The sequence below is a fragment of the Henckelia pumila genome, chromosome 2 (assembly GCF_033568475.1).
Source record: "Henckelia pumila isolate YLH828 chromosome 2, ASM3356847v2, whole genome shotgun sequence".
Classification (NCBI taxonomy): Eukaryota; Viridiplantae; Streptophyta; class Magnoliopsida; order Lamiales; family Gesneriaceae; genus Henckelia; species Henckelia pumila.
This window is the reverse complement of record NC_133121.1, coordinates 2,220,654-2,479,756: the sequence shown is the minus strand read 5'-3', so window position 1 is coordinate 2,479,756 and position 259,103 is coordinate 2,220,654. Positions and strand designations below refer to the sequence as shown.

Here is a 259,103-nt window from a genome sequence, read left to right as displayed (position 1 = left end):
TTCGCAAGTTGCTCTTGATGCATTTAGAAAAGAAAGTGATGGAGGAGTACTTGTAATTTGATTCCTTCTTATTTCAAGAATTAAATTTAAATGATCCCGAGAAGATTATTTCGTTTTACGATAACAATGAAGAAAGAGTTTGTTTTATCTAGTACTCTTCGGTGTTAGTTTGAAATTAGTATATGCAGCATTGAAATATTTTAAGTTAATGTGTAACATTAACTTTATTTGCACACTATGAGCCAACTAAAAGATTATGAATGTCCCTGTCAAAAAAAAAAAAGATTATGAATGTCAAATAAATAATTGTTGAACTCCTAATGAGAAAAAAACTAAAATTTTCAAAATAAAAAATTACAACACTGAATATATCTGAAATTTGATAACATATAAGATGAAAATCCCAAATTTAAAAGACTAATAAAAGACCAAAAATGAAAATTTTCTTATGTTTAGGATGATATCATTAAGGGAAAATTGCAAATTTAGTCCGGTATGTTTGTCACTTTGCGATTTTGGTCCTCTATGTTTTCACATTTCAGTTTTAGTCCTGCATATTTTGATTTTCGGCAATTTCGATCCTTTTTATTCGAAAATGCTTACGTGGAACTGTACACGTCATCTCCACATCAGCACTGAATTGGTGTCACTCAGCGCCACGTCGGAAAAAAGGACTAAAATTGCCAAAAAAATAAAGATAGCGGACTAAAACTGAAATCTGAAAATATAAAGGACTAAAATTGCAAAGTGACAAACATACAGGACCAAAAAAATAATTTTCCTTATGATTAATTTAATTTAAAAGAAAAAAAATATAGATAAAGATAAAAATATAATTTAGTAGGATATGATTTTTTTAAATATATATATTAAAAATAGAATTTTATTAATAAATAAATAGTGTTTTCGTAATTTGAGAATAGTGTATTTTTGGTTGGTTGATTAAAAAGATGACGACGACCATGACGGAAAAATAATAATAATAATCTTACTATCTTACTGTCTTATAATGGCTTTATCCCTCATAATAATTATTTTTGGTCATAAATGTGTGTGGACATAAATACCCTTAATATTAATTAACATATCTGATATTTAAATATTAATATTTTACTTTACACTTCATAAAAACCAACATGACTTTTTTTTAACATTCAAACACATGTTTAATGTCACGAATCCACGAACTCACATATTTTTAAACATAGTTAAAAATTTTAAATTGTATAACTAAAAAATATAATAATAATAATTTGGTAATAATAAAGCGGCAGTTGACCACCGTAAATGCCGCAAAGCATCTAATTAAATCTTTGTTGATGGCGGTCAAGGATCAACACTGTATCAGACTTTTGCATTTGCGAAACGAAATTCACAGTTAATTACACTAATACCGTCTTCATAAAAAAAATTGGAAAAAATATTTTATGTAAAATTAATAAAATTCTAGACTTTAGCTTTTAAAAATTAAATATCAAACTTTCAAGGTGAAAAAGTTATTAGGTAAACGTGTAGATCGAGTTTTTACAACACGGAGTGTGTTTCATTTTTTAAATAATGAAAGATGTGTTAGTCAATTAATGTTTATTAAGAGAATATATGTTTTTTAAATAAAAATTTAATGAGGGGCTGGTACTACAATTAGTTCTAAGATTTATACACATAGTTAAATCATACAAATAATATACTGATGAAATAATTGACTATAAGGAAGTGTTTACAAAAAAAAATGTATTTCATAGAATGATTAATTTTATAAATTATCAAAAAGTGAATAAAAATCAGAAGTGGTATTGTTTGGAAATAAAAGTGAAAAGATAAAAATCAAATGTATGTTGTGTTTCATAAATCTAGTGATTTTATCATTAATTTTTTTTTTATTAGAATCATTTTAATTTGAAGAAACAAAAGCACTATATAACTAGCTTTTAGACTCCAATTATAAGCCCGTTTGATTAGAGAAACCATGAGGATAAAAGCATTTAAGAAAAAATCGTTATGTTTGGTAAAAAAAACTGTTTTAAAAAACACTTAAGTGTTTTTTTTAAAAGCTATAATGTTTTTTGTTTTTACTTTTACTTCTAACTACATTTAAAAATAAAAATATTTTTTTTTAACATTATCCAAACATCAAAATAAATTTTGTTTTTTTTTATTAAAAAAATAAAAGCACTTAAAAAAGATGAATTTATTTAAGCAATTTTTTAAGTTACAGCTCCTACTTTCAAACTGGATAAGTTAAGAAGAAGCTAACGTGTAACCTGAGTTTAAGAAACACACTAGTGATTTCTTTATGTCAAAATCAAATAATCAAATTTTTTAATGATTGTAAATTATTTGCCTTTTCAAATACCACAATCTCAAGTTTGTAACGAGATATCGAATTTGCGACTCTATCCTATTCAATTATATCTTTTTTAACTTTAAAAAAAAAATCCATGGTACCCTATAATCATGATGTTGGATTCAACATTTGGAGCGCGAGTCGAGTTGAGAAAGTGGAACAGGGCCGAAATTAAATTCAAAACTTTTTTCAAATATGTAAATAAAATTTTGATTTATATTGGAAAGGAAGAGGTAAACGCGCTAGCTCTTACATGTTATTTCGTCTGGTCAAATGATTTGATCAAACGTACATCTCGTGTAAATGTTGTAGTTTTTGTCATAAATGTAAAGTGGATATATTACTTGTCTGTTCTACAAGGTGTAACATATTTGTATGTTACACATCAATCACCTTGTCTATGGTACGTAGGTATTATATAGGATCGAGATCGATTCGGTTCAGATGTAATAATTATATAAATTTATTTGGAGTCATTGATTTTATATGGATTGTTTAAAATTAAATTTGTTGTCCTCAAATTATGGTAAATAAATATTAAAAATATCAATGCAAAAAAATTTCTATTTATTAGAATATTACATTTTGAAAAAAATAAATAGTTAATTAATTAATATTTTAATATATTTTGTAAACAAATTAAGATTGCATATTGCACTAAACGGAATAAAATACTTATACTTTAGTAGTTTTAAAATCAAACCTTGTATTGTGTGAAACATAATACTAATATTTTTAGTATTTGATCAACTTTTACGGAAAATAAGTACCAAATAAATAATGGAGAGTCAATCAAATTACGACACATCATCAATGAAATGATAAGAATTAGCATCCTTCAAACTATACACATATAGGTTGCATTTACTTATGTTGATATGATTGTGAAGATATAATTTATAAAGTGATTAGTAAACTAATTAGATATGATATAGAGTGTTATGGATAAATAATTACTTGTTTACTGTGATTGATTACAATTATGATTAAACATAAAATCGCAATTTTGCCCTTTAAATATGATAGAAAAGATTATAAAGAAGGGTATATTTGGAGTTTTATAATTTTCTTTCCATTTATACAAGTAATAGATTATTTATCCTTAATGAAATTGAGGATTACAAATCATGCTCAAATCTAATTGTTAAGTAAAAATGTGATAAATTATTATTAATAGTCTTATCATATGATAATCACCCCAAATAATCGCAACCATAAGATAGATAACCAAGAAATCACATAAGTCATAAAAAGAAGGAGAAAAGTAGAATTCAAGTAATAATTAAATTCTCTCAACTAAAGCTCATCAAATTCAAGAAGATTGACAAAGTTCAAGGCCCGATTCGAGACGTTCGTTGTGTTGTTACACAAATTATTAAAATTAGAAAAAAAAATCGAATTGCTAATCAAGTTCAAGAAAATAGTGTTATTCGTATCGATTTATGTATTATAATACGTCAAACAAGTTCAATTTCGTTTCAATATATAATTACCATTATTGAAAAAATTCGCAAGCGGCATTTTCTGTAACGTTAATAACGATGAAATGTCAGACATATTAAATTGCATTAATTATCACGTGATTAAAAACTCTACTACATGAAATGCTATTATTAATGTCCCAACAAAATCTTGCCGGTCCATAATTGAATGAATTTGTCAATTACTTTTCAAAAAGGCAAAAATGAGCCACTCAACGTGGACGCAAACGAAGAGATGCCAAAGTATATGTCCGCCACTTTGTTATATATAGGACCAATATATTACACATCAACCATTAAGATTTCTTTTAAAATCATATATTAATATAATATAATTTATTAATTATTGTAATATTGATGAAGATACCACCAACAATAAGTACAACACTCACTACAGACAAGAACTTAAGAATTTGTCGTTTATTACTCCCGCAATCCCCTTATCCTCACGATCTCGTCCACAAAATCTTGCATGTTCCGATAAGAAGTCCCGCCTTCCGCCACCGCCTCCGCCGCCGCTTTCTTCCACTTCAGGGCGTTCTCCTTCATCTCCGCCGCCTCGGGGCCTCCGCCCGTCGCCGCTCTCAAGCACCTTTCCACCTCCTCCCGGGGAACAATTCTCCCCTCAGCCTCCCCCCGACACAACCTCATGCCCACCTTGAAAACATCGACCAAAAACTTAGCATCCGTCACCTGATCACCCCATCGAGGGAACGCCACCACCGGTACGCCGCTGGCCAACGCCTCCGTCGAGGAGTTCCAGCCGCAGTGAGTCACGAAGCAGGCGGTGGAACGGTGCGCCAGCACCTCTTCTTGTGGGCTCCACTGCACTATTTTCCCCCGATCGCCCGATTTCTCCAAGAACCCTTCTGGCAGAACATGCGGCAGCCGCCCGCTTTCCGGCGACGGAGGCTTCAAAACCCATAGAAAAGAAACCCCGGAACTCAGAAGCCCGTGAGCTATCTCCTCCACTTGCTCTTGACTCAAATAAACAACGCTGCCGAATGAAATGTACACCACCGTACCTTGGGCCTTCGAGTCCAAAAACTCCCCGCATGAATTATCTGCTGTCAAAAAGTCCACACGAATCGTCTCGTTTGAAGAATTTTCTAGCTCTTTGAATAAAGGGCCAACCGTCTTTATCGGACGGCAAATCTTGGACATGTATTCGACATTTTCATGCTCCAACTCTTCGAAAGTGTCCATCAATATGCAGAAAAGTTTGGACAAATACTTATACTGATCCAAAATGGCTCTTTTCAGAAAAGGGTACGTAGTACTAGGATGCAAAAAGCTCGGGATCTCATCATGCTTCAACAGAGGCATAAACGGCAACTGCACGTCGATTTCGGGACCATTTTCGCTGGGAAAAGGCACCAAATTTTTATAAAAATGGTAATACGCAGAAAACGAAGCACAAGATTGGACCCAAAGCATAGCACTCGGAACCCCTAAGCTCCCCGCAACATCAGAAGCCCACGGAATGAAAGGATTGCTAATCAAACAAGAAACCGGCCTGCCTTTCTCTTCATGCTCTCTAATCATCCGTACGAGATTCTCTCGGCCCGCAACCTCGAGTTGACCCAGGTACGAGTCGAGATCGCCTCGTTTCGGTTCGTCCAAGCTCCACCCGTCGTCGAAGAACTCGAAACGGATGGATCCTCGACCCAGTGGACGCGGCGAATCATCATCGGAGATGTTGTTGTTTGCTGTCCGGATACTTTGGCCCACGTACTCGGGTGCGGAAAGCGTGACGAGCAGACCCGAGTAAGCGAGTCTTTTGGCTAACCTTAGAAATGGGTTTACATGGCCTTGGCCTGGAAAAGTTACCATGAAAATATGCAGAGATTCTTCGGACCCCATTTTCTTTATCTGCTTTCTTGATTTTTCTGTGTTCATATATATTTTCTTTTCTTCCCAGGGCGGTGAAAATAATAATAATAATAATAATATCGATCGGTCTGACAAGGAGAGGGATCGGAATTAATTTATTAATCCCAAGTAACTTTAGTATGTAATTATAACTTCGATCTGCATCATAATAAAAAAAAATCTTTATTATTATTATTATTATTATTATTATTATTCTTATTCTTATTATTTTTCCTATAATGTTCTTAATTGACATGTATAATATATATTAGAATAGTATTCATTGTATTGATATTTTTTTTTAAAGAATCAATTATATAAATAAAACATATTATAATAAAACTTTAGAAAATGCCGCACGCAATCTATAAATATTATAATCAAGATATATATGGTCACAGAAATTCTATCTACAGCTTCGATTTAATAATTTATAATAGTTTAAGTGCGGATACATGTAACATGTTATACATCTATGATTTATGTCATATACATAAAATATTTTTATATTTTAAAATATTTCGATATAAATGGTTTTTAATGTTAATTAATAGCAAAGACCATTGTACTTTTGTCACAAATTTTGTGACGTTGCATAATGAAAACATTAATTTCTCAGATGAAAAAACAATGCCCATTTAAAAAATCAACCAAAAATATTATATAATATAGACAAGTTTAAAATTATTCTATAACCCCAAACTAAAAATTTTGAGCTTTTAGTTTATCATCATCACCTAATGAAATAAAATTAGGGTATTTATCGTCATTAAATATTTTAAAGCTAAAATTCAATGAAATAACGTTGTTATAATAAATAAACTACTTCAAATAATGTTTTAAATATATGTGATGGAGAAAGCCTTATTTTTTGGTTAAAAATATGATTTTCAATATATAAATAATTATATATATATATATACATTATTATATTAAACTTGGGCCTCATGTGGAGCCCACTGATTTTAACCAATCACGGATTGTCACACCATCCCAAGGGGTAGCATAGACTTCCCCATGCGTTCTGGTTCATTGTTTTATTAATGTCAAATTTACTCCGATTTGATTTAATATTCATTATTTAAGAAAAAAATATCTATAATCATAAACTTATCCGCACATTGTCGTCAATCGTCATAGAAAATTTAAATTATATAAAAAATAATATATATAATTTTTATTTTAACTGAAGTTGAATATTTTTAAAAATATTTTTTTGTGTATACGCATATACCAGTATATATAATATGTGTGAGCTGTGAATGATCTAGATCAACATAGCGTTTAATAGGTCTGCTCAAGATCAAATCATGCATCAATAAATTTTTATATTGAGCGTCACTAAGTACGTCAGCGTGGAAAAGACCTCCAAATATATCACTTTGATAGTTGATCCCTCCCGAATATATTAATTAACTTAGTCGTTGTTGTTATTATTATTATTACAAGAAGAATTGACTTGCTTTATTATCGGCTGCCATTTAATAATATATGCATTCAAGGTCTGACCCAGACATTATTATTCTGTACTACAGAATACAGATTATTAATTAAGTTAACAGTATGGAATCAATGGATCGTTCCTTTTAAAAAATAAAATCATAAATCGGTTTAATATATCTTTTTTTAAAAAAAGAGAACAGTAATTATCATTAAACAAGTAGTGATAAATTACAAAGTTACCAACCAAAAAGGAAAAGATCCAACTTTTCAAACAAACAGAGAAGGATAAGATAAAACAAAACGAGCTAAAGAATGAGCAATGATATTCGTCAAACATCGCACATGATAAATATTAATAGCTTTAAATGCCCTCATTAACTTTAGAATTAAATCAACCAAAAGACCAAAATAATTAAAATCCTCGATCTCAACTATAACTGTTTGCACAAATGAGAGAGAGTCAGAAGCAATAAAAAATCTCCGGAGATTAATAAGGCGAATTGCAATCTTTAGACCCTCAGAAATCGCATGCAACTCTCCTTCCATTAGAGAAGCTGGCTCGATAATCTTCATCCCAAAGCAATGTCATTTATTTTTCCAATGGTCTCTAAGGTAGTGTTTGCAACCTCTAAAAATAAGTGATTATAAAGATTTTTTTCATTAATTTGTGAAGAGAATCTCCATAATCACTTATTTTTATAGGTTGCAAACACTACCTAAAAACTCCTCCAACAGCAAAGCGATTAAGTTCTTGATCAAAACAAACATCCACTTCAAGCTGTAATGTACCCGGTGGAGGAGGCACCCAAATTGCTGAAGATTGAGGTTCATCAAGATGTAATCGGTTTTATATATCATGCACACACATATATAGGTATATTCATTTTGCATACACATTACGTGAATCCAGTTGATCCAAAAAACACAGAAAATGCAAAGTTAGTGTACCAAAATCCACATCGAAAAAGTTAATGTACCAAAACCCAAATGAGGTAAAGTTACTGGACCAAAAAACTTATTTTCTCTAAATAAAATCAGAAAGTATTTTTCACAGAAGTTTTTTGCAATGTCCTTTTTAATTTCTAATCATGTAAATCCAACAAGCAAATATGTGAACGAATAAAAATCTAATTATATCTTTTCAAAAAAAATCTAATTATACAACTATGAAAACTATATTAATTAGTGATTATCATATGTTTTTTTTTTAAATTTTCCAAAAAACATCTGACCCATGTTTCAATTTTAATCAATTTTATTTTGGATAAATAATTAAACCTGCCCGTCTAGATCATAATATCGATCATGCATGTTATAATTTGCTAACTTTACATCTCATTTCCCCGTGAAATTTAAAATACAATTTGATTCATGCATGCGATGCAAATAATTAATAATATGAAAATAATAAATGGAAAGATAAATGCTAGTAACAAAAGAACTTGTACGGTATCATACCGTATCGAAATTTTCGGTATCGATAACGGTATATAAAATGTTTTGTTTCGGTATACCGAATATATCGAATTTATTTTTATTTTTAATTTTTTACGGTATACAGAAAAAAAACTTGGTATAACAAAAATTTTTTTTTTTCGGTATACCGAGTTTTTTTTCGGTATACCAAATTTTTTTTTTATTTCCGATATGGTATTCGATCGGTATAAAAATTTTTTATACCGAAAATTCGATATACCGGTATGAAATTTTTCATACCGATATGATACGGTACGGTATAAGATATGAGAGTTATCGTACCCAGCCCTAACCATTATATAACTCGAGCAAAATGTTGATAAAATAAGTATATACAAATTAACACCGATATCTTGTATATCTTTCCGACCATGACAATTAGTTAAATTATGATTTTATGAAATCAGTGTGTAGAAACTAAAACCAGCAATATCTTATCCTTGCGACCTGCATGAGTATGACAAGTTAAATTATATATAAATGATTTTTATGAATAATCATCTCATAACTCTAAAGAGCTATTAATTGGTCGTTTGTTGTTATAATTAAAAACCAATTATCACTTCCGTGAACAATTTGGGCACCATTTCCATCAATTTTTTTTTAAAGATCCATATTCAATTAATTTTACTTTGCCCAGACTCGTAAAATCAATTGTCCTATATGGACAGGGGTGCGATCGTTAAGGACCAGACTGTCTTGTAACTATCCTGTACATGCGATCTTCAATAAGAATTGCAAAAAAAATTTCTCCCAAATTCGTATCTGACATGTTGGAAAGAGAAAAGATATCCCGATAAATAAATATATATATTTTAATATATGAAAGCTCTAAATTATGTCAAACGGAAGAAGTTCAGATTTTTGTTCTTGGATAAACAAGAAAGAACTAAGAAATTTTGTAAATAAGTAGTTAATTTGAAGTAAGATGGTACTGAAATTCCTTCTTAATAACATATTTTATTTTCCATTGAAACGGGTGGAAAATTCATAAACACCTACTTTTTTTTTATTTTTGTATTTGAGAAAATGATACTTTTTTCCTTCCAAATAACTTCTTACGCTAGTCATTTTCCAACTGTCCCTAACATGGACAACCAAAACCAGCAAATTATGGATAACAACAATGGCACTATGGCAGTCCAATGCCCATCTATTAAAGTACTTTCAATTAAACAATACCTCAATAGATTCAAAATTCAATAAAACTCGCAATATATGAGTTCAAAGTAGAAAGATTCAAGAAAAATTAATTATTCATGATTAGCATAATCAAATCACATTGGTCCAAAGATATTGCTCAGCAGACAAATGTTTGGTTTAGGTTTCACGAAATGATAATTACGTGGAGGTAGAAAAGCGTCCAAAATATTTAAAACAAATAATGCTATATATATATGCACGTCTAATATTGTATATATCGATATTTACATTTATTATATCGTGAGATTTTGTATTCAATATATATATATATATATATATATATATATATATATATATATATATATATATATATAATTGATTTTTTGCATGTATCAAGCACAATTGATTTACAAATATTGATATACACATATAACATCATCCATAAAAAAAACATTATTATTAATATAACATATATAAGTAATTCGATCGGAACATAAATCCCATTGGGTGGATATTATCTGTCTGATCCCTCTCTCGACATTTATTAGGACGAGAAATATCCCGAAAAATCGGGTCGAAAATGATGGGCCGTTGTCACTTCGGAACAAGAATGAGATGAGTCGGGATTTTGAAAGTTCTTTTTTTTCTCGATTTATCCGAAGTAATCGATTGAACCAAATTAATTTGGAAATTCGGTTTGATTTAATCTATAGGTCGGTTTTGTTTCTAAAAATATCGGTCAATTCGATTTAATAATCGATGTGATATAAGTTTTGGATTGAAAAAATCGGTTAAACCGTTATACATTTTTATATATTATAAAAAAGAAAAAAAAATCAGTAATTGGGCCTACTTTCAAATTCAAATTTCAATTATTATTACTCTTTCCGTATTGGGCTTTAAGGACAACCCAAATAGAAAATACATACTCTCTCTTACAGCCCTATTTATTGCCTAAACGAGAACCAACTTATCTTCATCATCGTACTGTCGTCTCACAACTGTTGACACATAACTTCCGAACCTACGAAGATTCTTGTGAGAGGTAAATCTTTTTTATTTTGTTTCTCGTTTTTTGTTTCTCATGTTTATTTGCGATAATGAATTCGTAAACTTTTCGTTTTACTTCTAAATTTTATTCAGTTTTGAGTTTTAACTAATTTATTTGCCAATTGACCCAACTCGATTTAATTCTTGTGGCTTTGATTGATTACAGATTACAAGTATTTGGTAATTTTGTGTGACAGATCTCATGAAGTGAATACTGCAAGTTCCATTGGTTTTAATTATGTACATGCACTAGATTATTATTGTTGATCATGGTTTGGTATATTGGGGGGAAAAAATCGTCTTTCTTCCTCCATTATCGGAACATTTTGAGGATTGGGAAATTTAAACATTATTATTATTGTACTTTGATTAATGAATGGCATATAGTGATAGAAGAAATGGGGTAGGAGGGGGATGATCACCAGTTGAGCTCATGAATTCTGGTATTTTAAGATTTAGAATCAATTTTTGAAAATTCATTTCTTCTAAAAAAATATATTTCATAAAATAGGAATCCTCCCACAATTTGAATCCACCAATTCAGAAGCACATTATATAATAATACAAACAAATTCAAAATGAGATTTAGCATCTTAACATGGGATTTATGCCTGATTCTGATAGCTCGTTGTGGATGGGTAACGATAAAATGAGATTTATATCTTAGAATAATTTACCTTTTGATTCGGTAGATTCATTATGCCTACAACATGTTTGATAGAATGCCTGCGATTTGAGGTTATGTGGAGAGCGGTTTATCCGGCAATCCTATCAATTTTTTTTTGTTTTTTGTTTTTTCAATTCAATTAATTTGCTTCATGTCAAATACGATCTGTATTTAGTATTTACACACTTTGAATTGAGGTTTAGGTTTTGTGAATTAAATAAAAATTGGTGATTGTTAAATGGGATTCAGGCGTTCTGAAGAGATGAAGCTCTATGATTGCTTTTCTATTAACTATAGGTAATAGGTGTTATCTATTTGGTAATTTATTCTTTTTAGCATTCGTAAATAGAGTACGTAATCCTGAAGATGCACAAGCAGATCTTTTGACGAAATTGTTTTCATTCTGCTGTATAGGCTGAAGTCTTTTTAGCTTTAGTGATGAAGGAAGAAGAAATAAACAGATGCCAAATCCAAGAATGGTACCCCAAATTCAAATCTGTATCCATAAAATCCATCATCCATGATCTGCCGGAGTCGTTTGTCGATTATCTTCTTGATGACTCTGGTCCATTCCTGCTTCCTGTTTCCATCTCAAATGATGATGCACTTCCGAATAGAGTACGTAATCCTGAAGATGAAGACGACTTTGTAGTGTCTGAAGGATCTGATGATGAGGCAGAACAACCTATTTCTGCCCCTTGTTTCCCTGAATTGGAAATGGAGATCAAAGCATCCATTGAATCACTAGGGGGTGCTGTTTTTCCTAAGCTTAATTGGAGCGCACCTAAAGACTCTTCTTGGATCAGTGCAACGGGGAGCCTAAGGTGTACTTCTTTCAGTGAAATAGCACTTCTATTGAGGTCGTCTGATTCTCTTGTGAACGACCTCTGTCATGCATATGATTCGTGTAGTGATAAGAGTGCATCAAGGCCAGCATGTTTCTTCCTCGCTCTCCGTAAATGGTATCCATCGATGCTGCCTGAGATGGAATTTCGGTGCTTTGTTTGCAATAAAGTCCTCATTGGAATTTGCCAACGAGAAGTTACTAGCTTTTACCCTGCTCTTCTTGGGAGGAAACCTTATCTTAAAATGATGATCCGGGAATTCTTTATGGAGAAGGTGCGGGAAAATTTTGAATCTGAAAGTTACACATTTGACATCTATGTCACAAGGGACGAACGCGTGAAGCTCTTGGATTTCAACCCTTGGGGTGCATTCACCCTCCCACTCCTCTTTACTTGGGAGGAACTGGAAGAGAATATGAAAGAAGATCATGATTTGGAGTTCAGAATTGTGGAGAGTCATCTCAGTATTCGCCCAGGTTTAAAAACTTCAGTTCCATACGATTATTTGGATACGAGTCCTGGAAGTGGGTGGGATCAGTTTTTGAGGAATGCTGATGAAGAATTGAGGCGGCAGAGTAACCCTACTGAAGCTGGTGCTTGACATACGATTTAGTTTGGTTTTAAGCATCACGAACTCGGAACTTTAGTCCCATGTTTAAGCTTTGCCTACACTAGATTTGAATAGACTCCAAGATTGGGATGCATTTATCCCTTTTATACGTTCTAAGTGGTTCAAAATTATTGGTCTTTTAACTTACAGTTCTAAAGCACCGTTGCATCTGAAACAGCTTTTCATCTGGAAAAGAAATACAAGATAAAAATCAACAAAATCGTATGGGTGATGTTGGAAGCATTCAAACAGCTTGCTAGCTTATTACGAAATGAGAAGCTTCCTCCATTTTCACCCGTTTCTGTTTCACTACACCAAACTTATGCAGCCATTGGTATTGGGATTTTCCCTGCAGGCGATACTGTCACTGTTCTCAGTAGCTCTAGGGAGCACACTAGCCCCAGAAAATGCGAAAGGATCGTGTTTGCCGATGCCTGCAGGGAAAAAAAAAAAAAAACAGTGAATACCACCACTCACACACATGGCAGAAAACAAAATTCATCATTTCAAAAAGGTGAAATGATGGGTAAAAAACTGCAATTCGTGTCACAGGATCGAGCATGTGTCTGATAACATAGTTGAGCTGATTCTTGGACGATACCTGAACCAGGAAGACGTCCAGAGCAAGAACTGGACTACTCCCAGGAGGGATTCCCTGGTAATAAGGATTGACTGAACCTGTTAGAGCTTTTGCGACCAAAACACCGACAGTTGCTAGCATACCAAGTATAGCAGCACCCATGCCCAATAGATTCACGACTATTCCATTGTTTAGGCTTCTTACAACATCTGCTCGAGGAGGGGCCTACACGTACATTGTGATGAATTAACGAGACAACATAACATACATAATATGATCTTTAACCAACTTGAATAAAATAACAAGTATCAAGTGTTTGCGGGATAAGTAGGTCACATGTACATAGACCCGTGGAGGCAGCAAAGTATGTCATCACCAACATTCATGTTAAACTTGGTTCATTTCATTCATAAATCATAGTCCAACTAATAGATAAAAGATGAGAATGAAGTTCAGTAAATCCAATAATTCAAACCACATATTTTATCCAAAAAGAAAACTTGAGAAATTTGTCCAATTTTATGACAAATTCAAATTTAGTACACGAAAATCATATAATCATCATGATAATAATAATTAAAAATAATGAAAGTAACGGCAGAGACAAGCCTCTTCATTTCTCTTCTCCTGACAGATCCTCACAGCTTCCGTTCAGGAGAAGAGATTTGTAATCCATGAGTGAAATAGAGCTTCTAAGATTTGGACATTTGACCATCGACTCAAATGGTAACTTAGCTACTAATTTGGTTCTTAACCCTGCATAAACGCTTATTCCTACCTAACCAACAAAGGGATGCTAAAATAAAAGTGCCCACATACGTTCCTCATTTTCCTTCAATTCGAGATGTTCTTAGAATGACCCTGAGCATATTTTGTTTGAAAATAATTTAGAGACACGAAATTATGCCAACTAAAAGTTTGCTTCAGTTTGTTGATGATGCATGCGACAAAGCAAAATTGTTGTTTGGCTATTTGTGCTTTTTCATATGTCCATCCTTTCTACCTAAATCTCAAACTTTGCATAAATGATTCCGTATGAATTATGATACCAGAAATTTGGTTTTCAATCAGGTAATCTTGCATGTCCCCACATGCTCTGATGCATAATGCACTTTACATAATTTGAAGATCTTTTAGTACAGAATGTTAGCCAAAAGAGAAATCAAGTATTAGGGAATAATAAGAATACAATACATTTCTATCTATCTATGCCAACATGATAAAAGTACCTTTGAGGGATTATCAGCTGTTCTTCGGAGTTTGTCAGCAAGTCGAATATGACCAAACGACCAAAACACTGAAAGGAATGCAGCTGCAATGCCGCCAGCAGTTGCATAAAAGGTTGCAGGTGATGTAACTTTCCCAGTGATAACAGTGGAAAACGAAAGGATCACACTAGCAACAACACTGCAAATCAGCTGCCCCCAGAATCCAAAACTTCCTAATCTCTTGAAATGTCTGGAAGTATATTTTAATCTCTTTGAAACCTAGGATAGAACAAACTTAGTTGTGGGAAGGGGTTGGGTTTTCATTTGAGGAGTGAGACAGGATATATATGAGGAGGATTACTATATTTAATAAAGAAAACGTTTTATCCTTTTCATAAGCCTGATAATTTTGAAGTTTTAAAATTTATAGAGCCCTCGTCCATGATTTGATTGATGGAAAAATCGAAGGATCTGAAATACATCTGGAATCGATTTTGTCTCTACATAGTTCTAAATTAAAAATACATGGAAAGCAAGTTACTAATTTTAGAGCAATAACGGTCCATCCGATGCAAATTCAGTTGATAAAAGGGAGCTGAAGCATATTCGCTATACTTGAACTATACAGATGAATAACAAATCAACAGCACACAATTATAACGAAGCTCCGAAGAAAAGAACAAACCCTAAACCACATTTTCAAATTAAAATACAAAGAAATGTCCACGGCACAGAGGAATACCTGAGCAAGTTTGGCCGTGTCAGCCTCGTCATACGAAGCAGCAGCAATGGGAGAGAAAGCCAGAGGTTTTACGGCTTGATAATTGATCGTAAAATGTGGTGAAGATAAACCTTTGAATATATTTGCCGGCGACACTGAAATTGAAGAAAGAGGTGTTTGAGGATGATGCAGCTGACTAAAACGCGGTAACGAGGGATAACCATACGGGAATGGTTTAGAAACAGGCAACAACCACGGCGGTCCTGGTGGTGCGCCGCCGCGGCGAGGTGCCGGCAATATGGAAGATTGCATAGCTCTGAATTATACAACCAGCAGCGCGGAGCTCAGTTCCAGAAACTCTTCGAAAGACGACCAAAAATGCCCTTTTTCGATTTGTTTTCCAAATTTATATTTGATAAGGTGAGGAATATTTTAGTTTAATATTGAGAGTTTTAGATTAGAAAACTTTTTTTTTTAAAACAGAACAATCCATTAATGTGATAAATCAAAAGACGTTACATCATCAATCACTATGGGTAAAAAATTTGAACTTAAAGTAAGAGTGTTTTAAGATTAAAAACCTTTATTTTTTTGGAAAGAGAACAATCAATTAATGTGACAAATCAAAAGAAGTTATGCCCATCAATCAAAATGAGTAAAAATCTTTAACTCAAGACATGATGAAGTATGAAACAAAACAAATTTTGCTAAACTATGGGCTACCATTAATAATAATAATAATTTCAATAATGTTTATGATTTACAAGTGAAAATCTAATACACAAACCCTCACTCCAACCTCCCCCAATTCTCAATTCTTTTTGTCCTTTCACTCTTCGTCTCTCACCGCCATCCCCAAATCCCGATTCTTTATGTTCGAGATCTTGAGCAGAGTGACCGATTATTGGATGACACATTGCAAAGTCACTGCTGACGAAAATTTATCTCGGTTCGACCTGATTTCGTGGGTGTTGAACTTGCAACACTATTTAATCTTTTCAATGTAATTCAATATTTAATCTGCAGCGAAAAAGAGTTTTAAACAATATTAAATTACCGTCATTACTATATTTGACATCAATGACATGAAATAATCTCTGAAAGTTGTTGGATGAATGATATTGAAGAATTAAATTTATATAAAAAAATGATTTTAAAATTGGGCTCTGAATGATGACAAAAAAGTAGAAACGTGAGTGTGCAGGAAGATACTAGTATATAATCCAAAAAAATATATATTTTTGAGCCTAATAGATAGAAGATTTAAACCACCTCATGTGAAAAGTCTACAAGACTACATTATTTTAATTACACGAATCAAAATTGTTAAATAAACATGGACAAAGGTAATTTTTGGAGAGAAATGATTCAAGATTTTTTTTAGGAGCATCGACACAATTATACCTAAAAGTCAAAAAAATAAAATATTCGAAATTATAAAATTTTAGGCACAGTACTTTTTAAATCCTCACTCCGTTGTTGCCTCCATGAATTACACCCAATTTCCTCCTTCCTAAAAGCTCGGGTTCGTGCAGCCAAAATCGATTCCAGACATTTTGTTCTTCGAGGTGGAGTGCTACGATGGGGTTAGGTCCTTGGTTCCGAGGTCTATTATTGAGAATTGCCAACTATTAAGCGTATCATGGTAACTCCCGGTCAGAATTTACGCTTTCCATTTACGTCCAAGATCTTGAGCAAATGACTGATTATTAGATGACACACCGAAAAGCCACTGTTGACGGTGATTTGTCTCTGTTCGATACTGCGTTCATGTATGTTGAACTGATCACTCTCTTTGATCTTGTCAATGTAATTTCTATCATTCTTAGATCCAATTTTGGCTAATTTTCCACTGTTTGTATAATATTTTATCATATGATATTTTTTGGTTTATAAAATTTGTAATCTGGCATAGGGATGACAATTTTCTCCGTGGGTTCGAGTATCCTTAAAACGTCTACTACTAATAAATGCGGATTTTTTTTAAATAACTAAGAATAATATTATACATATATGCTCATACATATATGTATAAACATTAAAAATACCGCTAATAAATAAAATTCTTAAAATAAAAGCTTAAATAAATAGTAATATTAAACCACTGAAAATCTCACGTCGTGCTAAATAAAAATAATAAAATAATAACTAAGTTAAAATCCAAAAATCTCAAATGCGGAAACATAATAAAATTATTTCTCTCAAACACTGGAAAACTGAAAAAAAATACGAAACATGTTTTATAAATTCTCTAAGTACTCTAACATGCTAAGACATAATGCGACGGTCACGGGGCCACTGTCATGCTCACTCTTACGTCCTCGCCACCGGTAGGAGTTACGTAGAAATCATCATACTCACCTGCACCATATTAGCGTAGTGAGCCTAGAGGCTCAACATGTCTAATTCTTTATAACGAGGTTTAAAATAATGCATCACATAATCATACTAATAAATATACATGATCCATGAACATGCATGCATGCTATTAAAATAACACATCATAAATTCTTCCATGTCATAGCTTTCATCATAACATAATATCCATGCGGTATACCATATAATACATAACATAATTTGAGCATGTCATAATCATAAAAACTGTGTAGGTCATATCCATGAGTGTGGCTCGTAATCATGAGCGACTGATCAGTCTAAGAACCATCGTATGTGGCGGTAGATAAATTCACCTCTATGCTGGTAGTAAACTACCCTGTGCTTGGTGGTAAAACCACCTCTATGACGATAGTCAACTACCTCTGTGCTCGGTGGTAAACCACCTCTATGCTGCAAGTGGCTTCAATTTTCATAAAATATTTTCATGCTCAACATTTAACATGACATTCATTATAAAATTATTTCATGTATGAAGGCACTGAAAATATGTCCGTAATATATATTTAATTAATTTTCATAATAAATATATTTATACTTAAAATAAACTTCATGCATAAAAATAATTAAATATATATTTCGGACTTAGTTAATTTTTATGGGTTGGTCCAGACTGCTGATCACTCAATCTAATCCCATTAAACTTAAATAAAACCCAATAATCATATTTTCTCGCAAATAACTTAATTAAACTTAACTGGGCCTAATTAAAATATTTAAGCCCATTAACTTAATTAAACTCAATAAAACTCTAGACTGGCCCAAAAATTCCCATGGGCTTCCAAACCCATAAAAATCATTGGGCTAACTTAAATAAATTATTTAAGTCCAAATAAAATTATTTGGAGGCCCAAATAATTTTCGAATTAATTATTAAATCCCAAAAACCACTTAAATTCGTAAAAACTTAAAAAATTAAAATACCCGAGCCCGACCAACCTAACCCGGACTCGAACCCTACTGACCCGACCCACGACAACCCAAACCCGACCTAGACCCCAACCCGACCCGGAACCCACCCAAAACCCCAACCCGTAGCCCATGCGTGACTTGCACATCTTTGTGCAGGTCTCGGCCGTGTAGCAGCCGGCCTTGTGGCCTGCTGCCGGCCGGCTCCAGCCACCCCCTGGCCGGAGCTCTACCGCCCAGACGTAGCCCACATCTGGGCGGTTCCAACGAGTCATTCCTCGATTAGAACCAATCCCTACATAGTCCTAGCGAACCATATTTCCGAACATCCCGAATTTGCCGACTTGTTGATCACTTTCTGAAGTTAGCCTCGATCCCAGCCTAGACCAGCCTTAACCACCGAGCCAACCTAAGCCTAGGGACCCTAAAACACCCACCCCTCTGAACCGTGAACCAGCAGCTACCCCGACCCCATGCCATGAAACGTGACCATGTCCAAGCAATTCAAGCCAAAAACGTGAGCAAGGAGAGTATAACATGCATAATCCAAAATTTTCGAATTTTAACAAATAAATCATGGTGTTTCTGATGCACATGAATTAATAGCTTATATGGTGTAGAAAGAAAAGGTTTAGACATGCCTTGATAATTGTTTGATGAAGAAATATGCGTTTACGGCTCCGGGATGACGAAAACTAAACTTGAAGCTTCGAACGGTGACTATGGAGGCTTGGCTGTTGTGCGTCGATGAAGGAGAATGATGGAGACTGACTTCGGCGCTAAGGGTGAGAAAAAGATGGAATGCAACGTGATTTAGGGGATTTTGGGCGTGGGTTTTGGGTAGGCTTAGAATTTTATTAACTAATTAGGAGATAATCGCTAACTTAAAAGATTTCTAAACTCTTAAAATTTTTATAAAACATAGTAAAATATCTAAATCCCGAAATAAATAAATAGGCTAATTTTAAAAATTAATAAAAGTCAATAAATGGACTATTTTGGCTAAAAAATCAACCCTTAAATAAATATATAATTAAATACTAACATTTTCTTGACAAAATACCATAAAATATTATTTTTAAGGCTAATAAAATCTCATAAAATATTTTTGGCTCAAAATTTGATATCCCGTCCGTCCACGGTCCCGTCTACGCGATCAAATAACTTATTTACTCCAAAAATCTAAAAATACAATAATTGCGGGTTAAATGCTAAAATAAATTTAAATCATGCATATAATTCACATAATAACACATAAATGTCATTTAACCCAAATATAAATTTTAAATAATTATTTTTCCTAATTATGCATGCGAATTTACGTATAAAAATTTCCGGGTGTTACAATTCTCCCCCCCTTAAATTTAATTTCGTCCTCGAAATTCGACTGATCAAAATGTAATAACGGAATCTCTCAAAAATCCAATTTACTAAATCCACGATTACCTATCTAGTTCCCAAGTTTCAGTATCCTAAACGTCATGCTTCTGCTGCGCACTCTGATAAACAAAATATTTTATCCTTCCTAGATGTCCTCTTTATCTCCATCAAACCTATATTTATAAACTTTTGCTGCTGAAACACCTCGTAAAGAAAATCATTACAATTTACTTATATTCCACTGTAAACAAAATCTGACATTTTATACAAATCTTAGTACTATAATGAAAGTACACCCACATACTTACCTCAACTTATACGTAAAACTCAAATATTACTCTACTATTCATCTTCATAAACACAACAATCGCACTATGCCAAAACTTGAATGATTTCATATGCTTATACACTCTACTCATCAATCCCCCAACATTCGTGAGCCGCACTTTTGTTCCCAAATTTATTTATTAAAACATAGGATTACAATATCAACTCCAATAAATTCAACTTGTAAAGCTTATCCACACACTAGCCTTCTATGACAAGTTAAACATCTTTGAGTCGAACATCTACCATTCATCGCAATTTTCTTCGAATTATCCATTTACCACTACACCTCCATCTATTGAACACTTTAAAGTCTTAAATCTCGAGTGCTATAAATCCATGAAACCCAAAAAGTGAATTTAGTGTCAAACGTCATGTACAACACAAGTAATACATGTTGATCCCATGTACAGTCAAAACACAACTAGTACCTTTTTGCTCATGCATCACAAAAATATTGGTGGAGACACTCCTATAACATGACCCCGTAATTCAAATTTATACCACCCAAGGGTATTGAAAGAACATCAATAAAAATACTTATATACAATTAACCCCAACGTAAAACAAAAGTATCGAGATAACAGTTATAATATCAAGTCATTACGCTGACTCGTGATTATTTCAAGTTCTTCAAATACTCATACGTGCGTAAAACCAACAACCCAAATTCTCAAACGACTCAACTCTTAACAAAAGAACTCACTCCAAAAATTTATATATATATATATATATATATCATCAACTCTTAGGCCATATCTAAAGCTTATATTATACTTGAAATCGAAACCAAAATTTATAACAATTGTATTATATCACACCTGACCAATTACACAAGCCTATAAAAATTTACACCTTCATCATCCAGTCATCACAACATCTATAAGTCAAGCTGATAAGTTCCCAAATCTATTTATTTAAACGTAGTGACTTGAACGTCAAACTCAATACAGCTTACTTGGTAACACCAACCATGCGAACCCTTAAGTATTATAAAAGATTATCCAATTCTTTATCAGACTAACTCCATGATTATTCTTATTCTAAAAAATTCAAGAACCTAATACAAAACATATTTATAATCAATTTATATTTCATACAATTAAGAGTACAAACTTAAAACCCAAACCATCAAACTATAACCTTATGGTATAAGTGTCATCTCCAAAAAAATCATAACTTATTCGTCAAAGGAAAAACCTTAATAGTTAAATGAATGACAATATGATATCTGTGAACCCAACTAGCATAATTTGACACATGCGGACTTAATTCCCAAAAATATATATACTAACCTCTATAAAGTAACATTTTAAATTCACCAAAGATTTCTTAAAATAATAAGTTAGGATATACCGGTGATCAAAGAAGTATCTGGGTCTGCCTCCTCTGCTTGCATAACAAACACCCTCCCTGTGGCGTTCTTCTTCTTAGGGAAATTCATGGACATGTGCCCCGGCTCCTTGCAGTGGAAACACACATTCGACCCACTCAAGCACTGACCCGAATGTGGTTTCTGACACTTCGGGCAAAGTGGAACTCCTCCTGGCTTAGGGCCCCCGCCCCTCTGTTGCTGCTGACCCTGTGGCTTCTGTTGATTTGGGCCATTAGATGGCCTTGCGTACTGCTTCTTCGCAGGAGGCTGCGAAGTCGCCCTCTGAAACCCTGGCTGAAATTGCCTCTTGCCCTGCTGTTCTCTCTGAATCTCCTTTCTGCCCTCCTCAGAATGCAAAGCTTTGCTAACTGCAACCTCATATGTAGTGACGTCCATCATCCGAACTTCATGCTTGACTTCAGCCCGCAATCCCTCAACGAACTGCCTAAGCTTCTCTGGTGCACTGTCTGCAATCAAGAGCACAAAGTGACAGCCTCTCTCAAACTGACTCACGTACTCCACCACTTACTTGTCCCCCTTACGGAGACTCATAAACTCTCGGACCATGCGACTGCGCACATCCTCCGTGAAATACTTGGCATAGAAGATACGCCTGAACTCTGCCCAAGTCAAGGTAGGAAGGTGTACTCCCTTGACAGCGCCCTCCCACCATAGAGCTGCATCTCCCTTCATCATATAGGTTGCGCACTTGACCCGGTCAGCATCAGTAATCCCCATGTAATCGAAGATGGTCTCCAGGGATCGAATCCATCCCTCAGCAACTAGCGGATCGGTAGTGCCAAAAAACTCCTTCGGTCCCTTCTTCTAGAACCGCTCAGCCACGTCCTCCTCATGGGAAAGCCTCGGATGCGCCGCCTGCTGCTCCAACAGAGCAGTAATCCCTGCCATCATGTTTGCATTGGCCTGCTCCAATGCTAAAAGAGGGTTATGCGGAGGTGGAGGTCCCCCGCGTCTGTTCACCTGTCTCGGAGGTATTCTGCACCACCATATGTTTCTTTACATAAATCGCAATGCATAACTTAAGAGTTCTAAAACTTTACTAACATGAAAATCTTAAATCATTACATATGCTCTTTATAAATCATAAGAAAACAATTAAAACTTACAGACCGGTAGTAGGATTTTTGAGCTTCACGTGGCAGATGGACACCCTCCAAGGACCATGCTTTGATACCAATTGAAACGTCTACTACTAATAAATGCGGATTTTTTTTTTAAATAACTAAGAATAATATTATACATATATGCCAATACATATATGTATAAACATTAAAAATATCGCTAATAAATAAAATTATTAAAATAAAAGCTTAAATAAATAGTAATATTAAACCACTGAAAATCTCACGTCGTGCTAAATAAAAATAATAAAATAATAACTAAGTTAAAATCCAAAAATCTCAAATGCGGAAACATAATAAAATTATTTCTTTCAAACACTGGAAAACTGAAAAAAATACGAAACATGTTTTATAAATTCTCTAAGTACTCTAACATGTTAAGACTCAATGCGACGGTCACGGGGCCACTGTCATGCTCACTCATACGTCCTCGCCACCGGTAGGAGTTACGTAAAAATAATCATACTCACCTACACCATATAAGTGTAGTGAGCCTAGAGGCTCAACATGTCTAATCTTTATAACGAGATTTAAAATAATGCATCACATAATCATACTAATACATATACATGATCCATGAACATACATGCATGCTATTAAAATAACACATCATAAATTCTTCCATGCCATAGCTTTCATCATAACATAATATCCATGCGGTATACCATATAATACATAACATAATTTGAGCATGTCATAATCATAAAAACTGTGTAGGTCATATCCATGAGTGTGGCTCGTAATCATGAGCGACTGATCAGTCTAAGAACCATCGTACGTGGCGGTGGATAAATCCACCTCTATGCTGGTAGTAAACTACCCTGTGCTCGGTGGTAAAACCATCTCTATGACGGTAGTAAACTACCTCTGTGCTCGGTGGTAAACCACCTTTATGCTGCAAGTGGCTTCAATTTTCATAAAATATTTTCATGCTCAACATTTAACATAACATTCATTATAAAATTATTTCATGTATGCATGCATTGAAAAAATATGTCCGTAATATATATTTAATTAATTTTTATAATAAATATATTTATACTTAAAATAAACTTCATGCATAAAAATAATTAAATATATATTTCGGACTTAGTTAATTTTCATGGGTTGGTCCAGACTGCTGATCACTCACTCTAATTCCATTAAACTTAAATAAAACCCAATAATCATATTTTAGCCCAAATAACTTAATTAAACTTAACTGGGCCTAAATAAAATATTTAAGCCCATTAACTTAATTAAACCCAATAAAACTCTAGACTGGCCCAAAAATCCACTAATTGGCCCAAAAATTCCCATGGGCTCCCAAACCCATAAAATCATTGAGTTAACTTAAATAAATTATTTAAGTCCAAATAAAATTATTTGGAGGCCCAAATAATTTTCGAATTAATTATTAAAGCCCAAAAACCACTTAAATTCATAAACACTTAAAAAATTAAAATACCCGAGCACGACCCACCTAACCCGGACTCGGACCCTATTGACCCGACCGACGACAACCCAGACCTGACCCAGACCCAAACCCGACCTGGAACCCACCCAAAACCCCAACCCGTAGCCCATGTGTGACTTGCACATCTTTGTGCAGGTCTCGACCGTGTAGCAGCCGGACTTGTGGCCTGCCCGATCGGCTCCGGCCACCCCCTGGCCAGAGCTCTACCTCCCAGACGTATCCCATGTCTGGGTGGTTCCAACGAGTCATTCCTTGATTAGAACCGATCCATACATAGTCCAAGCGAACCACGTTTCCGGACATCCCGAATTTGCCGACTTGTTGATCTCTTTCTGAAGTTAGCCTCGATCCCAGCCTAGACCAGCCTTAACCACCGAGCCAACCTAAGCCTAGGGACCCTAAAACACCCATCTGAACCGTGAACCAGCAGCTAGCCCGACCCCATGCCATGAAACGTGACCATGTCCAAGCAATTCAAGCCAAAAACGTGAGCAAGGAGAGTATAACATGCATAATCCAAATTTTTTGAATTTTAACAAATAAATCATGGTGTTTCTGATGCACATGAATTAATAGCTCATATGGTGTAGAAAGAAAAGGTTTAGACATGCCTTGATAATTGTTTGATGAAGAAATACGCGTTTACGGCTTCGGGACGACGAAAACTAAACTTCAAGCTTCGAACGGTGACTATGGAGGCTTGGCTGTTGTGCGTCGATGAAGGGGAATGATGGAGACTGACTTCGACGCTAAGGGTGAGAAAAAGATGGAATGCAACGTGATTTAGGGTATTTTGGGCGTGGGTTTTGTGTAGGCTTAGGATTTTATTAACTAATTAGGAGATAATCGCTAACTTAAAAGATTTCTAAACTCTTAAAAATATTAGATAACATAATAAAATATCTTAATCCAGAAATAAATAAATAGGCTAATTTTAAAATTTAATAAAATTCAATAAAGGGACTATTTTGGCTAAAAAATCAACCCTTAAATAAATATATAATTAAATACTAACATTTTCTTGACAAAATACCATAAAATATTATTTTTAAGGCTCATAAAATATTTTTGGCTCAAAATTTGATATCTCGTCCGTCCACGGTCCCGTCTACGCGATCAAATAACTTATTTACTCCAAAAATCTAAAAATAAATAATTGCGGGTTAAATGATAAAATAAATTTAAATCATGCATATAATTCACATAATAACATATAAATGTCATTTAATCCAAATATAATTTTTAAATAATTATTTTCCCTAATTATGCATGCGAATTTACGTATAAAAATTTTCGGGTGTTACAACCCTTGTGTGAAACCCGAAACGGGATGAGTTCGAGGAGGCATTGACGGGTTTGGGTTTGGAGACTTTAAAAAATTCCTAAAATATTCTGGGGCGAGTATGTTGGTGTTTATCCCCATCTTCGAACTCGTACCGATATCCCCGATAATAATAATAAATTATTAATTATAATTTCAATAATATTTATGATTTATACGTAAAAATCAAATACCCTAACTAACCCTCACTCCCAACCTCCCCCAATTCTCAATTTTTTTGTCCTTTCACTCCTCGTCTCTCACCCCGCCACCCCAAATCCCGATTTTTTATGTCCGAGATCTTGAGAAAAGTGGCCGATTATTGGACGACACATTGCAAAACCACTACTGACGATGATTTGTCTTGGTTTGATACTGCGTTCATGGATGTTAAGCTTGCCACTCTAATAATCTTATCAATTTAATTCAATATTTAATCTGAAGCAAAAAAAAGTTTCAAACAATATTAAATTATCGTCATTAATATATTTGAAGAGATAATTTTGAAATTGGGCTCTAAAGGATGAAAAAAAAAGTAGAAACGTGAGTGTGCAGGAAGAAACTAATAAATAATCCAACAAAAAATAAATTTTTGAGTCCAATAGATTGAAGATTTAAACCACCTCATGTGAAATGTCTACAAGACTACATTATTTTAATTACACGAATCAAAATTGTGAAATAAACATGGACAAGGGTAATTTTTCAAAAGAAATGATTCAAGATTTTTTTAGGATCATCGACACAATTAGACCCAAAAGTCAAAAAAACAAAATATTTGAAAATATAAAATTTTAGGCCGAGTACTTTTTAAATTCTGACTCCGCAATTGCCTCCCTCAATTACACCCAATTTTTCCCTTCCTGTTAGCTAGGGTTTGTGCAACCAAAATCTATGCCAGACATTTTGTTCTTTGAGGTGGAGTACTCCGTTGTGGTTAGATCTTTTGTTCCGAGACCGATGCTTGAGGAATAGTCAACTATGAAGCGTATCATTGGTAACTCCCGTTTAGGATTTACGATTGTCATTTACGTCCGAGATCTTGAACAAATGATTGATTATTGAATGACACACCGGAAAGCCACTGTTGACGATGATTTGTCTCGGTTCGATACTGCATTCATGGATGTTGAACTGGTCACTCTCTTTGATCTTTTCAATGTAATTCTATCACTATCAAATCGAATTTTGGCTAATTACTCGCTGATTGTATAATATTTTATCTTGTGATATTTTTTGGTTTTCAAAATTTGTAATCTGAATCCGGGATAACAATTTTCTCCATGGGTTCGAGTACCCTTGTGTGACTCGAAACGGGATGAGTTCAGGGAGGCATTGAAGGGATATGGTTTGGAGATTTTAAAAAATCCCCAAAATAGTCTCGGGCGAGTATGTTGATTTTTATCATCATCTCCGAACTCGCACCGATATCCTCGATAATAATAAATTATTAATAATAATTTTCATAAAATTTAAGTTTTACACGTGAAAATCTAGTAGACAAACCCTCACTCGCAGCCTCCCCCAATTCTCAATTCTTTTTGTCCTTTAACTTCTCGTCACTCACCCGCGACCCCCAAATCCCGATTTTTTATGTCCGAGATCTTGAGCAAAGTGGCCGATTATAGGATGACACATTGCAAAGCCACATCTGAAGATCATTATTTGTCTCGGTTGGATCCTGCGTTCGTGGATGTTGAACTTACCACTCTAATTAATCTTGTCAATTTAATTCAATATTTAATCTGGAACAAAAAAGAGTTTCAAACAATATTAAATTACCATCATTAATATATTTGACTTCAATAAAATGACATAATCTATGAAATTGTTGGATGGATTATATTAAATAATTACACTTATATAAAGATATAATTTTGACATTGGGCTCTAAAGGATGATAAATAAGTAGAAACGTGAGTGTGCAGGAAGAAACTAATAAATAATCCAACAAAAAATAAATTTTTGAGTTTAATAGATAGAAGATTTAAACCACATCATGTGAAAAGTCTACAAGACTACATTATTTTAATTACACGAATCAAAATTGTGAAATAAACATGGACAAAGGTAATTTTTCAAAAGAAATGATTCAATATTTTTTTAGGATAATCGACACAATTAGACCCAAAATTCAAAAAAATAAATATTTCAAAATATAAAATTTAGGCCTAGTACTTTTAAAATTATGAATCTGCTGTTGCCTCCCTCAATTACACCCATTTCCCCCTTCCGGTTAGCTAGGGTTCGTGCAGCCAAAATCAATTCCAGACATTTAGTTCTTTAATGTGGAGTGCAATGATGGGGTTAGGTCATTTGTTCCAAGGCCGATGCTTGAGGAATCGCCAACTATCAAGCATATCATGGTAACTCCCAGTCAGGATTTACGCTTGCCATTTACATCCAAGATCTTGAGCAAATGATTGATTATTGGATGACACACTGGAAAGCCACTGCTGACGATGATTTCTCTCGGTTCGATACTCCGTTAATGGATGTTGAACTGATAACTTTTTTGATTTGTTTAATGTAATTCCTATCACTCTCAAATCGAATTTTGCCTAATTACTCTCTATTGGTATAATATTTTATCATGTGATATTTTTTGGTTTCTAAAATTTGTAATCTGGCTCAGGGATGACAATTTTCTCCTTGGGTTCGAGTACCCTTGTATGAAACCCAAAACGGGATGAGTTCGAAGAGGCATTGATGGGTATGGGTTTGAAGATTTTAAAAAAATCCTCGAAATAGTCTAGGGAGAGTATGTTCATGTTTATCCCTATCTCTGAACTCACTCCGATATCCCCGATAATAATAATAAATCATTAATAATAATTTCAATAAAATTTAAGATTTACACGTGAAAATATAATACCCATACCCTCACTCCCAGTCTCACCCCCAATTTTCAATTCTTTTTGTTTTTTCACTCCTCGTCTCTTACCCGCAAACCCCAAATCCCTATTCTTTATGTCCGAGATCCTGAGCAAAGTGGCCGATTATTGGATGATATTGAAGAATTAACATATATAAAGAGATGATTTTGAAATTGGGCTCTAAAGGATGACAAAAAAGTAGAAAATGAGTGTACACAAAGAAACTAGTATATAATCCAAAAATAAATAAATGTTTGAGTCTAATAGATAAGAAGATTTAGACCACCGATTTAAAAGTCTATAAAACTATATTATTTTAATTGCACGAATCAAAATTGTGAAATAAACATGGACAAGGGTGATTTTTTTAGATAAATAATTCAATATTTTTTTAGGAGCATCGATACAATTAGACCCCAAAGTAAAAAAATAAAGTATTCGAAATTATAAAATTTTAGGCCTTGTACTTTTTAAATCCTAACTCCCTTGTTAGCTAGGGTTCGTGTAGCCAAAATCGATGCCAGACATTTTGTTCTTCGAGGTGGAGTGCTCCGATGGGGTTAGGTCATTCGTTCCGAGGTTGATGCTTGAGGAATCGCCAACTATCAAGCATATCATGGTAACTCCTGGTCAGGATTTACGCGTGCCATTTAAGTCCGAGATCTTGTGCAAATGACTGATTATTGGATGACACACTGGAAAGCCACTATTGACGATGATTTGTCTCGGTTCGATACAGCATTTTTGTATGTTGAACTGGTCACTCTCTTTGATCTTGTCAATGTAATTCTCATCACTCTCAGATCTAATTTTGGCTTATTTACTACCGTTTGTATAATATTTTATCATGCGATATTTTTTGGTTTCTAAAATTTGTAATCTGGCTCATAGATGACAATTTTCTCCGTGGGTTTGAATACTCTTGTGTGAAACTCAAAACGAGATAGTTCAGGGAGGCATTAACATGTTTGGGTTCGGAAATTTTAAAAAATCCACAAAATAGTCTGGGGCGAGTATGTTGATGTTTATCCTCATCTCCGAACTCGCACCGATATCCCCGATAATAATAATAAATTGTTAATAATAATTTCAATAAAATTTAAGATTTACACGTGAAATTTAATACCCTAACCCTCACTCCCACAGTCCCCCAATTCTCAATTCTTTTTGTTATTTTACTCCACGTCTCTCACCCGCCACCGCCAAATCCCGATTCTTTATGTCCGAGATTTTGAGCAAAGTGGCCGATTATTAGATGACACATTTCAAAGCCACTGCTGACGATGAATTGTCTCGGTTCGATCCTGTGTTCGTGGATGTTGAACATGCCACACTATTTAACCTTTTCAATGTAATTCAATATAAAAATATAAACATCGTCGCCCTGAGAAAAATTGGTGTCAAAATATACTACAACGAATGGATCATTAATATAAATTATATTTAATGTAAAACTTACGTCGAGAAGAAAATTCTCTGTCTTAACGTCTTGATACACAAATTTTTGTGGTAAAAATGTTGTGTGAATCATGTTAAAAATATCAGCAATCCTTATCAAGATTTTGAGTGCCTCCGACCATGTTAAGTTTGTATCTGCAATTAAGCCAATATGCAAATTAGTATTTATTTATATTTAAGTTTGCACCAACTAAGGACAAAACTAATTAACCGTGCATCCAATCCGAGGCAAGTAGTAAAATTTAATTGAATTGAAAGTGCCAAAAAATAAAAATGGAATTACCTTTCATTTTTGACAATAAATTACCATCAGGGTAATACTTCATCACCAAACAATTGATATCTTAGTTTTTTGCATATGCCTTCAAACATGGGACAAGTTTGCATCCTCGGAACAATTCCAACTCCAAATAAAATAGTTCGGTCTGTTATAAAAAACATAAAAATCACTAATAATGACTATATTTACGAGTTAAAATTGAAAATTAATATTTCGATCAAATGCAAATGTACCTCAAACAATGCACTAATATTTGAACCTGAGGGCCGTGGGGTTACCCGGCGTAATACGCTTCCTGCAGAAAGGGTGGGTTTGGTAGGGGGTGATTTGGGTCTACGGAGGGAAAAAGTTTTAACAATCCACCTTCCCTCCGGCAATCCGTAATCATTGTCCGGTGAAAAATGACAGATGTATACCAATCTTTTCACATTCAGTTTTTAAAAATTTTTGGAATCTCGTGGCAACTTCACCTATCAGTGTTGTAGATAAATCCAATATTTCTAAAGAGAAAATGAAAACCAACAGATTAAAAAGACAACAGCGAGTATCGTCATGCACAAAACTTAATCGAAATGTGAAACCACCAAAATAAATCATAAAATGCAAAAGAAAACTTGCCTCCATATTCATCCATGGAAAAATCTACAAAACACAAGAACTAGTTAGATTTAAACTCACAGCCAATGGGAACTAACATCACCGAATAAATGGGTAATCACCTTTGTTCTTCTTCTAGCTATTGTTCTGCAGTTAGGTCTCTCGATATCTTAGAATCGCCCCATTAGGGTATTTGTTTTCTTGATTCTGCAAAAATGAGGGGAATAAAATCTTCCCTCCGTACATAAAAACAGCCGATGGAGGGAAAGAGACGAGCAATACTCCTGAGCATGAAAAAAGTAAAATTTTTTCTATAGTTACTAATAATACTAATATTAACAGTAACTAACTATAAGAATAATAATAAATAAATAAGAGTCATGCTACATGTACATAGAGTTGTACATAAAGTTGTACACACAATTATTAAATATTATTTTTATCTGAAAATTCTTTAAGAAATTATTAATTTCCATAAACAATTATATGTCTTGCTTTAACTAAATATTTTTAATGAAAATATTATTTGTTATTCCTTGTTATCCATTTTCACAAATTTTACTAAGACACTAAATTACACAAGAGAAAGTAATTTATACTTCCCAAATAAAATTAATTATTTTGATTTAATATGATTCATTATTTTTACTCTTTTTTTTGGCATTTGGCGTATCAAGTTCATTAAGTTAACACACTAAATTTTAATTTTTTTTAAAAAAATATGATGAAAAATAATATATTTCCTATTAAACTCAATCAACAAACTGAACAAAGTGCATGAACTAAATATAAAAACCACAACATATCAAATTGGGTGGAATAAATATGAAATTTTCAACATAATAAAATATCTTAATCCAGAAATAAATAAATAGGCTAATTTTAAAATTTAATAAAATTCAATAAAGGGACTATTTTGGCTAAAAAATCAACCCTTAAATAAATATATAATTAAATACTAACATTTTCTTGACAAAATACCATAAAATATTATTTTTAAGGCTCATAAAATATTTTTGGCTCAAAATTTGATATCTCGTCCGTCCACGGTCCCGTCTACGCGATCAAATAACTTATTTACTCCAAAAATCTAAAAATAAATAATTGCGGGTTAAATGATAAAATAAATTTAAATCATGCATATAATTCACAAAATAACATATAAATGTCATTTAACCCAAATATAATTTTTAAATAATTATTTTCCCTAATTATGCATGCGAATTTACGTATAAAAATTTCCGGGTGTTACAACCCTTGTGTGAAACCCGAAACGGGATGAGTTCGAGGAGGCATTGACGGGTTTGGGTTTGGAGACTTTAAAAAATTCCTAAAATATTCTGGGGCGAGTATGTTGGTGTTTATCCCCATCTTCGAACTCGTACCGATATCCCCGATAATAATAATAAATTATTAATTATAATTTCAATAATATTTATGATTTATACGTAAAAATCAAATACCCTAACTAACCCTCACTCCCAACCTCCCCCAATTCTCAATTTTTTTGTCCTTTCACTCCTCGTCTCTCACCCCGCCACCCCAAATCCCGATTTTTTATGTCCTTGATCTTGAGCAAAGTGGCCGATTATTGGACGACACATTGCAAAACCACTACTGACGATGATTTGTCTTGGTTTGATACTACGCTCATGGATGTTAAGCTTGCCACTCTAATAATCTTATCAATTTAATTCAATATTTAATCTGAAGCAAAAAAAAGTTTCAAACAATATTAAATTATCGTCATTAATATATTTGAAGAGATAATTTTGAAATTGGGCTCTAAAGGATGAAAAAAAAAGTAGAAACGTGAGTGTGCAGGAAGAAACTAATAAATAATCCAACAAAAAATAAATTTTTGAGTCCAATAGATTGAAGATTTAAACCACCTCATGTGAAATGTCTACAAGACTACATTATTTTAATTACACGAATCAAAATTGTGAAATAAACATGGACAAGGGTAATTTTTCAAAAGAAATGATTCAAGATTTTTTTAGGATCATCGACACAATTAGACCCAAAAGTCAAAAAAACAAAATATTCGAAAATATAAAATTTTAGGCCGAGTACTTTTTAAATTCTGACTCCGCAATTGCCTCCCTCAATTACACCCAATTTTTCCCTTCCTGTTAGCTAGGGTTTGTGCAACCAAAATCTATGCCAGACATTTTGTTCTTTGAGGTGGAGTACTCCGTTGTGGTTAGATCTTTTGTTCCGAGACCGATGCTTGAGGAATAGTCAACTATGAAGCGTATCATTGGTAACTCCCGTTTAGGATTTACGATTGTCATTTACGTCCGAGATCTTGAACAAATGATTGATTATTGAATAACACACCGGAAAGCCACTGTTGACGATGATTTGTCTCGGTTCGATACTGCATTCATGGATGTTGAACTGGTCACTCTCTTTGATCTTTTCAATGTAATTCTATCACTATCAAATCGAATTTTGGCTAATTACTCGCTGATTGTATAATATTTTATCTTGTGATATTTTTTGGTTTTCAAAATTTGTAATCTGAATCCGGGATAACAATTTTCTCCATGGGTTCGAGTACCCTTGTGTGACTCGAAACGGGATGAGTTCAGGGAGGCATTGAAGGGATATGGTTTGGAGATTTTAAAAAATCCCCAAAATAGTCTCGGGCGAGTATGTTGATTTTTATCATCATCTCCGAACTCGCACCGATATCCTCGATAATAATAAATTATTAATAATAATTTTCATAAAATTTAAGTTTTACACGTGAAAATCTAGTAGACAAACCCTCACTCGCAGCCTCCCCCAATTCTCAATTCTTTTTGTCCTTTAACTTCTCGTCACTCACCCGCGACCCCCAAATCCCGATTTTTTATGTCCGAGATCTTGAGCAAAGTGGCCGATTATAGGATGACACATTGCAAAGCCACATCTGAAGATCATTATTTGTCTCGGTTGGATCCTGCGTTCGTGGATGTTGAACTTACCACTCTAATTAATCTTGTCAATTTAATTCAATATTTAATCTGGAACAAAAAAGAGTTTCAAACAATATTAAATTACCATCATTAATATATTTGACTTCAATAAAATGACATAATCTATGAAATTGTTGGATGGATTATATTAAATAATTACACTTATATAAAGATATAATTTTGACATTGGGCTCTAAAGGATGATAAATAAGTAGAAACGTGAGTGTGCAGGAAGAAACTAATAAATAATCCAACAAAAAATAAATTTTTGAGTTTAATAGATAGAAGATTTAAACCACATCATGTGAAAAGTCTACAAGACTACATTATTTTAATTACACGAATCAAAATTGTGAAATAAACATGGACAAAGGTAATTTTTCAAAAGAAATGATTCAATATTTTTTTAGGATAATCGACACAATTAGACCCAAAATTCAAAAAAATAAATATTTCAAAATATAAAATTTAGGCCTAGTACTTTTAAAATTATGAATCTGCTGTTGCCTCCCTCAATTACACCCATTTCCCCCTTCCGGTTAGCTAGGGTTCGTGCAGCCAAAATCAATTCCAGACATTTAGTTCTTTAATGTGGAGTGCAATGATGGGGTTAGGTCATTTGTTCCAAGGCCGATGCTTGAGGAATCGCCAACTATCAAGCATATCATGGTAACTCCCAGTCAGGATTTACGCTTGCCATTTACATCCAAGATCTTGAGCAAATGATTGATTATTGGATGACACACTGGAAAGCCACTGCTGACGATGATTTCTCTCGGTTCGATACTCCGTTAATGGATGTTGAACTGATAACTTTTTTGATTTGTTTAATGTAATTCCTATCACTCTCAAATCGAATTTTGCCTAATTACTCTCTATTGGTATAATATTTTATCATGTGATATTTTTTGGTTTCTAAAATTTGTAATCTGGCTCAGGGATGACAATTTTCTCCTTGGGTTCGAGTACCCTTGTATGAAACCCAAAACGGGATGAGTTCGAAGAGGCATTGATGGGTCTGGGTTTGAAGATTTTAAAAAAATCCTCGAAATAGTCTAGGGAGAGTATGTTCATGTTTATCCCTATCTCTGAACTCACTCCGATATCCCCGATAATAATAATAAATCATTAATAATAATTTCAATAAAATTTAAGATTTACACGTGAAAATATAATACTCATACCCTCACTCCCAGTCTCACCCCCAATTTTCAATTCTTTTTGTTTTTTCACTCCTCGTCTCTTACCCGCAAACCCCAAATCCCTATTCTTTATGTCCGAGATCCTGAGCAAAGTGGCCGATTATTGGATGATATTGAAGAATTAACATATATAAAGAGATGATTTTGAAATTGGGCTCTAAAGGATGACAAAAAAGTAGAAAATGAGTGTACACAAAGAAACTAGTATATAATCCAAAAATAAATAAATGTTTGAGTCTAATAGATAAGAAGATTTAGACCACCGATTTAAAAGTCTATAAAACTATATTATTTTAATTGCACGAATCAAAATTGTGAAATAAACATGGACAAGGGTGATTTTTTTAGATAAATGATTCAATATTTTTTTAGGAGCATCGATACAATTAGACCCCAAAGTAAAAAAATAAAGTATTCGAAATTATAAAATTTTAGGCCTTGTACTTTTTAAATCCTAACTCCCTTGTTAGCTAGGGTTCGTGCAGCCAAAATCGATGCCAGACATTTTGTTCTTCGAGGTGGAGTGCTCCGATGGGGTTAGGTCCTTCGTTCCGAGGTTGATGCTTGAGGAATCGCCAACTATCAAGCATATCATGGTAACTCCTGGTCAGGATTTACGCGTGCCATTTAAGTCCGAGATCTTGTGCAAATGACTGATTATTGGATGACACACTGGAAAGCCACTATTGACGATGATTTGTCTCGGTTCGATACAACATTTTTGTATGTTGAACTGGTCACTCTCTTTGATCTTGTCAATGTAATTCTATCACTACCAAATCGAATTTTGGCTAATTACTCACTGTTTGTGTAATATTTTATCATGTAATATTTTTTTGGTTTCTTAACTTTTTAATCTGGCTCAAGGATGACAACTTTCTCCGTGGGTTTGAGTACCCTTGTGTGAAACCCGAAATGGGATGAGTTCGGGGAGGCATTGATGGGTTCGAGTTCGAAGATTTTAAAAAATCCTCGAAATAGTCTAGTGCGAGTATGTTGATGTTCATTTGTTTTAAATTTAAATCAATATATATATATATATATATATATATATATATATGTGTGTATATTAATGTAACAAAATTAACACATTTTGTGGTTGTAACAAAATTTAAAAATATAGACCCTGAACAGAGCGTCTCAGCTGACCTTGTTTTCCAACAGCTTACTATCGATGCGGTTAATCATTCCAAACTCTATCTCCGGTATGCCAAAGATATTATCAATATCATTCCTGATTTGGAGACTATCAATATAGAAAACTCTTCTGATAGACTGGTGATTCGATAGAATTACCATTACTCAAAAGAAATTCTTGATTTCTGGAGATTCTATAGAGGAACCCCGATCTCTCCGAGAACTCTTGCTTCAGTCTTGTATGGACTCCGGAGCTGGCGACCATCCCGAGATGCATACTTGGGCAGGTTTGCCTTCTTTTTTCTCCGCCTATTGGCGATGTTAGTGAACAATTTGCCTCCAACAGTTTCTCTATTCCTTTTTCTCAACTATTTGAGGAAGAAGGCTGGAACAAATTGACTGAGTTAATAATGAAGGAAGGATCAGGGAGAGAGAAGTGAATAGGCGCGGATTCCACTCCACGAAGTTTCCTCAGAAATTTTAGGATTCCGGGTGGCCAAACATGAACCGAAGTACTGAAAGAAGATGGAATTCGCACAGAAACGAATCGGGTTTGATGAACAAGTGCGCCAAATTGCTTGCAGGCGGAGTAGCACATGAATAGGCTTCTTGCATTCAATATCTTCTCGAATACATATATGATTAGCTCATTCGGAAGACGATCGAACTCCGACGCCATCTTTCTTGAATCGTGTTTTGGTATTTTGGTTTGATTTGTGGCAAAAGTTAGCGGCTGATAATTCTCACGTCACAAAAAAAAATAAATCAATCGTAAAAGACATTTTTCCTTTGTAAATTATTAGTTAGATATTTTTCTATAACAAACCAAGTGCAATACTTTAAAGTGTTGGATGGATATTTTAAAATCTTTGCGTACGTACCTATACAATTAGGATCATGTAATCTTTTATCACATATGATTCTTTCTTGATTTTATAATAATTTCATAAAGTTTGAAGATTTTAAATCTTAAGAAAGATAACTGCATGCATTTTATTAACTTACTATTTAATTTAATTAAAATCTCAATTTTCCCTTAATTTGGTGGAGCCCAAAATAAATTTACATTCATCCCCATTTTTTTCGCCTAAATTAAAAAAATTTGACACTCGTCGATAATTTCTTCTTCTTATAGATAATTTTATACTTATTTTTTTTATTTTCCTAATATATTATTTCTTTTGAATTTTCAGTATTATTTTTATATATATTTTTAAATTCATCTAATTTCCTTTTTATCTATAATGTTTTTAGATCAGATAGTTTATCACTCGTAAAATCATCATTTTTAAAATTTCAATACTATCTTTATCTATAATTTTAAATCCAATCATATCTTTATTTATAATTTTAAAGTTTTAATTAAACTTTTGAATAGGAAAAATTAACAATATAGAAGTTGTTTGACTAAACTTATTAAAAATAACTAGACCTTGAAAGTTGATTTAGGAGCTTAAAAACTGTCATGACTTGATTTAAAAATAAACGGTTAAAGTGTTTGGATGAATTTTTTTTAAGAGTAGGATGAAATTATTTTAAACGAAGATGTTCATGCATTTGACATTGAAAGATCTTTTTAGTGTCAAAATTATCAAAATGAGTATAATATTATGAATGTTATTTAAAAATAATTTTAAAATTTTATCATAAATATTAAAACTATATTTAAAAAATAAAATATTTCATATTGTAATTTATAAAAATTGATATTATTCGGAAATTTAATTTTCAAACATTAATATTACTAATTATATAAAAAAAACTCACGTGCATCGCATGAGCGGAAAATACTAATTATTTTTTTAAAAAAATCAAAATCTGTTCTACATTATCTTTATTTAATTAATAAAATTAAAATTCTCAAATATTTGATGAAATAGGCAATTTACATGACTAGAATAATTGAGTACTAGCAACCGTGGCACACGCGTTGCGTGTGAAATGAAAAAATATGGTAAACATGTTTGTGTGAAAAAAAATATGTTAATTGTATAAGATTTGTTTGTAAAATTCACACCATTGTTCCATTTAAATGATAAGAAATGTATTTTATATTTTACCTATAATATTTTATAATGTATATTAGACATAAGGTTAAATTTTATCATATATTTTTTGTAGTTATGTATTTAGTTATTGAATGATTGTTGGTCGAGAGAATGAATTTTTTAAGAGAACTTGATCGACATGGTATTGAGATGCATATCAATATATATAACAGAGAATAAAATAATGAACAATAGTATTTATGTTTATGAATTAGAGATGAAATATCTTCAAGAGAAATAAAAAAAATATTTATTATTTGCAGATACAAAAAACAATTGAACGCCATTATATAATTTGTTTTTAAAAAATGACATGTTTATACATAGGCAAAATAAGTTGACAAATCACAATGAAATGCAAAGTATCTTAGAAGATGCAAAAAGTAAAAAACTTAAAATAGAAAAAAATTTTGCCAATGAGAAGCAAAAGTATACCTTCTATAAGCTAGTTTTTTGGTATCTGAAGAAACTCCCACTTGGAAATATAAATTTATAGACATCCGGCGATCTCTGCACGGGGCCAAGCACGCCGCCTAGCATTCCCGCCTGCCGCACCATCGACACGGCAGAGCTCCTCACACACGTGGGAAACAACTCCAATGCATAGATAACATCACGTTAGCTCCCATGCAAGCACTGAAAAAGGACAATAATTCCAGCACCATTTGGACAGTGCAACAAAACGGGCAAGCAACACAGCTGATTCCACTCGCTAATGTTAACCCCAGAATCGATCTTTTTCTGTTCAATTGTTTTTGGACAGTGCAACAAAACGGGCAAGCAACACAGCTGATTCCACTCGCTAATGTTAACCCCAGAATCGATCTTTTTCTGTTCAATTGTTCGATGAGGAAGAACGTAAGGAACGAGGCTGGGAATTCAGATAGAGCGTTAAGTGTCACGCTCAAGTACAGGTCGAAAGACATATTCCCGAGACCTAAAGGCAAGCCGTAATATATCATGCCAATGCCGAAGCCCGCCGCCGTCACCACCGCAAGCCGCCACAGAGCCCACCCTTTGCTCGACAAGATTTTATGCTTCCGTTGAAGAAACTCTCTGTCTGCAGGTTCTTGGATCCGGCGATGGTTCTTAGAGTTTTCAGAAATTCCTCCTTTCTTCCATTCATGAAGAGCCATCTGGGAGATTCTTGAACTGTGAAATACATTAGAATCGAGTATAAAATTGAAATTGATGGAACACATGTCAAGAGATAGATTAATCTCCACGAACATCCTCTCACCAACAGTGCTACAGGAAGAGACAAGAACCCAAGAGTATAGCACGCGAATCCTACAATCCCAGCTTTTCCTCTCCATTTCTTCTCAACTAATTCCGTCGAAAGAACAAGTGCACATGGAGAATTCCGTCGAAAGAACAAGTGCACATGATCAAATCGGCGCTCGGCCAAACCCGCTGACAAATCTTAAAGCCGTGTAAATCCAAACATTTGGTGAAAGAGCAGCCAATGCCTCGCGCTCAAAGACATGACCAGAGATGAAATAACAAGCATATTCTTCCGACCCAAAGACGAGTCAACAAGCGTAGCAAGAACAAACCCACCTATTAAGCATCCAGCAAAGTAAGAAGAAGCAGGGAGACCACTGATGATGGGGTTTGAGCATTGGAGGGACCATTCAGAAATGGTGGATGTGTATGCAGGAAGGTTCCACGACCAAGATTCCTTTGGAAGCTCGCAAATATTAACGTTGTTGCAAGAATCTTTGCAGATTCATTTGGGTTGTGCGTCTGTTAAGATAGTGATGAATGTTTGCTGTGCGTCAAAAAACCATGCAAAAGATAAAAGAATGGCCTGCAGGAATTGTCCCCATCCAAACTCTCCGATGTAGTGCTCTATTGCGTCGTTTAAGGCCGGACGACACTGCTGGTTTTTTGGCACCGCCTCGGCCAGCAACGCCACGTTGGTGTCGGAAAGTAAGGGATTTTCATCTGTCATCTTCGGCTGAATGGAATCTTGGAGTTCGAAGGTTTTAATCGCTTGAACGACGGATAATCTATCTACTAATGTAATGCTTCTGTGATTTATGCATCATGAACTTTGGACCTAACTCCACTCTAAAAATTTGCTCAATACTAATGTAATGCTTCGGTGATTTATGCATCATGAACTTTGGACATAACTCCACTCTAAAAATTTGCTCAAATCGATGAGACCGTCATACAAAAATTTTTGAATACAAACTGATTGAGTAGGGAATTGATTGACATTTGACTACCTTATGTAGAAGAGTTTTTAACGCAGAATCTAAATTTTGATGTAATTTTGTGTTCTAGGGAATTGATTGAGTAGGTGATGCAGAAGAATTAAATTTCAGCAAAATCTAAATTTCAACAAAATTTCAACGGGGTTGCTATAAAGTCGATGAACTGTAACTAAGAATCCATATAACCAGCAGAGAGATGGCTGATGAAAATCCACCACCGACAGAGGCGGCAGCCTCGCCGGATATCCCCAGAGATGGCGGATGAATTAGATGGAATTCGCACAGAAACGAATCGGGTTTGACGAACAAGTGCAGCAAATTGCTTGCAGGCGGAATAGCACATGAATAGGCTTCTTGCATCCAATATCTTCTCGAATACATAGATGATTAACTCCTTCGGAAGACGATCGAAATCGGCCGCCATCTTTTTTGAAGATAACATATTTCAACCTCGCTTTACGCGATTATATTGTATTCAAGATATTTATAGCTAGGTAAATTGATAAGAGTACCTCAACTTTTCAATGTACAAATAATAATGTCTGTATACGTAGGATCTAACCTATTTTTTTTTTATTCGATTTAATTTGAGGCGACGTGAGAAACAAAGGACTTCTCACAATTTATGATTGTTTGGTTATATTAAATAATTATTAGGTAGATATGTTTATGTAACAAACCAAGTGTAATACTTAAAAGTGTTGGATATTAATCTTATAAAACGGAACTGGCCTACTACAAATTTTGAATATGGAAAATTAGCAATTGAGTCCTACGTTGGCTTGATTTGGTTTTGGTTTTGTAAGTTTTCATGTTTAGGAATATGTACAATAATCTAGATTTTTTTTTAATTTCATCTTGTATCACGCACGGAATCAGATAACTGTGTGTTTACTTAGTTATAATAATATGTTGCCTACCTAGCACATTTTTAGTTGTTATATGTCATATGTTGGGTTCGACGTAAGCAAATGTAACTATAAAAAAACATAATATAAAAGTGAATTATGTGAATCATTTATCTCAAATAAATTTTCACACAAACAAAAACCTAAATATTGAATCAATCACTCTAATTGATTTGTACAAAAGAATTTAAGTGGCAATATTTTCTGTCACATGACTTGACAGACGTAATAGACTTAAACTCCAAAAAAGAAAGGATGGATAAACTTCTACCATTTACATCGACAACAATAGTATTTAAACTAAAATCTAACAAATTTTTTTTGGATTATTATTTAAATGAGTGGAAATTGGACTCGATCACTTCAATTAGATTTTTATTTCTGTGAAGATTTGTTTGAAGCAAACGATTCACATATTTTTTGTTTCTCTATTTAAGTTCATTTTTTTTTTCATTTTTTGGTTTGCATAATTAATTTTCCTTGCATAGAACCCAACTTATAAGCTTTTGTACATTTTCGAAAGTATGGCAACATAGGACCAAAACGAAATACAACCAACATACAAAACCAAATTGATAATTTTCTTCTTTTGAATATTTTAATTTATAATGTTAGTTCTAAAAATAACATGAAAATTAATTAACATAAAAATTTGTGCATTAAAAATCGCAAAAACCTCTTGTGTGATGGTTTCAAATCTCATTTTTATGAAAAAGATCTCCTATTTGGGTCACCCGTGAAAAAAATATATATGAAAATTTTTTAGCTAAAGTTTTCAATATTTTAATTCATCATGTCAGTTCTAAAAATTAAATGAAAATCATGTAGAAAAAAAAATTATTCATTAAAAATATAAAAAAATCTTGTGAGATGATCTTACATTTCATTTTATAAAACAAATCTATCCTATTTGGGTCACCCACCAATAATATTATTTTTTATTGCTAAAATTATTATTACGTTTATTATAAATATGGATAGATTTGACATATCTAACTGATAAAAAAAATAGATTTATGTGCATTGTTTGCAAGAGACGCTAATATCTTCTTCTATATATAAAGAATCTTCTCCTAATACACCATCTTTTATTTTACCAAAATTACCCTTTCTCTATTTTTTTAAATAATAATAATGACAATGCAAATATATATATATGTACGAAAATATAGGAAAAGAAGTGGTTGACTAATAATTTCCCAGAAATAACTAAAAATATTTGAATGAATATAGCAAATATATACAACCAAGTAAGATAGTTGCAAAAAAATATTAATTCCAAACTTGGGACACCCGTCCCATAGAGTTTATTATCCTAATCATAAATCAAATACTTGATTCTCAATCCCATGTTTTATTGGAAGGGAATAGGCACTCAATCCAAAAGATGCTGCAGCTTTTTGAGTATATATTTCGTACATTACGGCATCAGCAAGCGTGCGAACTGAAACCATTGCATCAGAGGGAATATGACAATATTTCTTCATGATGTTTGCGGCGGCTTCCTGATATTCCGTCTATTCAAACCAAATATTTTCTCTTTTGTGAAATCTCGGGTTTCTCCGACTCTGATCAGAGTCACCTCCTTCATTACACATCCAGATAATGGCAAAATGACTTGGGGTGCACTCCAACTTCTTATCCAAAACTCACGAAAACAATTATTCCCTTTCTGGTCCATGGGATCATCTACATCTGGTGGAAAAACAGTACCAAAGTGATTATCTTTCACCATAGAGATACCTTGTTCATCCAAAACAAATCTCCCCCGTCCCATGGAGTCCACCGCCTCCACACTTTTTAGCTTTGGAAAAAGTGGAATAAGCTCTTCTACGTAAAGAATTCTCAACCTCGAGTCATGCAATTGATCTTCCATCCAAGCAAAGAGAGCTGAATTTTCCTCAAATAATAACGGGAATTCGTCTTCTTCTTCGTCCTTGTCGCCGCATGTACTACCATCAAATTCGACGCAATTCTCGCAGAAAAGGAAGATGAAACCAGATGACATTTTTATATAAAATTTAATCAATCAAATCATAAATTATAATCTATCAATTACTATATTAACAATAATTTTTTATTTATTTTATATTATATTTTTTTAATTATTAATGTATTACTTATCTCATAACCGGAACCAAACGGTACCTGGGGTCCAAGTTAAATATAAGTGTCTTGTAGCAGAATCACACTTAACAAATAAAGATTCCCCTACTCTTTTTCCTCAAAAATCAATGCATCACCTAAAGTTTCCACAATGGTTTAACATAGTATAGAAACCACCAAGTACAAACAATTAAGTAGATTTTTGGTATATCGTATCAAAAACATAATTGATATGAAAAAAATTCATACCGATACCGAAATTATGAAATTTTGATATGAAAAAATTCATATGATATCGTATAAATATAGGAAAAAAATTTGATATACCAAAAACATGTATGTATATAAAAATAATTTCGATACGATATACCACCCATCCACTCTACTTCCCCATGCCCATTACAAACTAGGGGTTGACACAAGAGGAGTATTCATCCCTTCTTTTTTTTCCTCTAAAAAAATAATGATCTATAAATGTTGAGTTTGGGAAATATATAAATAACTAAAGCGTGTTTGAGTTTTAGCGTTTCTTTGTACATATAAATAGGACAGGAGCTTTGCATTGTACAGAACAATTTAATTTTTCCTTCCAACAGAAAATGATGAATATTTTCATCGCCAATTACTTGTTCCTCTTTCTTCAGTTTTAACATGGTATCAGAGAAAGGAGGTTTTGATGCTGCGGATCCGCTCTACATAAATCCATCTGATACACCAGGACTCAATTTGATCAATGAACACTTGATCGGGACTGAGAATTACGGAATCTGGAGTCGTGCAATGTTAATTGCGCTTCGCGCTAAAAATAAGATCGCATTCATCAATGAAAGTTGTAAGAAGCCAGATCCTGAATCGGACACCTTATTGCAGTGGGAAAGGTGTAATGCGATCGTTCTATCATGGATTATGAACTCTGTTTCTAAGGAGATATTTGCTGGAATTGTGTATTCAACAGAGGCGCTGATAGTATGGGAAGTTCTACGGGAAAGATTTGACAAAGTAAACGGATCGAGGATCTTCACACTTCATCGAGATATTGGACGTCTGGTTCAAGGTAATAGTACGATTTCAGTCTATTACTCGAAACTTAGACAACTGTGGGATGAGTATTCTTCTATGGTGACATTGCCGTCGTGTAAGTGTGAATCTGCAATGAAATTTGTTGAGATGAGCAGCAACACAAGTTACTTCAATTCCTTATGGGACTGAATGAGAGTTATGCTTTGATTCGTAGTCATGTTTTGATGATGAATCCACTTCCAACTGTCAGTCATGCATTTGCAATTATCTCACAAGAAGAGTCGCATCGCAATCTATCTAGTGTATCTCCTGACCTCCCGACATCTGTCTTTTACTATGCTCAAGATAAAAGAAAGAGCAATGTTCGCTGTGAACATTGCAATTGGCTTGGACATAATAAGGAGAATTGCTACAGATTGATAGGATATCCTCCTGGACACAGATTGCATAAAGGATCAGGTAAAGGACATAATTCAAGACCTGGTAAGGATGGAATGGAACGTGGTAGGCAGTTTGGGAAAGCTAATGTTTCTGTGGCTAAATCTGAGGAAGAAGAACCACCTAGCTCCTCCCAATTGGCAGGCACATTTTTTACTGCTGATCAATATGCTGCTATATTGAAGCTTCTGGAAAAGGATCATATGGAGAATCATGAGAACATTGTCTCTGCAAATATGGCATGTAATCATTCCTCTTGTGCCAACAGTTTAGATTCTCAATGGATTATTGACACAGGTGCAAATGATCATATGGTTGGCCAACAAAGTTTGCTATGCAACTCTAGATCCTATGCTGATACAACAGGGTCAATTCAATTGCCAAATGGTAGTTCCACCAAGGTCACTCGTATAGGCACTGTTGTTTTAAATGAATCCATATCCCTATCCAATGTCCTGTTTGTCCCTGAGTTTCAATATAATCTACTTTCTGTTTCTAAGTTCACTAAAGCTCATCACTGCTTTGTCACATTCTATCCCCATTTGTGTGTATTTCAGGCCCTATCAAGTGGGAGGATCCTGGGGATTGGTAGAGAGAAAAATGGTCTATACTTCCTCAATTGTTCGAGTTTCCAACCTTCTGCTGGCAATCTTAGTTCTTCATCAAAATACTTAGTTCTTCCACCTTGTACTTCTTTACTATATGCAGTAAATAATACAATTTGTAATGATGTCAATAAAGACACTCTTTGGCATCAAAGACTTGGCCATATATCTGTAACTCGAATGCGTTTATTGCCATTTATGTCATCTCATTTTGATTTGCAACATTGTTCTGTTTGTCCTATTTCCAAACAAACTCGTGTTTCATTTCCTTCCAAACGATCCAATGATTCTAGTCATATTTTCCAGCTAGTTCACATGGATGTATGGGGTCCTTTTCATAATCCAACATATAATGGGGAGAGATATTTTCTTACTATAGTGGATGATTACACGAGAAGCACTTGGGTATACCTCATGCATTCCAAGTTAGATGTGCTTTCTAAAATAAAAGGCTTTCTGGCTCTCATTCGTAATCAATTTTCTACCACTATCAACACTATTCGAACTGATAATGCCAACGAATTTTTTCAAAGAGAATGTAAAGAGCTATTCTTGTCCTTGGGGATAATTCACCAAAGTTCTTGCCCATATACACCTCAACAAAATGGGCTTGTTGAACGCAAACATCGTCATATTCTCAATATTGCTCGTTCTTTGAAGTTTCAAGCTTCTCTTCCACATAAATGTTGGGGAGATTGTGTTCTTACTTCTGTCTATCTTATCAATCGTACTCCAACACCTCTTTTATCGAATAAGACTCCATTTGAAGTCTTAACTGGTCATTCACCTTCTTATTCTCAACTTAGGGTCTTCGGTTGTTTGTGTTATGCTTCTACTCTTCCTCGAGGTGACAAATTTTCTCCTCGAGCTGCTGCTTGCGTCTTTCTTGGGTATTCTCCCACTCAAAAGGGATATAAGCTACAGAATCTTAGCACACACAAATTCTTTGTTTCCAGAGATGTTCATTTTTTTGAGACTATTTTTCCTTTTGCACAGTCTGCTCCTTCTTCTCCCATATTTCCTGAGGATGCTCCTGTTTTGCTTGACCATGTCCAGCCCTCTGCATCCCTACCTATTCCTTCTGTTCCTCCCTCCAATTTGCCTCCACTTTCCCCTCGCCGTTCCACCCGAGTTCCTAAGCCGCCTCTTTGGACTCAGGATTTCATTTGTTCTACTTTGCCCCATTCTATTTCCAATTATCTTTCTTACTCTCATATTTCTCCTTCTTATAAAGCTTTTCTCACGTCCATTTCTGCTAACAAAGAACCTTCCACCTACCAAGAAGCATTTCTTGATCCTCGTTGGATACAAGCTATGGATCATGAGTTGCTCGCTTTGGCTAATAATCATACTTGGGAGATAGTTGATTTGCCACCTGGTAAGATTCCTATTGGAAATAAATGGGTTTACAAAATTAAGTATCATGCTGATGGTCGTGTGGATAGATTTAAAGCCCGGCTTGTGGCTAAGGGTTATATGCAGCTTTTTGGTGTTGATTTTCATGATACTTTTCCCCGGTTGCTAAGCTTACCACTGTCCGTTTCTTGCTTAGTGTGGCTACAATCTTTTGTTGGCCTTTATATCAAATGGATGTCACCAATGCCTTTCTTCAAGGTGATCTTGATGAGGAGATATATATGGTCTTACCTCCTGGTCTTCGAATTCAGGGGGAGTCTCATAAGGGAATTCGAAGTGAGGGGGAGTTTGGGAAGCCCAAAGTGTGTAAGTTGGTGAAATCCTTATATGGTCTTAGGCAAGCATCACGACAGTGGAATATCAAATTTGCTTCTATTGTGACAGAAGCTGGTTTTCAGCAGTCTTCTCATGATCATTCCTTGTTTGTTAAGAAAAATGGCACATTCATCACACTGTTGTTGGTCTATGTTGATGACATAGTCATAACAGGAAATCATGAGGATTCAATCATTACTCTAAAGAAGCATTTACATTCCAATATCAAGATTAAGGATTTGGGAACTTTGAAATATTTTCTAGGTATCGAAGTGGCTAGATCAAAGCATGGAATCTGTTTGAACCAACGAAAATATGCCTTAGAACTTATAACAGATGCAGGGCTATTGGGTTCAAAGGTTAGTGATACTCCCATGGAGCAAAATGTCAGATTTACATCTAAGGAGTTTGATGATAGCTCTGGTCAAGAAGATACGGTTGATCCTTTGTTGGATGATCCAAGTTCTTATAGAAGATTGGTTGGTCGTCTTATATATCTCACGGTTACTAGACCAGATATTTGTTTTGCGGTGCAAACCTTGAGTCAATTCCTGAAGAGCCCAAAGGCTTCTCATATGGATGCAGCAACAAAGGTGTTGAGATACTTAAAATCAACACCAGGCCAAGGGATTTTATTATCAGCAGCCAGTAAACTTGAATTATCGGCATTTTGTGATTCTGATTGGGGAACATGTCCTATGACTAGAAGATCAATTACAGGTTATTGCATTAAACTTGGAGAGTCTTTGGTATCCTGGAAAACAAAGAAGCAAACGACAGTCTCAAGATCGTCTGCGGAGGCAGAATACAGGGCGATGGCCAATGTAACATGTGAAGTAGTGTGGATAGTTGGAGTTCTGCGTGACATGGGAATTCAGTTAGCACAACCTGTGGATTTGTATTGTGATAGTACAGCTGCGATGCACATTGCTGCAAATCCGATGTTTCACGAAAGAACGAAACATATAGAAATTGATTGTCACTTGGTTCGAGAGAAGATTCGTGAAAAGTTAATCAAAACTTCGCACATTACTACGAAAGAGCAACCAGCTGATCTGTTTACTAAAGCCTTGGGCAAGCAGCAGCATTTATATTTATTGTCCAAGCTTGGGATATGTCACTTATTCCAAGCTTGAGGGGAGTGTTGAGTTTGGAAAATATATAAATAACTAAAGCGTGTTTGAGTTTTAGCGTTTCTTTGTACATATAAATAAGACAGGAGCTTTGCATTGTACAGAACAATTTAATTTTTCCTTCCAACAGAAAATGATGAATATTTTCATCGCCAATTACTTGTTTCTCTTTCTTCAGTTTTAACAATAAATTGTGCCAATTTTGCAAATTATTACCCATAGAGCAGGAAATATTATATTATTATATAAATGTAGAAAAATTTCAACCTATGTATATTAGTTTCCGTTGTCCTCGCCATTTCATTCTGTAACGTCTGTCTCTACGAAGGGAGTAGCCTGCCGATCCTAAAAGTATTGTGTAGTTAGATTGTTCATGTCCCATTTCGAACATTGCGGCATCAGCGAACGTGCGATCTATCATTTTAGCTTCAAAAGGAAAGCAACGATATTTCTTCATCATGGTTGCGACGACTTCACGATATTCTGTCTCCTCAAACCAATTCTCCTCCGTGAATTTATTGTAATCTTCATTTTCTCCGACCGTAATTAAAGTCACCTCCTTCATTACACGTCCAGAAAATGACAACTTAACCTCGGATGCACTCCATCTTCTTATCCAAAACATACGACGATGACTGGTATTCTCCTTCACCTTAGAGACACCTTGTTCATCCAAAACAAATCTCCCCCGTCCCATGGAGTCCAAAATAAATTTACATTCACACTTTTTTTTTCATACTTGACCTATCAATATATAGATATATACTAAAAATATTTTAGTACAAAATACTCGGCACATATATCTATGTTTTTTAAATTAAAATATATATTACTAAATTTGAACATTTTAAACAAAATTTCCTATTATCAAAATGATGTATAAGTTTTAGGTAGAGTAGCTTCTAAAAAGCACTTCTAAATTTTTTCTTAACAAAATTTCACAAAATTTTAAAATTTGGTTAAGTTGAAAGCAAAAAAAATGTTTTTTACATGCTCTCTCAAACACTACCTTAATTTTATTTTTCACAAATAATTTTCTACGCACCAGAGTTTATTTGATCTTTCGAACACGCCTACTTGAATTTTGAAAGTACTAGAAATTAATGAACTTAACTTGTTTACACATATGACATATCAATCTTTCATAATGGTTTACTAATTGATATAAGTTTTAATGTTTAATAACTGCTAATTTTTTTTAATAATAATAATTACAATGCAAATATATATATATGCACGAAAAGATAGGAAAACTAGAAGTGGTTGACTAATAATTTCCCAGAAATAACTAAAAGTATTTGAATGAATATAGCAAATATATACAACCAAAAGTAAGATGGTTGCAAAAAAAAAAATTAATTCCAAACTTGGGACACCCGTCCCATAGAGTTCAGTATCATATATCCTAATCATAAATCAAATACCTGATTCTCAATCCCATGTTTTATTGGAAGGGAATAGGCACTCAATTAAAAAGATGATGTGCAGTTTTTTGAGTAAACATTCCGTACATTACGGCATCAGCGAGCGTGACAAATGAAACCATTGCATCAGAGGGAATATGGCAATATTTCTTCATGATGTTAGCGGCGGCTCCCTGATATTCTGTATCTTCAAACAAACTATTCTTCTCCTCCGTGAAATCTCGGGTTTCTCCGATTCTAATCAGAGTCACCTCCTTCATTACACATCGAGATAATGGCAACACGACTTGGGGTGCATTCCACCTTCTTATCCAAAACTCACGACAACAATTATTTTTCCCTTTCACCATAGAGATACCTTGTTCATCCAAAACAAATCTCCCCCGTCCCATGGAGTCCACCGCCTCCACACTTTTTAACTTTGGAAAAAGTGGAATAAGCTCTTCTACGTAAAAAATTCTCAACGTCGAGTCACGCAGTTGATCTTCCATCCAAGCCAACCGAGCTGAAATTTCATCAAATAATGACGGGAATTCGTCTTCTTTGTCGTTGTCGCCGCATGTACTAACATGATCAAATTCGACGCAATTCTCGCAGAAAAGGAAGATGAAGCCAGATGAGTCGGACCTCCACTTTAATAAAAACTTGGAGGATCTGTTGGGATATTTAGGAGGATCCGGGAGAGAGAAGTGAATGGTGGCGGATTCCAGGCGACGAAGTTTCCTCAGAAACTTCAGAATTCCGGGTGGCCAAACAGGAACCCAACTGAATGAAGAATATGGAATTCGCAAAGAAACGAATCGGGTTTGACGAACAAGTGCGGCAAATTGCTTGCAGGCGGAGTAGCACATGAATAGGCTTCTTGCATCCAATATCTTCTCGAATACATAGATGATTAACTCCTTCGGAAGACGATCGAAATCGGCCGCCATCTTTTTTGAAGATAACATATTTCAACCACTAATCCGATATATTATGTATTCAGCTTTATCAATATTTATTTATGAAAAAACTCATATATATAAATAGTTGTTAACCTTGAATGTGAAAAATAAGGATAATGAATGCTATATGTACAAGGATTCTTATACATTGTTATACATGATATTTAAAATTACATGATTATCACTATACTTGATTTGAATAAAATCTTTCAAAATCATGTAATTTTAAATGTAATGTGTAACACAACGTGTAAAATTTCGTGTACATGTAGCATTATCGGCAAAATAATGTCTCTACACGTTAGATGTAACCTATATCCTTTTTTTTATTCGTGATTTGGTTCGATTTTGAGGCGACGAGAGAAACAAAGGACTTCTCACAATTTATATTGTTTGGTTAGATTATAATAAATTTTTTTCCTTTTTTTAGAATATTAAATATTTTCCTAATAATGAAGTCATAAATTGCGTTTTCCCTTTGTAAATAATTATTAGTTAGATATGTTTTATAACAAACAAAGTGTAATACTTGAAAGTTGAAAGTGTTGGATATTTTAAAATTTTTGCGTACCTAGACAAGGATTATGTAATATTTTTACCACATAAAATTATTTCTTGATTTTTTTATAATTTGATAAATTTTGAAGAATTTAAATCATTCAGAAGATAACTGAATTTTATTAACTTATTATTTAATTAAAATCTATATATCTTACATCAATTTTCCATTAATTTGTTGGAGTCCAAATTAAATTTACATTCACTCCTTTTTTTTCCACCTAAAAAGAATTTTTCACTCGTCGGTGATTTCTTCTTCTTATCATAATTTGATTTTTTTTTTAATTTTCCTCCTATATTATTTATTTTGAATTTTCACAATTATTTTTATCTATAATTTTAAATTCAATCGTAAATTTTTATCTATAATGTTTTTAGATATGTAGTCTATCACTCCAAAAATCATCATTTTTCAAACTTCAAACTTTATTTATAATTTTAAATCCACTCGTATCTTTATTTATAAATTTAAAGTTTTAGTTAAACTTTTGAATAGGGAAAATTAACAATATAGTAGAATATATATGTTTGACTAAGCTTATTAAAAACAACTAAACTTTTATAAGTTGATTTAGGAGCTTGTAAGCTGTCATGACTTGATTTAAAAATAAGCGATTTAAAAAGTTCAGATGAATTTTTTTAAGGGTAGGATGAAGTTATTTTAAACGAAGATGTTGATGCGTTTGACACACTAAAATCTTTTTAGTATAAAACTTATCAAATTGAGTATAATAGTATAAATGTTATTTAAAAAATAGTTTTAAAATTTTATCATAAATATTAAAACTATATTAAAAAATTAAAATCCTTGCACGGTTCCCTCGACACTTTCGACCCACCCTACCAGATGTTAACTCAAGCACAAAATACGAGTGGCATAACTAAAATCAAAATGCATTGTGATATTACTAAAAATGAAAAACATTCATTTTACAAGAATGAAAATACGAATTCACCTTTAACATGACAGAAAGTGAAAAAAATGATCATTATATTATTTGAGTTTATTTCATAATTAATATTTCAATTTTATATGATTTTTATTATGAGCCTCGAAAATTCCACTAAATATAATTATAAATATATATTATAAAAAAAAAGTGTCCCCACATGCATCACACGTGTTGTTTAATAGTAACATAATATAATCCATAACTCCACCAAATACAAACAATAAAGCCCATTAGGCCAACTCCAATCAAACACCAAATTGGCGTTAGATTCTTTGCTCCAACCCAACCCTATTTTCAACGTTGGGTTGGTGCAAAGCTGCACTCCATAGCACCTATGCTATATTGATGTGTTTTTATTTATTTATTTTTTTTTGCTTTTCTATTTGTTATTTATAATATATATTAAGATTATTTATAATATAATATATTATAATATTATAATATATTATAATATTATTATTATGATTATAAATCATATTATCAATTGATTAAATTACATAATTTTAATTTCGTAATTATTATGAATTTTATATGTAATTGTGTTTATCTTAATATTATTTTTATGTGTAATGTATTTTAACAGTAATTTAATTATTTAAATTATTGAACTCTAATTTAATTAATTAACAAATAATACAAAAATTCAATTTTTGAGAAAAAATTAAGATTAAAAAAGTCGTTAAATAAATAATATGTTTAAATATTAAAATAAATTAAACTAAATATTTTAAAATAATTATTAAAATATATTTAGTTTTTAATTTATTAATATTTCTAATGAATATTTATATAGAAATTATTATTTTATATATTAATGATATTTAATTATTGTGTATAAAATTATTTGATGGAATAAATTAGTTGTTGTGAATAAAATAATAGAGAATAATTTTTTAGTGTAAAGTTTAGAGTAAAATGGGTTGGAGATTAGTTTTTAATTTGTTGTAAAAATTATACTATTTTGAAGTTTGTAGTGACCCTGCATGGTATCACCTACTAACTGGCAACTAATAGCATGCATTAAACTTAATACAGCAAAATAACTTAACAGAGTAAAACGTGTGGAAACAAAACCATAGTTTACATATCAGCTTAGTAACATAATTCAGGCTTAATCTGTAGTGATACAACCAAATCGAAAACTTAAACAGTAAACATTATACAGCTATATCGAATCCTGATGTATAATAAAATCCTCAAGACTCCTGCTCCCTAGTCCTGCCTCGAACTACCAGCTCCGTCCATCCTGCGACCTGCCCCATGGAATAGGGTGTCCAAGATAAAAACTAGGACGTGAGCACTAACGCCCAGTACATAGACATGAGTAAACATATGTATATAATGCATGCAACATGATGACTGGTACAGGGTCATCTGAAAAAAATCATGCTCAGAATCGGCGCCACATGAGTGCTTCCACCGCACGGATCAACCTCTGGGTGCAACCACACTCGTCTAATACACCAGAGTAGACAGACATAAATGCCCACGCCGTCGCGGTACTCTCAGTGACAGACTATCGAGTATAGAGCTGAACGGCTCTATAGTCAGGTATAACAAGGTATAGGCTCAACGTGTATATGCACATGACATATGAATATAAAAAGCGATAAATCATATATCATGCCATATAATAATGCCAAAAAAATGCAACATATAAACATGTATACTCGCTGGCAATCTCAGTCAATGTGTACGTATCTCTAGACTAGTTCAAGTAAAATAGGATCCTAGGTTCAAAGCCTATATTCAAAAGTTCACTGTATCACTACATAAATTCTATAAGCCTTAACTAAGCTAATAAGTACTTCCAAAACTTAAATAGATTCCCGGACCATACCTTCGTCCGTAGTTAGCCCTTTGGAGTCGCTAGTCCCGGATGACTATAACCACACCTTGGTTATTCCAGAACCTCTATTATAACCGATAGGGCCCTCAAGTGTATATCTCAAACTATATAACTGAAGAAAGAAACTCGGGAATTCGTATTTTGAAATGAATCTGGGAAGCCCTATTTATAGGCAAAATTCCCGGCCAGGATCGGAACTTCCGATTTCAGGATCGGAGCTTCCGATCCAGCTCATTGCATGCATGTGTGACACGTCGGGATCGTAACTTCCGATCGGGCGATCGGAGCTTTCGATCTACTCTACGTTCAACACTTGTCAAAACTCGTGGCTGAGTCATCGAGCATTGCTGGCTGCTGGAGATCGGAACGTCCGTTTCAGGATCGGAGCTTCCGATCTCTATGCTTCCGATGAGGTTCCAAAGTGGCTGGGATCGGAGCTTCCGATCTGGGTTCGGAGCTTCCGATCCGGCCCAAAGTCAAAAGCCCAAATTCTCTTCCGAAATCCAATAACACTTCGAAATTGATTAATTACCAAAAACGTGCTCGATCCTCTAGAACAAATTCTAGAACTTCCAATTTCTGATCCTCTGTACAATCGAAAGCACAAAAAGTACTCTCGAGTTTAGACATCCAACATCTAGCTTGTTCAGGATTCTCGCCTCCCACCAAGGGTTTTGATCCTACTTGCATGAATTTATTGATAGAGTAGCGACGTCTACCCTCATGATGACGATGTTGATCATCATGATGGCGGTGATGACGATGATGACCACCTCCTTGGCCAATACTACCGTGACTCTCGTCAGTCATATCCTGAAAAGAATTGCACATTAAAATCCCAATGCGCAAGAATTACTAGACTAAATCCCAAGTACTAATCCCAAAATCTAAGCATGCTCTGATACCAAAAATGTAGTGACCCTGCATGGTATCACCTACTAACTGGCAACTAATAGCATGCATTAAATTTAATACAGCAAAATAACTTAACAGACTAAAACGTGCGGAAACAAAACCATAGTTTACATATCAGCTTAGTAACATAATCCAGGCTTAAATCTGTAGTGATACAACCAAATCGAAAACTTAAACAGTAAACATTATACAGCTATATCGAATCCTGCTGTATAATAAAATCCTCAAGACTCCTGCTCCCTAGTCCTGCCTCGAACTACCAGCTCCGTCCATCCTGCGACCTGCCCCATGGAATAGGGTGTCCAAGATAAAAACTAGGACGTGAGCACTAACGCCCAGTACATAGACATGAGTAAACATATGTATATAATGCATGCAACATGATGACTGGTACAGGGTCATCTGAAAAAAATCATGCTCAGAACCGGCGCCACATGAGTGCTGCCACCGCACAGATCAACCTCTGGGTGCAACCACACTCTTCTAGTACACCAGAGTAGACAGACATAAATGCCCCCGCCGTCGCGGTACTCTCAGTGACAGACTATCGAGTATAGAGCTGAACGGCTCTATAGTCAGGTATAACAAGGTATAGGCTCAACGTGTATATGCACACGACATATGAATATAAAAAGCGGTAAATCATATATCATGCCATATAATAATGCCAAAAAAATGCAACATATAAACATGTATACTCGCTGGCAATCTCAGTCAATGTGTACGTACCTCTAGACTAGTTCAAGTAAAATAGGATCCTAGGTTCCAAGCCTATATTCAAAAGTTCACTGTATCACTACATAAATTCTATAAGTCTTAACTAAGCTAATAAGTACTTCCAAAACTTAAATAGATTTCCGGACCATACCTTCATCCGTAGTTAGCCCTTTGGAGTCGCTAGTCCCGGATGACTATAACCACACCTTGGTTATTCCTGAACCTCTATTATAATCGATAGGGCCCTCAAGTGTATATTTCACACTATATAACTGAAGAAAGAAACTCGGGAATTCGTATTTTGAAATGAATCTGGGAAGCCCTATTTATAGGCAAAATTCTCGGCCAGGATCGGAACTTCCGATTTCAGGATCGGAGCTTCCGATCCAGCTCATTGCATGCATGTGTGACACGTCGGGATCGAAACTTCCGATCGAGCGATCGGAGCTTTCGATCTGCTCTACGTTCAACACTTGTCAAAACTCGTGGCTGAGTCATCGAGCATTGCTGGCAGCTGGAGATCGGAACGTCCGTTCCAGGATCGGAGCTTCCGATCTCTGTGCTTCCGATGAGGTTCCGAAGTGGCTGGGATCGGAGCTTCCGATCCGACCCAAAGTCAAAAGCCCAAATTCTCTTCCGAAGTCCAATAACACTCCGAAATTGATTAATTACCAACCTTTAATCATGTTTATCATATTATTATCTTAAAATAAAATCTGGATTACTACAAAGTTAATGTTACATCAAGATAGCGTAATGGGTTAGAGATAGTTTTACTCCACTTACTCATGCCCGTTATTGACACAAGTGGTTTCATCGTGGCCTTCTTCTAACAGAAGAAAAAAATAATAATCTATAAATCGTGCCAATTTTGCAAATTATTATTATTACCCAATTAAAAAGCCGGAAATATAAAAAATATGTAGAAAAATTTCAACCTAGCTAACCTACGTATAGGATTATTCTATGCTACACCTGGAGTACTTCTCCCCCATGATGTGGTCAAATATCAACCATTGAATCATCAAGACATATGTCAATTTTCGGTATTAAAATAGGGAAAAAAATACTCACGGTGTAGCATAGACTAACCCTCTACGTATATTAGTTTCCGTAGTCCTCTCCTTTTCACCACCCTAGCTTCAAAAGGATTCTTCATCAAGGTTGCGACCACTTGACGATATTCTGTCTCTTCAAACCAAATCTCCTCCGTGAATTTATTGTAATCTTCATAATCACCTCCTTCATTACACGTCCAGAAAATGACAACTTAACCTCCATATTCTTATCCAAATTAACCTACGAAGATGGAACCGCATGACTGAATGAAGATGGAAGTCGCAAAGAAACGAATCGGATTTGACGAACGAGTGTGGCAAATTGATAGCACATGAATAGGCTTCTTGCATCCAATATCTTCTCCAAAATACAGATTATTAGCTCCTGAGGAAGACGATCCAATTCCGACGCCATCGTGCTAATTTGGTTTCAATTGAGAGAAACAATATTATATGGACTTCTCACAATTTATAGGACTATTTATAGTAGAGTCCATTATTAATATAAGTAGAGTCCACTCAGGACATGTATTGATAATAATAGTAGGATCTTTGTATTGGTTAGATTAATATTCTATTATTATTCAATAAAATTATTAATTTTCCCGTCAATAAAATTTTTTAGTTATATATATATTTTTCTATAACAAACCAAGTGCAAGTGCAATACACTTGTAAGCGTTGGATATTTCAAAATCTTTGCGTACCAAGACAAGAATTATGTCATCTTTTTAATTACCACATAAAATTCTTTTTGATAAAGTTCAAAGATTTGATTATGTAATCTTTTTACGATTCTTTCTTTATTTTAGATTTTAAAATATATATATCTTATATCGATTTTCCATAAATTTTTGGAGTCCAAAATAAATTTACATTCACGCGCCTATTTTTTTCCAACAAAAAAAATTGCATACAGATCGAGTAGCACATGAATAGGATTCTGGCATCTAAAATCTTTTCTTTTTTCCCGAGGAAGACGATCCAACTCGGACGCCTTCTCTTTTTTAATCGTGCTAATTTGGTTATATATATATATATACTAGCAACTGTAGCACACGCTACACACAAAAAAATTAATTTTTTAAATAAATAAATATGATTATATAATATTGAATTATTTATAATTGTGACAAACAAATTCAAACATTATTTCACTAAAGAAAAAAAATAAAGTTTGAATAAATAAATTAAAATAGTAAATCAAAGTTGAATAAAAAAATAACAAAAGCCACAACAAATAAAGGGTATATTTGAAATATTAAAAAAGTCTCACCAAAGGTAGTTATTATTAGGCTCATTTCCTTTATTAATAGTACTAGCATTACACCCGTGCGATGCACGGAATATCATTTTATACAATTAATTATTCAAATAGTAATTATGAGCAGTTGAATAAAAAATTAAAATACAAAAATCTTAATGCATTATAGACAATTAGAAAACCAAAAAAATATTCTATAAATTTTGAAAAACTTTATTAAACACAACATTTGTCGTTAAATTTTTCTGGTAAATGTGACAGTCATTATCACGGTCATTTCTTCTACAAAGGATATACCATTCGAGACAACATTCAAAGAAGGATGATGATCTTTTGCATTGAAGTTGATTTCTGTATCATTGCAGTTGATTTCTTGGTTGACTGACACTGCGACTAATATAAAAAATAATAAAAATATATTAAAGATCATAACATGATTTTATAGACAGTCTATATTGTAAATTACATTGACGAACAGACGTCGGTCTATCAACATTCTTGACAAAAGATAGAGGAAAATCTTCATCACTTGTTACATCAACTATCTTTGATAGATTTTTAGTTGAGCTGCTAGGCATTTGATAAGAAATATTTATGTCGACTAGACTCGTAATGCCTGAGTGGCAGCATCAAGGTCTAAGCCAAATTGAGCAAATGGATTAGCTGCAAAAACCAATATTTAAAAGAAATAAATATAATAATTTAGATTAGACAAATGTGAAAAAATTGTACTTTGTCGAATTAAAAAAAAATAAAATTCATACCATTTGTGATCTCGTTTAAAGGAGATATTGATATTGGCATCACCGTGTTAACTGAATCACGTAAATTAAATTGTTGTGGTATTCTCGCTCTCGGATCCAGATTTTTGTTTAAATATATACAACATAAAACATTTAAATAAATAATCAATTATAATGATAATTCATAAGAAAAATGTTTCGACGAATACTTGTTCTTGTTTACATTTTTTTGGATTTTACGGGTTTAATAAACATTTGTGTTGTTATTATGTACAGATCTACTAAAAAAATATTTCATCGTTGGTTTCGAATTCTTTTCGGCGTTCAATAACATATATCAGTGTACTTTTCCACGAATCATCTTTCTTGACAACAGATCTGTGATTACTTTAATATAATACGTTGAAAAATATGTCTTATAGAACTAATTTGTGTTATTTATAAATGTGTGTTATAGAACTAATTTGTGTTATTTATAATTGAAGTAATCAATATGTTTGAAGTCATGATAACATAAAGTTGGAATTAGATTGATTATTTGAATCTTAAAAGTCATAAGTTTTATATCTGGATCTCATAGATTATGGGATTATATAGATAAAAGAATCCCAAATTTTCTCAAATTGTAAACATCTAATGACATATTATTGCATGTATCGAAATGTAAACAATTTAATCTATTGTTGACCATATGATAAACTGATTGAATGGCCATGATTTGTTTCAATTTAAGTTTGATTTTCCAAATAAAATATCTATTTGTCTATTTGGCATCAATCTTATTTCAAATTTATGCACAATTTTCTATTTACCTGCTATTTTTTTAATAAAAAAAACCAAATAAATCAGTGTCTATTAAAGTATATCTTTGTTTTCTCAGCAAACATAAATGATGTCAATAAAATTCGTTACGAATTGAATATGGTCTCTTATTAGTAGTTAAAATTTCATCATATCGAAAAAAAAACAATATGTGAGACTCTATTTTAAAATTCAAAACATTGTTCTCATTAAATGGTTGTTTTAGAAAAAATATATTGTTTTTAAATTATTGTGTGTTCGTATTTTATTAGCATTTCATTTCATATATGCGTAAAATACTACACTTTGAATACTTAAGCAAATTTATACGTGTAATTATGTTAGTATTAAATATAATATTTGATTATTTTTAAAATATTAAGCCGATGGTACTGTCAAAATAAAATAAAATGATTTAAATATTTTAAGTTGTGTCGTAAGATTTTTATTTGAAATTTTATATAAAAACCTTGTATAAATTTTGAGACATTATAAAATAAGAAAATTATAAATCAATAAACCATAAATTCCGAAAATTTAAAATTCAACAATTAAACTTAAATTTTCTAATTAAAACAATAGTAGTAGAAATAAAATTAAAAATCCAAAAACCGTCTAAACTGGAAATCAAAATAGAACTCTCAGAAACCTTAATATATCTAATAACAACTGGAAATAAATTTTCTCAATGCGAAGAAATATATTTCAGTCCTTCTCCTGCTTGATTTTAGTCTTCATTTTTTTGTTGTGTTGTAGATGATAACTCATCAATGAGTGTTCGTTTCAGCGTAAAATCATTTAGAACATCCTTTAAAATCACGGTCTTGCTAGTGGATTTTAAAGGAGTGGAGACTTCATCTTCCGACGAAAGAACCTAAAAATAATAGAAACAATTGATATTTTGTTTTATTATTATAAATTCATATAGAAGATATATTTGATTTTGTAATATTTACCATCTCCTGTTTCAGTATTTTTCAATTTTGAAAATAAATCAGATTCTGGAAATAAACCAAGAATGTTAATAAATATTATATTAAAATTTAAATATTGACATTCAAGTAAAAAACAATATCATACATGACTTTCAAAAACTTCTCCACAATACTTTTTCACAACAGTACAGTCTTCTGTTAATTTAATGACAGTGTATGTTCCATTAAATCCGTGAATCTGGTTGGTTCTAAGTTAAACTTTGAACAAAACCTTCCGATCAACTAAATGGTCAACTTCTTTTGGTGTTTTTGAAGCATCCATACCTTGAAATATTGTGTGGATGATTAAAAGCTTATGCGTGTGTGTGTGTGTATATATATATATATATATATATTATAATTTACTATATATAAAATTAATAAATAAATTATAATATATTATTAAAACCATAGAATAAAAACCCCATTCTTCATCTCGACATCAATTTCATGCGCTGTTTTTCCAATAAGTTGAATGCACTCTCTGTCCCAAAGTAAGGAAATTGCATTTTAAGTGCTGTCAACTAATCTTAAATGAATCTTGAACCTAGAAAACCAATGTTTTAAAAATATATAAATTAAAATAAACTTATGAAATAAATGAGCATATATTAATAAATCAAACCCCATAACTGTATTTGTGATCGTCCCATGAATGCGTAAAACCCGTAGAATACGACACGTGTAAAGTTTATATTTATATTTTTAATGTTTCAGGAAGAAAACAAACAATTGGTAAATTTTACTTCACGATCGTGGAAGACACATTCTATGCTGAAAATTTCTTTTTTCTTTGACTTGGGTTCATATCGATGAACCAAACGCAGCTTCATAACACATAAACTCGTGGTTGGAGAAACCTTATGGATTGCACTGAAGATGGGTGACATTTATCAAAATCTAGGACGAGGCTGAAATATAACGTGAAATAAAAAATTAAATTTTTTTGCTGATTATTTTCAAAGCAAATATTTAGCTTTATATTAATCTATGGATTGATTACCATGTTTAAAAAATTTAAATTAAACATGATCTTGTATGGATTTTTGTTTGTTAAAAATTTAAAATTTTAAATATCTTGTTAAAAGGAGTTTTCAATTTTTTTTTAAAAATGTATGATCTTGGAAGTAGCACAGAAAATCATGATGATTGTATTTTTTTCCCAAACAAATATTTAGTTTTATATTAATCTATGGATTGATTACTGAATTTAACAAATTTAAATTAAACATGATCTTGAAATGAATTTTTGTTTGTTAAAAATTTTAAATTTTAAATATTATCACGTTAAAACGAATTTTCAGATTTTTTTTAAAATTTATTATCTTGGAATTTATTGAATTACCACGTGAAATAGATCTGAAAATCATGTTGATTGTTTTTTTAAAGTAAATATTTAGTTTTACATTAATCCATGAATTGATTACTGAATTTAAGAAATTTAAATTCAACATGATCTTCAAATGGATTGTTGATAGAAAAAAAATTTAATATTTTTATTATCTTGTCAATAGTTGTGACTTGTGAGGTGACAAAAATTTAATTTATTCTTTTTTCAAAATATAATCCTTAAATAAATTCAAAGTAATAGATCAAATTTATTCTTATCCAACAACAATTTTCTACTTCAAAAGGAAAAAAATATCGGTTAAGAGGTGACAAAAATTTAATTTATTATTTTTTCAAAATATAATCTTTAAATAAATTTAAAGTAATAGATCAAATTTATTCGTATCCAACAATAATTTTTCTATTTTAAAAGTAAAAAATTATCGGTTATTTATTATCTCATAATAATTTATGTTAATATTTTTTCAATGTAAAATTTATGCAATATTTTTGTATTTAGTAATCTGCTTTGGGCGGAAAAAATTTTGTTTTTTTATTTTAGCATACTTTCTTGTATTTAGTAATATATATAGGACTTTTCAGCTGTCCAACAATATTTTTCCGATTCGTCCCCGACCCGGGTTAGTTGTTTTTTTTTATTTTTCGCATAACTAAAGCACAATACCGGGTTTTAGTTGTCGCGAACAAGTTGGAGATCATTGGTTGGGCAGCTGAAAATTTATATATATATATATATATATATATATATATATATATATATATATAGTTTTACTATGCTGCCCACCTCCATGCCCACCTATGAGGTGGCACTCATCCAATGAATGAGATGAATCATATACAAATGGTTCATCCAATGGATGAGTGTCACCTCATAGGTGAGTATGAAGGTGGGCAACATAGCAAAACTATATATATATATATATATATATATATATATATATATAAGGAGTTCTTTTATGGTGCCCAACAACTATGCCCAACTCCGTGCCCACCATCTATAAGTCAACTCACCAATTGTGCTGGTCAACTCAACTATTGTACATGGTGGGCACATTGTTGGGCATAGTTGTTGGACACCATAAAACAACTATATATATATATATATATATATATATATATATATATTATTTAGAATATTAGAGAAACAACATAATGGACTTCTCACAATTTATGAATTGCGAATTTATTTAGATTATAATTAATAATTCTTTCCTATAGATTTTGTATCATCTTTTTCTATAATTAAGTAAATCATAAATCGAGTTTTCCTTTTGTAAATAATTAGTTAGATATTTTTTCGAGTTAGATTTTGTTTTGCATCATTGTTTTGATTTTTGGCAATTTCAGTCATTTATATTCGAAAATGCTTACGTGACACTATACACGGCAGCTCCACATCAACACTGCATTGGTGTCGCATCAGCGCCATATCAGAAAAAAAACTAAAATTGCCAAAAATAATAAAGATAGTGAACTAAAACTAAAATCTGAAAATATAAAAGACCAAAATCGTAAAGTGACAAACATACAGAACTAAAAAAAATCAATTTTCCCTAATTTTTAGCCCATATTCAGCTTCAATCAAATTAAGGTTGTGCTTGTAATCTCTAAAAATAAGTGATTATGGAGATTCACTTCACAAATTTGAGGTAGTGTTTGTAATCTCTAAAAATAAGTGATTATGGAGATTTTCTTCACAAATTTATGAAAAAAATCTTCATAATCACTTATTTTTAGAGATTGCAAATACTACCTAAGATTTTTTAGAGCATATCAATCTAGCATAACTTACTAAATGGATAATTAAATCGATAATTTTTCTTTCTATTTTTCTGGGAAAACAATTAAACAAAAACAAACAAATCTTTTTTAGCTTATATTAACTGGTTTTATTTCATATATATTTTAAATCCACTGAGTGATTTTATGTTCTTTGTTCCTCATAAAATTTCAAATAAAATGCCTTGGGGAATAATTAATTATAAATAATACACAAAAACTCTTGTGAAATGGTTTCACGAATTAATATTATGAAGCAATATCTTTTATTTGGTTTTGACTTGCCTAATAGATAGATAAAGATCCGTAAACCTATCTCATAAGAAACCTACTCTAAATAATAAATTCACTACTTTACGGACCTCTAGATTTAAAGTTTTGATAACAATTAAGTAAAATATTTACACTATTCCAGTAAATAAGTGATAAACAAACACCTACATTTGAGGACTCTATTAGGTTAAATGTGCATGACGGAAGGAAGTATATATTTAATAAAGTTCTAAAATATCTAACGGATGAAGGCGTATGTTCACATTATTCCATCAGTACTGTACAAATCTATAAATTAAGGCATCTTAATCTAAAGTCAGAGGCAAGCAACAAAGCAACAAAATGTAGTTCGAAGAAAAAGACACAGCTATAGACTTAAATTTCCTAGCTTCTAAGGTCAAGAAAGCTAGCAAAAATGAAATGAGTTGGATCCTCCAGTACAACTGTTGAGCAAAAAACGAGTTGCAAGAAAGTCATGAGTTGGATGATCTCTAAAAAACTAACTCTAATGTATATATTCGTCCAAGTTCATGTATGCAAAAGATTTAATTCAATCGATGAGAGACATATAACTACCTTATCTTTTTATTGTGAAATTCGAACCATGCTAGAGTAAAGTATTGAGTTAAAAAATGATTGGATGTGAATATATAATTTTTTTTAAAAAACTGAATAAATATTTCTACAAAAGATAATTTTGAAAAAAAAAAAAAAAAAAAGAGGTGTGGGGAAGAGAAGGATTAAAGTCAAAATAAAGTGGACTTATATCAACTCCACAAAAACAGTTGGGGGTCCAAATTAAATATAAGTGTCTTGTAGCAGAATCACACTTGAAACAAATAAAGATTCCCCTACTCTTTTTCCTCACAAATCAATGCATCACCTAAAGTTTCCACAATGGTTTAACAGAGTATAGACACCACCAAATACAAACAATACCGCCCATTCACTCCACTTCCCCATGCCCATTACAAACTAGGGGTTGACACAAGAGGATTGATTCATCCCTTTTTCTTTTTTTTTTTTCTTTTTTTTTCTCTAAAAAAAAATTTATAATCTATAAATTGTGCCATAATCATTAAACGACAATTTTGCAAATTATTACCCCATAAAGCAGAGAAGTTAGAATTCTGTCTTTCCCTCTAAAGCTGTAATCTCACCAACTTTACTTAAGTTCCCCAATCCATTTTTGGTCAACTAAACAAACATCTCCATAGTTGGTTACCCTTTCTCTCTATGCTCTTTTTTCTTGATATAGGAACTTGTTTATGTGCAGAACTGGTCATCTCTTTTCAGTTCTTGATAACAAAAATATGGGCAGCAAAATTCTGCATTTCATCGAGTCATTTTCTTTGGCTTTTCTACTTCTTCTGGTTCCTGCATTCGGTCTAAACTTAGATGGAACCATGTTGCTTTCCTTCAAATACTCAATCGTCAGCGACCCTTTATCTGTTCTTGGTAATTGGGACTACAGTGATGCTACACCGTGTATGTGGGCTGGCGTAACATGCGCTGATGTTGAGAATTCTGGAGCAATGCTTCGAGTTGTGAGCTTAATTCTCCCAAGTTCAGAGCTTTCTGGCACTGTCCCGGAAGATTTAGGCCTCATTCAGCACTTGAGAACACTTGATCTGTCGAGTAATTTCTTGAATGGAACCTTGCCATCTTCACTTTTCAACGCTTCAGAGCTTCAAGCTCTTTCGCTGGCCAACAACGCATTCTCCGGTGGGCTTCAGGAGTTTGTTTCAGGGTCGGAGAATCTCAAGCTTCTGAATTTGTCTGACAATGGCTTGTCGGGCAACATTCCTCGGAGTTTGATACAAAACTCAAACGTTGTTTCTTTGAAAAACAACTACTTTTCGGGCCCTGTCCCGAGTCGGATGCAATCCGTTGAGTTCTTGGACCTGTCTTCCAACTTCTTGAAAGGATCATTGCCTCTTGATTTTGGCGGGGTGAGTTTGCGGTACTTGAATCTCTCATCCAACAACATTTCAGGCCAAGTATCTCTTGAATTCGCTTCGAAGATCCCGCAGAATGCTACGATCGATCTTTCTTACAACAACCTGTCCGGACAAATCCCGGAATCGACGCTGTTACAGAATCAAGGAACTACCTCTTATGCAGGAAATGCAGACCTCTGTGGCAGACTGATACAGAAACCTTGCACGGTTCCCTCGACACTTTCGACCCCACCAGATGTTGTTAACTCAAGCACATCGGCTCCCGCGATAGCAGCCATTCCATTGATAATAAACCCACCGCAAGATTCTCCAGGAACAGCAGCAAATGAAGCTGGAAATCCACCACAACACCATATAAAACCGGTCGCAATAGCCGGAATCGCAGTTGGAAACTTAGCGGGGATTGGAGTTCTCGCGCTGGTGTTTCTTTTCATATACCAAAAGGGAAAGAAAGCAAATCCAGAAGCCAAAGAAAAATCGACCTCAACAACCACCAATGCTTATATATTCAAGAAAGATACAGAGCCAATAGTAATAACAACAGAGCCCCGAAACCGCCCCGTTTGGCCTTGTTTATCCATCACAAACGGTGAGGAAACATCAGACGCCGCAAGTTCAGACACCGATGACAACAATGTCAACTACATAGTCGACTATCAACCCGGAAATCGGCAACACCACAATGAACTATTGGGGAACGAAAGATCCCTAGTGATGATTGATGGTGAGACGGAACTAGACCTCGACACATTGCTAAAGGCTTCAGCATACGTGATCAGTTCGACGACTAGTTCTTCCATAGTGTACAAAGCCGTGATTCGGGACGGGACTGCATTTGCTGTCAGGCGAATAGGAGAGAGCGGAGTCAAGAAATCCAAGGATTTCGAGAGCCACATTAAGGCGATCGCCAAGTTAAGACATCAAAATTTAGTTCAAGTTAAAGGGTTCTATTGCGGAGACGACGAAAAGCTCGTCATCTATGAGTATGTCTCCAATGGAAGCTTGGCCAGTGTGCATTACAGTAAGTTCTTTTTCCTAAGAATTGACAGCAGTTTTTTTTTTTTTTTACCAAAATTTATCGCTGAATATTCTCATTGCATTCATGGTCATGTCTCTTTCATGCTAAACTATTGAGGTTTCCTGAAATTTCCATGACTATTTTTGGGACCAGATCTAAGCATTAGTTTTTGTTGTATTATAAACGGAATACTTCAGAAAAAATTTGAAACTAATTTCGAGGTAACGTATGTTCTTCATCTTATGGTCCTCCTTGTGAAGCAAATAAGGTTGAAAAAACTTTTTCACATAGAATTCATATAATAAGCCAAAGGCATGTGCTGCATCACCTTATACTTGCATGCTGCATCTCCAGACACTCACAAATAATTGAAAGACAGTAACTTATCATGTTTGATGTTTCACGGGAAAAAAAGGTTACAAGAAGCTTAATTTTGTAAATCGTTGTGCTAAACACGATAAGAGTAGTAATCAGCTGGCATTATGTATCCTTTTTCTGGTTATTTTCAGGAAAAACGGGTTCGTCTCCATATAATCTGTCTTTGGAAGCCCGGCTAAAGATCGCGAAAGGTGTGGCCAGAGGACTAACATACGTCCATGAGAAGAAGCATGTTCATGGGAACATAAAGCCTAGCAACATCCTGCTGACAGAGGATATGGAGCCCGTGATAAGTGATTTTGGACTCCATTGGCTCATACATGGAACGCAAAGCCACAAAACGAAACGGCATGTCTTAGCTAGGCATTTTGGCAGCATGAGATCGACATCATCGCACCATGATCTACACAATCAGGTGGTTAACACGAGCCTCTACATCGCACCCGTGGGGTTCGTGGGGTGTACGTCTCCTTATCACGCTCCCGAGTCGCTCCAAAACCTTAAACCCAGCCCAAAGTGGGATGTCTACTCTTTTGGGATTTTGTTGCTTGAGCTTCTGACAGGGAAGGTGTTCTTGAACCGGGAGTTGAACCAATGGACGGCTGGCTCGGTGGACGAAGACCCGACCGGAGTTCTGAGGATGGCTGACATGTCGTTGAGGGGCGACATGGAGGGGCGAGAGGAGGCCATTTTGGAATGGTTTAAGCTTGGATTCAGCTGTGCTTCATTAATCCCACATAAGAGACCTAGCATGAAAGATGCACTCCATGTGTTGAAGAAAATCCCATGCTCTTTTATTGGATGAAGGCATTAATTAATGGATGTTTCCTTTAGTCTTTTTGGGCTTGGAATCATTTGCAGATTCTTAATTGTCCTTGATGAATGTTTTGTTAGTTTAATTTGACCAAGTAATGCTCATGGTATCATGAATGCGATCTTGTTTCGATCCCAAATTTCGAAATGGTGCCAAGTGAGCCGAATTCGCCCCATCAGTTCAAACGCTATCGTAGTAAATATTCTATGTGCATTGGTTGCGCGATCTCGGGTACATATAATTTTACAATTTATCAACTTTGCGTGAAAAATAATCTTGATTTTTATGTGTAATTTCCTGCTGAACTCGTTATTTTTCCCTCTTGATTTATAAGTATCTGAGCTGAAATGGGAAAAAGTGGGGTGCGCTGATCATAAGTACTTCAGAAAGAAGTTGGTAAGCAAATGATTTCATAACGTAGATGCATGGTTTTGAATTACATTGATTGTTGTTTGCGGTTAAATCTTTCTTTGCCTTTCTAAAAAGTAGTTGGAAAAGTCTTGGAGAATGTATGTAGTTTGGATCCTCGAGGTCAAAAAAGCCATTATCGAAATTCTCAGGCAAAATAACGTGCGAAGGGACCTATAGTGTCTAGTTTTGTATCTTGTGACTTGTGAGCTAGAATATTTTCTAAAATAACTTATACTCTCAAAAATATATATATATATATATAATCTAATTTCTTTTGTCATCCTTTAAACCAGTACTTATTACCAAATGTTTTTAAAGTATTATAACTAAGATTCCCAAGTAACAGATTAATAAAAATGATTGGAAAAACAAATCATAGACAAGTTTTTTATATTTTCTATTTAATTCATTAAAAAAATGTGTTGCACATTTTTTAAGAAGTAATTAATTGAGGTATAATAATAATAATAATAATAATAAAATAGTATAAAATATATTGTTAAATATAATACAAATTTATATATTGGGAGACGGGTTAGTGATGCTTAAGAATTGCCTCACCAACCTCTTAAAGCTTAAGGATTCAATTTGTGTCACATGAAACAAACTCTATTATTCTGGTCTCTGGACCTTCAAGAAGTTAGCAGTAGCAGGAAGTACATGCACTTAAAGAATATTAAATTTAATAATAAAAGTAGAGAAATAAATAAACTGTGGGATCCACTAGTTTTACCAAATTCAAACCAGTAAAAAAAAAAAGAAATATATTGAAGGGCTTTGACTGACAGTCAAGATCTTGGTCTCCCACCATAAGCTTGTCGGCAAATCGAAGCTGGTTTCTGCAACTTCAAGCAAAGTTCCGAAGAATGCGGGCAGCTCTGCAGGCAGTTGTCCCCAAGGCTTCCGGAAATCGGAGAATCTACGGAGAAAAATTCCGCTGGCGGCGACCCATTCAAGAAATTCCCGTCAAGATAAATCCTTTGCAGCGATGACCCCTTCTTGCTCAACTGCCATGGAATTGGGCCGCGGAAGCGGTTGTTACTCAAAACCAGTGACCGTAGCATCGGGAAAGCAGCGATATTGGTGGGTAAGAGCCCCTCAATTTTATTGAAACTCAAATCAATTGCAACGAGCTCGCTATCCGAAGGGTTTGAAATAACGATTCCGGTGAAGCTGTTGTTGGATAAATTGATTTGCTGCAGGGAAGGAAGAGAGAAAATCCAGGAATCGATGGTTCCAGTGAACGAATTTTCGCTGAGTTCCAGAGTCATTAACCGAGTTATCCCATTGAATGGAGACTTGATAAGCGAACCCGATAGGTGATTGGCTTTGATAGCTAATTCGTTGAGGTTTGGCGGAAGCTGGGGGAGTGAGCCGGTGATATTGTTGTAGCTTAAGTCGAGTCTTGTCAACCCGGCTAAAGAATTCAAGCTCGGCAGTGAGCCGGAGAGGGAGTTCCGCGAAAGATCGAGGTATTGCAGGGATTTGAGGGCGGCGATAGACGGCGGGATTTCTCCGGAAAACGAATTGAGTCGGAGAATCAAGCTTTTCAGATTGGAAAGAGAGGAGATTGATGCGGGTATGGGGCCATAGAAACTGTTGTCCGTGAGATCAAGGGTGATGAGGTGTGTGATATGGGAAATGAGTGGGCTGAGCTTCCCGGCGTAACCCTGCGAATCGAGGGTTAGCTGAATGATTCTTCCGCCGGAGCAGGTGACGCCGCAGGTGAAGTGGTTGGTGCGCGGGGCGGTGCAGGGGTCGGTGGAGAAGTTCCAGGTGGCGATGCAGGAGTTTGCGGGGATGGAAGTGGGCTCAATGGCTGATTTGAAAGCGCGCAATGCCGCCACATCGGCGGAGGAGTGGGCGGCGGCGAGGATAATGATACAGAAGAAGAAGAAGATGATAATGGTGGGTCTGTGCTTAGAGGAGGCATGGTGACAGAAGTTGGCCATTTGGTTCTTTCTTAAATTTCAATAATGTACTGTGATATAGCTGGAAGTGTGGCCTTCTTTAATACAATACAATTGTCGGGCAAATCGAAGTAGTTGCCTTTTTTTTCTTTACTGGAAAAGTTGGTATTCATTGAGATGTTATTATATAATTTTTTAGAATAAAACTTTATCAAGCATAAAAATTGCAAAATTTTAAACTTTATAGTTATAATTAGAACCAGTGCCTTAGGAAGTTATAGTACCGCATCTTGGTTCTAACTGCAACTAATTCTATATACATCAACTAATCTTGCTGCATAGCCAATCTTTGATCCATACATAATGTCAAATTTGTACACTTTTTTGATCATTTTCTGTTGGTTTCAAATGCCATTGCTGTCCGCTCGATGTGCTTCATCGAGATCGCGTAAATCTTGTCCCTCAGTCTCCCAAAAATTTCGATATCAGAATCTTCCAAATCAATAGAACTCAATCTTCCACCATCTTTTCGAAGACTTCCCTCTTTATTTACTATCAAATCCAGCCAGTCGCTCACCTTTTTCACTCTGTACATCATCCCAGCAATCGAGTTTTCACACTCCCTTGATGAGAATTTTCGCTCAACTTGGTCCAGATATTCCTCCACATCGTTGAGAAACAGCTTTCTACTTTCAGCGTGTAACGATGCAGCCAAGTCATTGGCAGCAATTAGAGTACTTCCCTTAGTCCATTCATTCTGATCATCTCTTTCTGATGCAAGCAAAAGTGGAACGCTGGTGTTGCTTGCGGTCTTCTTCAAGATGCACGTGACTTTTGGTTTCGCGTTTTGGATTGACTTGCTCGATTTTTTGACAGTGGAGGCCATTGGAATTGCCAAGGGATCCACGACAGAGGAGGCAGAGGAGAGATCCACGGCTACAGCTGATTTGATCCATGTTGCTGCACACTTCTTTCTTTCAAGAGCGACACTCAACGCTTCTTTGATTGAATTGGTGTTGAAGGATCCAGATTCTCGCGTCCTAAGTGGACTTATGCTTGTAAGAGACTGCATTATTAACCTCGTACGAGCTAAATCATCTTGAAGTTGGAAAAACTTATCCACGCATGGTTGAAGATCTTCTTCTGCCGAAGGGAACTCCGAAAACATGCTGCAGGAAGTAACATTCTGCCACACTAAGTCTTTAAGAAATTAAAAAGCCATTCACTTTCTCTATATTTGAACTCACATATGTCATACACATCAAATTGGGATGCCATTTTACAAGAAATCAAGGAAAAAATTAACCGTGAACGCTTCTTTTCCTTACCTTAATGAGCGAAGCAACTTCTCAGCAGCACAAGCCTCTTGCAGAGCATCTGCAGCAGCTACCATAGCAATATCTCTTTGCTTTATCACCTCCTGCAGTTGGAAAAATGAAATTCGTCATGTTTTTCACTTCTCATGATGCCACTTAACACCAAAATGATATCTTATGAAGACGAACAAATGATGTTTTTCCGTCATCATGACAGTGTTGGACAAAATCTATAAAAGGCTAAAAAAGAAGACAAAACTAAACTTGAATCTCCAGCTAATATACATAGACGACTGCTGTAATTTATACCTTTCCAAGTTTCACTAAGCTTGATGGCAGATAGTTCCACAATATCCCGGTTTCTGCCCCTTTTCTATCATAAACTAAACTACACGATGAATTAGAAATCTGTACATCATTGACCTTTGGTACAGAAATCTGGTTTTTGTTTGTTTTCTTGATTAATCTCTTTGCTGAACCAACGTCTGATCTTCTCCTTGACGCGGAACTAAAACTTTCATCAGAGCTGTCGTATCTGATGGACCGAACGGGTGAAACCTATTGAGATTAATTCAAGAAGAACAAGTTACCCCAAGTTCGAAATTATGCAGTAAATTATATATAAAAAAAATGCACAGAAAGGAGGTATCTCTATCATTTATACAAGTCATTTTTTTGATGTGGTACTGCCAGTGTGACAAATTCCTATCGTCCCAGATCGATATTTCCATTCTAAACAACAACGTTTTCAAAATACCAGCAGATCAAAATGCACATATCTCTTTCTAAAGAAAATGATAAACAGATAAAGTAGTTTAACATTCCAAGAAACAGAGCAATTGAATGGATGAAACAGAAACTGAGAGAAACCAACATTTGCACTACGGCTTCTAGCAGGTGATCTGATTTCATGCTTGGCAACTGATGAATCAAAGATATCCTTCACTCCCAAAATCTCAGATTCATTCCAGCTTCTTCTCTTTGAAGTACTAGTGGATGAGGCATATGATAGGACGCTATCCGTATCGCTCTCATCATCAGCAGAACTTGGCCTACTCTTTGTCCCTTCCTCTCCAATATTATAACCATGATCAAGAATCCTCCTGCTACATTTATCCATACTTACATCGCCTCGACATTTTCTAGAAGGACTCAATGAATGAAACCTACTCCGGTATCCATCCTTCAACCCTGTATTTCCTTTCCTTAAAGAAACAGTATCAGACAATCCATACATCATTGAATTTGATGAAAATGTCGAAAACTTTTTCTCCGAAATGACACCCTTCTCGACAATATTATCCATACCAGATGCTTCAAGAATCTTCACCAAATTTTCTTGGGAGACAATATCTTCAGGGGTTCCTTCGCATTTCCGCCTCCCGGGAACCGGAGTTACGCCCCTGAGCAATGGAACGGGATGCGCATTTTCCAGTTTTCGGACGTAAATGAACTGCCCAAGTTTCAATTTATTCCCTAAAATCATCTCATTCTGTTCTTGAGGCAAAGAAACATGCAATGCATGGGATAAATCAGAAACTTTCAGGAAAAATCCTCTGTTTGGCCATAGATCGCCTTCTTCTAATACTGGGATGATGCTTCTGATTTGTAATAAGACAGGCTTTCGATCATCTTCAGATTCATTGTCCGCCATGTTCATGTCTTCAAGAAGCTTCAAGAGAACGTCACTCTTCAGCGAACCCATTTTTCTTTTTAATCTCGCATTCAAATTTCTTGAAAAGAATGTACAGATTTCTTTAAATATGCAGGCAGGCAGGCAGGCAGGGCTGGTAATGTTTAAAAAGATTTCGACACCTGAAATAAAAGATGGATCGAACAGAAACGGGAAAAGGGAATCCAACCGAAATTCAAGAACAGGGATAAAAAATGAATAACGATATAGGGTTCTAACTTGGAAGAGAAGGTTTAATTCTAAGTTTGCCATGCAGAGAGAGTCAAAAGAATCCAATGGCAGCAAAGGGCGAAGAATCCGAAATTACAGGGAAATAAGGTGCAGATTATATGGAAATTTTGTTTCATATGCAACTAATGACTACCTATTTAGCAAATCATTTTTCAATGTATTTAACCGTGAGATAAACATATAAACTATATTTAAAATAATTATTAGAAAAATAAAAATGACCATACATAAACAGCAAATAATATTTACATATATATATATATATATATATATATATATTATGACGTGAGAACCCGCAACCGCTATTTTTTGGTGTGCATCGGATAAATCCCTGAATTAACGCAATAGTCTGCAAACTACGTTAGTCAGGTAAACCACACTAGGCAAGTCATATATAACAGATTAATCCAATACGACATGTTATTTGAGTTTGATAGTAATCTCGTGGTGAATTTTTCCGCTACTCAATGTGTCCCTTTTAAATTAACTTTATGTAAAAAGTTTCGAATTTCATATTTTATTTTTGCAAACATAATTTTTTATTTCTTGTCACGATGAAAATTTCCAATCTCAAAATACCCCATATTGTTTTGGCATGTCAAATCAACTTTTATGCAAAATAAATAAATAAAAATCAGAAAATTTTAAATTTATTTAGTTTTGAACTTTTAATTTTTATTTTTCCAAAGAAGAATAAAGCTTACTTAGAGGAAATCGATTCTACAAGTACACAACAATGTCTCCTTTTCTAATTAAAAAATAAATAATACCACATGATTCTAAATGGCTGGTAAATTCTTATATACAACCTTACTCTTGATTGGTTGAATTTGGATTTTGAAATTAAGTATTTTTTTATTTTTTTTTTGGAAAAACATGTAATTAAGTAGTTGACAATACTCAATCGGTGCACTCCAACTGTCATTGTCCATATAAACGCGTTGAATTTGCTACGTAATTTTAGGATATTTCAAATTCAAATAACACGTCTATCGGATATGCATCTCATAATATATTTGTCCATATTTCCAAGAAAAAGAAAAATCATTTTCAATTCCATCACGTATTATGCCCAAAAAATTAAAATAAAAAACAAAAACAGATTCGCATAATTTAAGGTAGTGTTTCAAAAAATCTAATTAAGAATTTCTTAATCAATTATTTTAGAGTTTGTAAACACTAAAAAAAATGTCGATAACTAATTTTTAGTTTCATATACTTTTCTTTTTCATATTCCAACAAACACTTTTCATAATTATGTAATTGTAAGTGTCATATGTAACCCAACGTACATGGACAGAGCTAGCTCATGAGCCCACACTGGGCCCAACATATATATACATATATATTTATAAATTTTTAATTCTAAATTTTACTTATTATTATGACTATAGTTTATTAAATTGGACTAAAAATCAATTTTTTTTAGAATGTAGAGTACATAAATTTTTTTTAAAGTTTATTTTGATTGTTGGTTTTGTATGTGTTGTTCTTTGTCATTTTTTCATTGTTATCACAAAAACTAGTTGGTTCTTCTAGTCTCATGTATCTTGTGTTCAAATCTCATGACATTATTCTGATTGTCGATTAACTAGTGACATTTTTTTAACTTTATTAATTATATTATATTGTCGCCTACACTGAACAAATATCCTAGCTCCGTCTCTGTCAATGTATAAGATTCCATGTACATGTAGTATTAACCTATTTGTATAGAATCCATATATCCAAATTAATTTTGAATTCTTGAGTACAACGTTAAGAAACTATCTTTTGGCTAAACCGAGCACCAATCAGTTCGTCTGGTCTAGAACTTATTTTTTAATGGGCAAATTATTTAAAACTCCCCATTACCAAACTTCTCTTTAACTTAACTCCCTACCCACCCCTCTCTTTGTTTCCACTCCCTAATGGTCCCCATTTTTGAATATTTTTGAATTAATCAATTAATTAAAACTAATCTTTTGTAAGTGGCTTTGTTATACCTATCAAACCAGTCCGGCCATGCAAGACTATCGGTTATGCAAGGTTTCCAGCCGATATACTCTAGATTAGGGTTCAACATGCTTCCGTAAGATAAATTAAATTCAAATACCTCTTTGACCATAATGTCGTCGGGTCATACCTACCGAGTTTTACGAAGAGCTCCTCACACTCCAACCACACAGTCGCAACAGATGGTTTCTGCACAAGCTCCTTCAACGACACCCAGCACAGCCTTAATTTGTTTTCTACCTTAAAGCGTATGATATAAAAATTTAATTATAAAATATGAGCATGAAAGAACAAGAGACTTTAAAAAAATTATTCAGACATAATATTATTACATAAATCAACTCCTTTGAAGAGGATAAGACAACTTGTTTAGCTACTCATAGTAGCCTTGTTCTTGAAATACATAAAGAAAACTTAATACAATAGAAAGAGAAATATTACAACAATTTATTTGTAAGAAAACTGAAGGGAATGATCGATATCTTCAGCTTCCTCAAATGCCTGTATTTATAGCTGTAGTTCCACTCGTTTCACCGAGAAACTTCAGGGAATCTCACAGCTGTCTTGTATTTCTTTATGCCATTATTGATGGCATCTTTTACTAGTGGAGGAGGTAGCTGTCTTGAATTTTTTATGCCATTATTGATGGCTTCTTTTACTAGTGGAGGAATCACATGTCTGCCACTTTCTTTTGGTTTTATTCTCCTCACATGTCTGCTTTATTGTTGTCGGGGCATCTTTTGCTTTTGAAGTAGACCCCTGTGAAAACGCATCTTTGGTGGTCCTTGTCCACCTTTGCTTGTCTCGGAAAAATCCTTTCGATCCGTTCGGGGTCTAAAGGTTTTTCCAAATTCTGGCTCCTTCTGATTTGGGCATTCTGGGCAGATATTCTCTGACCATCGTCCAATATGAGCCATGTTACAAAATTTTCGGCGAGTTTCTTTACTCCCCGGCAGCTTGTTGTTCCACAAAAGATTTCTCTTTTTTTTCGAAGAGTTCTTCCGCAAATGCTGTAGTTTTTCCTGTCATTGTGTTCAACAGAAACGATCCATTCACAGAATTCTGATAAAATTTGAATGGAAACTTGACTTTGTCCATCTCAGTAAGACAGACCCAAATACCCCATGCCCTTCTGGTTGAGATCTCATTTTCCCCAAAAGTGGACACCAAGGGTATTTCTTCAGTTTTAGGATCCTTGATAATTTATGACTGTTTATATCAGATCTCCTTAGCTTGATGAAATGAAAGGGTTCGTGTGATCCTTTCACTGTTGGTTCTGGAGCTGCACTGAAAAAATATAACTCAAGCACATCTCCTCTGGACAAATGATCATTATTTGCCCATGTTTCTTGGACTGCTTCCTGGATCCATTTTGGTAACTGTGATATCTCCGGAAAGCTTGGTGACGTTGTATAAACTGAGGCCAAAGCCCCAAATTCATACCAGAGTTTTACATCTTTAGGATTGACATTGTTTTTTAGCCAAACCCTTGAATATATTCCTGCAACATCAACCGTGCAAGTGTTCGGGTTGATTTCATTCCTTGTATTCAATTTCTCCCACCTCTGTTGATAAACCTGGAATGGAGAAATAATAGATGGATTAGTATCAATCTTAGATTTGCCCTTGTCAGTATTGGGCCTAAGATTGATCTCTTCCTCTTTTACCCTAGAGGCGGAGGGTTGACTTGATGAGTTATCCTCATCAATTGTTGCTTCGTCCAGATCATCAAAGGCTGATGATAGATTAGCGCTTGTTTCTTGAGTTTTAGATTCCTCAACATCTTGTTTCACAACCGGTGGTTGTATTTCTTGTTCTTATAAAACCAATGGTTTTAGCATATCTTGTCTATGAGAAACCAATGGTTTCTCTATAGCCTTCATGATTGGCCCTTGAATAGCAGCCCATAGTTGTGTTTGAGCTTGCATACATTCTGTAATTCGATTAGATACTTTGATCCGATTAGCTTGTTGTAACCTGCCGGCCATTTCAGCATTAATGGCTAACTGGTTGAACTCGTTTTGAAGTAACCCAAGGTGTTCCCTGAGATGCCTCTGCATTTTCATGATGGAATCCACATCACTGCCTTCCATCTCTTGTTAAGAAATCTGCAAGAATATTTTCATGAGATTTAATAATAACAATATCAAAAATATAATTTTGACATAATGTTTGCCATCTTAATAACCTAGCTTTCTCAGGTTTAGATTCAATCTTATTTTTTAAGAAAGCTTTTACTTGGGTGTTATCAACCTTCAGAGTGAATTTTTTAGCAAGTAAAAATAATGGTCATTTTTCAAAAGCCCTTTTAACCGCATAAAATTCCTTCTCGTTGATATGCCATCTAATGGCCTCAGATTCTGAAAAAAGACCGCTACAGTATCTGCATGGTATTTTCCCATCTGAAGTGATCTTGGTAAGGACTGCTGCCCACCAATCGTCGCTGGCATCTGTAAATAATACCAGATCATCTTCATCTACAGGTATAGCCATTTTTGGGAGATTCTTACATATCTCTTTTAATTGGTTTACCCCTTTAGTATGGTCATCGATCCATATAAACCTAGCATCCTTTTTTAACAAATGACTGAACACCTTTCTGTACATTTCTAGATTGTTAATGAACATCCCTGCAAAATTAACTACTCCAAGAAAACTCTGGAGTTGTTTTACATCTTTGAGTTTATCTGGAAAATTCTTTATCTTTTCCACAATATGGGGTTGTAGAATTATTCCAGTTTCATCAATCTCAATACCAAGGAATTCAATTTTCCTTGTTGCTATGACTGCCTTCTTTTCAGATAACACCAGTCCTTCTTGTTTACAAATTTTAGAGAAAATCTCTAAGTGTTTAACGTGTTCGTCTATATTTTTTGATGTTATAAGAATATCATCAATATAAACAAACATAAAGTTGAAATAATCTTTAAAAAAGTTATCCATCTTTCTTTGAAATATCTGGGGTGCATTAGCCAATCCCATAGGCATAACTTCCCAAATATAGTGTCCTTGTGGAGTAGAGAAGGCTGTGAATTTCTTACTTCCTTCTTCCATTCGAATCTGGTAAAATCCAGACTTACAATCAAATTTTGAGAACACTTTAGCATTTCGTACACAACTAATTAGGTGTTCTCTACTCGGTATGAAGTACCCATCAAACTCCAAGATTTTATTAATACCTTGGTAGTTGATAACTAACCTGGGTTTCCCTCTTTTTATTTCACCATGATTTTTGACCAGAAATCCTGGGCTGCTATATGGTGAAACTCCTTCTTTGATTAGACCAAGGTCCAAATGTTCCTTGATAATTATTCTCATATCCCTTTGATCTGTTATGTTCATCGGGATAGGCTTATATCTGACGAATTCATACTCTTTGCCTTCCTTTAGAGTAAGGCTGGCTTTGAGTTGGTTTCTATCCCACAATGCCAAAGGATGCTCGTTGTAACTTTCTTTGAGCCTCTTTTTGACATCTTCAAGGGATACCTTATTTTCTAACTCTATATCTCTGTGATTTAGAGTTACCTTGAGAAGCTCCATATCATCTGTTTGGAGTTCTTGTTCTGTTGTTATTTTCAACATGGTTTCTCCAAACCTTCTTGGATCTTTCATTTTTGGGTGAAAAAGTTGTCCTTTATCACCATTTTGACACAAATTTTTTATACCATGATTAAGCATGAAATCTACAGATTTTAGCATAAAGTCTTTAGATTTTGAGCATAAAAAAGCATAAATCCAGTACAAGAATTAAACAATTTAAATATTCAAGTTTAGTGGTCCTAGGGAGCTATTGCAAAAAATCTTATGGGTAGGAAGTTAGGGTGAAGTCAAGTTTAGGTTTGGAGATTTATCACCCATTTGCTCTTCTTTAATTGATAACTATTAGTTATTAATAATTAATAAATAAACAAAATAAAAAACGTGCGATTTTTAAATTACTTCACTTTATTGGGGTAGGAATTTTAAATTTAGTCGCCATACGCAACATCATCATTTCAGTATAAATCAAAAGTCAAAAACAGCTCATTCAATAAACAAATTAAACCCATGCACGGCTGCGGATTTGCATGACAAAGATTTCAACACCTTTGATTTTTCAAACCATCCACACATTATTTTACCATTTCTAGTCCCATCACTCTTATCATATAATTGTTATTAAAGTTTCCCTTTTTTTTAAATAAACCTTAATATAAATGTTTTTAAAAACCTCCAAAAACTAAAGACCAAACCAGAATAGAAGGGCATGAAGGTCATTACTTATTTCTTATTCAGCGACCTCTCGGAAAGTCAGCATCCAACTTGTCAAATAAAAAATACAAAAAATGAGCCTATAAATTACACAAAAAACATGGCCAGACAGAATATCATCAATCGATCAATTAATAAGCAAAGAATTAATAAAAGAACAGAAAGAAACAATACAATGGAAGGCTTACTCCCTTTCCTCCTCCATGCCATCAAGAAGCAAAGGCAGCCGGCGAACATCTACCGTTGCCTCTCCAACAGCTCCACCGGGCGGAGCTACCACCTCCTGCTGGCTGAGAGCTCCTCCGAGCCTCAGCCGCCGCCCGCCGGCGATCTCTTTACGGTGGGCTCCAACCAGTTGACTCCACCTGGTAATTATGGTAATGGGTTGAAGCACAGGGGATTCGCTTCTGGAAGCAGAGTCAAGAATTGATCATGCTGTGTGTTCGATGTTTTTGGGATTTGTTTCATTGGTTGGTTTTTAATTGTGTTATGCTTTTTTTTTCGTGTCTATGTATGATTAGTCTTTTGGTTAATTGGGCCTTTAGTTGTGATGAAAATTCGCTACCAAGTGTAAATTCTTACCTTTGTCTATTGATTTATGTAAATTTTTGCAATAATAATAATAACGATGGATGATTTTGTATTCAGAGCTTCAACTCATTTTTGTATACTTTTATTTATTGTTAACTTGGAAAATGTCACAAGAACTTCAACAGAACTAATTTTTATTGGAGTAATACCCCTGGAATCTTCAACCACGTTAGTTAGTCTCCTCAAATTAATTTTTGAAAAATTATCAAATATTTAATTACAATTTTAATTGGCATGCTAGAATTATGTTAGTTTACATTATTTTTTAAATCGAAAGAGTATTTCAACATCTCGTGTTAAGCCATCATCATTTCGATAGTGACGAACTTTTTCTTCCTTTGAAAGAGAGACATTTGCATATGCCCCGCGTGTTTAGATCGTGTTTAGCATAACCATATATCATGGTAAATTTGTTTCCGAGTTCTATTCAATTTGTTATCCATGGAGTCTGCAAATATGAAATTCAACACATTTTTCCATCACGATATTTTCAAGGTTCCAAATCATAGTTTGAACAAAAGCATATCATACTTGATCCAACAGTGAGCTGATCAATCAAAATCACACAAAAAAGGGCGTAATCCCCCAGCATAAGAGCCTTTATCAGTACTGCAACAAAATATTTATGATGCCAATAGAGCTTCGATTTTTGAAATTTGATCTTCGTCATTCTTTGGGGTCGGACTCCGGTTTGTCTCATTGTAAAGATCATGCTTCCATTTCTCAACACGGCCACCATCTCCTAGGGGGCGATAGCCTTGCCTTGCTGTAAATTGATCTTTGCCTCTGTATCTACCGCTGCTACCGTGCCTATCTCTAGATGTAAAGTTACCTCTCCACGGCTCGCCCTTGCTTGATTCCCTCTCACGTGCAAGAGGTCTTTCGGGTTTGTCAGAATATCGTGAATGGTGCACTCTTTCCTCTCGCTTCTCACTTTTGGCAGAACGGTCTTCAGGGTTTGGCAGCATGGGATTTGCAGATGGTGCTGATTTGTCCTCTTTCTCAGGATCTGCAGTGGTAATCTTTTGCTCACTAAAGGAAGGCCTCTTACGTCCAGGAGGCTTTGGATTTGCCTCCATTTCAAAGTATCCATCATGACGCCATGTATTATTTTCTCTGTTATCCATCTCTTTCTCATCCTTCCGTCGCGTATCACTTGATAACATTTTATTTTCTGTCCTGCTGTTTTGCTGCGCCTTGTGATCCCTCCACCATCCACGTTCTTCACAAGACAATAAATATTTTACAATTTAATCCTTAAATATTAAATACAGAATAAAGAAAGATGTTACCCTATCACTGATTTACTACAAGTGAAACAAGCAGTAAATTCTGATGATTTTATACATCATAATCGATGAAGTAACGAAGCACAACTCCATTGGAAACCGAACAATTTCACATTCTTAAGAATGCCAACCAACAGTATTCTTATTCCAACTGTAGTTTGATAGAAACGCTTCTAGGTAGGAAAAACGAAGAACATAACAGATTCATGAAATACTCAAATCCATATAAAATCCTTCATGCATATCACAAACTTTAGAAATGGAAACCCTAAACAAGGAAAAATTAATCTTCAAAAACCTCACCACTGTCTGTCCGGCGACTGAAACCTCTCCCATCTTGCCTGGCAATACCACGGTCATCATGCTGTCATAAGACATTGACAGGCAGGCCAAATACTGTTATATAAATGGAGGTACTTGAAGCCACCAGGCTGAACAAATATCCAAATGCCTGAATAAGATGGCTTGAGAATGAGTAAAAATAGAATCTTTCACCACTTCAAGATCAAAGCATCTTTTTACCCTGTCTTTTTCGAGAAATTAAGAGACACATATAATGACACCCTAAAAATGACGCATAATTCCTGACACCCAGAAATTTATGCGTTTCAGATAAGAGGGACATTAAAATTAATCTTCATAAATGGTTCAACTAAATTCAACAGCTTTAACAAGATCCGACTAGCATTTCACTAAAATCCACTACACATCAACCCATCTGAGAAAAGATTAAGAGAACAATAATCTGCAGAGCCAGCTCATCAAGTTGAAACTACCACGTTATAAAAGCTCCAACTAATCCGCGTGAAAATAGAACTAAACCATCAATGTAATGGCCAAAAAAACCGAAATAAACACAACTGCTTTTTCACTGTCCTATAGCTCGACCTTTATACAATCCATTGACTCCATGTCAGAATATTTCCTGAAATCCAGAACTCAATAATGAAACAGCAATTAACTTTTGAATAAGAACCAAAGCCATAAAGGTACAAAAGATTTGTGTAGGCTAATTTGCAATGATCCACAACAGCAGAAGACAAGAGCTTTTCAACAGACCTGGCATAAAAAAAACATGACACACTCGCATAAGAAAGTGACAAGCCAATACAAGAAAACTTCCTCAGGCCACTACATCGATACTGGTAAGGAAAAGCATACCTGAAAGTATGCTCGGGATCGAGGTATTTTGGCTGGATCAGTAGGATGATTGCTACCTTCCGGATCTCCGTTAAATTTTTCTTCAGATTCTTTGCTCACCATCCCAGTTTCAACCTTTGCATCACGCCCTAATGGGGCCTCAAGCGGCAATGCATCCTGGAGCCTGCGATGGTGCCTCTGGTCGCTGGACGATTTATCTTTATCCAACTCAGGGTGAGAATGTGGTCTTTCAGTAGCCGGTTTACCATCCCTCCTAGATCTCTTGGGGCTAGCAGGAAGCAATAGGACGACAATCATTCATGTTTGTTAAGTCAATAATTAAAGGCACAATGCTTTACAAGCAGGTTTTCCTACTCAGGCCACCGGTTAAAGAGGTCGTAGACTAGCACATACAGGTGACACAAGACACAGACCGCAAATTCTACAAGTTTCAGGATGATTCAAATTTGAACATCCAAGCTCCAGCATTGAGATGTTGAGCTGGACTCGTGTAAGTGAAAATCCCTAATTATATACTAAAATTTTGAGAAAAAGGAAAAAACAAAAACTGAATCAGAGAGTATGCATATAAAATAAACAATGCTAACACAAAATCAGACATATTTCCCTACTTTCTACATTGAAAAAAGGAAAGAAATCATGAATCCAACGAATTAACAGAAAAAAGCCTGGTTCCTTGACGAAACCTGGGTTCGCGGTCGAATCTAGAACGATGGCGCTTCGAATCGGAACTACGGTCTTCTCGACGAGACATTATCCTTCTTTAAGAAGATAAACGGGGAAAATAACTCCGTCACCGTGCAGCGCCGCCACTCTTCTGGTAAACAGCGGCGGCAGCCCCCAAATCCAAGAAAATGATTTCTGTCTGCGAACACACACCTCAACAGCTCAGACGGTTTATCTAAGAAGTTGTTCTGGACTCTGGTTATGGGCCATATGTAAAAAAAGAAGCCCAATATTTCGCTAGGGTAGAAAGCCCACATTTTAATACCCATTCCTTTTGATGATTAATTATTCATTAATGTTTTGTAAATTAACTTACCAGACATTATAATTTAATTATACGATTATTTTAATAGTTAATGTCGTGATTTTAATGAGTATTAAAATCGATAAAGCGTGTTTTATTCTGAAAAATTGGGGTGCAAACGAACCGAATCGAGCCGAATAATGGTAAAATTTTAAGGTTCGAATTCGGCTCGATAAGAGTATATTCGAGTTCGAGCTCGATTCGAAGTTCGATAATTTCAAATATTTTGGCTCGAGTTCGGCTCGAAATGAAGTTCGAGTTCGGTTCGAAATATTCGAACCTATTCGTGAACTATTAGGATATTATGGTTCGAAAGCTCGAAATGTATATATTATTATATAATTATATTATATTAATTAAATATTAAGGCTCGCGAACTATTCGCGACCTATCGAACATAGTAATTTCGGCTCGAGCTCGGCTCGAAAAAAAAAGTTCGAACATGTTCGAATTCGGCTCGAGTTCGATAAGCTCGAATACGAATCAAATATTTATCGAGCGGGTTCGTAAAGCTCACGAACAGGTTCGGTTCGTTTGCACGCCTATGAAAAAAATATTATGAATCGAAACAATAACTTCGACGAACTTCAATAATTAAATTCTTGAATACAATAGCTTAATAATTCATGTTTTTAATGCATGCCACTGAATAAATGTATAATATTATTGTAGTAAATATTCTATGTTCCAAAAGAGAATAACGTGTATATATATATATATATATATATATATATATATATATATATATATATATATATATAATACTAACACCCAATTTAATTCCAAAGTTCATACGTAATATATCCCATTTCAAATGATATATGACAAAAACTTATATTAGACGGTCTCAAGAGTCATATTTATGAGACGGATCTTTTATATGAGTTATCCATTAAAAAATATTACAATTTATGTCAAAAGTATTACTTATCATTATAAATATGGATAGAATTGACCTGTTTCACGGATGAGACCGTCTCACAAAAATGTTACTCATGATATATATATTCTGAACCAATGATTTTGAAGCGTACATGTTTGCCTACAAGGCTACAGCTTGAGTTCCATGAAGAAAGCGATAACGTTATTCATGAATGTAACGTTAATTATAACACTGATATATTTAATGAAACATTAATTAATGCTAAAGAGTAATTAATAGACACAGCATCTCACATGAAACATTCGAATCTGGCCACCATTTAAAGACAACAATCAAACCATCCTAGGTTCATTTTTTTTACTCCTAAACATGAATCAGACACATTAGTACGCAAGTCTGAAAACCGACCCAATAATTTGAGATAGATTTGGTTTTTAGTTAGCCACCACCCATCCCATTTAATTAGGAATTAAATTAATTCGAACTCACTTATAAGTATTTTATTAGGGTTGTTTTAGCCATTTTAAGAATTTGGAGGAAGTATAAAAATATTTGTGTCGAGATATAATTTCTTCGAGATCGATCAAAAAATCACCTTGCCGGAAATATTGTACCATCCACCGTGGAAATGCCTGGAGATTCGATGCTTCGTTGGGTGTTATTCTTGGTTCTTGCTTCAGGTGTAATTAAATTGGTTTTTGGGTATCACACTTCCTATATTATATCCTATATATTTTGTTAATTAATTATATTGAGAAGATAAAATTTTTTGGTTTGCATGAGTTAATAGTTTGCATTTTTACTGTCATGAATTATGTACAAACTCTAAATTTGATCTAATATCGTGTACTTCTTGATATTCGTTTGAAAAGGTCTCCAGGTCTTTGCAGTGAAATATGATCACTCGTACACCGGCGAGGTAATTAATTGATATTGTTCGAAAACATTATTTGAACCATTACAAGAAAAACACAATTTTGAGACCAATTAATATGTGATCAGAAATCTTAAAAATTGTAATATTTTATGTAGTGTTTGCCAAGCCCTTTGAGGCCACAATATGGGGGAGGGATGATAAAGAATCCGGATTTTAATCAAGGGTTGGATTATTGGGGAACATTTGGACAAGCATATATAAGTCAACAAGAATCCCATGGTAACAACTACGTTATAGCTTCACAGAGGAATCACTCACACAGCAGCGTCAAACAGACGGTCCAATTGGACAAGGATAAATACTACGTTATTTCGGGTATGGAAGCTTTTTCTTTTTCTTCTTTTTTTTTTTGGAAAATAAAATGATATTTATTTTGAAATAATAATTATTTTTTTTGCCTTTTGAATACTTTTCACGCATCTAATTAATTATTAAAAAAATAATTATTTTGTAGCTTGGATACAGGTGAGTGAAGGACCGACTCACGTAGCTGCCGTGATAAAGAACGACGATCACGACGATGCCGTCGGATGGGTGATGGCCGAAGCTGGCTGCTGGTCCATGCTCAAGGGTGGGGTGAATGTCAAAGATTCTGCCTCCTACGAGCTCTATTTTCCGGTTCGGGAATAAAATATTTTTCTTACGAAATAATAATTATACACATGCATATTAATTTTTTGAATGTTTGGATATATACATTTGAAAAACCTTAATCCCGCAGAGTAATAGTACACAAGTGGATATATGGGTCGATAGCGTCTCACTACAACCCTTCACCAAAGAGGAGTGGGAGGCTCATCAAGTTCAAAATACTGAAGAGGTAATCAACACAAACCAGTATAACAATAATTTTAACCAGGTATATATGGTCGAAAAATCGTCAAATTGGTTATTTAACCTGCCATATATTTTATTTTTTCTAGGGTTTGTGGTCCTATTAACATAACACGTAATGCATAATTTAGGCCATGGGATTATAAACCAACAAAAGAAAAGTTATTGAACTCATAAACTCCAACTATAAGTCTATAACAAATTTAAAACAAAAATAGAAAACATGCATGCATGACAGGAAAAATGTTTTTTTAGTGCATTAACTTGTTTATTTTTTGGTTTTGGTCAATTAATTTTTTAAAGTTTGGTTTGATACACTAACTTTTATTTTTCGATGATTTTGGTCCAATTCCTGACATGACAGTTTGACACGTCATCATTTTCCGGCGCAACGTAACTCGTCTTTTTCCGCTGTCACACCATCATTTTCCAGTGTCACATCAGCAGTTAGACCAAAATATCCGAAAACCAAAAGTCACTATACCAAAACCAAATTTTAAAAAATTTATGAATAAAAACCAAAAAAATAAACAAGTTAATGAAAAAAAAAACTATTTTCCATGCATGACACGACTAAAATGGTTATTTTCCGGAGCTAAAGTGATGTAATGGATATTCAAAGCATGTACAATATGATGTCATGATCTTGTACTGATATTTAAAGCTTGGTAACTTCATAAAAAAGGTGAAATACATGGATATATATTTTAGAGTATTATGAATCTATACATATATACATGCAGATACGTAAGAGGGTGGTGAAATTCCAAGTAGTGAACAAATCCGGGCGGCCATTATCGAAAGCCAAAGTCTCCATCAAACAACTCCGCCAAGAATTCCCCTTCGGCAACGCCATCAGCAGCCTCATACTCACCAGCAAACCTTACCGCGACTGGTTCTTCCCCAGGTTCAAGTACACCGTCTTCGAGAACGAGATGAAATGGTACGAAACCGAGCATTTCCCAGGCCAACCCGACTACTCCATCCCCGACTCCATGCTCCAACTCGTCTCCAGCCACGGCGTCAAACTCCGCGGCCACAACGTCTTCTGGGAGGAAAGCGAACGCCAGCCGTGGTGGGTCAAGCGCCTCCCGCTCGCCGACCTCCCCGTCGCCGCCGACAGGCGGCTGAGGTCGGTGATGAGACATTACAAAGGGAGCGTGATACATTGGGATGTTTTGAACGAGAATCTGCATCACTCGTTCTTCGAGAGCCGGCTGGGGAGAGATACGCCGGCGGTTTTCTACGAGACGGCGCGTGAGATCGACCCCGATACGCCGCTGTTCTTGAACGAGTTCAACACGCTGGAGCAGCCGGAGGACGAGAAGTCGACTCCGGCGATGTATTTGGCGAAGATCAAGCAGATTAGGCGTGAAGGGTATCATGGACCTCTGTCGATCGGGTTGGAGTCTCACTTCAGCACTCCGAGTTTGGCCTATGTGAGGTCTTCCATCGATGTTCTTGCGGCCTCGAATTTGCCTGTTTGGATCACTGAACTTGATGTTTCAAAAAGACCTAATCAAGTAAACATACATATATAAAATATCGACACATGAATATCTTATACACACGGTTATATATGTTACTTTTTGAAGATACAGAACTCGTTGTACATGTAACATAACTCTGACTCTTTGCTGATCATGTACAGGAATTGTATCTGAAGCAACTTTTGAAGGAGCTAAAATCCCATCCAGGAGTCCGGGGGATTATCATGTGGGCATCATGGAAGCCAAACGGGACGTGCTACGAAATGTGTCTCACGGACGACAATTTCAAGAACCTGAAAACGGGGGACGTGGTGGACGAGGTGATCCGGGAATGGAGGCACCACGGCTTGGTCGGAACCACAGATTCCGACGGCTACTTCAACGTTTCGCTATTTCATGGAGATTACGAGGCGAATATAGGGCACAAGAGGATGGGGAATATCACCATATCACGGAGTTTTCAAGTCCTGCCCGCTAATAAAACCGAGGAAATGGAACTCAGGATATTTATATGAAGTGTTTTTGCATGATATCTGAAGGCATGAGCGTAACATGCAATGGTTTTGTGCTAGTGATGAAATAGATATGTTTATAATATAATATATACTATATTAAGTATTAATAGTTTGGAATGTCGCAATAATTGTTTTGGTACTGTGTCAAATTACATAAAAACAATTTCATCTTATTTTCTCTCAAAATTTAATTCAAGGTTTCTTTTATTTAGATCTAAAATTGCTAAATTATCTTCCTCTTTCACTAAACTCCCTGTTTTTTTTTTGCCACTAAATTCTTTCTAAAATTACATTAGCTATAAATTAGTCTTAGGTAGGGGTGAGTTTTCGGTATTATACCGTATAAAAAATATTAGCATAAAAAAAATTCATACCGATACCGATATCAAAATTCGGAAATGTTGGTATAAAAAAAATCTATAGTGGTACCATATAGATACAAAAAAAAATTAATATACCAAAAAATATCTATATTTCAAAAAAAATTCGGTACGGTATGCCGAAAAGTCGGTACTTTAGCTCGGTATCCCGGCCTAGTCTTAGGGGGATTTATAATTAGAAAAAATTACTTAAACTGAGTGTTTAATTAAATAACAAAAATAATGTTATCACTTTAATACTATATATAAATTACGGTCATTATTATTATTACTCACATACAGTTCGTTCACTATTACTAATATAATAAAAATTAAATTACTTGATCGATTTTTGCTTGATTCTATGGAGCTAGCACTTTTAATTTCTATGGATAAAATTGTTGCAAACAATATTAGATATGGATAATGGAATAATCAATAGAGTTAGGCTGGTATATTTTGAAAAATAAATATTCCGAAAAATTAAAATAAAAGATTGAATTTTGCAATATATAGTACAGAGAAAGTACACGTACGTTTTAATTGCTCCGCACCGAAAAGCTATAGAAAGTCAACTGAGAAGAAATAAAAATGATTTTTAAGAAATAAATTGGGGGCATTCCGAGAATCGAACTCGGGACCTCTCGCACCCGAAGCGAGAATCATACCACTAGACCAAATGCCCGGTTGTTGTATTGTCGGTAGAATGTATTATCTACTTCTAAATTACTGCAAATTCTTAATCCATATGATTGTTATATATCAATATTGAAACACGAGCAAAAACATCACCCGACGACTTTTATTTTCTTTGACACAAATAGGCAAGGTACGTAAAAGTTAAAACTAATTCTATTTTACAATGAAATGCGCAGTGCCAAATAAGATAAATTCAGCAATATGTGACAAACGGTGAACGGGGCATCTATATTTAAAACTTGCACGACCCAATCTTATTACGATTGGAATCCATTTAAATTTAAATAAGTAATTCACTTTTAATAAAAATGGGACTTATAAAGTATTTATTTTGTAATTAAGTTTTTATTTTGTTTGTATAGAATTGGATATTGACATAGTATATATACTATAGTGCCTGATTGATACACACATCTTATGTTTGTATAAAAGTTAAATAAATAATTATTGTATAAGAAAATCTTATAATTATGAAGGATAAATTTGATATTAAATATCGGATCGCATGCTAATACGACTAGGGGCTGCGTGGCTGACCCTTTTTTGGCACATGGCCGACCCTGAAAAAATACCTTTAATGTTAAGTGTTAACAAATACCAACAAATTAAAAAATGTTGCTTAATTTAAATGCATTAAATGTCTCTTAACCACGTTGATTGAGTAATTGATTTTCATTTATTAGTCCCTTATTTTGCTTGCCAAAAAAAAAACAAAAACGAAAACAAAGGAAAATTGACCTCATCATTCCAAAATACTATGAACTTCCCACAAACAAATTTTCGAAGGGTAAAGCATCTTCCATTCATAAATTAAACGACAAATAGTTTTTAATAACAGAATATCATTTTCACTTCAAACACTCTTCCCACTAAAAAAAATCTACCAACAGTTGTTTTCAAAATTTTTGAATTGGAAACAATAAAGTCAAAGACTCCATCCAAATAATAATTTCAAGTTACTTTTTACCCGATCACTGCTTTGCTTATGAGGCAAAGTTTTTAATTTCTTCAACATCAATACAAAAGATGTTAAGAATACATAGAGAAACTCTACAATAAACTAGGCAGATCGTTTAAAGAATTTAGCAATAGGAAGTCCCACAATTGCTCATATATTCCTGAGTTTTACCAGAAACGCTTCGTCGTATTTACAGTCGGGGAGCACCAAGTTGGCTGAAGAAAAAACCCAGGTTCAGTCAGCAGGAATCCTTTACTGAAAATTGCCGAAACTAATGAAAATCCTTAAGCACGAATCATCTGTACATTCTGCAAATGACAAAATAAGTTCAGGCAGAGATAGAGAGTACGTTATCTGCAATGTGGTTCAACTAAACGAACTGGCAATAAGAGCAAATCCAACTACCAAATAAAGGATATTATGATAAATAAACTTAAGACCAATCACCTATAATTATGTTGGATACCTTAAATTGCATCCGCAATCTAGATCGTAGATCTCATGTTCATGAGCCTGTTTATCATTCTTTTCCATATTCACAAGAAACATTCAACTACTTTCTCAAGATCATCATTTACAATTAAATGAACTTACAGCAAGGAGCCTATTTTTAGTTTCCACAATGATAAAAAAGAAGAGAAGAATGCTAAAAAAATATTTACCATTTGAGGGGTGTTTCTCTCTTTCAGCATCTTCAGTGCCGCATCTGCAAAAGCCTGAGCTGCTTCAGCATCCGCTTCGGCTGCCTCAGCCTCTTGTGCAGCAATTTCAGCTTCAGCCATTGCAGCTTCTGCTTCAGCAACAGCCTTAGCTGCAGCTGCTGCAGCTTCTTCTGGAGTCATGCGCTTCATCTTGGCTAACTCTAAATCAACCTGAGATTTTTCACTTACATCATTGCTGTCAATTCTTCGAGATATCTTTTGTTTTCCTTCATGAAGGGAGACAGATGGATTCTTTCTCCTTTCAGATAATTTGGATGTCACAGCTATTCTGTACTTGCGTTTCATCTGCAAAACACAGACTTCAATAATTCAAGTCAAGTAACCACAACTTCAAATTCATCAAATTTAGCATTTAAGGAAGTTAAACCTTCTAAGTTTAATTGTCCTTCAAAGCAAATAAGCAATCAATAACCAAGATATTTAGAAATAAAAACCCAATAATACCTTAATAAGTTTTCCATTTGTAGCCAAATGCCTCAGTTTTGCTGACAATATCCTCTTGAAGTTTGGAGGTGCCCAGTATTGATCCTATAGAAACAGTTAAGATCAGAAAAAGATAGCTGCAACTTGATTTTATTCCTCTAGTCATATAATATTATTTCTATGTCCTACAGGCGGGCATGAAATACCCAAAATAAAAGTGCTTGCCTTTCGTAGCAATAAAAAGACAAAAGATAACTGACTATCATGGGTCTTTGATTATTCTCATGTTAAAATATAAACCATGAAGCCTAATAAGTGTTCCACTGGTATCACGAATGTTATACAAAGATAGATAATTATTAATTAGTCTGTCCCAAAAGTATCCAGTTTTCAAGATGCAGCAACTTAGAGTGAACACTTACAAGACTGAATCACCCTGTTTTCATTGACAGTCTAACTTAAATTCACAAGACAAATATTCTCGAATGAAGTCATCACTGAAATAAATGGTGTACACCTGTTCAAAAAGAAAATATCTACGACCAATAAAACTCAAAATATTGTTTGATTTCTTATAAATGGTGAATGGGAATTTCTAGCCTGCAAGAGATTATTAAATCAAACCTGGTGCAAAAAACAAAATTTTCTTATGGACAACATCTGCCAAAGAGTAAGGTAGTGTGAGTGGTAGTGTTTGGGAGAGATTCTCGAAAGCACTTCTTAGCTTTCCATAAACAAAATTTCACAAAATTTCAAAATTTTGTTAAGGAAAAGCAGAGAAGTGCTTCCTAGAAGCTCTCCCAAACACTAGCTAAGTAAACACCTAAATTATGTTTGTGTCAAAACTGGCTCTTAAGAGACCAGTTTCAGTCAAGAATTCATGAAATTAATTTATGAACCATCGTAACATAATATATATATATATATATATATATATATAACACCAGAAAAGAAAAATAAATAAACAGAAGAGGTTTCTTGAAATGGTTGTCATGAATTTGTATGGTACTACAACAATTATCTATTGTACCACCGCATAATTTTTTTCTTTTTTTTTTTTTGATAGTACAGCATAATTGTTTGGGGAAGAAACAACTGTTCCAATAAGACATAGTTGGAAAAGAACAACATTGTAAGTAGCCAAATGCATTTCTTATGTTGGTGGAGTAAATGGCAAAGGCATTGTGATGTTCTAGAGCATATAGTATCCAACGTGGAACTCTTCAAAGCCAATATTCAGAGACAGACTACTTCTTCAACCCGATTAATGAATAAATTCCACTTCATTTAATAGACTCAAGTAGATAAGGCACCTCTATGTATGCAGCTATGGTTGTCTTGTTAGAACCCCCAGGCTCCTTTAATTTGTTTATGGCCTCAATGATGAGATTGTCCAGCCTATAATAACAAAGTAAAGAAATAAGTATCCTGGTAACTAAGTATTAGCAGTACAAGCAAATCGTCCCAAGATACCAATAAATAATCTCCTTATCCTCTTCTGGTCTTAATCTGAGTATATATATAACTAAAAAATCCAAATATGAATATATTACTCTGAAAGCCTTAAATCAATCTAAGAGCATGGGCGGCATATGAAGAAACTTGCACGTTAAAACCCACACATTGCTTCAAAGCCATGTACAGTGAGTAAATAAACTAGAGTACCTGCTCCCAAGAAGCAAATAGAATGCTATCTAACTCAACCATGCTTTTTTTTTCCTATCCTTGTCTCTGGGAAATAATCATTTGCTAATTTGATTTATTTAAGTTTCTGGACGGAGGAAGTGCTACAATATGTGAAAATTGGACAATAAACATGTTCAGGTGGATCAATTCTGAAAACATGACTTCAAAAACTGTGAAGCTTTCACATTAAATAATTAACCTCATTATAGCTCTCTTTGGACCATCAGCTGGTGACGAAGCACCAGAAACAGCAAGAGGGCTTGGGTGAGGCATTTCCTCATCACTTTGACTAATGATCGAAAGAGCCACTGAGCTCTCTCCACGTTTAGGGGCTGGTTGTATCCTCTTTAATGCTAACCTAGCCCTCTCCCTGGAACCCCATCCATTCGCCATAACACTAATATTCCGCCATTTGTCCTAACAAACATTAATATTGATATTATCAAACACAAGCACATGAATCTTTCAGCATCTATACTTCAGAATACCGTTACGATAACATAAAATGATACAGAACCAAAAGAAAAAATCTACCTTGAGATCAACGTTGGATCGCAGACACAAAACTCCACTAAATTGTGGATCCTTGAGGATCGTCCGCCATTTCCCAGGCCCATGCTTAAGGACCCCAGCTTTAAGAGCTGCTTCTTCTTCAGGAGTCCACTTTTGCTTTGGCGCTCCCATCCACCAATTTTAGGAAGACAACAGCTGCTCATGAATTCAGCTCAAAAAGTATGCAAAAGGTTGCATATTCTAGCTAAAACTCAAAAGGGCTGGAATTGCTCCAGTGTCCTATCCTTATCAAGATGAAATCAAAAGGGTAGTTTCCTTACCATTTACAACAAATTAAATGTCAATGTTCTTAAATATTCAATTGAATTTCATTTTTGTTAAAAAAAAATCCGGATCCTACTTCCTCAACAAAAATTCCACACGCATACAAAAAATAAAGCGGCAGAAAGAACTGACTAATCAGAGTTCTCGTACATCTAATTACATCTAAATTAAGCAAATTTGACAAGATTATCCTAAATTGAATCAAAAAATCAAGAGGATTGCGATTAAGAACGCGCCGTGGAAACCCTAATCATATGGTGCAAATAACAAAATTCTCAAAACCGTGATTAGGAAATCAGGAATTGAACGAGGAAAGTGATGTAGAGTTACCTGAAACCTAAAGATTGCAGATTTGATTTAAAGATCTGAACTTGGAAATTAGTCGCCTTTTATTGTTCATCGCCTTGTCTACGAATACCAATTCCTTGGCACAACCATGATTTGTACCGGTTACTTGATCCTATCCCATGGGCTCCCATGGTCATAATGTCCATGTGTCATGGGTAAAATGGAACTCTTACATTACTTCAAATCACAATAATATCATATTAATCATGTGCGACCCGCATAATTTGAGCCATTATACATTGGGTAAAACTGGTTGGATGAAATTTTCCATTTGTACCTAACGGTATTTGTATTGTATCTTGCCTCCACCTGGATTTTCTATGCACATGAAAATGAAATATTTTAAATAGAATATTGGTTTATTAAAATGAAATCTTTTTTCATATATTACTAAAATCATTTTGAAGTAATTTATATAAATAATAATAATCTATTTTGACAATACTATATTTAAAGCACCGTTTGGTTTGAGGTATGATATAAGTAATATATAGATAAGTAATATAATGTAATAGAAATAAATAAGAAATGATAGTTAAAATAATATTGGATTTGATTGATAGATTATGGTTTATTTGATTTGATTGATTAAATTTTATATAAAAATGTTAAATGATTATTTTGTCCTTTTAACAATAAATAAAATAAAAATTATATTATTTATAAGAGTAATATAGTAATTTGAATTCAATGATTTGATTGATATGAGATAAATAATTAATTATTTGATTGATGTAAAATAAATATTTAATATATGGATAAATAATATTATGAAAAGAACGTGAGGTATGATGGGATGAGTTATACATATATTAGTAATATGGTAAACAGAACGGTGTCTACTATACTATTTAATTAAAATTGAAGCTATGACATTAACCGATTTCTAATTGATTGGGTGAATTTTTATTGAAAATTATAATTGAGTCTTAATTATAGAGCATTATTAATATTTTTTATTTTCCTAAAATAATAGTTTTGTTTAGAGTAAGGTAGTGTTTGGGGTTACTTTTAGAAAAACTCATAATTCCTAAAAGGAATTTCAAACACTATGTAACTTTATTAAAAATGAGACAAATTGTCTATTACAACATTTATTAACTAAAGCAAAAAATTCTCATGTTCCAACACAAAAGAAGATGAGAACAAAATATATATAAAATAAATAATAATAATAATAATAATAATAATAATAATAATAATAATAATAATAATAATACTAATAAGCTTATAAGCAACTAAATTTTCCGGAGGACAATATGATTTAATAGTATTTTTTTAAAAAAATCATCGGTCACATCTTTTTGTCCATGTTCTAAAATTTTAGATAGTTCTATTATTCAAAAATAATTAATTTAAAAAGAATAAATATTATCATGCTTAGATATATGCTTGCAAAAAAGACACTAGCATATATAAGCAATTAAGCATCTTGACTAATAACTAAATCTGAGAGAGGAGAATTTAAAGATGACCCCTAATTGAAAAGAAGAAAAAATGAAAATATATTATTATTATAAGTATAAAAATCGAGATAAAATGGTTTAGAGTTCGCAGTATATCTTTATTATCATTTCATTTCTATATATCTTTACATTCTATTTAAATGAAATAAATGCCGGAGGAGGGTGGATCCTCACCAAAACGATCGTGAGTTAATTGGGTACATTAGAGTAACATATTTTCTATATTTTCATATAATAGGTTGAATTGATCATCCAATATATTCCACAATTTTTTAGTTTAAATTCAGAGAATCAATTAAACGCATTGCATTAAAACATAATAAAATACATAATCTATAAATATAACATAAAATGACGATAGCTAGCCCATTCCTCCCACACACACACGTATAATAATAATAATAATAATAACAACAACATTTAATTTATTGCGATTTTTCCCGTGTATCACAATACTGTCTCTATTTCTTAATGTAAATTAAGTACCAAGAATTACCTTGATTTATTTCGATATAACATGTTTCTCAAGAATACAATGTGTGGCTCAAGTGTACAAGTTATATTTTCTTAGGTTAGTAAAGTAAAACGAAATTTTGAGACATAAAATTGCAAGGAATTTTTACGCATAATGCGTCGCACACACTCGATCAATATGTATATGGTGATTAATAATCGATACTATATATTTATGCAAAAGTGAGTTATACATTACTACTTTAATCGAAGATTTCATTTATGCTCATAGAAATAATTTGACAAAAGGTGACAAAATAGTTTTATAACAAAATATCACTTCCGAAACAATTGGCGTAACACCTACGTAAGAAATTTCAAATTTAAGGAGACGGCAAGAACACAGCGATATATGTAAAGTCATTTAACGACAAAAACTCACAACAATCATAACAAAAGAAAGGGAAACATTGTGATCCGAAAACACGGTGAAATAAAATTCTCTGACCAGTACAATATTATTTGTTTATTTATTGAAAATGTCGCAGTCTATCCATCCATAATTTCATCATCAGAAGCAGGCATCAAGGAGGCAACAGCAGCATAGAGCAGCCAAACTGAACACAACAGAGCAAACTAAGTATTAGTAGCAAATTCCTCCTACAAATACTCAATATATCAAAAAACAAAAACATCGAGGAATTCAGACAAGTGACAACCATTGAGATCACCCTCTAGCAACATGTCCTAAACAAATGAACTCCTTACGATGAACTCGGAATTACGAGAGCTACTCGACTCAGACATGGTTTGTAAGGGCTTACATAGCGAATGTGTACTCTCACAACAAACCGAGGACGACTTGACCGCACCCCTAACCCTATACCGTGGCTTATTACAAAAAACACCGTCGAAGACATTACATTAAATGAAATGGTGCCTTGGACGAAAATTTTAAAGAAGATGCAGAGGCCTCGTCTAGTTCAGTATTCGAGTTACTTTGATGTATTATCTTTTTTATTTTACACAAGCATATATCAGGGTTGCTAGTTGTTTTTTTTGTTTTTTTTCGATTCATTGTTTTCAAATTATAAAAAAAGTAAGGAACAGATTTTGACCTCCCAAATAGAATAATAGTAACATCAGTACTCTTAGCATGTCTCAATTTTTGACTTCCTTTGAAAAAAATGATGTTTCAAGAAGTCAAGCAACTATTGATATCAAAATCAATCAATTTTATAGCTGGCAAGAAATTCAGAACCTAAGAACCCGGACGTATCGGCCAATAACACAACCGGGTGGATGATAGCATCATCTAAAAATCATATTGAAAAAGACAGAACAGGCCCAGGTGACCTGAAAACGCCCTCGGAACCACTGTGGCAAGGAGGGCAGATTCGACAACATTTTCTTCTCTCTCGCACCAATCGGCGAGTCACCAGGCCTCGCCAAAACCAGCAAACAAAGCAAATGAAATATATTTCGAATCCGAATCGACCCCAAATCAAAATCCAGGCCAATCAACAAAACAAACATATCCACACGAAAAACAAGCAGATTATAACAGAAAAACAACTCGAAAACAGATCGTAGTAACGTACCATCCTTGCAATAGCCCGGAACTGCCGCCGGATTGCTGTTGTTGAGGCGGCTGCCCGCCGTACTGCGGCGGATATCCCTGTTGCGGGTATCCTTGCGGAGGGTAACCCTGTTGCGGGTACCCCTGCGGAGGATACGAATCCTTGCCGTACCCCTCCTGCGGATAACCTACACATAACAACCCATCAATCAAAAAACAAATTCATGCTAAAAAACTGAATTTACTTATGGGGTATAGCTTTACCTTGAGGGGGAGGAACACCAACTGGAGGTTGATTCTGATTGTAGTAACTCATGTTTTTGCTTTGTAATCTCTGAAATTCAAGCGGTTAGAGTATTTGTTGCAGAGGGGTAGGTTATAAGTGGGGGTGATCGATTTGAAGAAGGTGGAGAGATTGGGTTTTACGCGTGTAAAGCGCGTCAGAATAACTTCGTAAGTAAGCAAAACTCAGCTGCGTGGAAGCAATTGAATTTTTTGTTAATAATAATTAATAATATTATTAAAAATAATTAACATGATCGGAGTTTTAAAAAAGCGAGAGGATGGAGCTAGATCTGCTAGAAGCTGGTTAGTCGGATAGTTTTAAGAAAATCCTATGGTTGCAATTTGCGAATTTAGAACAATTGGAAGACACGTACTAATAATAAATTAGAAATACATGAAAAGTATTTGCGAATTATGACAAATTGGAAGACACGTACTAGTAATAAATTGGAAATAAATAAATAGTAATAGGTGCCCAACTTCTCGTTGTACTTATATATTTGACCTTATCTTCAAATGAGAATTCTTTTTTTTTTTTTTTTGGTTCTTTTTGAAATCTTCTCTCACATATTTTTTTGTAAATAATGTCTTTTTTATTTGTTAAATAAATTTGATATAAGAGATTAAATTAAAATTTATTATTTTAAATAATAATAAATATAAATTAAAAAAAGAAGGATAATATTGTTTGTGACTTTAGGTTCAATGGATTTGATTTATTTTAAATAAAAAATCAATACATAAAATTGTCGCCAAACAGTTCATGACATTGAATTATTAAAATAGTCCAACCAGAAGGTTCAAGCTTGGCGGCACAATGCGAATCATCCAGCGCACACTTTTACTTCTCAGTGGGTTATCTTTTGGGGCTTTTACAGAGTCTTGCCTTTTATTTCTGAGTCCATTTGTAAACTATGAGTTATTATCTGGTTGATTGATACATGAGGTTTATTAGAAAAATAATAATAAAAAAAAAATCAAACTCCATCTCCCCAACCAAACATGACTTTAAAAAAATACATAGACCATCACCATATCCCATAGAATTTTTATTTTTTTCCTGAATTTGGGAAGGGATTGTTATAAATGATCTCGATTCGACTTTGAAACGTCATCTAAAATTTGAGATTTTTTTATCAAATAAACTACATATACATAGTCACATAGACTATATAGAGCACGAATATTATTCATTTTCTTTAGCGAACATAATGGCTTGTTTACAAGGCGCGGGACTAACTTTATATAAATTTTCTATATACTCACTCACCACAACTTTCTTGTACATCCCATCTTGTACAGGCCCGATCTCGACTCCGGCCGGTGGGTTATAAAACAACGCCACCGAAAACCGGTCCAGCTGCGACTGCGAGGCGGCCCGATGCCACGGGCTTTTGAAAATGCCATTGCTCATTATTTCCATTAGATCTCCAATAGTTACAAGCAAAGTGTTGCACGGCCAGTGCACCGTAAACCATTGATCATCTTTGAAAATTTGGAGACCATTTGAGGATTCGAATTGGGTCAGAAGAGTTAGAGCACTCGCATCGCTGTGCGCAGTTATGCCCAATGTTGAGGTAGGATCCGGGCTCGGTGGATAGTAGTTGATTCTAACATTGATTTCACTTGATTCTTGATCGAAGTATTGGGAAAATGCTCGTTTATCGACCGATGATGCTTCGGCCAGCGCTTGCAGCAGCTCGTCGAGTGTTTTTCGAGCACCGTCGGCGTATTTCTCCATGGCCCGCCTGAAATTCGGCGGTTTGATAGGCCAGACGGCCAACCCATCGGTGGCGGCTTTGGGAGCGACTTTCATGGCCAACCGATCGATCCAATCCAAAACCTGATCCTCCGATTTCACGAAACTCCGGCCGTATCCCAAGTTATCGACACTCATGTACGTCCCCACACTACGCTTCTTCTCCTCAAACGGCAGCTGGAAAAAACCCCTAACCGACTGTTCCACGTCGCTCAAGACCAGCCCGTGATTTGCTATCAAAAACAAGCCCCAATCTCGGGCTTCTCGCCCAAGTTTTTGAAGCTCAGCAGCTCGAGAAGAGGAACCGGGCCCGTCCCGGAGCCCGGCCATGTCTATCACCGCGGGAGTGAAAGTACTGGCCGCGGTGGCGCGGCGTTGAATGAATTGTTGGGGAAGGGTATTTAAACGGGCCAGATCCTGAACAACGGGTACCAAAATGGACCGTTGAAGCCCGTTTTGGTCGGTGAATTTTGACTCATGGTAGTTGAGCTTCTCCATTTTCGTATCAGTGAAGAATTTGAGGTTCTCAAATGACCCTATATAGGGTTTCTAATAAAAATAAATAAATAAAACAAATGTTAATGTTATAAAATAATACAACATTATTTCCAAAAAAATATATACAACAGTATGCTATAATTTTTTTTATTTAAAAGTAACAATATGTTATACTTTTGAAGTGGATGATCATTGTTAATTTATATTTTGTTATTACATTGCTTTGATCCAAAAACTATAAAACAAAGAAGAAAGTCATACTATTTTTTCGATGCAATTTATTGGAGAACGTGAAAAAATATATATGTATTTTTTAAAAAAAAATTTCTACATCCTGTGGGGAAAAAATACACGCAATTAAATCATCTTATAAAATTAGAAGTAAAATATAGACATTAACACTCGTCAAACTAAGATAATATAATATTACAACAAGTTTGATCTGACAATTTTACATCCACAGACCACAAGCATAAATATTTCCTAATGACTTAATTGATATTTGACCTTTTTTTATTGTCGAAGCTTCTTGTGTACCAAATCTTGGTAACATCCGTTTCCTTGAAGTCACAAGTCCTATCCTCATCAATCCGGCCAATTCTTCCCACTCCGGCACCATAACTCCTCCCATCTGCCGCCGAGTTCTTCCACACAAAATTTCCCTCGGAATCGACTTCCACCCTCGTGCCACCACCTTTTTTAGAAGAAACGGCCCGCCGGATGAGCTCCTGGAGACCTTGATCGTCGTCGTGACCATGTGATTTCGATGGAATGACCATTAAGTTTTTTGTAATCGGTGACGTGTGAGGAATAGTACAGTTTACAATGCCTCCATTTTTTAGCCTAGCACAGTTGCACAAGGTGTCCATGTAGAAGTGTTTTGCTTTTTCCACAATGGTCGGGGGCTTATTTTGCCTTTTCTTGTTGATTGTAACCATGTTTCGAAGCCAAATTAAAGATTTGTTTGTGAAAATCGAGAATTGGCGGGAAAGAATTTGTTATGTAAGTGAAAGAAGAAGAAAAAAAGGACACTGGTGATGTTATATAGAAGGTGACTTGGTTTTCATCAATGAAGTGTATTTTTTTTATGGATATTTGAGTTTATACGGCAAAGAATTGGAAAAGGCCGGGTGGAGGGTCAACACTTGACCTACCTAATTGTGTCATCAAATTTAACATTTATTCTAAATTCTTCAAGAGATTATCTACTTATGTGCTAGACAATTTCACAACAATGGTCAAAGGCATAAATATTTTTCTTTAAAAAACTAATAAGTTACGAATTAAGCAACATACAGAATCTTGTAACTTTTATTCCTAATAATTAGAATAGTTTCAACATTTATTCTATAAACCAAATCGTTCTCCAATTCCTTTTTTTTTTTCACAATTTTATTCATGAACTATTTCACAAAGCTTAAAAATTCAGCTGATTGAAACATTTTAAGAATCGGATTTTTTTTTATTTGAATACTTAATCGTACACAAGAACTCATTATTTAACAAATTACAATTTGGTTCACTCTACAATGAGAACGTGGATAGCCATCTAGATACCATGGCAAAACATTCTTTACGCTTGTATTCTGGAGCTGTATGACCTGCACCCTACAAAACACATTACACCACCGTATTACCTTTTTATTACGCTTTCAGGCGTCGATCCTCAAAATTATAGAGCCGAAAGTTAACCTTTACAGTAGCAAATGTGATAAAGGCTTCACCCTTCCTGTGTTCCTCTGTGTATCTAAAAAATGAATGGCAAAACAAAGTAGTTTTGAATCATGTTATGATGCTAAAGAATTTGATGTCAGACAAGATTGAGTGTTATAAGCCAAACCCCGCAACTTGGCCATCAACGGTCCAAGGCCTCCATTCTTCGTGGATGGTAAGATTGAGACTGTGTATCCATTTTAAAGTTCTCAAGTATGGAACCAAAAAGTCATGATCGCCACTGGAAATAAGAGAGGCATGCATCATTCATATAATAGAATCAATATCAGGAGGTTGGAAATTAAAGTTACTTCTTGTATAGATGGACATGGTTTAAGCAGTGTTAAGGTTCAAGCTTAACAACAAACTCAATCCAAAACGAAATTAGCCCATCATAGAAAACATTTTTCCAAACTAAATTATATCGCCGCCGCGATTTCTTCCATTTCAGGTAAGAAAGCAAAACAGACTTGCCTGTATGCCAAAATTTGATAGCCTTTCTCATTGAGAAGTTTATGATACTTCATGACGCTTTCAACATCATATTCATAGGATAAGCTTCTATTACATCTCATCCATTCTTCTGTTGTTCCCTGATCGTTGATATAAAGTCTATACTCAGTTATTTATTTTCATATTTCAAGAATAGATATTGCATGTTCATTTTGAATCCAAAACATATTTCGACATACGAACCTTTCTGATGTGAAGCGCTTCTTGTACAGATTCGTCTCTCGCCCATATGTAAGAGGGCCAATAATTTTTGTACTGCAACCAAGAAAATTTTGGCCATACGAAAAGATCAAATTCATGTGATATGGTGGATTAATCAGATGGTAGACAACAAAACAAAAGAAAATTGATTACACGACACCCTGGCTCCTCTTCTTTGGATAAAAAGAGGAATTTATAGGGAATGTCTTCTATAGTTGGTAGCCCCCAATTAGTATCATCAGGTCTATGAGAACTGAATTTACAATTCGGTTCCAAAATGTGGTCCGTGAAGAGATTTTTTGTACACTGCACCAGATGACATAGTAAAAATTAAAAGTGAAGTAAACCTTCAAAGTACAGAAGAACTAGAAGAGATGTTATTTTTACGTCTTTGATGAGTCGAAGAGCATAAGTGCATTGTATATTATCTGGATCTGGATTTACGTATTCGCCATTGCAGCTACTCTTTGCTAACTGCAAGTATAAAGTCACCAGTGTTATGTTGGTAACATCTGATCATGAAGCCAATAAAAAAGATAAGAGATGAGAGTAAATAAATTATGACACCCTTTCGAAATTTCTCCATCAATATTGAACTAATCATCCTGAAATATAGCTCCTGAAGAAAGAGGTTGCGGAAACTACCTCATAGTATTCATCTGATATGAGTGCCATTCGGTGAGCATAATCAACTGTTTCACTAGAATCTTTGTTTACATCTGTCATTGAGTTTCCAATAAAGTATCCCTGCTCAAAATCACAACTCGTTAACCTCGAATAAGCTTGGTAGCAAATGCCAAAACATTGTCATGAGGATGTAGTATACTTGGAGGTTCATCCGTGGCTGAAGCCCAGCTTCATTCCCTACATATGAGCTCCCATTTTGAGAAAAAAAAATTCAATTCAGTTCAATTCAATCAAATCAATAGTTACTAATTGTTTGTTAGCACATATATGCACTCTACCTTCTGCTATTTCAAAAGCAACCATGGGCACAATTTTACCTCCATAAGAGTCACCAGCAACATACAGGCGATTTTTTAAAAATGAAGGATGATTTAACAACCACTGCAATTTTCATAATGGTATTAGCTTCCAAAACATAAAATAACAAGGCAAAGTTCGATTTTTTTTTAAAAAAAAGTGAAGTTCATTACATTGCCATCAGTTTCAACAAGAAAACAATAACATGGGACATGTATAATAATAACACGAGTTTACCTTCCTCAAAAACATGTAATTATCGGAGGATGATTTTGTATCAGAGGCATAGTAACCTCTAGATGTATTCGCATAAGAAAATCCAGTTCCGACAGGGGCGTCTATGAATATAATGCTCGCAATCTGTAAAAATTAAATCTGTTCCATTAATCGGTTCCTTGATGGTTGCACTGCACAGGTTCAAATATACATGTTCATAAATGTTTGAACCTTTGTCCATGAATATGAATTTAAGATGAAAGATGGAAGGCTTCCATCAAAGCTTGAAAGATCAAAATTCAATGGACCTACACATACACAAGTCTGTGAACAAATAGTGATTGCTAAAAAACATGATAGAAAGATTAAACAGATCTCAAGAATTGACTTCAAAATTTGCACCTTTCTAATTTCTAGATCATGATAGTGCAAGTGAAGACAAATCGGCAACCAGGGAGAAGATATAATCTTCCTCCAAAGGAAAAACTCAAAAATCTTACGAGTAGTTTTCAAAGAAAAATTAAGTTCTACCCCCTTAAAATTTGAATAAATAAATTTATTTTGATTGAGAAACAGTTTGAACACTTTCAATTCATTAGAATTATGGGCACTACTTTATGACTTTCGGAGAATTAGTTTGAATTTCTTTCTTCTTGTCTTTTGTACTTGCCTATAAAAAGGCTTTTTGGTTTAATAATAAAATATAAGAATCAGCAGATTTCTTCTTCATTTTCAATTCTCTTTCATTTTCTATCAGTAGTTCAATAAAGTGGACACAACCAAATATTTATTTTTATTATCCCAACAACTTCTGATGATTTAATATATTCTGATTGAGACCAAGAAACATAATAGCGATTACCAGTGGACGGCTAACAATTTCAACGTAAAAGGGAAACGAACCGATTTCATAAACAAGAGCAGAAAACCCAGAGCAACCGGGTCCGCCAGTGATCCAAAACACAAGAGGGTCCTTTTCCGGGTCCCTTTCGGACTCAACGAAATAGTAAAATAGCTGCACATCTTCGTCTTCTCCCACCCCTATATACCTGCTCACCAATCCCACATCCCCCAAATTCAACATTGTATTACACGTACAAAAATAAAATGAAAACCCACCCGGTTTCGAGTTTGAAAGGCAGATTATCTTGGTAACCCGGCAGAGTCTTCACCACGTGGAACGGTGAAGCTGCGGCGGCGGACATGAGGTGAAGGAGCAGCAATTTTGTTTTAATGGCGGAAATTTTGAGCTTTTGCGCCATGGATCAACTGGAAAGTGAGACAAATCCAGGTGTCCACATGTATGTGTACTGTGTAGTGTAATTGACCAACAAATAATTGAGTAATAATTAACTTAACTCCTACATGTAGTATTTCTCATTTCTACAGCCGGTGCATTTCTTACAAGCTCTCCTAAACACTATCTTAATATTCAAAGACGAATCTAGCTTAATTCAGTTCTCTAGCACTTAAATCACGACATAATTACCTTCAAATTGACTTTCATGCTCCTCAACTTGGTTACCATGAATTCCAAATCCTTCAAGTCTTGATGACAATTCATGAGACGATTCTTGAAACATTACGACTCTTCGACGCGTCTATTTGAACGTTTTGCCTTGGCTCCTTGATTTTGTACTTTCCAGCAACTCCATCAAGTTCATAGCATCCTTAGCAACTTGATCACTTTGAAGACTTTTCAAATTCTTATCAGACTCTCATTCTTCAAGAAGATTTGTCGTCAAATCTTGCCCTTTATCTACATCAAACGCCAAGAAATTAGTAATACTAAAATTTTTATCGACATCATACTTACCACGTATTGTCTCCTTGTAAGCTTTATCACCCAACTTGACCTCATTAATTCTTGTACTTTGCACTCTCACAACAAAGTCAAAGAACACAAATCCTTCATACTCAAATTAAACAACTTATCTCCATAAGCATGCAAAATTATGATCAACACTTCATTAAGCATGACAAAAATCAAATTTCTCTCATTCTTAGACCTAGACACCTAGTTAACCCCAACAAAAATGTCATAGATATGTATAACTATTGTTTTCTAGAAATAAGACTTAATCCAGTAAAATCATACAATTTTGTCCTAGGAAATTTTTTTCTCCATATAATATGCCTCTCATAACTCCACTCAACACCTCTCCTCGTGCGTATCCACAACAAATATCTACGCAAAATAGTCATTGCTACGGATTTTCTCATGTAACACAACAAATACATACTATGTGTTCTGTCAACACATAAATCACTCAATGATGAACATATAAAGAACACTTTATTTTCCTTAAACAAGTACTCATTGCTCACATAAAGTTTATCATGAGTACGACACAAACAAAACACATCCTTACGATCATCATCTAATGCATACACTTCCTTAGCATTTTCTAACCATAAAAACTTTGAGTCCAACACATTAGCACAAGTATCAAATGTTCAACATGCTCATTCAAAATTTTGTCATATACTAAGATATAATCAAAGCATATCATAACACCTTTAGCTCAAAATACATGCAAAACATAACTCATCAAGCTCTTGAAAGTAATAGGCACATCAGCTAGCCCAAAAATCATTACTAACCATTCTAAAATAAAAGACTTTCAAACTACAAAACTCATGCACTCATGCACAAATCACACACATCAACGTAACCCAAATTATCCACTCGATAATTATGCACAAGTTCTAAAGACTTAATATCAAGATATGAGTTCAAAGCATATTTCTTAGATACCACTTTCTCAAATCCTTCAACAAAGTCATTAAATCCAAGCAATTTAGAATTAAAAACATACATTCGAAAGTTTTAATTAAAATTGTACCTTTGATTTGAATCTACATCATACCTCTCAAAAGGAACAACTTTCAAACATTCAACCTCACCTTGTGTATGCTCAACCCTACATGGATCCAACATGCGCATCATTTTAACATTTGATCTCTTTTGTCTTCTCTTCGATATATCTCAAATATCCTGCAAATAAGAACAAACAATATTCGGGATTGAACCGGTTATATTATCACAATGAGATAAAAACTTTTTGTACATAGGTACTTTTAAGATTTTATTCAAATTCAAAACTTTTTCAACCTCACTATTTTGGACCATAATTTTATTTTTCTTGGTCCATTTTTTCTCTTTTTCTTTCCTCTCTTTTTTTCCTCAAATGTCATCTCACTCTTTTGTACACTCATTCTTTCGGCCTCTTCTTTTGTCTTTTTATTTTTCCATGGTCGTCTCAATTTTTTTTTATCAATCTTTCTTTCAGCCATGTCACTCAATTCATAAAATTCCAATTGTTCCTCAAGAATTTCTTTTAGAACCAATGAAAAAGATACAATACATGGTTTTTCCTCCAATAATTCATTATTAGCTTCACTAGTAACATCAACGTCGCTATTTTTCACAACATGTATAATAAAAGATTCTTCATCAAGCAATGATTCACCTTCCACCGCACATATCACAACATTCACATCATCAATCATTGGAGACTCATCATCGTCATCATTCTCAATTTCACTTTTAGATTCAACATCCACTACAACATTGAATTCAATCTCTACGTGAGAATCCACCACTTTTATCATCACCTCACTTGGATATCGACTCAAATCATGCCCAACTTCTTTACACCAATCTCGTATAATATCACAAGTACAAAATTGAAATTTTAAGACGTACCTTGATATTCTTGCTTTGGAATTTCTCGCTTTGAATTCCTCATTCGTTCAGTCACAATTTTCGCTTCTACACTCGATCTCCATGTGGATGTCTCACGTAAATTATACCGATCACTCTTATTATAGTGATTAGACGCAAAATGTTTCCTCGTCACTCTTTTCTCCTCACCCCATGTAGAAATATGACTTATTCCACATCTTTCCTTATTCTTCTCCGATCTATCTCACCAAGTGCAAGCATAGTCGGTAAACTCTTTTATGACAAGTTTAACCTTCCTAGCTTCAGAAATATCACGACCTTCAAATAAATAATCTACCATTTTCTCCTACTTCAAATATATCTACGGATCCTCATCTCCATAGAACGACGAAATTTTGTTTTTCTTATATCTACCCACATAATCTCTCCATGAAAATCATCATCATGTCTAAACGCATCTCTATGTCCATCAACTTTTCTCTCTCTTCTATTCTTATCCAACACATAATATCTTATTTCTCTCCTCAAATTCTCACTACAACTTTCATCATCTCCACTAACGTTATATTCATCTTCCAACTTACTCACCTTTTCATGTATTGACTTGAACCCATCCATAACCACCTTTCTCATCATCTTGGTCAACTCTTCCATTTGAACCATAGAAAAATATAGATTCAAACCATCTCCTACTTTTTTATTAGAATTTTTATAAAACATTGTACCTGCAAGAAAAAAATTAGTAATAAAAATATCATCACCCAAAATCTCACAAGTCACTCCAAATAAAATCACTCAAACACTCTTTTTTCACTCAAATAGAAGTAGAACGGCTTATGTTTTGTGATTTTGTGTATCAAACTTACAAGTTCAAACTTGTAGACACTTGCAAATTGACTCTCGTAAATTGTGCACAAATAATTAATTGACTTATGAAATTTGAAATTAGCTTGGCACCCAAAGACTCACAATACACAAGAAATTTGCCACAAGTTATTTTGCTTTCTTTTTTGACAATTTCAGTCTTCACTCTTTTTTTTTGGACCAATTTCTAATATTTTTTTAAAAAAATTCAAATTTATTTAATAACTAGTAGCACAAGACACTAAACTCGGGCGACAAGATTGACAGAAAAGACACAAAGATTTAACGAAGAGTAAACTCAGACGAAGAACGAAGAACGAGTGACGAAGAACGAAGTACGAAGATAAGAATCAAAGATGTTGAATTTTTTTTCCCTCAAAACCTTTGTTCCTGATACCAAAAGATATGAAGAACGACTCACGAAGAACAAATAGAAAATACAAAGAAAGAATAACAAAATATATTACTTACTTGGATCAAATGAACTGTGATCTGACTGCCAAATGATAAGATACTTGATGACATGAAAAACAAATACGATTATAAACGAATCGCACCCTCAATTCAATAATAAAAAGATCTAAATTTTTGTCCCAATACTTTGAAACAAATAAGTTTTGATATTCACCTTTAGTTTGCAACGAAACTAGAAATAGATAATCACAAGATAAACAATTGATCTCAGCGAAACCTTTAGAAAACTTGTTTCTGAAAATCCACGAAGAAGAACAATCGACAAATGCCACAAAGTTGTTAAACTTTGATAAGTTTGATTTTTCCAAAGCTTTGCTTTGTTTTCAAATCAAAATTATCAAAGTTTATTAACTTTGTGGCATTTGTCGATTGTTCTTCTTCGTTGATTGTCAAAAATAAGTTTTATGAAGGTTTCGTTGAGATCAATTATTTATCTCGTGATTATCTGTTATTAGTTTTGTTTTAAACTAGAGGTTGATATCCAAACTTACTTGTTTCAAAAGATTGGAACAACAAGTTAGATTTTTTTGTTATTGAATTGAGGGTGCGATTCATTATAATCGTGTTTGCTATTCATGTCATCAAAGAATCTTATCAGGAAACGAAGCAAATTAGGTGTAGGAATGTAGTGACCCACACCGTGATCACTTACTAAACAAAAGTTTAAGCATGCATTTAACGTAATTAAACAATAATCTGAAATTTATGCAGCCGAAACCATAACCATAAAAAAGATACAATTCCAAGAAGATGAATCTATAAATACTGAAGTTATACAACCATATCGAAGATGACATATCAACAACTTAAATTGAACAAGTACTAAACTCTCATCCCATCTCCACAATCCCTTCCAACTTGCAGCTATGGTCTCCTCGAGCCTCCTGCTCCATCAAGCCTAATACCAGTCCCGTGGAATAAGATGTCCAAAACAATACGAGAACGTGAACATAAAATGATCATCACGAGAGTATGAGTATACAAATATTATATGTGCATGAATGCAAGTGATCTGGATACCAAGACACGAGAGGCAAGATAATCAAGCTCACAGACCGGACCTTGGGTATATAGCACGTTGCACCGTCGCATCAAAAGGTGGCTCCTATACCCAATTGGATAATGGTGACCAGGCGTGAGTCCAAGTGTCCAACCATAACTGAAACGACCCAAACATTCTAAAATACTATTGCGGAAATTTTTTTTTTTAAAAATAATAATAAGTAAAATAGATGTACATACATGCCCATACATATATGCACAAAATAAACAGTTTTAAAATAACATAAATAAAATGCAACATTCTTACTTAAATAACTGAGTCAAACTTAAATAAAATACTGTCAAACAATCCACTTAAAAGTTTGCATGCAATAAAAATTATCTAATAAAAATAGTATTAAGATTTGTCACTGAAAAGACTTAAAAGAAATAAATAAGAAACAAAGTTTAAAATTCTTAAAATATCTATAAAGACTCAGCCGGCGGTCACGGGGGATCATTGCATGTCCGCTCATACGTCCTCACCACCGGTAGGTACTACATCTTCCTCTACGTACTCGCCTGCACCATATAAGTGTAGTGAGCCTAGAGGCCCAACATGCTAACATAAAAAGGGTTTAAAATAATTTAAAACACTGGAATACTAATATATAACATATACATGAATGAGCATGCTTAAAAATTATGAATCATAACTTAAAATCTTGCTTAAATTAAATCTTAAATATAATCATATAATACATACTTAAACATTGTTGAGCATAACATTTTCTAACATCGCATGGTTGTATCCATAGTGTAACCTTAAATACATACATTAAATACTAATCAGCGTGGTAAACCAACGTACGTGGCGGTGACGAATCACCTCTTAAATTGGCAGTAAACTAGCGTACCGCCCTTCAATAGTTCACATATGGGGACAAGTCCCCCTTGAATTGTCACACTACTTCAACTTCCAACATAAAAATTATTTTTTTTGCTCAACCTTAAACATTAAATCATGCCATAAAATTATTTCATGAATGCATGTACTTAAATAAAAAATGTGTGTCCTTCATATATATTTAATTTAATGTCATACTAATATATAAATATTAAAAATAACTTCCATGCATAAAAATAATTAATTATATATTCAGGACACATGCAATTTTTCATGGGTTGTGCTGAACTGCTGGCCCTAACACTCAAGCCCATTTTTCTTAAATTCTGGCCCATTAACACTGAGACTGGCCCATTAACATACTTAAGCCCAATAACTTAAACTTTTAGCCCAAATAATTATATGTAAGCCCAATTAATTATTCTAAGTCCAATTAATTTTCTTAAACCCATTAAATAATTAATCTGACCCAATGGGCCCCAAAGCCCAAAGACTGGCCCATTAATTTCCATGAACTCAAAAGCCCATAAAAATTAGTGGACTAACTTAAAATAATTATTCAAGCCCATTAATAAACTTAAATGTAGCCTATTAATTTAATTAATCTAATTAGCCCAATTAAAACACTTTAACTTAATAATTAACTTAAAAATAAAATACCCGAGCCCGACTAACTTAACCCGGACCCGGACCCAACTAACACAACCCATGACTTTCCAGACCCAACCCAGACCCAACAACCCGACTCGGATCACCCTAACCCTAAAACCCGAACCCCCCCTTTCCCACGCTGCCCGCCGCGAGCAGCAGCCCTTCAAGGGCTGCTGCCGCCCAGCTCCGGCCGCCCTGGCCGGAGCTCCACCGCTCAGATGTGGCCCACGTCTGGGCGGTCCTAACCTGCACCAGCCCCAACCCCATGCAGCCTGGACACCATAACCGATCGCCCCTTCCTCTGAACCCTAATCTGCGCAACCTCGACACCCGATCGAGCCTAGCTTGCTTCCTGGGATCGTTTGGCTCGAACCACTTGAGCCCCACGAGTCCAGACCACCCTCTCTCGACCTAGGGACCCCCGACCAGCAGCTGGGCGCACCATGGATGAAGAAACGTGAGTATAGATGGAAGAAATACATGAACATGGTGCAAACAACAAAGCCAAACCATTTTCTGAAAAATAAAGAAAAGTTTTGATGCATACACTTCACCTACATAATACATACTGATATGGTGTTTAAAAAAAAAAAGAAGGAAAATCATGCCTTGCACCGTAGGTTGAAGAGAAGTAGGCGTAGAAGACGATTCCGGGACGACGGATTGACCGAGATCTAAAAAAAATGGAGCTCGTTTGGATCGGCTATGGAGTTTTGATGAAGGAACGTGAGGGAGGAGTTGGAGAAGATGGGTTTGTCGGATGAATAATTTGTAGTGGGTGGTGGGGTGGGTTTTTGAGATTTAAATATTGAATAGTATAGGTATTAATTAGTATAATATATAATATAAAATAATTAAGAAGATAATATATTTAACTAAAAGATTCCAAACACCTAATAATCTGATTAATAAAAATAATTCCCGAAATATTAAATTAAATAATTTTAAAAGATTAATAAAAGCCATTAAAATGAATTATTTTGGTCAAAAATACAATCTTAAATAAATATATAATTAAATACTAAAATTTTCTTGATAAAATAATTTAAAAATATTATTTTAAGGCTCATAAACTCATAAAAATATTTTTGGCTCAAAAGTTGGTATCTCGTCCGTCCACGGTCCCGTCTACGCGATCAAAACAATTTAAATACTAAAAATCATAAAAATCTCAAATTATGGGTTAAATGCTTGAAAATAAATCTTAAAACATGCACCAATAATTCTCATCATAATTTAACCCATAAATCTAAAATTTTAAATAAATAAATTTCCTAATTATGCATGCGAATTTACGTATTAAAATACCGGGTGTTACAATAACGGTGACCTGACACAAGTATACGTATCCAACCATCCAGTACTCGTATGATGAGCGCCCTACCACATGATATCTCAAAGATACATTATCAATATGCCAATGTATGCAACATACTATCATGACATGCATATACAAATAAAATCATATAAATCATGCAACCACATAATACATGCATACTCAGTCGGAATATCTTGAACAGTATTTTCGTACCTCAAATTACTAATAGGTGTCTTTTTTACATGTTGTATTGCATTATTTTGCATGATTTCGTGTTGTTAAGGACATTCATGCTTCGTTATTCAATATTTGTTTCATTCGGATCAGGTCTCATGATTTTTAGTTGGTTGTAGGCAAAAGATGGAGAAAAGGAAGAGTTTGAGCACGGAGAAGTGACACAAGTAGGAATCACGAAGCATTAATGGTCCAAAATTTATTTTTGACTTTAGAGTGATCCAAATCCAATCTCCTCCGTCCAGATTGTATTTAGGATGTTTTAAAGCTATTGTCAAAATTTCAGTTTGATCCGACGGTTAAAACTCAAGTTATAAATTTTTCAAAAATGTTGCGCGCTAGGGCAAAATAGGGCGCGCCCGAGCCGTCATTTTTTACCCCTCGGGCGCGCCTGTGAAAGATTTGGAACTCGAGGCAGTGCACTCTAGAGCTGGGGTCATCATTTTTTACCACCCGAGCGCTCCCGCGATTATGGAAATTTTATTTTTTCGGGTGTTTGACATGAAAAGACTCTTTGGCATTATAAATAGATAAAAATCTGACGTTTTAAGGATTCCACATAGAAGAACACGTAGAGAAAAAGCGGCGACCATCAAGAGGGTGAAAAAAGTGAAGAACTCAAGGAAGAACAACAACCAAATAGAAGCGATTTTCTTCTTTTCTTCTTAGATTATTTTTATTTGTTGGGATTTAGGGGATCCTACCCCCAAAACTATGTTTTGATATCTACTTGAAGATTGAATTTGGTTTTTATGCATTTTTTATTATATTATTGTGTTGATTGCAACTTTGGAGATTGATCAACTTTCGAATTATTTTATTTGTTATAATTGATATCGAAAGAAGATTTTATGACATGATAGGGTAATATATTCCATGGATCTACAACTTGCATAGACATATGCGATTGGATACATGTTGATAGTCATAGTCCAATAGGTCGAAAGCTAGAGGATTCTACAAATCGTTAATGCAATTGCAATTGTTAAATAACACAAGAACACTTGGTTATTGCAATTTGTTAATTAGATTAATATAGCTCGACATAGTATATTGATAGATTAGGGAATTCCGTCAAAAGCATGACTTGATAACTGAATTTTAATCTTTAGAGAAGAAAAAAGGTAGGTGAACCGAGATCCTAACAATTGTTTATTTATTTTCTGAGTTTAATTTATTTTTGTTTCATTCATTTATGTTGGCTTATTAATTTATTCTCATCTCATCTTTATTAACTAAAGTATAATACTTGAGTAATTTTGTCTTAAATCAATCTATGTGGGACGATACTCGTACTCATGTACACGATATTATTACTTGACTCGTGCACTTGCGATATATTCGAGCTTAATAGATATATATATATATATATATATATATATATATATAAGTTGATTTTCAGTGGTAGTATTTGCTCGATCAATTACCTACAGGTAAGTCAAAGTCTGCTCTACTGTCCAAACCTATAATCACAAGATTGCTATATCACTAACTCATTTCTAAAATTCATAACTAAGCTAATAGATATTCCCAAACTATTTATAGAATATCGAGTATATCTCCATTTGTCGTCAGCCTTTTGCTGTCGAAAGCCCCAGAACTTGGTCAAAACCTCGCTACGACCTCCGGACGCCTCATCAAGACCCCATCGTACACTGGAAAAGGCTAGAATACCCAAAATCACTCAAGAAACGAGAGAGAATCACTTGGATTTGGTGTGAAATCTGATTCTTGAACTTTATATTTATAGATGGTGATGATATGATAAAAATTCTATCATATCTTTATTTATATTTTAGAGATATATCATAATATTGTATGAATATACATAAATCTAGTAGACTTATACAATAAAATTATATATGGATTGAGACTCTCTTTCTATAAATAGGGGGTCTCTAACCCTTATTAAGGTATGATGATTTTAACTTTTTTCTTGCACATCTCACATATGTCTTTCACACGTCTTTATCATATTTTCTATCTCTTGCAAGTTCCATACATTTTCTATTGAATCATCTACTGACTTGAGCATCGGAGTAGCTTTGCCTTCGGGCGAGCCATCTCACATGTTATATTTTGGGATCATTCGACTCGGTTTATTGAAAAAATTAGTTCATTGATTATCGGTTTGAGGTAATTTATTTGATGCGAAAATTTTTGAACGCATCACAGAAAGATCAGATCTTCCTATCGCTTCATGCAAGCCACGTGGTTGAATCTTTTGGACATCTGGCTCGACAGCAGATCGGATGTTCCGATCTTTACATCGGACGCTCCGATCTCTTCCACGTGTCGAGTCCAACTTGACACCTCAAAGGACACCTATCATAGGGTTCAGACGCTCCGTTCCAGGAACAGAAGCTCCGAACTCACCCGAGTTCAAATTCTAATTTTATTTGACTAAATCCAATTTAAATCCCTTAATAAATTCTTAAACATGTCCAATCATTTAATCTTGTAAAAATGGAGGCGGACTACTACAAGAGAGTTAAGAGAAAGAAATGTTTAGGTTTGAGGATTTTTTAATAATTTACCCATAAAACAAATGTTAATGTCATAAAATAATACAACAATATGTTATAATTTTTTTTAAAAAAAACAATTGGTTATGCTTTTGAAGTGGATGATCCATTGCTTTGATCCAATATCTATATATAAAAAAAATCACGTTATTTTTAAAATGATGTAATTTATTGGATAACATGAAAAATATATGTATTTTTTTATTTTTACAATCGTTAGATTTCAATATCGTGTATTCGTGTGGGAAAAAATTCACGCACACAAAGTATTATATATATAAAATTAGAACTAAAATATAGATATTAACACCCATCAAACAAAGATCATAAAATATTTCAACAAGTTTGATCAGACAATTTTACATCCAAAAACATAAATATTTCTTAGGGTGTGTTTGAAGTTATAGTAACTAATCTACCTATAAATTATTTTATCTATCTCACGTTTTTTTGTCATATTATTTATCCATCTTTCAATTATTTCTGAATCGACTTCCACCCTCGTGCCACCACCTTTTTTAGAAGAAACGGTCCCGGATGAGCTCCTGGAGACCTTGATCGTCATCGTGACCATGTGATTTCGATGGACTGACCATTCAGTTTTGTGTCATCGGCGACGTTTGAGGAATAGTATGGTTTACAATGCCTCCATTTTCTAGCCTAGCGCAGATGCACAAGGTGTCCATGTAGAAGTGTTTTGCTTTTTCCACAATGGTCGGGGGCTTATTTTGCCTATTCTTGTTGATTGTAACCATGTTTCGAAGCCAAATTAAAGATTTGTTCGTAAAAATCGAGAAATGGCGTGAAAGAATTTGTTATGTAAGTTAAAAAAAAAAAAAAAAAAAAAAAAAAAAAGACACTGGCTATGTTATATAAAAGGTGACTTGGTTTTGATCAATGAGGTGTATGTTTCTGTGGATATTTGAGTTTATACGGCAAAGAATTGGAAAAGGCCAGGTTTTTGGATTATTGTTTAATATATTGTGGCATCAAAATTAACATTTACTCTAATTCTTCAAGAGATTATCTACTTATGTGCAAGAAAATTTCACAACAATGGTCAAAGGACATAAATATTTTTCTTTCAAAAACTATTAATTTACAATTTAAGCAACTATATCAGAATCTAATAATTTTTATTCCTAATAATTAGAATAGTTTCAACATTTATTCCATATACCAAATCGTTCTCCAATTCCTTTTTTTTACAATTTTTTTTCATGAACTATTTCACAAAGCTTATTAATTCAGCTGATTGAATCATTTGTTTTATTTGAATACTTAATCGTACACTTGAACTGATCATGATTTATAAAATTACAATTTGGTTCACTCTACAATGGGAACGTGGATAGCCATCTAGATACCATGGCAAGACATTCTTTACGCTTGTATTCTGGAGCTGTATGACCTGCACCCTACAAAACATATAACACTATTATCTTTTTATTACGCTTTCAGGCGTCGATCCTCAAAAGTATAGAGTCGAAAGGTAACCTTTACGGTAGCAAATGTGATATAGGCCCCACCTTTCCCGTGTTTCTCTGTGTATCTAAAAGATGAATGACAAAACAAAGTAGTTTTGAATCAGATACGTTATGATGCTAAAGAATTTGATGTCAGACAAGATTGAGCATTATAAGCCGAACCCCGCAACTTGGCCATCAACGGTCCAAGGCCTCCATTCATCGTCGATGGTAAGATTGAGACTGTGTATCCATTTTAAAGTTCTCAAGTATGGCAACACAAAGTCATGATCGCCGCTGGAAATAAGAGAGAAATGCATCATTCATATGTTAGATTCAATTTCAGGAGGTTGGAAATTAAGGTTACTTCTTGTATAGATGGGCATAGTTTAAGCTGTGTTAAGATTCAAACTTAACAACAAACTCAATCCTAAAACGAAATTAGCCTATCATAGAAAACATTTTTTCATACTAAATTATATGGCCGCCGCGATTTCTTCCATGTCAGGTAAGAAAGCAAAACAGACTTGCCTGTATGCCAAAATTTGATAGCCTTTCTCATGGAGAAGTTTATGATACTTCATGACGCTTTCAACATCAAATTCATAGGATAAGCTTTTATTACATCTAATCCATTCTTCCGTTGTTCCCTGATCGTTGATATAAAGTCTATACTCTGTTATTTATTTTCATATTTCAAGAATAGATATTGCATTTTCATTTTGAATCCAAAACATATTTCTACATATGAACCTTTCTGATGTGAAGCGCTTCTTGTACAGATTCGTCTCTCGCCCATATGTAAGAGGGCCAATAATTTTTGTACTGCAACCAAGAAGATTTTGGCCATACGAAAAGATCAAATTCATGGGATGTGATGGACTAATCAGATGGTAGACAACAAAACTAAAGAAAATTGATTACACGACACCCTGGCTCCTCTTGTTTGGATAAAAAGAGGAATTTATCGGGAATGTCTTCTATAGTTGGCAGCCACCAATTAGTATCATCAGGTCTATGAGAACTGAATTCACAATTCGGTTCCAAAATATGGTCCCTGAAGAGATTTTTTGTACACTGCACCAGATGACATAGTAAAAATTAAAAGTGAAGTAAACCTTCAAAGTACAGAAGAACTAGAAGAGATGTTATTTTTACGTCTTTGATGAGTCGAAGAGCATAAGTGCATTGTATATTACTTGGATCTGGATTTACATATTCACCATTGCAGCTACTCTTTGCTAACTGTAAGTTAGTCACCACTGTTATGTTGGTAACATTTGATTATGAAGCCAATAAAAAGATAGATATAGTAAATAAATTATGATACCCTTTTGAAATTTCTCCATCAATATTGAACTACTCATCCTGAAATATAGCTCCTGAAGAAAGAGGATGCGGAAACTACCTCATAGTATTCGTCTGATATGAGTGCCATTCGGTGAGCATAATCAACTGTTTCACTAGAATCCTTGTTTGCATCTGTCATTGAATTTCCAATCAAGTATCCCTGCTCAAAATCGCAACTCGTTAACCTCGAATAAGCTTGGTAGCCAAGGCCAAAATATTGTCATCAGGATGTAGTATACTTGGAGGTTCATCCGTGGCTGAAGCCCAGCTTTGTTCCCTATATATGAGCTCCCATTTTGAGAAATAAAAATTAAATTCAATCAAATCAATAGTTACTAAATGTTTGTTAGCACATATATGCACTCTACCTTCTGCTATTTCAAAAGCAACCATGGGCACAATTTTGCCTCCATAAGAGTCACCAGCAACATAGAGGCGATTTTTAAAAAACGAAGGATGATTTAACAACCACTGCAATTTTCATAATGGTATTAGCTTCCAAAACATAAAATAACAAAGCAAAGTTCAAATTTTTTTAAAAAAAGTGCAGTTCATTACATTGCCATCAGTTTCAACAAGAAAACAATAACATGGGACATGGATAATAATAACACAAGTTTACCTTCCTCAAAAACATGTAATTATCGGAGGATGATTTTGTATCAGAGGCATAGTAACCTCTAGATGTATTCGCATAAGAAAATCCAGTTCCGACAGGGGCGTCTATGAATATAACGCTCGCAATCTGAGAAAAAAAAATATATGTTCCATTAATCGGTTCCTTGATGCTTGCACTTCACAAGTTCAAATATACGTGTTCGTTGATGTTTGAACCTTTGTCCATGAATATTGATTTAAGATGAAAGATGGAAGGCTTCCATCAAAGCTTGAAAGATCAAAATTCAATGGACCTACACATACACATGTCTGTGAACAAATTGCGAATGCTAACAAACATCATAGAAAGATTAAACAGATTTCAAGAATTAGCTTCAAATCTTGCACCTTTAGCCTTTCTAGATCATGATAGTGCAAATGAAGACAAATCGCAGAAGATATAACGAGTAGTTTTCTAAGAAAAATTAAGTTGTTTCCCCTTAAAATTTGAATGAATAAATTTATTTTGATTGAGAAACGGTTTAAACACTTTCAATTCATTAGAATTATGGGGGCACTACTTTAGGACTTTATACTTTGTAGTTTCAATGCTTTCAAAGCCTTGATTTAATATATTGTGACTGAGACCAAGAAACACAATAGCGATTACCAGCGGACTGCTTACAATTTCAACGTAAAAGGGAAACGTACCGATTTCATAAACAAGAGCAGAAAACCCAGAGCAACCGGGTCCGCCATTGATCCAAAACAAAAGCGGGTCCTTTTCCGGGTCCCTTTCGGACTCAACGAAGTAGTAAAATAGCTGCACATCTTCGTCTTCTCCCACCCCTATATACCTGCTCACCAATCCCACGTCCCCAAAATTCAACATTGTATTACACGTACAAAAAATATACAGGGTAAAATGAAAGCCCACCCGGTTTCGAGTTTGAAAGGCAGAGTATCTTGGTAACCCGGCAGAGTCTCCACCACGTGGAACGGCGAAGCTGCGGCGGCGGAAATGATGTGAAGGAGCAGCAATTTTGTTTTAATGGCGGAAAATTTGAGCTGCTGCGCCATGGATCAACTGGAAAGTGAGACAAATCTTGGTGTCCAAAACAAATAATCGAGTTATCTTTTTTCTGTAGGATCGTTGGTCTCCGGTACTGTCAATTTGAGCAACTCTTTTGTTTGTTTGAGTAAATATAACGGTTTAACATCGTGATATAATATTTTGTGACAAAAATATATATATTTTTATTAATGGGATCGAAGATTTTCTTATTAAATTAAATCATGAGACGAATTTGTAAAAATATTTGTGTTTCCTTAAAACTATTTGTAAAACAAATGCCTTTAGATTTTTTTTTTGGATTTTACGTAAAATCTATCATTCCTAATTTTTTTTATATTTAATGCAACCGAAATATTGACCATCTGAAAAAATTATATGGTAAAATTTCTGTAATTAATACACTATCAATTAATAACATATTCAAAATACTTTGTTTTCTCAATTTCAATTTACTAAATTAATAAGATAATAAATTTTGAAAAACTTTTATATAAATCTATAGACGTGTCAATATTATAAATTAATATTTATTTATTTTTGTCTAAAAATACAAACATAGTTAAGATAATTTAATAAAATATAATCATATTATTGTTTGATTTCGTGAATGTGTAGTATCGACCCTCCCTCACTCTTATATAGTCTTATTATTGCACCAACGCTTTTTATTCTTGTATTTTATGTATTCAAATAATTTAACTAGTTAACTTAGTTATTTTATAATTATTCAAATATAATTAGTTAGAAATTTTTTTATATAAAAATACAGAGTTTGCAAGACAAATTGACTTTGGTTATAATATGATTTCTGAATTTTCGTAATTTTTAAAATATCTTACCAAAACAAGAAATATAACAAAAAATAGAACTTTTAGTGCATAATTAACTTCAACCTCTCTTCCAAAATATATATATATATATATATATATATATATATATATTATTTGAAATTTCACAAAGATTTTGGCAAATCCATCTATTATATTTATTGAACTCAACAACGATTTCAATGAAACGACAACAATAAATCACAATATGAGTTAGGGAGCAATGGAAAAAGGGAAAGCCTCATTTCTCTACAGTGGGAACAAAGAGAACCATCTCTTTGCCATGGCAAAACATTGTTCCGGCATGTATCCTGGAGCTGTATGACCTGCGCCCTGCATAGGACGATACGAACAGCGTCAAATTACATTTTTACCCCCTCCGCGTGCGTACTCACCTAAAATGAGTGAAGTCAAACTTTTCTTGCCTTCACAGTGGCAAAGGTGAGATAGGCCAGATCATTCTTCTTGTATTTCTCTGTGTATCTATGAGGGTAAAATCACAGGATCAAATTAAATCTACAGACTACATATTTCACAATCTTCGAATCATTAAAACGACGCCAGTGAAGGCTGTGGGTGTAAACATACATGCAGTTGACCAAGCCTCAAAGGGTGTTATTATAACATATATGAACCACTTATCAAGTGTACGCTGTCATTGTAACTATTTAAATTTCAAGAACTGTTTACTAAAGAATATGTGGGACAGATCAGGATCGAAAACCCACCCGGCAACTTGGCCATCTACGGTCCAAGGCCTCCATTCGTCTTCAATGGTTAGATTGAGACCTCGGATCCATTTTACAGTACTCGTGTAGGGCACCACCATGTCGTGATCTCCACTGGAAACGAGAAACACGTAGTTACAAACAGTCCAACAACATAGAAAATGTGGGACGGTTAAGTACCTATAGACCAAAGCTTCGTATCCTTTATGGAGTAGAAGTTGATGGTGTGGGAGTACACTTTCTACATCACGTTCATACAATAAGCTCTTATTACATCTTTTCCAATCATCTTTAATTGTTCCCTGGTCATTCATTCACATTCAAATTTATGTTAATAATCTATACAAGAGCAGATAATTCTTCATGTTTTCCAAAGCATGCACGTATGTACCTTTCTCACATAAAGAGCTTCTTGTACGGACGGATCATTTGCCCAGACATAAGATGTCACATGATTGTTAAGCTGCAATTGAGATTTTTTTTACACTCGGGAAATTCATATCAGAAGGTTTTAAGGGGAAATTGGATAGCTATATATGTGATCTAGTAATAAGAAGCGATGATTTTACAAGGCACCAATATGCGTCCTCTTGTTTGGACATGAGAAGGAAGTCAATGGGATCGTTTTCTATGATCATTCGCCTCTGTGTAAAATCATCGTCTTTTGGAGGTGGGAGTGTACACTTTGGTACCAAAATATGCTTATCATTTATATTGTTAGTGCACTGCAACAAGACAATTGAATTGTAGTAAGGGCTGCTAATTTGCATAAAATAATAAATCAAAAGAAAGTGTAATCTTCACCTCTTCGATGAGTTGAAGAACATGAAGGCATTCATAATTATTTGGGTCCGGATTTACGTATTCCCCTTTGCAGCTTCTCCTTGCTCGCTGAAAATTGCCTAGTTACCCTTGACGTTAATTTATCCAATGAACTTGGCAGTTGAGGGTTACTTAGCCAAGGTTTTTTCTAAAACATTTTACAACCTCTTCAAAGATTATTGCAACATCATTTGGAGATTGAATGAAGGTTTTACCATTTGTCAATCAAGTCTTTATAATGTTCTCGAGCCAACAAATCTTGTCAGAATGCAGAATAACCTAAAATTGATCCAATCACCATAACTACATGTGATCATCGAATATAAAGCGGTGTATCTAAGTTTTTTTAGCCTACATTGATATCGATAACTCAAATTTTACTTTCATGATCGACGTGTCCTGACCTTACATAAACTACATTAGACCAGATAAACATGCTCTGAGTGGAGCAAAGCAGACCAGAATCAGACCAGAATCGTAGCATCAGGGCCGGATTCTAGAGGTGATCCATGCTTAACTGTAGCCAATATTTGTACACTAGAGTGGTTTCTACATGCTCAACAGTTTAATCTTGTATATTTATTATTTAGTCCTTAGCCCACAAGTTGAACAATTACATCCTTGGCCAGCGATGATGACAGTAGAATGTTCAATCACGGACACGTGAGAATAAGCCAGTTCTGATAAAATCATTTATATTTTGTGTACATTCAATATTGTCCGGGATGTCCTTTGAACACGGTCGTCAAATGATCACAATTTTCACCTCCCTCCCTTCAAATTTTCATATTGAGAGCTATCTAGATGATAGAGAAGTTGGGATATGAAACTACCTCATAATATTCATCTGATATGAGTGCCATTCGATGAGCATAAGGAATCCTTTCATTAAGCGTCTGTTCTGTACTTATTGGCGAATTTCCAGTAAGATATCCCTGGTTCAATTTTCTTTGGTCGTTAATATGCCAATTCAACCTTAAGAATTCCTTAAAGAAAACAAGCCTATCAATTATCATCAAAGAAAAGTTCCATGGATATCATTTACTTTGAGGCGAATTCTAGGCTGAAGTCCTGCTTCATTTCCTACAGTATCAACATAACTTGAATCAGGAAAGAAAATCAAATTAAATTCAATCAAATTATCAATTTTCAAAAGTGGAATCATACCTTTTACTATTTCTAAAGCAACCATGGGCACCATTTTGCCTCCATAAGAGTCACCACCAACATAAAGGCGATTTTTGACAAACGAAGGGTGATTCAACAACCACTGTAATTTTTCATCTTAGCGTCAAATCAATAATGATTTCACAATAAAAAACCAAATGAGCATCTCCCTTAAATACTTTATCCAAGAAACAATAGCATGGATGGTCATGGCCTAAGCAACATTAAGTTCACCTTCCTCAAAAACATGTCATAATCGGAAGTTGATTTGGTGTCAGAGGAAGTGTAAACTTGCGAGGTATTTATATAGGAGAATCCGGTTCCGACGGGGGCGTCAATGAATATAATGCTGGCGATCTGAAACCATGTCATGTAACAGCATATGGCTATCACAGAGTGACTAAAACACAGAGATTTGAAGCAAGAACACTGATGCATGAAGGGTACTATTAGATGTTTAAACCTTTGTCCATGAATATGGACTCAGTACTAAATCGGGTAAGCTTCCATTAAAAGTTGAAAAATCAAAAGCCAAGGGACCTGCAAATTACAATGTCACTTGATAAAGGAAAGTCCAAAAGAACATGGTGAAATTCACTTCACCCAGTGTAGCATAGCTTTGGCCCCAGAGCAGTTACCTATTTCGTACACGAGGGCGGAAAACCCAGAGCACCCGGGTCCACCCGTGATCCAAAACAAAAGTGGATCCTTATCCGGGTCTCCTTCAGACTCTGCGAAGTGATAGAACAACTGACGCTCTCCATTTTCGCCCAAGCTAATATACCTGAAATTGAGGGAGTAATATTTACTCTAATTATTTTCAGAAATGGCAATAAAATTTGTACATTGAATATTTGTAAGGTCCCAATAATGGTTGATTATCCTTAAAACAACACGTAAATTTGAAATCGAACTCAGACAATAAAATGCGGAATAAATATGATCAAACTCACCCGGTTTCGAGTTTGAAAGGCAAAGTACCCGGATATCCCGGCAAGCTCTTGACAATATGCGACTCGTCGGCTGCGGCTGCGGCGAGGATGAACAGGAAGAGAGCGTAAACATTCCGCCGTAGTTTTAATAAACTCAGGCACTCCGCCATGCCCGTTTGCTTGGTGGCGAAACAAGCTTCGCAGTATAATTGGAAAGTGTCGATGCCCTATTTTATGCGCCCCATTTTATGCAAGTCAGATTTACATGATCATCTGACTTGCATAAAAAAAATTGAATAGTTAAATCTGATATGTTGGTAATAGTAATACTTACATGCCAGCATCACACTTCCGTTGTCGTTTTGGTTGACAAAAAATATATTTTAAACAAAAAAAATGAACTAAAAATTGAATTCTATCTCAAAGTTCATTTGAATTTTGTAGTGATTTTTTAAAAGAAGTGCTTTTAAAAGCTACAATTTTTTGCTTTTAAAAAAGCTATAATTGTAACTTAGAAAAATGCTTATTTAAGCACTTTTTTGGTCAATCAAACACTTTTTTAACTGTAAAATACTTAAAAAGGTGTTTTTTTGACCTGACTTTTGAAATCAAGCGGGGCCTTAATTTTCAAAAGTCTAGGTAATCAATTTAAAGACAATTTGGTCTTTTCATTATGGATAGGACAATTTGGTCTTTTCACATAGCATTTTGGTCTTGTTACGATGGATAGGTAGTTTGGTTTTTTCACCATGGATATTTTTTTGGTCTTTTCATTATGGATTGGGCAGTTTGGTCTTTTTACGTGACAATTTAGTCTTTTCATGATGGATAGGGCAGTTTGATATTTTCAAGATGGATTTTTTCTTTTTTTTTTAAAAAAAAAAGAGATCATAATCATATCAATCTCTCTTCATGCCACAGCACTCAAAGGAGCTTTAAGTCTTTAACCACTATACTATTAATATTTTTGTTAATTATTAATAATAAAATTATATATACAATTATAATTCAGTCGAGATCAGTTGACATGCAGTGTAAAGCAGTCGACACCAGTCGAGATTTCTTCAAAATCACTCAAACTCAGTCGATAAAGCTGAAAACCAGTTGAAACCAGTCGAGATTTCTTCAGAATCAGTCAAACTCAACATATTGAGTCGACATCAATCGATGTAAATTGAAAATCGATCGAAATCAGTCTATGTGAACCAAAAAAAACATTCGAAAATCAGTTCATATAAATTAGAAATAATTCCATACGAACTGAAAAATCAATAATGATCGGTCTATTCATTATTTCGATTTAAAATAGTCAACAAAAAACTAAAAAATGTCATAACAATGGTATGAAAAAATGCAGAAATATGAGAAAGAAAAAAGAGGAAAATAATCAGAGATGTGTAAGAAGAAGATCGAGGAGAGGAAAAATATATATCTAAACTCTATCTAATATTTTAAATGATGGGCAATATAGTTTTTTTTTGCACATAAGTCTATCTATTGAATTAAAAACAAGATCAGATTTATATCCCCAATTCTTCCGACATTTCATATGGTTGGAATCCATTCTAGAATCAAGATTTTTTCATCGTATCTTATCCAGTTTGGATAAAATTTAAAAAGTGTTTAAATTAGTGTAGTTTTTTAAAATGTTTATTAAAAAAAACAGAATTATAATTTAAAAATTGTTTAATTATTGTAGTTTTTTAAAATGTTTATTAAAAAAAAAGAATTATTTTTTTTATGTTTGGATATACAATGAAAAGCGTTTTTGTTTTAGACAGTGTTTGAGAGATATTAAGAAGTATTCCTCAATTTTTCTTTTCCAAAAATTGAAACTTTTTGAAATTTTACGAAGAAAAAACTGAGAAAACTATTTTTTAAAAAGTGTTCTTTGACTGTGAAATTTTGTAAATAATTTAGGTTCCGTTTGGACATGTATTTTAAAAATGTTTTAATTATTTTTTTAAGTGAAAAAAACTTAAGTATGTGTTTGAATAAAATTTTCGTAAAATGTTTTTGAAAACTATTTTTTAAAAAGTGTTATCTAACTATAGTTTTTAAATAACACTTGAAAGATATTTTTAGCATGAAACTATTAAAGGCAAATATTAACAACATGACTTTTGGAATGTTAAAATGTTTTTATACAATAGTTATCCAAACACATATTTATTTTTAAAACAACTTTAAAAATATTTTATAAAAAGTTTTTAAATTTTTTTTTTATAAAAACGTTTTATAAATATATGTCCAAACAGACCTTAATTTTTCAATGTTTTTTCTTAATTTAAAAAAATAAAACTGTATAATCACTGCGGGGATATCAAATTCTTTTTTGGTGGTTTTAATCGATTTACTTCTCGGCCCAAACGGATAAGACATAGACCGATGGACGTCATAAGCTTTTCCACGTGGTCATGTGGCACCGAAACGTGATATTTCATATTTTCAAGTGATTTTTCAAAAATTAATTACAACATTTTTATATCCTTTCGATCGTCTCATTGGAAAATTCGATACTATTCCTAGGATATCTACCTAAATAAGTGAGATTATACTATACCATGAGTTGGTGTATATTACACCGATTGTGGTTCATTCGACATTCCGTATGATTTTTTGCACACAAGATGTACAATATATTTATTTGAATTCAGAAGTAGAACATTAATTGATGTTATTTTGTAAAAAATATCATATAAGATGTAACACTCCACGTACTATAGATTGAACAGTGTAGTGCAATTTTGTTGAAAAATGTGATGTCACACCTACCGGGATTGGGGACTGGACGACTGGACCACATGATAATTTAAAAGGCTAGAAAAAAATTATGTTTTTATAAGACCATTTTTTTTTACTTGGGGAAAAGAAGTGCACTAGTCAAAAGTTCGCTAGACTCTAGCCTACAAATTCGTACAATGGTGAAGCAAAATAAATTTTGTTGAGTGGCATGGTCAGCGCAATGTCGCAAAATCAGGGAAAAACAAACACAAATGCAACGTTTGTTCTCAAACATAAAAAATATACAAAATAGTTGCAAAAAAGGGCTATCCCGAGCCGCAGCTAGCTGTTGGTTGATTCCCACGAGTCCGACCATAGCATAAGAGTTGCGAGGAGTGACATTGTAGCAGTTTCAACTCGCAGTCGGTGTGGTCCAAGGCCTACGGCAAACGCACCAGCCTCCCTGATGGCATTCAACTCCTCATTGGTGAAGTCTGAATAGAAAGGGTTACGAGAACTGTGAGCATCCAAAATGAGAACATGACTTACGCCCCAATCTGAGGCAGTTGAATACTCAAAAGGCATCATTGAAGAACTCTTCAAAAATTCAAACCATATTATTAGTTGAGCCGGCATCTCTAACTAGGAAACATAGCGAATACAAATTTGTTATCTCGTCTTCTTAAGTAATGAGTTTGTTTCTTTGAATTTCCAGCTCAAACAAAGATACTTCGATCTTTTATATTCATCATAGAGTTGCGGCTTCCTGGTAGACCGAAGTGGATGTGAACGTTGCACCCATCAAAGACTTATATAAGTAAAAGGGGTCTTTTTTCAGTTGTCAACAGATAAATCATATTTGTGCATCATAAATTATAAATTCACAGTCGTTTTCAGTTTCTCAAAAAAATTATCCCCCTCAATCAGCCAAGATTTTCAGTTTATTTCTTAAATCTTAATTAAATCAGAAACAATGGAACGGTTGTGGCAAGAAAATCAGACAAACATCTTTTATACTTGAAACACGGTACCATTAACATCCCACAAGGAGAAATTCAGCTTGATTAAAACCGGAAGCTGATAAATGTTAGAGATTACAATTATTATATGGTAAACCAGGAAGCCACGAAATGAAAACCTTGCAATTTCAAATTGATCAAGGTAGCACCAGCTATAGCGAATTGGCCAATTGGGGGAGACAAAAAGACGTGGAGTGCAAAAATTAACCGAAAAAAGGAACCAACTCATCTCTTAGAAAAATGGAGCCTATTGATGTAGAGCTAGAGAAAGAGATCAAAAGATGAACAAAGGTTAATTGAGGAAATTTGAGCAGTTTCATTTAACTTCTGAAGCTACCCTAGGTAAAAATGAGGATCACGTGTCCTGGAAATGGCGACGTTTTTGTTAGGACATGGTTGTAACATGGTTGACAATTTTGCTTTCGTAAGCATATATAAAGGTAGCTTCAAACAAATTAAACAACATAGATCTGATGAAATGTTGGGAATGTGCCAATCAGAACGGTAGAAGATAACTAGATAAGATAGATACTTTATTTCCAGGAAGGTGGAATGGGGATGTGATCGGGGAGTGAACTCCAACTAACCTCCTTCTGGACCAATGATCATGACTCCAGCAGGTTCCCTTTTCAACGACTTCAGCGTACACAAAATAGGAGTAGCCTCTGCTACAGCCACAAAAGATAATTTCGACTGTGCTACCTGAATGGAAGATAAAGAAAAAGCACATAAACAACCACATGAAACAGAACAGTAGATGTGAAGTCCAATACTCAGACTGAAAACCCAAATTTCATCAGGGAGGGTGCACAAGGAGTGCTTACAGTTTGAAGAAGTTCACCAACTTCAACAGGAGGCTTCAAAATCATTTCATGCAAACGTTGACCTACATGAAAGGTGGTATCTCAAAACTAGAAAGAACGCTGATTACATAGTTAGAAAGTTGGATCCAATCAATAATTTCAAATTATTTAAACCGGGGGGGTGGGGTTGTGATCAAATGTGAGTTAGAAAGAAAATAATCACATTGCTTAGACGCAGCTAGAATAACTCGTTGCAATCTGTCCACTCGATTTTCTGATATTGAAAGAGAATGCTTGGTCAGCAGAGGTGTTACACTAGATGCTCCCAACTCCTGAGATGCATGGGAAGGAACGAGAAGAAATCAAGAATGAAACCAAACGGTATGCAAATACGATAAATTTAAAACAACAAACAAGTGAAAACCCACCGTGCATTTCTCAACAAGCCAATCAGCTCGGCCTCCCTTTAAAGTGCCTTAACAATTACAAGATGGACAAGTCATATGACCCAAACATGTGATTCATGGAGGATTGAACTTTTTCAACTCACCGAAAGCTGCAAACACATGCCACTGTGTTGCTATAGGAGATGCCGATTTTGGGTCCTCCACTGCTTCAAAATCTACCCCTCCGTGTTTAATATTCTCTATGCGTCCTTCAATCAATCGTCCCTTTCCATCAAATAGCTCTACCCTTGCAAAACATAATTTTTGTGATAAAAATCGAATACAGCTGTACCACAGAAAATTTTATGCATAAAATCATCATAAAATAAAAAATTAATCAGCAGACATGATGGTTCACTAACAGTCCAAAACTACCAATGAAGAATTGAGTGGCTGGAAAAACAGTGTCCGTGAGCATGTATTTTATCCTAACTACATACCCCAATCAATTATCTGTCATGCTATGTTTGCAGTTGCTATACGATGCTTATGCACACTATTATGCTAGATATACGGGCTGGTTGGTGTAATTGGCACTCGTGGAGCAGTTGCCTCTTCAGTACATTTTTTAGTCGCCTATAAGCATGGAAGTATGCATATTTATGAAACACGATAGAATCCATACCTATCATTGATGTTTAATCTGAGTACTTTAGTCATATGCCAGAATTCATCCCCTTCCACACGCACAAAACCACCCTATAAACTAATAAAAACCCTTGAAAGCAAGTTCCTCAAGTATAATTTCCCAAAAAAATGTTCCTTAAATATGTCAATTCTTGTGACGCAGGAGTAGTACACATACCTTGTGAGGAGGTAGGGTTTGAGAGAAAAAGCGTGGGAGGCGGCCGCGAGACTGGTTCGAAATATCTGAAGCTGAAGATGAGAATGCTCGAAAATGCAAGCCCTTACTCCGAAACTGCAACGACGTTCGGTTCGCCGTGATGATTAGCCTCGGATTCCAAACTATTTTTTCCGCGCCGGACCTCATCCTTCCGCCGCCGTCGCGGGAAAATTATCAAGTGGATTTTGCTTCTGAAGAAAATAACCTTTGAGCTCTGGCAGCAGACCCGACGGTAATAAGAGAAAACGCCAACGGTGAATAATATTAATGTGATATTTATTTAATTAATTAAGGTTTTTTTTTGACATAATTATTTCTTTATTTAATTAAAAGATAAATACTGGTAAATCACTTTTATATAATATCCACCGATTATTATATCTTTCATTAAAAAAAATAAAAAAGAAAGCTCACAAGGAAAACATTATGAATATCTCTTGGACCCATCTAAAAAAATATTAATTTTTGAAAAATATTATTTTCCATTGTCGCGTCTTAAATACAAAGACTTATCTACTTTATGTTAGTCTCACCTACTCTATTTTATTACCATCGACCATTTATCATATTATGACTTTGTTTACTTAATGAGATTAGTGGTATATAGATAAATAATAATAATATTATTAAATGAGATAATTCCTGATTTAGTGCTTCGTTTTTTTACGCGGTCTTGATTTTGTTTCTCGTTTTTTAATTGACTTAATTTGATTCTTCATTTTTCAAACGTGTTTCAAGATCGATCCGTTCGTCTGTCAAGATGTTAAAATAGACGTCTTGACTTGTTCAGCCGGTATAAGCCAACCTATTGTATGAGTTTTTTTTCTATTTTTTATTTGGCCACCAAATTTGTCCCAATTTTTGTTAATCTATAAACAATAATCGAACACTTCTCTTAATTTTGCAAGGGTCTTCTTGCGAAAGAATCACACTCGAATGAGTTCATCGATGATGTATTGTAAGTTCTTGTTTGCGCTTCGTTTTCCATTTCCAAACACAATTGAAATGCAAATCATAACAATATAAATATAAAATTCAAACACACAACGTTATATGAAAAATTAAAACTTTGAAACCAAAATTAATTAACACAAAATTAAAAGCAGACTATTTCCCACTAAAAGATCATATACAAACAAACGAAAGCAAATTGAATTCAAACCACTAGAGATAAAAGAAATAGCAAATAAAAATAGCAAATAAAAATATGAAATTAAATTAATATAATATATATGCAAAACCAACAAGAAGAAAGAAACAAATTTAATGAAAAAATAAAATACATAAAAAAGAGAAAACTTACGGGATTAAGGGGGAAGGGAGAAATAAATTGATCGGGAGTTGGGGTTGTAAGGATTGGGAAGGAATCGATCATTAAAAAAATGAAAGAGATCGACCAAACCGGTTATATTCATTCATCCCGTCTATTTTAACGTCTAAATAGGCGGAGGGATCAATTTCGGAAAATGTTTGAAAAATGGAGGACCAAATTGGATCAATTAAAAAACGAGGGATGAAATCAGGACCGCGTCAAAAAACGGGGGACTAAATTGAGAATTATCCCATTATTAAACTAATATTATTCAATTTTTTTATAAGATATTGAATAATGATGGATAAATAATAACATATTTAATTTAATCGATCAATTCTGTAATTGAAATTATGATTAAGGTAGTGTTAGAAATTTCTAAAAGTAATTGATTATGAAGTTTTTTTTAAACAAAAAATAAGTGATTATGAAGTTTTTTTCCTAAAAATTTGTTAAAAAAAACTTCATAATCATTTATTATTAGAGGTTGTAAACACTAGGACGAGTTACAGTATTGTCATTGCTTATAATATATAATCTTATTTTTAGTTTGTATTTGTAAAATTAAGATTGTAATTTTTATTGAAAAATGCAAATTATTATTAATCAACATATAAAATTATTTTAATTGATCAAAATTATCGAGTATAAATACATGAATAATGATAAAATCTTAATCATATCAATCTGTATTCAGTTTTTTTTATAATTATTAAATGAATTTTTCATATATTAAAATCAAATGAAATGTATTAAATATATATTAAAATATTTGAATTTTTTTTTTGATGTTTTATACTTTTTTTTAAATAGGGGGATTTCATATATTATTTTTGAGAAAATAAATTATATTTATATAATTTTTCTTAATTGAAAAAATAATTAGTTAAAAATGATTATTTATATCATTTTTTATTTGTGATAAATTATTAAATTTTAATATTTAAAATAAATATAAATAAATTTTATGAATTAATACGAATAAAATTATTAATATAATCCTATGTTTATCCAATTAATTAATATCATGAAACATTAACATTTAGACCAATCTCCCACAAACTCGAAACATGTGATTGAATATTTATATAACATAAAAAATGCTAGATGTATACCTTGATTTACATTCTTACTTAAAATTTCTCTCATTTCACTTATTAAATATAAAACTACTCATGATAAAAAATAAATATTTAGTTGATCAAATAAAATTTTATAATTAATAAATAAAAAATGTAAATCAAGATATGCATGACTTCGTTTGGTATGAATGATTAGATAAATAATATATGAATAAATAATATAATGTAATAAAAAATAAATAAGAAATGATAATTAATATAATGTTTAATTTGATTAAATATAATTTATTTAATTTGATTGATTAAATTTTATATAAAAATGATAAATTATTTTTTGTCTTTCTTCACAATAAATAAAATGTGATAATATTATTTATAAAAAATAATATAATAATTTATATTCTATAATTTGATTGATGTAAGATAAATAATTAATAATTTAATTGATATAAAATTAAAATCAATAAATAAATAAATAATATGACAAAAAAACGCAAAATTAAACAAGATAAGTTTATACGTGAATGATTTATAATCGTACCAAACGAAGCTGAGCACATATACCATTACTTTTATGACATTGATCGAATTTAAGTTTTTTTAAATGGTGTGCTCTCAAGTGCCAAAAGTGTCCAAAACCATCCGATTCGATATACATAATGTAAAGCATGGAGAAGAATTACATGAATATCCACAATATTCACAAGCATGGATTTCACAGCCAAAACGCAGTATTGAAGTCCGAACACTGAAATGTTGTCACTATTTACAACTCCCCCCTGAAAAATGGTGACCCAAAAAACGAGCTCGGAAAGGTCCCTCCTCCATTAGGTAACAGAGTAAGCAAACATATCAAGAAAAGCACGCAACCCCAAGCGAAACGATCGTCCCCCAACGGTGTAATCTCGTCCTTTGCAGGAACCTCCTCTCCGCCCCGGAAGAAGGTTGCAAACAGTCCCCATGCTAGACACAGAACACTTCCACTTAACCCACCAATGGCTAGTAGTAGGGATGTCGCGAAAGTTAACACGTTAGCGGTGCTTCTTCCGAACATGGCTTGGGCTATACGACCTCCTTCGAGTCTCCCCACTGGGAGCAGGTTCAGAGTAGTGACCACCATGCCTAAACAAGAAAACAACAAGTTATATTGTTCTGTTTGCAGACCAGGAATTGTGGCTAATGAGGGACTTCTGGCAAGAGAGTTTATTTAATGGTTTTGGCGATTGATATTAAGTTTATGATTTCAACAAAAGGATTACCTAAGAGACCAGCAAATGCAAGGGGGTCGACAGGGACTCCTACGCCTTTAACCGCATATGGTAACACATTCCCAAGATCATCGGTGTAGGGACCGATCACATATTGGATGAAGGAAAGAAGAGGATTATTGTAAAAGAATTGAGGTCGAATGTACCTGAACGCAGAGTAAACATTAAAGTACAAAACATACCACATTACACAGATGAAGGAACAAAAGATTACTTACAAAGCATTGTCACCGCCATTGAAACTGCCATCAGCTACAAAAGCTGAAATCGCAAGAACTAAGGACGTCAGATATGCGCTGGCTGTTCTTGCCACTGGAATGTCAAACAGAGCCTTCTTGTTAGGCAGCAATGATTCATAGTTATTCATGACGCCAAGGCATCCGGTCCAGTTAGATGGCACGAGAAATGAGGGACTCAATTTTACACCATACCGGGCTGCTGCTACTCGTGTTGATATCTAACATACAGAAACCAAAGTAAAATTAACAAATGGAAGACACAAATGACTGCTAAAGGGTACTCATTTTTTGGATTACTAGAATTCAACAGCAAGATGGCCTTAAACACTTTTTTTCGGAGCACCATCACCAACATTCACAGTTGACACGTATCAAAACCACAAGATCTGTCTTTAAATGCAATTGATGGAGTGAACAAAAACACTACATACCTCAGAAACCACCAAAATAGTAAAAAATCCACCAAAGAGGGGCGCGAAGTTAGCTAGGTAGTCATCAATGGTGGCATCTGGCTTGAGGAAAAGGCCACTGGTCAAAGCCACTGTCCCAAAAGTGGTGACAGCCAAAGCTATAGAGCTAACATAGCCCCAAGGAGTACTTAGTTTTGTACCCTCAAATTGGAGATCAATCTCAGATTTGGGTTGAACGACACATGCCTACGAGAGGAGAACATAAATATGGAAACGAGTTTAAACAAAATATTAGTTAAACTAGGGGGGCACTTCATGTTCTTCCAATTAAAGAACATCCAACCAGTTGACGCAATAACTCAAGATAACACTTTAACCAAAAACAAGGGTAGAATCAGACATAAAACCCATCAAAATGGTGATAAAATTATCAAATTTACCTCAAGATTTTAAAGTTTTAAGAAACAGGTCGTTCCACTAAGAAAACATCTTCAAAGGACAAAGAAACTTTTATTCCACTCATATTTTTAGAAGTAAGGTAACAAACATAAAATGGTCGCAAGCTTGTCAACAAAATATACCTGCTTGATGATATCATTTGTTTTTTCCTCCATAAGCCATACAACAACCTCCCTCCCCGCAGCTTCTGAGAGCTTCTTCTCTAACTTAGGTATTGCTTCTTCGATGGGTTTCCTCAAATTTCCAATAAAAATCCCCCCATCTCCAAACCTCCTAACATCTGTCGCGAAAAAGGCATCAAACCCAAAACAGCTCTTCAACTGCATTACACCATTTGCAAAAAAAAAATTGCATACATTCATTACAATGTCCTGATAAACCAGATTTTCTATGCCGCAACAAGAAAATTAATAGAAAAAAAAACTATACTCCAGATAACAAAACAATAATATAAATCTAACCTTGTTAAGATCAAGAGCTTTGAAACTCTCCTCTGCTTTCTCCAACCTTTCTTTCTCTTTGGACAAATTGGCACGAACCAAATTGTTGAAGAAGCTTACAAAGGGATTCCCACTTGTTTCTTTATTAAGCTCCCGAAGCTTCATTTCAGTCCTTTTCTTCTCAAGCTTAATCGCAGCCTCAATAGAAGGATTCCCCATGAAATTTTTGAAGGTCTCGTCTTGTTTCCAATCCACTTCTTGTAGCTTCCCCATCTTGTTTTCCTCAGCAACCTCCCCTACATCTTTCTTGCCATTGTCAGCTCCCTCTTCTTTCGTCTCCTCCACCGCCACAGATGAGGAAGCGGAGTCATTTTTCTCCTCAGCTTTCACACAAAAATCCAATCTTTTCCCCGAAAACTTCAGCCTCTGGCCAAAAGGGTATCTGGAAAGTCGACAAAGGGACGTCGTATGAAGCGTGTAACTTCTGTCGATGCTCCGTGAAGACGAAGGGCATGAAACAGAGGAAAAGAGGGTGGTAGCCATTGCAATGCAAATAAATCTGTTGGTCCGCGGAAATCACAGGTGAACACATGGTGAAATTATAGCAGCAAACACGTGTAGTTTTTCATAGAAGTGCGGAGCTTGTCTAGAAGGTTGGAGGAATTTCGAGAGTGGAGAGTTGTCCGGGCCTAAGAGAATGAGCCGAGAAGATAATGTAGATTATAAGAATATCACTGGTGGATCTTACCTAGGATTTGGACAGTTGGAGACTACTCACCACATAATTGGATACGAGCCATTTTGTTGCTAAATAGTCTATTTTTATAATAAAATTATATTTTAAATAAAATTATTGTATTATATATTAAATACAAAAATTGATGAGAAAATTAAAAAAATAGTTAAATAAAAAAAAAGTAGAAAAAAAGAAATCATAATTGAAAAAAAAAAAGATAATGAAAGAAAGTGGTTGTGTTTTTTTTAATTTATGTATCATTTTAATGAATATTATTTTAATGGGCACACCAAAAAACCACTAAAGAGCTCTTACATAAGACAAAAACTCACATAAGACGGTCTCAAGGGTCATTTTTGTGAGACGGGTCTCTTATATGAGTTATCCATTAAAAAATATTATATTTTATATCAAAAATATTACTTATTATTATAAATATAAGTATAATTGACTCGTCTCACGAATGAAACCGTCTCATAGGAGTGTTACTCCTTACATAATATATAAGAATAGGTATAAATCTCGTGGGATTTTAATTAATAATAAATAAATAATATGGAAAAAAAAATCAAAACAAAATATAACAAAACAAATTTGAACATTTCCGAGAGGCCAGAGTATCATCGTTTATGGGTTTTTTTTTCCTTTTTATAGAAAAAAATTCTCGAAATTATAATCTTTTTTCATTATGTAAAATCATAATATTTTTCATTATTAATAATGAAACTTTAATTTTGCAAAAAATATTATTGTTGATTCGTACATGTGGCAAATAAATCAACTACAATATCATTTGTTGTTAATAAAGAATAACTTAAAACTTCGTTTGATACGAGTGATAATATATCGAGTGATTGTATTTATTTTGTTCAATATTCGCACAAGTTTTTATAACGAATTAGTGAAAAACATGCATCATTATTTTGTTCAAATATGTTGATTTATCACATTTATACTATGTATCATTCATCTCACCTCTACAAGCTAAACAATGTCAAAAAATATCGATATTAACAAATCTAACTACTGGTATTTTGTTGCATTAACAAATGCCTTATTTACCCTGTTCGTTGACCAAAATAGCAAACGTTGCTATTTGTTTTATTTATTTATTTTTAAAAAAGTAGACTAAGACCGATGAAAAATATCAATATATATAATCTTTTTTATTAAAAAAAATCTACTTCAAAAATATGTTCTCCACCCTCTTACATTAGAAGGGACATAACTTTTAATAAAGTCCTTTTTATGTGGATTCAAACTCATGAATATATTATTAAGGGATCAACTATTCCACAAATTTAAACATATTTACGGGTGTGTGTTTTCTTAATAATATAATCTAAAAATGGTATTCCAATAAATTGGTTAAATATTTGTCGCGATATTAATCACGCATCACAAATTAATAAAAAGATTATGATCATTTAAAAATAATATAATTCGGCAACTCGGGCGGCAAAGCTTTCATTTTAAAAAAGATAGTTTAACCATGGTTAGCACCAACTGGGCCAGGCCGGCAAACTTCTTGTTATCGCTGGGCCTCTGGCCCACAAACCAACATTAGCATTTATACCTTTAAAAAATCTTAACCCTGGTTAACCTCCAAATTCCAATATCCTCGCCTATTTCGACGCTATAAATACCGAACACTGGATCACCGGGCTCCATTCCTCTGGATTCAAAGGGCGTCTTGATAAACGCCGCTAAACATTTTTCTCCTCTCTGATTATTCTTCGCTGAATTTTCGTGCTTCGAATCCAACATGAGAGAGTGTATCTCAGTTCACATTGGCCAGGCCGGTATCCAGCTCGGAAATGCGTGCTGGGAACTTTATTGCCTCGAGCACGGTATTCAGGTGGATCGGACGCACTCGTTTTTATTTGATTTTGTTGTTTATTTATGAGTTTTCGATTCTTTTTTTTTTTTTGAGTGGATGCATGTGAGATGGAGAACTTGTTGACCGAGAATATACGTAGGTGTTATTTCTGTACGTGAATTTTGATTATGGAGAAGTATGATGGTTTTTGTTGATCTGATCTACTTTCGCTATGTATCCATGTGTATAGATAACAGGAAATTAACAATCCGTGAGTTTTGAACCTTGATTCAATACGTTTGTTTACGTGTGTGAAGAGATGGGGAATATGTTTTGGTAGATGACGAAATGTTGGATCACGAACGAATTCGGACGTGTTTTGATTTTAAAAAAAAATTGGACATGTACCTAGGCTTGCATGCATAACTATAATCTGAACTACGTTAATTTGGCCCATAAGGCTGATATGCACGTCTCCACCATATGTATCCAGTTCTGCCTGATTTTTGCATCAATACAATATTATATACAGTTCTGTCTGTTTGGTTTTTATAATAGATCTGACTTCATGTTTTTTCCTTTTTCTAGCCTAATGGCCAAATGCCCGGTGACAAAATTGTTAGAGGAGGTGATGATGCCTTCAACACTTTCTTCAGTGAAACAAGTGCTGGAAAGCATGTTCCACGTGCAATCTTTGTTGACCTTGAGCCCACCGTGATTGACGAAGTTCGCACTGGGACTTACCGCCAGCTTTTTCATCCTGAACAGCTCATTAGTGGCAAGGAAGATGCTGCCAACAACTTTGCCCGTGGCCACTACACAAGTAAGTTGGTTTGCTCATCCTCAGTAAGTTCATTTATTTCCTGTTGTTGTGGTTGGTGTTAAGGTTTTGTGTACAATTTGTGTTACTCATAGTTGGGAAAGATATTGTTGACCTTTGCTTGGACCGCATTAGAAAGCTCGCTGACAACTGCACCGGCCTCCAAGGTTTCCTCGTCTTTAATGCAGTTGGTGGAGGAACAGGTTCTGGGTTGGGATGCCTTCTCCTGGAGCGCCTGTCAGTTGACTATGGCAAGAAGTCTAAGCTCGGCTTCACCGTGTATCCATCACCACAGGTCTCCACATCTGTGGTAGAGCCCTACAACAGTGTTTTGTCTACTCACTCCCTGCTTGAGCACACTGATGTTGCCGTGCTTCTCGACAATGAGGCCATTTACGACATATGCAGGAGGTCTCTAGACATTGAAAGACCTACCTACACCAACCTCAACCGCCTTATCTCTCAGGTATAGTTTCACCCTCACTCGTTGATCATAGGTTTGGGTGAGGGGAGATGTGGTGGGACTGAATGTATTTTATGTGTGAAACTTATAGTTTTAGAAAAAATTACATGTAAGCATTTCAAAATTCCATTTGAGTCGGGGGAATCTTCCCTCACCCAGTGGTTTTGAAACTTGTCATTACTGTATCGTGTCAACTATTCTTGTTGAGTGCAGGTGATCTCTTCCTTGACAGCATCTCTAAGATTCGATGGCGCCCTTAACGTGGATGTTACCGAATTCCAGACTAACTTGGTGCCTTACCCAAGAATCCATTTCATGCTTTCCTCTTATGCACCTGTAATCTCAGCAGAGAAAGCATACCACGAGCAGCTCTCTGTTGCTGAAATAACCAACAGTGCTTTTGAGCCCTCGTCGATGATGGCCAAGTGCGATCCTCGCCATGGCAAATACATGGCCTGCTGTCTGATGTACCGAGGTGATGTCGTCCCCAAGGACGTCAATGCAGCCGTATCCACCATCAAGACCAAGCGTTCAATCCAATTCGTCGACTGGTGCCCCACAGGTTTCAAGTGTGGCATCAACTACCAACCACCCACAGTTGTACCTGGTGGGGATCTTGCCAAGGTTCAGAGGGCTGTTTGCATGATCTCCAACTCAACCAGTGTGGCCGAGGTGTTCTCTCGTATCGACTATAAGTTTGATCTAATGTATGCAAAGCGTGCTTTTGTGCACTGGTACGTTGGTGAAGGAATGGAAGAAGGCGAATTCTCGGAGGCTCGAGAGGATCTTGCTGCTCTGGAGAAGGATTATGAAGAAGTTGGCGCGGAGGGGACAGAGGAAGATGGATATGAAGAGGATGATTAATAAAGGTGTTTTGAATTCTTTAGTGTTTGCTTGATGTTTCTTACTGAAGTTGGGTTTTGACTTTGGATATTATGTACTCTTTTCTTTTCTTGAATCCGTCTTAAAATGCTATCTCTACCATTCAAATATCTAAAAATTTTATATCGCAATTGTCGCTTTATTATTTGGCTTCTACCTTACTCAAAAGTCAAAACTCCATAAATTATAAATAAATATTTCAAAGCATCATGGTTCGGCCTTCTTGTTGAGATGATTTGCTCTATGATACGCTAGCCGATAATTTTTTCCCCGAAAAATATTAATTTGTTGTGTTATACTTATATATGATATATATACACGTGCGCTTGTTGTATAATAATAGGGACCATTTATGCCACACGTTTTGAAATTGGAGAACATACATTACATCGATGCAAATTGCCACGAGATGTGATTACATATAAACCATTGGATTGATGATCTACTAACTTAAATGTGATTAAATACACAATTGATGACTTGAATACTAATTTAGATAAGATCTCATTAACCATTACTGACTCACGTAATTGTAACAAACATAGAAAATGAGATCATTTAAAAAAAACATTGAAAATGAGATGATTAATCCCATCAACCATCCATCTTTTCATGCCTTAGCACACTTGTTCATCAATTCCAGAGCAATAGAACTCAACTTCAAATTTTAAGTCAACAACAATAAGGCGATCTCACGAATTTATATTCGTAACACTAATTGACCCGATTGTGGAAAAGTAATTTTTGTGACATAAAATAAAATACTTTTTTTATTAATCGGAGATCCGTATCACTAAATTGACCATGAACTATAGGAGTTTTTCTGTTTCTATTATAAATAAAAAAAAAAAAGAAGCAAAGAAGAGAGAATGATCTGTGTGTATGTCCTTAGCTACGCACCACGGGCTTGGGATCACAATTAGTAGTCACCCATTACCAATAAACATTTCCATAAAAACAATAAAACCAAGACAACAATACGCAGGAATTGACTCGATTTTTGTATATATAATGAAAATAGGTATGTAAGATTTCCAAGTTCTCTATATTTACATCTGTACATGATCAACTCCCAGTTAGTTTATTATTTACAAATTTTATAATATAACAGGAACAGAGGTGAGAATCACCTTGTTACTTGAAAGTGTACACTGTTTACAAAGGATGTGTTGCCCTGATCGTTTGGTTTGATCCAAAGCCTCACCAGAACGGACACCATCTGAAAGAAAAAACCACCTTCTGGTCAGAAAGAAAATAAACAAACCCCGGTGCAAGAAACCAGCCCTATATATATATATTTTCCTCTGGTTGATATCCAGACCAGCTGTTCCGATGAATATTACAAAAAAAAAAGACGAAAACTAGGCAATCAGTGGAAAAATAATACTAGAACGGTATTAGGCATATATTGAAGCTCAGTTTTAGATTATTGGCATAAATATATATCAGCTAACGGGAAAAACATAACACAAAAGTCAACATTAGCTTTTAGAATGTTAAAATTATCAGAATTGATATGCTGATGAAGCACTCATAAACATACCCGACATAATTTTGGCACAAATTTTCATGCGATCTTGCTTGAAGAATAAGTTTTTGAACTTGTAATTTGACAGATAATCCATGTTCAGCATCACGAGTATCACCAGATATCATAGCGCCATGGTCCAGGGAATATTGAATGGAGCTTGATGGTAAAGAGGAACAAGCAGAGAAATCCCGCCCTGTAAGCTTATTGCTCATTCGTGCCATGACAACCACCGCTCTTTCATTCAGAACTTCATTAGCATCGCCCAATTGATTGACAGCCTAAAAGGAATAAATAAATTCCTTAGCATTACAGATAAAAAAGGCAAGAAGACCAAAGTGAACCAATACCTGAAGAAGCTCTCTCTCACGAACACCTCGTTGTGGTTGAAGCAGCTCACTGTTAGAAGTGGAAGAATCCTCACCATTCACAACAGCTGGGATGTGAGTACTTGCAAGAGTCGACATTTGAGGGACTTCATTAAAGTTGAAAAGACGCCAATTTATAAGTGGATCATGCACAAATGCCTGAAAAGGTAAACATAAATCTGAGTAGGAGCGTCAAATTTGTACTACTGTTAATTAAATTAAAAAAATTAAAAATCACTTAAATCATTCCAAAAAAAGTGCTGTTGTTTAATTTAAGATGCGAGTCTTAAACTTTTACAAATTTATGTACTAAGGGACCAAATCATTCTTTCCCAGTCAAAACCAATCAAAAGCTGAGTAACCTTACTACACTATCACTAGAGCATAATGTTCAGCCAAAAAAAGCAAGGAAAAGAGAAATGATTTCAGATGACGATGACAACTTCAGCACCTGAAGCTGTTCTGCCGCCTCAATGGACGTAGTATTACCGTTGCTTACAACAAATTTACCACCAGCACATCCAACCTTTTAAACCAGGGGCATAACTATCTCTCATAAACCTATCCTTCTTATATTACTAATAACTATACTGGGCAATAACAATTACATTAACAACACCTAAATGGATTAATTTACAATGAAACTGCTTATTATGAGGAAAAACACAGCATATTTAAAACTATACCTCCATCATAGCCATAACACTGTCCTTATTTGTACGCAGAACTTGCATAACATTTTCACAAGTTGAGCGGAAGTTTCCTTCGATGCCACTAACCTCCATGGCCTTAACAAGCATTCTTGTTAGGCGAAATGGAACCTATAAACCAAAAAATTCTATATATAAGAGAGAGAGCTAGATAGTTGCTTTATTTTTTTCCAAAATTTATTACAACTGCAGATGAGATCATAAACCTTTTCAGGGAATTTCTCCCGGGTCATTGAAGCTTCAAAGCAATCTCCAAAGTCGATGTGCAATATCTTCCCACTGAAAACATCATTTATAAATATATAGGGAACTCACACAATTATTAACTCTCTCTCTCTCTCTCTCTCTATATATATATATATATATATATATATATAAATATAATATCTCTCTCTCTCTCTGTGTGTGTGTGTGTGTCTGTGTCTTTTCATTTGAATACCTATAACGATGCAGCATGAGGTTGCTTGGATGTCGATCACCCAAACCAAGCAAGTAACCGACCTGAAAAAGGTGGAGCAAGTGATGACATTTCATAATGATATCATTTCAATAGGTGCAAGCTCATGGCGCTTGTTAAGTTGAATACTTGTAACGCTAAAAAACGGGAAATAAAAAGAGAACTGAAATCAAGAATATGATTAAATAGTGAAAGCTAATATTTTTCCATTTTGTGGCTTCACGAATTATTCAATTTCAGACCTCATAAATCAGTTTATAAATAGTTGCAGAAAAAAAGTCATCGCTATCCATTTATTATTTTAGATTAAAATCATAGACAAACCCCAGACAAGTGCCACAGATCATAGTCCAGTTTTAATAAGCCTGACATAAAACCTTCATGCATATAAGGTGTTAAGTGTCCACACTCATATTTCAAATGGGAAGTATCCCAGATGGATAATAGTTAGCATTAAGAGAGAATTACAGATAATAACCTAGTTCAAAATACTAGAACAGTTCAAGGGATTATGAACAGTTCAGTACCCCAGTAGAAAAATCAATCCAAGGTTAATCATGACAAGAAACCATTACCATGCTCATGACAGCCAAGCTCCTTGTATAATTTGTCCTCCTAACCAACCAAACCTCTGAAGTGCGACTCTTTAACCACAGCACCTATTAGGAATTTATAGCAGCACTCAGAAACTAATTAACCAGTGAATATGTGTATATCCCACACATGAATGTATCTGAAAAGGGAGGTGACATTAATTTCTTAATTATGCTCACCCTTGCAAGGTCATCTCCTTCCGTATTATGTAGAGCATACTCAAAAACCTCCACTTTTGCTATAAGCGGCAAATGATCATAGTCCGGTGCAAAACTAAGCATCAACTTGTGCTCTTGGTTCAAGGTGATCTACAAAATTACGAACAAGAAACCACAACGATCAGGAAATGCATCTACCAACAGATACAAGCAATATAAATGAGTGAGGAGGAGGCGAAGTGGCAAGGATTGAAACACACCTTTCTCGCATCTCTATATTCTCGAATTAGTTGGTGCAGAGTATCACAGTTTGGAACCCATCCAATGAGACCACTGTTTGGAGATAGTGGAATGACCGCATATCTTTGAATAGATAGATCCTTCTCTGCTGTTTTTCTAGAATTCCCCAGCAAAGTATTCACTAAACCGAAAAGCTGGTAGAAAAGTACTAGTCATATAAGTTGTGAGAAATTAATGGCGGGCAATGGATCTTGATATTCTATTTTGAAGAAACAGAAAATATTCATAATATGATGAGCCATCAGCGTGTAACTGTGGAACTAAGGTTGGAATAAGACCTGCATGACACGTTCATCTTGGCGCAAATCTTCGTGTCCCTTCAGCAAGAAAGTATAATCATCTCCATCGCTTCCATGAATTGTCAACTTACGGGGTCTCTGTTTTGAAGTGATAACAACAAGCTGGGGTGCAAAGGATGCTATTGTCACGACTGGTGAGTCTGAGGAAGGAAACAACTTTGTCAAAGTAAAACAGACATTCGAGTCTCCTATTTTTCTAAAATGATGATTTTGTTCTGGTAAAGCTGATTTTATATCACAAGTTCTTCTTCAGTGAAATAGTCGAGAGTATACCAGCTATATAAGTTCCTGGAACGGCCAGTTCCAAATTACGGCACTGCAGCAATTCTGGAGACACAGACTGATTTGAAAAGGAAAACAAATTAGTCCCTAAATTTTTTCTTTTTCAGAAGTACACTACGCCACAATAATAAGAAAAATTGTTACTTGCCTGCAAGTCAAGGGTAGTAAGAGTTTGAAGCTGCTTATCTATCCGCCTAAACACATGGTAATAGAGATCCCATGCCTGGGGGAGATATTTAAAGATTTATAAGCAGTTGTAAATGAGCAGTAAATAAAGTGTGTTGACAAATTTCATGAGCTCCACGGCATAAATTCAAGTTGAACAATACACAAACGTTTAATAAATGGAGAGCAAGCACGTGAAAATTCTAATGTTGTGTCCTTGATAGAATAGAGGAGTAAAGATATGAAAAACGCCTTCAAGTCACATGATAGTAGAAGTTCCATACACACAATTAGGGATGTAAATGAGCCGAACAGTTCGTGAGCTGTTCGGAGCTCGGTTCGTTAAAAGCTCGTTCGAGCTCGTTTAACGAGGCTCGTTAAGGCAAACGAACCAAGCTCGAACTTTAAAATATTCGGCTCGTTAGCTCGTGAACATGCTCGTTAACAGGCTCGTTAGCTCGTGAACAGGCTCGTTAACAAGCTCGTAAGTCATCTCTTAGACGAAAAAATAATAGTATTGATATTTAATTTATAAATTTACACTTTACTTATGAAAAATATTGAAAAATCTATAAAAATTAATTTATTAGAATAAAATTACAAATTTTAATAATAATATTATATTTTTTTCAAATATATAATTTAGTTTTTAATTAATTTAATGAATATTTAAATTTATAGTTTAAATATATTAAGCTCGTTTAGGCTCGATAAAAGCTCGAATAAGCTCGTGAGCCATGAATATATTCGTTAAATAAGCTCGGGCTCAGCTCGGTTATAAATGAACCAAGCTTGAACATTAAAAAGCTCGGCTCGTTTACATCCCTACACACAATTGGGAAAAAGTGCCATTGACTTTGTTTTTAGTGCGAGTTAAGTTGAAGTGACCATCATGTTTTTCCTCAATTAATACCTGAGTCAGTTCTGCATCTTTTCCGGTTCTTCTATATTTCATGCAGCAATCATAGGCCTCCAAAAGTTCATGATGATATGCCTGAAACATAAAATAAAATCCAATTATAACCAAGTACCAGTAAAAAGAACAATTGACATCATGGCCAAAATATGATTAGTTTTCTGTTTTGTTTCCGGAGTCCTCTTTCAGTCACACGTACAAATGTGATGAAAAATCACAAGTCACCGTCATTAGAGCAATGTTGCAGTATAGCGTAAACATTTTGAATGTAACCAAGTAAACAGATCTAACCAGATGTAGAACGAAAAATTTACCTGAATGAAGGCTTTCTCTTTTATGGTGGTATTATTCCTCATCACCCCTTTCTCAAGCATCTCATGCATCGGCTCTAACACATTCAACATTCCCTCAATGTTATGTTCACCAAAATATAAGCGGCTAGCCTCTTCCAGTGCTTCATGCCACATTTCATGCCAAAGTATTGCAACTCGAATCAACTCCTTGGAGACAAGTTGAGCCTTCACATTCAAATAAAGAAGTCAGAAATGAGAAAAGTCGTATCAAGAAAATCACATGGCGTTGCTAGTTTCACCTGATCCACCAGTACACCACTATGCTGTCTAACTTTGTCCACCACTTCTTGAGCAGCAGCTTTACGTAAACTGCTAACTGATTTACATGCCACAAGCAGAGGATACATAAGAGCCTGCACAATATAAATAGAAAAAACATGAAATAATGAGCCTGATGACAAAGTAGCGTTAAAGGGAGTAGCTAAAATTAAAAATTGATCTCATACAAACCAATGCTGTCATCCAATTACATTACTATACAGTCTGCATGTATATATCAAGTTATGATGCAGGTAAAAAATGAAATTAAACGAGGCACACCAAGCAAGAAGAAAACCAACGGAATAAGAAAACTGGAACATGAATGATCAGTATCAGTAGGAAAAAAAAAATTCACTTAAATCACAAAAAGGGATGATCAATCGAAAAAGCTCATGAAATCATGGGTGTTTAGATGCAAACCTGTGGATGACTATGACCAATCCGTACTAATAGTGACTGTATCAGTTCTCTCACTGCATGATTGTTAGAATGTATCCTGGCAATAATCTGTGGTAAAACAACCAACCACGTGTTGATATTAACAAGTGAAAATCCTTTCTGCAGTGCAATCTGAACTTCTGATGTAGCTCCATGGTTGAACCATAAAGTCAGTAGCCGTAGGATATCCTGAGCTCCAGAAGCACCACAAAAGCAAAGGACCGTTTAAATAAACGAACTAAGTGAAAGCAAAAAATACAGTGAAATCAGAGTAGCGAAGATAATTGAAGCAGTATGATGAGGCAAAGCGATGGCCAAAAACTATGAAATTAGCAAGGCAACAAAAAATTTGCTCAATTGAGAAGAACCTCGGAAAAACAATGCAGGAGGCATCTGAAATCTGAAAAATATAAAAGTCGGAATCTTTGAGGACATGATTTCTTACGGCCAAGGAATCCACATCATGATCTCAGGAAAAAATTAAGTCATGCATGAATACTTAAAAAGAGGGGATTCTACAGAAAAAGCAGGCCATAGCATTTACACAGGCACGAGTATCTATTTGCCGCATTGTTACCTGTAAACTGTCATCCACTCCTTTCGCATGTGCTGCACAAGCTATCGAGTGAAAGTATCCAGTGACCGCAGCGACGACAAACTGTGCAGCAACACTAGGAAAACTTCTCAAAGTGTAGTGGGACATTACTGCTGTGTTAAAAAGGGCCCACTTATGCCAAGCTCTTGCCGACTTTGTTGCACAGTGAGTAGCATTTCGGAATGCACTAAGGATCTCTGGAATCATGTAGCAAATCATTAGTCGGAAATAGTGACATCAATGGCCGCTACAAGCCTCGGAGTTGATGAAGGTGTGGTAGAGTTGTGCACTTACAAGTGCACCTAAGAGAGGGGGAGAGAAACAGAGAGAGTGTTTAATTCAATACCTTGTATAGAATCGTCATCCAGTACAGGGGAAAGTGCCCATTGCCAGGTTCCTAACTTGAGATAAACACGAGCAACGAGAGGCATATTTGAACTAGTTGATAATCCGGACTGCGAGGCTTGTTGCAACACCGGCATTCTTGAAAGGTCCATTGCCAAATCCTATATATAAGTTTTATGCTCGTCATAAACATAGAAAATACTGAACATTACAGATGCAATCCATTTTGAGTCTTTGACAAACAACAGATTTTACAACAGACCTTCAGTCGAGCAAAGGCTTCCTTACGCTTATGATCCTCTCCAAGTGACCATTGATATTTCAAATAAGCTAGAATTACTTGGGGATCCCCATGATAGCGCACAGTATCAGGAGTTGTTTCAGGATCAAACTACGTGTAACAAGTACAAGTAAACTGACCATATAGACATTTTAAGAAGAAAAAAAGATCTGTGACTAGACATTTGACACGTGTCAAAAACCTGTAAGAGCTTAGTCAAAGTTGATCTAGCTTGACTGATTCTGCCACTTTTGCGGCAGAGAGAGGCAAATTTAATCCATGTCTCCGCGTCTTCTATAGGAGGCAGAACAAGAGACCTAACAGCCAAAAGTGCTTGCCAGACCTGTAAATTATGAGGTTTGAACATCACAAAGATAGAATACAGAAAATAGATCGCGTGTTGGAAGGAAGACAGAGATAAGCTGAAGTGCAAAATCGTAATCACATGTGATATTCACACATTATAAAAAATTAAGGTGGGGGTAATTCACCTCATCAGAGTGTGCATTAAGGAACCCAACAATATGAAAAAAAAACACCTTTTTTTGTCACTGCAGCAAAAGTTTTAACATGTTTATTTTTTGGTAGCAGGAACCAACCACAATAAAAATAATGCACGAGCATGCCATAAAAAGGGAAGTTCCTGAATCAAAAGTTGGTATTATGTTCTTGAAATATATCTCAACGAATCTTTATTATCAAATTGATATCATACATTTTTTTTCAAATTGATAGATTGCTAATGAAACCAGCTGATCAACACCACCATATACCTCAACATTTCGTTTCGTGCCTTTTATGCGTTCATTCCACATGTCACGAATGAGCATCTTTCGTCCCTCAGCAACAGTATTTCCCACAGGAAGAGTGCAGTAATCAATTACCTGTTTTGTAAGGCATCAGAAACACTCAGTAAAATATTTTGACTAAATAAACTTAACTTAGATATCAAAAAAATTTCAGATCGAATAATGGCATATACCTCCTCTAGTTCTGATAGTTGCTGAATGCGAACCATATTGCTATATGCTCGTTCATAGCTTTCAAGAACCTAGGAAGAAGAAATCGTCAACTATTTCTTGTACTGCTTGGAGTTTATATAGTTGAAAATCAATAAAATTTAGTGTCGTGGCTACCAACTTCTTAACATGATAATGATGGCACATCACCAACAGCAAACAAGTCAAGAAGTTTATACCCAAGCTTACTGGAACTTAAAGGCCAGAGAAAAGGAATTTGAAGAAAGCATTTACAGTGCCTAAATGATGAGGATAATTTACAAGGCAAAGCAAATCCATTTATAACTAACACACACTTGTTGAATGGTCAATGAGAGAAAATTTTGCAAATTCCACCAAAAAGCAGCGAGTATAATCACAGTAAGAGCCACAAATTAATTGCAGACATAAAAATAAATATGGTCAGGGAAGAACAATAGAAAACTCATTTTCCAACAAAAAAATAAAATAAAATAGATAGTAACAATTCAATCTCGGGACATTTTCGACCAATGCTTCAAAAAAATTGATGTGCATAGTGGCGGAAAGCTGTCTTTACTATTTAGTCATCTGATCCATGATGGTCAAACAGTAAAATAAAGAAAATATATAAGAAAGTCACGAGGTGATGCAGGAACTACAACATTCACATAGGAGCATAGGGAACTCACCAAAGAAGGTAAGGTTGCAGATATTTGGGATTCGCTAGTCTATACTACAGTATACTGCTACTGGAATTACACATTTAGATCTCTCAATGTTATTGTGCATTTCTGTGCTAAAAAATTATGCTTGTGGTATAGTCACAAAACATTTGGAATTAGCAAAGAATTTCGAAGTCCAGGGCCCATCACATTCCTATATTATTATTCTCCAGTAACTTTATATACGACCATTGAGTACTGAACAAGACGCGTGGGTCAACACTAAAATCAGCTTCCTCCACTTCAGAGCTCTAACACCGACTTAAATCAGGTTCTGTCATGTTTTTCAGATTAAGCTGCAATTCATCTCCCACTCCTGTGATAAGATTAAGTTGCGATTCAGCTCTCACTCAAGTGATCAAATCAGGTTGCAAACAGCTCACTCATGTGAGCACTACCTGCCCCAAATCTAGCATCACCAAACTAAGCCTCAGAAAACCCAAGTCCATGTCTGCCTTCAAAGGTTGATTAGCAGCCAAGCCATGTTAAACTAATATTTCCAAAATATTGGATTCTGGAGGCCGAGTAATGTAGCAATTAGCATAAATACACTGTTGCAGATGAATGACTTTTATAAAGATGAATGATTTCTTTGCCAAACCACTCTAATTGCATCAAACATTCAATTTTATGGCGATGAATGTGATCATAGAAAGATAAGTAGACAAAATAATTTAGAAGCTCTAATTTTTTTAAAATTGAATGCTTGATGCAATTAGAGTGGTTTGAGAAGAACAATGCGCATCACATTCAGGAAAGCTATGATTACCATAAAAGGAAAGCATTTCAAAATGACGCATATAAAAGTAATGTCTAGGCAACAGATGGCTCCGAAATTCATCAAAAGGTGTATGGTTAAGCTCAGTTAGATTTTGTTTTGTCATGCAGCAATTACCCTCCAGCCTTGGGCAGTATAAGTTAAATAAAAGTACTCGGAAATACAAAGAATATTAAAGAAACATAATGGATGTTAACAAACCCAACCTCTGTTAGTCATGCAAGGAGTCCAATCATATTGTCACCAGAAAAAAGAAGTCAGTATCCAAATTTTAGAATTCCTCATGACAACAGAACATATTTCTTCTTCTGGTCCATAAAATAAATTGGAAACTTACCAATGCAGACACTTCTGTTGCCAAACATTTCCTTGCTCTTTCAACATACTCACGTGCTTCATCGTACTAAAGATTTGAAGAGAGGTCAAAAGCCATATCAGATAAGGAAAAACAAAATAAATAATACAAAAAATTAAGATACCTTTGCTCGACGAACTAATAGAACAGCCCTGAAGAACGCCCCATTGCTACTCCCATCACCTGTGGCAGCAGTATTTCCCAAAACTCGAAGCTTTGTTTCATCCCCATCATCTAATCGAGAAACATATTCTGCCATCTGATCCCACTCACCCATATTCCAGGCAGCACTAGCAGCCTAGATAAATAAATCAGGTATTTGTTACAAAAGGGACAAGGTTGGCAGCAGTTATGTAATGAAACGGGAATCAGGAATAACTCATTCTTTTTTTGATAAGAAGGAATAAATCGTTCTATCCGTTATGTGAGTACAGGATTCAGCCTGCTTCTATTTTAATAAGGTTGGTTTGAAAGTTGGGCTGATGACGCTTATTCAAAAGAAAATGTCCATACAGTAGAATCGTGGTCTAATATTATTATTATTATTATTTTAAAAAAAAGTGGTGTCCATGAAATAGGATACAATGAAGACAAAAAATAAACCATAGGTGCCATTTCCAGTCGAGCAGCTGGTTCAGCAGGAGTCCAATACTCCTTGCAAAGATTGTTGAGCTCTTCCCACCGAGCAAGTGCAGCAAGGCATCTCATGCGCCCTGACAGAGATAAATGGAAGAAATAAAGTTCATCCTCAATTAGAATGCATGTCAATAATTGACCTTTGTCATCCAACGTGAATCAAAAGAAATTTAATCCTCAGTCAGAATGCATGTCAATAATTGACCTATGCTATGTTCATATGTTACCGTCATGACGTACACACCTAGTGTTACATCCAAAACAACATGTGGAGTTGCTGCTTGCGAGGCTTTGACAGTGTAAGCTTTGAGAGCATCATCCCATCTCTGAAGTTTCTCATACCTTGACAAAAACGAGTTTATATAAGCCAATGGAAAACACAGCTAATTAGATTTATAATTGCAAATACTCCCAAATGTAGAAAACACGTTCATACAGATTCATAATACGACATCTCAGTGTCAAAAGAGTTCAGTGGACTCTGGGAGTAAATAGAAGCAATACTTGAGCTCATGATAAGACATACCAAGACTCCTTCAATTGAACACCCAGGTGTAACTGAGCATAAGTCAATATTCCAACTGCCGCCTAAATATGAAAAATCTAACTCAGTAACATGATTAAAAATTTACAGACATGTATGAAAAATTAAATTATAACCTCATGCTGGTGTAATTGATTATTTATATGAATGAGTGCTTCAACTACAGCAATAGGATTAGCATCCATCCTATTTGTGCGTGCACCATCAAATTCCATCTCTTTATAGTGCAGAGCCTTAGCAAATGCGCGGCACTGAAACAGAAAGTAAGTTGATACACAATTAAGGCATGATACAGGAAGATACCCAACAGTCTGACAGAAAAACAGAAACTCACCTTTTCTGCCAGAGCACCAAGGAGGCGGATATCAATAGGAAGGGGATGTCTTTCATCGTGCTCCATAAACTCAGCCTGAACAAATAATTTCACAGACAGATCAGCGAAATTTTCAAGGTAGCGTGATAAATTTTAATCTCCAAACAGCTTGCCAGTACCTTGCACTTTCGGGTTATTTGGGCAAATAACCCTGTACAAAAAACAATATTTGAAAAACCTTTGTTTGTTAAAATAACATTGTGCAATAGGTTGCATTATGTGCTTTTGTCAAATAGAGATCATTTTCTTTTGAAAACAATGTGATGGGCCCATATTTGAAAATAGGACCCCACTTTCCCTGAAAAATTTAGAAGCTAAAAATCATATTTGCGATCCATTATGTTCTGTTCTGCTCATTGATTCCAAGACTTAGAAAGTCACTCTTTCCAAGGCGTGAAAAATATAACTCTTTACACTCGGACACAGCAACTTTATTCATCATAAAATGCAGAAAGTCACTCTTTCCAAGATGTGAAAAATATAACTCTTTATACTTGGACACAGCGACTTCATTCATCATAAATTCAATGAAGCAAAAAAGGCAGAATATAACTCTTTACACTCTTTAAAGAAGGTACATAAAGTCGATTCTATCAGCAAGAGTGCAGCCAAATTCAGATCTACATTCCCAACTCCAAAACAACTTACCAAGTTCAAAAGTGTAGCGAGAATTTCTGGAGGGATATTTGGAGATGAAAACGCCATTTCCAAACTGCGTACTAGTTGTCTTTGGATAGTCTCATTCATTTGTGACCAGCAGCTGACAAAACCAGCTGCAAATAACTCCCGCCCAACAAAAGGCTGCAAAAACAGATAGTACTAAATCTCAATAGAGGACACAACTTTTTCTCATCCGTGAAGGGCTAAGGATTGTTTGGGGGAGATAAAGATGCATAAATTATAGAGATACCTGCAGCTGTGCAAGTTTAGCACATGTTCTTAGAGCTGGAGAAGGTGATTCCTTCAGTAGCTCAATGCTAAAATGCCTCATCCACTCTGCCCAGTCCTCTTTTGTACTTCGCTGAGAAGCTTCCCCAGCAGCACGTAATCGAACTTCGTTTATCTGTGAAATTTTATAAGAAACTCAATTTATCAGTTCTTCACATTTCTCTCAAAATGTTTACATGTCAAATTCCTCTTTCTATAGATTAAAGACTCTTCTTCTAACATTGCCAGCGCCAATAACATACAAGGGACATCATTCAACATTTACTTCACCTAAAAAATTATGCGTTCGAGGTTTTTATCCAATCAGAGTTAAGATTGTGTGAATAAGAGTTCATCCATCCACTGCACAAGTCCATATATGTTCATCACGAAATTAAAATTGGTAGAAAAGCACTACATATTCTGAAAACTTACAATATTAGATTTATTTCCATGATAATAAGCTTACGAAGTATCTCCAATAAAAATTCTGTTAGGCTGCTGGTTACTTGGCCGCAAGGATTTAGAGACAAGACACAATCAAAAGCACTTGAATTAAAAATTGATTAAACAAAACAGAAAACAAGAAATTCTTTCCCAGAGATGAACTCTGTATACAAACTCCCAACCCAAGCTAAATGCTAGTTTTTTTCCCTAATCGAAGTCTCGATACTTTAGAACACAAAATGACCAAATGAATAGCACCATTCTCTTCTTCACGTATTTATTGCATTCTCCTCTCTAGATTCTTCCTAGGCTTTGTGACTCTTGGGCCTTCTTTAGGTTTGGGCTCAATATATTAAATGGCTTGCCCAAAATTATATTTGAGTCCCTAACACACTCATTCATGTAAATGATATACGGGAATCTCAGGACTAGAATGTCTACAAAATACCCACAAGTTACGCAGTTATACAAAATGATTGTGAGTACAACTTGAAGATGAGTGCTTGAGCACAAAATTTTAGTGGGAAAGCAGAGTGCCAATGCATGCAGTGCTTGGCAATGCTCCAAATAGCTAATGGCATTCGAAAAAAATAAAGCTAGTTGAAAGTTTTTTTTTAATAGGAAACGAGATTATATCATCTATTATAAAAAATCATGTAATAATTACAAAAAGCGGGCAAGATATCCGCAAACGGAGCCCCTAAATCTCAAGACATATCAACAATATATTAAGCTCCAAAATTACAAAATGAACATTACAATGTACATGGCTCCGACCCACAAAAAAAAAAGGAATGTAGTTCTAAGCTTAAAAGATTTTACTTCACATTTACTTATACACAGTAAAGAATTGTAGTAAATTTAATTCCAAACATACAAACCATGTTTGTCATATTTAATTTTGGATAAACAACTGCTTACAGCAAAACTAAATAAATGCACCTGATGGGGCTTGTGAGGGTCAATTCTACCCTCGGGATCATTCTCTGTATCACTTAAAGGGTCACTGATGACCTCCCCAGGAAGCTGGCAATTTTGTCTCCGAGTGGCACTACTTCCTATTATCAATAACTCCCTTCTTTGCAGGCGGCCTTCAATTTCTTCAAAATCCTTGTGCTGCTCAAAGTTGAAAGATAATATGCATGAGTATATGTACTAAAAACACTCAAAACTTACAAATTTAAGGAAGTCATAGGTTTTGATCGACTAGAATAAGAAACTGGATAAAATATAAGCGGACAAAAACTATACCCGCAGGTGATGCTTCAGTAAAAGCTTATGGATAGATGGAATGAAAATTGTGAAGTCCTCCCCAAGAGCATGTGCAAGGCAACAAAGTGTGTCAACAGCATCTTTTCTAAGCTCATCACTTTTACTGCAAAAAGATGCCCAGTGTGTAAGCAGGGAAGGGGAAGAATAGCATCAAGACAACTACCACATGTGTTGAAGCAACAATTGCCCAACTGTTTTATATGGCTGCATATGTGATAACAACAATCAAAATAGTGTTTGACCTAAGGCAGAGTTCAAAATTTTGAGTTTTATATCATACCGTCAACTAGGAACAATTATTTGGTGGAAAATTTTCGGGAAGCAACAATTGCTCCCATGTCCTGTGTAGCTGTCAATGCAATTAAAATGTAGCGATAGGATTGTTGTAAGGTATTTTTTAAAAACAGTGAATTACACTGTTATCACTAAGTACATAGTTTGGTATAATGCAAGGCGGCTCAAAGCAAGACAGAAACAAGAAAACAGGTAAAACTGAGAGAGACTTTTCGTCCAAGGTCCCAGCCAAATGTTTCTAAACAGTCATTCCTTTCTCTCTAACAATTTCCAGGAGCTTACTATGAAGAATATACTTTTTTTTGTCAAAAGAAATAAGGATCATGCATCCATGATATAAAACAAAATTTAGAAAAAACGCCGCCATGATCATCTAAATCTGCACCATCGCTCTACCGAACTGGGAGATTGAGTACAGAAAGCATGAAAAAATTTTCTATTCGATGTTTCATTATCACGATCTTTGCATTTTTAAAGGGATATATAAAATTTTAAAAATGAAGAACATTAACAATACTTTTGGAAAATGCACTTATATATCACCAAGAAATAAATAACGGGGGATTTAAAATATCTGTGATCTGTGATCTGTCAGTGTTAAATACTCCACAATATAAGACACAGAGACAGATATCAAACCCGTCCAAGACAAGCTTCAAGTGATGCACAAGAGCTGATATGTGACCCGTAACCTGGTGATGCAAAAGGTACAGAGATACGTAATTGGTGATATATGTAAGTATATATATATAATGGAAACAAACGAAATGATGACTGATAATCTGAAACAAACCTGTACACGAGGAATCAACCTAGTGAGAGTTCTGATAGCAGAACGCCGCACCTCTACGGATGCATCCACTTTGAAAATTCGAATGAGTGCTGGAAGAAGTAGATGCATATGCTCATCCAAGGTCCCTGCACATTCAGGTTAGAGATTCAAAATTACATCTATAAAATATCAATTAACCTGGATAAGGACGAAAGAGGGACACCGACCACCAAAAACTTCAAGAGTATGGAGGATATCCATGACATATGTATAGTCTTTAAACCTCTCCGCGTCAGTTAGGACTTGAATACATGATGGAAGGATAAATGGAAGATGTGTCCTAAATTCATCATTGAGAGCCAAACATAGTTGCTCTAGCAGATGGAGAATCTATAATTGCAAACCCACATCATAATTCCCAAAAATGCATGTCTTCCGCACAATCTAAATAATGATTCACTTTCATTTGCAACTTTGTTTTAAAACGGAAAATCTGAATTACCGGAGATCCGTGCACTGGTCTACTAGCAGCAGGCAAACTGAAGGACGACCATAATTCTGATATCAGAGAGAACAGCTCCGGAAGATATTTTCGAATGTGCTGCAAGAGCAGAATTAAGGTTGTACAAATACAAGGCATTAATATCAATTGACATGAAAATACAGAATTACAACTGAATTAAGCAAGTACCTGGCGCACAATAGAAACCAAAGTTCCAAGTTTCCATGTTATGTACTCCTTGAGACCATCATCACACGTACGAACAGTATGAAATAGGTCAGGCAGCACCTACCCAGTCAAAGAAGCCATGCCATTCAGAACAAAAAAAAATGAATACAAGTATAGACTAGATCATTGAACAATTATTTACAGTTGCGTAACCTAGATCATCTTGCAACTATACATAAAAAAACTTGTAAAAATCAAAATAAAAGAAGATTACATGGTTAATAATATGAATATCAAATTTTTGAATACTGAAAATGCATGTGTGCTTATGCATTAAAAATCTTGAGAGTGGAAGTTTGAAGAAGCCAAATCTCACGTAATCTCTAGGGAATGCAAAAACCCAAGGGAAACAAAAAAAATGAGTTGCCTCACGACTTCATAAAATTCTTAATAACCAATTATACCATGCAATGCTTTGGGAATAGACAGAGGAAAATCAATTTCAATACCAACTAATTGCCCCATCATTATCAGAAAACCCAGACATTGGATATCAGTAGATACTCGAACGAAGCAAATTGTCCAGACATGTCTGTTATGGTGGCATATGAAGCAGACCAAAGTTTCAAAACGTCTACTGCATGAAAGTACTATAACTTCATCTTCTTTCATTAATGGCATAAAAACAAAAACATCTTGCTGCAAGGGAAAGGTGACGAATGTGTTTGTCCTGGCATGAGTTCTTTTTATTGATTTATCCCTTTAGCAGCTCATATTTTGGCCTTAAACAAGCGTTTGCCAGCAAAAATGATTTCATGTCACATGGATGCTTTATCAAGTTGAACCGCTAAAATTTTCAGATACAGCAAATGAAAAATATTTATGTTTCTTAAGAATGAAGAGATATAGGCATAGATTCCACATTCACATATCGCTTCGTTCTCATGTAAAAAAATAATCATGACACTTTTGCTAGAATGAGTTGACTAACCTTAGGTAGATAAGGAACGCAACCGAGACCCATTGACTTGCCTCGCAGAATAAAAAAGCAAGTTAATATGCAAAAACACCAAGTTAGCAACTTGATACAATAAAATATAAGCAGCAAAATCTGAAGAAAGAGGAAGGACATAAAATATCCAATAGAAACAGCAGCAAAAAAAATATACAATAAGAAGTAATCATGATCAAAAACTAACCTTGAATATGAACATAAGAGATCCTACCACCTTTTGATGGTAACTCGACAAGGAAGGATCTCTAAGAATACGCATGAGAGAACTGATGGCAACCTGAATCAGGACAGCATTACAAAGAAACAAATAAAGAACTTACCAGTTTATCAATATAAGTCAGCCAACAGAACACACAGATATTAGATTAAAGTCTCACGGTGGGATAATAATCTTCTGATGTCGCAAATGATGGCCAGAGATCCATAGGTAGTTCATCCATCGACCGAATGTGTTGACCGGCGTCACCAGCTGGGCGGGCAACTTCACCATGGGATCCTGGCAAGCTTAGTTGATTCCGTCGATGTACATGGGGATCTAAAGCGCCCATTATGCCAATAACCTATAAAAAAAATAAGTTGGTTAAGCATAAAAATTAAGTGTACAACACCTTGAGCAATCAAGACTCCAGAAGCTGCACAACCTTCAAAACTTCACGTCTGGTAGACCAGGCTAGCTCACCATTGAGCAATTTCAAAAGTAACCCAAGCAATTGTGGATACTCATTATAAGGTGTTATAACATAACTGCAACATAACCCAACATAATGTCAGACCCCACCGAAAAAAAAGAGCCATAACTTATTAATAACTTTGACTGAGTCATTTTTTCCTTGTAACAAATGCCCATTTTTCCTTGATTCCATTTTGTGTTACTAACACTCCATGAAAAGTAAGAATAATTTCATTTTTTTTATAGGAAACGATAATATTATTAGTAAAATAATTGGTTAGATTACAATGAGCGGACCAGTGGTCCACAGAAATAAACTAGAGTCAAACCAAACCAGAACCATCTAACAATCTATGTCAAAACTAAACTCCAGTCCCTATACAAGTCTGAGATCGCAAAAGTAAGAATAATTTCATTCACGAACACATAACTGAGTACAAATAAAACGACTACACTTAAAAAAGTATGCCTTGCAATCATGATGTGCAAATCAACTATGTAAAGATTTAAAGTTAATTTGTTCTTCTAACTAGGCAAATTTACCACGTAAATAAGTTAGACCAGTTTTATCTAGCGTGATACAACTGAAAAGATGTTTAGGGATAGGGATATTATCTACACACAAAAAATTTAGATGATTGATGTAGTGAGCTTCGTAAGCCAAGCCATCCGCAACTTGATTGGAGTTTGAATGGTTTCAGAGTTTATTCAGTGGTCTTGGATAGATATTGCACCACAGAAATCATTGTCATCTTATAACAATGGAGCTGGCAACATAAGTTCATCAAGGCATCTAATTGTCCGACTAAGAGGAGAAAACACGTGAAATATGATTTCCTAGAATATTTTAGAATGCACACCAAACCTCGATGGAAAAACAAATTCAGAGAGCGGTCACAATGAGTTCAACAGGAGGTTTTAGGATGCCTAAGTTAAAATTGCAACGTAATTGCGAATGATAAAATCTACAAGCAAATTCATCATCAGCACTTGAACATCTTTTTGTTAAGCATGAACCTAACAAAGTTGATGGTATGCATATGCAATGATTTATTTTTTTTAATAAGAAACGAGATCATATTATATATACATAAAAAGGATCATGTGATAATTACAAAAATCGGATAAGATATCCGTAGACGGAACCCTTAGTACCAACTAAATATCAACAAGATATAACACTCCAATCTCTGACTAAATCTAGAATCGAGAACATAGTCGGGGTTAAGATGAACATAATCGTGCATCCTTTTGAACCAAAAAGTTCTAAGAAATTTACAGTTGATAAACTTCCGGTGCTATCCATATAGACTTTGCAACAAGATGTTTTGAATCAAAATAACAGTTGAGTCAAGCAAAGATTTGTGTAGCAAACTAAGGCAACTATAAATTTTATCAAGGGTTAAATACAAGCAGAGAAGAGATACAACCTGCTAAAAAGTCACTAAATACTGTTAAACAACAGGAAACTTATTATGCAATAACGAAAAACTAAATGGAAATAAAAACCTCAAAGTAATTTATACCCCGTGCTTTGTACCACTTGACCAAGAGTTGTGACGGCAACTTCCCGTTTCATTGCAGAAGATCCGTCCAATAAAGCTTCCACAATTAAAGGCATAAGTTCTGGAATATACTGTCTCATCGCAAAGCCACCCTGAGCACATGGGATAATTCATGAAAAGTTAACTTTTTTTTTATTTATAAGAAACTCAGCTAGACCAGCCAAGGGTGAACCTAAACAGTCTTAGAAACATGTATTTGCTACTCCCTCATTCGGTCATTCCAATGTCTTGACGGTTTCCTTAATTATCTTTTTCACCTTAAAATGCTCAAGAACTTTAAGAAAATTTTCAAGTTTGAGATGGAGTTTGAATAACATTTTTTAAAAGCTGGATTGATATGGGATTAAAGAGGCCGAAAAAAATTGAAGATAGATTGGAGAATTTGGTGACATTTCAAAAAATCAAAATTCTCTTGGGACCCATTCTATGTTACAGAAATATTGTAATCCTATGCAAGTAAAGTCAAAGTAAACAGTCATGCTTCCTCTTTTTTTTATGATAAGAAACAAATATATATTAATATAGAAAGTTAATGATTACAAAAGGCGGGCAAGAGATCCACCGCAGACAAACAAAAGCCCCATCACATTCCCTATCCAAGTAGACAAAAGGGCACACCTCTTTATCTTGGAAAACACTCTGCTCCATTAGTGCAATTGCTGAACCACAGGTTATTTGGGTGCTCTCGGTCAGTACTAATTTGGTTGTTTGAGGTACGAGTATTGAAGAGGTGTGCCCCTCTTTTCAAGCAAGTCCAAATGTTTGGTACTAAAGAATGTAAAGTTTAATATTTCTGTTATGTTTCTGGATATAAGCAACCAAGATTTGGAAAGGAGAAGCAAAGGTGGCCACAAATGTTGGTACCATTTTTTTGGTCAGACACGATATTATATCATAATAAAAACAGATGGTAATTTAAAAAAGCAGACCTGAGGTCCACGCAAAAAAAAGCTAGAGAGCTAAAAACCGGTTAAATTAACCAAAAATTAAACTCAAATCCCTATACAAGCCTGAGATTGCAAAAGATTGGAAATTGTCGATTTTTTAAGCCCAAGTTGAAACTCTAAAACTTATCTTGTCCGGGTAGCTTTTTTAATCCCTTGGTTTCTTTGGATGAAATAAATAATGCCAAATTTCATGGTATTTTGCTTCAGCTAATTGAGTTATCTGGAAAAAACAACATATTTTGCTACATTACTCGTGGCTGGTTGTTCAACCAGCTCTTTGGAAAGTGCAATTGCAAATGTCACAGGAAATTGGGCTCGGGTATTGGTAAATATAGACAACCTGCCACCACTGTTGCTAAATGGTTTAAACCAGCTAGTAATTGGTTTAAAATGGATGCGGGAGGGTATGCTAAAGGCTTTTCCTAGCCTTACTTCAAGGGGAGGATTGGTGTGAGACCATTGGGGTAAAGTTATTTTTGCCTTCAAAGAATTTATAGGATATAAACCAGATATTATTTAGAATGATTGAGCACAAACATTCAGAATCACAAAGCAGATACCCACCACTCTGGCAAGTTCCCCGACAGTTACCAGAACTCCGCTTATGATGCCATTATTGACATTTGCCCCAGTTCCTTCACAGAGTTTTGCAATAAGGGCCTGGAACACAAATTTTTTGAGTCGTCAACAGTATACAACTCAACAAAACCATGGGTAAGCACATCAGCAACCACACCTTGTGTATTGGAGCAATATATGGGAGAATTAATCTCTCACAATTGCGAATTAAGCATCCTAACAATTTAGCACTCTCTTCTCTGCATTTGCTATCCGCACTGCTAGCAACAAGAGAAATGTTAATACAAAGTTTTAGAAAGAAAATAAGAAAGAAATAAAAAAATTAAAATAGAGGGTCAGCGACTGTCACCAACTCAAAAATGTTTACCAAAAAGTTTTACTAAATTTTAGCATCTTAACAATACCTTTGCTTTAGGTAAGTCAATAATTGAATAAGATGTCGACGGAGTGCCGGAAGAACATAAGCTGGATTTTTCTCAGATAGCCTACCAGCAACTGAAATTGCAATTTCCCGAACTTCAAAATCCTACAGGAGACAGTATCAAATCAACAATGTGACTTAATTATATTACCACAGAGAGCAGGAGCACATTTGTACACATTAAAGCAATCATCAGTTCAGCAAGGCTCAAAATTAATACAATATACTACACCTGGAGCTCCTTCAGCCTCAGGAAAGTTTGAAATCTACGGAGTGCATTAATAATCTATATACCTATTTATTAAGTGAGACGGCTTTAGAGAAACCAACTTGGCCTCTTGGTATGACCTTAATTTAAATTTCAAATTATTTAAAAAAAATGGTGGGAAATAATTAATATAAATATATAATTCATGATCTTTTAACTACTTCTCACAGACTTATGAGTTATGACTAATATTTAACTCAAGAAACATTCATTTTTTATTCTCATAAATTTATTAGATTTTTTTGCAAAAAAAATTTAATAAAAAAAATGAAATTTTCCGTCACACCCGTTGTGCGTGCAAATACACTTGTAATAATAAAGTCAAAAAGTACCAATATATGTACACACTCGGAACCGAGGCAAATATATTAACAGAATGATACTTGGCACCATATTTAAGAAGCAAGTGAAATCTAACTCAAGAATCCATGATGTCATGTAAATTAAACAACATCATTAACAGGCAAATCAACAGTCCTAAATGCTAAACATGAGCAAAACTAATGTAAATAGAAAGCTCAAATGATATGAAGGTTCTTTCTCACACGAAAAATGTCAGGCTATGTTCCAACTTCCTTTTCCTCGTATATTTCCACAAAATCCATTCATTTAATTATTTACAGATCATAGTAGTTATTTTCCATTTGCATTCTCCCTGAGTCAGAGACAAAATGCGTCAATTTGAATGCCATGGGATTTTACAATAGAGTTGCTAAAATGAATGCTCCACAAAAGTTGTTTAGTTAGAGGATGTCACGACATGAAGTTTTCAAGAATGGCAGTTGTGGAAAATGAATATCCATCTTAGGAAAAAGTGACATTTGAGGAATACCCACTTTAAGAAAGATAAAATAACATGAAAGCCCATGGGACTAGTTCTTCGCTAACATATCAAACACATTTTACTTGTTTTCCTAACCAAAGGCCTCCTTCAAAAACTAAGCACTCCATGCCAGTTAGAATAGAAAAATCAAGCACTTGTAATCAGGGAAAAAAATTGGCATCACGACATAATTACATAATTATTACACAATTATCAATCACAATTCTTTCACCAAGATTTAATTTTTATGGTATAGGGAAAAGGAGAGAGAACAGATACAATTGACATCGGAAAATAGAAACTAATTTACTTCTATTCTCATGTGATTTTTCTAATAATAATTATCCTATATTTAAACGAATAAACCAGAAAAATGGTTTTAACCTCATCATTTAAAGCAGCAAATACAGCAGTCAAGGAATCCGCCTGCGCCAGAAAATCATCAAAACCTCCATTCTCATGCAAAGAGGAAAATACAGATCTCCGAACTGTAACGTCAGCATCAGTTACAGCAGCGATAAGAAGCTTTTCCACAATCTACAAAATGGTGGCATCGTGACAACGTTAGCAAATCAGTGTGATATTAGTGATGATGCTGCCAAACCACGTACAAGTAAAGCAGATACCAAGAAAAATGCCCAATATATATGTATATATACACCACTACTTTAAAGATAAAGAATATGGAAGCTTGATTAGTAGAAAATTAACTTCGCTACTCAAACCGCAGCAGAAAGAGACGTAATTTATCATGTTATGCAACACAACTAATTAAAAATCCCAAGCAATATGATTGTTTGCAACTGTGAAGAGTAGGTTCATATAGAGTTTACAACCTTTCGCATGCCATGATTTCAAACTCTTGACATTTTATAATTCCAGCCACATTAGTTTAGTCCAATACAAAAAGAATAGATTATCAGGAGGAAGATTCTTTATGTGGATGGTGAAAGATAGAGAGGGGCTAATGCTTCATTGACATACAGAAATCCAGAAGTGGGGAAGGCTTGCCTTTTCATCTACTTTACTGTTAATAACTATTGAATACAGCCACTTTGCATGATCGATTCAAAAGCAGATCCTTGTTTTGAATAAGAAAAGAAAAAGCATCAGTCTCCTACCAATCTAATTGACCAAAAGATACTGATAAATGGGAGGGTATGCAGAAATTCACCATGCCAATTTCAGTTGTTTGAGAACCAAAGGAGAGTAAAAACATTTTTTCGTTTATTGTCTCAGTTCAGTTACATCAACTATAGATTTTATATTGTTTAAAGTCCCAACCTACGCATGTCTACTCCATTGTTGTTTCGGCAAAATGAATGGGCTCTGTGATCAATACTCTATAGTCTATAGTTATATCCAAACTAGCTTCTCTCCTTCGAAGAGATGCCAGAATGCCAATTATGGCCTTGTGCAATCTACCTCTAGGGGCATACAACAGTGCATTCACCGTTTGGAGCATTAATTTACCTACTAAAAAATCTTTCATTGTTACCCAATACCCCAATTTGATTAATTTGCAAATTTAACAAGCATTTAAATACCGAACTTCATCAGTAAATCCTTACATGACCTTGGCTTGCCGTACAAGTCTTCATCCCTTATTTTTCCATAAACGTGGAAAACATATTAAATGCATTTCATTTATGCAAAGCTACAAGAGCAAGATCAACTTAGGGAATATAAATAAAAACAATAACAAGAATATTTTACTTAAACATCTTTCAGTGAGATGGTTCACTGATAGACTGATGGACAAGTAAATCATCTCATTCTTCACATCTTTCCAAGTTCAAAGTACAATTTGTACAAATGAGGATCCCCTTCAACACATGATTTCCTCTTTTTATAGATGAATCTAGGAAATCATTTTGGTCCATATACAAGTTGAAGTGGAAGTTCAATCCTAAACTTTGAAACCATCTAACACAAGATTGCAAATTTAAGCCTAGCACATAAGCAAAAGGTTTGCTTCTAAAGGGGCAGCGCGTTGTTTGATAATTTAGTGCTTCATAAATCATAATCCTACATTTGGTAAATGTTTACATCAAATAAATTTTTGATAGGGAACTCCGATATTTTATAAATAATAATATAATATGAAAGATAATTACAAGTGTGAACCAGATGTCAACACACTACCAAAAGCTAAAAACTCAAATATGCCACTCTGCGGGCACAAGAAAAGCATTCTCTAATGAAAACATGTGAATTTTGAGATAGTTTAGTCCATCTTATGGCTTATAGTTAGAAAAAGTTTGCATGCACTAAAATATGGCTAGTTCTCAATTACTAGGTTTTCTTACTTCTACTCTTACATACGATATTATCTATTGTTTCCGTTCCTTAGAGTATGTTTAAGTAGCATATGTAAACAAATCACATTACAGTGAAGCCGCTAATTTAGCAATAACTAGAAAACTAAGAACACTTACAAACCAAATTGTTGATAACTTAATCAAAGAACATATGTCTAAACTGGATTGTAGATGCCATGGTAGACGATAGGGAGCCTGCCTAAGAATTGCAGGTATGGAATGAGTTTCTGTCAGTCACTCAATTCAGTATTTAATTAACCAGCATGAAGCGAAGATATTTTGTGGTGAAATTGAGACTAGTATTTCAAGCAACACTTTTTTTAACCAGAAACGATGATATTATATTATATTATATTAAAAAGGAGAATAATATATATATATATTGATGAGAAACGGTAATATATTATATAATGACAAAAGAAAATACCGACTCCCTAATCAAATCAACAGTAATACATATTATATTATATTAAAAAAGGAGAATAATTACAAAAAGCAGACCAGAGGTCCATGCATGATAAAGTTAAAGTTGGAGTCACTTTAACAACATTCATTGTTTTGGAAAACATGCGACATTATTTTGCAAGTTAGATGGACAATATTATTCTATATTCTTTGAAAAATCAGAAATTACTGCAATCCTCATGCATGTATACAAGTTCCAAGCAAGGGAAAATATCGCCGAACCAGTATAGTATCTGGCAGGGTGAATAATAGGGGAATTAGTAAAATTTTCATGGAATCGAACCTCCTCAACAAGACGGCGACGCCTTCCACCAGCTCGACTAGTTCTGTTCGAACTAAATTCCGCAGAAGAGACACCAGATAAGGAATTCGCGACCAATTTGCAGCAACACAAAGCAGCATCTTTCCGTGTAACTCCATCCTCGTCGCCTAAATACACCACAACAGATTCCCGTGCAAACTCAAGAAGATCATGACCCTAAATTGGACGCATATTCATTAATATAACATAGAAGTCAAGTAGTATAATAGATATTTCAAAGTAACACAACCTTGAAATTAAATCGCGCTAGAGATTGTAAAGCGAGTTGAACAAGGGCAGGACCACTAAGTTCCAATACTTGCACAGTAGCAGTTGTGCCACTGGTCCTTGTAACAGACACAGATGGTCTTGACTGCACTTGATGGTGTCGTGAAAGAACAACAGAAATGCACTCAAGCAACCGTAACTGAATGGTTGGAAGCAAAGATGGAATGCTGCAATGAGAAAGAAAACTAAATATCAAATCCCGTGAATGCAACTAGACAAAGGAAACATAGAAAAAAGCATGCATCCTTTCTGAAGACCTAGTAGTTATGTGCTCGAGGGATTCCACTAGAGTGACGGACAAACCAGCAGAAAACATTGCATCCAAGAGACAACGAACATAAGGCTCCATAGAAGGACCCATAGCTTTTGCTATATTTCCAACACAAGCTAGAGCCTCAAGAGAAGGACGCCCTCTACGAGGAGCAATCTACAAACAGAAGAACCATAATCAAAATATATGTATGATAGTTGATACACAGAACTACCATAAAACCATTGATTCAGAGACAGAGTTACAACATAGCTAGTTGGCTTAGACCCTACCGCATCTCGCAAGTGTGATGTTATTTTCGGCAAATAATTGATAAGTTCACCATCCAAAGCACCTGCCATTTCCCCAAGAGCAATGAATCCACTGGCAGCTTCTGCGGGCATTTTAAGAACATGAAGTATATGCCTCATGCAGATCTGCATGTAAGTGGTTGTAAGCCAAATAGAGTTCTAAGCATTAGCAATCACAAATTTACTCATTTGTGAAAGTAGAAGGATACTGACCGTCAGGTAGTTAGTCACAAAACGATCACGCAAGAAATGGGCAATTCGTGGTAGCAAAGACGTAATGCTCAAACGAACTAGCCTATCCCGGTGCTCCAAATAGCGGAGAACAATCTCAGCAACTTCTCTATACCTTGACATCATAAATTCACCTGTATTCCTGCCCAATTGATATCAAATTCAAAATAAACCCTAAATAATGATGAGAGGGTTTTATTATCTCAGAATTCTTAAAATGGCGAATTCTTGAAATTAATTTTATTTTATTTTTTTTATCAATATTGGCATAAAGAAGAGTTATCGCACATATGACATTGAAAATCTTATATAGTTCACTTCATTATAGTTGTCTGTCATGAAATTACAAAAAGGAAAAATGTTACAAAAATAACATCCAAGATATTATCGTTCCAGGCCAGCTTGTGTCACTATTGCTGAATGCAAGGGAATTAGAAAGCATCATCAATTAAAAATCTGGAAATATTGAATGCAAAACATGAATTTAAATTGGAACAAACTATCATTCTTCAAAAATAAAACCAATCAATCAAATCAAGTCTCGCGTACACTAGGATTGAACCCTTGCCGTTTTTCCAAAAAGAATAATTGGCAACACTAGTGCAACTAAAATTTTAATAAATCGTACAACCATCGATCATCACGTTTCGGTAAAAAAATTATTGGTCTCTAACAATTCTCATCCCAATAATTAAATCAACTTGCAACTTATTGGAATCGAACATGTGATCTTGGTTATCATACCACTCATTGGATCGAGCACTTAAACCTTACAACATATTAAACAACACATTTTGCTCATTATTTCAACAGGGTAATTACTCCCCAATAAATACCAATAAACTTGGCACCAACCATTATTTCAAGATAACGTGGAATGGAAAACAGATCATTGTTTAATAAACTTGGTAGCCACATTGGTGTGACGTCATCTGAAAACCAAATAGAAAATGTTGCAGTAATATGTAGCCGCAAAACCAGGTAATGCTTTGTATCAAAAGGAGATTGGCTGACCTCACCATAAAATTTAAATAAAAAAAAATTGTGAAAGATGTAAAGTAAGTTCCCTTGGATCATGCGAAAGCTTTGTTCCAAAGAAAAATAAATAAAACAAATAGTTGCATGAACTAGTATAGAGTGACAACTAATTCATGCAAAACAAGTCTCGAGGGAATGCCCAAAGCCAAGGAATCTAAAACCAGCAAAGGCTATAAGAAAAGGGTTAACTGGAATAATTTATGCTTCAACACAAACAAGCACTTAAAAATAGAGGACATTCCAAAATTCACCACAAATAACACGCCTAAACAGACATGATACCAACACAAATAATTTCTGAAGAAGATCAACACATCGTTCCACCTACCGCAGCAGTTCCCCAACTGCAAGTAGAGAACCGTGTATACTATGTACAGGGGAATTTCTAGCCAATCCATCTTGCGTAGCCTCGAACATACGATAATACCTGCAAAATTTCAAATTGACTTTGATTTCTTATCGGTTGGAACCGAAAAACTAAACATTATTTAAGAAAGTGTATCTTTTTTTAAAAGAAACGAAGATATAGTAATATATAAAGTTAATAATTACAAAAGGCGGGCCGTAAATCCGCCGCAGACAAGAGGTAAACAAAAGCCCTATCACATCAACAACATATAAACTTCCAATCCCTCAAAATAAGAATAATTAGAGGAAATTTTTAATGATCGGTGGTAAAAGTAGCAAATACTCCATTCCAAAAAGTAACAATGGGATTACAATTTCTCTTCTATTATTGCACATATATTCATAATATACCCCTTTCTTTTTAGGAAACTAATATATCATTAACATAAAAAGGTAATAATTACAAAAAGTGGAACAGAGGTCCACACAAAAAGAGATAAAAACCAGAGTCAATTTAGCATAATATAAGTCTCCAATCCCTGTACAAACTGAAACCGAAAAGTCTATGAACTCCTTCGTCTTTGAAATCCAAAATGGGACCGTAAACTTAATCTTATCCCAACATAGATGCGACAATTTTTTAATAGAAAGGAAGAAAAACTACACTTACCACTGAACACGCCACCTGGTTTCACGTTTTTCAATAACTCGGAGGCAAGCACGCAGTGCCTCCACAGCTCGCTCCCGGACTTCTAGCTTCGGATCCCTTAATGCAACCCAGATAGCATCCACAAATTCAGAAACGTGAACATTGAATACTGTTGAAGCATTCTCAGCCATTTCCTAACAACAAGATAACTTCACTGCATAACTCTTAGCTTAGATAAGCTTATTATTTAGTGTTTTATATTTAAAAAGGGAGTGTTAGTAATATGAGCAAATTATTGTCACGTTTAGCAAGTTAATTGAGATACTTGAGGATTAATCATATCGTAAAATAACACCTAAAAGCTATATTTTAATTGTTCACATTTGATGTGGTTAATAATTTATGCCTTTGACCAACGCAATTGACGTGAGCTTGATTACTGCATTAAAGAGGAGGTGAATAAGCAAAAACATCAAACGGTTCCTGCAGCAAACAGTAAGCAGAAAGCAAAAACAAAGCAAAATTCTGAAATCACTGGGAAAAGGTTTCCAGGAAAAGCAATAAAATATATTTGTTTTTGGTGCATTCTAATTCTAGTTCTTGACTGACAAACTAATTGTGTGAATTGTTAATCCACTATCCAACCAAAAATAGATTGTTAAATTTTGTTGTGGTTGCTTTTTTCTTAATTTATGCGTGTTGAGACTTGAGCCCATATTTGTTAAAGCACACGAGGCAGCAGACAGAGCACGGACAAGTCTGGCTAGTTTTCTATGAGCAACAGGCAAATCTTTAATAAGACGAGTGTTTTCGCTGTGATTGCTGATTGCCCATATACATCTCTTAATTGTCCACACTCTTTCCTCCTTCGATCATGCATTATACAGGCATATAGAAAATAAATTTAGCGCCGAAATTGTTTAACTGTACCCTGGTAGACTTCCATGTAGCTCTGAAGCTTGGTAGCTCTGTTATTGGTTTTGTAATAACGAGAGAGATTCTAAACAGCGGAACTTACTTTTAAGATCAAAACAGCAGCAAGACGCCGATGTTCCACTCTATCAAGACGAAGCCAATCCAGTGCAATTTTAACCTAATAATAATAGAGATGAAAAGAATCAGAAATATTCCGCAAAATGGATAATAAAAATTTCAACATACCAGGCGTTCCACTTCATCGGCAGTCATTGCCCCACCAGCTCTGGCTAAGTGGCCGAGAACTTTACTGGCCATGACCAACGTATCTGTTTCTCGTTTTGCCTCGAATGCAGTTCGCATGTAATTTGTTATCTTTGCAACCTTTACTGCAGTCTCCCCGATTCCAACATCTATAAGCTCATCAATGGCCCTCAGCGCACCCAGATTCTCAGCCACTTCATTACTATCTAAAAGACTAGCAATACGTTCATACAGCTGATCCATGAAACGAGAAAATGCTTCGCCATTGAGATCACGGGCTTGTTCCTCTACGTGTCTTCTCAAAGCTGAGCCAGTCCCATCCTGTAGATTATGTTTATCCTCATTCAATAAAATACCAAACACTGACTGGTGAAACATGCAGGCAAATCGTCAAACAAAAAAGGAAACAATCCCAGCACGAACCAATCCAGAACTCCTTCAATCTCGAAATTCAGGCAATTAGACAAAAAAGTAATAGCTACACACTGAAATAGGCTCCCAAATTTTCCTGATTGAGCCTAAGACGTTTCTCGTGGTTGTGGAAAAACATAAATCTAACTTTATATTGCAAAGGTTCAAAGCAGGGAGACGCGACTCTATTCATTCAATGCATCTCCCCGTCTAATCAGATAACAATTCAGGTTTAAAACACAGGTCTGGCACAAATCACCAAAATTTTACATTTTTAAAATGTTCATTGCAAGAGCCAGCCAAAAATGTCAACGGCAAAGAAAGCACGTCTTCCACTTCTTCAGCAAGCCGAGCACATTTTTAAGCAACAGCTAGGATAAAGCAAAATGACTAACCCGGGGAGGGCCGCGCGTGCATAGGTCGGCCAGTAAACGGACGAGAGCGTCAAAGTTCCCAGCACCGGTGGCGGACACTGGAGCAGTGTATCGAATTGACGGCGTCGTCGCCACCAGCGCCATGCTGAGGTGTAGTTCCTGTGTATCTGTCAGTATTTACACGCATACACAGCAGATTTGTAAAACCCTAACGAATTTGTGAAGACAGGGGAAATTTGTGGGGAATTCCAAGAAATTGGTATCGGCAAACACCAACTGGCGATATTTGTATGCTGACAGTTAACCCTCGCTTGATTTCTCATAAGTTCACACTCGTGATTAGTGTGTATCTTCAAATTAACGATAACGATAATATGTGGTTTAATACAATATCTCACATAATTTATTTCGGTAATATTCTGTTAAATATATATACATTTTCATACGAAAATTGAATTTCAGATGCGTCTCTGTTATTTTTTTATATGCATCTTTTAAAACAATAACTCAGGTCCAATTGTGAAAATAAAAAATGATGTAGCTAAGCAAAAACTTATATGTAATGTTTGTGTTTTAATAGAACTTAGTTTTGAAGTTTTACTAAACTAATTTATAAAGTTAGCGCTCCATAAATTTACGATATGATGTTGTATTTTATTCACGATGAAATGATAACATTTGAAATTATTACGCTCAAGTTATAATACTTGAAAATAGCCGTTATGGGTTTTTATTTATCGAATGACATATTGATGTAAATATGTTATGTTTTTAATGTAATTTATAATAGATTGTTTGTTTTTTTCATAAGCTTGTGAAAAATAGTCTTAGACAGTTGATCACTATTTTATTTCCCGCGTCAGACTATATAAAGTAATAACATGCGTTATAAATAATAAAAAAATAACGGTCATGATGATACATTTAACTAATATATCATATAATTGTAACGTAACGATTAAACCAAAATTTTATAGAATAAAATTTAACAAATATCACGACCATTAAAACTTGTTATTGCATATACTCAACTAAAGATAAACACCTTTCTAATGTTTGTCAATATCTAATAACGAAAGCTCATCAAACACAATAATCTATCTAGTAAATAATAACTTAACATGATATCTTTACATGAATCAAATAATAATTATAGAGTTAAATAAAATCACATATAAAAAATATAATCCCCAATGTTGAAAACACTCAAAGTGATCATAATTATCCCATATAAAACAAGGCAAGCCATATGCTTCACATATCAATGATTAGTCCAAATCATATATAACATATAAAATCAAGTATCGTACTGATTTGTTATGTTCAATCAGTATTTTAAAAGATTATCATTCATTAATTTTTATTAAAAACTATAAAAATATATTTCATATGCGATTAACAGTTTAAACACATCAATGTAACTCAATTGTAATAATACCTAATAAATAATATAAAATATAAAATTTTGAAAAATGACTTGATTTTTCTCAAATATATATCGTATGAGTTAGCTACTTAGCTTGGAGCATTGTATACTAGATTTAATTTAAAATATATACGGTATTATATATCTATCTATTGATAAAGGTTGAGAAATGAAGTAATTTTAATTTTAAATATTTGATTATTTTAATTTTAATTAATAAAGAAGTTGCATTGCTTTGTTTCATGATAAAATAAATAAATAAAACATTAATTTAAACGCTGTATTTATCGCTCAATAAACCAGCGACACTGCTTAAAACCCATAAACCCTCAAATTTATTTCCTCCTCATGTATAGATAAGTCATCATCCCCTTCCCTCCATGTCCCTTCTCCTCCTCCGCTCCCTTCCCGGCGGCGCCTTTCGCGCCAGGCGCTCGCCGTCGTCACCTCTGCCCTTCATTTTCGCCCTCTGCAGAATTAAGTCGAATCCAATTGCGTCATTTCAGAGACGCGCGATCTCCTCAATTTCCGCTTCCGCCACTTCGGCTTCCGAAATCATCAGTATCTCTGCTCACAAGCATCCCCTACCACCCTCATCCGATGCAAATCCAGCTGCACTTGAATGGGTTAGTCGAACCGCTTTTTGTGGCGAATTGTCCGAACCCGACGTTGGTAAACGGGTCCGACTTTGCGGGTGGGTGGCCCTCCATCGTGTTCATGGCGCCCTCACATTTGTTACTCTTCGTGACCATACCGGAACTGTTCAGGTTTGTTTAAATATATTTTCCGACGCGAATACGTTCAACATGTTTATCATTTTCATTTTATTTTTGTGGTAAACGAGGTCCGGTCACCCCTTTACTTGTTTTAGTGGATTACATTTGACAAATATATTTTCCTTTTCTATTTCTTGTGGGTTTCTGACGGTCAGGTGACGACCCTCCCAGATGAGTTTCCCGATGCCCATTCTGTTGTGAATGGGTTGAGACTCGAGTATGTAATAGCCGTGGAGGGTTTTGTTCGGTCTAGACCAGCTGAGTCGATCAACAAGAACATGAAGACTGGATCCATAGAGGTTGGTAATTTATTCTGCAATCACAGTAAATCTACACCCTAATGCATGTAACTTCGCTAAATTTTTTTTTTTTATGTAATGTTATTTGTCAGTTGTCACCTTCTTGTTTAGAGTTGGCTACACACCTCGCCTAAACATTTCTATCTTCTCAAATCTCAAGCATGTCGGGAGAGTCTTGGCACCAAGGAGAATTTAAACTTTTGCTAGTAATTTGTAATTATAACTCAGCTTGATTAAATTTTCTGTTTTTTTTATTATATCGTCGGTTTTTCTCAACACGAATTCTTGAAATTTGAACATTGCCAATTTATTGTACCGAATAATGCAAATGATACCTCCATATTTTATACCTTCATCAAGTTATTATCCTACTGATAAATTTCATTTGATTGATTTGTCCCAATAATGTAGCCATAATGAGGTTTACTGTAGCTTTGTGCCTATTTACGCAATCATTATGTTTTAGCTCAAGAATTTGTACTTTAAGGGGATTTGAAATTGTTGCAGAGCAGCTGCTGTGAAGCTTCTGTAGAAAAATTAAAATGTGTTGGCTATTTTATTATGTAAATGTTCTAAAATTATCATTAAAATATTTTCCACACATAGGTAGCTGCAGAGCAAGTCCATGTGTTGAATGCCGTAAGGTTTAAGTTACCTTTCTTGGTGACTACTGCAGAGGAAACAAAGGATTCCATTAAAGAGGAAATCAGACTGAGGTAACTAGCATTTTTATGGTTTTCATCTATGAGTGAATTGGTCTTCTAAATCTGTGACTAGAACCTTTTTCAATGTGTTACCTTGTTCATGCTCATTAAAAACATATAGATACTTAATGGGGAATATTGTTTGAAATGCTCTGTCCAAACCCCTATACCTTATTGTTGTTATATCCTTAATGTTGTTGGGAAAATGAATGTTTCATTTGGATTTCATCATTTGAATGAGTAAAGATATATGCGTCCTATTCACCCGTAAAACTAATTATCATTTGGTCCTAGATATTGTATGTAAAAGGATAGTTTAGTCATCTTTCGATAATCTGAAATTGTGTAGATTCTGATCGAAATTGTGGAAGATTCAAACCTTATGATCTTCTCTTGCTATTTTCTATCGTCTCCTCTTCTCATTTATTATTTATTTTTCTTTTGTATTGGTGTCGCGAAATCTGTGCTTTTGAGTTTATTTGGAATCTTTTATGCAAATGAACGACACAAATCTTTAATTAAAGATTGCAATTGCTTTAAAAAGCAGTGCTATGCTGTCCTGTTGTCACTATTCAGCTCTGTTCTGCGGTAAAATAAAAACGTGTAGGTTTGGGTGAAAAATTAGATCCCCAATGTTACATATATAAAAAATTAAGGCTTGCTGATCACTCCTCTGGCTGCATGGACTAAAACTAGTATAAATATTGTCAGATATCGATGCCTTGATTTACGAAGACCTCATATGAATTCAAACATATTGTTGCGGCATAGAGTGGTGAAACTTATTCGACGATATCTCGAGGATTTTCATGGTTTTGTGGAGGTAATAAACCTGACAATTATGATAATTGCTATTTGTAACTTCTTAATCATGGAAAAGGTTTATGGGATTGCTTCTCCTGGTTTATCCTATTTCCTTCTGTTGATCCCAATCTTCTGATGTTTTAAGGTAGATTGAGACTCCAATTTTATCTAGATCTACTCCAGAAGGTGCAAGGGATTATTTAGTGCCTTCTAGAATTCAGGTACCTTTATCTTTTTTTAGTTGCACTGCCAACTGGTAGGTGTGCTTTGACTTTTAGATTCTTAAAAAAAATGAATTTTTAAAAAGGTTAGACATTGTATTTTTCTTATAGCATTCCTATCACTTAACACATTCTCCGTGTTTCAGAAAGTTCAATACGCATTGGCTGTGTAACTATGATGTGCATTAACGGTTTTGTTCACATGCTATTGCTAGTGGCGGCGTGTGGATAACGATCTACTAGTGCCACAGTATGCAACTTGGCACCTTCGGTTTCTGGAACAGTAAAAAGAAACACTTTAACAGTTTACTTGTGGTGAATGAGTGCTGCGCTAGAATTATAAATACTAAATATTGCATTACTTATTTATTGACACTTTTTATAAGATGGATGATCTAATTTAGTTGAGTTGCCACATTCAAAGATAACACATATTAGGTGAACTTTTGCCTTCATGGTGATCTATATTCTATTGGTTAAGTTTGTATATTTATGTTACGGAAGTCTGATCCTTGATCCTTCTCCTTGAAGCCAGGAACATTTTATGCTTTGCCTCAGAGTCCACAGCTTTTCAAGCAAATGCTCATGGTTTCTGGTTTTGATAAATACTATCAAATTGCAAGGTTTCTATCGCTAATACTTAATTTATTTTTGTTTGCTTTTTCAATGAGCCCGGATCATAATTCTATGACCGGGGTAGTTTTGGCATTCTTCTTGTTTTGTGACCAACATAATTCAGATATGCCTTATTTGCAGATGCTTTAGGGACGAAGATCTAAGGGCAGATAGACAACCTGAATTCACGCAGTTGGACATGGAAATGGCATTCACTCCCCTGGAAGACATGCTGAAGCTCAATGAAGATTTAATTAGAAAGGTTTGTCAGTTTGGTGTGGATTTTCACTTTGTTTCATTCATGATGGAGGATGCTAAGATCCCCTAGATATTTTGTGACCTACTTGCTTTTACCTCTGTAGTTTATTGGTTAACCTAATTTTCTCCATTTAATTCTTGTTCTGAGATACCGAATTTGTTTTACTTATAAAGTAATTGATTGTACTGAAGGTTGTCAGGTTCTGCACACTTACCCATCAGTATTAGCTTTGTCCACAACTGGAAATACTCTTGGAATAGAATGGTGAAAATGGTTATCTGATGTTTTGAATAGTACTTGAATACAAAAGATCGCACTGTGTAGAAAGTTGTCTTAAGTTCCAGGCTTCCAGCAAAGTTTGCCATAACATATTGTTGTTTTACCTTATATGGTTGCAATAAGGACACATAAGTTGACAAAGAGTGTATGACTTTGTGCTTAGCCGTTATTTTTGCTGTGACTGTGCCATATTGTGCTTCAAGGATGTTGAGGTACCTGTATCTGATGATTTGATTGAGTCTTGACCTCATTTAACCAGACACATCCTTGTTAAAAGTGAAATTGGCTTTGCTTCTCTACTAGGTTTTCCTTTTTTTTTATGGGGATCTTAAGTTTGTGGCATTCCCCCTGATGCCAGCTTATGTGATTATTCCTGATTTGGTTTCTTGGCGTTAACTTTATGTTTATAGTTTTATTTTTATCCTGCGGTTTCTGCTAGGAAATATGACAATTTGCTCAAACGATGTGGTATCAAGCATGAACGTATACTCTCTTGCAGGTTTTTTTTGAGATCGTTGGAGTTGAACTACCAAACCCCTTTCCAAGGCTTACATATGCTGAAGCTATGGTCAGATATGGTTCAGATAGACCCGACACCCGTTTCGATCTTGAACTGAAAGATGTAACGTCTTTGTTGACGTTCTTTTCTAGTTTAATTATTTTTGTCATTTCCCTGGGCTGATGAGACCATGCTTTATCTTGCTATGGTATTTGATTTTTTTATTTTTTTTTTGCTTTTTCTTTGTCTGCTCTTTTAGGCTCCTAATTGGTTGAGTTAGATTGTGGAAGAATCTGTCTCATATATGAAAAAGTGCTTTTTCATTTATTTCTCTTGCATGGTTCTTGGTTTAATTCTTAATTACTTGGCGTGTTGCTCATTTCAGCGATTTTCATCAGTCATCATGTTTTATGTTCGTTTTGCTAACTGAGCTGAAGGTGACAAGTCATGGGAACACTGATTGCGACCACATGCCAAGATTGGTTTCCTCCACTATGATAGTTTGATTTTATGATCATACTATCTTCCTGTGTTATTTGCAATATTTACCTATGTTTGTTCTTTTGGGGTTAATATTTTGAAGTTCTGCCTGCAGGTGTCTGATGTTTTCAGGGATTCAAATTTCAAAGTGTTTGTAGATACCTTGACTGATGGGGGAACCATTAAGGCATTATGTGTCCCTTCAGGAGCAAAATATTATTCAAATACAGCTCTAAAAAAGGGCGATATTTACCTTGAAGCCATAAAATCTGGGGCCAAGGGTTTGCCTTTCTTAAAGGTCTCAAGTGATGGTAGTAACATCAATTCTTTGGCGCACAATATGTAATGCTTATGGTAATGAGCTGCATCGGTTTTTTTACGTAACTTAATATTCTATTTTAGGGTCACTCGAAGGCATTCCTGCGCTTGTGTCTAGTTTGGATACGGCTAAGCAAGATTTTTTACTGAAGTTACTATCGGCCAGTTCAGATGATCTGATCCTGTTTGCAGTTGGTAAAATCACATCAGTTAATAAAACATTAGACCGGCTGAGGATTCATGTAGCAAATGAGCTGGGCTTGATTGATCATGTAAGTTGTTGGTCCTTGGATTAAATATAATACATCTAATTGCTGGAAAATGTATTTTTGTGAAGTTAAACTTCAGTTTTCTGACTTTATTGTGTTTATCTCTATGGTTTCTAGTCAAGGCATTCAATCCTGTGGGTCACTGATTTTCCAATGTTCGAATGGAATGACTCTGAGGAGAGGTTTGAGGTTTGTAAAATCCTTAGTTTTGCGTCTTCTAAAATATTCTGTCCAGGATGAAATGTTTTAATGCTTTTCCAGCTTTTTTGGTCACACTAGAATATTATCAGGTGTATTGCCAGACTATTTTTTGATGTGGTTTATATGTACTGTCAAATGTCAAGTTCTAGTTGTGTCTGGGATGAAACGATTATGTATTTGACACTCACCTCCCTTATCAAACGTAAAAATTATAACATGCAAGGGAGGTAAATGCCTAAAACAAAAAGTGTAGGGGAGGTGAATGCAAATTACCTGGGATGAAACAGACTTAAATAGAAGGGCGTTCAGAACCTGGTGAAACTTTACTTCATCAATTTTAAATTGAATTCCTGGGGGGAATATGCGAGCTTCACCATAATGGTTGAAGTTTAAATTCCACTTGATTTGCCAATATTATGACAGCCTGTGCTTTGGGCCTCTGGAAACTTGTCCAAGAAAATTATCACAAAATCTGTTTTGAGTCTTTTTTGTTTGGAGAAACGTTCTCAGGGAAATATTGCAATGCGTAGGTGTTCCAGTTCTTTTGGATATGCACAAAATTGAAATATTAGCAAATCAATCAAGTTGAGCAGGATCCTTGTCATATCATACTCATAATCTAGTCTTTGTTGTATTGATAATCCATATGAAAGCATGGGCTAATTTATGGGATCTTTAACTGATGAAATGCTTGCTATGTTTCTTTGTAGGCCTTGCATCATCCATTCACTGCCCCTAACCCTGAGGATATGAAGGATCTTACATCTGCTCGTGCCTTGGCATATGACTTGGTTTATAATGGTGTTGAGGTAGAGGGAAACTAAATTTGTGATAGTTGCTGTATATTGTGGGAAGGAAAAAATAGTTCTTAAAACTGTGCATCCCCATACTCATTACCAGATTGGAGGAGGAAGCTTAAGAATCTACAAGCGTGACGTGCAAGAAAAGGTGTTGGAAATTGTTGGAATCTCCTCCGAACAGGTCAGCAAAGCCATGCAATCTCATTGCCTATATGATTCATGCACCTTACAATCATTGTCTGGCATGATCAAAATTTAATCTCCAGTTTTTGTCTCTTTTGTGAATGGGTAAGAGTATGATTCACCGTATCTCCTATTTCTGAAAACAAACTTCTCCTGGCGTGAGTTGTTACAAAACCACATCTGTGTTAAGTCTTCATGATTAAGACAATAAGCTACACAAGTACACTTTTTTCCCCTTCATAGATCAAGTTTCTGCTTTGCATACTGGAGTTTTTATGATGGCATCTGACATTGATAACCTGCATTTTTGCTAAATCCATGAATATTCTGTATGCGGATTCTGAAAATAGTTTGATCTGCAACAGCTGTTATTGTTGTTTTGGTTGCTGTCTCTTTTAGTCGTAAAAAACCCGTTAGATTGGAGAAGTGATTATTGAACTTTTTAACCTGTAAATACGAAAAAAATTATTTGGATCAACGCCATCTTTGTCTGACAAGCTTGAACTCTATATTATTGCAGGCTGAAGCGAAGTTTGGTTATCTGTTGGAGGCTTTGGACATGGGTGCTCCTCCCCATGGTATTAACGTCTTCATTATTTTGGACTGAATTTGTTTGTAAACTATGATTCGTCTGTGCCTGAAATATATTGTTTAATTTGAATTTGCTCGAGTCCTACCACTAAAGATGGTGGAAGACCTCCACAGGACCTCTTATCTGTTTCTCTGATCTGGGAAATATATCTTTTTTGATAGCTCTTGTAAGACATGTAGAAGGGTTATTCTAGCCTATTAATTTGTGAGAACTGAGAGCAACTGGATATTTTTAACAGTGCATGTAATCCTACTTAAGAATCCTCTTATTTTATTTCTTTTCCATTCACTCAATTATCTGCTATTCTTCAACCTGTTGCATTCCATACTTTAAGGTTCACGCATCACCTTGTGATAGAAATGACCCCACCAGTCATAATCCTTTTCCTATAGATGACTGTACTCATCAATCTGTTTGTTACGCTACTCAATTCCTAAATAATATGGATAGGCATATTCATTTTTTCAGGAGGAATCGCTTTTGGGTTGGATAGACTTGTGATGCTATTATCAGGAGCTTCTTCCATCAGGGATGTTATAGCTTTCCCCAAAACGACCACTGCCCAGTGTGCCCTTACTCGTTCCCCTTCGGAGGTGGATGCCCAGCAGCTCAAGGATCTCTCACTTCAGAACACATAAGTCATCGATACATTTGAATCTTTGTAATTTGTTCTTGATTCAGTTTGCGTATCCTCCTTTTCCTGTGGAATGGGTGGGTAGTAGTGGAAGGCAGGTGATAACATTGGTCTCTTGTTTGTATATTAGATTCGGATTACATTTTTTTTTCTGGATATACACCATGTCAGCATTATTTTGCCATAATAATTATTATTATAATAAATTACAAGTAGAGTAGAAACAGCAGTACATTGTATGGTACTGCCATTTTTACTTGATTCAATTTTATATTATTTAGTATTTATTTGTTAATGTAAAAATGTCCACACACAAATATTGATTGCATTTGCATAATCAATAGTTATTCTCAAGTTTACAATCAAATGTTAGAATCGTCGCCTTTGTTTTCAATGAAACAAAAGCGTAGAGGGCTAGTTGGTAAATCGATGCGTATCGGTAATAGCTTGTACAATTAGTTTTTGGCGCAGTTTGGGTCACTTGTCTGTAATTGCAATAGCTGTAGTTTTACGGAGTTGCTCACAAATTCAATGGCAATTTGTTACCCGCATGTTCTTGTTTTAAATACTCTTTTAACTTACGAAAATAATCTCTATAGGCATGAAATTAGAGAAGCCAGATGGCATAACTAGAAATAGATTGAACATGAACTCATACTGACATAAAACAATAAAATCTTACCTTCTATTATACTTGTGAACCCGAGTCAGAAAAATTAAACAGAAGATCCAAAGTAGAAAAAACCAAATGTTCCTAAGATCAGAATCCGATCACGTGTATGAAAAACATTGCAGACTTCCGAGATTCAATCAAATCTCCAGGTTGGTAGCAAAATCTCTCCATATTGACAAGAAGCTCAAAACTGAGTGCACAACCTATACATCAGCAACCCAAGAACTATTACAACAGCGGTATATCAATGCAATGTCTTCCACTCGTTCAAATTAAGTAGCTGGTGGTTTGATTTATCATCACCAAGCCGCGGAATTCCAAGAGCTGCATTGTGTTTCGTCAGTTCCTCAAAAAAAATTTAACTATCATATTTTCAATCTGTTTTAGTGCAGTGTGCATCTGTACCATGCTGAGTGCACTGATGGTATCCCATACTTCGAAGAAATTCTCTTATCTCTTTGGCACTGCTGTTGCTTGCCTGCAAGAGACGTTCATCTTCTTCGTATATAATGTAAGGTGCTTCATTCTTCTTTCTTGATAATAGTTTTGATGCACCCTTTAGAACATGATACTCCCAACCCTGAACATCTATTTTGAGGAGAAGCACATGCTCGGATTCTTGTACAACTTGATCGAGGGGGATAGACTTGACTTGTAGTTCAATCTCCTCGTTGGACTTGAAAGCCATCTTGGCACCTACGGCTGAGACTGCACTATTGTCAAGCCGTCCAACCAACTATGGACATACACATGCAACATACAATGCAAGACACGTTAAAAATTGTTCTATAAAGATAACCGGACATATATACATGTTTTACACTGAAAAAGAAAACCACAAAGGAGAATGCTAGTTTCTTGCACAGTAGATAGACCATACGGTACATAAAATCTAAGTTTTTAATCAGAAGCAGAGTATGTGGCAATGGTGGAGAAAAGGGCTGTGCATTTTATCATATTTTGTAGCACAAATACAACATATCATCAATCATTTCAGTAGAAACAATCCTAATTCCTAAAAGCTTACCACCAATGCTCAATAACAAATAACATTGATAAAAAAGCCAGTTTCAGAAGGGAAAAAATAGGGGGGAAATGAAACAATTCCACACATTAGCATAATCTGACCAATCCTTCAAAACAAAAGGAGAGATAATTTGGCAGAAAACTAAACACCTTATGAAATGTGATGTTCCCGGATCGATCAGAAGCAGCGGTTTCAAACACCTCCACCAAGTCTCCAACTCTATTAAAGTAAATTCCTTCACAAATCCTCTGCAAATTCTCAAAAACAGGCTCAAATGCCAGGACCCTGAAACCCATAACAGCAGCAGCAAAAGTAGCCATTCCCACATTAGCTCCCACGTCCACAAATATCCCATTTCTGCCCTCCCCCTTCATCTTCTCCATCAACTCCTGCACCGTCGCGGAAATATCAGGCCTTCTAAAGGGCTTACCTTTAAGCGTCCTAACAATATTTTTGTGCGGCTTTTCCGGTAAACTCCCAAAGTCCGCAAGAGAATAGAGAAAAGGGTGTTTGAGTCCTTCGACAACGTTGGCAAACACAGGATAAGCCTGAGGAGAGCTAATGCAGTCGAATCTTTTGATGGGTCTGACAGATTTCGAATCTTTACTGATCTTGTTGGGATTATTGCGCGGATTTTGGGTGGAGAGGTAGAGGAAAGCGAGCAGGAGAAGGGATGTGGAGATGAAGAGAAGTAGGTTTTTTGGGGTTAAGATTTTAGTGGATTGGTTTCTCTTCCAAGAATTTGCCATGGAAATGGAGGAGCCGACGGAGATGCTGAACGTGGGAACAAGGGAGTGCAGATCTTGCAGTATGTTTCTTATTTATTTAATTATTATTATTATTATTAATGTAGTATTTTTATATTTCAAAATTCATTATATTTCTTGGTCCCAACACATTTTTCTTTTATCTGATTCTGTTAAACTACAGGTCGCGAGCATTGAGTTAATGGAAGAGGATATGGTTGTGATGGGCTGAGATGGGCTCTTTGATAATCTTTTTGACCAAGAAATTATTTCAATAGTTGGCTCATGTGATGATGTTTCCGATGCTGGTATGGCGAAATACAGATTTTCTTCCCCGAATTTTAAATCTTGGTTGGGTAGTTTTATGGTGTATTGATTGATATATCTGGATGCTAGCAAAGGCATTGGCTAATTTAGCCCATGCCCATTCGGAGGATTCTAGTTTTGAATCCCCTTGTTCGCTGGAAGCCCGAGTTCATGTGAGTTACACATATTTCTTTTATCCCTACTACAACTACATAGTGTCCTTCCTCACATGATTGATTGCATGAGAAAGTGGTTTGTGATCAGGGTTTCGAAGTTCCTTGGTAGAAGAAACTTTTGGGAATGAAGTTAACAGGCAAGAGTTTTGATCCATGCCGCTGATCGACTCGATAATTTCCAGTAGTTTTGATGCTTAAGTTGAGATTTTCCTTGTGAACTTGTGCAGGTGGAAAGCTTGATGATATTACTGTAATTGTTGGGCAGGTGAAGAGCTCATTGAGCTAGCTCCAATTTTTCCTCAGATTGACCATTGATGATGATAGCCTAGTAAACAAGGTTTGGATGTTTTTCCATTCGAAAAAAAATGCACGGACTAGTTGGTTTTGTCATCTCTTAAATGGTATTTTCTCTTCAAGTAGAAGAAATTGGATGATAAACTTTATGGGTGCGTTTGGCTGGAGGAATAGCCCTGCTGATTGTCGAACGAATCCTACATGTGGTTTCATTTTACCAATCGCATTCGGGAGAGGCCTTGGTGGCTATTTTTCCTGATTTCAATCCTTCTCAGGTGGCTTGATTAATTATCATCTTCTGAAGAACATTTTCGATTTTTGTGGCCTACGATGAGATCAAAATCCACAGAGGAAATAAAGATTGTATAATATTGTGGAGTCTCTGTATGTTATTGGCAATTATTGCACCAACGCTATATCATTTGCCATATAAATCACAATTTATATGAAACTGTATCTTTTGTTATACTAACTAAAATTTACTTATTTGACACCATCTGTTTCGCAACCAAACATTTATCATGTATCATTTTGACTAAAAGATAACTGTTCTGACGATGAATGATCTGTGACTCACATACGAGAATTAAAAAAAAAATCGAAGCTTTAATTTCGAGCTCAAGTTCTTTTTCTAGAGTACTCTCGATCTTGACCTTCTCATATGGCATCCTGGAGAAGGATGCACATATATAGAAACCTATAGGTTGAATCGGAAGAGGGTTCTGCAATTTAGAGGGTAAATTTTTATAGGCATTAATCAAATGCGGGTAAATTTTTATAGGCATTAATCAAATGCAAGTAGGAACAACAGTTGCATATGATCTCAAAAATAAATGAAAATTGATCCTTTTAGAACTACCAGATTATTGCAACTGAAAAGTAAACCACAATAACTACACACAGTAAATAAATACCGCCGCTTCTATGTAAATGGCTGCCTCTAACAATCGTATGAATCACATCATCGCTCCAAAGAATTCCGCCGCTCTGTAAATGGCTGCCTCTAACATTCATATGAATCACATCACCACTCCAAAGAGTAACATCAAATCATCATCAATCAAATCATCAGCAATCGGTTCTATCTATCGCCACATTGCTTGCCATGATCATGCAGGGTATCTACTGAGAAAGAAAAAATAAAAAAGCAACCGTCTGGCTCTTTCTCATGTCAGGTTGTCACTTTGGTAGGTTACGTTTAATTCTTGGAAAAAAGATTTTGCAGCTTCATATGTGGACCAGCATATTGCGGCAGCTGGAGCATGGAAGAGCATTCTAGGCATCCACCCTCTCAGAAGACCACGGTATCCATCTTTCTCTACTATTGTTCGAATAACATCACGGATTGAACCATTAGCACAATCTATCACATCCACAGACACCCTGCGGAATGTCAAAGATTAAGAATGACACAAGTAGTTCAAAAACTCACATACAGAAGATCAAGCGCAAGGCAGGCAACAAACTAATCTAATTTGCTTGGTATTTGAGGTTGGGGCAGACACTTGTTATTGACGTGGGCATTAATTCAAAAATAAAAAAATAAAACAAGTTTCACTAGCAGTTCCAGTGTCTTATTTTTCACCTTGGGTACCTTCCAAAGAAACTCAACATGATTACAAAATTTACAGAATGTTTAATCAAGATAAAGTGGTGAGGTGAAAGAGACTGAAACGAGATGTTGCCACATGAATCTCTACATTCATTACATCCTTTTTTGTGCAATTTTACATCATCATTAGCTGTACAGTGAGATCTATGGATTTTAGAGGACAGTTGAGGAGTTGTAACTGTTTGCCAAAAATCGGTTTCGATTGCTTAGAACGGAGGATATTATAGCAAAAGAGGTTAGATTAAGGGCTTCGAGCAAGCAATGTTCCACACTAAAAGTGACAATCAAGATGATGATGTATCGACTTACAGCTGCACAAGGTTCCAGTCTCCACTAGTTTAATATGCATTAGCTGATAAATTGAATTGTGCTTCATGTCGAGGAAGTATATGGGTGTCATCAGCCGTTTATATCTTTGTCCACAGTAAGTATGGTCAAAGGAAGTAGTGAGAAGTGATCTAGAATATACATCATACATGTACCAAAGATAATCAATAAGTTCCTCAAAAAGGAAAACAGGTAGTCAATAAGAAGAATCTGACAATAACCAGGTAGTGAAATATTTATTGCCTTCTTTTTTGCAGTGCGCTAGAAAAAGAAAAGGTTAAGTGCATCTCAATAAGTTGGCACTAGGCTCAAAAAATCTTTTAGTAAAAGAAAAACAGAACTTGCATAAAGTAACAATATGCCCTCTATTTTTTCAACCTACAGATTAATATGTCGATTAACATCAATATACTTTCATTCTCCAAAACAATGATTTTTATCAACCAAGATTCCGAAATCACAAATCCGGGAACAAACAGAAATCAACATGCTCTATAGTAAAATCAATCAATCGTGTCAAGTTCATATCAAAACTAAAGACTTAGAGCACATTGCCAAATTTACAAAGAAAGCATGTCCGTGTTCTCATAACTTTCACCAGCCAAACATTTACACAAGAAACGAGAGTAAAATTAAATACCTGGCACTGTAGCTGAGTCTTCACAACATCAAGAGGTGTGGTAACGGCTGCTGACAATGCCCCTGCCACTGCTCCAGCTGTGGCATGAACCAACAACCGCTCATCGCTCACAGTCTCATGTGAAACCTCCATTAAACCTCTTTTCGCCGCCTCATAGGTAGCAAAATGCACAGCCGTAAAAGGAGCGTTCATTAGCACAGTAGTTCTATAAGATGCATAGAAAGCCCTAAAACCCTCCTCCCTCAGCACCCTCATCACACAATCCGACACCCTGTTATAAGGGCTACTTCTCAATTGAAGTCTCTGCTTCACCATATCCATTGGCGTAAACACTGCATCGCTAGCAACAGTGGCACAAACACCCGACAGGGCATGTGCCACCGAATTATTAGGATTCGCCCCAGAAAAATTCTTCTTACAGAGTTCATAAACAGAGAAGTAAACGGCATGCGCGGGGCCAGCACCGAGCCCCATGGCGCCAATGCCGCGGTAGAGGGCTCTAAGGCCGTCTGATCTCAGAATAGATTGAAGGGCCTGCTTAACACTAGCAGATCGAATTGGGCAGGAGCCGAGGACTTGCATCTGGGTTTTAACCGTGTCAACCGGGAACATCGCCATGTGCTCAACCATTCCCGCCACTGATCCAGCGATCATGAACTGTGAAAAGCGAAGCCCATCGTGCGCCTCCGCGGCGATCTCAGAACGGTATTCCTGCGGCTGCGGCATCTGAATCAGGTCGGGATTCTGAAACTTGGGGGAGGCGTCGGTTGCCATTAAAATATCGTATACCGAAATCAGTCTAGGGTTGAAGAGTGGATTTTTGGCGCAACAATGTATCTCCATACAAACATAGATTGGTATTCATGCGGACGGTGAACTGGAACATAGAAGAAAAGTCAGAACCGGAATGTGTTCAATGTAGAAGATTCGAACGCTGTAAAAAGTGAAATTTTCAAATTAGGGTTTCCTTAATTGGGATTTCGCGGTAATTCGTGCGTTACTTAGTAATCAATTGCCATACAGCAATGGCCATAAATAGTTTTTCTAAGACTATGGTAAAACTCCATGAACGGGCATGGAATTTTCATTGGATCCAATTATATGGCCAAATTTTCGGCTCAATCTATAATTTGTCAATTCATGAAGTTATGCACCAAAAGTTTTTGGTCAGATCAATAAAATTCTACCGGTGTCATATATATATATATATATATATATAGAAATGATACCCTGCACCCTAGGTGTGCAGGGTAACATGAGTACCGCATACGTGGCGGTCCATGATTGGTCAGCCAGTTTTTGTAAAAAACAATTGTGTGGTTGTGGGCGCGCCACGTAGGCAGGTGCCCACAGGTGTGCAGGGTAAGGGTGTGCAGGGTATCATTACTCATATATATATATATAAATATATATATATATATAGTGGAGTGTGTTTGAAAAGGGGCGTTAACCGGGAATGTGTAATTATATTTTTTTACAATTATAATACCGAATGTGCATTGATGCCCTAGCTCCCCAGTTTCAGCAAGAGAAACAAATTACCTTGTTAACCTCATTCACAATTTGAACTTTCGTCAAATGATCAATCAAGTATCTACACACCAGAGCAAGTAAAAAAAAATTTAAGAGTCCAAAGTAGTAAATAGTAATGCTGCGCACAATTTCCTGGGGAAATTCGCGCGGAAAAAAAAAAACACAACACCATAATTGGTACAAAAATCAAGCTACCTGAGTTCAGCTAAAGAGAATCGATCCCGGGATCTCCAAAAGGAAAACCACATCCTCTTAAGAGCTCGCGATCACAGTTTTTTCTTCTTCTTTGCATCAAAATTCATCCTCAACATGTCCTACATGCTTCAATTAGCAAATCAGTTTTCTCTTATGCCCATTTTCCTGATCAAATGATTGATTTCATCGAGCGCCTACTCTTATCACGGAGTCAACGCGACAGGCAATTGCCCTAGATCGAAGCTCGCTAATAAAAAATTTAGGGTTTGCGGTCGCCGAATTGTCCGCCAGGAAGAGGAAAAAAATTACAAATAATAAGATCGGCGGCTCTCATATATCCAAATTAATTAGGAACCAAAGTTTTATTCCGCGTACATTTTCTATAAATAAATAATACAAAGGTGGATGCCATCGGTATTGAAAATATTCAATTTATATTTAATATTTATATCTCATAAAGTGGTTCATACGATAATTATTAAGATTTATTTATACACAGTTATGCCTTTATTTACTGACCATGGATTTTATGGATGTAGATGTGCATAATAATATCTTGATAAGTTTAGCATTTTTGAACAACAAAATATCTCATTATGATAAGCCACAAACTAATTTAAACTGATTCGATGATGGACACAAGTACACACAAAAAATTTTAACATACTATCTATTGTGAGGTTTGGAGTACTTAGAAAACTCTTAAGCGTTGAATTCAAGGTGTTCTTCGTGTTCAAAAGCATTCTTCAAAAGTTTCAATGGCCGGAGGTATTCCGATCTACTTTTTCCACTTTCAGTTCATGCAATTCTGTTGTGCATGATTTATTTAATTCTACAGTCTGTTCAGGCGTGACAAACAATAGTGGCTAAGATTGCTTATTTAAAAAAATTAAAATTTAACTTTCACGTCAGTTGAGCAAAAACGGATATTATCTTTGATCAAACTGGCATTGCAACATCAAATTGAATTGCACCAGTCAAGCAAGAAAACAGAAGCAGTTGACCTCGAGCAGTTCTAGTATTTTGACCATAACTCGCAGCTCAATTATCCGAATAGAACGATTCACCATGCATTTGAAATCTAAGAAAAAGATCTAGAAATCTTATGCACAAGTTAAAGACTGAATCGGAACCCAAGAAGCTGCAAAGCTGCATTGAAATTTATATCTCGGAACTAAAATTTTGCACAGCAGAATTTCATATACAATCTGGTATATTAAGTATAACTTTTGCATATGAACTACAAATGGATTGATTCTTGCGGTGTTAGAAAGCTAAGAAAAAGGGCTACGACTTTTATGTTTACTACTTTGCCCAAAAAGCAACCAATCAAGAAATACAATACTCAACTAATCATATGCGGTCAAGTGCTACCAAACTGAGGTTTGCTCAACTACTATCAAACCGAAGTTTGCTCAACTGTTATAGTACCCAAACTGTGAAACTGCTATAGTACTAGTTTTGCACCAAATTCAGTTTACCAAGATCAGTTAGTGGACTTACAGATAAAAATCTTCTAACGACTTTATTTCTGTATCTAACAGTTATATCTTTCTTGAAACGTATAAATGCAATATCTTGGAAAATCAAATGAACTCTTGGAAGAGAGATTCAAGGCAGAGGGCAGTAAAAACAGATTATTAGCTAGATTGAGAGCAAAGCTCAAGGTGTGAAGAACAAGAAAAAACATGAGCGTCTACTTTCAAGTTCTTCACACCAAACCAAGTTTATAGAACAATCTTCCATGTCCAAATCTTTATATATCAATTGAAGAGAATCCAACTCACTCACATATTCGAGAGATGTATTCATAGATTAGTTAAGTGAGAAATCTTAACACAAAAACGTTAAAGATTGTGTTTGTAGCCTTGACATAAAGACGTTAAACATTATGTGGATTGTGAGGTTGCGGTCTACAATCAAGTGATTGGCTAGGAGTTCTTGCATTGTTTTCAAATGACTTACAAAATGTTTAATCGGTTTCTACAAAGGATTATTTAGAGTATCTTCCGTTTGGTTTGAAAATAAAACTCGATTTAATTCATCGGTACTAAATATTTCAAGAACCGAGCTATTGTAGCTCAAAATATTTGTTTTAAACTCCACCCGTACCAATTCTAACAATTTTTTTTAGTATTTTATAAATTAAAAAGTTTGACGAGGTATTTGAATTTGTTTTTTTAGTGTTTTATAAATTAAAAAAAAGAAATATCGTGTTTAGTAAAAAATAATGAAACAAACATTTCATTAAATATAAATTTTAAATCATAAATAAATAAAATAAAATTACTTTTTTTTAAAAAAAATGTTCAAGTATATTTTATAGAAAATAAGTGAGATGTATTAATATGATATTTTGTGAATTGAAAACAAATAACATTCGACTTTTTTAATCGTAAAAAATAGTTGTCCAACAGCATATTTATTTTTTTTAAAAAAAAATAAAATATTTTATCAAATTTTTTGAAGAAACACAATTACAAAATAACTGTCTAATTAATCGGATAACAAAATATCCTCGCAGATCTGGGTAAAAACTTCTTGAAGTAATTACAAACCTTATCAACTTTTCTTCATTGGACATGTAACCTCAAAAGCCAAATACCACCATACCAGCAAAACTAAAAGATATGTAAAAAATATCAATGTGGTCATTCTGCTGTAGCATCTTTGGTAAGAGTTCCCAACTTCTCATGTTCCATATCCCATGGCGCAGTGTATCAATATTCGCAGGGACATCTTTATCTTCCAAAGAATTTTATATATCAGAGAAAACGTTTTGAACTTGCTCAAAAGTTTCAGGCCATGGCATTCTGGAATCAAAGATTTCATTTTTACCAACCTCTGAGGTACCATCACCCCACATGCTCTCTGTTATGTTCCCCAAGGATGAGCTATGATTCCCCAATGTTACTTCTGTTGAGCTGTTGGTTACTTCTACACGATGATGGGACCCTTCAGTCATCGTGTTATTCGAAAACGAGCCATTCTGGGAGTAGCCCAGCAAAGTTTCTGTGCTTGTTCCATCTGATCCATTGCTCCCTTTTGCCATTTGGCCATTTTCCACTCCCAATTCTTTTATATTCTCAGATGTATTGGTTACTTCACTATTAAGCTCCTTCTTTTCTTTTACTAAGACAAGATCAAGGTGTTCACTCGACTTTTCTCTATCAAGTTGGGTATCATGACTTGAAGCATCATCTGCCTTGTAATGTTCCTCGCGTGCCTCATGGCTACTCCTATCGTCTCCATCACCATCCGCATCCTCCACATGAGAGACATCCTTCTTCGTATCTTCAGAATACTTTTCTTCATTTTCTTGGTCATCACCATCTTGCCCCTCCTCCTGATCATCGACAAAATCCTCTTCTCGATCAACTTCTGTTTCTAACCTCTCTCGTTCCTGCTCGTCTATCTCTTCTTCTTCTTCTTCTTCTTCTTCTTCACCTCGAAGACCTTCGTTCTCATTTCCTCGAATCTTTTTCTCTCCTTGCACATCTTCTTCATTCTTATCTTCCTCTTCTTCTTCTTCTAGCTCGTCATCATGTTCCGCATTCTTGGAAACAATTTCTTCCACTTGCGAGTGTGTGACGTCCTTTCTTCCAAGTTTAATCATAACGTCGGTACTTTCTCTACGAATTAACACTTTTTCATCACTTTTGTCGAATTCTTTTTTCCTATCATGGGAATGTTTGACTTGGTATATCAACCAAAAGCAAATAGCAACCAACAAACAAATTTGAAGAACATGGTTAATCTTGATTCCCTTGGATCTCTGGTTCCTATTCGGTGACTGCCTGGACATGATAATTTCCTTTATTTTCTCGTTTCTCGCTGCTAATACCAATCAAACCTGTCGAAACATAATAAGATCAGTTCCTTGAAAAAGAGTACTAAGCAACTTATCGAATGATCTAACATCATTCTGAAAGAAGAGAGAGCTCATTTACCATCCTGACTCTGAGCTCAAATTTCAGGAATATATTAATATGAAATTCTTGTGATGAAGACATTTGGTGGATTAAATTCTTGTAATGGAAAATGGTTAGAGGTTGGCAAGTTTGATTCAGTAAAATACACCGGGAAAGAAATCTAATTACAGCACTAGCGGTTTCATTATTACACATGTTTATCCACAGATTCTTCCACAACTGAACACGTAAACCCCTGTTCATCTGATCTATTCTCACTTCTGCATCTAATCTTTCGTAAACCAAAAGCCACACAAAAAATAACTTAGATGCCAACATCCTATTTCTTTACTTCAAGCAGCTTTACATAAGGAGACTTGTAAAAAGGGTACTGAAACCACATGAAAATCTACCACTAGGGGCGGTCATAAGGAAAACGAGGCCCCGGACGAAGTTTAGATCAGAGGGCCCCTTACATTAATTTGAAAAGTCAGATATAATTGAGCTATACAAATTTATCCTTCATATTTCGTAATCATGAATTTTCCATAAAAAAATCACAATAAATTATCCACACTTACAGTTCAGATACAAATTCAATTTATATATAGTTAATTTAGTTATTCAAAATTAAACTAAAAAAACCTAATTTTCAAAATTAGGTTTCAAAAATTGTACTTGCAATCCACGAATTTTCAACTCTTGCATGAAATTAACAACAAATATTAACGTCTAACATAAAATAAAAATTAAATTGAACGACTTATAAATCAAAAGTTTAGCACAACCAGAGGCAGAGAAAAAATCGTTCAAACAACTCAAGCTAAGAACTCGAGGCTTGGAGAATCAATGATCACGGGAGGGCGATGTGGTGCGATGCTCGACGACAAACAACACCATAATGAAAGATGATTAACGGAGAAAATATTGAATATATAGCTTTGGACGTGCGGAATATTCTTCGATATTTTGTATAATAATAATTATATTTTTTAATAATTAATTAGACAATGTTAATATATAATAATTATATTATATATATTAAATATTTTAATAAATTGGGGGCCCCAACATGAGTGGGGCCCTGGGCAAGGGCCCTGCCCGCCCTGGGCAGGGCCGCCCCTGTCTACCACCTGCATGCCCAAATGAAAAAATATATCCGAATTTCAGGAGAAATTTTCTGAGCTTATCAAGGTGCCTGTTAGCTAGGCAGGAGAAAATTAACTCAATCTTTGACAACTCCTCTCTAATCAAGTGAAAAAAAAAAAACAAATCTTTACAGTCACTACAAAGACCCATTTCAATGATTGTATTGTTTCTTGAAATGGGTCTTTTTTTCAAGTTTTTGAACAATGCTTACAAGCAATAAACCAAAAAACCCAAATCAAAAAGTCCTCAAATTACAGCATATTATTGCTTAAGCACCCAAAAACCCATCAAAAGTTCATAACAATGACAGCAAATGCATTTATTTCATACAGAAAAATAATAAACAACACACATCAAAATAGAATCAATACCTGGAAAAAAAAAAAGAAAAACAAAGGAAGGAAGGAAGCAGTGGCACAGGCACAATAACTTGCAAGAGTAGTTGAACAAGAAAAAGGCAATAGCAGTGAGGCCAATAAATAATGCGGTAAGAAAATCGTATTGATTTAGTGTTTGTGTGTGTGAGTGAGTGCGTGTTTGAATTGGCATTTGACAGCTTTCTTCCACTCTCTCTCTATGTGTCTCTCTGAAATCTGATTCACTCTTATGATGGCAACAACTCACTTTGTGCTTGCTTTTGCTGCAGCTCAGTTGAGATTTGAGAATAATGTGTGTGTGTGCGTGTTTGTTTCTTGATGCCACTTGCTGCTGCCTCGTGCAATAGAGTGTACCGGGTTTAAGGGTGTCATTGCATGTAATGTACTACGTTGCTTGATTTGATGGAATTTTTGTTCATATTTAATTTCAACTCCCTTTATAAATATTCTCAAAAAAAAAAACCACCTTTATAAATTAAAATCAATGGGTTTATCTTTTTGCCCCATGGTTTAAGTTGGCTGCCTAATATTGGATTTAATATATGAAACGTATTAAATCCTTCCACGATATTCATATGAACATCTTGTAATACACAATAAACGTACATAACAAAATATTAACTTTTTTTATAGATGCAACATAACACAATCAACTGACACCAGTATATATCTAAATCGATCTTTATACATGCACGTTTCTTATTCGCCCTTCTCCCACTAAAACAAAGGAAGGGTTTTTCTTAATCAACACAAACACAAATACAAACACGACTTCTTCTATGACTTGAGTACAAGATTTAACTTACGGAAAACCAGTTAACCCATATATCAAGGGACTACTAATTTGTTGGTCACTGAGACAATATTTGCTTATTATATATGGTAGTTTATATCATTATTCTTGTACTATTTTTATTCAAACCATGCAACATTTTGCTTAATATGGCCGCTCCCCAACCCAATTCCCAGGGGCATCATAACTACAGATCACATAATACCATCCATTGCTGCACTGGACACGAGCGCACCCAATCCGAATCGAGTCGTGCCACACCACTTGAGTGTAATGCAAGCACGGCTTCCCTCCTATGCACGAGTTCGTTGCATAATCGTAGCATGACTTTTCTGCCATCCACAAATTCACTGCCTCCACGCCAGTGAACCAGCTGCTGCTACCTTTGGCCAAGTTCTCGCCATAAGGGCCATTTGAGTGAGTTAAAGCACAGTCGCCGATCCTTTGGTTAGCGTAGTTTTGTGCATAGTTAGCGAGCGTTACGTTCCATATAACGCTCCCAACGCCCACTTGCCCACGGGGAGTATTGTGAGCGTTAACGTAATCTTGGGGCGAATTTTGGGCATTCGAGGGGAACATGTGGGAAGATAAAGCAACTGAAAACATGATGAAAATGGAGATTATATGCATGGCCATCGAAATGTTATTGTGATTTATTGTGGGAATTATTTTGGATTATATTTGAATGAGAATGTAAGTGTTGCTATTGGCTATTTATAGCCAATTATAGGGAAATAGCTATGATTAAATATTACCACATTTAGCATTTATAAGTAATAAACAATATAAAAAAAGTAATAAACAATAAATGAATATGTGTGATGGCATGTGGAAAGGTGCAATTGAATTAATTACAATTTTAAGTAACCATAAACTTGCTAAAACGTTCCCTTTGGACATATGTAGAGTCACGGCCCAGTGAATTTGTACCACTTCTGTATTCACCGACCTTCACTCAAAGAAAAGCATGGGAGTACGTGCTGCTTAAGTCTAGGATTTTGTCACATTAATTGAATTCGTCATCTGGAATTGATACAATTAAACCCCCAAAACTCAATTAAATTCTTTAATTTCTTGTGTTGAGTTATCCAAGAGACCAAGACTATCAGATGCTAATAAAGAGCCATGTACCGTACTTTACAGAATAATATAATACTCTCTCCGTCCCATATATAATGTCTTCTTTGGATTTTCACACAGATTAAGAAAAATGTGTTGGAAAAGCAAATTTTATATAAATTTCCTATTTTATCCCTATTTAATGTATTAAAAAATGATTGCACAATTTGCAAAGTGTAGTTAATAGGGGTATATTAGTAAAGAAGTGTAAAAAAAATTACTAAATATGATATATGACTATATATTTGGGACAAATAAAAAAGAAAATATGAACAATATAATTGGGACGGAGGAAGTATGTTGATGGCTATCATATGTTACTATAACTTGATGTGACCAAATCGCATGCTTAAGACGAAATTTATCATTCGAGGTTTGATTGTCACAAACTTGATTTTTTTTTTTTTGTAAATGCTAATGGGAAAAAAAAAAAAATCGGAAGTCGTTCGTCTCTAAAAAGTGTACAGTGACGACAGATGTTCCTTTTAACCTCAAAATATTCATAATTTTTTTATAAAAAAATTCTAAAAATATGAAAGAAATCTTGACAATATTAAATTCAATTCAAATATAAAAAAATATTAATCAGTATATGTATAGCAATTAATTGGAGACAATTTATTTTAACGATGTAGCAAGAACAAAAGTTACAAAATGATTTGCCATGTATTTATGCACGTTCATAATATAAACATAAAATAATCAATATTTGTGTAAAGAAAACAAATCATTTTGTAACTTTTGTTCTTGCTACATCGTTAAAATAAATTGTAAAAAAAACAAAGTCGACAAAAAAAATGAAATTCAAACTTAGTTTGGAAAAATAGGATTAATATGTTTCAAACCTTTTTTTTTTTTTTACCAAATTGATGAAAGATTATATGAAACATCAAATTTGAGAAGGAAAAATTGATGGTGATTGGTGACTAGAGAAAAAAGGTTTAAAAATCAAAAAGGTGTAGCATAGCCTGTACCACTTGAGGGTGGGAAAAGAGATCCGGTGATTTGGATTCTGACTCATTTGGGTATTTCGGATGAGAATAGGGTTCCGATGTAAACCTAACCGACCAGCTTAAATCAAATCGGTTTTTTGGTAGAAAAATTCAGTTCGCCTTCACTGTTGAAGTGGTGTTTGTAAGAGCTTTTAAGAAGCACTTCTCAAATTTGTTAAGAAAAAACTGAGAAGTGTTTCCTAAAAACTATCAGAAACACTACCTAAATCCTTAAGAGAAGCTGATGTTTTTCTCAACTCTTGAAAGTGCGATCATGATTATTTATTACAAATTAATAACACTGACTTATGTAAGAGCGGCGGCGTGCGCAGCATTAGACACTCGTGGACTCCATTCTCTCTCTACAGGTTTTAAAAAATTATTAAATTGAACCTATCTATACTTTTCTGGACAAGTAATCTACTAATCTTCAACTAGAATCAGAGGTAAAAAATATTTTCCAATAATCGTACAGTGATAACTTATTCAATTCCGAAGTCTAATGGTGTTTAAATGAGCAATAAACAAGTCATTCCACGTATCTGGAAGTCCTGGTAAGCACCAATGCATGCAATCGTCGTGTTTTTTCCCACCTGCTGTTGATGGATGGGCGTCGGCTCTGAATTCACTTATATGTGTTATGTCCATTACCTGGAAACGAGAACCTTCGAGGGCTTTGTGCAGATGCCTGTTCACAAGCCGTGTCTCCACGTTCGTTCCATTAGATTCTACAGAGAAAAGTTTTTCAACCTGAATACAGAGTGGGATATGCTGATTAAACATAACAATGGATGTGGGTATAACAAAATAAGGAAGTTCGGTCATAAAAAAAAGGGAAAACTTTAACGAATATTTTTAAAAGATCATAGATGCTGTCATGACCAACCCCCAACAGTATAAATCTTCTATCACCATCAAGACGACTACTTGCACACTGAGAAAATGTTAATCATGTATCTCAGAATTCTACATCCTCTTGCACACTCAGAAATTTAATCGTGCGTCTCATAATAACGTACATGATGCATATTTAATCAATGCATCAGACATGCAATAAGATTCAATTTGTGTAATGCATGTAAAACGTGAGATTCAAATCCACCCCCTCCTCTCCCAGCAAAAACCTACATAATTTTCTGAGTTCAACACTATTATAGAGCATTACAATGTTCGTTTATGATGCACAACTATCAATTAAATGAAGCAATTCTAAAAATGTGTTTGGACATCAATACAGCAAAAAAAGAAAAACCAAAAAGTTATAACAGCATGTAGAGAAACTTACTTCTTGTGGCAACAAAGGTTGTGAGCGTGAACATGAACCACCTCGATCCCAATCACCTCCTTCAAAATGTCGTGGTGATTGTGTTCTGAAGAAAAGTATTGCATTTGGACGAGCTTGTTTCTCCACATATGATAGCTGGTACAGACATGACACATACATATAATTGTGCTTTCATGCTCATGCCAGAAAGAATGCGGAAGTAAAACAACCCCTTCACTTAGGGGCATTTGAAGTGAAACAAGGTTCATACCATGTGCCTTAAGACTATATCAAGGCCAACATCAGGTGAGACGGGAGGAATAACTGGCAAACCCTTTTCAAAGAAAAACATAGGTGATTTTACGGGGTCAAACTTTGAAGGCGCCCACCACCTACAAAAGGTCAAGAAGACAGAAAATCCAGCACCATAAACAACAATTCAGTGAAAATTGGCAGAACATAAGAAAAGGATAAAGCTTATCGAGCAACTTCAATGTCCGAAAGATGCCACAGCATTTTACAAGTAGCTAGACAAAAGATAAATAACTTTACTGAAATTAGGAAACTATCACATGCTATCACAGCCATTAATCATTGAAGTCCAAGGGAATATGATTCTTGTCTCCATATGGTGGAAAGAAGCAGGCAATTGTTTACTGATTGTTAAAAAATAAGCCATCAAATTAAGCACAGCCGCAATGCTACTCTTGGAGCTTCGAAGAAACTGAACAGCTCCCCAACATCAGTTTTGAAAGGAATGTGAAAGTTTGAAGACATATTTGCGTATTTAACTCTATTTTCGACAGAAAAAATGTGTGATAAGCAAAGAAAGGGCCTGGAGCCTTAGGAGCAGATTCATAATACAGTAATACTGTAATAGCCACAAGAATATTAGCGGCATCCTATAATTTTCAACAGAAGAGAGACCCACAAAGAACATAAATTACCAGTGTCCAGTGTTAAAGATAAGTATGTCATGGAAACTTGGAGCTTCAGCCCACGTTCCTTCGGGCAGATCGGCATCAACTCTATAACCTTCCTTAAAGCCAAGTGACTCCAGCATGCCACCACTATTGCTGGCCGCCCAACTACAAAGTTTATGTACATAAAAGTTTTATGTGATAATAGTGAAAAAATGTATACAAGAAAATTCGAAAAATGATTAATCTCCACTTCACTGGAATCATTGCGGCCAAAGTAAATACTATAAACTATTTTTCAGAACTCCGATCATAACAGCATGGAGGAAATTTAAGAGCAAGCTATCTTGTGGTCTAAAAGCCATACCAAGCACACAAGTTCACAATAAAACTGGGCATCGAAAAGCATTTCACAACCGGTATTTAGGAGGTAAGAAGAATTAATTCTAGGAGATTCCATGCACAGTATTAAATTTTTAATTAGTGTCAGCAAAAATGGTCAGCAATGCAAGACTTTTGCATGTATCTTCAGACCAGCATTTTTCTACAGCACTAGGAACCCGTGTTTCTAGTAAGAGATAAAAGACCCTTCCAGCAAGAATGGTCAGCAATGCAAGACTTTTGCATGTATCTTCAGACCAGCATTTTTCTACTGCACTAGGAACCCGTGTTTCTAGTAAGAGATAAAAGACTCCTACTTTACCATGAAGTTATGCAAAATAAAGAATTCTAATGAAATACTCCAAAGAAAATACAAAAGAAAAATGTGAATATAGGCAATAGAATGAGAGATCTCATTCTCCACGTTGGTTTTCCTTAAGATTACAAGTGATTGTGTCTTAATCCCATACGAGGCAAAGCTAGAAAGTTTAAGTTTCACTGAATTAGGCACCGTTCTGTTCACCATATTACTAATATATGTATAACTCATCTCATCTCATCTCACGTTCTTCTCATCATATTATTTATTCATATATTAACTATTTATTTTACATCAATCAAATCATTAATTATTTATCTCATATCAATCAAATCACTGAATTCAAATTACTATATTACCCCTTATAAATAATATAATTTTTATTTTATTTATTGTTAAAAGAACAAAATAGTCATTTAACATTTTTATATAAAATTTAATCAATCAAATCAAATAAACCATAATCTATTAATCAAATCTAATACTATTTTAACTATCATTTCTTATTTATTTTTTATTACATTATATTATTTATCTATATATTACTTATATCATACCTCAAACCAAACGGTGCCTTAAAACATTTCAAGTTTAGTAAGAAAACAAATGATGTAGGTCTGATAAACTGATACTATTATTAAACACAGAATGGATTAATTTTATGGGTGGCACAATTCACATTATTTTAGGATATCAAGTTGCCGAATAGTTACCCGAAGAATTAAAACAACATTAAGTATCGATCCAAACACATCACATACTATCACCTAGGACAAGATATTGAAAGTTTGCACCAATAGAGCCAGTGGAGATACATATTGCAAATTGTGAATGATTGTAAAGAAATGTGACAAAATGCATCATCACTAGTGCATTCACTTGGTTTTTGCATAAACCTATATGACAGGTGTAGCACTTGGCTTACCTACCATAATGGGCCAGGAGATTTGTCCGGTGATAGGCAATGGTCAGGTTGTATTCAAGGAAAGTGAAACCCCGGTCAGCTCCAACAGGACGCCATTTTTTAACCTCACCAGACACTCTTTTCAAACTGCAGAACAGTGCTACAAACATGTTTCGATTCAATGAGTCCCCAATGAATCCTGTATTATGTAGGATTATACAGATTGAAATTTCAGTAACATATTCATGCTCAAGTCTACATATAAATTAACAAAATAACAAAGTGCATCGTATTTGAGAACTTTTTCTGACTGTGCATTACAACGTAGCTCACTCCATAATCCATATACACAAACCAAAACGTAATTCAAACCATATAAAATACTACAAGGAACATGGATGGTAATCAGTAAACTGAAAAAAAAAAAATGTACTAGCTCTAATGAAACACCAGCTGAAAAATACCGACACAAAAGAAAAGGTAAGAGACAACACTCACCTATATTTGTGTCTCGGAAGTCATTGAGGAATCGAAGAGGATCGAACAGCGGGAGATCACACTGGTAGGGTTTCCAGCGCCACTTGAGAATATCAATGGCGTTGGATTTTTCGCTGGCAATGCAATTCCAACCTTTGAATATCTCCTTGCACGTGTGATCGTACCGAGGCGGCGATTTGACCGTCGGATCGTAGATCCACCGCCCAACCGAGTAGTTGCAGTTAATGTTTGTCTTGTCCAGCACCGTAGAGTAAGCGGTTAAGGGCGGCCACTCGGCGTCTTTCCGGAATAGAGAGAAGAAGAGGCAGAAGGAGGCGAAGCATATGAGAGTGATGAGGAGACGAGATGCGAGCGAGGAATTCGAAGCGGATTTTTTGGAGTGAGGGTCTCTCGTGGCCATGGAGCACGGTGGAATGCGGACCCGGCGCACATTAGTGCGTTTTCGTTCATTTATCTCATTCTTGACTGAGTACTTTGCCGCCTGTCGTTTAGGAACTTCTAACATTGTATTTTTTACGTTATATATTTATAACATTTTTGAGCAATGTGTGCAAGAATTTTGATTTTAATTCGTTATCTATCTCTTTGTTGGTTTTTTAAATTATATATTGGTCACTTTTATTAAGTGTTGCTAACATAACACTCACGTGTACAATATCATCCAAGTATTTTCGACAAAAAATAATAAAATCACAAAAATTTCGAATAAGTTTCATTACTAAACCCTTGAATCAATTATGTGGATGCCCAACATGTTTACAGCCGAATTTTGGCTGTCTATATGTAAAATCAAGATTACATTTTGATGGTACATTTCAAGATCAACAAAATAATGTTTGGTATATTAATCATCATAAGACAAAAATAAAATGAAACACAGATTTAGTAAGTGATAACTTAATATTGAGAATCAATATAGACCTAGTTTCCATGATGTCCGAAAAAAAAATCAAATTTATAAAAGACTCAATGCAATGGTTTTAGGTGAAAAATTTGGCAAGAAGACTTGAGAGATTTCTTGGCTGCTGCCTGCTGAAACTTCTTGGTAGCAGTTTCATTCTCTTCTAAACTTGTCTGAATGAACAACCGTATCCACCAAGACGAGCTTCGCAATTTGGCCTGCACAAAAAAATAACGAGATGCTGATGTTATTTGGAAGTTAGAAATTTGATGTGTGGGAAGATATTACTGGCTGATTCGAGACACTGCGGCAGAGGCTAGCGTAGGTGGAGTTAAAGCTAAATGCGAGAATTACTTGCTTATGCAAGATATTTCTCCAAGACTCCAACCAAGAATTGCGTGTGCCTCCACAAAGAAAAGGAGAATTAAGAGGATTTAGCTAGTTGATGATGACTGATAATTAGAAAGAATATTTTAGCATGCCAAAGCGCATGTAAGAGAGATTGAGCAATCAACGTCCGAAATATCAATATGTACACGTCCAGTTTGATCTGGTGTTAGGTAACATAGGTTACTCCGGATCAATTTGATAAAACCTACGTGGTTTTGCGCACAAGGGATTTGAACCAGTGAGCCCAGACTCTAATACCATGTTAAAATCTCTTTTCCCTGAAGCTTGAGTTTATGAGAGGTGGCCCAATAATAATATACTTTTATAGAATTTGAATATCAAATAGAGCATAATGAACAAATCCAGGAGGTGACGGGGGACCAATGGTGGTGAAAATACAGTTGGCGAGGAATTATTAAGCGGGCATGAAAAAGTTTGAGAATGACTAGGACTTCAATTTTAAATAAGACAGACTAGAGAACCAGCCACAGACTAATTTTAAACTAAGGTTTATATAATGATGACGATAAAGAAATAAGACCGACTTATGCTGTATAGTAGATGAGTTCTCCTAACAAACTAAAGCAATGCGGGTATATGCTCTGAATGACACCAAAAGAAAAAATATCAAACCAACTGCAGTATCCATATAATACTACCTTGTCTTGTCTACCACCAGTAAATTTCTTCAGTGAACCAGACAAGATTCATATCATATATACATAAGATATGTGTATGACTACCATCAGGTAAAGATTAAAAAAAAAAAAAAAAAAGAAGTAAAAGATAGATAGACACTCACCGGGCGACCAAACTTGGATAGCTCTGCCACTTTAACTCTCTGCTGACCTGGGTAACCTGCATCAAAACGTAAAACGAGCAAAAACACCTTTTAAGGAATGGGAACACCTGATAATATAGGACATATGAGTGGGAAATATTTAGATAGCCGCTACAATGCACGTGATGCCCAAAAATTTTGATATTTGCTAAAGCCCATATGCAAATTTCTTTGACACCCAAATCCTGACCAAACATCTTATAACCCACATGACCTTTCAAATTTTAAGATCACTAACATAGACATAAAGCCATTAAAAAATCCAAGCAATTCCTGAGAATAAGCTAGCATATAACACGGTAAAAGAATATAAGAAGTCAAGGTTTCCAGAGATTCACCAGATAGTATAACTAAACCGTCAGAAGCAACCCTTGCTAGCTCTGGAACAGTCCTGTTAAGGTATTTGGGTGACAAGTAATCCAATGCATCGGACACTATGACAAGTGAAAATGACTTCGGCCTGTAGGGAAGAGGAAACTTGATATCAGCCACACGAACGATGCCTTTGTGCATTAGACGCCTGCAGTTTCCATCAGCATCATCCAACTCATATGGCTCAACACCCCAAGCTTCTGTATCCTCTTCTTTAAATAATTGAGAGACTACTGAGCATGTTTCAGGGCCCACATGCAACACTTTGTGCATGCTATCACCATATGCTTTCTTAAGAAAAGGTATTAATCTTGTAACTTCTAGTGTACATGAAACACCACCTGCGTATGCATGAACAATTCTTGAAAAATAATCCTCATTTCACCAGCAAAAAGTAATTTATTTTTCATGAAAAAAAACCAGATAGAGATGGCCCCACAGCCTAGTGAGTGAAATGGGACGTATGAGACCATAGTTATCCTAAACCCAGATCATATAAGCAACGTAAAATCATAACCAAAAAGCAAAGCACCAGACAGTTGACTATTTTTCCTATATCAACAAGATGACTTTTAAGTGTCAAATATAAGTTGCAAGAACAAATGCACATGAACTGGATTTCAAGCCACTCTGAATATGATAAGTAAATCCCACAAACTTTCATATAAAATCGCCTTTTAGTATATCAAATTAGTAATGAGTCAACTACCACAGGCTTCACCAATACAACTGAAAACTAAGAAATGAATTTGGCTGAACTTGTTGCGAGCATGAAGAAATGGACTTATAAATGTATGCATGGGGTAACCTTGATCCATTGAAAAATCATGTTAAAGAAAAAAAAAAGAGCTTTCTTTTGAAAGAACTTATATGATTGTTAAAGTAAAGGGAGGAAACAATCATATCTAACTATTACTTCACTTCATAAAAAATAGCATTTCACATGCATAAATCAAAGAGATAACAGAATTTACCATCAAGTCGACTTAAAGCAGCTATGTCAGCCCTGCCACCTGACAAAAGAATGTATACGAGTGAACTTCACAAGTATATGTTTCATTTGTCAAATAAATGCTTCATAAAAGGAGATGATAATGTTCTCTTTCTTCATAGACTTCCTCCATCATCATGATTCAGAGAAATTGCTTAAAAAGAAAGAAAGTCCATCCTACAGCTAAGAAATCTTGGAAACATGGAGCATTTCACTTCAAGTTGATTTTATGCCACACTGAATGGGACAGGTTTCAATTCCTCGTTACTGCCAGATAATAAGAAATGCTCGTGGGATCCTATATAAACTATAAATGAGTTCTATCTATATTTAATGATCCAATGGTGATTGTTTAATTGATGAATTTCACCCATTATCGTGCATAATATGCCAATCTCATCAATATTATCCATACATGCATGTGCAAAAACCAAATAAAATACCTGAGCCTTTGAAGATGTAACCAACAATTAGTAATGCTCCCTGGAAATTTTTTTAAAAAAGGCACTGGATCAGTTTTCTTACTACAGCAAATAATTATGATTATGAATTGGGTCTAAGTGAAAAGAAACATTGCAACTAGGTAAAAATGGGAAGCCTCCTTTAACCATATGTTTTATGACTTGCATAATATAGTTCACTGTATGCACTTGCATAATATAGTTCACTATATGCGTGGAAATGAGCGAGTGGGACTATACATCTAGCATACATATGAACATCTTTGAACTATGCACGCATTGTGCAAATATGATGTATAAACAAAAATTCTAACACGTCAAAAATAGTTTGCGATGAAAGACCCAGATTTACCACAATGAGAAGTCCCACAGATAACATAGGAGATGGGCGGGATTTGGATTGAAATGCGCCCATGAAAGGAATGTTTCCACTCTCCGTAGGACGACGTGAAGGATTGGGCCTTCTAAACATTGTTTTATACCTGTAAAAACCTGCAACATGGGGGATTTGATGATGAGAAAATAATATCCCCTTAGTGGAAAACGAAAGACTTAGTTAAACACGCAAAACCATCATTTAACCAAAATATCACAACCCCTCGGACAAATATTAAAACACAACTGCCTCTGTTATGTAACTATAACAACCACCATGTCTCAAAACATTTAAAAAAAACAAAAGAGATCAACAAGATACCAAAGTTGATCTTAACTCAATAACCGAACACATGCAAACCTTTATAGAACCACAAAACCAAAAAATTCCTAAATGAAATGCTTGCACAACGCAACCATTTCAAGACAAAGTGATTAATTAGCAACCACACACCATTGATGCAGATATACTAGCATTCCAAGTAGCCAACACATTGACAGATACTGGCCCAATGCCCATCATACAATACCGTTGGTAATCTATCATTTGGGTACCATACAATGCATCAATCAACCAGAGGTTGAGGACCTACTCCCTCATTAAAAAGACATCCTTTCCATATTTACAAATAATTAATGAGAAATTATCTACTTATTTAAGTCTTTAATTCAGGAGTCTGAAGCAGCAAGAAAATCCAACTCATTTCAGTTAGTTCATGCGCACGATTTACTGCTTAACATCAAATCGTATCCTTGAATAATCTGAAAGATCCACTCTTCCCTAAACAGAATCATGTCATATTTTTAACAAATAAAAAAGAAAACACTAAACCTTAATACAAACCAACTAATTCAAGTAACTAACTGGACATTACCTAAAATGCAAAATCGAAATACAGGAGCCAAGAACTGGGTTGGGATCTAGATCTGCGGTACTTTTAGCTCAAATGACAGGGTCAGAGACTGGGATTTCATTTCAATGAGCTGTAATAATTTATATTTCCACTTGTTGATGTCATTTTCACGATTTGGGTTCTCATCTGGAATTAATTTAGCCCTAAAAAAAATTATTGATTACAGGTACGGGTGCGATAAAATAGTACTGTAGATATAAATAATAATTCATGCAAAATTCTCCGTTTTCAATCAATGTACTTTGTGTACGTGAGGAATCCAAGCAGGTCTAACTAGATTCAAATAATTATATTTATCCAAATTTGAGTGATATACTGATATGAATTTGATTTTTATAAAAAAATTAATTTAATAAAGTCGAGACTCGAGTCGGGTCGAGTTAGAATTTTTCGTAGCATATATTTAAAAATAATTAATTCATAAAAAACAATATTTCAAATAAAAGATAATTGTGTTATAACTTTATTAAAAATATACTTGTTTTTTCTAAGATAAAATATACTTATATGTAACGGTCAATCGTGTTTGAACTTTGAACTTATGAAAAAAACACAAAAGATAAAAGAAAAAATCACTATATACAAAATCATGTCCCCCAAAAAATACATAGAACCCAAGATGAGAGCCACTTGGTTGACCGATTGCAAATATTGTTGAATTGAAAAACCATTGTTTTTATAATGGAACTTCATTCCATCGAACTGGTAAACTCTTAAAAAACGACCTGACTATTTCAATCGGATGGCCGAACCAAAATATTATTATATTATATTAATTAACAATATAATGTAATAATTGATATATTTTACATTTCAAAAAATTTAAATGTATATATAAATATACATTTAACAAAGTTTAAACTTTAAAATCTAAAAAACAACATATAATACATAAACATCAAATATATAGTTCAAAAAAAACATCAAATATATATATATATATATATAAACAAACAAAACCAAAATAAGCTCAAATACCACTAAAATAATATTTTTAAATAAATTCAAAACCAAATAAGAATAAAGGAAATAATTTTTTTTGAAGAATTAATGAAAAAATCGCATTAGAACTAAAATAATTTTAAAAATAAGCGAACCAATGGAAATGATTCTTGATAAGGCTTGACCTATTAACAAATTTTTGGCATCGTCCAGACTGGATTTGTGACTAGTTCATAGTCGAACTAATCGTCCCGATTCGGTTTTTAAACCGTTGGTTACAACACATGGAATCCATGTTGAGAACATGATTCACATTTGGGACAATGGTCAGGACGGATCTATGCAGGGGTTAGGTTGCGTTAGACTTTATGCATGTATATATATGTGTGTGTGTGTTTTTGTATGTATGGTCTAGAGTTTTTTTTTTAAAAAAAAAATTCGATCAACTTATCAATCTTCCAAATAAATGTATAGGTTGGGTTGGACTTAATTTTTATATGTTATTTTACCTAAGTTGACTATAGGTTATTTTTAACAATAGTTTGTCTCAAATATTAATCCAACTATGGAGATGTATTATATCATTGTTAAAACCTATTAAAAAGTTCATAAAAAGCAAAAAAAATATGTATGTCTTAGTTTTTTATGCATTTACTAAAAATATATACATTATGATATATCTTATTCCTTATTAATGTTAATCTCGAATCTTGATACATTAAGGGCATACTTGAAATTAGGAAATAAAGTAAAGAATGGAATGAACATTTTCATCTCATTCTTTATACTCATGTTTGATTTGACATTGAACGAGAATGTTCATTTCCATTGAAGGACTATTCTCATATTTCCATGTATTTTGGATGGAAATGACCATTTTCACCTCCTATATTCTATATTATGTAAAAAAAAATTCCATATTTAATTTATTTAAACTATTATTAATCTATAATAATAATAACAAAAACAATTTATTATAACATATATCACTAAATAATTATATAATTATTTTTTGTTATTATATAATGAATAATTATTTAATATTGATTATCAGTATTATGATTTATTTATTTATTTTATATTATATTATTATTATTTATAAAATTATTAATAAAAATATTATTATTTATTATAAATATATTATTATTATTTTGATAATAATAAAATAATAATTATAATTATTATAGTTATTTCTTATTATTATAATAATAATAAAATATTAATAATCATCAAAATATAGGTTTAGATTAGTTAAACTAAATAATAATAAATTTTAAATACTTCACATATCAACTATAATTATTATTTTTATAATAATAATAATAATAATAATAATAATAATAATAATAATAATAATGATGATGATGATGCGTTTGAATAGCTATTATTTTGTTATTTGTAGTCAAAAAATGATTTGATTATTAAAAATAATTTCATTCCGTTCATTTTCATTTCTTCCGGTACCAATCATTTCAATGAAATATAACTATCATTTTATTCATATTCTTATTTCATTTCAAAGTTTAATTCAATTCTCACTTTATTCATTTCAATATACCAATCATGCTCTAAATTTAAAGAATTTATTTTCACTAAAACTTTACAATTTGTATCTATTTCATCCCACCGAGATATAAAATCTCGATTTCATCTCTGACAGCAACGGTCAATAAGAACTCCTTTTTACATAACTAAAATCTCGTAGATAGAATCTGTCAATAAGAACTCTCCTTCGACATAAGTGAAATCTCGTGGGTAGAATGACTCTCAAATTGCCCTCCACACATGAATTTGATCTTGTTTGGAATATTCAAGTACCAAAGTTTGTGGTATAGGGAGGCTGAGGTCCGAAAACCACCATCACTTCCTTTCACACCAGTGCACGTTTCTAAACTAAAACATACCAATCTCACAATATACTCGTCATTAATTAACAGATCAGTAATGCCAAATGATTTATTTGTCCGTTACCAAAATCCACAATAATCCTTCTTAATTCATCACGAAATATAAGAGCTGCTTTAACCACATATCTTGAAATACAAAATGTGTGGATCGAAAACGGTGTGTAGAGGGGGGTAAATACATACTTTAAAAATATTTTGAGCTACAATATTCGGTTCTTGAAATATTGAGCACCCGATGAATTAAATCGAGTTTTTTGGCATAAATACAAGAACCGATTAAATTACCGATTAAATACGAAAGATTATGCCAAAATACAAGAACCGATTAAAATACACTCGGAATAATCTTTCGTAGAAACCGATTAAATATTTTGTAAGTCATTTGAAAACAATGCAAGTTGAAATAATGAAAACGGTTTGGTTGAAGCATTTTATCAAACATTTTATATGCTATTAATAATACATAAAATGTTTCAATAATGCATCTTAAAAATCAGTAGCAAAAGTAAATTAAATGTGATAGATAGACTCGTATTTGTTTATGGATGTTCGGAGATTTCAAATACTCCTACGTCACCCCTTCTTTCTCCTTGGAAGGATAGTACTAAAAAACTTTGATTTATACAAAACATTTATACAAACTCACTCCAAGACTAGGACTTACCCATTGCCTATCTTAGAACTCATAGTCACATTTGATTGTAGGCCGCAACCTCACAATCCGTATATTGTTTAACTTCTTTATGCCAAGACTACAAACACAATTTTTAGCGTTTTTGTGTTAAGACTCTCACTCATCTAATCTATGAAATACATCTCTCTTGTATATTTGAGTGAGTGGGTTGTAAAGAACTTGACTGGAAAAACTCAAGAAATCTGTTGATGTGTTCTTCACACCTTGAACTTGCTCTCAACTAGCTGGTAAATCTTGTTTAGACGCCCATGCTTTGAATCTCCTTCAAAAGCTTGTGTTAGATACTCAAGATGTTGTATTTATAGGCTCCAAGAGTGATATAACCGTTAGACACATAAATAGAGTCGTTAGAAGATTTTGTACTGTTTCTGGAGTGCTAAACCGATCAAATAACTCGGAGATCGACTGATCGAATACCCTGACATGATCAATTGATATGTGGGCAAAATGATGAATACAAAAGTTGTGTCTCTTGATCTTATATTTCCAACGACACAAGAATAACTCAATTCGGAGTTTATATGCAAAAGTTATACTCGAAATAGTAGAGCTGCTCAAAATCCAGTTTAACAAAAAATTAGTTGAGTGCATATGGTCAGTTTAGTATTATATATCTTGATTCGTTGATTTTTGAGCAAAGTGACAAACATGAAAGTTGTAGCATTTTCTCTTAGCTTTCCACAAAATCAAGAATCACTCCATTTCGGGTTTATATGAGGGAGATGTGCTTGAAATACCAAAATGTGCAATAAATTCAGCTCTGCAGAATTTCAGTTCTTCACCAGAAACTTCAATGCAGTTTAGCAGCTCCTTATGCTCCGATTCAAACTTCAACTTGTGAATATCATTGTCTTAGATTTCCAACGTATGATGAATCGTTCCATTTGAATAATCGAGCTGCAAGATATGCCAAAATACAAGAACTGCTCGAAGTAAACTGATGATGTGTTCTTGCTCGACTGATGCAATTCAGTTTGGTGTTGCGACGTCAGTTTGATCTAGATAACATCCATTTTTGCTCAACTGACGTGATATACTGTTTATTCCAAATTGAGTATTCTATGTATTCGTTTTGGCAGCTAATCATTTTCATCAATGATCTGTGAGATATTATCGAAATACTGGATCTCGTCATAAATTCAGTTTAGCTAATTACGAGTTTTGGCTTCCATTTTGAGTTGACAACTTCACACTATAGTAAATATTTAGAAACACAATAACAAGTTTTGTTGTCATCAAAATAAATATTGTTTGTGTCAGGGGCGGCCCTGCCCCAGGGCGGGCAGGGTGCATGCCCAGGGCCCCACTTTGGGTGGGGCCCCAAATTTAAAAAATTTATAAATGTATATTATAAATATTATATATTAATGTATTTTAATTAATTTTTATTATATTATAGTAACTATTTAAAAACTTGAAGAATATTTATACATCGTCAACAACAAAGCTATCACCCAAATTAATATGTTCAATTGTCGCTTTGTTCATCACCTCTCAATTTGATGTTATTTGTCGTCGACCATCACTTTTCACGTTCTTGACATTGATTTTTATAGCTTGACGTTCAACCAATTTTCTCTTAACCTCTGTGTGCGTTAAAAATTTGAATTATGAATCGTTCAATTTATTTTTAATTTAATGTTATATTTTAATATTTATAGTTAATTTCATGTCGTGGTTGAAAATTATGGATTGAAGGTAAAAATTTCGAAACTTATTTTTAAAAATTGGGACTTTTTTTAATTTATCTTTAATGACTAAATTAACTGCTTTTAAATTAAATTAACACTTAAATTGTGAGTTTTGATAGTTCAATGTGATTTTTTTGGGATCATAATTATATTCACAAAATATTATGACAATTTTGTATAGCTCGATTATATTTGATTTTTTAAATGAAATTTGATATTTACATTCTATTTTGTGTTACATACACTCAAATTCATGTGTAGAATGAAGTGCAAATTTATTTACAAATGGAGTACAAATAACCAAAAATAGAGTGTAAATATCAACTTTGTTTTAAAATTAATGTAAGAAACTTTTCCTCTAATCTTCGCCTTGGGCCTCAATTTTCCTTGGACTGCCCCTGGTTTGTGTTCCAATACCCAACATAAATGTAGTGTTTAGGAGAGCTTCTGCAAGCTTCACTTCTCAACTTTTCATTCGCAAAATTTTGTGAAGAAAAAATTGAGAAGTGCTTCTTATAATCTTTTTCAAACACTGTCAAAGATTTGCTGGCCAAAACCTTTGCAAAACAATTCTCATCCCCACAAGATGATACACCAAAGAGTATTCTTTTATATTTTATTAATAATAATTTAGAAAAATGAAAAAAAAAAAAAACAGCCCAGATCCCCTGCAATGATTTCAAAGTAAAAAAAATAAAAAAAATAAAAAAATCAAATGAAGCAAAACATGTAATATCTAGCAATTTTATGTGAAGTAATCAAAATATTAATTTATAGGATATATTTATATTCATGGACCATGATTATATTCTATTTAGCTGACATCGATTATCGATATGTATTTAACATAACTTTGAATTTAATAGTTTATATTTAGATTAGATCATACGCAAACAATTCGAAGGATGGATAATATTTAGCAAAAACGTAATGAGGTCGTGCAGGCTGTGACATGTGGAATATAAAAAACAATATCATGCTGTTTTTTTAAGGTTCATATTAACGTTCGTTCATATCTATCTAATTTGGATTTTAAAACTTGATGATTTAAGTGTAACAAATAATCATTTTTAGCTAATTATCTTTATAATTGAGAAATTACATTGATAGCATTTACTTCCCTAAAAATAATATATGAAATCATCATTTAAAATATTACAAAAAAATAAATAGAAATTTTAAATACTTTAAGATATATTTAATACATTTCATTTGATTTTAATTAATATATAAAAAATCCATTTAAAAATTATAAAACGTGAATAAACATTCAAAACGTGATAACAAAATATTTCGCTCAATTCGTATTTACGAAAAATTACAAGCTACCTTTTAAAGTTTCATCTCAATGATATCTAATTAAGAGTAAATATTAATAATATAGGTAGTTTTTAAAAAGCCAATAAACATGATGTATATCGATAAATATTTCATCATTAAATACAGTGTCAGAACAGTGTATTTAAAATTATTAGTAATAATACATGTATAACAAATTTTATACATCAAATTTTACAACATAATACAAAATTTAATAAATATATAAAAATCTCACGATAAATTGAATAAAAAATTTCGCAATAATATAGCAAAAATCACAATATAATTGTTGAAAATATCGTTATACACCATATTTATTATACCTTTAACATTATTCTGAAATTATCATCCCATTACCTCATATATCTAAGTTATCATCTCATTACCCCGTTTCCTATTTATAGTTTAGCTTAGATTATTATATATTTATTAGTTTGTTATTTTAATCAATAAATCAAACTCAAATCTTAGCCAGAGTGTCAGGGTTATGGCCATCACCTGTAGAACATTCTCCCAACGTCTGCGTATTATTGCTCTTAATTTAGATTAATGAGTACGTCTATCATTTCTTTAAATAATTAATAATATCTCTATCACTTATTTGAAATTTTAAAAAAACAAATTAAATTAGTAATAACGCTATCATTTCTTTAAAATAATATTAAAAAAAACAGTGTTAGCACCCCAAGTAGGTATAGCAAACGACCTCATGATATGGATTTTTGATTTGGGAAAATATCAAAATACTACAAAAAATAATATTTTCTATGTGAATTATCATAGAATCAGATATAATTCCATAAATTAAAAAAATACTAACATTTTTAAAAAAACTCTAGTAAAACTAACTCACGGATTAATTTTATGATATGATAATTACATTCATAAAAAATCATTACTTCAAAAATACTTTTTTCTTATAAATATGAGTGGGATGAACCCATTTGATAAATTTATCGTGAAATCGTTGAGACAAATTCTAAAATTTTAAATACTTAAAAAAAATAAACATTGCTACGGTGGGAAGAGATAACTAGAGCATCACATTATAAATTGGGGATTCGAAGAAATTTTATAATAAATGATATTAAAGTAGTGTTTGGGAGAGTTTCTTAGAATCACTTCTCAGCTTTTTCGTTAACAAAAATATGAAATTTTATTAACGAAAAACTGAGAAATACTTTCTAAAAGCTCTTTCAAACATTACCTAAGTCAAATTAATTTTCTTGAAAATTAATTGTTTAAGTGTATTTGAAAAAAAAATTAAATTAACTAAAACTTAAAAAATTTTAGTTTAGAATATTGAACCTTTGGAAGAAGCATAGGTGTTGCTAAACTTTTGTAAAGATAAGTACGTCACTGTAGACATTGGAACCGTATCAGAAATCGCCTTTCACCAGAAAACAACACCTCGCCATTTATTCCTGGCGCTCCCACGTCATCGCTTCCTTGTCTCTATTATAAAGGCCTCTCTACTCTGCACCCCTCCAATTCTCACACATTCTCTTTCTGTACATTTCGAGGCAGCTGAATTCTAGCCGCTAGGTGCCGGTGGCGGTTGGCGGTGTTTCCTGGATTGAATGGCGGTTGAACATAGATGTTGTACCACGGATTTCTTCGTTTATATCGCGATAGTAATTTTTCTGGTTCTGTTTGCGGGGATGATGTCCGGGCTCACTCTGGGGTTGATGTCGTTGAGTCTCGTTGATCTTGAAGTTCTGGAGAAATCTGGAACTCCGAAGGATAGGAAACATGCTGGTAACGCTTTTGTTAGCTTTGTTGTTGTTTTTTTTTTAAAAGTAAAAAATTCCTGTTTATTTCTTGTTTTTAATGCTCGATGCGCTTTTCGTGATTACCTTGTTCGATTGAATTTGGTGTACGATATTATTGTAAATTTGCAACGAGGCGTGTAGATTCACGTGTGAGCATGGTTCCTCGCCGAGCTATGTTCCACCATCTTTGATTTTTAAGAAAAAATAATTAAAATGGAAAATATTTGATGTGCATGATATCAATCAAAAACGACGTTATAGTATTTCACCTGTTTCGGTTGTTGCGTCAGCTACCATTCCCATTCCAGAACTCGCTGCTGAACTTCTGTGTATGGTGTTTGATTTGCTTTTGCTTTTGTTTTGTATTGTTTTTGTTTTTTCCCCACGTAACTCTGTTTTTAAAGTAGTTTTTTATGGTTCTTTTATGGTGTAAAAATGGCAAATGATGTTTGACCGCTAAGGGATGTGTGTGTGTTTAGGTTGCTTAAGCAATTGATTTTCCAACAAGAAGTAGGCCGGTTTTCCGAAAATTAAGATGGAGTTAAATGGTGTGATACTGTGATATCAACATAGAGACGGAAGTTTTTGAATGCTTATATGTTAAGGTAATGTTTGGTAGTGTTTTGGAATATTGTAACGGAATATGATGTATATTTAATTTTAGTTTCCGAAAAGATGTTTTCATTTTTCACTGTAATATTTATTATTGATGATGAATGCATTGATATAATACTTTTAGAATATTTCAGTTAATGATTAAAAAAGAATTGAGAATAATATTCATGTTGAAAATATGAAGTTAAAAATTGCTTTTGAAATATTGTCATGGAGATCACGGGGGATGTGATATATTTAAAGTTTGTTTTGGGAGAATGTAAATATTTTTTAAAACACTTCCAGGCATTGACTTATTTATTTAATGAGTTTGCTAATCATCTGGTTTTATGCTGTATTTTCTTTCGGATTCTTCATTGTGATTTGGTAATGATGCATAGTTTCATTCGGTTCTTACAGCAAAAATATTACCTGTTGTCAAGAATCAGCATTTATTGCTTTGTACCCTTCTTATCTGCAATGCTGCTGCAATGGAGGTACATAAAGCTTTAGAGTTGTTAGCCAAATGTGATTTTAATGGGGCGTTGGATCGTTTTATGTTTGAGATTTTTTTTGCCTTTTAGGCGCTTCCTATTTTCCTGGATGGCTTGGTTTCAGCTTGGGGCGCAATCCTGATTTCTGTAACTTTAATACTTCTATTTGGCGAGGTAAGAAATTTCCTCGCTGTAAGTGCTCCGAGGCCTTTCATCCCAGTGAGAAAATTACAATCCATGATTCCGTCTGGAGGAAAAATTTAGCAGTGGCATTTTCATTTTGTCTTTTCATCACTCCCTTTAAAGGCTAGATTTGAGGTCTTGTATGAGTCATCTCAAGGATTGGGTTTACAATTCTTAATGCGGAGATAACTGTACGTCAAGGATGGCAGCAAATGATCTGCTAAAAAATGAGGGAAAAACTTCAATCTGCTAAATCTATTGCTGGATTTTTATCAGTGCATTCTTATTATCTCCATTGTTCAATCACATAGGAACCTGGTAGTCGATTGATAAGATTGAGCAAAAAGAACTTATTTCTTTCTGTATCGTCAGATTATCCCACAATCCATTTGCTCTAGACATGGACTTGCTATCGGCGCTACAGTTGCTCCAGTAGTTCGCTTGCTTGTCTTGATATGTTTTCCAGTTGCGTATCCAATTAGCAAGGTAAATGTTTTCATCCAGGTTGTCTCTATGCTCGCCGGCTTGCAGAATGTTGTCAACTTGTTTCAGCAATTTAGCACCTTTTACACTATGTTTCTCTATTTTCTAGTTGTTAGACTTGTTGCTGGGCCATGGGAATAAAGCTCTATTTCGACGCGCTGAATTGAAAACACTTGTTAATTTACATGGAAATGAGGTATGCGTGATAAAAATCTGTAGTTTTTTTTTTTTTCTTTTTTGCGTTTTTACTGCATCCACTTTCAGGTAATCAATGATTTAACTTATTTTTTTAACTTTGTGATCTGGGGCCTTTAGCGTTCCTGCATTGATGCCCTAATTCGACTTGTTTGGTTCGAACATGCAGGCAGGTAAGGGTGGAGAACTTACACACGATGAGACAACAATTATTGCAGGGGCACTGGAACTCGTGGAGAAAACAGCTGCTGATGCCATGACCCCGATATCCGATATTTTTGCAATTGATATAAATGCGAAGCTTGATAGGTTTTGACACTGACAAATATTTCCGCTACTTGAATTTCTGTCAAGTCTGTAATACTAAGAACAGTTTCGTTATTTGTTGATATTTAGGTTCTTGATGAATCAAATTTTGGAAAAAGGACATAGCCGAATCCCGGTCTACTATGAACAACCTACTAATATTGTTGGACTTGTTCTGGTACATACTATCTTCACTAACCACTTATACCACTACTTCGAGATTGTTTTTTTAATGTTCCGGTTGATGCATATAGTTACCTGATTGTTGTTCTTTTCCTTGTTTGACCTGTAGGCTAAAAACTTGCTTACCGTTCATGCAGAGGATGAAGTCCCAGTGAAGAGTGTCACTGTTCGCAAAATCCCAAGGTCTGTAGGCGATCTGAAACTTTGTAATTGGTCATGGAATGGTCTGAAAATTGAACACGGTGAAAATCAATAATTATATGCTCCAACAAATTTGTTTTGGAAACTAGGACAAGCATTTGTTTCTTTAATGATCTCTGAATGTAATGCATACCTGCACTTATCTATGCAAAAAACACTCAAATTATAAACATTCTAATTCAGAGAAAAATATTGCTGACATCTATTTTGGGTTTCTCTCTTTTTCTTGTGTGCTCTCTTTTAAATTTTTATTGTTTCAACTTATGGAAAAGAAGACGGTGCTTAATTTTGGCATATCTTTGGGAAAAATTTGCCATGCGTTGTTCTTTCAAATGCATTACTTGATTGTTTTAATCTCCATTGATCCTTCATATGCCGAGGTATTTGGAAAATATAACACGAGTGCTTCAAGTTGCATATCAACAGACCTTACGGCGATCATATACCGTTCCAACTTCGATATAAATGATGACTACTCTTGAGAATTTGTTACTGTTTCAGGGTCCCAGAAACCATGCCACTATACGACATTTTGAATGAATTCCAGAAGGGCCATAGTCATATGGCTGTTGTGATAAGACCGAGTTCTAAAGCCATGGACCAGCCTGCTACCTCAATACCCATGGATCGTAAGTTAATTTATGTTTACTGGAAGAACATAGAGGGCATAATCTAACTACCACTTCATACAATTGCTTACATGTAGAATCAGTCGTGGATGTGAGGGTAGACATTGATGGTGAAAAGCTTTCAAAGGAGAATAAGAACGCTAAGGTCCCAATACCACTGCAGAAATGGAAGAGTTTCCCAAACAGAGGGAACAATTCATTTAAGGGTACTCCTAGGGCTAGGAGCAAAAAATGGACCAGAAACATGTACTCTGATATCCTGCAAATAGATGGAATGCCACTGCCTATGCTCTCTGAAGAAGGGGAAGCAGTTGGAATCATAACCATGGAAGATGTCATCGAAGAGCTTTTGCAGGTGAAATCGATTAACCCCTGTTTTGAAAACCCGGACTTATGAAGTCACTAATTTTGTAATTTCAATTGCAGGAAGAGATATTTGATGAAACTGATTATCATGTTGAAGATTCATGACATTTGGTTTCTGGCTTACTGGTGTGAAACACAAGACTGGTAAGTATTATTTCATAGTGCCAGTAAATTGTGGCCTGTTTTACAAGGTTAAGTAGTTTTCAGAACTCTTGTTTCTTGTTATGATGGCAATAGCATAAGTCTAAGCTGGGAATGTGTTTTTGGTAAAATCAGACATTAAACCGAATTCCCACCAGATTCCTTTAGGAAGCTATTTGGTTAGCTATGATGAAGACCAGATGGCGCTGTCTCCATGTAACATGATGCAGTATTCAATAGAAAAATTGCGAGTGATATATTTTGTTTCTAATAATAATAATAGCTGATGTTGTAATTTACTAATTTGTAGACTTAAATAGATGAGTGAAAATTTTGAATTAGCAACCTTTGCGTGTGTGCAAGTGCAACACTAACAACCTACTTTTGGTAATTGCTTTCCTCTTGAATACACAAACAAATTTCCGTTTTCGAAAAACGGAAAAACAAATCTATGTGGATTCCTTCGGTTAATCGTTATCATCTCTTTCTTTTTTTCAGAAGAATAATGCTAGAGGTACAACAAATATCGTGTACAACAATATTGAAAACAATTATATTGTGAAGTTTGTTATTATATCATATGTATATGAGATTTTGATAAATGAAATTTTTGTTTTGAATTTTGTGTTGTATAAATTGATGTACAAATTTCGTTGTATTGTAGCATTATTTTAAAAAAAAAACGTGAGTACGAGTCATACGTAAAAGAACAAACAAATCTACCATAATGTCGTAAAAAATATTTTTTTTTTAAAAAAATAAGTGGCCCTAAAACCATAAATAAATGTATCTTTGTGGTACTTTTGCACACTTTGTTTTGTTGATATATTTGTATTTATTTATTTCACAAAATACTGGTAATGATTTGATATTTTAAATCGTATTTAAAAATATATTTATGCATGGTCGAAAAATTGTCGATTTGTCATGGATATATTATACACATTATTATCTTGACGCACGTGTTTTATGTTGCAACAGTCAAAATCTTTTAATTAAAAAAAATTGTAAACAATTATTATTATATTTTTTAGAAAAAAAAAACTACATTAATCGGAGGTGTTTTGAAGATTTTGAAATACACATAAAAAAGAGTAAAGGGGGAAAAGATAATAAAATGTAATAGTTTAGTAAATTATGTTAGGTAAATCTTCAAATTCTGCTTCATAAATTCTTTCAATTATATATAAATAAATAAATAATGTTCCAATATTTCAGTCCTTGTAATTTATGGATTCGATAATTGAATTAACGCTCACGCACATATATAATATATTCAAAATGAAATTTATGTTTTACCGTAATTGCAAGAGTATAAGTGTCGATGGAGGACGACGAGGTGACCCAGAAGGCCAGAACCAGACGACCTTGTAGCTCATTTGTGGGCCTGTTGCAGTAAACGGGCCAACTCCGAAGCCCACGATTAGACTTCCAGTTGCGGAGATTTTTTTAAAAAAAAAAGAAAAAGAAAAAGAAAAAGAAAAGAAAATTAAAAAACAGTCCACGTAAGACGGGTTCCAACGGCTAGTTACGGACAGCATCCATGTTCAAAATTTCAGCCACCGAAGGTCACAACGCTCCATCAATACTCCTCTCTTCCAATTTTCACTTCAATAAACGCCATCTCTAAAGGAAGATTTCCCCCTCCAAATATCATACAAAAAGGAAGATTTCCCCCTCCAAATATCATACAAAATGGCAGAAATTGAAGAAACTTTCAGTAAATTGTTATCATCGTCTTCTTCTTGTTCATGGAAAGATCGAGAGATGGCCGACGAAGCTGGAGGCGGGGACGAGGAGTTTTACGAGAAATTGGAGGCGCCGAAGTTCGTTGATTTCACTGTTCCAGACCATTTCCATCCAGACGACCGATACTGGTTCTGCCTCCGTGTTGGTTAGTGTTTAGTGTTTGTGCTAGATTTTTCTATCTGTACTTAGGTATACCCTGGACTTGGAACTACCTCTATTTTGAATTTTAGCTTCTTCCTTTTGTTTCCTTTATTATTCCCCTATTTTTATTGAAGTTCGGTTTTAGTCCTTAATTTTTTGAGATACTCGGTATGCATAGGGTGGAAAATTAGAGAGATACTATACAGAGAACATGTTTTAATTAAAACGTGTTTAATGAACTTTACTATTTCATGGTTGAAAATCTATTGGGATGAGCTTTTGTATGAAAATTTATTCTATAAATGTTGCATCATTTGATTAACTAATTGAAATGCTGGAAAGAATTTGTCTCTGCCATTGAGATCCATTCTTGAAAAAGTAAATTTCTTGAAGACCTACTGATTAGCATTGTTTCAGGATGTGACCAAAAGCACGAGGAAGAAATGGATCATGAAGCAATCTACAAGAACTTTGTCCTCAGGGTTTGTGTCAATTGATTTTCCTGGTTAGTTGAAAGTTCTTGGAATAATTTCAACCCTTTATGATGCCATAATTTATCCATACAGGTAATGGCAGCTAGAAGTCCAAATGTACGGCTTAGGAAAGCCCTTGGAAATTCTTCAAGGTATTTAGAGATTATTAGGTCTCTTTCAAGTAATTAAATATAAGGCTTATTGTCTAATAGTGTAAATTTTTAGGTGAGATTTTTGTGTAATAGTTTTTTTATCACATATTTTGATAATGACTCTACACCATTCAATTTTTATGTTGCAGAACACCCTTAAAATGTCCTATGTCAGCTCCCCCTAAATCTTCCAAACCAAGATTAGCAATAATTTCTTCTATTTCTCAGAAGATGGAGGGTGAAATGAAAAGGATCACGAAGCCTCCCTCGGAACCTGGAGTTACACCAATGGCTAAGGTTAAGCAGATTGCTTCCAAGTATCTCACGACTCCAAGGAACAAAACCAAATTATCGAATCCAAAATCATTTCGAAGTGTTCAGAATGCTAAACCAGGAAATATTGAAGTGCCAAAAAGTAGAATGGTAGCAAAGGCTTTGGTTTTTCACTCTCCCAAAAAAACCATCAAGGTCAAAACTTCTTTGGAACGGCGCACACCCTTGACAAAGTTATGTGAACGAATGGACAAGCTCGAGATAACCGATCAGAGAAAGCAACACGTACTGGGCTATTCTAGTAAATCGTCCAGTAATTGGGAAACTGATGCTTCGAGAAAAAAAAGGGAACTGCTTCATTCTCAAACTTGTGATACAATCGAAGCTAAATCGGTTGGATTGAACAGAAGTAAGAGTAAAGGCAAGTTACCAAGTGAGCAAGTCTCCAAGAAATTGTTGCTAGATGATCCTATAGATAGTTCAAAATCGAATGAAGGTAGCGACGTGGAAAAAATGTTACCGGCAGCAGAAGTAGCGAAAGAGTTTGAAATTCAAAATTTTATGCAAGAAGAAGGTTGTGAATCTTCAGTTATGCCACCATTGCTGCACAATACAGATTCGGTCTTAGCAGATGATTCGACTGGAGAAGGGAGGTGTGATAGTGCAAGTTTTCAAGCCACAAACACAGAGGATAATGATATCAATGAAGGGAGGTGTGATAGTGCAAGTTTTCAAGCCACAAACACAGAGGATAATGATATCAATGATGGAAATGGACTAAATGAAATTTCACGAACTAACGCAGATAGTCATGTAGAATCTGTTCGACAGAGAATTGAGGCTGATTCTTCTGAAAGAAGGAGAGATGAGCTTGAATATATGGACTGTGATGACAAAGAAAATGCTGCAGGTGCTGATGAGAACAGGTTTGTGTCTTTGCATAACTGTTTTAGTGTTTTCTGGAGTAACTAATTTCTGGAGTCATTTACGAGTGGAACTTACCTATCCGCGTTTAATTGTTTGCAGAAGGCATGATAATAATACGAATCAAAACGGAAGAAAAATCTTTGGCATGCATAACAAATGTGGCGGCATAAAAAAGGTTCATTAATTTTCTTTAATTTCATCTTTTTTATAAGAAAAAAAAATCAAATTTCATCTTTCATTTTGATTGAATTTTGTTACTATTAATTACAATATCGCTTTCTATAATTGATGACAGGTTGCTCAAGCAAAAGATATGAATTTGAAGGAGGGTTTGATTTTATCTGGTGCTCTTGCTCCTGGACCGAAATTCAAGAAACCAAAGCCGACTAACCCTATACCTTTTAAACTAAGAACGGATGTAATCTTCTATCTACTTCCACTCTCACTCTTGCAATAGGCTTGCACTTTTTGTGGAGAAATCTCAAATCAGTTTTTACTACAGGAGAGGGGAATTCTTAAAGAAGCTACGTTGGAGAGAAGAGCCAACATGGCATCTCAAAACGAGAGTTCAAATTCAAACATGTTAGGCGGAGAGTTGCAGAAGCAAGGGAGTGTTAATCAAGTATACTTTCTTCCCTTAAATTCCCATCGATGAAGTAATAGTATTCTAAAGCCCGTGTCTAATAAACATATGTAGTTATCACAGTGCATGATTGTGGTATAAACAAGAGTGTTGTGTAAACCAAATTCAGATGAATGGTGCTAAAAATTCAAAATTGCTTGGTTACTCAAAATAATGGTGTTTTTTTAACACTTTACAGAGAGGGAGGGGGAGGTCAACAACAACAATAAAACAACAGGACCATCGTTTTTCGGCATACCAAGAACCAAAACAGCTTAGTTCCCCTCTCAAAAGTAGCGCAACTCAAAGATTGGAGAAGTTCAGAAAAATTGCATCTCCTGTTCAGCCTCAAAGGTGTGAGAATTCTGTTTTAGTTAATCAGACAAATAGAAGTAAACTCCTAGGTGTGAGAATTCTGTTTTAGTTAATCAGACAAATAGAAGTAAACTCCTCCTTTGTTTTGAAAATAACAAGGTGTGCAATTCAAAAAGTTGGTTTGACGATGAGTTAATGATTTTGGCTTAATTTAACAGGAGGCTTGCTTCAACAAAGAAGGAAGTAGTGACTTCTTTCTTGATTCCTGGTAAAAAACTTGAAGTGATACACGAAAATTCACCCAAGCATTCAGAACTAAGAAGGGTCAGGAAAGAAACTAGGAACAACATTTCTTCCCCCACTGTTGATTCCTCATTGCGATCGACCTCCTCTAGGAGGCCTGTGACTGCTGTGCAGCCAAACTTTCATGGCACCAATACACCAAGGAGTGGTTGCACCAGGAAACTCTAACTTGATTGCTGTTTTTATCTGGTTGTTCAATCATCTATTGAATTACTTGTATTGTTCTTGTTGTGTTTAGATATGTTTGTTTTATTTTATTTATTTATTATCATTTGATGGGTTGATCCATTTGGAGAATTATTCTCATTGATGTTTGGAGTGTGTATCGAACTGGGTGGGTGTATTGTACTATTGTAGTATCTCTTGTACGAAGACACTATATATTTGCAATTTTGTATTTTTTGATGGTAAAGGTAGAAATTATCGTGCACTCTTGAAGGGTTTATTTTCAAGGGATGTAATATCTTGCATCAATTTTAAATGATATTTTTTTTTATAATTAATTAATTGATGTTTGGATAGATTTTACAAGCTTTAAAACCCTAAGAAAAAACTTTTAAGAACTCAAACTTGATTTTTTATATAGAAAATATTTTATTAGTTGACATAATTAAAATAGCACTCGAAAAGATTAATTAATTAATATCATATCATTTTGAGCACAAGTTTACAATTTTATTTGAAATTACAAGCTAACAAATTTTGTTCTTGTACACATTTCCAAAAAAAAAAGAAAAGAAAAGCTCAATTTTTGAAAATGTTTAATAAAAAAAAATATAATTGCACTTCAAGGTTTTTCAGGGCCACAAGCATAGGATACAGAAATAAGGCTCACAAAAATCCTTGTAATATCAACAAGAAGGGAAAATAAATCCTAATCAATTTTACACTTTAATTTCTTGCGGACCCCATTTCACAACTCCAAATTTATCCATAAACGACCGCATTCTTGCTTCAAACACTGCTATACTGTGGCATTTGGATAACCAGTGAAGCAGGGAGATGGAATTCAACCAGCGTATCGCAAGGATTTCTGCTCATCTCCAGCCTTCAAATCTCCAGGTTTATGCTCCAAGAATCTGATCAACGCAAGATTTTTGACATCACGACTCTAAGAATTTATTTTTTGCTTTTTTTTTCTTCTCCTTTTTCTGTTTGCTGAATAGATGGGGGAGAATCCCATTTTGAGGCAGGCTGATTGCAGGGCAAAAGGTGGAGCTCCTGGGTTCAAAGTGGCTATATTAGGTGCCGCTGGAGGCATTGGCCAACCACTTGCGATGTTGATGAAAATGAATCCTTTGGTTTCAGTGCTTCATCTTTATGATGTTGTTAATGCCCCTGGTGTAACTGCTGATATCAGTCATATGGACACTGGTGCTGTTGTAAGTTTCTAAAATTTGTATCTTTTTTTTACATAGATTGTAGTTCATCAAACGACAATGAACCAGTTGTCTGTTGGATATGAAGATTGATCAAAAACCCTTTGAGTAAAGCCTAAAAATTGAGCTATTTGCATGCGAAGGTTTAAGGTCTGGCAAAAAATTGTGTAGTTCCATCGTAATATCTAAGCACGGTCCAAAGCTAAGGAGGTGAACTGAGTAACCTCCGATTGCTGATATTCCAGATATACGGACACTTGTTGAGTTTTGAGTCGAATTATCTCTAATTAGCACAACTTAAATGTATTCCTTTTTTACAAATATTTTAGTTTATGTCAGTTTAAGGTAGTCCGAATGATATACATATGGGATTAGCTGTGACAATTAAGGCCCGAGAGAAGCTTTATGTTGTTGCATTGGAATACCTAAGCACAGTCAAATTTAAATAGGTGAACGTTATATAGAACTTCTGAAATAGCACGAGGACTGGTTTGGTTCCTGATTTAATCCTAACACGAGACAAATTTTGTGGTGTACAACAGGTGCGGGGTTTTCTTGGGCAGCCGCAACTGGAGAATGCACTTACAGGAATGGACCTTGTAATAATTCCTGCTGGGGTTCCAAGGAAGCCAGGAATGACTAGAGATGACCTTTTCAAAATCAATGCAGGGATTGTCAAAACCTTATGTGAAGGCATTGCAAAAAGTTGCCCAAATGCTATAGTCAATTTGATCAGTAATCCAGTGAACTCTACGGTTCCTATTGCAGCCGAAGTTTTCAAGAAAGCAGGCACATATGACCCAAAAAAGCTTCTGGGAGTTACCATGCTTGATGTTGTGAGGGCCAATACTTTTGTGGTATGTTTAAACAAGTATTCATATATTTTTTTTTTCAGTGTTTCTTGTGCCAACATGGGATAAAACATAAAAATTTTATTGGAATTTATTTTGATTAAGTCAGTTATTTTCATGTTTATAAAGGCTGAAGTTCTGGGACTTGATCCGAGAGAGGTTAGTGTTCCTGTGGTTGGAGGTCATGCAGGGGTGACAATTTTACCACTTCTCTCACAGGTGAAGATTTCCTTTTTCGACCTTTTCATGAGCATTTCTTGTATGTGGAGTTAAAAGAGAAAAGCATCTTGGTATTATTCTCTGCAGGTAAAACCTCCTTGTTCCTTTACACCTGAGGAAACTGAGTATCTAACCAAGCGTATTCAGGATGGTGGAACGGAAGTTGTTCAGGTCTTGTCAGTTCATATCCAGTGAATGTTTCATATCGCACATGAATTAAATTTGTTAAAGATACAGAATATTGTTCTAAAATTTGCAGGCAAAAGCAGGTGCTGGATCTGCAACACTATCAATGGTCTGTAACTCCCATCTCCAATCATCTTCTTGCGCTTACCAAAAATATTAAGGTGTAAATACTTTTCTAGCGAGGAGACAACATGTATAAGTTAAATTTGCAGGCATACGCAGCAGTAAAATTTGCAGATGCATGCCTCCGTGGCTTACGAGGGGATGCTGGCATCATTGAATGTTCTTTTGTGGCTTCACAGGTATGATCTCGTCCTCAGCAAACTGCCTACATATTCTACTAAGGACTCATGAGGTGTGCGGTAACGTATGGTTGAATGATAACAACAGGTCACTGAACTCCCCTTCTTTGCCTCGAAAGTACGACTTGGACGTGGAGGAGCTGAAGAGGTGTACCAACTCGGGCTTTTAAACGAGTATGAGAGGTACGTTCACTGCATATTATCACACTATTTGTCATTGCATATAGTCGGGCCTTAACAGGTTAGCGATTGTTGACAGGGCTGGATTGGAGAAAGCGAAGAAGGAGCTGGAAGGAAGTATTCAGAAAGGGGCTTCCTTCATTAGGAATTGAAAATATATATATATATATATATATAAGAATGAATGTTTGGTATCGACAACCAGAACAAATATGTTTTTTTTTTTTTGGCTTCTTCAACTTCTTGTACCAACAAAAATACAAGAGCAGTAATATAAATATCTGCAGTTTCATTAAGCCTCTACAAGGCTATAGAAATCTCTGTTACATGCTTTATGTCTCCATTTACATTAATCAAATGCATCAACACCAACTTCAAATTCATGGGCGGAGAAAAGCAGTGGCATTTTGCTTTGTTGGATAATAAATAAAGGGTTTTATTTTTTTAGGGGATAAAAAGCAAATATAGGGTTAGATTTGGGCAAAAAAACAAGTATAAAAATAAATAAATAAAGGGTTTTATTTTTTCAGGGGATAAAAAGCAAATAAAGGGTTAGATACTTAGATTTGGGCAAAAAACAAGTATAAAAAAATAAAAAATGAGATGGCTTCGCCCGGACTCGAACCGGAGACCTTCAGTGTGTTAGACTGACGTGATAACCAACTACACCACGAAACCTCTTATTAAATGGCTCGAATATGTACATTATATACATAAGTCAAGTAGCAAATCTTTTTTATTATATTATTATTTTTATTTTCATTTGAGCAAAATGATTGTTGAAACAAAAATGAAATGGACGAAAATGCCCATGCTCCCCCGCCTTTGAATGTTTTGTGTGGCAGCTTACAAGCCCATCGTCTTATGAAACGCTTCCACAAGTTATTCAACAGTGAAGCAATCTCCGATGGCGGCAACTCCACTTGAGCTCCGCCCTCTGGGCAGTACCGGCCTCAAAATCAGTTCTGTGGGCTTCGGGGCCTCTCCTTTGGGCAATGTCTTCGGCCCTGTTTCCGAATCCGACGCCATTGCCACCGTCCGTCGAGCTTTCAACCTCGGAATCAACTTCTTCGACACCTCCCCGTAACATATTCTCTTCTTCTCTGCTTTTATTTTGGGGTTGATCGAGGGACCAAGGAAAATTGGTTTGTTGTTGCATTTTTTGGGGAAAAAAAATAAAATTTACGGCTAAGTTTTGATCTTATTAACCCGCTGGATCAGCTGATCGTGGCTCTCCATGACAGTTGTTAATTTAGAGGATTCTTCATTTCAAATTTTTTTCACCTAGGAAGATGAAACATGTGATTTTCACCTGTTTTCATCTGCCATAGCAAATTATTTCGGTTTCTTTGGCGAAAAGAATTTCTGGGTGTTTTGATTTTGATCTGGATTTGTAGGTACTATGGAGGAACATTATCTGAGAAGATGTTAGGGAAAGCTTTAAAAGCTTTGGGAGTTCCGAGAAACGAATACATTGTATCAACAAAGTGTGGGAGGTACGTTGAAGGTTTTGATTTCAGTGCTGAAAGAGTGACTAAGAGCATTGATGAGAGCTTGGAAAGGTTGCAGCTTGATTATGTGGATATTCTGCAATGCCATGACATAGAATTCGGCTCACTCGACCAGGTTTTATTTGTTGTTTCACTTCTATGGTAGCATGCTATTTGTTAAAGAGTAGTGTATTATGATGATATCACTAGATTGTACAGAGGGACTGAGGAAGACATTGTTTTCTGATAGTTAATTCAGATTTTGATAGATAAAATACTCGAAATATAGCTCCTGTTGTTGGACCAGGTGTTGTTTTGTCTGTTGATTTTAGAATCTGGTAAACTTTCATTGAGACAGATTGTGAATGAGACAATTCCTGCACTTCTTAAATTAAAAGAGGCAGGAAAGATCCGATTCATCGGTATAACAGGGCTTCCACTGGGAATTTTCACTTATGTTCTGGATAGGGTGCCACGAGGAACTGTAGATGTAGTCCTGTCTTATTGTCACTATGGTGTCAATGATTCTACTTTAGAAGATCTACTGCCTTACTTGAAGAGCAAGGGTGTTGGTGTAATAAGTGCTTCTCCACTAGCAATGGGTCTTCTGACCGAAAATGGCCCTCCAGAATGGCATCCTGCCTCCCCTGAACTCAAGGTATGTCCCTTATTCTCTGTTAAGTATGAATATTATTCATAGCTTTCTTGCTTGCATAATTTTTTGTGACTATGGTGATTCAGCCAAACCGAGCTTGAGTAACACCCTACACAATCTGGTTTCAAAAGAAAATACAATACCCAAGCTCAAGATCAGCCTCGATCCAAGGGTGATCCAAACTGAGTTGAGCTTGAGTAACTCCCAACTTGAGACGATTTGAAAAGAAAAGAAAAGAAAAGAAAAGAAAATTCTTTAGATAAAGACCGGCCTGAATAAGTAGTAACTACGAAGATCAAGTCTTGAGTTCAGCTAGTTCAATTTTTCGATATCAATCAGTTGAGGTCATGTAGACAGTATTAACGAAAAATGCCTTTCATTTTTTAATAAATTTAATTGCTAAACCTCATAATTCTGAAATTTACTGTTACTTCAACCAATGCCATCTCCTCAGGCTGCTTGTCAAGCTGCTGCTGCTCACTGCAAAAAGAAGGGAAAGAATATATCGAAGACAGCCATGCAATTCAGCTTATCTAATCAAGATATTTCGACTATCTTGGTTGGGATGAACTCCATCAAACAGGTTGTTACATTTCTTTGTTTCTGCAGATGTCCTATAATCTCTTCGAAAATCAACTACTTTGCACCAAGACACGCCTATCGTTTTCTCAATGTGCCTCATACCCCACTTATCACTATTTATTTGCGAACTATTAGTTTAGGCTTGGATATAAGGATTTGAAGATATGGATTCCAATCCGTGGATTCTAAATTCATTTGATTGCTAGGGTAAATTTATGTCGGGTGGATTTCAAATTTATCCCTCACTAATTCATGTAGATGCAATGATAATTATGAAGAATTTGAAATAACACTCAAGACAGGGGTTATTTAAATTCATCCTTCAGATCCCTTTTTAAATCAAATCCTTATTTCCAATCAAATCATCTCATTCAAGCGCAACCTTGATGTATTCGCTGGATGAGCTCATAAGCCAGTCCCAGTTATGTAATGATATTTGGCATTAGCCAACTAATTATAAGCGTGACATTAGATCGAAGAAGTATGATATAGAAAGAAAAGAATAGTGCAAGGTGTTTACGGGCAGATAGATACTAGCATATGGGTAACAACCAAATCATGCATCTAATGGTTCCTATTTTTACACATAGGCGTAATTAATTATATATTATTGACGTGTCAAATCATGGTACATTAACGATGGTTTAGAAACCAAATACAGATAAATTGATATAATCTGAGTCATGAACGAGTTAATTGTGTAATCGAATGAAATGCATAATCGATCAATTTTGAACAACCCTCTTTGAAATCCAGGTTGATGACAATGTAGCAGCTGCTGCAGAACTTGCAAGAGTTGGGATAGACAAAGAAACTCTATCAGAGATCGAAGTGATTCTGAAACCTGTGAAGAATCAGACATGGCCAAGCGGTATTCACCAAAGTTGACGTACAATCTTGCGCACTTGCAGATAATTCATGTTGGTTGTTCTACACAAGTGTTTGAGACTAGTAAATTTTTGATTGTGTAATAGTACGTTCAATTTGAGATAGAGCCATTTATAAAGAATAAATAACGATATATTCGTTTCTTTTATTGTATGTCTCTTATCTTTATTTGACGATTTTCCCAGAACCTTGTCCACTAAATGTGGGTTATAGCCTTTATGACAAGCATTACTTTTTGAATGAAATATGAGGCTGAACACATTCATGATTCATGTGATGTTAATCAAAAGGATTTTGTGATGGCCTCCACATTTTTTTCAAGTTTTTTTTAAGGATAGAGTTTTACCCTTGTCAAGGGAGCCCGCCCTTCCGGAAATTCGCGAAAGCCTGGATTGAGGGTTTGAAAATAGTTTTCACCAAGCGATAGACGCACCTCGGTTAGAACCTCTCTAGCTACGTCATTGCACCAAGTGCAAATTTACATTTATATCAGGGTTGCGAGCTAGTCAGCCCACAATTGTTGGTACTCGCCAATTCTTTGTTCATCAAAATTTTTGGATGTGTATTTTGTAGTTAACACAAGTTTTTCTGTCATCGAATATTTCTCTGTCATCGAATATTTCTCAAGTATCGCTATGAAATAGCGACCTAACCAACCAAAATGTCGTTCACAATTCTTCAGCTTAAAGAGTGTTTTTTTTCTTTAACGCTAAAAAAAAGTGTCTTTTCACACAAATATTAAATACACATGCATGCAACATGCAAAAAACTACAAACTGAGATGTAAGAATGAAAAAAGAAGCATTTAAAAAAAAAAGGAATGAAGAAAAGCATATGTTATATGTAAATAACCGACCATCTATATTTTTATTGATGGTATCATGGCAGAGAGACTAACGACAAATTTTATTATATTTTTTTATAAATGAGCCAAATTTCATTTGGGCAGAAACCATATCTTTGTGAATGGATGGATCCTCAAGCAGCAATTGTGTGATTTCAATTCTCTTTCAACATATCATAATACTGCAATGGTTTCTTCTTAGTTGTAGAACAAAGTTCCTGAAATATGGAAAGTTCTATAAGCATCAATTTACATGGGGCAAAAAACTTTAAAAGCTGAAGTATTGATCATGTTTTTTCAAAATTATCAAAAAGAGAAATTTATGTATCAGTGGATTGAGTTAAAAGAGTATTTTCTATGGCATTTTAAAAAGTAAAATAAATTGAAAAAAATGTGTCTTGAGCTCAATTATCTAGACAAGCACTTTACAGTAAATTATATATACTCAGGCTCAACTATAATGGCTTGAATAGCTCGAGGTTGACTTGAACTTGATCAACCCTCGGCTTGCTTGCACCCATTGTTCATCATCCTAAGCAGGATAGCTGTTTTATATAATGAAAACTGCTTGCAAAGTGCCAGTTTTTTTTCAAGGAAAATTACAGACGGCGTGAAGATGAAGTTTTTAATGCGAGTAGTAACAGGAAAAAATACCTCAACTGCAGCAGCTAAACGCAGAATAGAAGCTTCACACCATGGACGGCCAATGAGTTGTAGACCGATGGGAAGACCTTCCTTATCGTACCCAACCTGGATGCTCAAAATTTTGGGAGCAAAAGGAGAGAAATAGAATCAGATAGTTAGAACTGAGAAGGTATAAAGTGAAAGTAAATTAAAGCCAGCATTTTTATTTCTTTGTTCTTAAAAGGTATTCAGGAATACATTTATAAGTTGATTTTTCACTTTAAGTAGGGAAGGAGCAAGCAGAATTGATTGATGCCAACATCACCAAAAACGTAGAGCAAACTGAAAAAACTTTTTAATACACTTCACACAAAATATTTGAAGTCCTATATAAACCTGTCGGAATTGTAATTTTAACGGGGTAATGTTCTATTTTTTTGCACCATCCTTCAGTGCGCAATTTCAAAATCATCTCTTTATATTATTTTAATTCTTCAATATCATTCATCCAGCAACTTTCAAAGATTATTTAAAACTCCTTTCCGCTCCAGAATATAAACCATAATTTCAATATCCTCCTTGTTTTTGGATATTTAAAAATGTTTACAACAATGCCATGACAGAGAGCAATTATAGCACTTACAGGAACAGATATTGCTGGAAGCCCAAGAAGATTTGCTAATGTGACAAACCGCATTAGATTTCCTGATGGATGAAGAAATTCATTAGCAGACACAATTATACTCCAATTTTTGCCACCAGAGTTGAGCATTTATGTTTTTCAGAGCACCATGACAAAGAGGGAGATAGTGGACCAAAAAAAGGAGATGGACCTGATGCTAACTTAGCAAGAACTTCAGCAAGAGTCATTGGGAGATCGTAATATTTAGTTGATACAATATTTATTCTCTATTGACATAATGAGAGGCATAGAATGTCTTGATGTTTAGAAACTTGGAGAATCAGTTGGTGGTGAATATAAAAATTTGTATGATATATAGGAAACAAAAAGAGCAGCAACATCAGATAAGTGGAGAAATTTTAATCAAAACAAAATTTATGAGATGAAGCAAAACTAACCTGCAACTTGCAAATCTGTCTCTCCAGATTTAAGTGCATCTGGAGGTATTACTGGTGCTGTCATCCTAAAGAATAAGTTACATATTAAGCACTTTAAATAATTAAGGGGACTAAAATCTTATTCTGTAAAAGTATGAACATTTACGCATGAATATACACAATTTCTGTTAAAAGCAGAGTAGACATTTGAATAGAGTGTAAAAAAAAACTATTTCCTTCAAGTGTCACAGTGAATTTGTTACTAGTCAGAAAAAGTTATCTCAGGAAAGACTCCAATGCAGTCCCCAACCAATATTTAGTGATTTCTCACTTATAAAAATGTCTCACAAAAGTTGCAAAATGCAAGGTCCAACAGTTAATGCAGGCTATTTGTTTTGTCATTTATATTTAAAAGTCAATTCTGAATAGAAAAGTCCTTTTTTTTTCCATCCTGTCCTCAAAACGACACAAACCACATATCATTACCACAATATCATATATGATTTGTGGATTCTAAAAGCAAAGGGTTTTATGGAGCTGGAGAAGTTACTTTATGATCTACAGACTACAGATATCAAATACCAGTCTAGAGGATGAGACAAATAAACATAATCAGTCAATCAGACAAAAGAAAACAGCAAACAAGCAATTATAAACCAAAAAGCGTATGCAAATAAGATGCTTTTGGTAATCAGAAGTTGAAAATTTTGCGAAGGAAAATCTCATAAGTACTTTTGGAAGCAATCTCATACACTGCCTATATGATGGATGAACCATACATGCAAAAGTGGTATCAAATGTTTTTAGTAATAAATGTTCCAGCAACTGGTGTACGGATGAAGCTATGCATGTCTAGAAATCATGCATATAGATGGAAATATATTAACCACACCAAGAAGCCTTATTTCATCGTACCCCGTCGTTGGAGTGATAATCACGTCCACCTTTTTAAATATATCCATAAGGTACAGCATTATCCTTCTCCTACAATAAATCAGACAAAACTAGAGATTTTAATAAGTATTGGTCAAGTAACAGCATGCGACGTCAATAAATATAAACATAACAAATGCATCTTTAGCAGACCCATAAAATTGACAATCACGGCTGACCTGAAACATTGAGCTGCAACATAATCCGATGCTGAAAAGGACCGAAAAAGTGCGAGGTTTGTCCGTGTATCATTTGTCAACTTCACTCGTTTACTAAGGAAAACAATTATTCATTCAGATATATGTTTACTATTGCCGAGATATTTCACTTGCATACATTGAACTTTCTGAAGTGAATTCAAGTTCGGAAGATGCATAGTGAATAGAAAAAGGAACATACCCATCTTCAAAATCAGGATTCAACCCGCACACTGATTCAGACCCAATTGAAACAATATGGGCATTACGCATCTCCTGAAGCTCTGGGATTACAATCTCCACTGTCTTTTGCAGAAAGAGAAAACCCACTCAAAGCATGAAAAGTCTATGTCGCAGCCACCAACAAATATCTAAGTTGGGATATGATGTAGCGTTCTTATAAAGAAGATAATATTAATCTCTAAAATTGGAATTCACTAGAGCACATGAATTGATCAATCATGAGAGAAGAGATGCACACCTTGCACCCATGTGTTTCAGTTAAACGATTTATCACGTCCTCACACTTTTCGGTAATATCAGTCGAGAAAACATCATTAAACCACTGCAGTGAGGGTATTATACTGGTTAAATGACATTTTAGTGGCCTGGTGGAAAGGTTTCTAGTACAAGAAGCAAGTGAACACCTCAGTATACTTCCCCAACTTTAGTGATCCCAGAAAGTTTGAACTTTCTTGCAAAGATAAGATAGGTACATGGGGTATTGACTGCGAAGGACGAAAATCATTTAATTTCAACACCAAAAAAAATATTTCTACTTATCAACTCTGAAAAAACAAAAAGAGAAGAAAAGTTCCTGTTGTAACTATCTTAACATAACAGATTTGATTAGCTCAAAAAAAAATTAAATATTTAACCCATAGGTAGCAAGTTTGAAAGATGTCAGTCAGCAGTACAATGTTAGAAAATGAAATATTGTAGCAACATGCTCAGAAATGAACTGAGAAAATCAAGAAGCGAAATAAATTCTTAAGCAATTACAGGTTTCAAAGCAATTCTATCTGCAGCCGAGGATCCCAAAATCGCCGAATACCTGAAAGTGTGCATCTAAAATTAGTGCTTGAATGGAGACAGTAAGGTATAATACAAGAATTTATGAATTTACTTATCCAGAAGCACACAAGGTGAATTTCAAACTTTCTGCCTAATGCCACTCAGATTAAGTGCATCATGATTCAAGGAATTGGGCAGAATAAAACAGCCCAGTTAAATAGTTATCTTCCAAAACAGCCAAAATAATATAATGGCGATAGCCCGGATCCATGATGAACTCCTAGAGAGGACATACACCGAGCAGGTCAACAAGTGGATTGAAAGAATATGTATTTTACAGGAATAGATTGAAAAAACTCTAAATGATACTTTTCCACTGATAGCTTAGAATAGTACCTCCTTCTCTACAGCCTCGAGAATGCACATTTAGCATTAACACTTCGGTTAATCAACAGAGAGCAAACCCACAATTTTAATTAAAAAGTAATGACTGGACGGAACCAATTGTTTATATTTGTTAAAACACTAAAACAAAGTATTTGCCCATACCAAAATGGTAGAAACCTTTATTTCAATAATATCAAGGTACCTATTACTTACACAAGTATCGCATCCTCAATATTAGTTGTAATGGGTCCAATAATCTCCACTGTACCCGAATCACATATAGATCTGTCAAATTGTTGGAAAACTCAAAAGTGAATACTCCAGTAAAAATTTTCCATTAAGTTTATTCCTAAAAAACAGTCCAAGATTCAATGTGACAATTTGACGAAGAAGTCATGAAAAGAGGACTAGGGTGCACCGGACAACAGTAAGAACAGATACGTTGGCAATTTAGGAGACAATAAAATGAGAGAGATATTGTTACTACAAAATATTTAGGAGACAAATAAGTGGGCAAACCTTCAGCTAACGCATATCATAAAGTGAAGTTGCTACAAATACTGAAATGGAAATTTAGTTTGCGCAAATCAAAACCATGCAGTAAAATAAATAAAATTCTCGTGTTAAACTATTTATCGCCAGTTTTGTACGGTTCCATGTTTCCATGGATTAGGAAATTGATGGCTCTTAAGCAATTAGACAAAAACTATATACGTTGGAATATATTGCTGTGTTGGAATATTTATCATGTCTAGAAATATTCAATTAGTAATTTCCAGGATGTTACAGGAAGTAGCCGTCAATTCTGGAACTTTTAACTTGCCAAGTGTCAGGGACTTAAGTTTAAAGGGTCTGATTAGTCAATGGAGAGGACATGTTATGGGCATGATTAGTCAATGGAGAGGTATTGTTATGGGCCTCAATAAATTGGGCCAAAGTCATTGTTTAGTCCTTGAGAGATTTCTAGAAAGCTTGGCAAGGGCAAAAAAGGGGAATATAAGAGAGAAGAGTTGGTTAGAATTATTTTGTTTTCTTGCTAGTGATTACAAGCGTAGGCTAGGGTTGTACATAGACATTTCTCTACGTGTTATTTTCTTTCATTTGATCAGATATATTCAGCATATTTCACTTCAATATCTTTTGTTAATGGTTATTATTGTGGTTGCAACAACATGCAATATAAATCTGAAAAACAAATTGAAAAGGAGATTTTTTGCAGTTTGACAATTACCAGAAGTGTGATTCTTCATCATGAAAGTGAATTAAGTACAATATATGAAAATATGATGTTCATGAGCTTACCCTATCATACTGGTCCTCCCGTACGTAGATTTCAGTCCCACAACACCACACAAAGATGATGGAATTCGAACAGAACCTGTAATTTTTTAAATGAAATAAGTAGAATCGTGGTCAATTTTGAAAAATTATATGCGACACAAATGGACAACCTCCTCCATCTGTTCCCAATGCAGCTGAACACAATCCAGCGGCTACAATTGCCGCAGGTCCTGAGGATGATCCACCAGTATATCTTTCAGGAGCATGTGGATTTCTTGCGGTCCTGCATGCACAAACTCCCTGTTGTAACTGAGTTTCAAATATCAAAGACTAATTAACAGTACATAAAAAATGTTCTGCTCATGTATGTACCTGAAGCATTATAAGACTCACAGGAGACAAATAAACGTATTGTTCAGAAGTTACAGAAATCAAGATTGAAAAGTGGTCTCATTTTCAGGTGGACAGACTTGATATTCTTTAATTAACTAACTTGCAGTGACCTCGCCATCTGTGAGCTTTAATCACTAGCAAAGGCTTATAAACCAGATTTTAACAAGAAAAAGCAAATACTTGTGTTGAATTAAAATTTTGAAGATTCATAATAACAGCATTTTAAAGATTCATAATCAAAGGCATGCAATTTTTTTGTCAAAAGTTGCTATTTGAACTAGGTATATCGTTTATTGCACTATATGCCACAAGAAATACATTGATTAGGCCATTGCAACATTTTGGCATCTAGAGATAGACTTTCCATCGATGAAAGGCAGCTATACGTAACATACCCATAATTTGGATTGTTTCCTGACGTGCCTAGACCCAGTTCATGCATATTTGCCTTTCCAACCAAAATCACACCGGAGCTACGTAGTTTTGCAACAGAGGCCGCATCCTCTTCAACCGGACGAATCTCGTGAAAGAAGGTTGTTCCACCTGCTTGTCATGGAGCACTTGCCATTTACTTATGCCTTAAAAGGATGATCAACAAATGCATTTCAAATAAGTACCATTAGAAGGATACGGGCAGCAATCAATATCATCTTTAATTGCCATAAAAATACCATCAAGGACTGACAATGGATTCCCTGCACATTCCATTCAGATAAGAACTAATATTGAGTCAACATCGGTTAAAAAACACAACACACAACAGGAACAAAAACTGATATTACTGGGACATGCTTATTTTCACCTTCCTCAAACCTTCTGGTAGAAGCTGCTGCTTGTTTTCTTATATTCCCAGGGTCATAGGAAATCAACAATGGAGTGGGAGGCTTCTTATTTTTGAACTCATCAATCGCTGAGATGAAGCGCTCTGCAACCTGAAACATAAAATTAAAAACGACAAATTGATGATAATCAGAGAGAGGAAAGACAATTCCAAAAAAGTACTTACAATAGACGGGGTTGTGAGCTTAGATCTGTATGCATATGCATAATCACGAATATTCCAATAGCGGAAAGGCTCAGAAGAATCAGACGTCCAACTCTTAGCAGGATCATATTCTGGAAGACACTTCAAGGCCAATTCAACTCTCTCTTCAGGCTCTCCATCTTCTTCCAGAGCAATAACTTCAGTTTCTGGTTCTGAATTCAAGTCCAACCGTAAAATCTTTAGTCATTTGCAACATTGTTGGCTAAGGTTGATAATGTTTTTAAAGATAGAGCTCGTTGCTTGGTAAAATTTATATGATTAAGTAAGCTAAATATGCCAAGAGAAGGAACAAAATAATCCAATAAAATCAATCAGGGCAAGCTATTTCACTTGCCTACGCGTCACAGCAAATATAGCAGTCTTATTCTTCAGTTTCGTTTCTTTTAATCCCTTGCGTATTTCCACGTCAAAAAGTATTTCTCAGTGAAGTTACTTCCTTAACATAATAGGGAACTATAAAAATGGAGTCACACACAAAGCATCAAAAGAGAACATGATGATAATAAACCTTGAGGAGGAAACTCAGGTTTAAACATAGGAGCCTCTGGTATCACAGTATTCCTCAGCATCTGTTCACATAAGGATCAATTTCAAATGTTGAACTCTACACACATGATACATTCAATAATATACGAAGTTTGTTGACATTGAAAACAAACAAAAAACACCCAACCTCAACCATTTTATTCTCCTTCTTCAGATGAGATATAATCAATGGACCAATTATGGACGTCTCAACAACTTTAACAAATAACTTGAGCCAAAATCCAGTCAAATGCGGCGCTGCACCGAAAGTCGACAATCACTAAAACAGAAAGGAATAAACCAAATATTCTATTCAATCATAGCTGGATACTCGACAACCAACACACCTTCAATTTTCTCATACTGATATTTCACCGTAGCCAAGTCAACTTCATCCGCCGGCAACATCACCTTCTTCTTCACCATTTTCCCGCCCAAATTCGATCCAATCTGTGAAAACAAAATCGATCAACTCACTGAATCAGAATTCCAATAAACACACATTTTACAGTCAAAACATAAACATAACTTCCGAAATCAACCTTGGTTGGTTGTTTGAGCGCTTGGTGAACACTGAAGAAGAGTATGAAATGCGCAGGAAATGATATACAGCGCCGGGGGAGGAGAATGGGGATGAATATTAACGTGAGAGCAGGTGGAAGAGGTTGGGAGGAATAAATGGAAACCAACAACGCAGCATAGTTTTCTACGCAAATTAAATATTTCTTCAATGATTTTGCCGTTCGTCAATGAATATGATACCCGGTTTTTAAATAAATAAATAATATATAATATACATATACATATACATATAACAAAAACAAAACAAACTTTAAATTTCTGGACGTGTAATTTAAAAATATTTTAGCTTTATATAAGTGAAAAAAAACTTAAAAAATATGTGTATGGACAAAATTTTTATAAAATATTTTTGAAAAATATTTTTTTTAAAAATGTTATCTTAGTATAATTTTAAAAGAGCAATCGAGAGATGTTTTTACAATTAAACTAAAACATTTTGTAAATATTTATTCAAACGGAGCCTAAAACTTCCAGGGATTATCTAAACTAGGAGTGTAAGAAAAATAAATAAATATAAATATAAATCAATAAAAGATATAAATTTCAATAATCATTAACATAAAAAATATTATGAGAAGAATTTTTGTAATAGAGATCTCATATCAAGAAACATCACTCTCTAATATATACTACATACTTGATGAGATGGTGCATTTTATAACATGTTTAATAAAATTCGGACCATATAACATTATTTTAAGAATGTATCTAATAATCAGAAATTCATAGAAAAAATCATAAACCAAAATAAACAATGAATATAAGTTTTTCTTTTTTCTTTTTGACTAAACAATGAATATGTGTTATTGGATAGTGGATACACATTAATGACAAAATTCTACTGTTTTATGTATCTCTTAACAAATATTTCGTCCAAAAATAATTAATCAGATCCATCAATATCCACCCAGCACAACCAACAGGCAACAACATACCCAAGTAACCCAACACATAACTTGCTAGAAATTAGAATCAGTCAACCGCATGGCATCAGATTTCCAGATATCACAGCATGAAATTCAGAAATAACCCACAAGAGTTCCAACATTGAATTAATTCCACCTTAACATATTATTATGAGGAAAAAAACAAATCAAAACAAAATCTACCGCTATCGAGTTCCACATGCAAAAGGTTCTCCGTCAGGAACTTGTAAATTGAGTTTCTTTAAATACAGATCCAACGAAACACATGATCAAAATTATGTCGTTCATCTATTGCTTTCAGACTCCAATTTGCTTACTTCTTAGCCTCCTCGTACTCTGCCTCGGGTGCTTGGTCTCCACCCTGAGAACCTCCCGTGGAGGAGTCACTACCACCGGAACTGCCGGTCATATGCTGCCCAATCTTGGAAACAGCCTTGTTCGCTGCATCAAGCTTTGCCTTGATATCATCGATGTTCTCTGTGGTCATTGCATTTCTCAAATCTGAAACAGAGGTCTCGATTTCTGAAACAACTTCTTTTGGAATCTTGTCCTTGTACTCGTTCAAGCTCTTCTCAATACTATAGATGGTGGTGTCTGCATTGTTTCTGAGATCAATCAAAGTTTTCCTTTCCTGATCTTTCTGGGAGTGCATCTCAGCCTCCTTAACCATTTTGTCGATCTCGTCTTCTGACAGACCTCCTGAAGATCTAATGGTAATCTGCTGCTCTTTGCCGGTAGTCTTGTCCTTGGCGGAAACAGTAACAATTCCATTGGCATCTATATCAAATGCAACTTCTATCTGAGGCATTCCCCTGGGAGCAGGAGGGATACCCACGAGATCAAATTCACCAAGGAGCTTATTGTCTGAAGCCATCTCACGCTCACCTTGCAAAACTTTGATACCCACTTGGGTTTGATTGTCAGCGGCAGTAGAGAATACCTGAAAACAGTAGAATTAGGTCAGGCAATTTAAAATGAAGGATTAACACACCGAGCATCATAATCAAGAAGACTCCATCATAAGTTTCAGCAGCTCACCTGACTTTTCTTCGTAGGAATAGTCGTATTCCTGTTGATCAATCTTGTAAAGATGCCTCCAAGTGTTTCAATACCAAGTGAAAGGGGAGTGACATCCAGGAGAAGCAACTCCTTGACATCACCACGGAGGATGCCACCCTGAATAGCAGCTCCCATAGCAACAGCCTCATCTGGATTCACTCCTTTGCTTGGGGACTTGCCAAAAATTTCGGAAACCACTTCCTGAACTTTTGGGACACGGGTCATCCCTCCAACAAGAAGAACCTCATCAACTTCCTTTATTGATATACCAGCATCCTTCAAACAACTCTTGCAGGGAGACCTGGTCCTCTCAATCAAATGGTTGACCAGAGCCTCAAACTTAGATCTAGTCAGTGTAATATTCAGATGCTTGGCACCAGATGCATCAGCTGTGATAAATGGCAAGTTGATTTCAGTTTGAGATGTTGAGGAAAGCTCTATTTTTGCTTTTTCTGCGGCCTCTCGAAGTCTCTGCAGAGCTAACTTGTCCTTTGACAGATCAATTCCCTCAGTTCTCTTAAACTCACTCACCAAAAACTCCAACAAAGTATTATCAAAGTCCTCTCCTCCCAAAAATGTGTCACCATTGGTTGCTTTCACCTGCATAGTCAATATGTAATCAGCAAAGACAACAAGATAATTAAAATCAAACTAGGTGGACATACCTCAAAGACGCCATTTGATATCTCCAAAATAGAAACATCAAAAGTTCCACCACCAAGATCAAAAACAGCAACAAGACCTTCTTTGTTGTTCAGGCCATAGGAAAGTGCAGCTGCAGTAGGCTCATTAATTATCCTCTGCACATCAAGGCCAGCAATCCTGCCAGCATCCTTAGTGGCCTGCCTCTGAGCATCATTAAAATAAGCTGGAACTGTGATCACAGCCTTATTTACAGACTTTCCTAAATAAGACTCTGCAGTTTCCTTCATCTTAGTCAATACAAATGCTCCAATTTGACTTGGTGAGTACTGTTGGCCATTGGCTTCAACCCAAGCATCTCCATTGGGGGCTCTGACTATTTTGTACGGAACCATCTTCATTTCCTTTTGTGTCTGGGAATCATCAAATCGCCTGCCAATCAGCCGCTTTGTTCCAAACACAGTGTTGGTTGGATTCGTGACTGCCTGTCGTTTTGCTGGTGTACCGACCAAGAGTTCTCCTTTTTGATTAAAGGCTACCACAGATGGAGTGGTCCGAGCACCCTCAGAATTCTCAATAACCTTTGGATTCTGAATAATAAACATGTAAACAATTAGATGACATTTACTAGCACCTAGAACATCAATTTTACTCAAAATACCAAAACAAATCTTAACCTTGCCCTCCATGACTGATACACAAGAATTTGTGGTTCCCAAATCAATGCCAATAACATCAGTACCAGCTGGTTTTGTGCTGTAGCATGAAAAAAGTGAGTTTAAAGGCCCAATTGCATCTTCCAGAACAAGATAGAAACCGAAGACAAAAAGTTACCTGAATGGCCTAACAAGGCCTGCCCACTTGCTATTCACAGCCCATGACGGGTTGGTGTTTCCTGTAAACTGAATGAAAAATACAAGCCAAAACGCAAAAATGTAATCAGGTTCAATGCAACCATCACTAGAAAGCATGCCGGAGTTCAGTAAAAATAACAGGATAAACTGAAATCCAACATATCCAGTTTTGTTCTAATGCATAACGGCGCTCTTTCAAAAGCTTAGGTAAGTTATCTAACACCCAAAATAAAAAGTACTCCCGAAAAATTAGGACCACGCAAAAGTTGAGGAAATAACCAACACAGAAGAAGATTCAAAAGTTTAGAGCTTGAAATGAACAGAAAGAACATAGAGATGCTTCTACTGGTCAAAGACCAATACAAAACACAGAAGACGAAGGACAGAAAGAAAGAAAAATATCTACCCAGCTTCAAAGATGCCCAATTCAGAATCGAAATGATCCGAAGACATCAAAACATACACCAAGTTCACACAGCACAAGGACTCAAAATCAAACAAACCGTAATACTAAATCAATCTGACAAACTACCTAAATAAACACGTATCAAGAATAAATCACACATAATCATATCAAAGAATAATAACAGACTCAGAAAGCAAGTCATAGAAAAATAAGCATACTGTTCTGAAAGCAGAAACCGGAGCTGAAGTGAAATCTCGGCGACGGAGAGATCTGAGAAGCACGGCGGTGGCCATCGACTGCGAGGAGCAAAGGAGCTTTTCACAAAATCTTCCGCTTTTGTGGAGCAGCGGTGCTAGGGTTTAGGGTTTTTGGAAAGAGAGGTCGAGAAATAAGGCCGAGAGGGAATGCAATTAAAAAATATATAGTGAAAGAAAATGGAGCTCAATTACACATTTACGCTCATAGAATGTTCTACACATAATGAGAAGTAGTGGAGTACTGCCCAAGGTATTTCTCTTTTTTATTTACATTTCTTCTTATTTTAGTGTGTTTATTATTTTTAAATTTAAATATTTGTTACTTTTTTCTTCTTCTTTTTTAAACAAATAATTTGTTGGTTTCTTCTACGATGTTTCGTTTGAATAAATACTTTTAAAATTGTTTATAGTTGTTGAACAACTATTCTATAAAAAAGTTTTTATGTTTAAAATTAATATGTTTTGTTTTTATTATTGTTATGAATTCTAAAAATATCATAAAACAAATATCAAATGCTTTTTTAAAATGTTACTTGAAAACACTTTTAAAAAATAGTTTTCAAAATATATTATTCAAGTGTCATTTTTAAAGAAAAATTAGGTTCCGTTTGGACATGTACTTTAAAAACGTTTTTAGTGTTTTATAAGTAAAAAAAATTTAAAGTATGTGTTTGGATAAAATTTTTGTAAAATGTAAAAATGTTCTCTAAGTATAGTATGTAAAGAACACTTGAGAAGTGTTTTTAGATGTTTTTAGAATGAAACTATAAAAGACAAAAATGAATAACATTACTTTTAAAATGTTAAAATGTTTTTTTAATATAATAGTTGTTCAAACATATATTTATTCTTAAAATAATTTTTAAAACATTTTTAAAAAAATTATAAAAACATTTTATAATTACATGTCTAAACGGAGCCTTGATATCTTTAAAAAAAATATTTTTCAAAAACGTTTTGCAAAAATCTTGTCCAAACACATACTTTTAAGTTTTTTTTTAACGTATAATAATTCTAAAAAAAAATGTTTTTAAAGTACTTACTCAAACGGGCGAAGTTCTAAAAATGATGAATTAGTTAAATAATTTCAAAAATAATAATTAATCTTTACTTTTTATTTTTTTGGTAAAGATGAAATCGGACCCAAAAATTGTTTTAAAAAAGTTCCCTTGATTAATCAAGAACAATAAGACATAAAGGGAATTGGTTTTTGACACAAGTAGAGGGAAAACAATATTTAATTTTTTACCCTTAAAAAAACTATATTTGATTTAATTTTATTTATCAAAAATATAGCAGTTGGTTCAGTATTCAGTATGCCACCCACAGGGTAATGCCCTGTGGGTGGCATGGTGAATTTTGATTGGTTAAAATTAGTGGACCCCACATGAGACCCATTAATTTTAACCAATCATTGAGTTACACGTCGCCCGCAGGGTAGTACCCTGCAGGCGGCATGAACAAAACCGTAACATAGACCGCACTCTGCAGTATGGGCTCAGTGCCACTGTGTTAATTAAAAATGACTCAACGATATGTTAACACTACAAAAAAGAGACTTCAAAAGTGCAAACACTTGAGAATGAAACCAAAAAAAAGAAAATATATGCGGCTAAGTTGAAAATAATCATTTCGCTGGATATGTCAATGCTATCCTCAGGGTGGCGTGTCAGTTTATTATTGGCCACTAATGTGAGACCCACACATGGGTCCCATAAAAGTGACCAATAAAAAACTGACATAGCATCGAATTATCCCATTTCGCTTGCAAACATATCTAATCGATTAAATATGATACAACACCAAATATAAAATTATCCCCAAAAAATTGCATATCAAGCAGCAAGCTAGATATAGTAACTGCCATCAGTGGAAACCATGTTAAAGTTATCGATTTATCAGCTTATAATAAGAAGAAAAATGTATGTACACAGCTCACTCCAGTCTCCAGTTTCCAGCTTTTCACAAATAATGCAAGAATACTGGAACTTCAGAAGCATCAGACAAATTAAAGTCAGCAGAAGATCAACCATCGATGATAATGAAACAGCTCCAAAGGCCTCGGCGGATGACTCGGAAAGAACAAATGTATTCACAGCTTAAAGCGGAAGGTAGCCTCCTGTGCCGTTTCTTTCTTCATTTGCGATGGTTCTCTTGACGAAGGATTTATGGTTGATGGACCAACTTCTTCTCAAAACTTGTCTTCTTCGCCATGCCATGACATGACTGTAAAGACTCGGGAAAAGGAAGCATAGGAGAACAATTCCAACCATCGCAATGCATATCAACATCACGCTGAGAAAACCATCGCTTAAATCCGGATCCTTTTGTCCAGTCCAAGGAACACCTCCCACATTCATCCCGAAAACTGTGGTCACAAGAAAGCATTTGTCAATTTATCAAAAAATTTGTATGAGTTTATGAGATGGAAATATCAGTGTGACAGATAAAGACTTGATTTTTTACAATCCATGTGAGGAAAATAAAGATTCAAAGTTTGAATAAGGAAAAGGTGAGAAGGGAGGCATCTGACCTCCGGTAATTGTTGATAATGGTAGAAATATGATGGAGAGGAATGAGAGATAATATAGTTTTCTATTTATTTGCTCGGACTGCCAACTGTCTAGGCCGGCTTGAATTGCTGTGACACGGTTGGCTATAAACCCAACATTCTCCTTTAGTCTGCGTATCCGTCCAATCAATTCTTCCAAAGCATTGATATCTTCACTGGTGAACCAGTCTTTAAACGAACACTTCTCTTTAACACGAGGGAAGACTTGCTCACCATGTGCAATCACCTGCAATATAGAACAAGATGTTTACAAATTAGTCTATCGGCTATCGTCCCACGTAGCTTTTGTTTTTATGCTGGTAAATGGAAGGAAAATTCTTCTCTAGACAACCATGAAATGGTAACCTGCCTAATGAATCAGCCACAGAGCTATACCAATTCAGAAAGTCAAAGTTATTCTAAGGAAGACTTTCGAGGGGATCAGGGTATTGAACTTAAACCTGTACGCACCTGCAAGAGACGTTGCAAATCGAGGTGCATTTTGGGGAATTTTCTGTCGTCTAACATCTGTTTCTTCAGAGCAGAGCCACCTATAACCAGATCAGGAAACAGGTTTCAAAACAAACATCACGAGGCAGAGAATAAAAACGATGCCACCAATATAGCAAATCAGCCAAGTAACTATGCAAGAAACATGTGGGTTATCATCGAGTTCAACCATTTTTTCTGCTTTTTTTCGGGATTCAAGAGCAGAGCTAATGCAGCCACCTCTTTCTTACTGTTTTATGTATGAATCACAATTTAGCGCCACACTTATTGACCTACAACTCCATGCAGAAAACAATAAACTGTGTCTTGATAACCTACCAATTTCAGATATTTTTCAAGAATTCGATTTTCTGTTCGAGATGAAGTCATTTTCTGATATACATAGTCTACCAAATGAAGAAATAACAAATTGAAGTATAAACGAACTTAATTTGATTGTTAATTGAAACGATCGATATTCTTACAATTTCCATAAACACAGCTGTTTTTGGTTTTTATCTTGAAATCTAAGGTTAAATCTTAAACAGATTTGACCAGACACGTGCTACTAATCTTAATTAATTTATTTTCTTTTGCTTCAAGATAATATGATCAAGGATGAGAAAGTTCTTTCTGAATGCCCCAACCTTCACTATTACATACTCTGAAAGAAATAGATCAAATTAAGATTATACATGCAGAATTTTCATTACTTATCATGTTGGTTTGATTCAATGTAGAAACTTAATGAGTAACATTGATTTCTTGACAGACAATGTTTCCTAATAGACCAGCTAAGCCCATTTAAGCTATAATTCACAGTAACCACTTCAAAAGAACTCGAGATATTTGCCTAAAATTGTAGGCAACACACGGAAATCAATTTGTTCATAATTAGCAAAGAATCAAAGATCAAATAAAAACAAGAAGGAATGAGCCCAAGAACAAACCATAAAGTTTAAATTACTTGCATAAATGGTCGTAACACAAGTATATCTTTTATTATCTGCTCGAAAATAGCCTTTAATTTAAGATTAGAAAAGGAAGAACTATAGAAAATTGTAACATGAAAATAGGATGGTATCCTAGCAGTGTATTATTATGGTGGTCAGGCGAAAGATTGCAATATGGGAACAAAGTAAAGAAATTGGGAGCAAACCTTTGTCCATCTCCAACTCAACTGAATCCAGATCAAGCTCAAGCTTGATCACAACATCCTGAAGGTGATCTACGTGTGTGTCAATTATGTGAACGACGAGATTGGAAATAGATTTCGGCACAGGATTATCAGCCCCCTCTGAATGATTCATTGTCAACAGAAAATCAAGGACATGTTCCTTAATCACCATCCTACCACTATCCTTCGCTTCACTGCCACCATAATTCGAACCTTCCACGATTGGAATCTCCGATAGCAGCGACTTGTTAGCTGGGGAGAAACCCAATCTTGGGACACGACCTAATGACACCGTTATAACAGAATTCTCTGTAACTCTTGCAGCAATTCTGAATGTAAATCTACTAGAAGCAGGGCCAGGTGAATTAACTCTGAATACCAGAGCACCATCTACATGTCCACAGAAGGGTCCATTGCTAACAAGTGAGAGGATGTCTTGAAGTTTAAGGGGCGGACAGAGCAAGTCAATGAGGTATTGTGCAGATTGTGATAGTTTTTGATTCCCTTTCGGAAGTTCCACATGATACCAACAGAACTCTTTGCCTCTGCCCTCCAAAAGATCCCATTCCTTGTTATAATAATTGCCATCTCCATCAAATATAGAGGCCTTCGGTCTCACTGCACCAGGATTACGCGAGCTATGAAGATGAACACCTCGAAAGTTGGTGGTAGTCAACGGTTCTCTGTCCAGATCCTCGCCCTCAGAGTGTACCCGATGAAGAGCCATAAATATGCTAATCAATCATTCATCAATCAAGTCCAAAATTCGCGGAAAAACAAGATGTGATACTGTACAGTTCTTGTTCAACCTCAATACCCGTGTCAAGTTGGATGATAACAGTATATAACAACCAAATCACCCTTTTGACAGCTCCTTACCCTGAAAGAATGCGTGAAATCCAATAGCTTAGATCACCAAATCATCAGGTGTGCATCTTCAAATTATCACAAAATCAATACTTCTCATCACATCCGCTAAACTATTCAAACATGTTGATTCAAATATAGATTCAACAATCATCGTTGATCCACTCTCAAAGCATATAAATACAAAATAACAACCATTCCCAACAATGACTCAAAATTGCTGAAACAACAAAATTTATACATCATCGGTCGCATTAATCTACGCGAAATAACCAGAAGAGAAAAAATGTATGAGCATACAACATTAACGCAAATATTTCACCTTTTTAATGCGAACCTTCCGAAAGTCAGAGGCAGCTTGAATACGAGAAAACCCAGGTGAAATCAAGAACAACCCAATGAGACAAACGGCTTTTGAACCGAAAAAACAAAAAAGTAGCAATCTTTTCTGGCGTTCGTCCACTTCAAAGATATATATGCATGAAAATGACCAAAGAGTATGAAAAAGAAGATCACGAATTGCTTCCTTTACGCAGTATTGGTTAAAATAACTATTAAGAGATGGGTGTGATTCAATCGTGCAGAAAGAGAAAACAAAGAGAGGTCCGAGAGAGCAGCAAGGATTTGCATACGAGAGTTTAAAATAATATAATCATCACGTAAAGGTGGTTTCCTCGAAATTTCTTCATGCGACGAGATTATAGGAGAAAATCTGACCTTGGGATTTTATTATGATAATCTCTGGGTTTTGATTGTGACGAAACTTTAAAAAATAACAAGTTTTATTTAAATATTTTATATTTAATTAATAGTAGTGGTGTCCGCGAAATTATGATATTTTGTGAATTTCACGAGATTATATTAAAATTTTAAATATATATTTTATGAGATTCTTTAATTAACTAATTTTTAATTAATTAGTGAAGTGTGAGATAAAATTGCGATTATGTTTTAATTTCCAACAAAATCAAAAAAAATGTTATGTATATGCATGTATCGCATTCAAGGAACGCTGATATATAATAATTCTTTATGTTATGAATTGATATGATTATTTAATTTAAATTTTAAAAGTTGGATAAAGATAGAGATTAAAAAAAAAGAGTATTTTAGTAGAATATGATAAATTATAGATAATATAAAAATATGCATGAACATTTAAAAATAAAAAATAAAAAAAATTATTTTCATGGATATGGAAAGTTATATAACGAGGATAATTTTATTTTTAAATAAAAGTTCACAGGTCAATTAGAAATTTAGAAGTTAGTTGGTAATTAATAGAATCGTAATTAAATTGTAAGATAGTCAGATTCCGTTTTCTTTTTTAATAAATAGTAAGATTTAGATAAGTGATTAAGTATTTTCTCTTTTTTTGACTTTAAAATAATATTTTTAAAAGGGAACATTCGTAATTATTTTGAAATTTTATGAATTTTTAAAACTTATTACTAATTCATTATAGTATTAAAATTTTGAATAAGTATAAGAGAGTCCACAGATATTTTTCACGAGAATAGTCCAACCAATTTATATATAAATTAAAAAATAATACTTTAATAAAAAAAGATTATATTTGTATTTGATAGTTAATATTATGTTTGGTGTGTGATATATTAGTGGTATTGATTAATATATATTTTATGTCATGACCAAAATACCCTTACTTCCCTCAATTCTCTCATCCACCCCTTCATGAATAAGTTGTGATTTTATTATTTATTATTATATTGAAGGGGTAGTATGGTAAATGATGGTGTGTAATCCATATGGACAAAATTAATCAATGGCAAAAGTGTTAGATTCATTATCCAGCTACTACAATATATTTCTATCAATCCATATGTTTATTTAAGCTCGAAAATTGAGACAAACATGGGCTTGCAAATTAATCCTGAAGTTATCAAATCTACCAAACGAGTTAATATTAAAATATTATATTTTTTCATGGGTATGATATATTAGGAGATTTATCTTATATAATTAATTCATGAGACGGCCTTACGAGATTATGAGAATTTTGTGATAATTTTTTTAATATTATTCATTTTAGATCATTGTGCACGTGCTGCTAACACGTTAACACATTTCTTTGCACAGAAAAGTTTTCAGTGTTGGCATAACTTGGAGTGTCGCGAACTTTTGTCCCATAGCAATGAGTTATTTGTATCTAAGGATCTGTCTTTTGTATAAAGTGATATATTTGAGTTAATGGAAATTGTTATTTGCGGTCAAAAAAAAATATAAATATTGCATTGTCATACATATATTTTATTCATTAATTAATTTTTTATAAAACATGCACGCTCAAAAGAAATGCTAGAGTATACAATAATAATATCACAAATATATTCATATTTATTAAAAAACAAATATAAATATATTGACTCTATTAAAAAACAAATATAAATATATTTACTCTAAAAAGTATGATCATAGATGGTTGAGATCTTGATGTTTCACATGATGTATTAATATTTTGTACAAATACATGAGTAAACATGACTCATCACTGTTGAATATTACATTTCGAATAATTAAAATGTATGAATGGTTACTTAAATGTATCAATGCCATATAATTGTAATTATATTATACCGTTTTATAATATAGGAGATCGAAATGCGCCGTTTTGCATGTTGCTAATTGCTATGGTGATTAAGTTATAATTGTCATCAACTATCATGTTCGATAATATAACAATTGTTCGATACTATAATTGATATTGAATTTAATGTATGATTAATGGGAATCACATATAATGCAAATAATTAGAATTTTTATAGAACGATAGTCAATTGTGTTACAAGAGATCATATCAAAACATAACGTCTGGATGGTCGTATAATTTGAAAGAATCGAGCCATATTGTTATCATTAATTATAATTTTGTTAATGATAGCAAATTATTTAAAGATGATGTTGCCATTTTTCAGAACCCCTGATTCTTTTGAAAATAGGCATTGTGCATTTGTGCTTCCTTTAAACAATTAACATTGTTAAATCCAGCCCAGCCCAGCCCAGTACGAGCTACGTGGGCCAAATAGATTATCTGGGCTGAGCTTTAACTTTCCTCGTGGGCCGTGGCATACAAGTTTCGATTAATAATTAAACACACACACACACACATATATATATATATATATATATATATTACGAAAATAGCATTTCATTACAACCCAACCAAATCAATATTTACAAACTAAACAAAGGATAAAATTCTTTGAAATCCAACAGTTTCTATTGAACAACCCCAAAAGAGGCAAGAGTATGATCATTGGCTAGCGTAATTTTCAGAATATTGCGTTAATTCGAGATTTAGCTAATGTGTACTGAAAGATAGTGAATGTGGGTTCTTACGTCATAAAAAAAATATGAACTACTTGGTTGACATATAGTATTTAAAAGGATTGATAATATTATTATGCGAGAAAATTTCATTTATTAATTTATCTATTTATCTTTTTGTTAAAAAAAATGGTCATCTCTATGCAATTGTAGTTTTTTGTATTGTCAATTTTAAGTTTCAGTCCATATTTTTATTTTCTGACAATTTTGGTCTTTTTTCAACGTGATGTCGATATAACACTAATGTGACGCTGACGTGCATGTATATCGATATTTCAACACTCCAAATAAAAAAAAAAATGATTAAAATTTACAAAGATCGAAATATGAAACTAGACTAAACTTCGATAACATAAATAACTATAACTAAAATGTAAATAAACAAATATACTAGATACATAACCATAGCTGCAATTTTTCCTTATCATATTGCTATGTTGAGATCATGTTGTGCGTTGAATCTGGTCTTATTAATTGAGGAGTATTTAAATTTAAAGTTATAACTTTATCTGATTATAATTATAATATAATATAAAGATTATTTGCATGCAGGAATGGAATAATATTATGTTGAAAAAAATATGAGAGAAATCGAGAATAAAATGAAAACCAAGCTCATAGGACCGTAACAAAATCATCTGGATTGTAGAGAATATAAAATAATCAATAATCTGTAAAACATGAGAAAATGTAAGCAAGTATATGAATATCAGTATCATAAAAAAATATTAGGATAATCGAATTTCGTACATATTTTTTTCGCTGTTTTCAATTTTAATGTTTGACTCAATTTCGTAAATATTTTTTTTATAGCGAACTACTTGATAAGACATATATATATATATATAATTATATAAATATAAATAATATAAAAATATATATAACTATAATATTATATTTATATATTTTTTATACCATTTTTATTATATATGTTATATTTATATATTATTATTTTTATAAGATAAAAATATATAAATATAATATTATAGTTATATATATTTTTATTTTTCGAGTTCGAGTATGAAATTATTCACTCGATCGAGCTCAAGCTCGAGTAGACAAAATACGAGTCGAGCTCGAGCAGTATGATATTTGAGCTCGAATCGACTCGTTTGCACCCCTACTCCAACCTCAAATTGCAAAAAAAGAAAAAAAAATCATCATAAAAGTGTCAAATTAAGAAAAATGCATATCATACTAAAATCAAACCTTTAAAAATAAATGTTATAATATATGCACCACATATAATATTTATGTATTATGTTACACACGCAATGCATGTGCGTTACCGCTAGTAATCTATAAACGCAAGATTCACATGCATAAATAATTTATATTATATTTATAGATAAATTATTTAATTATTTTAAATTAAAAAATATGAAAGTTGATAAATATAAGTAATAAATAATAAAATTATCAAAATAAGAAAATAAGAACATTTTTCTCTATTTACTAAAATGATCAAATTAGTTACTTTAAAACATTATACATTCAGATTTATAGTCACTTGCACGTGTTATATATATATATATTAATATATATATAGAGTTCTTTTATGGTGCCCAACACTATATGCCCATTTCATGCCCACCATGTACAAGTCAACTCATCTATTGTACCGGTCAACTCATCTATTGTACATGGTGGACATGAATGGGAATATAATGTTGGGCACCATAAAAGAACTCTATATTAATATATATATATATATATATATATTAATATATATATATTAATATAAAATATTGTTTTAAATATAATGGATCAAATAAAGGTGGAATTACACGATGAAATCTTACCGCTATATATTATTTTGATACTTTTAAAATAATTTTGCTAAATCAAATGAGTTAGGTAACTCGCTTTTTTTCATTGGAAAAACAGTTTGAAAATTGACCTGAAATCAATAATCATTGTCTTCACGAAATATACTTAGATGAATTAATTGATTGAAGTGGAGAAATAAGTCGATATTCTCGTGTGTTGAAGGTGTCACGGACGCACCGTGACTAGTGTTTTGTAAGTTGGAAGGTTGAATTAAATTTATTACAATTTACATTTTGAATATAGTATATATATATATATATATATATATATATATATATATATATATATATATGGAGTTTTGATATTATGAGCACCTATCATGTGCACTTATGAGTGCACCTGTTGATGTGGCGTTTATCTATTGGATGTAGAGGATGTCACGTCAGCGGTGCACACATAAGTGCACATTATGGGTGCTCACAATATCAAAATCTTATATATATATATATATATACAAAACCGTAATTTATTTTATACATTATTTAGAAAAATTGATGTGTTTTTCAAGTAAGTTGCCAAATTTTGAGTTTTGGTTAGGGTTTTTAATAAAATTTTAGTTTAATAATGTTTTTTTTCTAGTTATTTTGATTCACTAACGTGACATCTATTAGATAAGTGTCGATAATGTAATTTGTATCCGTGAATGAAAACTATATTAAAAAAAATGACTCGTCCAAGCCGTTAATCTTTCAATTCGATCACTTTCATTAGAGATTTGTCTTGGATTTATAACCCCAACTATAACATCCACATTAAAAATGGCTTTGTTTCTTCTATTAATTTGTAATTTTCCCGTAACATTAACGCAGAGAAGGAGACCAATTCATAGAAGAAAATGATATCGGAGATGTATATATAAAAGGAATTTAGAAATTATTCAGAATCATCATGAGCACTTATATAAACAAAAACTAACGTGACAATTTGATTGGATATATAAGATGTCACATCAATTGTTTCCTATATAGTACCCATGGTGGTTATCCACGCTATAAAAACTCTATATAAAAGAGTATGGGGTGGGTCATTTATAATATGTAAGATAAATAAAATTTTATCGGTAAATTTAATAGATTAGGTGTGCGTTGTTAGGTGTGGTTTCGAGTTTGGGAAAATTTTCAAATCCATGCAACAGCTGAGAGTGAATATGAATATATATATGATGATGATGTCATTCTGGGACACATCCGAAAATAATATTATTATCATACGTGTATTATTTAAGTAATTTTAATATTTATATATAACATTGGATTATTGTATAAATAATTTTTATGAATGACAAAGATGTAACAAACAATAAAATATGTTATTGTTTTTTTTTAGAAAATAAATTATGCGGATTTAAACTCTACCAATTAAATAAAATTTAAGACAAACGGAATGAAGTACTCGGAGATATCAAACTCACCGTCTCTCCTCGTTGACATCCCTTTATTAGCCAACTAGCCGATGTGGGGTGTGTGTAGCTAGCTGGACCACTTGCATCTCTAATTTGTCCTAGTTAAATTCAAGTCAAATTACGAAGTTTTGTGAGACAAATATGGTGGGTGTTGAAAAATATATTATTATTATGTTGAATATTGAATATTGAATGTTGAATATTGAGTTGTAAAATGTGGAAAATTAGTGTGTGATGATGTAGATGATGATGTTTTAATTTTTGGACTAATCTCAAATGTGGATCTATAAATAGGTCTTCATTTGTGATGAAAAATACAATTGAAGTTGAGAGAAAAATATTATAAAGTGTAGAGTTTGATATATTTTGAGTTTTTGGAATATTTACTTTTTACCGTAAATTTTTACTTTTTCACAACACGTTATCAGCACGATCGCTCGAAGGTTCTCTATATTTTCCGACGATCCAAAATACAAGAAGAAGTCAAAAATATTCAACAAGTAAGAATAATTATTTTATTGTTTATTGTGTATATATTTAATATATATTATCATGTTATGAAAAAAAAATTAGTTTTTAAAAACTTGTTATAAATCCTGGGAGGATGTTAAGACGACATCCCACACTCCCGGTAAGGGATACGACAAGTATAAAAGCCTCTAAGGTTTTTAAACAATAACGTGATATGATATATGTATATATACTAACTATATCAATATATAATTTCATGTTATTATATAAGAGGTTGTCTAGGACACTGACCTTATAATAACGTGATATGATATATATTTTATTGCGTATATTTAATTATGATTATCATTATACGCATCACATGATTATCACGAATTTTTATTCAACACATAATCATTTTTTTCTTACCCTCAACGGTCACAAACGGTCATAAACGGCTAGTTTTTTGCCTATAAATATGTTCACTCAAACTCATTCTCAATCACACCAAAATTCATTCTTCATCTCAAAACATTCTCCTCGGTTTTTTTTTCGAAAAAGAAGATGGAGTTTTTGGCTTTTCTAAGGATATTTTTCATAACGACTATGATCATCATGTTCACGAGTTTTGTACTCACCAGCGATTTTCCACCACCTATTTTTTCTCGAGTAACACTCCTGTGCAACGGTCTCATTCGTGAGACGGGTCAACCCTATCCATATTTATAATAATAAGTAATACTTTTGACATAAAATGTAATACTTTTTAATGGATAACCCATATAAGAGACCCGTCACACGAATATGACCCGTGCAACGGTTGCATACAAGTGTTTGCCTTTTTTCTCTATTTGTATACGCACTTGTAATCTTCGTTTATCCATTATTTTGTATTGTCATATTAATGGAAATTAACTAATAAAATGTATTGTTATTTTTCTAGTACCACCATGTCAAATTTGGCAAAGATTGAATTCGTTGCGCTCGATATCACTGGAAAGAATTATATGCCATGGACTCTCGATGTAGAAATGCATCTTGAGTCATTGGGTCTAAGTGATACCATCAAAGAAATTAATATATCAACCTCACAAGATAAAGCAAAGGCAATGATTTTCTTACGCCGACATCTTGATGAAGGGTTGAAATGTGAGTATCTCACAAAAAAAGACCCAATGATTTTATGGAAAGGGTTGAAAGAAAGATTTGAGCATATAAGGGAAGTAATAATTCCGACCGCCCGTGATGAATGGAATTCGTTGAGAATCCAAGACTTTAAAAAAGTCAGTGAATATAATTCTACAATGTATCGAATAGTCTCACAATTAAAATTCTGTGGACTTGAAGTCACAGAGATGGAAATGCTTGAGAAAACATTTTCCACTTTTCACGCATCAAATATAACTCTACAGCAACAATATAGAGTGCGTGGTTTTACAAGATATTCCGAACTCATTGCATGTCTTCTTGTGGCGGAAAAGAACAACGAATTGTTAATAAGAAATCATCAATCCCGACCCACTGGATCAACGGCATTTCCTGAAGCAAATGTCGTAATGAAAAATGAAAATCAAAATCAAAGGCATAGACCAGATTTTGGTCGTGGACGAGGTCGAGGACGTGGGCGTGGACGTGGACGTGGACGTAAAAATGATCGCGGTCGTGGTCGCGGCCGTGGATATGAAAATAATAGAGATAGTTACTTCAATAACTCATCTCAAAAGAACGTCGCGAACCACCCACCAAAAAGGCAGCATGAAAACCCGAGTGAAAATGAAAATCACTCAAAAAGATCTGAGAGTGTTTGTTATAGATGTGGCACTCCAGGACATTGGTCACATATTTGTCGAACCCCTGAGCATCTATGTAAGCTTTATAAAGAATCGACAAAAGGGAAAGGAAAAGAGACCAATTTTGTTGAAAATAGTGACCATTTAATTGGCTCAACTAGTTTCAATGCTGCAGATTTTTTGAATGATTTCGAAGACATTGATTAAAAGATTGGTGGGACTATATTGTAACAAATTTGTATTTTTAATGCATTCTTGTATTATAAAGCATGTTATATTTTGCATTTGTATTGTACTTAATTTTTTTTTATTGCATTTTTTGTGAAGTTTGATATGGAAAATGCTATGAGCAAACATGGAAATAATATCATGGAAATTTGCATACCAGATAGTGGTACAACACACACTATTCTGCGAGATGAAAGATATTTCTTGGAAATAAAACCAACAAAAACAATGGTAAATACCATATCAGGTCCTGTAGACTTGATTGAAGGTTGTGGAAAAGCACATTTTTTGTTACCTAATGGTACAAAATTTCTGATAAATGATGCTTTATATTCACCACAATCGAAAAGAAATTTGTTGAGTTTTAATGACATATACTCTCATGGGTATGATACTGAGACGATAACTGATGGAAATCAGAAATATATGTGTCTTACCACATATAAATCAGGAAAGAAATATGTGGTTGAAAAATTATCAATGCTCCCTACTGGATTGCATTATACACATATAAGGCCAATCGAATCAAATATGGTGGTTAATAGTTCTTCAATATTAACAAATTGGCATGATCGATTGGGACATCCTGATTCAATAATGATGCGAAGAATTATTGAAAATACGCATGGTCATCCATTGAAAGACCAGAAGATCTTTCAGAATAATAAGTTTCAATGTAAAGCATGTTCTCTTGGAAAACTTATTATAAGACCATCACCAGCTAAAATCCAAACAGAATCACCCATATTTCTTGAACGCATTCAGGGTGATATTTGTGAGCCAATTCATCCACCATGTGGACCATTTCGATATTTTATGGTATTGATCGATGCTTCTAGCAGATGGTCACATGTATGTTTATTGTCAACTCGGAATGTGGCATTTGCAAGATTAATGGCTCAAATAATAAAATTGCGGAATCAATTTCCAAATTATACAATCAAGAAAATAAGATTTGATAATGCTGGAGAATTTACATCCCAGACTTTCAATGATTATTGTATGTCAATGGGAATCACTGTTGAACATCCTGTAGCTCATGTTCATATGCAAAATGGATTAGCTGAATCATTGATTAAACGTCTACAACTGATTGCTAGACCAATGATTATGAAAACAAAACTCCCTATTTCTATATGGGGACATGCAATTTTACATGCTGCGGCATTAATTCGCATCAGACCAAGTGCATATCATAAATTCTCCCCATTGCAACTTGCATTTGGTAAAGAACCAAATATCTCTCATCTGAGAATTTTGGATGTATGGT

At 34.5% G+C, this 259,103-nt stretch overlaps 30 protein-coding genes, 2 long non-coding RNA genes, 3 other non-coding genes and 2 pseudogenes across 51 annotated transcripts; 10 read left to right on the top strand and 27 right to left on the bottom strand.

Moving 5' to 3' along the window:
- Window positions 1-4,146: 4,146 nt before the first annotated feature.
- Window positions 4,147-5,806, bottom strand: LOC140881199 (gallate 1-beta-glucosyltransferase 84A24-like). The gene has a single exon (XM_073286321.1). The coding sequence runs from the start codon at window positions 5,722-5,724 to the stop codon at window positions 4,249-4,251; it is 1,476 nt and encodes a 491-aa protein (XP_073142422.1). The 5' UTR covers window positions 5,725-5,806; the 3' UTR covers window positions 4,147-4,248.
- A 4,922-nt stretch (window positions 5,807-10,728) lies between these two features.
- Window positions 10,729-12,929, top strand: LOC140881200 (uncharacterized). Of its 2 annotated transcripts, XM_073286323.1 has the most exons (3): window positions 10,761-10,804; window positions 11,726-11,773; window positions 11,891-12,929. In XM_073286323.1, the coding sequence occupies exon 3, from the start codon at window positions 11,915-11,917 to the stop codon at window positions 12,920-12,922; it is 1,008 nt and encodes a 335-aa protein (XP_073142424.1). In that variant the 5' UTR covers window positions 10,761-10,804; window positions 11,726-11,773; window positions 11,891-11,914; the 3' UTR covers window positions 12,923-12,929. The 2 variants fall into 2 exon arrangements, with proteins under 2 accessions (XP_073142423.1, XP_073142424.1); XM_073286322.1 differs by lacking the exon at window positions 11,726-11,773 and having other exon boundaries at window positions 10,729-10,804.
- Window positions 12,930-13,051: 122 nt separating this feature from the next.
- On the bottom strand, window positions 13,052-15,827 carry LOC140881201 (protein TIC 21, chloroplastic-like). The gene is made up of 4 exons (XM_073286324.1): window positions 15,462-15,827; window positions 14,741-14,998; window positions 13,533-13,736; window positions 13,052-13,365 (listed from the first exon to the last, which is right to left on the bottom strand). The coding sequence occupies exons 1-4, from the start codon at window positions 15,750-15,752 to the stop codon at window positions 13,252-13,254; spliced, it is 867 nt and encodes a 288-aa protein (XP_073142425.1). The 5' UTR covers window positions 15,753-15,827; the 3' UTR covers window positions 13,052-13,251.
- A 22,919-nt stretch (window positions 15,828-38,746) lies between these two features.
- Window positions 38,747-40,262, bottom strand: LOC140883578 (organic cation/carnitine transporter 3-like; annotated as a pseudogene).
- A 25,061-nt stretch (window positions 40,263-65,323) lies between these two features.
- On the top strand, window positions 65,324-68,367 carry LOC140884411 (probable LRR receptor-like serine/threonine-protein kinase At4g37250). The gene is made up of 2 exons (XM_073291162.1): window positions 65,324-67,055; window positions 67,562-68,367. The coding sequence occupies exons 1-2, from the start codon at window positions 65,342-65,344 to the stop codon at window positions 68,233-68,235; spliced, it is 2,388 nt and encodes a 795-aa protein (XP_073147263.1). The 5' UTR covers window positions 65,324-65,341; the 3' UTR covers window positions 68,236-68,367.
- A 959-nt stretch (window positions 68,368-69,326) lies between these two features.
- LOC140884350 (uncharacterized) lies at window positions 69,327-70,765 on the bottom strand. Its single transcript, XM_073291083.1, has one exon. It carries the CDS (start codon window positions 70,605-70,607, stop codon window positions 69,444-69,446), a length of 1,164 nt encoding a protein of 387 aa, XP_073147184.1. The 5' UTR covers window positions 70,608-70,765; the 3' UTR covers window positions 69,327-69,443.
- Window positions 70,766-70,900: 135 nt separating this feature from the next.
- LOC140884691 (uncharacterized) lies at window positions 70,901-73,803 on the bottom strand. Its single transcript, XM_073291519.1, has 4 exons — window positions 72,756-73,803; window positions 72,191-72,439; window positions 71,894-71,985; window positions 70,901-71,734 (listed from the first exon to the last, which is right to left on the bottom strand). The coding sequence occupies exons 1-4, from the start codon at window positions 73,584-73,586 to the stop codon at window positions 70,954-70,956; spliced, it is 1,953 nt and encodes a 650-aa protein (XP_073147620.1). The 5' UTR covers window positions 73,587-73,803; the 3' UTR covers window positions 70,901-70,953.
- Window positions 73,804-81,100: 7,297 nt separating this feature from the next.
- LOC140881676 (uncharacterized) lies at window positions 81,101-83,971 on the bottom strand. The gene is made up of 4 exons (XM_073287170.1): window positions 83,779-83,971; window positions 83,093-83,360; window positions 82,235-82,295; window positions 81,101-81,864 (listed from the first exon to the last, which is right to left on the bottom strand). Exons 1-4 carry the CDS (start codon window positions 83,844-83,846, stop codon window positions 81,266-81,268), a joined length of 996 nt encoding a protein of 331 aa, XP_073143271.1. The 5' UTR covers window positions 83,847-83,971; the 3' UTR covers window positions 81,101-81,265.
- A 2,475-nt stretch (window positions 83,972-86,446) lies between these two features.
- On the top strand, window positions 86,447-87,608 carry LOC140879787 (uncharacterized). The gene is made up of 3 exons (XR_012149507.1): window positions 86,447-86,560; window positions 86,664-86,762; window positions 87,520-87,608. It is a non-coding gene; the product is annotated as an uncharacterized lncRNA (long non-coding RNA).
- Window positions 87,609-87,711: 103 nt separating this feature from the next.
- Window positions 87,712-88,781, top strand: LOC140883494 (endo-1,4-beta-xylanase 5-like). Its single transcript, XM_073289989.1, has 2 exons — window positions 87,712-88,299; window positions 88,428-88,781. The coding sequence occupies exons 1-2, from the start codon at window positions 87,712-87,714 to the stop codon at window positions 88,779-88,781; spliced, it is 942 nt and encodes a 313-aa protein (XP_073146090.1).
- A 972-nt stretch (window positions 88,782-89,753) lies between these two features.
- Window positions 89,754-89,825, bottom strand: TRNAP-CGG (transfer RNA proline (anticodon CGG)). The gene has a single exon. It is a non-coding gene; the product is annotated as a tRNA-Pro (tRNA).
- Window positions 89,826-90,780: 955 nt separating this feature from the next.
- On the bottom strand, window positions 90,781-95,018 carry LOC140880178 (telomere repeat-binding factor 1). Of its 3 annotated transcripts, none has more exons than XM_073284379.1 (7): window positions 94,796-95,018; window positions 94,163-94,425; window positions 93,828-94,045; window positions 93,256-93,340; window positions 91,964-92,047; window positions 91,460-91,804; window positions 90,781-91,105 (listed from the first exon to the last, which is right to left on the bottom strand). In XM_073284379.1, exons 2-7 carry the CDS (start codon window positions 94,310-94,312, stop codon window positions 91,082-91,084), a joined length of 906 nt encoding a protein of 301 aa, XP_073140480.1. In that variant the 5' UTR covers window positions 94,313-94,425; window positions 94,796-95,018; the 3' UTR covers window positions 90,781-91,081. The 3 variants fall into 3 exon arrangements, with proteins under 3 accessions (XP_073140480.1, XP_073140479.1, XP_073140478.1); XM_073284378.1 differs by having other exon boundaries at window positions 94,163-94,420; XM_073284377.1 differs by having other exon boundaries at window positions 94,163-94,336; window positions 94,796-95,017.
- A 4,668-nt stretch (window positions 95,019-99,686) lies between these two features.
- Window positions 99,687-100,881, bottom strand: LOC140884080 (protein SRG1-like). Its single transcript, XM_073290748.1, has one exon. The coding sequence runs from the start codon at window positions 100,851-100,853 to the stop codon at window positions 99,783-99,785; it is 1,071 nt and encodes a 356-aa protein (XP_073146849.1). The 5' UTR covers window positions 100,854-100,881; the 3' UTR covers window positions 99,687-99,782.
- A 1,422-nt stretch (window positions 100,882-102,303) lies between these two features.
- Window positions 102,304-105,785, bottom strand: LOC140885463 (serine carboxypeptidase-like 1). 2 transcript variants are annotated; one of them, XM_073292443.1, is made up of 14 exons: window positions 105,600-105,785; window positions 105,384-105,529; window positions 104,712-104,788; window positions 104,502-104,624; window positions 104,246-104,348; window positions 104,107-104,144; window positions 103,926-104,027; window positions 103,668-103,754; window positions 103,434-103,586; window positions 103,263-103,334; window positions 103,041-103,159; window positions 102,694-102,807; window positions 102,546-102,600; window positions 102,304-102,461 (listed from the first exon to the last, which is right to left on the bottom strand). In XM_073292443.1, the coding sequence occupies exons 1-14, from the start codon at window positions 105,740-105,742 to the stop codon at window positions 102,378-102,380; spliced, it is 1,416 nt and encodes a 471-aa protein (XP_073148544.1). In that variant the 5' UTR covers window positions 105,743-105,785; the 3' UTR covers window positions 102,304-102,377. The 2 variants fall into 2 exon arrangements, with proteins under 2 accessions (XP_073148544.1, XP_073148545.1); XM_073292444.1 differs by lacking the exon at window positions 104,712-104,788 and having other exon boundaries at window positions 105,600-105,737.
- Window positions 105,786-117,293: 11,508 nt separating this feature from the next.
- LOC140885462 (serine carboxypeptidase-like 1) lies at window positions 117,294-120,708 on the bottom strand. 3 transcript variants are annotated; one of them, XM_073292439.1, is made up of 14 exons: window positions 120,473-120,708; window positions 120,247-120,392; window positions 119,773-119,849; window positions 119,561-119,683; window positions 119,307-119,409; window positions 119,178-119,215; window positions 118,997-119,098; window positions 118,747-118,833; window positions 118,513-118,665; window positions 118,342-118,413; window positions 118,120-118,238; window positions 117,772-117,885; window positions 117,620-117,674; window positions 117,294-117,533 (listed from the first exon to the last, which is right to left on the bottom strand). In XM_073292439.1, exons 1-14 carry the CDS (start codon window positions 120,613-120,615, stop codon window positions 117,432-117,434), a joined length of 1,434 nt encoding a protein of 477 aa, XP_073148540.1. In that variant the 5' UTR covers window positions 120,616-120,708; the 3' UTR covers window positions 117,294-117,431. The 3 variants fall into 3 exon arrangements, with proteins under 3 accessions (XP_073148540.1, XP_073148541.1, XP_073148542.1); XM_073292440.1 differs by having other exon boundaries at window positions 117,322-117,540; XM_073292441.1 differs by lacking the exons at window positions 117,294-117,533; window positions 117,620-117,674 and having other exon boundaries at window positions 118,120-118,264.
- Window positions 120,709-121,556: 848 nt separating this feature from the next.
- Window positions 121,557-125,373, bottom strand: LOC140885461 (serine carboxypeptidase-like 17). 2 transcript variants are annotated; one of them, XM_073292438.1, is made up of 14 exons: window positions 125,108-125,373; window positions 124,793-124,938; window positions 124,618-124,694; window positions 124,389-124,511; window positions 124,155-124,257; window positions 124,033-124,070; window positions 123,821-123,922; window positions 122,970-123,056; window positions 122,735-122,890; window positions 122,557-122,628; window positions 122,346-122,467; window positions 122,166-122,279; window positions 121,863-121,920; window positions 121,557-121,770 (listed from the first exon to the last, which is right to left on the bottom strand). In XM_073292438.1, the coding sequence occupies exons 1-14, from the start codon at window positions 125,254-125,256 to the stop codon at window positions 121,687-121,689; spliced, it is 1,431 nt and encodes a 476-aa protein (XP_073148539.1). In that variant the 5' UTR covers window positions 125,257-125,373; the 3' UTR covers window positions 121,557-121,686. The 2 variants fall into 2 exon arrangements, with proteins under 2 accessions (XP_073148539.1, XP_073148538.1); XM_073292437.1 differs by having other exon boundaries at window positions 122,166-122,467.
- A 2,638-nt stretch (window positions 125,374-128,011) lies between these two features.
- On the bottom strand, window positions 128,012-131,153 carry LOC140883734 (uncharacterized). 2 transcript variants are annotated; one of them, XM_073290313.1, is made up of 8 exons: window positions 130,884-131,153; window positions 130,704-130,777; window positions 130,183-130,325; window positions 130,061-130,107; window positions 129,856-129,964; window positions 129,654-129,715; window positions 129,417-129,531; window positions 128,012-128,304 (listed from the first exon to the last, which is right to left on the bottom strand). In XM_073290313.1, exons 1-8 carry the CDS (start codon window positions 131,067-131,069, stop codon window positions 128,153-128,155), a joined length of 888 nt encoding a protein of 295 aa, XP_073146414.1. In that variant the 5' UTR covers window positions 131,070-131,153; the 3' UTR covers window positions 128,012-128,152. The 2 variants fall into 2 exon arrangements, with proteins under 2 accessions (XP_073146414.1, XP_073146416.1); XM_073290315.1 differs by having other exon boundaries at window positions 130,183-130,320; window positions 130,884-130,945.
- A 2,792-nt stretch (window positions 131,154-133,945) lies between these two features.
- Window positions 133,946-136,835, bottom strand: LOC140882797 (probable zinc metallopeptidase EGY3, chloroplastic). The gene is made up of 6 exons (XM_073288999.1): window positions 136,154-136,835; window positions 135,815-136,012; window positions 135,255-135,479; window positions 134,803-135,041; window positions 134,576-134,730; window positions 133,946-134,438 (listed from the first exon to the last, which is right to left on the bottom strand). Exons 1-6 carry the CDS (start codon window positions 136,673-136,675, stop codon window positions 134,083-134,085), a joined length of 1,695 nt encoding a protein of 564 aa, XP_073145100.1. The 5' UTR covers window positions 136,676-136,835; the 3' UTR covers window positions 133,946-134,082.
- A 1,726-nt stretch (window positions 136,836-138,561) lies between these two features.
- On the top strand, window positions 138,562-140,958 carry LOC140882049 (tubulin alpha chain-like). 2 transcript variants are annotated; one of them, XM_073287790.1, is made up of 5 exons: window positions 138,562-138,726; window positions 139,276-139,510; window positions 139,603-139,973; window positions 140,184-140,642; window positions 140,728-140,958. In XM_073287790.1, exons 1-5 carry the CDS (start codon window positions 138,634-138,636, stop codon window positions 140,866-140,868), a joined length of 1,299 nt encoding a protein of 432 aa, XP_073143891.1. In that variant the 5' UTR covers window positions 138,562-138,633; the 3' UTR covers window positions 140,869-140,958. The 2 variants fall into 2 exon arrangements, with proteins under 2 accessions (XP_073143891.1, XP_073143890.1); XM_073287789.1 differs by having other exon boundaries at window positions 140,184-140,958.
- An 874-nt stretch (window positions 140,959-141,832) lies between these two features.
- Window positions 141,833-172,500, bottom strand: LOC140881919 (serine/threonine-protein kinase TOR). Its single transcript, XM_073287598.1, has 57 exons — window positions 172,147-172,500; window positions 171,323-171,661; window positions 171,180-171,254; window positions 170,183-170,355; window positions 169,493-169,591; window positions 168,109-168,268; window positions 167,878-168,021; window positions 167,592-167,761; window positions 167,297-167,501; window positions 167,029-167,223; window positions 164,344-164,496; window positions 162,852-162,973; window positions 162,605-162,704; window positions 162,433-162,528; window positions 160,883-161,013; window positions 159,328-159,430; window positions 159,064-159,246; window positions 158,871-158,963; window positions 158,663-158,698; window positions 157,693-157,791; window positions 157,504-157,602; window positions 157,229-157,391; window positions 157,023-157,147; window positions 156,869-156,921; window positions 155,915-156,038; window positions 155,606-155,779; window positions 154,200-154,352; window positions 153,938-154,090; window positions 153,251-153,325; window positions 153,033-153,167; window positions 152,899-152,960; window positions 152,617-152,714; window positions 152,340-152,449; window positions 151,861-152,034; window positions 151,719-151,784; window positions 149,884-149,952; window positions 149,675-149,785; window positions 149,104-149,244; window positions 148,884-149,012; window positions 148,623-148,782; window positions 148,259-148,473; window positions 147,664-147,870; window positions 147,222-147,335; window positions 146,944-147,147; window positions 146,627-146,707; window positions 145,697-145,771; window positions 145,540-145,606; window positions 145,246-145,406; window positions 144,928-145,101; window positions 144,689-144,817; window positions 144,491-144,574; window positions 143,898-143,959; window positions 143,665-143,737; window positions 143,435-143,569; window positions 142,731-142,907; window positions 142,396-142,661; window positions 141,833-142,071 (listed from the first exon to the last, which is right to left on the bottom strand). The coding sequence occupies exons 1-57, from the start codon at window positions 172,267-172,269 to the stop codon at window positions 142,053-142,055; spliced, it is 7,416 nt and encodes a 2,471-aa protein (XP_073143699.1). The 5' UTR covers window positions 172,270-172,500; the 3' UTR covers window positions 141,833-142,052.
- Window positions 172,501-173,868: 1,368 nt separating this feature from the next.
- LOC140882388 (aspartate--tRNA ligase, chloroplastic/mitochondrial) lies at window positions 173,869-181,718 on the top strand. Its single transcript, XM_073288367.1, has 15 exons — window positions 173,869-174,318; window positions 174,483-174,626; window positions 175,233-175,342; window positions 176,042-176,153; window positions 176,284-176,355; window positions 176,887-176,978; window positions 177,112-177,232; window positions 178,008-178,130; window positions 178,603-178,798; window positions 178,890-179,077; window positions 179,192-179,263; window positions 179,986-180,084; window positions 180,176-180,256; window positions 180,779-180,836; window positions 181,319-181,718. The coding sequence occupies exons 1-15, from the start codon at window positions 173,932-173,934 to the stop codon at window positions 181,486-181,488; spliced, it is 2,025 nt and encodes a 674-aa protein (XP_073144468.1). The 5' UTR covers window positions 173,869-173,931; the 3' UTR covers window positions 181,489-181,718.
- Window positions 181,719-182,155: 437 nt separating this feature from the next.
- Window positions 182,156-183,985, bottom strand: LOC140883914 (uncharacterized). Its single transcript, XM_073290537.1, has 2 exons — window positions 183,334-183,985; window positions 182,156-182,893 (listed from the first exon to the last, which is right to left on the bottom strand). Exons 1-2 carry the CDS (start codon window positions 183,931-183,933, stop codon window positions 182,531-182,533), a joined length of 963 nt encoding a protein of 320 aa, XP_073146638.1. The 5' UTR covers window positions 183,934-183,985; the 3' UTR covers window positions 182,156-182,530.
- Window positions 183,986-185,468: 1,483 nt separating this feature from the next.
- Window positions 185,469-189,361, bottom strand: LOC140881066 (uncharacterized; annotated as a pseudogene).
- A 2,177-nt stretch (window positions 189,362-191,538) lies between these two features.
- LOC140885103 (uncharacterized) lies at window positions 191,539-194,500 on the bottom strand. Of its 3 annotated transcripts, none has more exons than XM_073292035.1 (2): window positions 194,445-194,500; window positions 191,539-192,866 (listed from the first exon to the last, which is right to left on the bottom strand). In XM_073292035.1, exon 2 carries the CDS (start codon window positions 192,816-192,818, stop codon window positions 191,772-191,774), a length of 1,047 nt encoding a protein of 348 aa, XP_073148136.1. In that variant the 5' UTR covers window positions 192,819-192,866; window positions 194,445-194,500; the 3' UTR covers window positions 191,539-191,771. The 3 variants fall into 3 exon arrangements, with proteins under 3 accessions (XP_073148136.1, XP_073148135.1, XP_073148134.1); XM_073292034.1 differs by lacking the exon at window positions 194,445-194,500 and adding an exon at window positions 193,713-193,821; XM_073292033.1 differs by lacking the exon at window positions 194,445-194,500 and adding an exon at window positions 192,964-193,084.
- Window positions 194,501-195,125: 625 nt separating this feature from the next.
- LOC140880080 (pathogenesis-related leaf protein 6-like) lies at window positions 195,126-195,904 on the bottom strand. Its single transcript, XM_073284177.1, has one exon. The coding sequence runs from the start codon at window positions 195,877-195,879 to the stop codon at window positions 195,388-195,390; it is 492 nt and encodes a 163-aa protein (XP_073140278.1). The 5' UTR covers window positions 195,880-195,904; the 3' UTR covers window positions 195,126-195,387.
- Window positions 195,905-197,773: 1,869 nt separating this feature from the next.
- On the bottom strand, window positions 197,774-202,114 carry LOC140884150 (protein trichome birefringence-like 13). Of its 2 annotated transcripts, none has more exons than XM_073290818.1 (6): window positions 201,641-202,114; window positions 201,164-201,341; window positions 199,566-199,706; window positions 198,890-199,010; window positions 198,640-198,774; window positions 197,774-198,104 (listed from the first exon to the last, which is right to left on the bottom strand). In XM_073290818.1, exons 1-6 carry the CDS (start codon window positions 202,038-202,040, stop codon window positions 197,841-197,843), a joined length of 1,239 nt encoding a protein of 412 aa, XP_073146919.1. In that variant the 5' UTR covers window positions 202,041-202,114; the 3' UTR covers window positions 197,774-197,840. The 2 variants fall into 2 exon arrangements, with proteins under 2 accessions (XP_073146919.1, XP_073146920.1); XM_073290819.1 differs by having other exon boundaries at window positions 197,795-198,082.
- A 256-nt stretch (window positions 202,115-202,370) lies between these two features.
- LOC140880079 (probable pectin methylesterase CGR3) lies at window positions 202,371-206,983 on the bottom strand. Its single transcript, XM_073284176.1, has 7 exons — window positions 206,847-206,983; window positions 205,949-206,088; window positions 205,579-205,618; window positions 205,119-205,157; window positions 204,111-204,485; window positions 203,734-203,789; window positions 202,371-202,759 (listed from the first exon to the last, which is right to left on the bottom strand). The coding sequence occupies exons 2-7, from the start codon at window positions 206,066-206,068 to the stop codon at window positions 202,607-202,609; spliced, it is 783 nt and encodes a 260-aa protein (XP_073140277.1). The 5' UTR covers window positions 206,069-206,088; window positions 206,847-206,983; the 3' UTR covers window positions 202,371-202,606.
- A 6,815-nt stretch (window positions 206,984-213,798) lies between these two features.
- LOC140879936 (DUF21 domain-containing protein At4g33700-like) lies at window positions 213,799-219,434 on the top strand. Of its 4 annotated transcripts, XM_073283924.1 has the most exons (13): window positions 215,059-215,197; window positions 215,691-215,816; window positions 216,226-216,302; window positions 216,390-216,473; window positions 216,855-216,968; window positions 217,075-217,161; window positions 217,330-217,469; window positions 217,557-217,644; window positions 217,759-217,832; window positions 218,352-218,479; window positions 218,557-218,834; window positions 218,906-218,989; window positions 219,122-219,434. In XM_073283924.1, the coding sequence occupies exons 3-12, from the start codon at window positions 216,297-216,299 to the stop codon at window positions 218,948-218,950; spliced, it is 1,044 nt and encodes a 347-aa protein (XP_073140025.1). In that variant the 5' UTR covers window positions 215,059-215,197; window positions 215,691-215,816; window positions 216,226-216,296; the 3' UTR covers window positions 218,951-218,989; window positions 219,122-219,434. The 4 variants fall into 4 exon arrangements, with proteins under 4 accessions (XP_073140023.1, XP_073140025.1, XP_073140026.1 ...); XM_073283922.1 differs by lacking the exon at window positions 215,691-215,816 and having other exon boundaries at window positions 213,799-215,197; XM_073283925.1 differs by lacking the exons at window positions 215,059-215,197; window positions 215,691-215,816 and adding an exon at window positions 215,866-215,904.
- LOC140879937 (uncharacterized) lies at window positions 215,060-215,674 on the bottom strand. Its single transcript, XR_012149556.1, has 3 exons — window positions 215,481-215,674; window positions 215,296-215,396; window positions 215,060-215,194 (listed from the first exon to the last, which is right to left on the bottom strand). It is a non-coding gene; the product is annotated as an uncharacterized lncRNA (long non-coding RNA).
- Window positions 219,435-220,386: 952 nt separating the features above from the next.
- Window positions 220,387-224,251, top strand: LOC140879934 (uncharacterized). Its single transcript, XM_073283921.1, has 9 exons — window positions 220,387-220,880; window positions 221,294-221,358; window positions 221,443-221,501; window positions 221,651-222,700; window positions 222,801-222,876; window positions 222,997-223,119; window positions 223,204-223,323; window positions 223,523-223,677; window positions 223,857-224,251. The coding sequence occupies exons 1-9, from the start codon at window positions 220,682-220,684 to the stop codon at window positions 224,107-224,109; spliced, it is 2,100 nt and encodes a 699-aa protein (XP_073140022.1). The 5' UTR covers window positions 220,387-220,681; the 3' UTR covers window positions 224,110-224,251.
- Window positions 224,252-224,830: 579 nt separating this feature from the next.
- Window positions 224,831-227,348, top strand: LOC140880775 (malate dehydrogenase, glyoxysomal). The gene is made up of 9 exons (XM_073285524.1): window positions 224,831-225,003; window positions 225,108-225,323; window positions 225,863-226,177; window positions 226,301-226,390; window positions 226,478-226,561; window positions 226,650-226,685; window positions 226,789-226,878; window positions 226,967-227,061; window positions 227,138-227,348. The coding sequence occupies exons 1-9, from the start codon at window positions 224,944-224,946 to the stop codon at window positions 227,208-227,210; spliced, it is 1,059 nt and encodes a 352-aa protein (XP_073141625.1). The 5' UTR covers window positions 224,831-224,943; the 3' UTR covers window positions 227,211-227,348.
- Window positions 227,349-227,662: 314 nt separating this feature from the next.
- Window positions 227,663-227,736, bottom strand: TRNAV-AAC (transfer RNA valine (anticodon AAC)). The gene has a single exon. It is a non-coding gene; the product is annotated as a tRNA-Val (tRNA).
- Window positions 227,737-227,880: 144 nt separating this feature from the next.
- LOC140880681 (L-galactose dehydrogenase) lies at window positions 227,881-231,343 on the top strand. The gene is made up of 5 exons (XM_073285322.1): window positions 227,881-228,141; window positions 228,456-228,684; window positions 228,907-229,206; window positions 229,658-229,786; window positions 230,542-231,343. Exons 1-5 carry the CDS (start codon window positions 227,966-227,968, stop codon window positions 230,671-230,673), a joined length of 966 nt encoding a protein of 321 aa, XP_073141423.1. The 5' UTR covers window positions 227,881-227,965; the 3' UTR covers window positions 230,674-231,343.
- Window positions 231,028-231,153, bottom strand: LOC140885650 (U4 spliceosomal RNA). The gene has a single exon (XR_012151070.1). It is a non-coding gene; the product is annotated as a U4 spliceosomal RNA (small nuclear RNA).
- A 114-nt stretch (window positions 231,344-231,457) lies between the features above and the next one.
- On the bottom strand, window positions 231,458-239,695 carry LOC140880680 (fatty acid amide hydrolase). Its single transcript, XM_073285321.1, has 21 exons — window positions 239,518-239,695; window positions 239,323-239,425; window positions 239,124-239,233; window positions 238,959-239,019; window positions 238,412-238,602; window positions 238,208-238,337; window positions 238,023-238,100; window positions 237,801-237,948; window positions 237,183-237,295; window positions 237,034-237,109; window positions 235,945-236,016; window positions 235,333-235,384; window positions 234,978-235,058; window positions 234,812-234,895; window positions 234,533-234,636; window positions 234,313-234,405; window positions 234,116-234,184; window positions 233,222-233,286; window positions 232,785-232,846; window positions 232,172-232,267; window positions 231,458-231,735 (listed from the first exon to the last, which is right to left on the bottom strand). The coding sequence occupies exons 2-21, from the start codon at window positions 239,399-239,401 to the stop codon at window positions 231,673-231,675; spliced, it is 1,827 nt and encodes a 608-aa protein (XP_073141422.1). The 5' UTR covers window positions 239,402-239,425; window positions 239,518-239,695; the 3' UTR covers window positions 231,458-231,672.
- Window positions 239,696-240,523: 828 nt separating this feature from the next.
- LOC140880499 (heat shock 70 kDa protein, mitochondrial) lies at window positions 240,524-243,871 on the bottom strand. Its single transcript, XM_073285002.1, has 6 exons — window positions 243,663-243,871; window positions 243,019-243,086; window positions 242,862-242,940; window positions 242,208-242,774; window positions 241,522-242,142; window positions 240,524-241,423 (listed from the first exon to the last, which is right to left on the bottom strand). Exons 1-6 carry the CDS (start codon window positions 243,735-243,737, stop codon window positions 240,797-240,799), a joined length of 2,037 nt encoding a protein of 678 aa, XP_073141103.1. The 5' UTR covers window positions 243,738-243,871; the 3' UTR covers window positions 240,524-240,796.
- Window positions 243,872-245,456: 1,585 nt separating this feature from the next.
- On the bottom strand, window positions 245,457-249,416 carry LOC140880500 (uncharacterized). Of its 2 annotated transcripts, none has more exons than XM_073285003.1 (5): window positions 249,108-249,416; window positions 247,901-248,798; window positions 246,724-246,803; window positions 246,235-246,499; window positions 245,457-246,069 (listed from the first exon to the last, which is right to left on the bottom strand). In XM_073285003.1, exons 2-5 carry the CDS (start codon window positions 248,643-248,645, stop codon window positions 245,801-245,803), a joined length of 1,359 nt encoding a protein of 452 aa, XP_073141104.1. In that variant the 5' UTR covers window positions 248,646-248,798; window positions 249,108-249,416; the 3' UTR covers window positions 245,457-245,800. The 2 variants fall into 2 exon arrangements, with proteins under 2 accessions (XP_073141104.1, XP_073141105.1); XM_073285004.1 differs by having other exon boundaries at window positions 249,123-249,416.
- Between the last annotated feature and the right edge of the window lie 9,687 nt (window positions 249,417-259,103).

Coding starts and splice junctions, on each gene's coding strand:
- LOC140881199 (XM_073286321.1), bottom strand. CDS start 5,724: ATGAACACAGAAAAATCAAGAAAGCAGATAAAGAAAATGGGGTCCGAA.
- LOC140881200 (XM_073286322.1), top strand. CDS start 11,915: ATGAAGGAAGAAGAAATAAACAGATGCCAAATCCAAGAATGGTACCCC.
- LOC140881201 (XM_073286324.1), bottom strand. CDS start 15,752: ATGCAATCTTCCATATTGCCGGCACCTCGCCGCGGCGGCGCACCACCA. Junction 14,999..15,461: donor ACACGGCCAAACTTGCTCAG/GTATTCCTCTGT, acceptor GTTCTATCCTAG/GTTTCAAAGAGATTAAAATA. Junction 13,737..14,740: donor CAGCTGATAATCCCTCAAAG/GTACTTTTATCA, acceptor ATGTACGTGTAG/GCCCCTCCTCGAGCAGATGT.
- LOC140884411 (XM_073291162.1), top strand. CDS start 65,342: ATGTGCAGAACTGGTCATCTCTTTTCAGTTCTTGATAACAAAAATATG. Junction 67,056..67,561: donor CTTGGCCAGTGTGCATTACA/GTAAGTTCTTTT, acceptor GGTTATTTTCAG/GAAAAACGGGTTCGTCTCCA.
- LOC140884350 (XM_073291083.1), bottom strand. CDS start 70,607: ATGGCCAACTTCTGTCACCATGCCTCCTCTAAGCACAGACCCACCATT.
- LOC140884691 (XM_073291519.1), bottom strand. CDS start 73,586: ATGGGTTCGCTGAAGAGTGACGTTCTCTTGAAGCTTCTTGAAGACATG. Junction 72,440..72,755: donor CTAGAAGCCGTAGTGCAAAT/GTTGGTTTCTCT, acceptor TAATCTCAATAG/GTTTCACCCGTTCGGTCCAT. Junction 71,986..72,190: donor GCTTAGTGAAACTTGGAAAG/GTATAAATTACA, acceptor TTCCAACTGCAG/GAGGTGATAAAGCAAAGAGA.
- LOC140881676 (XM_073287170.1), bottom strand. CDS start 83,846: ATGTCTCGTCGAGAAGACCGTAGTTCCGATTCGAAGCGCCATCGTTCT. Junction 82,296..83,092: donor GATCCCGAGCATACTTTCAG/GTATGCTTTTCC, acceptor GTCTTATGACAG/CATGATGACCGTGGTATTGC. Junction 81,865..82,234: donor CAGTCGCCGGACAGACAGTG/GTGAGGTTTTTG, acceptor TGTCTTGTGAAG/AACGTGGATGGTGGAGGGAT.
- LOC140883494 (XM_073289989.1), top strand. CDS start 87,712: ATGAAATGGTACGAAACCGAGCATTTCCCAGGCCAACCCGACTACTCC. Junction 88,300..88,427: donor TTTCAAAAAGACCTAATCAA/GTAAACATACAT, acceptor GATCATGTACAG/GAATTGTATCTGAAGCAACT.
- LOC140880178 (XM_073284379.1), bottom strand. CDS start 94,312: ATGGGAGCGCCAAAGCAAAAGTGGACTCCTGAAGAAGAAGCAGCTCTT. Junction 92,048..93,255: donor CCATAGCTGCATACATAGAG/GTGCCTTATCTA, acceptor CTGTTTCTATAG/GATCAATACTGGGCACCTCC. Junction 91,805..91,963: donor CAAATGGAAAACTTATTAAG/GTATTATTGGGT, acceptor TGTGTTTTGCAG/ATGAAACGCAAGTACAGAAT.
- LOC140884080 (XM_073290748.1), bottom strand. CDS start 100,853: ATGGAGAAGCTCAACTACCATGAGTCAAAATTCACCGACCAAAACGGG.
- LOC140885463 (XM_073292443.1), bottom strand. CDS start 105,742: ATGGCGCAAAAGCTCAAAATTTCCGCCATTAAAACAAAATTGCTGCTC. Junction 103,160..103,262: donor AAGCGCTTCACATCAGAAAG/GTTCGTATGTCG, acceptor ATCAACGATCAG/GGAACAACAGAAGAATGGAT. Junction 102,808..103,040: donor TATCAAATTTTGGCATACAG/GCAAGTCTGTTT, acceptor TCTTATTTCCAG/TGGCGATCATGACTTTTTGG.
- LOC140885462 (XM_073292439.1), bottom strand. CDS start 120,615: ATGGCGCAGCAGCTCAAATTTTCCGCCATTAAAACAAAATTGCTGCTC. Junction 119,099..119,177: donor AGCCACGGATGAACCTCCAA/GTATACTACATC, acceptor GATTTTGAGCAG/GGATACTTGATTGGAAATTC. Junction 118,666..118,746: donor CTCTTCGACTCATCAAAGAC/GTAAAAATAACA, acceptor CATCTGGTGCAG/TGTACAAAAAATCTCTTCAG.
- LOC140885461 (XM_073292437.1), bottom strand. CDS start 125,256: ATGGCGGAGTGCCTGAGTTTATTAAAACTACGGCGGAATGTTTACGCT. Junction 122,891..122,969: donor TTCTTCAACTCATCGAAGAG/GTGAAGATTACA, acceptor GTCTTGTTGCAG/TGCACTAACAATATAAATGA. Junction 121,921..122,165: donor GTAGATGGCCAAGTTGCCGG/GTGGGTTTTCGA, acceptor TTACCCTCATAG/ATACACAGAGAAATACAAGA.
- LOC140883734 (XM_073290313.1), bottom strand. CDS start 131,069: ATGAGGTCCGGCGCGGAAAAAATAGTTTGGAATCCGAGGCTAATCATC. Junction 130,326..130,703: donor AGATTAAACATCAATGATAG/GTATGGATTCTA, acceptor ATGTTTTGCAAG/GGTAGAGCTATTTGATGGAA. Junction 129,716..129,855: donor TCTAGCTGCGTCTAAGCAAT/GTGATTATTTTC, acceptor CCTTTCATGTAG/GTCAACGTTTGCATGAAATG.
- LOC140882797 (XM_073288999.1), bottom strand. CDS start 136,675: ATGGCTACCACCCTCTTTTCCTCTGTTTCATGCCCTTCGTCTTCACGG. Junction 135,480..135,814: donor CAAATGATATCATCAAGCAG/GTATATTTTGTT, acceptor CTCCTCTCGTAG/GCATGTGTCGTTCAACCCAA. Junction 134,731..134,802: donor AATGGCGGTGACAATGCTTT/GTAAGTAATCTT, acceptor CTCTGCGTTCAG/GTACATTCGACCTCAATTCT.
- LOC140882049 (XM_073287789.1), top strand. CDS start 138,634: ATGAGAGAGTGTATCTCAGTTCACATTGGCCAGGCCGGTATCCAGCTC. Junction 138,727..139,275: donor GCCTCGAGCACGGTATTCAG/GTGGATCGGACG, acceptor TCCTTTTTCTAG/CCTAATGGCCAAATGCCCGG. Junction 139,974..140,183: donor TCAACCGCCTTATCTCTCAG/GTATAGTTTCAC, acceptor TGTTGAGTGCAG/GTGATCTCTTCCTTGACAGC.
- LOC140881919 (XM_073287598.1), bottom strand. CDS start 172,269: ATGGCGCTGGTGGCGACGACGCCGTCAATTCGATACACTGCTCCAGTG. Junction 159,247..159,327: donor CCAGACGTGAAGTTTTGAAG/GTTGTGCAGCTT, acceptor TTTTTTTTATAG/GTTATTGGCATAATGGGCGC. Junction 148,474..148,622: donor GGATGACGATTCTATACAAG/GTATTGAATTAA, acceptor ACATGATTCCAG/AGATCCTTAGTGCATTCCGA.
- LOC140882388 (XM_073288367.1), top strand. CDS start 173,932: ATGTCCCTTCTCCTCCTCCGCTCCCTTCCCGGCGGCGCCTTTCGCGCC. Junction 174,627..175,232: donor TGAAGACTGGATCCATAGAG/GTTGGTAATTTA, acceptor TTCCACACATAG/GTAGCTGCAGAGCAAGTCCA. Junction 179,264..179,985: donor ACTCTGAGGAGAGGTTTGAG/GTTTGTAAAATC, acceptor GTTTCTTTGTAG/GCCTTGCATCATCCATTCAC.
- LOC140883914 (XM_073290537.1), bottom strand. CDS start 183,933: ATGGCAAATTCTTGGAAGAGAAACCAATCCACTAAAATCTTAACCCCA. Junction 182,894..183,333: donor GGAACATCACATTTCATAAG/GTGTTTAGTTTT, acceptor GTATGTCCATAG/TTGGTTGGACGGCTTGACAA.
- LOC140885103 (XM_073292035.1), bottom strand. CDS start 192,818: ATGTCCAGGCAGTCACCGAATAGGAACCAGAGATCCAAGGGAATCAAG.
- LOC140880080 (XM_073284177.1), bottom strand. CDS start 195,879: ATGGCCATGCATATAATCTCCATTTTCATCATGTTTTCAGTTGCTTTA.
- LOC140884150 (XM_073290818.1), bottom strand. CDS start 202,040: ATGGCCACGAGAGACCCTCACTCCAAAAAATCCGCTTCGAATTCCTCG. Junction 199,011..199,565: donor ATCTTTAACACTGGACACTG/GTAATTTATGTT, acceptor GACCTTTTGTAG/GTGGTGGGCGCCTTCAAAGT. Junction 198,775..198,889: donor ATATAGTCTTAAGGCACATG/GTATGAACCTTG, acceptor TGTCTGTACCAG/CTATCATATGTGGAGAAACA.
- LOC140880079 (XM_073284176.1), bottom strand. CDS start 206,068: ATGTTTAGAAGGCCCAATCCTTCACGTCGTCCTACGGAGAGTGGAAAC. Junction 205,158..205,578: donor TTACATCTTCAAAGGCTCAG/GTATTTTATTTG, acceptor TTCTTTTGTCAG/GTGGCAGGGCTGACATAGCT. Junction 204,486..205,118: donor TGCTTTAAGTCGACTTGATG/GTAAATTCTGTT, acceptor ATGCATACGCAG/GTGGTGTTTCATGTACACTA.
- LOC140879936 (XM_073283922.1), top strand. CDS start 215,020: ATGGCGGTTGAACATAGATGTTGTACCACGGATTTCTTCGTTTATATC. Junction 216,303..216,389: donor GCAATGCTGCTGCAATGGAG/GTACATAAAGCT, acceptor TTTGCCTTTTAG/GCGCTTCCTATTTTCCTGGA. Junction 217,833..218,351: donor ACTGTTCGCAAAATCCCAAG/GTCTGTAGGCGA, acceptor TTACTGTTTCAG/GGTCCCAGAAACCATGCCAC.
- LOC140879934 (XM_073283921.1), top strand. CDS start 220,682: ATGGCAGAAATTGAAGAAACTTTCAGTAAATTGTTATCATCGTCTTCT. Junction 220,881..221,293: donor CTGGTTCTGCCTCCGTGTTG/GTTAGTGTTTAG, acceptor GCATTGTTTCAG/GATGTGACCAAAAGCACGAG. Junction 221,502..221,650: donor GCCCTTGGAAATTCTTCAAG/GTATTTAGAGAT, acceptor TTTATGTTGCAG/AACACCCTTAAAATGTCCTA.
- LOC140880775 (XM_073285524.1), top strand. CDS start 224,944: ATGGAATTCAACCAGCGTATCGCAAGGATTTCTGCTCATCTCCAGCCT. Junction 225,004..225,107: donor TCCAGCCTTCAAATCTCCAG/GTTTATGCTCCA, acceptor TTTGCTGAATAG/ATGGGGGAGAATCCCATTTT. Junction 225,324..225,862: donor ATATGGACACTGGTGCTGTT/GTAAGTTTCTAA, acceptor GGTGTACAACAG/GTGCGGGGTTTTCTTGGGCA.
- LOC140880681 (XM_073285322.1), top strand. CDS start 227,966: ATGGCGGCAACTCCACTTGAGCTCCGCCCTCTGGGCAGTACCGGCCTC. Junction 228,142..228,455: donor AACTTCTTCGACACCTCCCC/GTAACATATTCT, acceptor CTGGATTTGTAG/GTACTATGGAGGAACATTAT. Junction 228,685..228,906: donor AATTCGGCTCACTCGACCAG/GTTTTATTTGTT, acceptor TCATTGAGACAG/ATTGTGAATGAGACAATTCC.
- LOC140880680 (XM_073285321.1), bottom strand. CDS start 239,401: ATGGTGAAGAAGAAGGTGATGTTGCCGGCGGATGAAGTTGACTTGGCT. Junction 237,110..237,182: donor ATTGGGAACAGATGGAGGAG/GTTGTCCATTTG, acceptor AAAAAATTACAG/GTTCTGTTCGAATTCCATCA. Junction 234,637..234,811: donor CTGAAACACATGGGTGCAAG/GTGTGCATCTCT, acceptor TTTCTGCAAAAG/ACAGTGGAGATTGTAATCCC.
- LOC140880499 (XM_073285002.1), bottom strand. CDS start 243,737: ATGGCCACCGCCGTGCTTCTCAGATCTCTCCGTCGCCGAGATTTCACT. Junction 242,143..242,207: donor TATCAAATGGCGTCTTTGAG/GTATGTCCACCT, acceptor TTGACTATGCAG/GTGAAAGCAACCAATGGTGA. Junction 241,424..241,521: donor TTCCTACGAAGAAAAGTCAG/GTGAGCTGCTGA, acceptor TACTGTTTTCAG/GTATTCTCTACTGCCGCTGA.
- LOC140880500 (XM_073285003.1), bottom strand. CDS start 248,645: ATGGCTCTTCATCGGGTACACTCTGAGGGCGAGGATCTGGACAGAGAA. Junction 246,804..247,900: donor TGAGTTGGAGATGGACAAAG/GTTTGCTCCCAA, acceptor ATCTGGTTATAG/GTGGCTCTGCTCTGAAGAAA. Junction 246,070..246,234: donor ATTATCAACAATTACCGGAG/GTCAGATGCCTC, acceptor TTGTGACCACAG/TTTTCGGGATGAATGTGGGA.